This window comes from Pelobates fuscus, chromosome 3, assembly GCF_036172605.1.
Source record: "Pelobates fuscus isolate aPelFus1 chromosome 3, aPelFus1.pri, whole genome shotgun sequence".
NCBI classification, from domain to species: Eukaryota; Metazoa; Chordata; class Amphibia; order Anura; family Pelobatidae; genus Pelobates; species Pelobates fuscus.
Window position 1 is genome coordinate 27557090 of NC_086319.1, and position 253363 is coordinate 27810452.

At 40.1% G+C, this 253363-nt stretch overlaps 2 protein-coding genes across 4 annotated transcripts; both read right to left on the reverse strand.

Moving 5' to 3' along the window:
- Positions 1-10333: 10333 nt before the first annotated feature.
- CPED1 (cadherin like and PC-esterase domain containing 1) lies at positions 10334-198312 on the reverse strand. Of its 2 annotated transcripts, XM_063446834.1 has the most exons (22): positions 197649-198312; positions 174520-174697; positions 142495-142604; positions 138892-138964; positions 121884-122013; positions 116805-116955; positions 111268-111410; positions 110321-110393; positions 105583-105732; positions 103552-103656; positions 99743-99915; positions 93678-93727; positions 92175-92204; positions 90243-90429; positions 88440-88608; positions 38829-38946; positions 33795-33931; positions 30493-30713; positions 26460-26561; positions 24719-24806; positions 13307-13453; positions 10334-11040 (listed from the first exon to the last, which is right to left on the reverse strand). In XM_063446834.1, the coding sequence occupies exons 1-22, from the start codon at positions 197856-197858 to the stop codon at positions 10852-10854; spliced, it is 2934 nt and encodes a 977-aa protein (XP_063302904.1). In that variant the 5' UTR covers positions 197859-198312; the 3' UTR covers positions 10334-10851. The 2 variants fall into 2 exon arrangements, with proteins under 2 accessions (XP_063302904.1, XP_063302905.1); XM_063446835.1 differs by lacking the exon at positions 105583-105732.
- Positions 198313-211268: 12956 nt separating this feature from the next.
- ING3 (inhibitor of growth family member 3) lies at positions 211269-223413 on the reverse strand. Of its 2 annotated transcripts, none has more exons than XM_063446837.1 (12): positions 223288-223413; positions 223129-223200; positions 218812-218912; positions 218141-218206; positions 217268-217364; positions 216360-216425; positions 216156-216236; positions 215691-215848; positions 215377-215567; positions 213799-213994; positions 213194-213232; positions 211269-212397 (listed from the first exon to the last, which is right to left on the reverse strand). In XM_063446837.1, exons 1-12 carry the CDS (start codon positions 223313-223315, stop codon positions 212281-212283), a joined length of 1212 nt encoding a protein of 403 aa, XP_063302907.1. In that variant the 5' UTR covers positions 223316-223413; the 3' UTR covers positions 211269-212280. The 2 variants fall into 2 exon arrangements, with proteins under 2 accessions (XP_063302907.1, XP_063302906.1); XM_063446836.1 differs by having other exon boundaries at positions 216156-216275.
- Between the last annotated feature and the right edge of the window lie 29950 nt (positions 223414-253363).

Consider the following 253363-nt stretch of genomic DNA (forward strand, 5'->3'; position numbering starts at 1 on the left):
GTGGATACTGGAGATGCCATGATGCCCCAGGCACTTTTCTCCACATATGGTTTGACTCAAAATGTTGATATCAGATATATTCCTGAAATTGCAACAATATCTGGTAAATATAGCACTGGAATTGAAAATTATTTAATTATATTAAAAAATGGTATCCTATCATCCATTTATATAGGGCCAACATATTCCACAGAGCTTTACCTTTTGTTATAGAAAGGCGCAGAGCTGTAGAAGGCCCTGCTCAAATGATGATCTTACAATCCATTAAGAAGGCAGTAATATATTGTTAGGCTTCTTGTCTGACCAGATTTCAAACCTGGGTTTTCCGGTTCAAAGTCAGTGACGTTAAAACTCCTCTTCTAGAACAGAAACCCCCATCCAACAAAAATATTCTGGCTACTTTATATTTCAAATTAGAATTCTCAAACAAATCTGCATAATTTAAGAGCTTTTCTTTATAGGTTACGGAAAAGTCAGTTTTAGCAGGTTAGCACGAGCAAGTGATACTAAAATGTTGCATTATTTGATTGCTGTAATAATCCTATATTAGCAGGCGAACACTAAGTGCAAAAGGGTCATTGCACCCAGACCACTAAAAAGAGCTGAAGTGGTCTGGGATCCTACTTTGTCCCTTAAGGGGTAAGGTAACCCTGTTTTAGTGTTCCACCATCACAAGAGTGTTCCACTTTTGGGTTTTAATGTTGCACAGTTTGTTTGTTTTTCTTATCTTTTTACTTTATCTTGGCAGCTACCATAGACTGTGTGAGTATTAATGTACCGCACTACCAAATGTAAATTATTAAGATTCCATTGAAAGTAACATTTATTAGTACAATACACAAATGGACATGTTGCCTTTTGAAAACATTGTGCTGTATTATAGGTTTAAATATACCCCACTTCCTTTTGACTGTAAGCTCATCTGCACATTGTAATTTTCATTCCATGCTCCAGTGTGTCTACATTTGTTTGGATTTAATTACTTGTATGCTTTGTTTACGCATTAAGAAGCACAGTGCAATATGTTGGTCATTAAAAAGTGAGATAATAAGAATTAAAGGAACACTATAGGGTCAGGAACACAAACATGTATTCCTGACCCTATAGTGTTAAAACCACCATCTAGCCCAGCCTGGCACCTCTTGCCTCCCAAATATAGTCAAATCTTACTTGTATTTAAGTCTGGAGCTGCTAGCCCTGGCTCTGACCTGCCCCTGTCTGCTGACATCATCACAAGTGGTGGCCTGAGCCAATCACAATGCTTCCCCATAGGATTGGCTTAGACTGTGAAGGAGACAGATCAGGGGCAGAGCCAGCACAATTCAAACACAGCCCTGGCCAATCAGCATCTCCTCATAGAGATGAATTGAATCAATGCATCTCTATGAGGAAAGTTCAATGTCTGCATGCAGAGGGTGGAGACACTGAATGTTGTGATGCATTTAGGCAGCCATGACCCAGGAAGGAGCTCTAACAGCCATCTGGGGAGTGGCCAATGAAGTTATCCCTCGGCTGTAATGTAAGCACTGCATTTTCTCTGAAAAGACAGTGTTTACAGCAAAAAGCCTAAAGGAAATTATTATATTCACCACAACACATGCAATAAACTGTAGTTGTCCTGGTGACTATAGTGTCCCTTTAAAAAATGTCTGACATAACTGCTAATAGTTCCAACAGACTGAGGTTAAAGGATCAGCTCCTCCTCCTCGTTTCCTTTCAATTTGTCCTGTGTCTGGGGTTCGTATGTGTAGCCCATATGTTTTGCTGTGCGCTAAGACTTTTTTAATGACAACAAGATGATGTTTATTAATTGGAACTAACATACAAGGGAGGTGTCGTCTGCTCTACGTGGATTGTGGCTTTATTTCACCAAATATGACAAACCATATTGAGGTGTCATGAACTTTAGACGTGTGGAACAAATAATCATATTGATGTGATGTTTCAGTCATTATATTAATCAAGTGTGGTTAACTGTCAGAAACAGATGTCAATTTATATCATATTTGTAACTTTATTATTATGAAAAAATGTTATAGAACTTTTGAACTTACGACCATGTTTTTGCAAGAGAATATGTCCTTTTAAAGTCAACTTGCAGTGTGGATAAAGAAACAATTATCAAGAATAAAACCACTGTGAATGTAAACATTAAATCAGTTTTAAGTGTCTTTGCTTTATTGTTTCCTATATATAAGACGTCGATAAATCATACCGAACAATTTTCCAGAAGCCGGTCTACATCTCCAAGTGCCCCTGTGTGGTTTCAAATCTTTCAAAATTCTATGAAAACAACTGTTTTATAGGTCTGCCAAAGGCATTCATAAAATATGATGAGCTTGTCCATGCAATAGTATTCTATATATTTTTATTTTTACATTTGGTGAATTCTCTAGTTGTCCTAAAAATTTATTCTGTTGTAATTTCAAAAGTCTTATAGTTAGAATGACGTTGAAAAGTAACTGCGGACATTATATTGCTCACAAAATGATTTTGTCTTTTAAATATAGCACAGAGTACTACTTCAGTACTGGTTTATTTTTTTAATTTGAGTTTTTGTAATTTTGTTAACTTTTACTTTCCTGGGCAGAAGATAAGAATACATGGATACTACATGACAGCATTGTGTATACATTACATTATGTGAGGTAGCCACAGCCATCTGCACATATACATAACGAGGTTGAATTGTGCACATGTTTAAGCATGCATATTCGAGGAGGCATGAAGATGAAAAAGAACTAAGCAGGACTTTAAAGAAAACTTATATGATGTACACTAAACAAAATTATAAACGCAACACTTGTTTTTGCCCCCATTTTTAATAAGCTGAACTCAAAGATCTAAGACTTTTTCTATGTACACAAAAGGCCTATTTCTCTCAGATATTTTTCACAAATCTGTCTAAATCTGTGTTAGTGAGCACTTCTCCTTTGCCGAGATAATCCATCCATCTCACAGGTGTGGCATATCAAGATGCTGATTAGACAGCATGATTATTGCATAGGTGTGCCTTAAGGTGAAGAGAACACCTCTCCAAAGTGCCAGATGCCATAGAATATGAACGTTTTGTTCAGTGTATATTGCTAAGTTAAATAAAATATTCAATGTGCCAGATTGTAATTAGAGAATACATGAATTGGAGAGTCATTTTCTCTCTTTTCTTACTTATCACTGGAAGACCATGATAGAAGATTGTGATGGAAGAAAATGTCTCACCTGTTTTCTTTAAACAAGCAAGTGGCCTCATGGTACACATTTTAAAATAAGGAACACAATGTATAGATTTAATGTTTATTATTATATTTTCTTCATATTATAACAAAAACATGATCCTTAAATAACCTTTAAATTACATAAATACGGTTATGTTACAAGAGCTTTTTAGAGCAATTCCTTTATTAAACACTCTGACTTATATCGTCCCAATGTTTCATTTTTGTCACCAGGATTCTTGTCCACAGTTCTTCTCAGAGTTATATAGTATTTAAGAGCAATTATGATGAGGAGGGAGAAGAGGAAGCAATGCTATCGCAATGAGTCTGGATGGTAAGAGCTTGCGCTGCTGCAAGCTAGAGACCTAACATTTGCGTTGCCATATCCAGATCTGCTCAGTTATAAGTGGAAAACCACAAGATGAAGTTCTGTATGGAGGCCATCAAAAAAATATTTAAACAGGACAAAAACTGCTCTGCATCCAAACTTGTAAATTGATAATAAATGGTTCTTCAGGAAATGTGACAAATGATGACATTTACAGAGACCAAAGTGGAACCCTCAGAGGAGGCTTGGAATAGGTCATGGTAGTACATGGAGTCAGAAGACAACTGGTTTGTTAACTCCAATTATCTCTCATTATCAGTCAGCCCATTCCTCTTGCACAGATTCAGCATAATTTGGTTTATTTCATGGCCCCAGGCTCACATTGACTCACTTATTTATGTATCCCTGAAATGATGTCTGCTACTTCAGTTTCTTAATTGTTACATCTTTTGTTAAAACATTGTTTTTTATTAGCTACAGTTCTTGAATTGGGTACCCCATTGTTAATGCTTAGTGCTTGAGATGCTTTACCCAAATGTTACACTTTCATCCTGTAATCTCGATTTTCCTAACCATGTTTTTCTGAGTTTTATCCTGCAAACTTGCTATCCTAGCCTCTATTAGACTCTACAACCATAATTCTATGACTTAATGATTGTTAATGTTAAATCTGCAATTTATTTGCCTAGGGCTAGATGACCTAGGCATCGCTCCCTAATGTCAGTTATTTGCAAAATTATGTCATATAGGGCGTTTTAAAATTTTGCACAAGAACATGGTATTACTTCCAAAATAGAGTCCTTGTACAGCTATATTGGCTATATAAGTCAATCATACACACCACCCTGCTTATATTAGTGTCATACCTCCTCTGCGCTCTGGACATTCCCAGACAGTCCTGGGCTCCCTACCCCGATACATCGATCCACATGCCGGACAGAAGCTCCTACCTTTTTCCTAGCTGAGACACGTGTCTTGTGGAGGCTCCCCCGAAACTCTTTGACCAGACAACCTTGGTTGTGTCTATTTAGGGCGCAGAAAGTGACACAACCTACTCAGAGGCCACAAGGTTCTTAGCAAAGCCCTTGTCATGGTATTTACTAGTCTGTGAGTGCATCACCATTTTTCTTGGTATTACTGGTAACAGACTTGTCTATGTTTAGTCATTTATTCTGTATTCTGTTATCCATGAGTCTTGGCTCTGTTATACTCGTTTAGCCATCTGTCTTCAACATAGAAACATAGAATGTGATGGCAGATAAGAAACATTCGGCCCATCTAGTCTGCCCGATTTTCTAAATACTTTTATTTGTCCCTGGCCTTATCTTATAGTTAGGATAGCCTTATGCCTATCCCACGCATGCTTAAACTAATTTACTGTGTTAACCTCTACCACTTCAGCTGAAAGGCTATTCCATGCATCCACTACCCTATCAGTAAAGTTATACTTCCTGATATTATTTTAAAACCTTTGCCCCTGAAATAAAAAATAAAACAGGCCTCCCACAGCCTCACCCAGTGGGAAACATTCTGCAAATTAACCATGCGTTGGTACTTAGTCCCTACCAAGCTAGCTCATACATACCCAGGGGCGAACAAATAATGTTTGAGATGCCAGAATCAGGAGGGGACCCTATACCATATATTCTGGACGTGCCTAAAGATCACTGCACTGTGGCGAGACATAGCGATACTCCTATGTAACAGCTTGGGGATCGGGGTACCAATGAGACCAGAATGCTTTATATTACACATCTTCCCGAACACTCTCCCTGAGGATCAGTTCTATCTACTGATTCATTGCTTAATGGCATCCAAAACTGCAATTGCCCACAGGTGGAAGGCCGCACAGGCGCCCACTTTGTCAGAGATTTTGGGTAGAATAGACTTAACATACACATATGAATGCATGGCAAGCCAACTAAACGATAAACAAGACAAACATGCAACGCAGTGGCACAGATGGGTGGAATACAGGTATGGAGGGACATAAAAAGACAAACAACAAATAATACTAATAACAGGGCCAAAGGCTATCTAGTGCAATACAGGAGACGTAGATGTTACAGGATATCAAACGCTGTCCCATTATTATTATTTTATAATTTATAGAGCGCCGTCAAATTCCACAGCGCTTTACAATGGGTGGACGAACAGACATGTAGTTGTAACCATACAAGTTGGACACACAGGAACAGAGGGGTTGAGGGCCCTGCTCAATAAGCTTACATGCTAGAGGGAGTGGGGTAAAATGACACAAAAGGTAAGGATAGTATTAGACTAGTGACAGTTGCAGAAGAGGAATCAGTTGGGAGCTATTAAGAGTTTAATTGATACGCTTTTATGAAGAAGTGGGTTTTTAATGATTTTTTGAAGGAGTGGAGACTGGGTGAGCATCTAACGGAGGAGGGAAGCGAGTTCCACAGGAACGGTGCAGCCCTCGAGAAGTCTTGAAGGTGAGCATCAGAGGTGGGAGTACGGACAGAAGATAGACGTAAGTCTTCAGCAGATCGTAAGGGCCTAGACTGGACATACTTGTGTATAAGGGAGGATAGATAGGTAGGAGCAGCATTATGTAGACATTTGAAAGCAAGAACCAGAATTTTAAATTGAGCTCTATAATTTATAGGAAGCCAATGTAGGGACTGACAGAAGGGTGAGGCATGGGAGGTTCGGGCGGACAGGAAGATGAGCCTCGCCGCCACATTCATTATGGACTGTAACGGAGCAAGTTGGGAACACGTAAGACCACTGAGAAGCGGATTACAGTAGTCAAGGCGAGAAAGTACAGTGGAATGGACCAACACCTTAGTCGCATCTGGCGTTAAGTAGGGGCGGATGCGCGCGAGATGGAAATGACAGGACTTGGCGATAGAGTGAACATGAGGCTTGAAGGAGAGGTCGGAGTCAAAGAGAACACCATTCAGTTAGGACATGATGTATCAGGGCTATCACCAAGAATGTAAACAGGAAAACAATTGTACAGATGTATCACCCGGTACGAAATATAAATGTTAAACAGCCAATTGCTACTAATAACTAACTCTTGTACAAATTGTTTAAAGACGCCTGTGTACGGAATGTTGTGATATGTACCAATGTCCTCCCCCTCCCTTCTTTTCTTCTGTATCCCCCTGTTCAATGTTGATTTATTCATTGAAAAATGAAAAATTATAAATAAAATACATTGAAAAAAAAACTTTGCCCCTCTAATTTAAGACTATGTCATCTTGTTGTGGTAGTTTTTCTTCTTTTAAATATAGTCTCCTCCTTTACTGTGTTGGTTCCCTTTATGTATTTAAATGTTTCTAACATATGCCCCCTGTCTCGTCTTTCCTTCAAGCTATACATGTTAAGATCCTTTAACCTTTCCTGGTAAGTTTGAACCAGTTTAGTAGCCCTTCTCTGAACTCACTCTCTAAGTATCAATATCCTTCTGGAGATACGGTCTCCAGAACTGCCTACAATACTCCAAGTGAGGTCTCACCAGTATTCTGTACAATGGCATGGGCACTTCCCTCTTTCTACTGCTAATACCTCTCCCTACACAACCAAACATTCTGCTAGCATTTCCTGCTGCTCTATTACATTGTCTGCCTACCTTTAAGTCATCAGAAATAATCACCCCTAAATCCCTTTCCTCAGATCTTGGGACTCTATCAAATATTCTGTACTCTGCCCTTGGGTTTTTACGTCCAAGATGCATTATCTTGCACTTATCCACATTAAATGTCAGTTTCCACCCTTTTTCTAGTTTACCTAAATCATTTGCCATTTGGCTTATCCCTCCTTGAATATCAACCCTGTTACATATCTTAGTATCATAAGCAAAAAGACATACCTTACCATCAAGACCTTCTGCAATATCACTAATACAATTATTAAAGAGAATGGGTCCAAGTACAGATCCCTGAGGTACCCCATGGTGACAAGCCCATGCTTCGAATATACTCCATTGACTACAACCCTCTGTTGCCTGTCACTCAGCCACTGCCTTACCCATTCAACAATATTGGAATCCAAACTTAAAGATTGCAATTTATTGATAAGCCTTGTATGTGCAACAGTGTCAAAAGCCTTATTGAAATCTAGATAAGCAATGTCTACTGCACCACCCTGATCTATTATTTTAGTTACCCAATCAAAAAAATCATTAATATTAGTTTGGCATGATCTCCCTGAAGTAAACCCATTTTGGCTCTGATCTTGAAAATGTGATTTTAGATGTTTAACAATCCTATCCTTTAAAATGATTTCCATTACTTTCCCCACTACTGAAGTATAGTTGCTTGACTTCTCCCTACTACCTTTCTTGTGAATGGGCACAACATTCGCTAACTTCCAATCTTCTGGGACTACTCCTGTTCACAATGATTGGTTAAATAAACCCATTAATGGTTTTGCTAGTACACCACTAAGCTCTTTTAATAACTTTGGGTGTATTCCATCAGGTCCCATTGACTTATTTGTCTTTACTTTTGACAGATGAAATAGAACCTCTTCCTCTGTAAACTTTCCTTTTCCTAACTGAGGCCCCTTTCCTTCATTTTAATCTATAAATACTGAACAAAAATATTCATTGAGGCAGTCAGCTAGACTTTTTTCCTCTTCTATATACGAGGATAACATTGGTTTTTAATCTAACTAATCCTTGGTTTACTTTCCTTTTCTCATTTATATATCTAAAAAAATGTTTTGTCCTCCTTTTTTTACTGACTGTGCTATTTTCTCTTCTGTGTGTGATTTGGTAGCTCTTATAACTTGCTTAGCCTCTTTCTGCCTAATCTTACATATCATTTAGTCTTCCTCATTCTGTTTTTTTTTTTATAATTACTAAATGCTAACTTTGAGGTTTTTTTTTTACTATTTTGGACAAATCTGCAGAGTACCAGAGTGGTTTCTTGAATATTTAGCTTTTACTGACAAGCCTAATGCAATTTTCTGTTGCCTTCAGCAGTGCAACTTTTAAATAATCCTGTTTCTCTTGGACTCCATTTAAATTGCATCAGTCTGATAATGACTCCTTTACACATATTCTAATTTTGGAAAAGTCTGTTTTTCTAAAGTCTAAAACTTTTGTTTTTGTGTGGTGTGACTTTGTCGCTGTTCTTATATTAAACCACACTGACTGATGATCACTGGATCCTAAACTTTCACCTACAGTAATATCTGATACAAAATCTTAATTTGTTAACACTAAGTCTAGTATGGCCTCTTTACGAGTTGGCTCCTCAACGACTTGTTTTAGAGACAATCCCAGTAGGGAGTTTAGAATATGTGTGCTTCTGGCACAAGTAGCTATTTTGGTTTTCCAGTTCACATCAGGAAGATTAAAGTCACCCATGATGACAACTTCCCCCTTCATTGTCATTTTAGCTATTTCCTCAACTAGTAGATTATCTAACTCTTCTGTTTGTCCTGGGGGCCTATAAATCACACCTACACGAGTTACTGTGTGATTACCAAATTCTAACGTAACCCAAATGGACTCTGTGTCCGCCTCACTAACTTTTATTAGGCTAGATTTTATGCTATCCTTCACATACAGGGCCACCCCTCCCCTTTCTTGCCTTTCCTGTCTTTTCTATATAAAGAGTACCCTGGTATTACTATGTCCCAGTCATTTTTCTCATTATACCATTATTACCACAAGTTCATGGATCTTATTCCCTAAACTGCGAGCATTTGTAGACATGACTCTAACCTTATTGTATTTTAACACACTTGCTACAGGCACCTTCTGTCCTTGTTTTGGAGGGCAATTGGATTGATGTTTTATTACCCTTCTGACCCCCCCCCCCCCCTCCTAGTTTAAATACATCCTAGCAAAACCTCTGAACTGCTCACTGAGAACATTTGTTACCTCTTGAGTAAGATGCAAACCATCTTTTTTGTACAGTTTATTTCCATTCAAAACAGAGCTACCATGAGAAATGAATCCAAATCCTTGCTCCCGACACCATTCAGCAAGCCGCAAGTTAAAGTCCCTAATACGCATCTGCCTGTGTTCTGAGTGTTATGCACAGGCAGAACTTCAGAGAATGACAGTGTGGAAGCAACCTGCCGTACATCATTGGCAAAAACACAAAAAACTTCCTTTACCTCTAAACCTCATTGCAAGCGAAGTAATTTGTCCCTAGATGGAAAAATACATCTAATTCCCCTTCCTGCTTTGCTCGCTTAACAATATTACAAATATGTCTCCTGTCTCTGTGAGCAGTACATCTGGGAAGACATTTCACAAGACCACTATTGTCCAGCTCCACACCTCTTATGATATAATTCCCCAACAACAACTGCCTTCTATTATGCCGCACCATAGTCTCCAAGTCTGTCTCCATAATACCGCTACACTCAGTGCCTGAGAATGTCTCCACAACACCACTACACTCAGTGCCTGAGCCTGTTTCCACAACGTCACTACCCTCAGTGCCTGAGCCTGTCTACAGAACCCCACTACCCTCAGTGCCTGAATCTGTCTCCATAAAACCTTTACACTCTTAAAGTGCTGAAAATGAATTATGTAGAGCAACCCTGACTTTGGCCTGTATAGAACTATTCTCTATACCTTATATTATTACATTAAGTCTGGCCACTCTAAGGCCTAGTAATACGTCTTTATTGTGTATATGGTTAAACTTGAATCCCTTGCGAGTTAGGGTATCTTTCCTTGACATTAAGCATCTTACATCATCCTACAATGTTCCACCGAAGTTGCAAGGATGCACGACTTCGCTATGGATGAACTATACTGCTGAGAAACCAACGTTGGTGAACTTACACATATACAAGTTACCATGCTACAAAAATAATACAATATATGACAATGCATATCGGGTCATCTGTACACATTTACAAAACATAGCTCTTTTTCTAATTTGCCCATCTATACAATGTTCAAAAAGAAGTCAACAGCCTCAGATCAGTGAAAAATATAAAATTCTGCAAATGCCCAAAAAGGAGGCTTGCCTTCTTTCTGTGTGTTAAAGGCTCCATATACACAAATAAAGCAACTATGTAAAATTGTACTTTTCTCTGTACAATTGGAATATGTGCTGTATGCCCTAAAACTTGGCAGAGTTTGAAGGACTCCCCTATTTCTCCATCTTATATAAAAGCGCATGTCTGTGTTAGTACATCTTGAATCCATAAAGCTTAATGTAACCTGCACATGTCTTCATGGAGAATTTTCAGCAAATCTGATCATAAATCCAATGTGCTCCTTGTACCAAATGGGAGAACCAGGATCTGTAAGTGCTATCTGGAAAATTCTCACTATTTTGCAAGTCTTCTTTTTTTTTTTTCTTCTTACGTACACATCCTACTGAGAAGGATTTCGGAATAAACCTGATTCACTGGACCCATTACATGATAGGATGATTTCAAATTTGACATATGGTCTTGTATTTGAGAGAAGCGTACGTTGCCATATGTATAATTTTTTAACAGTTTCATTTTCTTCTTGTCAAGGTCCTGGAAGGTCTTGGATTTCACAACCTGTACAAACACGGATAAAGTTAATAAGCTGTGATCATTGTGTAGCATAAAAAGCTTAATTCTAAGGTTTGCAGAAACATAATAAAAAAAAAGTACAAATTATATTTGATTGCAATGTACAGTATACAGACTGCTGTATAATGCAATATATTCTCAATTTTCCAATGATGCCCCATGATGCCAAATGATTGAAGGGACAGAATATTACCTAGAATACTGCATCTATGTAGAGCTAAGGGATACTATAGTGTTAGGAATACAGGTATAGATCCCTAATGCTATCGTGTTCCTTTAATAAAAAGTTAACAAATTTAACGCAGGAACAAATTATTTGAATTTACAGAAAAAATAATAATCTATATTTATAATGCAGTTTAAGTTATATTATAGTGGACTGTATTGCCGGAGAGACCCTGTAATACAAATATAACATGCCACACAGTCCGACCTTCTAGACAAGTGGTGCAATGATTAATAAAAAATAAACAAAGGGTCCCAATGGGAATTGACCCTTCAAAGGTGTGACTACCATTAGACATGTGGCTTTATGGATATATGTGAAGTAGGGGGAAAACGTCTTTCTAAATGGAAAAATAATATGTCTAAAAAAAAAAAAGAGATAAAAAAGTGACGATATATGTGTCATCTTAATGCCTTGCGTTTTATTATTAGCGTTATGTTTATATTAAGTTAAATTATTATACAAAGCATACATATATATTTATTCTGCAATTAAAAAGTGGTCTTCAATGGAGGGTCAGCTGATATCTGTCCCTCACTTACACTACACCTATTTGTGTTAATTAAAACAAATAATCTTCCACTTCATTCATATTCAAAACAAAACCCACCACGGGAAGGTGCTTTATGCTTCCTCTGCTGTACTCAACATTCCTCGAAAAAGCATCAGAAGCATTAAATGGTGGGGGGAGGCTGGGAGGGGGCGGGAGAAGGTAGAAAAACTATCCCCACCACAAGTGAGACACTTCCATTTAAAGAACCTTAATTCTACTAAGCATACAACATAGATCTAACTTGCAATCTTTCTGTAGACATGTTTAAATTGTGGCGTCCCCTGTTTATATTGGTCTTGGAGGCTTTGGGACAGAACTATCAAATTCTGTTTGTTTCATTCTCAGAAATTGTCCTGTATACACTTTAAATAAAGTATACAGCGCTTCAGAATTTCTTGGAGCCGTCTAAATTATAATATTTTTTCAGTAACTTTTTCTGCCATACATTTCAGCATGGAATATTAGATAAATAAGATTAAGGGCCAATTGTGGAATAGGATCTCCAGCGGTTAGGGCTTAACCTGCAAGCTTTCCCAGTCTCCGCAGACACTGATGGAGATAAATAAAATAATATTTGCAAAAATATTAAAACTTTTTCTGTTCCAAAAATGGAATCAAATCCAATTATGTAGTAATAGGCAGATCACGTTGCCAAATCTGTGAATTATTTGTTAGCTCAGTATCTGTACTGAAAGAACTCTGTAACGGTCAGATAATATTCCCAGCAGACTGCTGTACATTGCTCCAGCTACAGATAAAGATTATGGCTGTGTAACGTTAGTCTTGTCAGTTAATAATACGTTAGTCACGTTTAAGGTAAATTGTAGAGTGTACGAGGCAATCTAGCCCATCTTTGGCATTGGCAGAAGGCATATTTTTACGAACACAGACCTGTTATTTTTACACAAAAATAAAATAATAATAATTTGCAACACTATGCAAAAGAAAATTTGACCATCTGGTTAAAGGGACATGCTAGACACTATAAACTTTTTTATATTGCTGAAATGGTTATGGTGCCCGGAGTCCAAAGACTTAATCACCCTGTTCTGTTCTTTCAAATGGTTTGCAATAGAATGGGGATTCAGCACATCTCTGCTGGTTGAGTTAATTCTTGTCAGTACTCAAGTCTAGCATTGTCATCATAAGAATTAGTATGTCTAATGCATAATGTAATTACTTTTGCTATAATCTCCAACGAAGGAGGGGGGGGGGAGGGGATAATAGATGTCAAGGTTTCAAACCGATCAAGAATAATCTAACATTGAACTGTGAGAAAGTGTCAGGAGACTCCAAGCACCATCACTACTTAAAAAAGCAGAAGTGGTCGTGGTGGTTAGAGTAACCCTTTAAATGCTACATGTGCACAAGGGGGAATTTAAAATGACAAAGAAAAAAAAAATCAAATCACAGATATCAAAAAATATAATATGAACTAACATAAAAGTATTGACTGCAACAATTTGAAATACCTCGTGAAAGTGACATCCACATTTGCCGTGCAAGAACTCTTTGTACCGTCCCATAGTAATACTAAACGTGTCCACTACTTCAAACCCATAGAGATGCGCTGTCTTCAAGATGAGCAGGTTCTCTTCAAGTAATTGTCTCACCTGGATCTGAAGGAAATATTACTGTTTAGTAAGATTGTCCTTCTAAGAGCAATTTCATACATTTTCTAGAACATGCAAATCAACAAAATATTTTACATATTAGCATTTAAAGACTCATAGTTTGATGGTATGGGCAAATCAAAGAAGTCTGCGGGCAGAGCATGGGTGGACTGGAGGTGGGTGTTACAGGGGTGGCGGCATAGGAGCAGACGATGAGGTGAGTCATGACAGAATCCCTTGAATGTTTGATGGCCCAAACCGAAGTAAATCGATAAATGGATGTAATTCTTAGGATAAAAAATAATAAATGGATACTCTTACCACCAAAACAACTTCAGCTTAATGAAGCAGTTTTGGTGTAACAATCATGCCCCTGCAATCTCCCTGCTTAATTTAAAATTGTTATGCATTTCTATATGTTCATGTGATTAAGTCATTTTAATTCAGACATAAATAAAGTATTCTCATATCTGTTTAGGCCACTATATGGTTTGTATTTGTTTTGTTGTATATTTATTTTAGAAGTTTTTAATCAGCCACAAATCTTTAGGTGAGCTGCTTGACTGCTTTAACGGCTGTATTAATTTTTATATATCTTGTTTCTTTTAAACTTTTATTATATATACAGTTTTTTTTGGTGTCCGTTTTATGTTAGGCCTAAATGTTGTTCAAATCCCTACAGAGCTCTACTTATATAAGTACTTTTTATCTATCAGAACTATTTTGATTTTCTTGAATTCAGACATAAACAAGTCATCAAAGCAAAACAGAAATTAGAGAAATAATGATTGCATTAGTAATAAGTACTGGTGTATTTCAGACAAAATTGCAAAGTATCCTCGTTTGTCAGGCCTTAGGCCTTGTGTTTCAGACATGCCTGCTAGTTTATTGATTGTTAAAACTGACAAAGTTCTGTAATTGAAAGGGCAATAACACCTCTTGATCCCCTCGTGCCTTTTAAGAGCTTATCTTTATATTATGTATATCGCACATCATAGCCCCTTTACCACAGAGATTAGAGCTTTTTGCGCACAATGTTTATTTAAGTAAATGCTCACTTAGAGGACTCATCATCAATGAATCAACAATTACAGAGCATTAAGAAGTTTAACAGACGGTTCTTATTTTTATTGTGACATATAAGTAATGTAACACAACCTATTAAGTTATTAACCTTCACTACCAAGCACTTTTTGATTGAACAAATATTAGCATAACATTGAAATTGAACCAAGACATGCATAGCTAGCATATAAACATAATTACACAGTAATTTCACTTGTCTTTGCAGATAAATGAAAAAATGTAAATGATTTAAATTTACACCATTTTCATGTTTCACTTAATTGTTCAGCCTTTATAAAAAAAAGTTTTAGGTCGTGGGTAGCTGACGAGATGCATGGTGCCTCAGTTACAGATAACTATCTCTAATTCCACATATTTCAGAGCGGTTGGCTGCTCACTGAACCACCAAAAGCCACTTCCAGACTCGGTTTCACAATGGGAAAGCACTCTAATAAAACCCAAGGGCTTAGTGAGGGATATACCCGCGATATCGTACAGCTACTTTCCCAGTCGAGTAGGCCAAAAATGTCAGCTCTACTGCTAACTTTGCCTCCAGACTTAATGGAAGCCTTGGATGAGGAGGACAGGGAGCTGGAGGAGACCTTGACTCAACCACGCAGAAGTAAGGCTTTACATCCATGGCAACCAGAAGGCTTTTTTGCCTCTGAGATGGCAGTTCTTATGGAGGATTTGAGCGCACTGTCTGGGCGCATAAGGGCCATGCAAGAAGACATTAATGGCTTAATATTTAAGCAAGATTCTACTGCAGGACAACAGCTTGAAGTATACTCAACATGTTCACAATTAAGCGTCAAGATTGGGCAACTGGACAATACAGTGAGGCAATGTAACCTGAAAATGAGAGGGGTTCCTGATACTACAAACCCTGTGGAGGTTGTTCTCTGCAACAATGACATAAACAAGTTAAAGGATTATCTCTAGATGGACTATATCGCCTACCTGGACAACCACACAACAAATCCCATGTACATATGGATGTCATCATGTGTTTCAGGTCCAAAATTACAAGAAAGAATTTTTGAGGTGCCAATCTCCTTAAAGCTTTGAGGAACACTTGCTGAGCTTTTTTGCTTTTTTTTCTGTAGGTATCCATATCGACCCATACCTATGCTTTGCATTATATGCATACCTCCCCTTTGAGTTCTGGGTCAAGGAGCTTATTACGTTAGCATACCCACCATGGTATCTAAGGCATACTTTAACATGCATTATACCTTTCTGGTTAATCAGGTCATCCATTCACCTCGATAGCATTCTTTTCCAGCCTTTTTTATTGTAATATGACACAGGTTTATTGTTTGTTCATTTTAAGTTACTCTATTTAGTTTTGTTGCCTTCTGGCCTTAGACTTTCATGGGCTTGAAAGGAGCTAGTTCCAGTTAACCTAGGTATTGTCATCACTGGCATAGGCACAACTTATTTCCTTACACATCTAAAAAATAAAAAGGGGGCTCACAACCTTAGTTAGTGGTTGTTTACCAATTTCGTCATCTAATACCAATGCTGTATAGTCTTGTTAATCTCTTTGTGTTATTTGTCTTACTAACATGACGCTTTATACTTTTGTCAGCATATGTCACTGATGTATTTTCTACCTAATTGTTAGGCTTATGCCCAATAAAAATTGATTGAGAAAAAAAATATTAGTTAATGAAAAGTTTTGCGTAATAAAAAAGGAAAAAGAGGGATGGAACAGCACTAAGTAACTAGGAGGGAGGCAGCACAGCTAAACGGGTAAATTCTCTCCTAAAAACCCAAAAGAAATTGTAGAAATACAAAACAATAGGGTGCGCCAATGGGTATAGGATAAAATAAGGGTAAATAAGACAGTAAAAATGGAGCAAGATATATAAAGTTCTATAGTAACAATAAAAACGTATACTCGATGATAAACCCAAAAGTCCAGGATAAAGTCTTATTGACAATAATACGTGTGAGCCTGGTAGGGTTTGCTTGTATCCTCAGGTTTGTGTACCATCCAGCTGTTTAGAATCCATGAAGAGATTGAAAAGAATAAAGGCTCCAATAGTGTAATACGTTCAGAATAAAATATAGCTTTGTAAAAGAAAATCCAAATTGCCTACTCACATGGAATAGAGCTAAAACCAGCTCTAGTAAGTGCGAATGAATGATATGACCATGAAATGTCCTTTAGTGTTTGAAAACAGGGTGCTGAGCTTACATTTCCAGCACACTTGCAGACATTATCAGATCAGTGACTAGAGGTGTCTCACAGATAAATTAGTTCCTTTATAGGCTGGTAATCAAAACTAGAGAATAAACAAGAGTTGGTAAGACATTAGAGAAGATTCCATTCTCCAAAATACATGAAAATAAAATTTAGACTCGATTTAGGTAGTGAAGTAGTTAATAGTCCATTAATAGGGAGGCAAAAACTTCCTGTGCACGAGTCAACATTTGAATTATTTGGCAGACTGATCATTTCTTGAAAGTTCAGCTTCTCGTTGCAAGTTTCATGACATTATACGCTTACCTGGGATACACTGAGTTTTGCCTTAAGTGAGTATAACTGATAATCCAAGATAACACTAAAAGTACATTTGCTTACTGCAATATCTCAACTAATTCACATAGTTTGTAGGGTGTTATCTTATACAGCCATACTACAATCGCCTCCGGGTAATGCAATATGGGGCTGTAACAACAGCCTTCGATTCTTGGGCCTATTTACTCATCTTTAGCAGATAGGGATTATTTTACTGGAAGCCATCCAATCACTCTCTGTTTAGTCTGTTTTACTGCTCTGTTAGCACTGACCTGGGTGATGTCATGTTCCTGACATGTTGGCCGGTTACTTGTACACATGACTTTTGTTCAAAATGGGTTCTGCATTACCTCCTCTTCTATCGCACACTGATATATGCACTTTAAATATACAGAAAATAGCTGCCATGTAAAATAATATACACAGCAGAGAGTTCTCTCTGATCTCCTGGAAAGCTGTGTTTGGGCAAAAAACAACAACTGCATAGCAACGTACAGAACACGACAGATTCCATGCAGCCATCTTGGAAATTGCATATATCTCATTTTGCGAGAGTTAAAGGAGTTGTTTATACCAAATCTCCACAGTCAGCTTAAATGAACTAAAACAGATGTGAATAAATATATCAGACTCTAAGAAGTGGGTGGTAAAATCCACTCCTGGAAAGTCCCTTTAAAACAATAGCATTGTTGTACATCTTATAAAATAAAAGGCTTTTCAGACCAAGTTGTAAAACATCCAATTTTTCATGTGAGTACATTGGATCCTTGAGTTGCGGAAACTGTATTCACAAATATTTTGGAGTTTGGATTTTAAAGGGACACTCCATGCCATTAAACCATTACAGTGTAGTGTAGTGGTTATGGTGCAAAGAGTCTACAGGTCTCAAATAGTCTGGGAGTTGTTTGACAAAAACTAGGGCTCTCTCCCCATTCCTCCACCTTATTGATAATGTGGAGCTTGCATTCTACAATAAAATATTGGTTTCCTTCAGCCTGGACAGCAATGGATGCCTGAAAGTGGTGGTGGGTTTGACAAAAAACTAGGGGATGGCACCCGTATACTCTTTGCACAATAACCACTATACTGAGCTGTAGTAGTTCTGGTGCAAAGAATGCTCCTTTAATATAAATTACAGTGCAATTTGTTATGTATGTTTTACAAATCGACACTATTTTCTTAGTTCTTATAATGGCTGTTATACAATTCTACATTAGGGTCACGAGTTTCTGATTTACTGATAATATTAACAGACGCATGAATAATACATTCTCATAGCAAAATAAAACAAAAAACAGTTGGCAGATAATGTATTAGAAAAAGGGGTATAGGTTAGCGCTAATAATATATTGGACAGGCAGCGACCTTATAGAGGGTAACCCTCTAACCCTCTATACAAGGAATACAAGTTAAAAAACAGAGAAAGGTTGCGCCAAAGTTAAAAAATAATAAGTAAAAACTATACAATGATAAAAATAATAATAATAGTAGATAAGTTCCAATGAGTGTCAGAAGGTCAAATGGTTTTAGTCTCTAATTCCGCTGTGGGGGTGACTTCTCTTGTTGTAATGGTTCACACCGTCTCGTGATATGGAAGACACAAGAAGAGAGGACCAATCGTGCGGAGTGTATTACAGTAAATGTAGTAGTATTAAATCATATGTATTTCACTCACATTTAGATGAGCTATAGCCAGCTCTGGGTTTGTAGGCATATAGCGGAATAATCCCCGCTTACAGGATGTGTTGGTGCTTGTCCTCCAGGGGTTTGGTCCAACTTTCAGAAGAAGAAGATAAAAACAGCAGATAGTGCTCTCTGATGGTATTTTTGAGGTGATGAATAAAATAAGATAAAATATACTCACAAAAGAAGTGCAGGTCACACTGCACTTTTAGGGTAGCGTTAGTGGTATAATCCCCACTTCAGGATATATAGTATAAAAATGCCAGGAAAAATAATTGAAATGATAAAAATTATAGTTGTGTGTAAAAAATGATAATGGTGCATATATCTAACCAAAAAATCATTTATTCTTATAAAACACAATATAAAATAACCATAACGCGTTTCACCGCTGGGGCTTTATCAAAATGGTATAACATATATCCTGGCACATGAATAGTATATATAGGTACACTAGTACTTTAAAAAATGGCGCCAAAATGACATCATAGTTTGGTGGCCAATCAGAATCATACACTGTACATTTAAAAAACGGATTTAAAATTGAGTTTAAAATTTAAACCAAAGGAGTGTATCTTTAATAAAACGTTTGTTTTAGTCATATCAGATCGTTATTTCTTAAAAACGAGGTTTTAAAACTTCAGTGGAATAAAGCTTTTAAATGGCACGTCACGTGACCCGCACAGCACCATGGGTAATGTAGTGCGCCGGTCACGTGATCGGCCTCTGCAGAGTAGGGAGGTCTTGTAGGCAATGCTGACGTCCAGTGAGTGGGCGGCATCCATTGCATGAGGGGCGGATCGTGAAACAACACGTGACCCGCGGCCAATAGGAGGATGGCACGCGGGTCACGTGATCGGCAGATCGGCGAAAGGGCGCATGGGAAATGTAGTTTTGCGCGCCCTTTCGTCAGTAAATCGTTATAGACTAATAGTTCTCAGACAAGACATATTTTTATATGTATAAAAGTTGGTTGAGGAGGTAAATAAATGAATGAATACATGAATTAGTTTAGTATAACATATACTGGCTAATTTTAAATAAATGAATGGATGAATTAAGTATGAATTGTACAGGCTGATTAGGCATATCAAATAAGAAATTAGATGTAATAGTGCAAATAGGGAAAATCATAAACATCACATATATAAACGTTTTAAACCAAAAAGCAATAGAGATATTTCTGGACACTTATATGTAATAAATAAATAAAATAAATAAAATGAGATAAAATAAAATAAAATAAAATAAAACAAAGAGACACATCTTAAAGAGTAACTGGTAGTGGAAGCCTTAAATTTTAGGCTTTCATTAGGGTGCATAAACACATTTAGGCATATATATTAATGGTATATATATTAATGATGAACATATTAGCGATAATGCAGTCAGGCTGGGGGTATCCCAGACTATAATGCCGTAGGTAACAACTATGAATCGGATAGCCCCAGACTGACTGCATAAAACCATACATAATAAAATGACATTTATTAAAAAAACAATCATATTATTATAAAAAATTAAATAAATCAAAATCAGCGTTTAAGCCTTGGGGGTTAGAGTTTGTAGATTGAACAATCACTCCATTTCTGATCTCCCTAGGATATTTTTTATGTTGCCCCCTCTCCAGGGCAATTTCCATTTTTTGATACCTATACATTTTAAAAATTTGGGATCCCGATTATGTTTAACAAAGTGCTTAGACACAGAGTGATTGGGGTATCCGTTTTTTATATTCCGGCAATGTTCTGCTAATCTGGTTTTTAGACATCTGGTGGTCATACCTACATATTGGAGGCCACATGGGCACTCCAATAGATAGATGACGTTGGTGGTATCATGTACAAGATGTACATAATGTATGTATCTACAAGAATGTATTACATACATAAAGTATTATCTACAAGAATCTATGAATACACTGAATCAATAGTCTGTTCTAGTTCAATAACAAGGTTACTTATCTACCAGTTATTCTGAGACGTTGAAAACAATTCCTTAGGTCTGCTTTTAGAATACACTTGGTTTTATTAGGTTAATATAAGGTTTGACATCGTACAACACTGGATGAACACCTTGAGTTGGGTAGACTGGAAGGATTTATTCCTAACACAATAGTGTTCCTGTCCTTATCTAGAGTCATCCCACAAAATTATTAAAATAAAGGTTATTACATAAGTTGTTCCAGGGTTGATGTTCCATTGGCGCAGGTGAACTTTCCTCCTCATGCAACATCATCGAGGAGGCATGGCTTCCTATGCTGATGGCTAGTCCAATGCTCCTCGTTGTGTTCAGTGTTTTCTTATGAGTTGCACTCAGTCAGCGCAGTGGCACCCTCAGTGACTATCAGTGTGGGGGCCACTACAGGTGGGTTTAAACCTTCAAGCGGAACATTGAATTTTCTGCAATGTCAATGATTTACCTTAAAGGTTTAAACATATGGGAACACAGCACCTACACCACTTAATTAAGATGAAGTGGTCTGGGCAACTTAAGTGGCCCTTTAATTGGAGTTGGAAGATATAAAAAAAAAGAAAAGTATTCATGTTATACAAACTACAGATTGTATAAAAACTGCACAAGACCCCTATGTTAGAAAATATATTAAACGATCGATTATGAAAATTGGCCAAGCTCCTTTGTCACTGTACCCTTCCTATCATTGGTGTCCAAAGAGGACTATAACCGTAAAAAAACAAACAGTTAGGTTCTATTTTATGTTTTCTTATAACTTGAAATAAGTAGACTGGCACTAAACCTCTTTTCTTTATTTCATATGTACATATATAATACTAACCATGATGTCAGTAGTATTTATTTCCTTGTGTTTATTAGATGGTGCTGGCATAATTTTACTGTAAACCCAGTGGAAATAGTCAGGTAATTGGCCATCATAAGGTTACATCAGCATAATGTATAAATTGGAGCTATATACATTGTTCACATCGCTGTAATTTCGCGTAGTGGGATCGTATAATCTGTCTGCAGGCCGTTGTTTGGATGTATATACATTGTCACATCGCTGTAATTTCGCGTAGTGGGATCGTATAATCTGTCTGCAGGCCGTTGTTTGGATGTATATACATTGTCACATCGCTGTAATTTCGCGTAGTGGGATCGTATAATCTGTCTGCAGGCCGTTGTTTGGATGTATATACATTGTTCACATCGCTGTAATTTCGCGTAGTGGGATCGTATAATCTGTCTGCAGGCCGTTGTTTGGATGTATATACAAGGCAATGTCAGGAATGTGATTGTTAGTCACCTTGAATATGTTCTCTGAATGCTTCTGTGTCAACATGGACACCTTCCAGAATCACACACATGGAGGGAATTAGGTTGTAATATTATAAAATATAATCCCTTTAACTGTTTGATACCTCTTTTCAGACAATGACTGTACTGTTAAATGTTAATCCTCTATGCTCAAAAACCCAAACTAAGTTATCCAAATGACGCAAAGTGTCGTTCCCTGCATAGTGTTAAGATATAACACACAGGGTTTCAAATATAAAACATGCAGTGAGGCAGACCTACAACATTGAAAAATGTATACTTTTTTATATGAAAATATCCCAAACCATATCAAAGTCACAATAATGTGCACCACATGGTCTGAGAAACCTCCTGCTTTGGATTACCTAAGATTACCAAAATGTTATACACTACGATTACAGGGAGAGGTTTACACAAACTCTTGGTGGTCTCAGCTCTGTCTGAATTAAATAGGGTCTCATTGGGAGATTACAACATCTCGTTTTTATTCCTGATAACAAGGCAAAAGCCAAAAACGATTATATAAGCAGACTCCACCAAATTAGTCCGAATCTCCAATAAAGATAAATGTAACATGATTTCTGAACTTTTACAAATAGTGTAATATTCTTAAAAAGATTAATATGTGACAGACGGCAGATTCATTCAGAGCAGGGCTTTGTTGTAGCAGCTTTCTGTTTGTTAAAAATTGCAATCTAGTGTATTAAGGTGTATTTGGGCTCTTAATGCAAATATTAGCTGTAGATGTAGAGGAAATGGAAACTCTGACGTTCATTTTAAACCTTTGGTTTTGTTTTATTGTTTAATGTATTTTGATTATTTGACAATGTTTTGCCATGACAATCCAGTTCAGGCCAGGCATGGCCAGGGCACACATTGTATTGGAGGAGATAAAACAGAAACATTGGATCATGTCTCCCCTTCTCTGTATGCTCTCTCTATACTGACTGCAAGGTACAAGGACAAAGCTTATAACAATGATTGACAGGGAGCTAAGATGGAGTTACCCAGTTCCAGAGGTAAACAGAGTGGTGTGAATTTCTACATTGAATTTTTATCTTTTAGACCTTACAAACATTTCGATCTATATGTAAATATGCAACTATGTTGTCAATATAGAGGATAAGTAAACAATGTTACAAAACATGGAAAGTGACTCTATTTTGGTTTTACCAGCTGTTATTTAGCATATGTCCACCACAGTGGGAAACACATTTGATCTCATCTTCACCAATATCTGTAATGCCTTTAATCTCTCCAATGTTCCTTTTCCTCTATCTGACCACATCTGCTGACCTTTGACATCGGCATACCTCGTACCCAAATTACACCACTCTTGGCATACCAATCTCGCAGACACCTGCACTGTCTTGACCTACAGCGATTCTTCACCAACCTCCAAAGTCTCCTTTCACCAATCTCAAACCTCACCTGTCCTAACACTGCCACCTCCCTCTACAAATCCACCCTCTCCTCTCAACTAGACATCATGGCACCTCCTACACTTAAACACAGCAAGCGCCCCCAACTACAAGCTGACCCAATACCTCCGACAATATTCCAGAACTGCTGATCAATTAAATCAATTAAACTGTTAATAGCTCCCACTCAGCCCCGCACCTTGATTCCTCTCCTGCAACTGTCATTAAAAAAACACACTAAGTCTTAAGTGAATACTATTCTACCAATCTACTGCTCTAATCCTACCCTTACCTTTTGTGTCACTTTACCCAGCTCCCTCTAGAGTGTAAGCTCATTGAGCAGGGCCCTCAACCCCTCTGTTTCTGTGCATCCAACTCATTTCAATTAAGTGTTTGTTAGTCCACCCATTGTACAGCGCTGCGGACGTTGTTGGCGCTATATAAATAATAATTATTATTATTATTCAATATGTTAATATACCGCCAAATACAAAATTGCATGAGATTTATTTTTGTTATGTGTTTATTAAACATGCACACAGTCATTTCTAATATATTGTTATTGTGGTTTCCTCTTTTACACGCCTCTGGGTTCTAGTGCATATTGACAATTATTCAAAACCAACTTGAAATCATAAATACATTTTCAGTGATGTTTCTCACTCCTGGTTCTCACTATTTACTATCGGCACAGAGGAGACCCAGAAAATAAACCCGACATCTAGTACATGTTGGACATTAGACGTGGAGATTCGTTTCAGGCCAAACTGCAATTCAGTTGAATTTAGACCAATCGGGTGATCTGACAAATTTCCAAACTCCGAAACTAAATGTACCCGAATTTAGAACCAATTCAAACCCGCAATGCCGAACATGTTTGTTTCAGTTTGTGATTATCAGTTCCACCACTGGTGCGATAAAAAATAATAATAGAAATGATTGAAGGGAAAAAAAAAGATGATTAATGGTTAGGGGACAGTAGCTAAATATGGATTTTATACACAGAGAGATTCAAGAGAAATTCTGCTGAAATGAACTAAGATTCAGACAAAATTTGGGTGTCTTGGAAAAATAAAATATTTTCAGGAAATTTGGTTTGGCCAAGCCGAATATTTTCGCAATGTATATCTTTCTTTTATAAGTCAAACACAAATAATTATTTGGGAACGCAACAATTTAAAAATGTAAAGAATAACAGCTGATTGCGAGGCAAACCTTTTTCTCCAAGTCTGTACATATCTCAATTACTATCCGTCAGGTACATACACAAAAACATAATAATCGAGGCATTCTACTTACCTGTGACAAAGAACGAATGCCATATACAGGTAGGTGGAAGCCCATTCCTGTGGATTTTATAATAACCAAAATATCAGAGAGGTTCTCCCTGTGAACAAGACACATTTCAGCGTTGTGGTTTAGGCATGAAAAATACATTGTGTTAATATGGGATTAAAATGCATTCCCAGGCAAGAAAAACAATAATGGAAAACACATTACACAGTACTGCAGCTTCTCCGGAAAAAACAAAATCAGAATCATCCATTTACCACCTTATATCTTCTACAAAAACACCTAAAGTTCAACAACGATTCAGTGTAAATACCTCTCATATTGTTAGGCAGGTTGGTTAGAACGTATCAATATTGGGAAAGGTGGCCACAGGGTGTGACTAAATCCCCATGATTTCCACAACCCATCGGTGTTTAAAATGGCCTTGGAAATATTCAGATTGCATTTTGCATTTTGCATCGATTTGTTTTATAGGTGTAGAAAAAGTGCCACTATCATGCCTTGTATGCTTTCGATTTCTGTATTTCAATAACATAATTCTAACATCAGAATTGTTGCAATGTATTTCAGGTTTACAGAAGAGTTTAGGACGATGCTACATTTAATGTATTTTGGTTACATGGTTGCCCTTCTTTTAAGTTAGCTTTGTCCGTGGTTTCCCAAGGTTATTTTGAAATCATGCATTCAAAGCTGCGAATGAATGAATTGCATTGTGGGAAAGCATCACTTTGAATCTATAAATCAACCTCAACACAGATTTTTCACTGACTGCTTGCAAAAAGAATATATTAGACCTATATTAGCATATATTAACATAATGAAGGACACATTTATTCCACAAAATCAGTAAGATGGGGGCAATAACATTTCTGAAAATAACCTGGTAACTTAATTCTTGCAGTATGAACATTTATTAAAACCAATCTTGACTGGCAGTGCGGGCATTTCCTGTGTCCACAGATAATTACAAACATGTTAGAAGATTGACAATACAGACCTTTATTGTATTGTATGCAACTTAGTTCCTGGTCTAAGGGGGATTGTCGTCACCAATAATCAATCAAATTGTATGTAGGGTGAAAATACAACAAATATACCTGTCTCTTGATGCTTAGCTAAGCAGTGAGAGGTTGTCACTTCCCATCATATGGTAATTGCATTGCCAATCATATTCTCCTCTGTAAATCCCTTTAATATTTTGAAAAAGGCTAGTATTTTTTTTAAAAAAATGTTTTAATAAAGTATGTGTGTGAATGTGTATATGAGCGAATATACCAAAATGTATATATGTCTGTCTTGGCATCTGTCAGTCTGTCAGTCTACCCATCCATCCATCCATCCATCCAACAGTATCTTAGCCAGCTGGTAGTGAGCATTAGTTTGTTAAAAACACCTATAAATACCCCCCCCCCCCCCCCCACCACCTCTCCCTCTCCCCTCCCCCCAATCCTAGTTCTCATTTAAAAAAATCTGTTTAGAGTGGACACATGTGTCGCGTATATATGATACCACATAACAAAAAAAAAATTCTGTAAACATTGCAATTGTATGCAGATTGGTACAAATGATGTTCACTGTAAACTTGAAAATTGCTTAATAAAAAAAAACAAAAAAAAACACCTATAAATAAGTGTTGCTTTCAGATATCAATATTCATAATTTTTTTCCCATAAATCAATTAGTTAATACATTTAACCATAACATTTCCAACAACTGACTTTGCCAAAGTCCGTGTATAAGACATTACCTGTTCAAAACATTGTAAATCATTTTCAGGTGATTTGGGTTGAGCCACTGGACTCCGCCAACTACCAATATGGTCTGGTTTGTGTTCTTCAGCGGACGTGATCTAAAATCCAGAACGGAAATCAAAATAGGAATCTACAACAAACTTTTCACATTTGGATTAGCAGTGACCTGGGAATCCCACCAGGGAATGTTTTCAAAGAATGTCTATTGAAAATCTTACCCACAACATAATTAAATAAAGGTTTTTACTTACCTTATTACAGTGCTAAGGTTCCCTCGGCGCTGCTTACTTCTCTGCCAGGAGTACCCCCAATTCCAGTTTTTCCTTTTCTGTATACGTTTGGAGTACAGACCAGATTCCTTTTGAGTTGAATACCCTGCCCCGCCCCCCATTTGAAGAAGATTTGGATAGTAATGGCACATTAATAATAATTTTAATTTGGTATAGAGCAGATATTTGATATGCATTGTGAGTATATACATCAAAACTTTAATTGCTTAATTATGACACTGCATTTTTTTTTTATTCAGTTTTTATCACATTATTCACAAAGCTCTTGCAATAGATTATTAGAGTACACTTTAGTATCCACCAGAAAACAAAAAAAACAAAAGATCTAATGGGTGTTACCACCTCTCAGACCTTCAGTCTTTAGAGTGCAGCGCTATATTTAAAGGAGAGGTGAATAAATTCCTCTTCAAAGTGTTTAAACACTTACCCTCTATGTACCACTTGGTATATAATGTACATAAAAGGAAACAAAAAAAGATATACAAATAATTGTGCAGTATATTTAGTAATGCCCCAAAAGGTTGCGAGAGTTAAGAATAAAAGTGAACTCACATTTTTTAGAGCCTTTTCCAATTATAAGATCTAAAAAATGTGAGTTAACTTGTATTCATAACTCACGCAACCTTTTGGGGCATTACTAAATATACTGCACAATTATTTGTATATCTATTTTTGTTTCCTTTCATGTACATTATATACCAAGTGGTACATAGAGGGTAAGTGTTTAAACACTTTGAAGAGGAATTTATTTACCTCTCCTTTAAATATAGCGCTGCGGGGGGGCGGAGCCAGCAACCGAGCTGAACGGTCGCACAGCAAAAGAGCTCCGGCTTTTTCGGGCCATAAACTGCCCAATTACCGCTATTCCCAGCATATTGAGCTCCCCAACGAGACAACCAGCAACAACTGAGACAATGGGACGAAAAACCAAAAAACTTAAACAGGACAGACCGCGCGCGGGCAGGTCCGAATATTGTGGATCTCCTGCAGCAGACACGTGAAACTGCTAGGCCCAAGATGGCCGTTTACATGGACAACTACTCAGAGATGTCGGACGACTTCTCCTCGGGAGAAGAGGCGACGGACCTCACCCCGGTACCAAAGCAGAAACCGGTAACCCAGACAGCGGATGCATCTCCGGTGACTACGGGGGTACTGAAGACGCTCCTTGCGGACCTTCAGAAAACAATCCAAGCAGACGTCGCCACGATCCGCAATGAAATACAAGGCCTGACAGGCCGCATGGGAGCGCTGGAGGTTACCACCGGCGCCTGTACCGACCAACTGACCTCTCTCCAGCAAGTGGTTCAGGAGCTTCAACGGCAGAATGAGGCACACGAACACCGCTTCACGGCCCTGGAGGACGCACGCCGGGCTAATAATGTAAAGATTAGAGGCATCCCAGAGGCCACTCAACAGGCCGAGTTGCCGCACCTGCTCAGGCGCCTCCTGACAGCTCTGATACCAACGAGGCAGGCCAAAGCAGTTGCCCTTGATGACTTCTTTAGAGTCCCGAAACCAGCCTCGGCGCCCACCACAGCACCACGAGACCTCATCGTGAAGTTCCAGCATCATTCGTCCAAAACCGCAGTACTAGCGGCGACCAGAGACTGCTCCCCATACACGTTTGAAGGGATGGATTTATCCTTCTATACTGACCTCACTGGGGGCACCTTGGCATGGCGGAGGTCGCTCCGACCTTTCACAAAGCTGCTGCAGAAACGAGGAGTCACTTATAAATGGCACCAATCCCGCACATTGAGGATACAACACGGAGGGACTGACCATAAGGTACGAGACCTTCAGGAAGCCAAGGCCTTATTGCCGACACTGGGACTCCCACTGGACGCTCTGACTATTGAAGAGCCCCAAGGAGTGAGCCAGCCGCAGAGCAGATGGAACCCTGACAGGATCACACCCTTTGTTCCCCGACGACCTGCAGTAAACATGACCGGGACTGAGCCCACCTGAGGCCCCAGGCTGCCTATTGCTTTACCACAGGCCTTTATGGCACCAAGTTACCTGTTTTAACAGTTAAAGTATATAAGTTAGAATACACCTTGAATTGCATGTTACTCCCTTTAGGAGAGGTCAACTGACCATACCACCCCCCCCCCCACGACCCTTTAAAGTGCCTAGGCTTAATTCGGACACGCACAGGCTAGTCCACTATCGGCACTGAACATACTTAGCCTCACCCAGTGAGCTTGGGGATATCGTACGGCTACCCACATTAAGCCTCCGTTAAGCCGTTTGTATTTTTTCTTAGCGATTTTAGTAGAAACGTTTTAATCCTTAATTTTAGTTATAACTTTTTCAGTCTACTATGAGAATGGACCGAGGCGCTACACACTGCGACTGGTACATGACATACTTAAATGGCCAGGACACCTCCACTACACATGGTCGCATAAAATATAAGGGTTTAAGCACTAACCTGGTTAGCACAACACATGATTTAACTGCGAATGTAGCAATGTTTTTATAAGTTATCAGTTATGTACTATGTATATCAATTTTTTTATTTTTTTTTGGTGAAGAGACTAATCTTACCCACAGTCCGCATCCCCCAGCCTCTTACACTACACTAAGACACCCACCTTGTACGACTTATGCATGCACGGAGCACTTCAGCAGCGTTCTGATTAGAGGTTTAACCACTTTAGCTAGCAACATGCAACACAGCGACACAGAACGTAAAGATTTGTACCGTATTCTTGTGCCCATTACAGTGACCACAAACCTCATTACATTTAATCCCTGTGCAAACACGGAAATAACCATATAAGCATGATCTCTACCAAACAGCGCAGAACAAACCAGTAAATATCTATGTAGTAATTATCCAACACTGAATCTAGCTATGTGTTAGCTCTTATATAAAAATGTGCACTGTTTCATTGCCATGACTGTACAATAACAATGATGTGCTTAGGCTTACAAACGCTGTTGTGGCGATGTAGGCTGTCTTGTAACTTTCATGCACGCAAAAAATAAAGAATTTATAAAAAAAAAAATATAGCGCTGCACTCTAAAGACTGAAGGTCTGAGAGGTGGTTACACCCATTAGATCTTTTTTTTTTTTTCTGGTGAATACTTATGTGTGGTGGGTCATAAGGAGTACCCACAGAGTGTATACAACAGCTAAAACCTATTTTATCTCTATACGATAATACTACACAGCGCCACTAATTCCACACCTTTTCTATGTATATATATTCTGTAAAATACACTTTAGCTTATTTAGCACTATTTAATTTGTCTCCCACATTGGAAGTAGTGTAGGACCCACTGATATTGGAGTACTTTTAAGTAGTGGTGGGCTTGACACAATATGGCCATATGATGGAACTGAATCCCCATATCTGTGTGCTGAGATAGGAGATTTTAGGTAGCGTTCTTAAAGGTAAAACTGTATTTTTATGTGTGCTCTGTTCCTTAATCTGTATTATGTACTTGTCTGCCTATGTCATGGAGGAAGCATGGCCTCCTCTTGTGTAATCAGACCAACACGCATCATGGAGGAGCTTTGGAGACTTGATGCACATGAGCGTAAGATCAATGCTATCCCATGGGGGTTATCTCATCGTGTGATCAAGTTTTACTTGGTCAGTGCAGTGGAAGACCCTACAGTGGCTCTCAATGTAACAGCCACTGGAGGTGTGTTTCTGCATTTGAATTTGAATTTGAATTATCTATAGACCATGCCACTGAAGGATTTGTGTAACATGAGTAGTACCTGAAAAGTAGTTGCTTTAGTGCAAGTTCAAAGGTTGGCCGTTGAGTAGCGTTGATCCAGAATTGGGGATAATATGAGTAACCAACCATTGTCCTTTCTTGATTTACATTTCTGTAGAATCTCATATCATGAGACTTCTGCCATTCTTGCAAGGTTTCATTTACTCGTTCTATCAAATAGTACATTATGCCTCTGTTAGTTGAATCTCCGATAAACAGAACCTGATTGTTAAGGAAAGAACATATTCATGTTACCCATCAATCATTTGCGAGCAAGATGCAGAAAATATTGTTATCTATATGCCAATGTAAGAATTTATGTTAGACGTATCTTGTATTTAAACACATATCTCGAGGACTGCATGCCAAATCCATAGCAAATCTGTTTCTAGACCAATCGTCTCATTAGTCCACACAGGCCATGCCTTCATATTGACAAAAAAAAAGTGTTTCATTAGACTGGGAAATATGAAGATTTATAAGGGAATCAAATGTGTTAGGCCAAAATACCCAAACTGCAAAAAGTCAACAACTATTTTAACATCTTCGCTATTCTGACCTAAAAATTATAATTCACTTCTTGGTTCTCCGCATTTACTAGTTTAACCCCTTAAGGACACATTACATGTATGACATGTCATGATTCCATTTTATTCCAGAAGTTTGGTCCTTAAGGGGTTAAGGATGAAATCTCAACACATTTGAACACCCTCTTCAATGTCCTGTCTCAAAGTGTTTATTTTTTCCTTATTAGAAGGACACTTTTAGTTTAGGATCAGGAAATGTTGTCGGGTGAAGTGCTCTGCTAGTTATATGCAGATAGCAGATCTATGAAAACTACTGATCGTTCTCTAATATTTTAATATTTATATGTTTCGATTTTGGAGAGATGCTGCAATTTGCTTGTGGCCCAGACTTGATTGTTGCCAGTGGAATAAAATCAAGCCAACAATGAGGATTCCATTAGCGAGAGTAATTTGTCCCTCTGGAGCTTTCTGGCAGATTGAGTGAAGTTATCAACTTTTTAAATTAGGAAAAGATTGTTTTAAACTAGTACTCAAGAACATTCAGTTGAGGCTTCTTCAATATACTCCTTGAACCAGAACTGTACAATCCTTGAAGAGTTATTCCAAACAAAAAACAGTGTTTTCATAATCACATAAACAAACATAAACACCAAACTTAAAAAAAAAAAGATAAAAATAAATAAATGCTAAAACTTACCTCCATTCCAGAGCCAAGGGTAAATTCTGAAAGCCTGATCCTCCTCAGCTGGCATTACTCCCACCATTAGCTGTCTGACACCAACATGCCGTGTATGCTGGCATCAGATGCCAATTTTGCTCTTGTTCTGAGCTGGCTAGTGAAACTATCGAAGGTGGAGTTACACTTCCGAGAGGTAAGGGATTATTCTCTGATCAATGAAGTGGTCATGGTACTTGGAGTAACCATTTAACTCTAGAGATGTTCTTGGTTAATGATGATTGGTCTGACAATTATTACACTATGTCACATGATGGGTATCGACACCTGAGCACAGATTGTGTAGGAAATTTATCAATGTGTTTTGAAAAGTATATTTTATTTTTGGTCTTTAATTGGTTTGCATTTTTCTAAAATTGATCTAAAATGTAGACTTTTGGATCTGTTTTTGGATGTATCAAAAATTGCATTTTTTTTCTAGTTTTTTTGTTGATTTTGTACAAAAATGAAAAAAAGATTGAAAGATTAATGAAGATTAATTTGGTGCCATTTGTTGAAGAGCTGTAATGAGTGATTAAAGCTATAATAAATATACCCCCATAGGGTTTTTTTTGTGGCTATCACCTATTGCATGCATTTATTTTTACTGGGTTTAATTGTTGAAATTTGTTAAGTAAACAAAACTTTTTATTGAATTCAGAGGAATCCTTTAGATATGCAAAAGAATTTCGACTAATCAAAAACTAAAAAAATATTCAGAACGAACCGAAAGAAACTAAAACAGAAATTAGTTCCGTGAACACCTCTACTAAAAAGTGTTGACTTTTCTCTACCCAAATTCTGTCTTTATCCGTAGAAATATCCATTTCCATAAAGACTGTCAAATTTAGAGAGGCATAAAAAAAAATACTTTTTTGGTGGAAAAAGTAAAGAAAATATTGATACATCCATTGTGTTGATTTAATAAATTGCACCAAAAGAACATCTAAAAAAGGTGCAAAATTATCATTTGATTCCATTTGTTTGTCAATAATGTTATGGTTACACAGAGCAGACACAAGACTATTCAGAAAAATAGACTTGGTGTCATAATGCGCTGAAGAGTTTGTACACTTGTTTGATTGCAACACGGTGTCCACATGTGTCTAACAAAGAGTTAAAAAGTCTCTGCCATCAGAACATGTACTGACAGCATCAAATAGTACGCATTTCGCTTTCAAAGTCTACGGTATATCGGAAAATATCAAAGTGCAGTCCAGGTCCCATTAATCACCAGCAGCACACATTATACTGTATTTGTTATTTTAAATATAACGGAAATGTCAATGTCATAGTACAAAGTTATAAACTGCCCTAGCATTATTCCCTGGGGCTTTATGTACTGAAAAAAAACAAAAAAGTAATTACCTTGGACGGAAGTCATGCTAATTAAGTGGATTCTTCTTGATGGTCTTTCTTAAGACCTAATAAATGTTATCTATGATAAAAGACAAGAAATTTCCCTTTGCCCTGATTGGGTGACTGCACAAGATTTTTTTTTTTACGTCTCTTTGTTCTGTTTTTCATCTTGATTGCTTTGATAAATAACTAGGCACGTGTTGAACGTTAAAGAATTAGACAAAACAGAATATATTGAACATGAAAGAACTATATATATATATATATATGTATGGGCCCCGGACATACTTAAAAAAAAAGAGAAATCTCAATTTATCCTTTCTGGTAAAATATTTTTATACATAAATAAAAATAAATAAATGTATATATACATATATTTATATATTACTCTAGGAAAAATTTGATAGAATATATAAAACAACTTGCATTCTATCATATTTGTCTGTGAATGTCTATGTTTTTTTATGTAGTATATATCGTCATGGATTTTAACCACTTACTCCTTTTGAAATGATTAAATAAACAACAATTCACACAACACTATATTTTTGTTGTTACTTAAGTTAGATTTGATGTATTTAAAACGAATATTGTCCGTAGAAAATGTAAATGGAAGCTATGGTTAGTAATATACACACATACTTTTTAAAATTTTATTATGAAATGTCCCAATAAAAGCCACGTCCCTGTAATACAACATACCTTTCTGTCCTGTAAGCATTGCTGTAATGCCTTTGTTGATAAGATATGATGGTGACATGTATATGGCTGCCAGGACATCACCCTCCAATCGCAGGTTCTGTTGTCTGCACAGCTCATACAGGGAACAATCCACTGGCCTAAAATGACAGGATTCTGTGAATGTATCATAAACTTCAACGTGGAATGTGTTCTGGGATTCTTAGCAGACAGTATAAATAGGTGGAGATTTATCAAGCCGAAATAGGTGCTATTCTTGGGCAAAGTCCTAAATATGGAGCCATCACCATGGAACCCAAAAGATTGTATTTCAGCACTTTTACACCCAAAAAGATGTAAAAGTGGAAAATATTGAGGGTAATTTATGGAAAGATATGGGGATCTTGTAAATAAGGAGAAAAGGAAGAAATATTATTGGGAAATATGACAAGAAGGATAATAATCTGGAAATATGCCTGGTAGCTGCTAACAATATTGGAACAACATGTATTAGTCGTTGTATTTTTTTAGATCAACACAACTTAATAGGTTCTGTTGCTACTGATTTAAATATAAACTTGTGTAGATATATACTGCAATGGAAAAATATTATATGTGAGATTATAGGAAATTATCAATAATGGGTTTATTGAAAGCAAAGTAAGTGAACTCATTAAAAGGTAAAAACATAGTCCGTGAATACCTTTTTACCTGTATTATATAAGATTGTATCCTCTCCAAACAAACAGAAATATACACAGCAGATGTGTATAAACATAAAGTTTAACAAAACAAAATAATAATGTCAAATATTCCAAATTGAAATGTAAACAGGAGTAAAGTTCATTGGATGCCAGTACGAATTACACATGCAGTTCAAAAGTGAGAAGTTGGGCCAAGATAAATATTCAATGAGAAGGATTTGTATAGAATTGCTCTGAGAAAATCCGAATGCAATGACCTTTGCAAGAGCCATATGTGGAAGCAGTGTATGGTGTTTGGCTAAAGTCAAAATCAGGTTTAACTTCTTCCACACTGCTTTGACATGCACAGAGTTCATTGTAAATAAACTCACTACTGGAATTTGTCCTGGTTTGGCTAGGTCTGTCTCAGCTGTGAGACCAATGCCCTACTGGCCAGATGCCATAGTCATTGGTCTAAATTTTTCTCAAGTTGCGTTGTAAAATGGCAATGGTGCATGTGTCTGTGTTTGTTTTTTTTTTTTTAAGGGCATTGAAGATTGTGACGAGACCAAGCTCGCCACTGTGCATTGGAGGAGCCTGGTTGCCTGCCTGCTGCCTTTTGACTATGGACCGGCATTTAAATACTTTATTTTCCTATGCAGAAAGGTCTATTCATGTATTTCTGCCCTGGCGTTCGGTAGATTCTCAGCTTTACTGAATGAACTTATTTAACCCAGATAGCTATGCCATGGAGCCTATTCGTGTAATAGAAGTCTTTGGCTCCATGGCAATTGAACTGTATGTGTGTGGTCTGAGCACCATTCAGTAATAATGTGCGCTCAGACCTAAGCAATCTGGGGATATGTTGCATGTCTGTATTTTATGAAATAAATGTAACCTTGTGTATTTTATTGTATTTTACTGTATTTTGCTACCATGTGGCTAATGGAGTTTTGCCTCTGTCCTTGGAGATAATTGGATTACTTCTCAATTATCTCCAGGATAGAAGACTATGTGGAACTGGTTTTGGGCAGAAAAACCATGCTTCATTTGGTCACAAAGGACTTCAATCTATCTTTTGAACCAATGGACCAATATGGATGATTTTGACATATGTTTGTATATGGAGTATAATTCTGGAAATGTAAGTTTTATGTGAATGTGATGCATACTTTTAAAGTTATGAATAATGTGGAAAAACTGTATTTCTCTGCCTGTGATAATTACATTACCCATTGTGTAAGGTAATTGTATCACAGGCAGAGGGGAGGATTTTGTGTGGAAGTGTCTGAGTGTATTGTACATGTGTATTGGTTGTTTTCCAAAACCCTGTGGGTGGTACTAATGTGTAAGAATGTGTATATAAGAACAATAAACCCACAGCTCTGTCTGTTCAGGGCTTGACCCTCAACACGGAGCTTTGTCTCGTTCTTGGGGGGATTTATTGTATGCTGTTCCAGTTCGACTGCTAGGAGTGTAAACCTTTCGTATGGTTTTTCCTATTCGGCTGTTTACGGCATTCATATGGTTTCCTTTTCAGCGGATTGGTGCCTTTGTATCTGGAAGGGGAATATCTCCTAAATGGCTTTTAACCCCTTTTATGCCTGGGGGTGCCGTTACAAAGATACAAAAATGAGCATTGACTGGATTTTTCTATGAGCTGGTATTGTCCATGATGACTTGACGTCACCCGCGCTGGCCACCATGGTTTATTTGTTCACATATATTCTGAACAGTTATCTTGTTTGAGTTGCAAAGTGCATGTGTTTTTTTTTTTTTTTACTTGTTTTCAGAAAACTTTTTTTTTTTTTTTTTTTTTTTTTAAATTCTGAAACTTTTTATTGAAATTCGGAAAAATTGTGAGAACCATAGTCATTGGGGTTTATTTCCAGACACTTTATACAAGAATAACTGCACAAGTTTGCAATGTTGACTAAAGGTTCTATTTCAGAGAGCTTTTGTTGTGAAATATTTGGAGAAAAGATTTCACTCATAGCTAAAGACAGTCCCTGTGCTATACAAACAGAAAATTCATACAGAAGAGAAGTGATTTTTTTCTTTACATTGTAAAATGATACTAGGTATTAACCCTATTCATTTGTCTTTGTTCCGTTATACTGTTACTATGTATAACGTATGGCTGTCATGTTTGCAGACAAACTGACATAAACAAAGAGCCGCACATTTGGTGGCATGGCCTATTCACAGGTAAAGAAAAATGATGAAGTGTGCTCGTTGTACAGAGAACAAATGGTAACGACAAGTGCCACTCATTCCCAGTACTCTCAGCAAAGAAAACATCAATTTAGAAATAACAAAATGATTGCAAAAGACGTATTTCTGTTAAAAGACGTATTTCTGTTTGTTTATGAGAATGGGTGTAAATCACAAATGTGTCAACTCATAGAAACCTCTCTGTCAATGTAAAAAGCTCCCGACATAGTAGTAAGAAACGACTCTTCAGAACGGTCAGAATGAAAGAGGTTGAATAACTGTACACGTGTTCTACTGCCTATAGTCCATGTGATAAAGTCATGCCATAATTTATAGTGATATTTTATAACAAACCCAAGCTTGTTCTGGTGATTTTAATTAGACACACATCTGCTCTGGGATAACTGTGGTTGTATGGATGCCAGTCTACGGATGTACATCACATGTTGAATGGGCCCTAAAGGGTATGGAGGGCAGGGCCCAGATAGCGTGAGTTGTGTTATTTATATAGTCTGTGTTCATAGATTTGGACACTATACTGTTACAATAACCCTTTTCTCAACACCCCTGTTTAGCTTCATAATGCCCTATTGGGCACTATTGAGCTTGTTGATCCCCTCAATTAATAAAAAAAATGAATTACAACTTACCTTCTGCATTGGTAGAGGCCCTTCTTGCTTCATTTCTACACCTTGTGTGATGTCACACCACATAATTCGTGGACCAATCACATGCTTTTCATAGAGAAGCATCTAATTGGACTGTTTCACCAACTCAGAGTACATAGAAACATAGACATGGAAACATAGAAAGGGACGGCACATATCATCTAGTCTGCCCAATTTTCTAAATACTCTCATTAGTCACCGGCCAAATTGGGTGCCAGGCATCGCCCCCCAGGAGGAGGAGGAGGACTTTAATGATAAAAAAAAGTATGCTTAAAATGGAGTGAGGTGGGGAGTGCAGACAGGGAGAGAGGAGACACTAAACTTTTCCTTGAAGGCGTGCTGACTGCAAGAAGGGAAGCTCATTACATTTGTCACTCGGATGCTGATGATAGACATCATTTTTGCACAGAGTTACATGCTAGTGGTGTAACTAGCCTCTGGCACAAAAGTACAGATTTCTTTGTATGTGCAATGTTTCAAGCAGAAGTGGTTATGGTAGTTCGGAGTAACCCTTTAATATAAAGGTTTAATTATCTAAAAATATAAATAAGCTTGAATGAATAGTAAGGTGAAACAAGCACACATTTTACATTCTTTAACATGTGCTTAATTTGTCATCAGCTACTGAATACTTATGTACAGAAAGTAATTAAAATTCAATTTAAAAAAAAACTACAATCTATAAATAACTTAATATTTCCATTAATGCTTTCAGTTGCATTATCAATGTTACCATAAAGGGACTCTCCAGGCAGCCCTTTTTACTCACCTGGTTCCAGTGCCGGGAGCCTCGTGAAGCTGCGTCCCCTATTTTGTCAAAATAACGAAATAGGCGGGCAGGGAGCTATCAGACGCTTCCATTTGGAAGCGTCATTGCTCCCTTGTGCGCATGCGCAGCATTGCCGCACATGCGCACATACTTCATAGGGCGGCATTAGATCTCACCTGAACAACTACATTATATTATATATTACAGCTGTAGTTGTTCAAGTGACTATAGTATCCCTTTAAAGGGAAACTGTCAATCATTGTTATAAGCTCTGTCCTTTGCACCTGACTGTCAGCGTGGACAAACAGAAGAGAGTAGAAATGAAAAAATGTTTCTATTTCACCCTTAAATGAATAATACAAAGTTGTTCATTTATATTTTTTAAGCACTGCAGAATATCATGGCACTAAATAAATGGTATAATAATAATAATAATAATAATAATAATAATAATAATAATGTGTGATCTTACAAAAATCGGATTTCAATGTTGATTGCTAAATCTTTTATATATATTTGAAAGATAATGGAGCATCTCATGAAATATTTGTTTTATAAAATGACTGCTTGACATGTTTTTCTCAGCTGGACTAAGACAAAACCTTTGCTAGTGTGGACTTCTGCAACAGGACTGTCCTTGTAGCGTGTATATCATAAAGCTGTTAAAAGTAAGAAATATAAAGCTGCTCCAGAGCATATAAGAGTACATGGTTATAGTGTTTACCTTTAGCGTCCCCGGTGGTACATTTCCTTTTTTGTGCTTGTGAAAGTCTTGACAAGGACTCTGAGGAAAGAGACAGTAGTCCGCAACGTTGCTCTCCATCAATGATCAAACCACAGTCCTATAAAACATATTAAGGTCGTATTAATCAGATTGAGATAAATATAAAAACGCACAATCGAGCATTGATTCAAACCCCCCTGCACAAAAAGTACAGTGTATTTCTTTGATGTCACAAACACAGAGCCATATTATCATACTAGCTTGAGAAATTCAAGCTTACGAATGAAGCCTGCTACAACCTATCCATGTGTTGGAATGCACAAAATAAAAAAAATAAAAACACAATAAAAAATAACTCCACTGTCTGGGAAGAAGGTACGCACAGAAATTCCTTTTGAAACTCATTTGTCCCTGTATGTATACAGCATAGGCACTGTATGTATGCTATAAATAGTAAAAAAGAGTTTAAAAATGCATGTCTCCCCAATAAACATAATAATACATGAATAAACAAACAAACACACCCTATGATTGACAAATGAGAACCCACAATGACCTCCTTCATGGCCCACAGCTCTGGACATCTTAAGTATTACATGCCACATCACAACCGACGGGGTGAAAAAAAAAAAAAAAAGAAAAGTCATTTACTGCCTCTCTGTTTTGTTTTTTATTTCATTTTTTTTAGAGTATAATTTATTTACTTTTAATAGGAAAGAGACCCAAAAGAGCTATCGGCTCTCTCTTATCACATACTGAGCATGTCATTTATATTTCTGTCTAGTGTGGCATTGAAAGGGTTAATTTTACTGGAATCGCTCATTGAGAGGGAGCTTCCACCTGGTCTCACTAAATGGGGTATTTTTTTACCAGCAAAAAGGCTGTTTTAGACACCAAGAAACCGCGACTCCATTTTGTGAATAAACTTAAGGTTTCCTAACGCCCTGGATGAGTCCTTACTATCTGGTATCACAGCAATATTACACCTGTTAGTAAATAGCAATTCCGGTGTAACTTTGCTGCCCCACCAAAAAAAAAAGCCCATAAGGCTATAGTAAATCCAGATGATAGCTGCAATAAATTGTATAATAAATGTTATATATTTTACTGGGTGACACTGGAAATTGTATGTTTTGAAGTTGCAAGTGTTATTTTGTTATTTCATGTCTATTATAATGTATGAATTTAGTTACTATTTTGCATGTAAATCTATCATGGGCCTTGATTTAATACTCCTGGACAGGCTTTTCAAAATGGATTTGATATTATGAAAAAATAAATGTAGTAATATCTTGATATTTTTTAAATATATTTTATATATATATATATGTTTCTTTATTTATTTTTCTTTTTTTTTGGATTTCAATAATTGGAAAAACATTACTTGAAAAATGTATCCAAAAATATAAAATTGGAGGCCTATATGTCCTAATATCGTATCATATAGCAAGTAGTAAAACTGTTCACATGAAAATTAAGTAAACTGGAATATAGGATATCTCGCAGCCTCAGTTCTGGTGATGGTGCTGGACCGACCACTGGGGTCATTAATTTGGGATAATTTATTTTTCAGGAGAACATAGTTCTAAAGGCAGACACTTGAGCTGATAATCTAATAAAGAGAACATAATCTACCACTTCAGAGTTCAGCTTTGTCTCCGAACATTGAAGTTGAGCAATGGACTGCCGGCATTAAGAGGTTCTGTTACCCGGCAATAATACAGTAAGCCAGGGATACAGACACAATAGAAAGCAAGCAGAGAGATTTCAAGGAGACGGAAGCAGATTCTGATTAATGAAGTAAAGTTATTGCTCTGGCAGTGCAGCTTTCAAAAGAGGGAAGGGGCGGGAGCACATGGTAACTTTGAGAAGCGTAGAATTCAAAAGATCAACCCACGTTTGTTGAATATCGTATTTTACTTTAGAAAATGACTCATAGCTAAAGGTTCTGCGCTATAGGGTGGTAAGCTCTCCAAGCATTGTTGGAGTCTATAGAATGACCATAAAGAAAAAAAATGATGAATTTGTGGAATTATATCCCAAGAGAGGTTATCAAGATTAGTGAAGAAAGGGATAATAAAATAATAAAGGGGGTAAAAAAAAGTAAACATTCCAACCAAATAATAGAGGCCGGTAGTCAGAAGAGACTTAACAAGTAGTTCTTATCTAATGTCAAAAGTTATGTTTTCAATATAAACCTGTTTGTCACGCTATCGCGCACACATTCTGCTTTGATTAGAAGGACGAAAATATCAATGCATGTTCTTTATTGAAAACAGCTGAATACTCTTGAGTTTCTTTTTGTTTGTTTATTTCTAGTTAATAGAGCGGAGCATTACGTTTAGAGGTTTGGGTTCTGTTCGGTACAATGCTTAGTTGCATTTCTTATTCCAGTGGCAAGAGGCAGACAGTCTGCCCGTCCTCATATTTTATGCATCTTTTCAAGTGTCTGCAACGTTGATTTAAAAAAGGGACAGATATTCTGAGAACAGGTCCTAAGGACAAATGTACAGTGCATTATGTTTGTATTATGTTAATTAATACAAGGATAACGGCTACGGAATATGTAGGTGCATTTATATATATATATATATAGAAAAATAACCCCGTGTCTGCTTTGCCCGAGATGTTAAGGGGAAAATAATACTTTAGTCTGATTTAAATTTTTAGTTTAACCCCTTAAGCACCAAACTTCTGGAATAAAAGGGAATCATGACATGTCACACATGTCATGTGTCCTTAAGGGATTAAAAGCTAAACCAAACTATAATATAATGTTACATATATAAATATATAAAATATATATTGCGGTGAAATCAAATACTATAAAATCTGTCCCAGATTTGTGTCAATTAAAAAAGTACTGTTATGCATACTTTACATATCGTAGTATTCTCATATTTGTTGTAAGCCAATCACTTGTAAGAAATGCACTTAATTAAAATTGGTCACGAACACCTGTCAATCAAATAACCCCGAGGCTGCCGAGTTCCAGTCTGCTGTTGAAGAGATAGCATTCCTGCTGTATGTTGAAACAAACTTAATAAAAGTCTGCATGTTCCACTAAAATTTACTGGCATCCCGAGCATTCTTATACGCCTCATATAAGAACACGAGTGCTACACATATCTAAAGGATCTTGGGAAACGACCACCTTGGGCTCAGGAATTCTGAGAAATCATGTTTCCAGAATTCTCCCAGAATTCTCAGACATGCAAATGAGCACAGATAGGAAACATGTTTGAGATTTCATCCTGCATTTCATACTTAGCAATACTGTGCTTTTTAAACCAAAGCATGATTTGTGATCCAAACGGACCAATGATCAGAAACCGAACCATGAACCGGACAGTTTTTACCTATGATGAGGATGCACAAATGTTAACTTTAAATTTGGATAAACACTGGGGAGTTTTATCATGTTGTGTCTCACCAAAACTTGTTTAATACTTGGCTATATGCTGACGGAAATACTAAAACTGATAGAGCTGAACCAGCACCGTGCTTATGAAACATTGTTTTGAGTTTTTGAATTTGTATATATAATTACTATATCATTATATGTTTTGCCTTAGTTATGATGTAAGAGGGAGGGCGATCATGTTTTCTAACCTGGTATTGCACAGTGTGATGTCACACCAAGCAATAAAAAACTCCATTATGCATCGTGACATAACACTGTGAATTATGGAATCTTTCTGAGTCCCGCGCCAGTATATGGTTACATAGCAATACAGGCTGAAAAAGGTAAGTTGATCAAGTTCACCCTTTCACACATCGGTTTGTTCTGTTGATTCAAAAGTAGATGAAATACCCAGTTTGAAGTGATTTCCAATGTTGCCACAAAATGGGGAAAAAATACAAACATTCATGTCGTAGGCTATCGGAGACTGATGGGAATCAAAGTCCTGAGCAGCAGTTCTGCTATACGGCTTCTGTTAATATTCTGTCCTTGATACACACATGGCTGGCAGTCAAAGTCATACTTTACATCTTCCGCTATTAATCTTGTCTTTTTCCTGTTACTTGTATGATGGGTCAATGGCTGGGGAGACAGATATGGTGTCACCCCAGGCACAGAACCTCTCATATTATAAAGTGAGAAGGACAGAACTAATGATTTAACAGCTGCAAATCATGGACTCGTACCAAACTAAGGCAGCCCATAAATATGGAGAAAGAAAATATGTGATTATGTATGCATGTCTCTGTTTGTGTATGCATGTCTCTGTTTGTGTATGAGTGGATCTGTTTGTGTATGCATGTCTCTGTTTGTGTATGAGTGTATCTGTATGTGTATGCATGTCTTTGTTTGTGTATGAGTGTATCTGTATGGGTATGTGCCTGTGTGTGTCACACAATAGATGTAAAACACTGTATATCAATATCCTCATCCCAATACCAGCCCTATTATAGAGCTAGGAATACAAATCTGAATACCTAGCACTATACACTATAGCACTAGCACCCCCTTCCCCCTGCAATGTGAGGGTTAAAACATCCTTACTGCAATTACACATATTCTAGCACCTACGGCCCTCTGTGCCGGGTCTGCGTTCGGCCCAGCCTGATGTCCCCCGATGGTGGGAGGGAGCTAATGCACATGCGTGGTCAGTGCAAGCCCATAAGGCTCTACCCAAAAGAAAACATTGCTACAATGCTTTACTATGGGGATTTAACTGATGCTGGATGTCCTCATGCTGGGCGTGACGCCTAACAAGCAGGAAGTGCCTCTAGTGGCTATCTGATTGACAGCCACTAGAGGCAGTCTTAACCCTACAATGTAATTATTCTCAGAAACTGCAATAATTAACATTGCAGGGTTAAGGGGACAGGGTCACTGAACCTAAACCACTTAAATAAGCTGAAGTGATCTTGGTGCCTATAGTGTCCCTTTAAAGAACGATAGCAATTCAATATCATTTATTCCTTCAACATATCTCTAAACATGTTTTTTTTTTTACAATGTGATTTGAAAACAGCACCCTCTATTAATGAAATGTGTAATTCTAGGCTAGCACAACACAGTATATTATTATATAATCGATATTAGATGTGGTGTGTAGATTTCCATGTCTGCAATGTTGCCTTCATAATTACGTTTAAAAGGTGGCATTGTTAAACACTGGCAAGTGTCATTAATTGTTGGAAAGCACAGGATATGTTACATCTAAAGTGAAGCACAGAGCACTAAGATTGTCTAATATGTGGCTGCTACCTCCCGTTGGAGCCACCAGGTCTGGCTGTGTAGATATTTAGCACATTTACTCCAACTAACAGTAGCATCAGACAGTTTTGCCCCAGTATAGAAACAATTTAAGCAAGGCTTCACACAACAGCCTTAAATTCCTGAACGGCTTGTGATTGCTCTCAACAAAGTGCTACAGGACAACTTAACAGGGATTTTCTTGTTCATACTTGTGCACAGATATATGTTTAACCCTTTCGTCATTACAAAGACTGGTCTAAAGCCCGTTCACTGATTATAATAGTAACAATTTTACCTATCTTTTAAAATATTAACTTTTCCACAGCTCATTTATATGCAGCCTCTTTTTTTTTAACCAAGTAAAAACAACAATTATTGTACTTTTTGATGAAATGGAACACCCAAGGGTAACTGAGTAACTGATGTGACATAAGGGCTCATTCACTAAAATGCGATCTAGGGATAATTGACAACGGCGATGCAAATGTTAGACTAAAACAGATGAGCTGAACAATTCATTTTAGCCTAAATATTTTTTTATTTTTACAAAAGTATAGGAATATTAAAAATAAAATATGCAATGTTATATAATATAGAATACACAATGGTTAACCGTACAATACGAGAAAATAATAATAATAATAATAATAATAATAATAATAATCATAATACACCCTTAAACCGAGAGTTGAGTGGATTATAAATTTCTACAAAAATGTCTCCGTAATACATGTCTCGCCATTATATATCTTTTATATTACATGATGTTCCTAGGTTAGGCTTAGGGTTCATTCAGTGAAGGTAGTCTAATGGTCAATGACTAATGCTATGGTACTGTAATGGTTAATCTGTAGTGTACAGCTAGATGTTTACTGTAGTGCAGGGGTTAATGTTTTATAATGGTGTTATTGTAGTGGAGAATAGAGGTTAATTATTAATGATCATGTAGTGTAAGGGTTAACAGTACGGTTAGTGTAGTGGAAGGGTTAATTAATTCTTTAGTATACTGTGTGTTAAGGTAGTGTAGGGTTGAGGGGAGAATATATGCATAACCGGTGCTGCCTGAGTTTATTGGGAGTTGCAGAGCCAGGCGGTAGCTGATTATGTAACAGTAGGTGCCACTCGGTAGTTTAATTTTCACCAATTTAGGGTTCCCAGATTGCACGGAGGTGAGATAATGTTAAATATAAATAAATATTTTTACATACACACATTAGTTAATGGACTGAGAATTAGCAGTGCTGACATGCTGTTTAGTCACTGTTAAGTAAGTTGAGTTTCAGAAGAAGCTCCGATGTACAGAGAGCAGCTAGTTAATATATTAAGTATATGTGAAGTCCCAAAAGGTTCTGTAATACCGTGGACATCCCTGTTGCGTTTCTAAAGATGAAAGTTGTACTGACCCTACACGTATTTACAAAATGTCACTCAATCTAAAGATGAGAAGGACTGAAGTCAACATAAATGATTAGTTTCTTTTTCACAGTGTCTGTTTCTAGAAAGCCTGGAGCCTCATATTTTAACTGCAGTTTCTCAAGTGTCTGGACCGAAATGAGAAGTTACAGAATACGTTTCACCATCAGAACAATAAACCTGTGTCTTCATGTTCCCTTCAATGTTAGAACGCAAAGCTTGAAAAGTGGACATTGTGGCTGTACTGCTTCTTTCAAAGCTTCGGCCTCTGCATCACAAGAAAATCTCAGATCTATCCAATGAACCCCAAGTTTTTATTTCCAAACTCAGATGGTAAAAAAAAAAAAAAAAAATGAGGGCAACGTGGCAACAACATACCTAAAAGCAGTGAAACATTTGACGCGGTAACTAACCCAATTCCCTCTTCTTCAATTTGCTCTGTGATTTGATGTGATGAACGGTTCTGCCACTGTCTTTATTAAGGCTGTGGAGTTCTAAACCCATTTAATAAATGCCTGGTACAAAAGCAATCACTGTAAAGGCCTCATTGCAACAAGGAGAAACTATGATTATATGTTTATTTTATCTCCTTCTCTGCAGAAAATGAGCTGATAATCTTGGCATGATCATTGGTTTTCTTATAGAGCAAGATGTGTCTGCCCAACAAGAGCCACGTAAAAAATAAGCACTTACTTATAGTATCTCACAAAAGTGATTACACCCCTCACATTTTTGTACATATTTTATTATATCTTTTCATGTGACAACACTGAAGAAATGCCACTCTGCCACTCTACTATAATGTGAAGTAGTAAGTGTACAGCCTGTATAACAGTGTAAATTTGCTGTCCCCTAAAAAAAACTCAACACACAACTCAACACACAGCCATTAATGTCTAAACTGTTGGCAACAAAGGTGAGTACACTCCTAAGTGGAAATGTCCAAATTGGGCCCAACTAGCTATTTTCCCACCCCGGTGTCATGTCACTTGTTAGTGTTACAAGAATTCAGGTGTGAATGGGGAGCAAGTGTGTTAAATTTGGTGTTATCGCTCTCACACTCTCTCATACTGGTTCCCGGAAGTTCAACATTGCACCTCATGGCAAAGAACTCTCTGAGGATCTGAAAAAAAGAATTGTTGCTCTAATTTAAGATGGCCTAGGCTATAAGAAGATTGCCAAGACCCTGAAACTGAACTGCAGCACGGTGGACAAGACCATACAGCGGTTTCACAGGACAGGTTCCACTCAGAACAGGCCTCGCCATGGTCGACCAAAGATGTTGAGTGCCTGTGCTCAGCGTCATATCCAGAGGTTGTCTTTGGGAAATAGACGTACAAGTGCTGCCAGCATTGCAGCAGAGGTTGAAGGGGTTAGGGGTCAACCTGTCAGTGCTTAGACCATACGCCGAACACTACATAAAATGGCTGTCGTCCCAGATGGTAGCCTCTTCTAAGGATGATGCACAAGAAAGTCTGCAAACAGTTTGCTAAAGACAAGCAGACTAAGGACATGGATTACTGGAACCATGTCCTGTGGTCCAATGAGACTAAGATGAACTTATTTGGTTTAGATGGTGTCATGCATGTGTGGTGGCAACCAGGTGAGGAGTACAAAGACAAGTGTGTCTTGCCTACAGTCAAACATGGTGGTGTGAATGTCATGGACTGTGCCTGCCTGAGTGCTGCCGGCACTGGGGAGCTAGAGTTCATTGAGGGAACCATGAATGCCAACATGTACTGTGACATACTGAAGCAGAGCATTATCCCCTCCCTTCGGAGACTGGGCCGCAGGGCAGTATTCCAGCATGATTACGACCCCAAACACACCTCCATGATGACCACAGCCTTGCTAAAGAAGCTGAAGATAAAGTTGATGGACTGGCTAAGCATGTCTCCAGACCTAAATCCTATTGAGCATCTGTGGGGCATCCTCAAACGGAAGGTGGGGGAGCACAAGGTCTCTAACATCCACCAGCTCCGTGATGTCGTCATGGAGGAGTTGAAGAGGACTCCAGTGGCAACCTGTGAAGCTCTGGTGAACTCCATGCCCATGAGGGATAAGGCAGTGCTGGAAAATAATGGTGGCCACACAAAATATTGACACTTTGGGCCTAATTTGGACATTTCCACTTAGGGGTGTACTTACTTTTGTTGCCAACCATTTATACATCAATGGCTGTCCATTGAGTTATTTTGAGGGGACAGCAAATTTACACTGTTATACAGGCTGTACACTTACTACTTTATATTGTAGCAGAGTGTCATTTTTTCAGTGTTGTCACATGAAAAGATATAATAAAATATTTGTGAGGGGTGTACTCACTTTTGTGAGATACTGTATATAACATGCCGAACGGCAAAATATTTTACAAATAGCAATGAAAATGACGCTGCTTGGCTACTCTGAAACCCATCTTCAGAGTATACCAGCAGAGGGTGAGGGTGATGGAGACCTTCTGCCAGGCCTTGAACCTACCTCTGGTCTGTTACTTGCTACTAAAACATGGATGGACATTAAAGGAACGAGAGCATGTAGGCATGCCCACATCCAGTCGGGTCCATCCATTGTGGGTGTTGCCAGTGATGCCAGTTGCCGCCAGCCTGTCCTGATTTCATATCTCCCATGAGAGGCATGCTATGTGCTCAGACAATAATATATATACAGAAAAAGTAATGTGTGCATGTTCAAGCATACAGACTAGTATTTTGAAATAAAATGAATGAGCAGCTAAGGCATTCGTCTACCGCAAGTGAATGATTTATCGTTGTTAAGGTTTAATAAAACGTAATATGCAAAAAAAGTTTTCAAGGTAGCATTCAGAGTTTTCCGCTTATCGAAGAAATGCCATCCCCCCCCCCGCACCCTCCCACCCCTGAGAGAACAGAATCAATCTCAATAAACTTCCAGACCTGAGTAAAGAATGCATTATTTATATAATTTGTTACTGAATTCCTGAGAATTAAGAAATATGATGGATTCTGACAACCATAGCAATACAATCAGACTTCCTCTATTATAATATATTCAATTTGGTATACAGATTGTGCACTGCGTTCCGTGTGTTCATTTTGTTTTGATACAATAGTGGGTTGTGTAGTGAAGTCATTCGTTCTGCAGTTTTAGGTGCAATTCTGTGTATGATATTACAAACATCACAAACAAACACACACGCACCCACACAAAAACACAAACATACTTTTAAATTGCTATGCTTTGTCAGGGCAGGGGCAACACACATGTGTGGGCCTCTACCATATTTTCAAGTCCTAATCTCAGATTCCCACCTGTACGCTTGTCCGTAAGAGAGGCTTTTTTCAATGTTGATCTGACAACTGCGGTAAGAGGTATTTGAATTTCTCAGTGAAATCACCACTGTTTTACTACACCTGTATTTCCCAAACAGCACTGGCAAATACACATACTTCTCATTGAAGGTGCCAGACAACCAGGGACGTTGCACAGGTCTCCTTGTTCCCTCGTCACTATAATGCTGCTCAAGAAGGGGATTGACATTTACCACAGCCTCAGAAAAACTCAAAGTGTGTGTGTGTGCGCAAGAATTAAAGTTTTTTACACATTATGCCAGTTCTGGTAAAATACACCTCAAACTGCGATTCTCTGCTAGGGAGCTGTTGAGAAGCCATGAGAAGGGTAGAATTAAAGAAAAGGCAGCTTATCAGAAAATCAAGATACAGAATAGGCTTTTAGATTCACAAATGTAAGTTGCTTTTTTTTACACAGTAATTTAGATAGGAATGTGAATCCGGTCTTTATGAAGCAGCGTCAACATTAGGGGGTTCAGCCACACACACACAAACAGAAAGTATCCACACACACACACACAGATACACTATCCACACACACATTATCTATGCACAAATAGAGACTGTACACTATCCACTCACTATCCACACACATATACACACTCAGCATCCACAAAAACACACACTATCCACACACACACACTCAGTATCCACACACATACACTATTCACACACACAGAGATATATAGTATCCACACACACACAAACATTCCGTTTCCAGACGCACACTATGCACGCATTCATTTACTACCCCCTACACACAAACACGGAGTATCAACACACACACTATCCACAAACACACTCACTACCCCCAAACACACAAACACACATTATTCACGCACACACTATCCACAAACACACTCACTACCCCCGAACACACAAACACACAGTATCCACCCACACACTATCCACAAACTCACGCATTCATTTACTACCCCCTACACACAAACACAAAGTATCAACACACACACTATCCACAAACACACTCACTACCCCCGAACACACAAACACACAGTATTCACGCACACACTAGCCACAAACACACTCACTACCCCCGAACACACAAACACACAGTATCCACCCACACACACACTATCCACAAACTCACTCAATAACCTTCCCCACACAAACATACACTATCCACACACACACACACACACACAGATAGATAAAGTATAAATGGAGGAGTATAACCTTAGCAGGATATAGAGAAGCCAGCAAACGTATTATGTCACTGCCAGTAGTATTTATTAAAATAATTTGCTTCCTCCTCGCTTATCTATATTCTCAAACCAACAAAGCACATTTGGTCAGCGTTCCAGCAATCATTGGTCATTCTTACAGAGTTACATTAAGGTTTGCTGTTAGACGGTGGTACGATTCCTTTCTAAACTGGAACAAGCCTTTAAGTGGTTTAGCTATTTCCAGACCCTGCAATATATCATACAAGATAAAGGCGTGCGGTTTATTAACTATTAACAAAATCCCACAAGTGTTTATTATGAGTTACTGGCAGTGCTTTTACTAACTGATCCCTTTCACCTGGGGAAACGTTACAGCAGTTGCTATGTATCCAGGGATTGTTCGTGACAATGCAGCTCATATGGCCATGAACTACATTACCCACAATGCTCAGCCAATTTGAAGGAACACTACAAACACATGAAGCACTTTAGCTTCCTGAGAAGTTTTGTGTGTGAAGAGTGTGTCCTCTCTTTGTTTTCCTTTTTATAAAAAGTGCAGATTTCAATAGAAACTGACCATTTTTAAATTAACATTGTTACACCCCTCCTGGATGTCAGTCACCCTACCATTCCTATTAATTACTGAATATTTAGCTCAGTGGATCTTTAATTCAAGAGGCAGCAATTGCTCAGGGCATCCACCTTGCAAAGACTTCTCATTGAGCTGCATTGGGAAGTCTGTGATTGGACAGCCACAGAAAGTCTGGGTGGGGTCAGAAGGGGAGGGCTTACAAAGGCTGCAGATAAGCGAACTGCAGCTTCTGCAAGCTGTTTTTGCATAAATCACAGGAGGAAAATGCATAATTAAATACATGCATGTTTTCTTTGTGGTATATATAGTAAATATTTATTTATTTTTTGTATTTCGTTGTTTGGGCAGTGGAGTGACTCTATAACCCATTCAGTGGAGAATGTCAAAACACAGCACTCAGCCGCAGAGGTCATATAAAGGGTTGCTGGTTCTTCTATCCCATATAGGTATATGTGAATAAAAATGAACACCTGCCTGCATCTATTAACCTGCCTTAACACCCAGTAGCAGGTATCATTGAATGAAGAAAGTACCGTAAATCTCAGTGACTGATGTTTTTTTCTGCTGACTTGCAGATTTCAATTCTGGGACTGAGGTGTCAAAGTTAGTCACTACTCGCATATTACATACACTATCCATTGTTCTCATTTTAAGAAAAGACAAACTTCATTGCAAGACAAGCATAATTAATACTCATATTCAATAGTGATTCTGGCACGACAGACTTTGAACTGTATATTGACTTTTTTCAACTTATTTTCATGTTTAATTTTATAAAGCAGGAAACTTTACACGTTTTGCATATATTGACTTATTTACTTGATATGTATGAGACCCTCGCCTCCTGCAGGCTAACATATGGCGCACATCTGATGCCGAAAGGCAGATATGTTCCTTTCATATACATTTGCATGTTTGTTTAGAACAGATGTTGCATTTATTTTTTGTTTTTTTGACACCAGTTGCTTTAATTGGATACTTAGACGGAGAGGGAACATGCAGGACATTTCAGCATGCTCATTTTATGTCTGTAACTACTGATTGCAAAATCGTTTTCACAAATTGTTTAAATCACCTTTAAAAAAAAAAAAAAAAAAATCTGTAACCCCTTAAGGACACAACTTCTGGAATAAAAGGGAACCATGACGGAATATTTCCATCATGTGCCCTTAAGGGGTTAAAATTCTCATGCAGACCACCAACTAATCAGCTAAAAGAAAAAAAAAAGGTAAATAATGATCCAAGAAATAGAACATTGAAAGATGATGCATCGAACTTCATACAAAGTGAAATATGCTTAAAATGTGTGTTTTGTTTGTTTTGTTTGTTTGTTTGTTTTCAAAACATCTGTAGGGAGTTCGTCCAATAAATTATATTTAATTACTTCCAGGATTTTGCCAACATCTTTCTTCCCTTTCAATATTTTTCTGTTTAATCTGTTAAACAGAATCTTATGATTCATTCACTCACCTTACTGGTGTTAGAGTAGTTCGTCTTTATCTTTTTGGGTGGGCCCCGTCTCTAAAAATGTGTTTATTTTAATTCTCTTGCTCAGAACATTTATCACTAGGAAACGTAGAGTTTAAAAAACGTATTAGGATTGTATTTGCTTTACAAAAAAATGGAATGCGTAAGATAGCACATATAGCAATTCTGTAGTAGTAATTCTGTGTAAATATTATTCAGAGATACATACATATTAAATTGTGCATATTTAAAAAAAAATTTATTCATTCTTCACAGAAATATTGGGACAATGTTATGTTAATGCATGAGGACATCCAGCACCAGTGAAACCCCCCTTTAAGCATTTTTACTCACCATGCTCCATTGCTGCACTGGTCTCAATGCGGCTAGCCCCACCTCCATGTCTGGGATTTTCAGTCTTGATAATCTCAGCCTATCCAATGCTTTCCAGTAGGAAAGCATTGGAGGGCTATTGCACATTTGGGGCAAAATGCTGTGCTGCACCAATCAGCATCTCCTCAAAGAGATGCATAGGATCAATGCATCTCTATAAAGATCGTTAAGCGCCTTCATGCAGAGCGTGGAAACGATGAATGTAGGTACTGTACACTGTGCAGCAGTGACACAGGAAGCATCTCTAGTAGCCATCTGAGTTACTGCCACTAGAGATGATTCTAGGGAGTAATGTAAACACTGCCTTTTCTCTGAAACGGCAGAGTTTACATTGAAAAGCCTGCAAGGACAGACTATAGACACCAGATCAACTAAATTAAGGTGTAGTTGTTCTGGTGACTATAGTGTCCCTTTAACGTGTTACTCCAAGCCTACAATTCCCTAATGTTTATTTTGTTGTATTAGTCTATCACTGGGATTTACTATCCCCAGTCTTTTTTAATAAAAAAACAAAAAAATAGGCAAAAACATACCTTCCAACCAGGGCTGGAGTCAGGTTCTCCATCAAGCGCTCTCTGCCTACATCCACGTCATTGCTTCTTATTGCTTCTAGGTCTCAGGGCTACACTTTCCACCTAAGTGGCGTGGGTGCCAGGTTTGTATTCCTAACGCTATAGTGTTCCTTTAATTTACTTTTTATGTCCATGGAACATGCAGAAAGCTTGACCAAGTACCCGAGTGTGTGAAGAAATGTGATTTCCAGGCACATCAGCAAACCATGACTTGAAATCTGCACAGCTTGAAAAACCGTACAAAAGCATTCTTTGAAACCTTTCAACATAACAAATCTCTGGATAGTTTCTGCAGCACATCTTATGCAACCAATACGCGTCATAAAGACAAGAACTGTATAGCTTGAGATAATGGAAAAATTATGAAACGTACAGCTTCTTTAACATCCGTTAAATAGCAGTACAATCGGAGTGACTTATGCATAGAGGAATACTACAACAAATCGCAGCTGTCCCCATAATGTGTCTGTGTTCTCAAATCTGCCACTTTTACACCACAAGGGTCTATTCACTAAACAGAGAGCTGTGGCGAGTTAAGAAAGGAGATACAAAATGGAGAGCAAACAGCCAAGATGGTCAACAATTTTTGATAAAAATATTTTGAGTACAAATTCGCTAGGTAAGATAAGTAAAGTGATAGATGTCTGAATGGACCCCAGAACTGGTCAAGTCTGGATAAACAAGGTCGGAATTGCAAACAATCTATAGGAATTCAAATATGTATCAAAAACGCAGTCTTCCAGTGTTGACTATGGCTATTCAGAGACAGGTCTGACGTTTTCGATTTAGCTCATCAGTGTTTTGAGAAGAAAAGATAAAAAGCAAAATAGCTGCATTAATCCCACTATTAAAGGCTCTGTTAACCCAAACTTACCTTACCTCATCTCATTCTTTTTCGTTTCCCATCTTTTAAACTGTTCTTTTCTAATTTGTTTTCTCAAAATACATAAGGAAAAGTAAGGATTACTTAATAATTAGAGATGTCCCGAATAGTTCGCTGGCGAATAGTTCCTGGCGAACATAGCTTGTTCGCGTTCGCCATGGACGGCGAACATATGCGATGTTTGGTCCGCTCCCTATTCGTCATCATTGAGTAAACTTTGACCCTGTACCTCACAGTCAGCAGACACATTCCAGCCAATCAGCAGCAGACCCTCCCTCCCAGACCCTCCCACTTCCTGGACAGAAACCATTTTCGATTCATTCGGAAGCTGCATTCTTTTTTATTTATTTATTTATTTATTTATTTTTTTAGACAGAAGTGTGTTATATTTGAGCATGCTAGGCTGAACGTGCGTATATCATGGCTAGTTGCACTGAGGGTATGAGTATATAGCAGTACATTGTTGTGAAAGATGGCTGTCATGTTTAGGGTGTAGCTTGCACGTTATCAACTGTGTATTTATATCAGCAGCTCCACCACTAGTTATAAATCAAGTGTGAGTCACCCCATGAAATGAGACTAGTGAATAACATAATACATGAACGGTTAAGGTAAAGGCATGTAAGGAACTACGACAATAAACTCTTTAGGAGGTGAAATAAACGCTTGCTACTTTACGATTAGTGTGCAGAGAGCAGTTCATGTGATCAAAGGCATGGTGTGGAGGATCGGCTTTAGTGGGACATGCTTGGCAGGCTGCTGTTTATTGCTTGTGCTCATCCGATCCCTTCTGGGCACCAGGTGCAGACCCTGGGAGTCCCTGATACCTGGAACAACAAAGGCAAGTCTCTGGCTGAGTGCCGGGTTCGAGGTGGTGGAAGCTTGTTTTGTCGGGTGGTCGGATCTGTCCCGGTGGTGCTTCACGTCCGGTGCGGGATTGTGGTGGCTTAAGGTGGAGGCGAGTGCCTGACGTGGGGCAGGCTCTGGATTTCTGTTTGTGCCTCCGGTCCCGTCTTCGACGCATTTTGCGTTGGTGGATTTTAATGGGGACTGTTTCGCTTAGCTGTGGTGGAGCTTGTTATTTGCTTCCAAAATTGATTAAAGAGTCTGTCCAGCTTAGACTCAATATCCTGCCATGCTTTGCTGGTAACAGGAGGACACGCGGCTGCCGCCATATTGGGAGAGTCGCAGATGAGTATGTCAGCCTGGGCGGCTGTGCTCTGTGCTTCCATTAGCTCCAGACAGCCTCTCAGGGGTGGACCGGGATAACCCCCACCGGTCCCAGAGGGGGGGGTGTAACGGAGCTCCTGCCGGGAAGTAGCTGCTCCTGGGCATCCCAGGATCGGGAGATCGGCCGCCTCTCCCGCCCAGTGAGCACCAGGCCACACTTGCCACGCGGAGGTAAGTAAGACTCTGTCGAGTTGCTGACCGCTATTAAGCATGTCGGGTCGGTCAGATAGGAGCAACATTGCTTTTTTTTTCTGTGTAATCTAATTGCAGTTGTCTGCCTGCCAGCGTGTGTGTCAGGCTCACAGCGTATACTGTGCCCACTTGCCCAGTGCCACCACTCATATCTGGTGTCACAATAGCTTGCATTTAAAAAAAAAAAAAAAAACTTTTTTGACTGTAATATAATAGCAGTCAGTTTCCTTCACACGTGTGCGTTTCAGGGCCTGCCAGGGCACAGTGTCCCACCAGTGCAACTCATATCTGGTGTAACAGTAGTGTACATTAAAAAAAAAAAATAGAAATTTGACTGTGAAATAATAGAAGTCAGTTTCCTTCACTCGTGTGCGTTTCAGGGTCTGCCAGGGCACAGTGTCACACCAGTGCAACTCATATCTGGTGTAACAGTAGTGTACATTTAAAAAAAAAAACTCAATTTTGACTGTAATAGATTGAATAGCAGTTAGTTGTCTGCAAGCGTGTGTGTCAGGCCTACAGCGTCTACTCTGCCAACTTCTGCCAGTGCACAGTGCCACTCATATCTGTTGTCACAGTAGCTTGCACGCATAGTACCACTAATCGAAAAAAAAATGACAGGCAGAGGCAGGCCACCCCGCAGGGGCCGTCGTGGTCGTGGTGCTGTGATTCCCTTTGGCCCTAGAATAATGCCCAGTGTTCAGAAGCCACGTACCCTGAACTCGAAAAGTTCTGAGGACATAGTTGACTGGCTAACACAGGACACCCAATCTTCTACAGCTTCCGCTCGGAACCTTGACGCACCATCCTCCTCCAGCTTAGCTTCGGGCACCACTCAAGTTACCACTCGCCTGCCTGCCGCCACCACCAACACTAGCACCACAGCCGCTTCACTTGATCTGTCAGAGGAGTTATTTACACATCAGTTGGAAGAAAAGAGTGATGCGCAACCATTATTGCCAGAGGATGTAGATAACAGGGATATGTCTCAGTCAGGCAGCATTACACACATGGACGTACGGTGTGATGATGATGTTGTACCCGCTGCTGCTTCCTTTGCTGATTTGTCAGATACAAGTGAAGCGGTTGATGATGACGATGCGTCCGTGGATGTCACGTGGGTGCCTGCTAGAAGAGAAGAAGAACAGGGGGAAATTTCAGATTGGGAGACAGAGAGAGGAGGAGACAAGTTGGAAGCAGGGGGAGGTCGTCGCAAGGAGCTAGTGGCACAGTCAGACAGCATGCATCGGCACCCGGGGTCAGCCAGACAGCACGCCAATCAACGCATGCTGTTGCCACCACCAGAATGCCGTCATTGCAGAGCTCAGCAGTGTGGCATTTTTTTGGTGTGTCTGCCTCTGACAACAGTTTGCGGTGTTTGCGGTGCGTTAAACGGGGAGTTTGGTCTGTCATTGTGAAGCGGGCGTAACCCTTACACTACCTGATCGATACAACATCATACCTGATGTTTTAAAGCACGTTATTCCAAACAATTTAGGAATGTTAGGTGATTTATGCCCTTTATGGATTAAAACCAGACTCTGCATCAACTTTGGAATTTTCCATGGGAGTTTTGCCATGGATCCCCCTCTGGCATGCCATAGTCCAGGTGTTAGTCCCCTTGAAACAACTTTTCCATCACTATTGTGGCCAGAAAGAGTCCTTGTGGGTTTTAAAATTCGCCTGCCCATTGAAGTCTATGGCGGTTCGCCCGGTTCGGAAAATTTTATGTTCGCGACATCTCTATTAATAATATGTATTTTTCCTCCACTTGCTCGGCCAGATTTAACAGAGGAAGGGAAGAAGAAAACAGAGACAACACGTCACCGTCATGCTACAGACGGTGGCACCAGGTAGAAACAAAATCTAAATTCAAAAGGTAATTTTTAAGGTAAAAATGGGGATTGTGGGGGCAGGGCCTGACAGCCAAGATGGCCAGTGGCACATTCTAAGAGCTCCTGCAATAACGGGCGAAAGAATGCTACCGAGCGACCCACTAGCAACAGCGGCAAACGGTGCCCGGGAACAAACTCGAGACGACATGAGTAACAAATTGACACCTGCCCGGCACCGGAGAACCGCACCGGTCATGCGGCCTAAATTAGAGCAAAGCCTGAGGCCCGGGGGAGGCGGCCGACCTCCCGGCTCGGGACGAGCTCACAAACGAGAGCATACTGCAGCCCTGCTACCCCCCCCTCTGGACCGGCGGGGGTCATCCCGGTCCTCGCTGGGGACAAACACCCCCACATTAAAGCCTGCCCAAGCGCCAAAACCCACGGCCAAACAGGATCGCCAGGGCCAAGATGGCGGCACAGACACAACCCAGGACAAAGCACACACTTACTCAGCCACCCAAGCATACGCGGGAGTTTTTCGACCGGCTTTGCACCTACCTCTGGATGCAGTTCAAAGCTCAGAGACGGCCCTACAGACTGGCTGTGAAACAGGCAGCAGCGTGGATCCGCCCGGCTACCTGGCGCTACCTGCGGGGGAACCCCCCTCATGTCTCCAGCCTCACGATGGCACCGTCGACGGAGATCGGCGAGGCGGGAAACTGCACCAAGTTCCCTGGACAGCAACACTCACACTATCATGCATCAGGGCAGTACCCGCCAGCGTCCCCGACCTGCCTACCGCTCCGCGTTCCCAGCAACGGTCGACCAACTCAGCGCAACCCAGCACAAAAGGAAGCCTTAACTACTGCGACACTGTCCATGATGCAGCAGGGCCGTCAACCGAGGAAGGGGTCCCCGGGAGGCACCTGTCCTGCCGCGCAAGCAACTTCACCATCACCTCACCAGGCGAGCATGCCGCCCTCAGACAGGTCACCCCCATGACGGACAGATCTGTACACCCGGTGGGCATAGGCTGACAGAGTCGACTTGGAAAGTACGCAGTGCTGGGCTCCAGCCTCTACAGTCTGCACCTTAAGGCATATTGTTACTGCTGGTAATCACCTACAGCCCAGATACTCAATTCGCAGCATATGTCTATACTAAACTGTGACCAATATAACTCATCTTGAATTACTTGTGTATTTGTTAGCAGCTTCACTCATCATGTTTAGCCTGTGACCAGCTATCTATCCTATCAATTACCCTCTTGCTATATGCAACTATATATGTAAGTGCTCCACCAGAGGTTGTCACTGAGCAGTCCCAGTGGCGTTACCTACCTTAACCTCACACAACACGCTAACACATATGCCAGGGGAAAGCCAAACAGGACAAGACCTCTCAGCCTATAACAAACAAGCTTCACACTTACCATAACCCTGAAGCCCATAAGCTCGGTAGCACACTATACCAACACTAACATAGATAATCCAGCATGTTAAGCATTCATTGTTTCTCACTCTTTTTACCTGTTTCATTTGCTTTTACTCTGGCAATATAACCTATTAGTTAAGCTAGATGTCACCTAATAACATGAATCTTGTAGCCTACTATTTACAATTACGCATGTTACAGTATGAAACCTAGCTATGTTTCAATATGCATAGTAGATATAAAGTACAACTTAAAGCGAACGTGATCCCTATCTGTCCGTAATGTCCCAGCGTACTGTAAGCCTAACTTTTAAGTCTTGTTAAAGCAACGATGATATCTCGACTCGTTATACCTTATTGTTTTAAAAAATTATATGCAAATCCAACATGTCACAACACTGTTATATTATGTGCATGAAAATTGAGCCTGCTGATGCCGTTGTGGCGATACAGGCACTGTTGTAACTACCTGCATATCAAAAATAAAGAATTAAAAAAAAAATAAAAAATGGGGCTTGTGACCAAACAAATACATTGTGGGACATGGACGACACATAGAGTTGGTGTAGAGAATAAAAGAAAAAGCTTAAACCTGTGACAGACCTCTTTAATAGAGAGTCTGAGTTTAACCCCTTAAGGACCATTTTTCTGGAATAAAAGGGAATCATGACATGTCACACATGTCATGTGTCCTTAAGGGATTAAAGGACTTGACCTTGTTGTGTGTTTTTTCCTTGTTTATGATTTTTTATTTGTTTTGTGAAAATTCAGAAATTACTCATGACTTCAGTGGAAGAACTAATGTAGAGAAGGCTCTGGTGCACGAATGCTTTTTGGACTGCCTCTCTAGTGCAAGGGTGGCCAAACGGTAGATCCCTCTCTGTGGGGCTGTAAGCTCGGAGGAAGTGATAGTGATCACTTCCTCCCAGCACTGGCTGCGGACATTAAAGGGGCTAGGTCACGCTGCTAAAGGCCTGCAGTATCCGACCGGGCCCCTTATCACATCTGCCTGCCTATCAAGATGAGCTACTCGATGGGCACCAACAGCCAATAGGCCCCGGTGCAGCCACTGCATTATTTTATTCAACACTGGTTCCTCTAGTTACCTCCACTTTATGTCAAAGCAGAGGAAATTTGTAGGCCATTTGAAAAAACACCAGGTTTATAAAATCAGTCTATACTCTGTGTGAACAGAATTTACAGCCAATGAAATCGTTTAAATGGTTTTACCCTCTTGTATTAGAATTTGAAAGAAAATCATACCCCAAACATTTGCATTTGAAACATTTTTTTTTAATTTTGTTCTATTGGCTTACATGACCAACTACTATCTTTCCTTTCTTCATTTATCTGGGTAGCCATGTGCGCAAACTAACAAGATAATTTTATTGGTTTCCACGGAAAAATGTCCATTTCTAAAACGTTGACGTACTTTTCTGATTTTGATACATTACAGATCTTCTCAAACATACCTTGAACACACTGTTAGATTGCAATATATTTTATTGCTGCATAACCAACCGTAGCATAATATTCAATTTAGTTGAGTGTAGCTGCACAATCCCAGCCTACTTCAAGCATGTGTTATATGATACACTCAATGAAGAGGCGAGAGATATTTTTTTTCCATCCTGTGAACAAACTCCTGACAGTTCTTTATATTTTATTGAAGGATTTACAAACATTCAGATGTGCACGTTCTACATGATATAAATATTAACAATTAAACCAAATGCTACATGGTTTGAAAGGTTAGGAACTTGATTTTCTTAAGCTGTAGGCAAACTGCAAGCAGCACTTTCAAGTTTTACGGGCCAAATCACTCAACTGCTTTTAAAGTTAGCATGCTATACCCTGCCAGAAGGATCTCCGTACAACACATGTGCCACATACTTTAGTGGAAGCATTATTCATGGTATATGTATATCCTTGTTAATGCTACAGTGGTTAAAAATATGATACTTTGAAGTTCAAGATATTAGGAATACCACCTAACGGCGAGTCACTTAAAAATCCATTTGTCTCATTCCAATATGCCCAACATGTTAATCTGGGCCTCAGCATCTGAGCAAATGTACCTGAATCGGTTATCACAAGGTTTTAGGGAATTATAAACAAATGGACATAGACAGGCTTCACTAAATATTATTATTATTACACTGTTTGACAAAGACCGCGTTGGTCGAAACGTTGTGGTTCAATAAATTGCCGTTTCTGAACATTGGAGTGCCTAAACCTTTTTTTGCTTTATGCATACTGTTATTGGGACCTGGTGCTTGGTCCTGGTCCTGGTTTGGTTGCACCCTGGCTCAGAGTGATGGGACAGAGTGCAGTTCAATATTGTTTTTTTTTAAAGTGTTTATTTTACAGTGACGCAAAACAACATTTAAATCAAAGGGACACTATAGTCACCCAGACCACTTCAGCTCAATGAAGTGGTCTGGGTGCCAGGTCCCCCAGGTTTTCAGAGAAACTGGGGGAAACTGCTGTTTACATTGCAGGGTTAATCCAGCCACTAGTGGCTGTCTTCTTGACAGCCACTAGAGGCACTTCTGCGACACTGGATGCGAAATTCGCATTCAGCATGCAGAGCGTCCATAGGAAAGCATTGAGAAATGTTTTCCTATGGACTGTTAGAATGAGCGGGGGAGGATAGTTCACCAATGCCGAGGGAGCCCGGCGCTGGATTAAGGTAAGTGGCTGAAGGGGTTGTAACCTCTTCAGCACCACGGGATGAGGAGGACCCTGAGGGTGAGGGTTCCCCAAAGATGACATTTTTCCTGACACTATAGTGATCCTTTAAAGCATATCGGGGTAAGAGGCTTATTTTTAAACTTACATTTGCGTTCATAATACAAATGTGTTTAGAACTGCAGACTAGTATGTATTGGACAATGGCACACTTTTATATTATGCTTACATTATTTGGGGGCAGGCGTTACTGTTCATTGGAGCAAGGATGAATTTTTCTATGGTACCGACTCGTAATGTGCACAAATAATGAATTTATATTTCCTTTTTACTTTATAGATGTTAATTCTGCTTGCTTAGATCTGTGACTACACTGGCCTTTACTATAAGTAATTTGAACAATACACGACTAGACTGTATTTAGAAAAGAATGATGAGACCTATTTATAGACTATATCCACAAACCACCAGGTCAACAGACATGTTAAGAGATCTATCCCTCGTAATACCGTCTCAGACTGTGCCACTAAAACTGGTATTATATCTTCTAGGGATTACTCACCTATCACAGCCCACAGATAACCTATTTAAGTGTGAAACAGCAAAAACAAACTATCTACAATAGACCAATGTTTCCAAATGTAGAGTAGGACACAGGCACCTCACCTAACCATAGAAATAGTGCAGCCCCTTCAACGTTAAGAGGAATATTCGTCTGTCACAATACCCATAATATCCTTCTTCACTGGTACAGAGGCCATGATTCATTTGCCATGATTCACTGCTATCAAAGGAACACTCCAATGTTAAAACCACTTTCAGCAGTAATATATGAGTATTCCTTTAACCCCAACTGCGCCAGGCACCCCTTCCCCCAGATTAAAATAATAATAAACACAATTTACCTTTCCATCCAGCAGTGAATCTCCTCTGTTCCACTCAGCCCCGAGGAGGCTGTCAGTGATGTCAGTTTCCCATTCCTGTCCAGTAAAAATCAGTGCATGCGTGGCAATAGCCCAAATGCGACAATCAAATTGGGCAATTGTGGTGATCGAATGCTTCTCATGAGGATGACTGGTTTTCACTAGTCAATGATTTTCACTTTCACCTAAACAATTGTTCAAGTGGAGTTAATCAGGAGTGCCTCTTGGCTATCAACTTGACTGACAGTGGCTGTTTCCAAATTGCCCCTAATCACTGTTAGGAATGGGGACAAGGGCTATGCACTTCAGCAAGGGGTCTGGAGTGTCCTTTAAACTCAGCTTCACTACAACACTTTCAAGATAAAGTCTAAGAGGGAAGTGAAGAGTTTTTCATGTCCTTAAGGAACACTCATCATGTCATAGCTATTGTGATGCATAGGTTGTGATGCAAAAAAAGGGCTCTCTGTCCAGGCTCCTGCAACTGCAGACAATTTCTTATAACAACAGGAATTTGCAAATATCACAGCAGCTGTAAGCAGGGCCGGATTAAGAGCCCAGTGGGCCTGGTGCTGATAATTATGATGGGCCTAATTACAAAATCTTATTGACCAAAAACACTAAAACAGTCCTACCTCCTAAACGTCATGTATCTGATGGAGATGATGCAGTAGGGAAACTCATAGGATGCAACTATGAGAAAACACATACCCTTTGCTAATCTCATGCTTTCATCTTTCAAGTAAACCCATACCCCCTAACAGCAGTGTCCAGTAAAGCAGGAAGTCTATGGATGCGGTAAAAGGGTGGGCTACTGACACAAATCACATAACCAGAACGGCCGAAAGGGCGAACATACACAAAAAGGGGGAATGTCTGTGTCCCTATGTCTCCCAGTCCCTTAGTGTTTGTGTCCTCATGTCTCCCAGGGTCCCCATGTCACTAGGGGACATTGAGAGACATTGGGACACTGGGAGACATGGGGACACAGATACTAGGGAACACTGGGAGACCTGGGAAATCTGAGACTCTTGGGGACACTGGGTGACAGACACGAGGGGACACGGGGAGAAATGGGGCACTGAGATACTGTGATATATAGGGGACACTGGAGACTTGATAAAAACCTGGGTACAGGTCAAAATGTTGCGGTGTCCAATAAACCTGGTTAAAGCTATCACAGTGAGTGCCTGAGATTTTTTTCTTTAATACTAGGGGACACTGAGACACTATGGGCACAGAGACACTATGGGCACTGAGAGACATGGGGCACTGAGACACTGATACATAGGGGACACTGATACATAGGGGACATTGGAGACTTGATAAAGACCTGGGTACAGGTCGAAACGTTGCGGTGTCCAATAAACCTGCCTAAATTTATCACAGTGAGTGCCTGAGATTTTTTCTTTTATACTAGTGGACACTGAGACACTAGGAGACATGGGGACACAGAGACATTGGGAGACTAGGGGACTTTGGGAGTCTAGGGAACACTGAGATACTAGGGACACTGGCTGGGAGACATGGGGACACTGCCATGTCTCCTATGTCTCAAAGTCGCCCAGTGTCCCCATGTCTTCCTGTGTCTCCATGCCTCTCAGTGTCCCCATGTTGCCCAGTGTCCCCTAGTGTTTGTAACCCCATGTCTATAGTGTCCCTTAGAGTCTGTGTCCTCATGTCTCCCAGTGTCCTGATGTCACTAGGACACTAGGGGACACTTAGAGACATGGGGACACTGAGACACTAGGGACAGTGGCTGGGAGACATGGGGACACAGACTAGGGGCCACTGGGAGACATGGGGCCACTGTGTCCCTAGTGTCTCAGGGTCATGGGTGTTCGAATGTGGGGGTAAAGAGGGGTACTTGCCCTCCCCCCCCCCCCCGGATTTTTCAGCTTGTGCTGCTATTTTTCGTTTTAGTGTGAGAATACAGTGCAATACCAGCGCTGGCCAGTAGGTGGCGCTGTGAATGGAGAAAGGCAGGAAGCTACAGCTTATCCCTGCCTCTCTTTCATGACTGAAACTGCAGAGGAGCAGCACAGAGGCAGCCTACAGAGCAGGTAAGTGAGGGATGGGGGGTGGGGGAGACCGCATAGAGGAAGGTAAAGTAGAAGGAGCAGAAAGGTTCTGCAAGGGGCAGGAGGGGTCAGCAAGGAATGGAAAGGGGCAGCAAGAAGCAGGAAAGGGTCGAAAGGTTTTCAAGGAGCAGGAGGGTAAAGTAGAAGGAGCAGCAAGGAGCAGGAGGGGTCAGCAAGGAGCAGGAGGGGTCAGCAATGAGTAGAAAGGGTCTGCAAGAGACAGGAGGGGTCAGCAAGGAATAGGAAGGGGCAGCAGGAAGGGGTAGGGACGGTCTGCAAGGAGTAGGAAGGGTCTGCAAGGAGCAAGAGGGGTCAGCAAGGAGTAGGAAGAGGCAGCAAGGAGCAGGAAGGGTCTGCAAGGAGCAAGAGGGGTCAGCAAGGAGTAGGAAGAGGCAGCAAGGAGTAGGAAGAGGCAGCAAGGAGCAGGAAGAGGCAGCAAGGAGCAGGAAGGGGCAGCAAGGAGCAGGAAGGGGCAGCAAGGAGTAGGAAGGGGCAGCAAGGAGCAGGAAGGGGCAGCAAGGAGTAGGAAGGGGCAGCAAGGAGTAGGAAGGGACAGCAAGGAGTATGAAGAGGGAGCAGGAAGGGTCTGCAAGGAGCAGGAAGGGTCTGCAAGGAGTAGGAAGGGGCATCATGGAGTAGGAAGAGGCAGCAAGGAGCAGGAGGGGTCAGCAAGGAGTAGAAAGGGTCTGCAAGGAGCAGGAAGGGTCTGCAAGGAGTAGGAAGGGGCAGCATGGAGTAGGAAGAGGCAGCAAGGAGCAGGAGGGGTCAGCAAGGAGTAGAAAGGGTCTGCAAGGGGCAGGAGGGGTCAGCAAGGAGTAGTAAGGGTCTGCTAGGAGTAGGAAGGGGCAGCAAGGAGAAAGAAGGGGCAGCAAGGAGAAAGAAGGGGCAGAAAGGATTAGGAAGGGTCTGCAAAAAGCAGGAAGGGTCTGCAAGGAGCAGGAAGGGTCTGCAAGGAGCAGGAAGGGTCTGCAAGGAGCAGGAAGGGGCAGCAAGGAGCAGGAAGGGGCAGGAAGAATCAGAAGGAACAGAAAGGATCAGCAAGGGGCTGCAAGAAGCTGGAAGGGGCAGAAAGAAGCAGGAAGGGCAGTAAGAAGCAGGAAGAGTCTGCAAGAAGCAGGAAGGGCCATCAAGGAGCAAGAAGAGCCATCAAGGAGCAGAAAGGGATCAGAAAGAGAAAGGAGCAGAAGGGCACAAAATAAGCAGAAAGTAGCAGAAAGGTAAAGGAGCAGAAGGAGCCTCAGAAGACAAAGAAGACTGTGTCAAATGAAGGAGAAGAAAATGAGATTGGAGCACTTCATTCTGGACACCACATCATAAGGCGTTGGTATCTGGGCCTGGCAGGGAAACTTTGGACCTTCTCATGTCCCCAGGTAAAAACAAACAATATCAGTGTTAATGTGTTCACTTTTATTTACTGAGTGTCAGGAAACACAGAGGGCCGCTGGGTAGGGGTGCCGCTGATTGGCTAGATAGGTCTGCTAGCACTCTAAGCCAATCAGTAGCTCCCCATTCATAAAAACGTAAAACATTTTTATGAATCGGGAACTAGCGATTGGCTTAGAGTGTCAGCTGACCACTCTAGCCAATCAGCGGCACCCATGCCCAACGTCAATCTGCACTTCCTGACACTCTGTTTCAGAAGTCGAATACCACTGAGCGACCTGGAGATCTGGAGCTGAAGGAAGCCTTTGGGGGTAAACCATTTGAGAGCGGTTTCACCCCTTCAAAGAAAGAGCACCCAGGGGCCTCCTTGCATCACAGCATTTTCATTTAGATAAAGTTGTTATGGTGACCAGAATGTTTGTAATGTAATGTAAAGAATGTAATTTGATGAAAGGAACACTATATAGTGTCAGGAATACAAACATATATTCCTGACACCATAGTTGTGAAAACGCTATTCATCCTTGCTTTATGTGAAAATGACTATGCTCCTTCCCTTTCATGACACTGTCAAAAAGGGGCCAAGCATGGATGTCATTACAATTATGCCCCCTCCCCTCCCCCCCGAAAAATTCCTGCGGACGTCCATGCTCAGGGTCCCCATGTTCCCCAGTGTCCCAATGTCTCAGCGACCCCATGTCTCGGAGCTGCTGTCTGGAGTCTTTGTGCAGAGCTGCTCCCCGCGGATCAGTGAGTAGAGAGAGGCAGGGAGAGAGATGCCGTAACTTCTTATCACTGCCTCTCTCCATACAAACAGCGACCCCTACTGGCCGGCGCTGATATTGCAGAATAATGTATGTTTATACTGAGACTGTAACGCTCAATTGTTGATAAGATGGAAACAACTGCAGATTTCTGAGTTTGATAATGTTTATTACTTTAAATAAAAAAAGATAATCAAATTGAACTGTCTCTTTAATTCCTGGTAGGTTATAACCAGCAGCGGTGTTTGAAGCTTTTTTAGGATAAGGTAAATTTAACACAACCAGCGAGAAGTTCCAAATTAGGATGCAGATAATTAATAAGTAGGTGTTGGAAACAAGATTATGAGTTGATGTGGAGCAGATAGCGAACCACTTAGATTTAGGATGGTTATATATTAAGTTGAGCCAATCTGGGTTACTTAACTTTTGAAGGAGTGATAATCCAAATTGGTGATAGAGATTCCACAGAGAATCGAGGTTGCAGCAGGCAAGAGAATATCCAAAACAGTCCGAGGTCGTAGGAGAGGAGAAGGAGGGTAAATGATTAAACAGTCCGGGTCCGATACACAGTAGAAGTAAATATTCAGTTTGAAGTTCGCGGGAGCTTTCGAGTTGATCCAGCACTGTGGTGTTGACGCGGACTCTCTATGAACCCTGGGAACGACCACGTCATAGGAGGGGGAGTGGCCGCGCTCCGAGAACCCGGAAGTCCACGGTTAGCGAATGCCGGAAGGTCTGACAGAACCCCCCTCATAAGAAGCAGCCACCGGATGCTGTCAACGAGGTCTGGATGGGTAGCGAGCATGGTACGCGTTGATAAGTCGACGAGCATGCACCGCGGAGGACGACACCCATGAGTCTTCGTCAACTCCGTAGCCCTTCCACCGGACAAGATATTGTAAGGAACCACGATGGATTCGTGAGTCGAGAATCCTCTGAACCTCGTATTCCTCTTCACCTTGTACCAGAATGGGATCAGGAGTGGTATGAACATCCCTCATGAAAGGGTCGGAGTGGTGTGGTTTAAGTAACGACACATGGAAGACTGGATGCAGTTTCATGGTAGGTGGAAGTTTCAATCTAACCACGTTTTCGTTGATGAGTGACAATATACGAAAAGGGCCAAGGAAGAGTGAACTTAGTTTCTTTGAGGGACGGTTGGTAACAATGTTTTTTGAAGAGAGCCATACTAGATCACCAACCTTGTAAGTAGGGGAAGGTCGTCTACCAGTATCGAAAAACTTTTTCTGAGTAGATGAAGCATTTTTAAGGTTATCACGTAACCTGAGGAAGAGGGCAGACATGAACGAGTTATGGTTGGAGACGTATGGATTAGAAGAAGGAAGTCCTTGATCGGGGAATGAAGAAGGATGGAATCCAAAATTTGAGAAGAATGGAGTCATTTTGCTACTAGTGTGTACCGAGTTGTTGTATGAGAACTCTGCCATTGGTAACCACGTGATCCAATCATCTTGTAAATGAGAGCAATAACACCGCAAGTATTGTTCAAGACATTGGTTAACTCTCTCTGTTTGTCCGTTGGTTTGAGGATGATAGGCTGAAGATAATTTACGTTGAATGTTGAGGGAGGAACACATCTCATTCCAGAATTTGGAGGTGAACTGTGTTCCTCTGTCTGATATGATTTCTTCAGGAAGACCATGGAGTTTCACGATGTTGTTGATGAATACTTTTGCAAGTTCAGATGAAGAGGGTAATTTCTTTAAAGGAATAAAATGGGACATCTTGGTGAAACGGTCTACCACTACCAGAATGGTGGTATGATGTTGCGAAGGAGGGAGTTCTACCAAGAAATCCATTGAGATGGACTGCCAAGGTCTTTCTGGAACAGGTAGGCTCAGTAATTGACCGAATGGTGGATGATGGTCAGATTTTGATCTCAGACAGGTTGGGCAGTTTTTGACATAAGATTCTATGGTCTTGTCCTGGCGAGGCCACCAGTAATATCTTTTAGACAGCTCCAGTGTTTTTCTTGTACCAGGATGACCAGCCAGAGGGGAATCATGAATCAAGGAAAGTATTTTATTTCTAAGCAAGGGAGGAATGTATAACCTGTCTTTGAAGTAGTACAATCCGTCCTTTTTTGATAGATTGTCTTGTTTGGGAAGTTCAAGATCTTCTTCTTTAAGATGTTTAATATCATCAGTTAATGACGAAATAATACCTATGATTTTAGGAGGTTGAGTTTCGTTTACAGGAAGATCTTGGTGAATTCTGGACAGGGCATCTGCCTTTTTATTTCTGGATCCAGGTCTGTAGATGATTTGAAAATTGAAACGGGAAAAGAAAAGATTCCAGCGTACTTGTCTGGCAGAGAGTGTTTTGTTGGAATGAAGATATTCAAGGTTCCTGTGGTCGGTATAAACAATTACAGGAGTGCGTGTGTCTTCAAGTATGTGACGCCAGTTTTCGAATGCAGCTTTAATACTTAATAATTCTTTTTCTCCTACAGGATAATTTCGTTCAGCAGGAGACAAAGATCGTGAGAAAAAAGCTACTGGATGGAGAGGATCTTGGGGCGTTTGGTGTTGAGAGAGGACAGCCCCGATAGCTGTATCAGAAGCATCCGTTTCCATGACGTAGAGAAAAGCAGGATTAGGTAGTTGAAGAATGGGAGCACTTGTGAATCTCCGTTTTAATTCATCAAAGGCTGCTTGAGCCTCTTCGTTCCAAGCAAAGGACCGTTTACTGCTATTGAGCAGGTTGAGGGGATGAGCAACCTTGGAGTAATTTTTAATGAACTTCCTATAGAAGTTGGCAAATCCCAAAAAACGTTGTAAGTCTTTAGTATTAGTAGGAGTAGACCAGTTGACAATGCAATCTATTTTGGAGGTATCCATACTTATTGAATGAGGGGAGATAACATATCCCAGAAAAGTGATTTCATTGACTTCAAATATACATTTTTCTGGTTTTGCGTATAATTTGTGTGTTCTTAATCTGGATAATACCCATCTCACGTGTTTTCTGTGTTCTTCAAGGTTGTTGGAGTAGATGAGAATATCATCTAAGTAAATGATGACACAAACGTCTAGGAGATCTCGGAAGATATCGTTAATGAAATGCTGAAAGGTTGCAGGGGCGTTACATAGCCCGAAGGGCATGACAAGATATTCGTAAAGACCATATCGGGTTCTGAACGCCGTTTTCCATTCATCATTGGCCTTGATTCTAACAAGGTTATATGCCCCACGAAGGTCAAGTTTAGTGTAGATGGTAGCTGTTCTTAATCTTTCAATCAACTCATTGATCAGGGGAAGAGGGTAACGATTCTTAATAGTTATTTTATTTAAAGACCTGTAATCGATGATGGGGCGTATAGTCTGGTCCTTGTTTCTCACAAAAAACATGCTGGAAGCGGCTGGTGAACAGGAAGGTCTAATGAACCCCTTCCGGAGGTTTTCATCTAGGTATTCCTTGAGGGTTTTTAGCTCTGATTCAGAGAGGGGATAAATATGTCCAAAAGGGATAGGAGCACCAGGAACAAGGTCAATCGGACAATCATAGGGTCGATGAGGAGGAAGTGTCTCTGCTTCCTTTTTACTGAACACATCAGCGAACTCCGAATAGCTGGAAGGTATAGTGGATTCCCTAGTAGCATGCAAAATGGGGATGTGTTGTAGACATGTTCTCTGGCAATATGCAGAGTTAAACGTGAGAGAGAAAGGAGCCCAGGTAATAAGTGGGTTGTGAGTCCGTAACCAGTCTATCCCTAATATTATAGGATAAAGAGGAGAATTTATGACATCAAAAACAAGAAATTCAGAATGGACATAATTAGTAGTAGTCCTTAAAGGGACAGTTTCAAGGCGAATGGGCCCCGAGGATATTAAGGAGCCATCAATAACTCTGACAGAGACGGAATTACGTTTTTGAACACAAGGAATTTTATTTTTTGTAACAAAGGATGAGTCCAGGAACACCCCATTAGCACCGGAATCAATAATGGCCTTAGTCGCAATTCTTTCTTTGTCCCACTGTAATATGAGAGAGACAGAGGAGAAATGAGAGGTTGGTTTAGAAGGAAGTACACTCATTATAGTCGTGGTAGAACCATGCTTACCGCCTCTTGGACGTTTCAATAGGGGACAGTCTGGGACCACATGTTCTTGCGAAGCACAGTACATGCAGAGGTTCAGTTGTCTTCTTCTGGTTCTATCTTCTGGAGTAAGAGGACTTCTCACAACCCCTATTTCCATAGGTTCAGCGGGAGTTATAGGTTTCTCCGGTGCCTTTGAAGAGGTGAAGGGTTTTTTCCATAGAGAGCTAGTGAGTGATTTCTCAGCTTTTCTTTCCCTAAGTCTTCTGTCGATACTGATTGACAGTTGAATAAGTGTATTTAGTGTAGTAGGTAGTTCAGTTCTGGAGAGCTCATCTTTGACAGCTTCAGATAACCCAATACGGAACTGGTTACGTAGAGTTATGTCATTCCACTGAGTTTCAGGTGCCCATCGTTTGAATTCAGCAATGTAATCTTCAACAGGCCGGTTTCTTTGCTGCAGTGTTCTAATGGTTAAATCTGCAGTCGCTTGTTTGTTTGGGTCTTCGTAAAGGAGAGACATGGCTTCAAAGAATTCATCCAGAGAATCCAATATGGGATCATCATTCTCAAGAAAGGAATGAGCCCAGGCCATGGGTTCACCTCTCAAAAATGAAATAACAGAACAAACTTTAGATCTTTCCGTGGGATATGATCGGGGTTTTAATGCAATCAACAACTTGCAAGAATTGATGAACTCTCGGTATTGGGACCTGTCTCCAGAGAATTTTTCGGGGTTGGAGACAGCAGGGTCACTAGCCGAGTGTGTAACTGTGTGAGGAGTATGGGTTTGCAAGTCCCTTACATAAGTAAGGATTCTTTCATTGGTGATCTGTAGATCTTGCATGCCTTGAGTGAGAGTATCCACTCTTTGGTTTAATCTGGTGATTTCAGAAGTGAGATCTGCTGTATCCATTAATTAGGCTGGATCAATCTGTAACGCTCAATTGTTGATAAGATGGAAACAACTGCAGATTTCTGAGTTTGATAATGTTTATTACTTTAAATAAAAAAAGATAATCAAATTGAACTGTCTCTTTAATTCCTGGTAGGTTATAACCAGCAGCGGTGTTTGAAGCTTTTTTAGGATAAGGTAAATTTAACACAACCAGCGAGAAGTTCCAAATTAGGATGCAGATAATTAATAAGTAGGTGTTGGAAACAAGATTATGAGTTGATGTGGAGCAGATAGCGAACCACTTAGATTTAGGATGGTTATATATTAAGTTGAGCCAATCTGGGTTACTTAACTTTTGAAGGAGTGATAATCCAAATTGGTGATAGAGATTCCACAGAGAATCGAGGTTGCAGCAGGCAAGAGAATATCCAAAACAGTCCGAGGTCGTAGGAGAGGAGAAGGAGGGTAAATGATTAAACAGTCCGGGTCCGATACACAGTAGAAGTAAATATTCAGTTTGAAGTTCGCGGGAGCTTTCGAGTTGATCCAGCACTGTGGTGTTGACGCAGACTCTCTATGAACCCTGGGAACGACCACGTCATAGGAGGGGGAGTGGCCGCGCTCCGAGAACCCGGAAGTCCACGGTTAGCGAATGCCGGAAGGTCTGACAGAGACAGACATTTGTATTGCCGGTATTACTGCAATACCGGCACCGGCTAGGCAGCCTCAAATACCTGAGAAATACTTCTGAGAAATACCTGGCAACCCTACGAAATACATGAGAAATACCTGGCAACCCTAAGAGTAGTGTGTAAGAAAAAAAAAAAATTAAATTTTTTTTTTTTTTTTTTTTTTTAAACCAATGGGCCTATTCCATGGGCCTGGGCCTGGAGCTGCAGCTCCATCAGCCCCTATGTTAATCCGGCCCTGGCTGTAAGGCAACTTTGTCACTCCATATACATCACTGGGAAAGACCATACTAGCCTTACTCATACATGTACCTGTGTGACACATGCCACCATGTTTAGTGTTGGTTTTTCGACAGGCCAACTGTCATTGTTCATACCTTTCTAAAACCGTTTTTTGTGAATCTGGATGTACTAATTTGCTTACAGCATCGACTAACTTCTCTAAGCCAATCAGCGGCACCCATGCCCACAGACAGTCAGAGACTCCTTTTGAAGAATTTCAGAAAGTGGATGTGGAGGGCTACAGCGCTGCAGAGCAGAATTTGGGGTTCAACTGTTCATGAATGGTTTAATCCCTAAAGGTAAGGAAGCACCAAAGACCTCATGGCACCATAACAACTTAATTTTGATTAAGTTATTATGATGCCCTTTGTGTTCCTTTAAATATTTTTCATAAGAAAAGAAGGGCAATGTAGAGCTCCAGATACATCAATTGCTGACAATGCATTCAATTAAGCTAACCTACAGAGAAGCTGAGTTCTAATAGAACATGACTTTGGAATCTCCTATGTGTGGAGCCTATGACTTATAAGATGTTTAACTGCAAGCTATTAGGGTTTTTTTCCACTAAGCCCAGTATTAGCAAAAGATTTAATATTTTTTCGAACAAAATAACTGAACAGGAAAATGTTCTTCCTTTAAATATTTTTCCATCATATATATAAACTGAACCTGTCCAAAACTTCTGATCTTTCCTTCCTCAGGTGTTGCTACTCCCCTGTCTGTGTTCCTCCAAGTTAATGGCGCCACCATCTGCTCTACCTACAAGGCTCGCTGCCTAGGTGTTCTCTTTGACTCCGACATCTCCTTCAACCCTCATGTCGAATTAATCGCTAAATCCTGCTGCTTCCATCTCAAAAATATTGTACGCATCCGACCCTATTTAACGCCTGATACGGCAAAGGTGCTTGTCCATGCCTCTCTCGCCTTGACTACTGTAATCCGCTTCTCAGTGGTCTTACGTGTTCCCAACTTGCCCCGTTACAGTCTATAAGGAATACGGCGGCGAGGCTCATCTTCCTGTCCGCCTGCACCTCCCACGCCTCCCCCCTCTGTAAGTCCCTACATTGGCTTCCTGTAGGATATAGGGCTCAATTTAAGATCCTGATACTTGCTTACAAATCTCTACACAATGCTATTCTGACCTACTTATCCTCACTATTACACAAATATATCCCATCTAGACCCCTACGCTCTGCCGGAGACTTACGTCTAACCTCTGTTTGTACTACTACCTCTGATGCTCGCCTTAGACTTCTCTAGGACTTCTCTAAGACTTCTATAGGGCTGCACCATTCCTATGGAACCCCCTTCCCCTCTCTGTTAGACTTTCACCCAATCTCCACTCCTTCAAAAAATCTTTGAAAACTTACTTCTTTAGGAAATCGTATCAATTAAGCTGTGAACAGTTTTCTCTCCCCATACCCTGATTCCTCTCCTGAAACTTTCATCAAAACAAAACACTAAGCCCTCAGTGAATACTATCCTAGCAACCTAGTTTTCTACCCTACCCTTACCTTTTGTGTTACTATCCCCTCTAGTATGTAAGCTCATTGAGCAGGGCCCTCAACCCTCTGTTCCTGTGTGTCCAATTTATCTGGTTACAAATACATGTCTGTTAGTCCACCCATTGTACAGCGATACGGAACTTGTTAGCGCTTTATAAATAATAATAATAATAATAATATATGATATATACCAGTGGTTCCCAAACTTTTTAAGTTCAAGGTGCCCTTAATATTTCAATATTTTTCCAAGGCGGCCCAGGTCAAAACAATTTTCTAGGTTGTATATATGTACAGCGCAGCAGTAATACTGGGCCACAGTTTGGCAGAAAAGCTTGCCGTTCAGGCGCAGAACCTAATCTTGGGAGTGACACTGGTAGATTATTTAACCCCTTAAGGACACATGACATGTGTGACATGTCATGATTCCCTTTTATTCCAGAAGTTTGGTCCTTAAAGGGTTAAAGAAACAATCCAAGCACAGTAACCACTACATTATGTTGTAGTGGTTATGGTGCCAGTAGTGCCCTCTTAGTATCAGGAGTTGCTAGAGTTCAGTCTTGCAAGATTCTGAGCGTTGCCGTGGTAACCGCGGCAATGCTCCAAACTCGCGAGAGGAGAACCCGGCGGAGCTGCATGTTAAAGCTCCCCTCTCTCTCCCTCCCCTGCCTGCTGTCAGCATTAAACTGCGAGCTGGCCGGAAAGAGAGATCTCGGATCTCCCCTCCGGGCCTGCATAGCCAGCAGGGGAGAGCACAGTTCCCAGTGCTATGATCATATGATCATAGCACTGGGGTGCCCGTGTGCCCGTCGCGAAAATGCCTAAAGGAAATGATTATACTCACCAGAACAACTACATTAAGCTGCAGTTGTTCTGGTGACTATAGTGTCCCTTTAGTTTTAAGTAAGAATATACTTAACAGCTTTACTGCAACTTAAGGTCTGTAGTGTGTGGTCATCTGTCGATTAATGTTTTATTTTTTTATGTTTGCGAAAATATAAAACTGTCTCAACTGAAAAGATTGTCTACTCCGAATCCATAATCTGATATATAAATCACAGACATCATGTTTTAATCATTTGAGCAGGATGTAAGTTGAGGTAACAGGAAAAAAAAATACTTGTATAGCTCCAAGCGTCAGATTCTCCTGTTATATATATGTGATCGTTTGCTGTGTTATATTTTAGCCAACTATTTCCCAGGACAACTTAGCAAATAGTTTCTCACAAGCAGACGGTTTGGACGATTAGAATGGTTCTGATCACTGATACAAGAAGGAAGAGTGATTTCTAATTCTGCATTATCTTTCACAATATGCAGTTTGGATTTCAACAACATATGCCTATCCCGTTATACATTCCTGAGTTATTATCAACATTCACATATAAGCTGGACATTCCTAATGTGTGTTTTGATCTGTGTGTTTTGTTGGAAGGTGGTTGGTTGGGCTCCATATCAGAAAGCAGCACAGTCATTTTGCAGTTTATAGTTCCAAGCACAGATGCGATATTCGAAGCATGGCATCGGCATTTAAGACATTCGTCCATAATGCATGACATGGTTATATCTGACACTAGGGAAACCAACTGCTTCTCCAAAGGTTGCTCAGCATAGAGCATATGACTCTCTTGAAAGAGTAGAACATTTAAAGAAAGGTCCCTTGCGACAGTGGAACACTATGGAATTTACTCACTAAGTCCGGATTACGGAGACTTGGCAAGGAAGTGGAAATCGTTGGCCAATATTTCGACAGCTAGATAAAAAAAAGCAGAGTTTGAGAAATTTTCCAGTTCAACTATTTTGGCTTAAAAATGTCAGCTCCTACATCAATAACACTTACTGGGCTATTCAAGTGTGAAATATTGGGAATTGAAAGTGAATTCAAAGTAATTCTCACATTTTAGGTTACGAGCTGAACTGGGAACATAGCTGTCTTGGAGAATGTTTGCAATTCATCTATTGTAACCTAACATTTTAAATTGTCTTTAAATTCACTTTGAATTGCCAACAATTTACACCTTAGTGGATAACACATTAGGTGTGTACCCCAGGGCATTGATGGGCATGCCTCCCGCACTCAAATGGTTAAAGGGGAAGTCTGGCTGCCGGTTGTGAAATCCCGGTTATTGGACCGGAATACCCAACAACAAGCTGTACTGACATATAATGTTTACACACAATTACTTGTAAGAAACCGGTCTGCTGTTTACCTGAAAAACAAGTCACCAACTCAAGTAAAGAAGATGTTCTTTAAATGTGAACCACAAGTGATTCATAGATTTATAATGCTAACATGAAATGTCTTGTTTTAGCATGTACCGTAAGTGCTGGGAAGATCAGCTACCGAATATTTTCACACACATTCAGACCATTTTAAATGTAGATAAAACACACAGAAATAAACCCTGCACTCACACTCCCATCATGCCTGTTCATCAACAAATGGCTACAGAATAAATTAGCTCCCAAACTATAACAAAATAAAAAAAGTTACATGCGCTCTATCCCTAATTCTCACACATACACTCATGCACTGTTGCAAGCCTTTTCATTCCCCAGCACAGTTTATTTGTGGCTGTCCAATCACAAACTTCCCAATTTAATGTATAAGAGCTGACTGAGAAGCTTTTCCAAGGCAGTTATTCTGGGCAGTTGTATAGCTCTACAAAGCTCCGAGCGAAACAACCAGGAAGTAAAAAGATCAACTGTCTGATTGACAGCCAGGGGGGTGTAACAAGTTCCATTTATAAAAGTGTTGATTTCTATAAAATATGTATAGACTTTTTTTTTTTTTTTAATTATACACTCCTCTGTAGCTGAAGTGCTTTGCGTGTTTGGAGGTTTTTACATATAATTGTTAAAGCAATATATGTATATAATGCAGTAAAAAATAATGTGACATTTAGAGTGTCAGTTTAACTACGGCATTTTACCACACCTGTTCTCTCGAAGCCTGTACTCATTCTGTTATGGTGAGGGACAATAAATCAGCATAAAATGGATCTGAGTATAACAGTAAACCAGGACATTCCACACTGTCAAACATTCATACTGTCAGAGAAAACACGTTGCAAAATACTGGTGGTATGCATGGTGCTAGGTCATGTGTGTTATGCAAAGGTATGCAAATTGATTTCAAACTAGTTTGAAAGGTTAAGGGCATTGCGTTCAGATAACTGACATTACCCCCACTGGAACTTCTACATGTATTAATGCATTCCAGGATTCTCCACTTAATGGATCCCATATTTCACATTTTATATTCGTCTTCTATCCAGTAATATATGCAGTAGAAATGTTCTATACAATAAAATACCACAATTTTAAAATAAACGATAAAAGCTCGCGAGCATTATAACGTTCATAAATATTTTATGAAAACAATACTAAAGAAATCGCCGATTGGCTTTATTTTATGATGGCTTATTTCATCTTACTAAGAGGTTTCTTGTAATTGGAATTTATTGAAATGAACTATCAGTTAAACAAAGGCTGTCATCCAGTAGAGCAGTGGAGGCTAGTGATATATATGTTTAGTTATACAGTATAAATGGCTAGGTAGGGTGGGAAACACTTGGCCCTGTGCTAACTGGGTAGAGGAGATTTGTATTTGCACCAATGTGACTTGGCATCTCATGGCTAACGGCAACAAACATTAAACGATCACTCTGGTCACCATAACAACTTCATCTAAATAAAGTTGTTTTGGTGCCAGGAGGCCCACAGGTTCACTTTACTTTAAGGGGTCATTTATTTTTTATCAATGGGGAGAACCAAACAGCCATGCCCTTGCCAGGTGGCACTCTAAGCTTCCTGAAACTCAGATTCAGAAGCCGGATGACACACGAGACAACCATGCAAAGTTAGACTCTCTAATAATTGTGCTTACCAACAATACTTCAAAACTGGGTTTACTGAACAAAAATCAAAGAGAGCAGACAAAGGAAAACCTCCACCAAATAATACAAAAAATGGAAAATGGAAAAAAAAAAAATTTAGAAAACTGCAATGCAGATCTATTCCTAAGGTCTAGAAAAAACCTTTTGGAAGGATCGAAAACACTGCAAAGATAATAATAAACCTCAAATAGGGTAATATAGTAAAGAACACCAATACTGTGCAAGGTGTCTAATGCACTGACAAGATGCAAACTATCGGAGCCATTCTCCCCTTAGGGGTGTAACTCTTGGTCCAGAACACCTTCATAAATGGGTGGAACTGTCAAATAGTGAGAAGACCAGAGCACTGTATAAAACCAGTATTGCAAATGGCAGTAATGGTATTTACAGGAGAAATATAAAAGCATGCACATCACCACTCCAGTGTTAATTTTATTGGCAAATTTCAATTTAATTTTAGTCGTAGTCTTTTGACTTAAAAATCATTTTAGTTTTAGTCGTATTTTAGTCATCTGAATTGTTTTAATTTTAGTCTAGCTTTAGTCAACTAAATCTCAAGTAGATTCTAGTTGACTAAATCTACTGGAGATTGTAGTCAACATGACTAAAATCTAATGGGTTTATCTGTCTCTTTTGCACCATCTCCAGCCCCTCTGTGTCTCTTTGTGTCCTCCCAACCCCTCTAGGTGTCTCTCTACCAAGCCCTGGCCTGTCTCTTTTGCACCGTCTCCAGCCTCTCTGTGTCTCTTTGTGTCCTCCCAACCCCTCTAGGTGTCTCTCTACCAAGCCCTGGCCTGTCTCTTTTGCCCCTTCCCCAGCCCCTCTGTGTCTCTTTGTGTCCGTCTAGGTGTCACTCTCCCACACTTTGGTCTGTCTCTTTTGCCCCTCTGTGCAGTGTTAAATTTGCCGTACTATGACTAAAACTAAATTTTTATTTAGTTTTAGTCATAGTCTTTTGACTAAAATGCCATTTTAGTTTTAGTCGTATTTTAGTACTCTGAGTTGTTTTAGTTTTAGTCTAGCTTTAGTCGACTAAATCTCAAAAATGTTAGTCGACTAAAATTTGGATAAAATATTTAGTCGACAAAATGAACACTGCACCACTCTTTATGGTATACACTCTCTGCTGTAGACGTGTAAATGTATCCACTGGATAGGGAATGTAGAGGTAGCATACAACATGATCCAAAGTTAAAAAAATAAAAAATCTAAATAAAACAAGTAGCAACGCAGTTCCCATGCGTTTCACCTTGTTATCTGGTTTCCTTGGGGTATATGATAAGGCAATGATGTCTCACAAACTATGCCAACATATCACCAATATCTGCAAATGTAAAAGAGTGTAAAATATCTGTTCAAAATTCCGACAACTATTGGTAACAATACCATTGACTCAGCATGAAATGCAATCTCAAATTAATTCCACCTATTCTGGCAAATCAAAAGCAACCTAGTAATAAATAAGCATACTTCATATTTAATATACTAGTTCATTTCTTCTGTTGCAGTATTTCGACTTTCACAGACTACGAACTTAATGTTGAGTTTCCTTTGCTGGAAAAAAATATTTCAAAGTCTTTCCATTTGATTTAATGATGTGTAATTTATGCACTAATCCGTCTGTCTGTCTTTATTAGTTTCATTAAGCAAGCAGACATCAAACACACTGCAATAGGTCACAAGGTTTATTGGGAAAACGAGATCATCAGAGAAATTAAACATATTGGTGTGATGTTCAGACAGCCCCAAATTAAAAAATAAAATGAAAATAAGCCTAAAAAAAAAAATCAGTTTTTATAAAAAACACATTGAGTGGTGTTAACACAAAAGGCATAACAGATCACGATTCAAACACAAACACTTCTTAATCACTGAGGAATTATCTCCCTCATCTAAAATGCTAATAAATTGCTTTCGACTTCAGTTAATAAACACATAACAGAATTTATCTTTAAAGGTCTGTGCTGTGACACATTTAGATGTGCTTAGTTCTTTAATTTTACATACATGTTAAACTGATCTAACATAGATAAAAAAAAATCTATTAACATTTCCTTCACCAATCATAATAACAAGCCTAGGCCAGAGTCTGTGATGTCATCATATAACAAAAAAAAAAAAAAAAAAAAAAAAAAAAGAGTCAATACAATTTTCTTTCCACATTATGCTATTAAAAACTCCTTACCAGAGGTTAAAGTAGAAAATGCAGTTATCGTTTATTATGCATGAACAAAAAAACTCACATAATGTAGACTAAATGCAGGTCAAGGATTTCAGAGGTACGAAGAATCGATAAACTAGTCAGGGATGCAGAAAGCAAAATTGCCCAGACAAGCCAATATCAATAAACCATGAGTCAAATATGCAAATAAACGTGGTCTTTAGTCACTGCAAGGGTTATACACAACAAATCTGCACACATGGGCAGCAAAAATGAGAGAATAAGATATGCAACGCGAGTTTGTATAAAGAGAGTGTAAAGACATACACCAGTGTCTACTTTAAGCACTCTGACCAGCAATAATGAGGTAAGTACAAGGGCCATCGGCATTATATGATGATAAAACACCCTAAAATAGAAACACAGAAACATAGAATGTGACGGCAGGTAAGAACCATTCGGCCCATCCAGTACTTTCATTAGTCCCTGGCCTCAGGGCCGGCCTTAGGGGTGTGCGAGTTGTGCGGCCGCACAGGGCGCCATGGAGCAGGGGGCGCCGTGGATTTAAAAAAAAAAAACAATTTTTTTTTTTTTTTTTTTTAATTTGCAGCGGGGGCGGAGCTTACCGTGCGGCGGGGGCGGAGCTAAAAGCGCCGGAAAACTGCTGCAGGGGAAGCAGGAAGGAGTCCCTGCTTCCCCACCAAACAGTCACCAGGAGCTGCACTGCCTCCACAATGAACTCCACAGGTAACTGTGGGATTGTCAGGTGAGTGTGACTCTCTGCCTGTGTTTATTACTGTCTGTGTGTGTATGACTGTCTGCCTGTGTGTGTCTGTGTGTATGACTGTCTGCCTGTGTGTGTGTGTCTGTGTATGACTGTCTGCCTGTGTGTGTCTGTGTGTATGACTGTCTGCCTGTGTGTGTCTGTGTGTATGACTGTCTGCCTCTGTGTGTGTCTGTGTGTATGACTGTCTGCCTCTGTGTGTGTCTGTCTGTATTACTGTCTGCCTCTGTGTGTGTCTGTGTGTATTACTGTCTGTCTGTGTGTATGACTGACTGTCTGCCTGTGTGTGTCTGTGTGTGTGAGACTGTCTGCCTGTGTGTGTGTGTGTGACTGTCTGCCTGTGTGTGTGTGACTGTCTGCCTGTGTGTGTGACTGTCTGCCTGTGTGTGTGTGTGTGTGACTGTCTGCCTGTGTGTGTGTGTGTGTATATGACTGCCTGCCACTGTGTGTCTGTGTGTGTATATGACTGTCTGCCACTGTGTGTCTGTGTGTATTACTGTCTGCCTCTGTGTGTGTGTCTGTGTGTATGACTGTCTGCTTCTGTGTGTGTGATTGTGTGTATGACTGCCTCTGTGTGTATGGCTGCCTGCCTCTGTGTGTATGGCTGTCTGCCTGTGTGTGTCTGTGTGTATGACTGTCTGCGTGTTTGTCTGTGTGTATGACTGCCTGCGTGTGTGTGTGTGTGTGTGTATGACTGTGTGTGTCTGTGTGTATGACTGTGTGTGTCTGTGTGTATTACTGTCTGCCTCTGTGTGTGTCTGTGTGTATTACTGTCTGTGTCTGTGTGTATGACTGACTGTCTGCCTTTGTGTGTGTGTGTGTGTGTGTATGACTGTCTGCCTGTGTGTGTCTGTGTGTATTACTGTCTGTCTGTGTGTATGACTGACTGTCTGCCTGTGTGTGTCTGTGTGTGTGAGACTGTCTGCCTGTGTGTGTGTGTGTGACTGTCTGCCTGTGTGTGTGTGACTGTCTGCCTGTGTGTGTGACTGTCTGCCTGTGTGTGTGTGTGTGTGACTGTCTGCCTGTGTGTGTGTGTGTGTATATGACTGCCTGCCACTGTGTGTCTGTGTGTGTATATGACTGTCTGCCACTGTGTGTCTGTGTGTATTACTGTCTGCCTCTGTGTGTGTGTCTGTGTGTATGACTGTCTGCTTCTGTGTGTGTGATTGTGTGTATGACTGCCTCTGTGTGTATGGCTGCCTGCCTCTGTGTGTATGGCTGTCTGCCTGTGTGTGTCTGTGTGTATGACTGTCTGCGTGTTTGTCTGTGTGTATGACTGCCTGCGTGTGTGTGTGTGTGTGTGTATGACTGTGTGTGTCTGTGTGTATGACTGTGTGTGTCTGTGTGTATTACTGTCTGCCTCTGTGTGTGTCTGTGTGTATTACTGTCTGTGTCTGTGTGTATGACTGACTGTCTGCCTTTGTGTGTGTGTGTGTGTGTGTATGACTGTCTGCCTGTGTGTGTGTGTGTGGATGTCTTCCTGTGTGTGTGTATGGCCGTCTGACTCTGTGTGTGTGTGTGTGTGTGTCACATACAACCAATACACGCATATCACACACTGTTAATACACCCATTACAAATATCACACATAGCATACATATCACACACAGTCATCACACCTACTATCACATACACAGACAACACAAACATTACAGCATACATGGATGACGGGGGGGAGGGGAGGCGCTGTGAAGATTTTTCGCACAGGGCGTCAAAATGCCTAAGGCCGGCCCTGCCTGGCCTTATCTTATAGTTAGGATAGTCTTAAACTCCTTCACTGTGTTAACCTCTACCACTTCAGTTGGAAGGCTATTCCATGCATCCACTACCCTCTCAGTAAAGTAATACTTCCTGAGATTATTTTAAACCTTTGCCCCTCTAATTTAAGACTATGTCCTCTCATTGTGGTAGTTTTTACTTCTTTTAAATATAGTCTCCTCCTTTACTGTGTTGATTCCCTTTATGTGTTTAAATGTTTCTATCATATCCCCCCTGTCTCGTCTTTCCTCCAAGCTATACATGTTAAGATCCTTTAACCTTTCCTGGTAAGTTTTATCCTGCAATCCATGAACCAGTTTAGTAGCCCTTCTTTGAACTCTCTCTAAGGTATCAATATCCTTCTGAAGATACGGTCTCTAGTACTGCGTACAATACTCCAAGTGAGGTCTTACCAGTGTTCTGTACAATGGCATGAGCACTTCCCTCTTTCTACTGCTAATAACATTGAATTAAAGAATGGGATTATGTGAGTCAATTAATGGATGGGAAGGGGTGTGAAATCTAAGGAATTGTAATATCTATTTTTTTAGGACTTTTTTTTAGGACTTTTTTAGACAAATATGTCTGTTAGGGACAAGAATAAAAAAAGACAAATTGAAATAGAAAAATAATACGAAATAAGTAGAAGGAAATGAATGAAGGGTGTGATAGTGAGATACAATAAATCTAAGCGGAAATAAAGAAGAATAGAAGAAGATAGATCATCTTCATTATTATACCCTTCTTTATGGATATCATGAAAATCTGTAATAGTAACTAAAACATTCTCATGAAGAATTGTATCTATAAAATCTAGGCATTCCGATCTCAAATTAATTTATCCTAGAGATCAGTAATATAATGTCATTAAAATTAAAGATTTTTTTTTTTTAAATGTACATTCTCTGAGAATGTTACCAATGAATGTATTGTTCATTTTTTCATTTAATTGGAGTGTTGTATGTCTTTAAATAATTATTAGCATGAATACAATTCTGAAATTTTCGTTAAACAATTCTTTAGAAAGACCTACACAGCTTGGGTTTTTACCCACATCTCTATGCATCATTTTAAGTCAATTGGGAATGTGATGAATCTCTAAAATGAGCCAAGGCAATCATTTGGTACCCTTCATGCCTACATTGCTAGGAGCTACACACTTCTTACATGAATAGCCTTGAACTTAATCCAGGATTACTGAAATGCATGAGAATTGTTAGAAGGTTAGAATCAATGTCCCTAGATCTGTCTTTGTATTGTAACCTTCAACACAGTATCAACTTGCACTGAAACTTGAATATCCTAATGGGATTAAACATAAAAGAAAGTTAGAAAAAGTCTTTGGATTAGAAATTTAACTAAAGCCTACTGTGAGAAAGGCCACACTGCTGTCAGCGACCTTTCCCTCTATAAGTATGATACTAGTTGAGCCTGTTTGAGTGTCAAACCAGACCCCTCCTATTTATTTAACCTTTTGCTTCTACAGCAGGTGCTATGTTATAAATGGCACAAATATTGAAGATACTAGGATTTTTATTCACTAGGTCGGGAATTGTGGATAATTGAAATTGGAGTAAAAAAAAATATTACACCGGAATCTGTGAATTGAAAACAAATTCTACATCTTCTCTGTGTTTCTGAGAAACTCAACTCAGTTGTCAATGTTCCACAATCTCTGGATAAATGAATGAGCCCCAATGATGGGTGTGTTATCGTTTACATTTTTCACACAACGTAATAGTTTCTGAACTATATACACCCTGTTCCAAATATTATGCAAATGATATATTTCTCATTTGCCTAAATAATTGATGTAAATAACAGTCAGCATAATTCTCATGTTATCAACTATTAAGAGTGCAATTCAAATTTTATTGAACAAACCTTCTAATGATAGCAGTATTTGTTTTAAACATAAAAAACTTACAATGCACTGTTCCAAATTATGCACAGTAAGTTTCAAAACACTTTATAGGTTGTAAAGAGCTGAAAATTGTCATTTGTTGTGTTTGCAGCATATTTACTGTAATCAAAAGTTATTTCAATCAAACTTAACAACATTTTAACTTTTCAAACATTTTAACAGGTCATGTTACATTTTAACATAGGACCCCTTATTTGATAGCAGCTTCACAAGTCTTGCATCCATTGAACTTTTGGACTGAGTTTTTGGACAGTTTCTGCTTGAATTTGTTTGCAAGATGTCAGAATAGCCTCCCTGAGCTGCTGTTTGGATGTAAACTGCCTCCCACCCTCATAGATCTTTTGCTTAAGGATGCTCCAAAGGTTCTCAATATGATTGAGGTCAGGGGAGGAAGGAGGCCACACCATGACTTTCTCTCCTTTTATCCCCATAGCAGTCATTGATGCAAAGGGAATTCTTTGCAGCATGAGATGGTGCATTGTCATGCATGAAGATGATTTTATTACGGAAAGCATAGTTCTTCCTTCTGTACCAGGGAAGAAAGTGGTCAGTCAAAAACTCCACATACTATGCAGAAGTCGTCTTTACACCTTCGGGGACCCTAAAGGGGCTGACCAGCTCTCTTCCCATAACTCCAACCCAAAACATGACTACACCACCGCCTTGCTGATGTTGCAGACTTGTTGGATCAGGGTGGCCGTCCACCAACCATCCACTACTCCATCCATCAGGACCATCCAGGGTTGCACGCCACTCATTAGTGAACAAGACTGTTTGAAAATTAGTCTTCATGTATTTTTCTGCCCAATGCAGCCGTTTCTGCTTGTGAGCATTGGTTAGTGGTGGCCGAATAGAAGGTTTATGCACAGTTGCAAGACTCTGGAGGACTTTACACCTTGATGTCCGTGGGACTCCAGAGGCACCAGCAGCTTCAAATATCTGTTTGCTGCTATGTAATGGTATTTTAGCAGCTGCTCTCTTGATCCGATGCATGGATCTGGCAGAAATATTCCTCAATGTGCCTTTATCTGCACGAACCCGTCTGTGCTCTGAATCAGCCACAAATCTCGTAATAGTGCGATGATCACGCTTAAGTTTTCGTGAAATATCTAATGTTTTCATACCTCGTCCAAGGCATTGAACTATTTCACTCTTTTCGGCAGCAGAGAGATCCTTTTTCTTCTGCATAATAATGTGGAACACCCTTGTTTAGTTGTTTTTCCTTAAATTGGGCTCACCTGGCAATCTAATTATCACAGGTGTCCGAGATTGTTTTCAGAGATCAAAAGAGCCCTGAGACACAATGCCATCCATGAGTTAAACTGAAAAACTAAATATTTAATCTTTGTGACACTTAAATAGAATTTGCATAATAATTTGGAACAGGATGTAATAAATAAAAGATCCACCTTTATATAAAAAAAGATACAGTTTATAAAGGAAATACATAAAAAAAAGTCCTACAAATAGTGCACTAACCTATGATAACATTACAATGTTCAATATGTTCCTTGTTACTAGATAGCAAGAAAAATCTGTGGTAGCTTGGTTACTTGGTAGAAATGGTTACTGAATATGAACACGACCCAGTAATTCAAATTAATTAATACAAATAAATAAAACTTATCATGCCATATCAAATGAAAAGTATGTGTTTATTTTTTCCAAGTTATGTACTCACCAGTTTTACTCCAGACAGCATAAAAAATGTAAATCAATTTTAGTGGCCAGTCATACAATCTCGTGTGCACATGAGATCAGTTTTAATAATCACTATTATTTGAAATTTCTAATGAAATAGCCATGCTTTAACTTTAAATGTTAAAGAATTTGGAAGATACAAAAAGCAAAAATCTTTCATTTTATTTAGTTTTACGGTAAAAGAGCAGCAAACTGAAGCCTTCCCCTGCTGGTTTGTTGGACTAACCGTCTAAAAAAAAGTGCTTATCCATATCATGCAGGTTAATGAGAAAGAGAATGACTGTTTTGCTCACGTGCAGAACAAAAACTAACTTTGAATCATGCATAATGTTCTGTTCTTTTTTTAAAAAACACTTACCAGCAGCGTTCTGAATAAGTACTAGTAAAGAATTTTGGTTCTTCCAAACTGAATTACCGTATATACTCGAATATAAGCCGACCCAAATTTTACCCCAAAAAACTGGGAAAACTTATTGACTTGAGTATAAGACTAGGGTGGGAAATGCAGCAGCTACTGGTAAATTTCTAAATAAAATTCGATCCTAAAAAAATTATATTAATTGAATATTTATTTACAGTGTGTGTATATAATGAGTGCAGTGTGTGTATGAATGCAGTGTGTGTATGAATGCAGTGTGTGTGTATGAATGCAGTGTGTGTATTAATGTAGTGTGTGTATTAATGCAGTGTGTATATGAATGCAGTGTGTGTATGAATGCAGTGTGTGTGTATGAGTGCAGTGTGTGTATGAATGCAGTGTGTGTGTGTATGAGTGCATTGTGTGTATGAATGCAGTGTATGAGTGCAGTGTGTGTGTGTATGAGTGCAGTGTGTGTGTGTATGAATGCAGTGTATGAGTGCAGTGTGTGTATTAATGCAGTGTGTGTATGAATGCAGGGTGTGTGTATGAGTGCAGTGTGTGTGTATGAGTGCATTGTGTGTATGAATGCAGTGTGTGTATGAATGCAGTGTATGAGTGCAGTGTGTGTGTATGAGTGCAGTGTGTGTGTATGAGTGCAGTGTGTGTGTATGAATGCAGTGTGTGTGTATGAATGCAGTGTGTGTGTATGAATGCATTGTGTGTGTGTGTGTGTGTTGCAGAGCCTTGGTGGGGGGTGGGCATTTTTATTATTGTTTTATTTTATTATTATTTTAATTTAAAAAAAATGTTAAATTATTTTAAATTTTTTTATTATTTATTTTATTATTATTATTATTTATATTAATTTTTTCGTCCCCCACCCCTCCCTGCTTGATACATGGCAGGGAGGGGGCTCTCACTCCCTGGTGGTCCAGTGGATGGGCACTGTGTAGGAGGGGGGCTGGCAGAGCTGTTACTTACCTTTCCTGCAGCTCCTGTTAGCTCCCTTCTCCTCCGCGCCGGTCCGGTCAGCTCCCCTGTCAGCGTACACTGTAAGTCTCGCGAGAGCCGCACTATGACCCGGCGGCTCTCGTGAGACTTACACTGGGAGCTGACAGAGGTGCTGAACGGACCGGCGTGGAGGAGAAGGGAGCTGACAGGAGCTGCAGGAGAGGTAAGTAAAATCTCTGCAGCCCCCACAGCCCCATTGTCTGTATTATGGCAATGTAAGTTGCCATAATACAGACATTGACTCGAGTATAAGTCGAGTTGGGGTTTTTCAGCACAAAAAATGTGCCGAAAAACTCGGCTTATACTCGAGTATATACGGTAGTTTGGATTTCCAAAATTTTGTTCACAAAATCTTCGGTTCACAAAATTCTGGTTCGGTTTTAGTTTTAAGATAATCATATTGATTCAAATTTTTCCAAAGAAACCCTAACATGAAGGTTAAAAGGTACCTACAGTTTCCAATTAACAATTAACAAAAAAAAACAGTGACTACTAGCAGTAACCATAGCAAAATGAATTCCAAAATCAGAATCAACCGAAATAGCAACTCTACCGTGCTTTTCAGCTTTTCAGAATTTAGATACATTTCTGTTTGAAATTTGGAAATGCAGAAGGACACTGGATAGGCCAACATTTGGCCGAATTCCCATTTGGACCGAATGGAATCTCCAAGTCTAATAATTGCTTGTTTCAGGGACTGTCAATCTAACCAATCAACATAGAAAACATTTCTGTCATCTGACAGAGTCTACTTAACCTGGGATCAAAAATACATCAGAGAGCATAGTAACTCATTGTTAGCTGCTATGTGCATCAAACATGAATGAGACATATAAACATTTTAATAATTTATATTGCCTCCACTTTTACATCACCCATATATGATCAAATATTCTGATTAAGTTATATTATAATGAAAGTTTGGATTCAGGTTTCTAAAATTATTTTTTAACTGCTTTCTATAAACACTTTTAAATCTGGAGGTAAAAATAAACATAACCGAATCATAGTACCTGTACAAAACCGCACACTTTATAATGATCAAATAATGGCAGGCTTGGGCGATCTTCACGGTGCACTGTAATTTTGTAGCTTCCCAGTAATAGAGGGCTGGGTTTAGACTCATCAGTAATGAATATGGTAATCTGATTAGATCCTAATCCAAGGGGATAATTTGCAACTCTGTAAAATAGTAAACATTTTCTTGTTATAATATATATAAATTATTAGACATATACAAAACTACACATATGCTTCTGATTGTCTTGTTCATAGTTAGTTAACATTTACTGGTGAAGACATAAGAATATCAGTTTGAAAGACATGCAGCAAATTAGGGATAGGTTTAATATGTAAAAAGGAAATACATCAATTCAAATATGACTTACCCGGCATAGCCTCAATTTAAAGGACCACTATAGTCACCCAGACCACTTCAGCTCAATGAAATAGTCTGGGTGCCAGGTCCCCCAGGTTTTAACCCTTCAGATGCAAACATAGCAGTGGTTTGTTTACATTACAGGGTTAATCCAGCCTCTAGTGGTTGTCTTCCTGACAGCCGCTAGAGGCGCTTCTGCGACACTCAATGCGAAAATCGCATTGAGTACGCAGAACGTCCATAGGAAAGCATTCAGATATGCTTTCCTATGGGTATTTTAAATGCGCGCGCACCTCTTGCCGCACATGCGCGTTCGGCTCCAGTCGGTAGCTGACGTCGGAGGGGGAGGAGAGGTCACCAGCGCCGAGGAAGCCCTGCACTGGGTAAGGGTAAGTGGCTGAAGGGATTTTAACCCCTTCAGCCCAGCGGGAGGGGGGGGGGGGGGCTGAGGGTGGGGGGACCCTAAGGATAACATAGTGTCAGGAAAACGAGTTTGTTTTCCTGACATTATAGTGATCTTTTAATTTGTTTGATTCAGCATCTAATTGATTATAATCTGCTAGAGAAATCTTTTCAAATTATTTATCTACAGAACTTACCTTTAAAGTCTACAGGAAATTTTGTAGGTAAATTAAGTTTTTCTAAAACACTGATATTTTCTGATAATGATTCATATGAATCAAATTGATGCCAAATGTGTGAAATTATGTAGGTATGAAGAGCAAGCTGTTGAACTTGATATTTGAATACAGCATACAGTGTTTCAAAATATGTTTATGTCATGCTGCCTGGAATCCTTGTCGTTCATGCTGAGTAGTCAAACAGTTTTCAAATGATTTGACATTTCTCTGGGTCTTGTTTTCATTTTAGTATCAAATCAGCACTCCTTTTAAATATAATGTGTTGCTATTGTATTTCCAGTTTTTGCGTGACTACAAGGAGTTTTGGCCAAGCCATCATTTTATTAAACTGAATGGGCTTCAATGCAACGTAATTAAAAGTGAATTAATTTGAGAACTACAAAAATCACAAATGTTTTATTTTATTTTTCTGTCAGCTGACAGAAGCCTTCCCCTGTTGGTTTGTTAGACTGTGAACAGGACTGGCTGTTTTGCTGCGTGCAGTGCAAAAACACATTTTGATACATGCAATGTAAGTAAAAGATCCAGATGATAACAGAGAATTAGGACCACCATAAATAGGATACAGACACCCAATGGTGAGCTAAGCATGATATGGGCAGATATACGAAATGGAATCCCATGTTTTCTTTTCCTTAAACTCTGTGTTTTTCATGCAGCTTTTAAAAAAGAATGTTGTGTATGTAATGTGATTGTTCACCAATACATCTTGGAATAATAAATGCTGCAGATTAAACATGTTTAAATCAGTAATTACATCAGCTTATGGATGTGTCTGGCACAGATCTCTTTTATACCTCGGTCCCTCCTTATCATCCAGGTGCACTCGACTTTTACAGTTGGAAGGCTCTGCTCCAATTTCTACTGTCACTACATCAAATGGCACGTCCGCGTCGTAAGCTTTGATGTTTGGGCTGAATTCAGGAGACAGGTCCAAACGGGGGCGGCTAAAGATACGTCTGATGTGAGATAGTGTGTCATTATCTGTTCCAAAATGAATTAAAAGATATGATGAGTGGATTCTTTATTTTTCAACAGGGAAGCAATGGCAGAAACATAAGCGCTAATTAGTCCCTTTCAAAATGTCACATTTATCATAAAAGGTTTTGGAACTTTTTTGAAGGGGATTTTGGTAAGTAAAAAATATTTATTAATTACAAAATTATTATTTATAAAATATTATACCAGGGAAAGATATATTGATATTTCTCGCGTTTTCAAGTATGTTTTTCAAGTATGTTTTTCAAGTATGACTTGTAGCTTTTCCCCTGAGTAGTTAAAATTTGGTTTGGCTTAATTGCAACATTACAAAGCAGCTCACTTGTACTTATTGAATTGTCACAGGGGAAATCTCTTTTCAGTTCAATGGGAAAAACATAGCAGTAGTTCTCTTTGTGAAGGTGACTCCAGGATGTGTTTATAAATCAACCAAAAATCTAACTGTTCCTCTGCTATCAAATCTAAATGCACTTCTATCAAATAAGTTATTGTTGTAACTAACTGTGCCTCAAAACATTTTGAAGTCCATGTTGAGCATTTATTTGAATTAGCAGCCTTTTTTTTTCTCTTAGACGTAAATCACGATATTGGAACTATCTCAGCTACATCAGGATACAGACTTTGGGGCAAGATAATTAAAAAGTAATAACTAAGTAACAAGCAGATAACAAGTACCGGTAATTTTGTACACGGAGGCATCATTATCACTTTTTTTTTTAACAGGTGCTTGTTTGGATGACATGTGCAGAAATGAAGGTAATCACCTGTAAAGATACTAAGGCTACAATACGAAGAGCTGTACAGCAGGCAAGGAGATTACATTTCCCTATTTGTAAATAAAGATTACAGAAAAGATTATACCATAATTACTGCACTATTTGTGTTTTCTTCTGTTTATACATGCATGGAGCCATAATAATAACAACAACAACAAGATAATTAGGCATTTAAATATTATTTATCTGCTTGGTGGCATGATAATTCACACAGCACTAATTAGCTAGTCAGCCCAAACTTGTGGATTTGCCAGGCATATTATTGATCAGTTTAGTGAATTTAATTAGAAGATGAGAAATGTAGTGAATCCATTGAAATTTCTACTGCCAAATGGCTACAAATTGCCATTTCTAGCTTGCTCCTTGATTTCAAGGGTAGATGCATCTTGTAGATGTCTACATTGCCTACTGTAAAAGTAATCCAGCCTTTTAAAACACCCTGAAAGGCTTTCTCAAATATTTTTTCTACTGTACCTGGTTAATTGTGAAGCATTTCCTGGGATGAATAATTCAGCAGAGGTAAGTAAGACACATACTTACCTCCATTGCACTTTCAGTTTCAGGGTGACTTCACACCCACGATACAAGTTCACACAGCCTTGCTGTGCTTAATTTAATGTATATGCTATGCCCAATGTGCCAGCTGGGCATGCAAATTAAAATATAAAAATACTGGAAAATCTGAGAATTTAAAAACTAAAAAGCACAATACATAACTAACTTATATTTAGCTATCAGTTTGTTAGAACATCTCACCAGTGTGAGTCTCTCATTAATATTTAGTAACTTGTTAATAGACAGACATACTTTGCAAACATGGAAATAAAACTGATATAAAACGCACTCCACTTGTTTTCTGCACACATTGTATAACTGCAATAAAATATAGTATACCTAGAACGAGCTTTAAAAAAAAACTATTTTTATATCTATAATTTTTTTTAATATACTCACCATTACTGCAATTGATGTGTTCGGACCCAGCTGCAAAACATGAGAATGAACATCACTGATCTTATCATTAGGCATTCCTAAACTACTTAACACAACCTTTTAAGGCTCTAAGATTTAAAGTTTCGGTTACGCGCTTATGGGAAAAGGTTAATATGGTCAGAAATGTAACACACACCCTGAGCATATTATTTAACATTATATCTTATTGTCACAACACAAAGTTCACACATGTTAAGCCATCTAACAAATGCTAAGAAGCACTATAATGTGCATGACCCGAGGGGGTTCGCTACTTTACTCTGCTACTAACAAGCTTGATCACATAGGAAATTGAGGATTTTGTAAATTAAGCTACTCCTTTACAGTGAGTTTACCTTTAAGAGACTATCAATTAAAGGAGCAGGACCATTAAAATGGAACATGCATGCTATGTTTAAAAAGTGTGTTCTAACAACGTTATTTTTCTCTTAATCACACCTTAAAGAGAGACTAATGACTGCAATTAAGTCCAGCTTACACACAATGAACATTTAATCTCTTAATAAGTGTGGTAAGAAAATCTCTTTAAATCATGACATTCTTGGCACGTCACTGCATTCTAGTGATTACAGATTTTTTTAGATATGTATATGCAAATGTTATGTACAATAATTAATATTTACTGGGAGTTTTCATGAAAGTCTGTATTTTATCGTTGCTGCCAAAGCTATCAATCTTTGCTGGAATAGTTGTGAGATTGCTATGTTTCTGCAGGCCACGTATTGTATACATTCTGCAGGCTATATAGCTTACGATATGGGAATTCTGGCCGGCAGGGCTTAGAAAGCCCACCTCAGCATTATGTAGAGTTCATGTGCTCTCAATATGAAATCAAGTGATTCATCTTTAAGATCTCAGCCGTGATTAGTTAAATGAAGTCACAGAGCGCCCCTGAATACTACATACTGCTGGGTTGAGCTGTGCTACAAAAATGACACAAATGCAGATATTCTAAATCATGGAGATCTGGTAAATCTGTTGGACAGAAATTGCCTGGTAGTTTGTGCCGGTTACATGTTTATAGGGTGACTATATTAAACACAATGATTTTCCACTGGGAGCACATTAATTCAATATATAAAGCTGGGCGGTTGTATAAACACCTTAATGGGCCGAAGAGGAGATCAAATGTTATTTGATCATTTTACATAACTTTGCAGTTACACCATAAGAGCCCGATGGGCTTTACTAAATCAACGTATATGTATTAATATTCTTCTTATTATTATTATTATAATGTAGCCGGGTTAATGAAGAGAGAAAACCACTGAGATAGATATGTAACTTTATTTTAAAAATGTTGTAATAAAGGTTTTAATAAAAAAAGACAATCAATGAAGAAATGAGACCATATTGCCAATGCCGTCTCTGCCCCCCTCCCCACACCCTGCCACCCCCTAAAAAAACAACAGAATTTTTGCTTTGGCGATTAAATAATTCTGTTTACAATATTTGGTAACAAACCTGATCCGCGGTTGGCAGCTCCTGATAATGTTGATTGAATGTTCTGTTTCCTGTATTAAGAGATAAGTATGTTAGAAATGGCGTCAACAGAGTCATCTTACCTTATGGTCTAGCGTTGTCTAACGAAAGTACAATGTATCGAAACCTGATGAAAAGGACTACTAATATACCAAGATACACTATTTGATATTGGGCGAAAATAATATTGAAAAATTATGATTTCAACTATTTACTGGACATTCGTAACTCTACATTCAAGTGGTTCAAATTAAACTAGTTAAAAGGACACTCTAGGCACCAAAACCACTTAACTTCATGCATGATCTCCCCATACACATATAGTGGAGATTAGGGGAAATACATTTCTTGGTTTCTTGGCATATTTTTTGCCAAATCTCTTATTCACCAAGAATTGTGTTTACAGAAGGTGAAAGATCTACAATCAATGCAAACATCTTTTTTTAGTGGAAGTCCCGGGGGCCACGTCTTTATTTATTTTTCTAAATTATGCATCTAAATAGAGTTTGCCTTTCACCATTTCAAAGTTTTTTTTAATAATGTTTTTTAGACTGACTAATAGAATGTGTACATTATTTCACAGCGACTCTAAAAATATACAGCATCAGTTTGACTTTAATAAAGAATTTTAAAAAAATATAAATTCTAGATTAAATCCTCAACCTAGAAAAATCTAGGCTTAACCTTCCCCTTTGCCCAAGTATCAATACACGCACACATTATGAAACTGAGCCTTATACGTGTACAGCATATTTTATAAAAAATTAAATTGGAGGGGGGGGGAGGTGGGTAGGAGGGTTATAAAGGCACTAAAATAGATTATATTTATTCAGACTGTGAGCTCCTGTCTATGATCCATCCACTCAAACATAAAGAATCATTAGCAAAATATTACCTAATTATAATATACCACCAGAGAACTTTCCATATTACATCATTTTAGGATATAGACTTCACCAGAAATGACCCCACTCCACCTATGATTAGTAAGCAAGATTCAAGATTCTACATCTCTGCCAATTACAGCGGCTGGGATAACGGTTTGGAGACAGATCCCAATTGAGGCAGAATCAAATAGTCTAATAGTTAAATGGATAACATCAATATAGGAAAAAGCAAATACCTAACTTTTATTAAACTCAGACAAGAAATGCTTAACTTCTATGTAGTATAGTTTAGATGCTCAATCTGTTAATCAAATGTTATATTTCACAATCAAGAAATCTGCCATTGGTTTTCCCTGCATATCCACTTTCAGAATATAGATCATGTTTTGGAATGTGCATTGTTATTTCCTTGTGAATTAAATGACACATTAAGTAGTCAGACAGAAGACAGACTGATTGCACAATGGTATGTGCCACTGCTCTTCGAGTCAACATTGCATTTACAGTAAATTATGGAAAACTACAGAAATCACTGACATAGTTTCATAAAGCCGCATAATAGATTCATATACAGATTGTCTCGTTAAGATTTTAGTGTATATGGGGACTTATTAAAGGGGCACTCCAGACCCCTAAAGCACTCCAGCTTGCTGAAAAGCTTTACGTGTGAAGAGTGTGTCCTCTTTTTTCATTTTGCAAAAAGTGCAGAGCTCAGTAGAAATTGACAATTTTATTAATTATACTGGTACACGTCCCTTGGCTTTCCAAGCAGTCCTTTTTTAAAGCCCACCAGGCAAGTATGCGTGTCTTCCTCTATGATTACAATGGGTGGACGAACAGACATGTAGTTGTAACCAGACAAGTTGGACACACAGGAACAGAGGGGTTGAGGGCCCTGCTCAATGAGCTTACATGCTAGAAGGAGTGGGGTAAAGTGACACAAAAAGGTAAGGATAGTATTAGACTAATGACAGTTGCAAGAGAGGAATCAGTTGGGAGCTATTAAGAGTTTAATTGATACGCTTTTATGAAGAAGTGGGTTTTTAATGATTTTTTTCAAGGAGTGGACACTGGGTGAGCATCTAATGGAGGAGGGAAGTGAGTTCCACAGGAACGGCACAGCCCTCAAGAAGATGATGCTTGTGGACAGAGAAAATAATCTGACAGGTTATTCATTAAACAATGAATCAAAAATTTCAATCTAAGAAGCCAACTTGCGACTATATTTCAGTTAGTGAATTTGCTTAGGTTGTATATTTTTGCTGTTCAGCGGTTAAGTGGCTAAAATACAGCGTTTAGAAAGTCAGTGCTTCACTGTCCATCGGAACCCACTTTAATATATTTTTTGTCAAATGGAATCACAACTTAATGATGTAAAGAATGATGGTTTGTAACTGATGAATATCTTTTATTTTGTTAATGGCCAATTACATTAATTAAAATCACCTGGTTTTTTTTTTACTCTTAATGGATACATTTACTGTTTTAAAAGGATAACCTAAGGAAGCACTTAATACATCTTTGATGTAATTGATGAGTATTTACAGATTCTGTAATATGTAATCCCTTGTGGCTATGTGACCCTAATCTTACAGAGTTAATGGAACACTCCAAACACTTAAACAAGTCAGCTTGCTGTAATGCTGTATGTGTGAAGAGTGTGGTCATTTACATTTTTTATCGAAATCAACATTTTTATGCAGGGATGGGATACAAGATGGCAGATGGATGCAGGATCGGAAACTAGGGATGGGTGCAGGATCGGGGCTGGGTAAAAGATGGAAGACGGAGGATGGGTGCAGGATCAGAGATTGTGGATGGGTGCAGGATGGAGGATGGGCACCAGTGTTAATTTTGGCGGCAAATTTGAATTTAGTTTTAGTCATAGTCTTTTTACTGAAAAGCCATTTTAGTTTTAGTCATATTTTAGTCATCTGAATAATTTTAGTTTTAATCTACATGATTAAAATCTAATAGGTGTAGTTAAAGCCTCTATTTGTCTCTTTTGCCCCTTCCCCAGCCCCTTTATGTTCCCCAGCCCCTCTGGGTGTATCTCTCCCAAGCCCCAGTTTGTCTCTTTGGTCCGTTCCCTCTCGCCCCTCTCATGTGGCTCCCTCAAATGCCAGTGTTTTAGTTTTAGTCGTATTTTAGTCATCTGAATTGTTTTAGTTTTAGTCTAGTTTTGGTCAACTAAATCTAAAAAGGTTTTAGCAGACTAAAATCTGACTAAAGGGGGTAGTGGGTTGGTGTGTAATATTATAAAGTATTTATACCCATACCCAATATCCATAACTTTACTATGTTTGTATATATGTAGTTTGTAAAAATTCTTAGCCCTAAAACGTTATTCGGGTTAATACGTGGGTTGCTGTGTAGTGGGATGGAGATGTTTACCGTTAGCCTTAAGCCCAATACATGATGTTTTACATGTAGTCTTCACCGGCTCATATCTAGAGTATGACATCTACCACTACCTGAAGCCGTATTGACTTCCTACTATGATTACCACCATAGGCCTACTGGGAAATATTCTTCTATATTGTTATTCTATTATTGTTCTCACGTTGTTCTCATGTTTTTTACTATTGCATTTAAAAAAAACAAGTCTTTTGATTATCCATGCCCATACCTTGTTGATACATATTATGGTATGATATAGTTGACATGTGTACATCTCTGCACTCAACAATAAAGAATTAAAAAAATAAACTGTATACAACATGCATTTTGAGGTTGATTAGATCTGCAAATCCCCCACCCATACAACACTCATGAGATTTAAAATGGGTGGCTTTTATTATAATGATACCATTGTGACCCCTTTTTTTGCCACCCCACGTAGGTCACTAAAGAAAAATGTCATATTCTTACAAAGTATACCTTTCACAAACCCCTTTTTTTGCTATAAGAAGGTATAAACAACATTGATTTAAATCCCAGACAATACTTAGCTCACTCAAATATGTTATTATTTATATATATATATATTTATATATAATAATCATATTAACAAGGGCACATGCCAAACAGAAATGGGGTTCGAGTGATGAGGTATAAGAAACTTAATATTACAAATCCTGGAGACTGTTACCCTTTAAGCTAGTCTACATCAAGTAGAAACTCCCCAGATGACAAACAGATACGTGAAACATGACAATTTGATTTAGAAATTGCGTTCAACTTGAAGTTCATTTTGGCATCTATATTGCCTGATGTTAATCAGACTGAGCCAAAAGAACATATCCTAGACTAAAGCCAATGTTCCTATTTAAAGGCATTAAGCCTTCATTATGCAAAGTAAATATTTCATATATGCGTTAAGCTTGCATGTTAAATATTTGTTTTTTATAGTTTTTTTATCAAGATTCAAATGTTAACTATATAAATCTTTTTATTCATTTTCACTTACTCTCTTCATAAAATTTATGAAAATGTCTGGTCCGGCAATAAATCTGATAAAGGAGTTAAATTTGCTTTTAGATCCGCCCAATGAAATGTGTAACCTATTGCATTTGAAGAGCAATCAATTTTCTACTTGTGTATGATTGGATTTTGATTACATTCAGATGTAGTCATAGTAATTGTAGCAAATGGCTTGAACAACTAAATTTCCCAGACGACAATACACTCCACCCAATGATTCTTATTCAATTCGAGACACATTTGTTTGAGACAAAAGTATTTTCTGTTTAAAAAAATAAATAAATAAAATACCAAAATTAAGTTAAATCATAACATGTACACTGCGTCAGTCCTTTTCACCACGATCGATAAATCAATGTGCTCTTAACTCCAAAACAGGGCAAGGTGAGGTAAAGAGGACAAACTTCTACTGAGACAAGGTTTTGACATAAACTTCCAATGTAATTTAGTATATCCCATTCCAATGTGTGACCAGACATCCAGTAACTTTAAGCAAATGTGAGGTTAAGATTGGGTCTAAACTTCAGCAATTGTGTTTACTGTTATCAATGTCACCCTTTATAAACCTGTACACTGTTTGAGACTAGGTTTGACTTTTTTTTACACTAAAGGACGATTGTCATAATTTTTCCAATATTTAATAGTTATTTAAAGAAAAAGTTTAATATTTAATGCTATTATTTTTCACAATAATTGTTAAATGATGGTTGTTTGCACTTTAAAGGTATGGGTCATGTTTTACTTTTAAATGGAAAAGATAGAGCTGAGTGCCTTCACTGTGTTCCCCATCTCCTGAATTTTGTCGCTGGCACAGCTACTAGCAGACATCATGCTTGCTGGCATTGGGGTAAAGGGTTTGGTGCAGAGAAATTTAATTCTATGGGTAATTGTGTCCGGGTTAAGCTCAGGCTTTATATTTTTAAATCCTCCAGCATTTTTCTTTTTCTTTGCTGATCTGTGGCAACGTACCAACTAGCTTTTACCTTCATCTCCACATTTTTCCTAACTGGTTCTGTGATAATATTTTTTTTTACATATTTTCAGAATAAATACATGCTACTGAAGTGATAGATCCTGAAAACAGTGAATGTCAACGATGTACTCGTAATTAACTCGTATTAAAGGCACACTATAGTCACAAGAACAACTACAGCTTTATGGGAAAGCATTGGATTGGCTGGGATCGCCAGTGTTGATGGTCTCAGCCAATGAGGTGGAGCGTGGGTGTGGCAAAAAAAATGTGAGTCATGTACTAAACAAATATATATAAATATATATAATAAATGAATACTTGTATTCAATCTTAGGATCAAACAATATAGTACATACAAAGAATAAAAAAAAAAGAAACATATATAGTGTAGCAAGTTCTGGACTTTAATATAATAATCCTAATATTATAATCTAATAATCCAATGGATGGCAGTTCAACAGTTCTAATTCTTATGATGTTTTGGAGAAGTGATGAATAAACTCTGATTAGTGTGGTCATCCATTTGATTATTGGGAGAGATATGAAGGTTTACAACTTACTATACTATATGTACTTCTTTTTTTTGTCATTTGCATTTACTAAATTTCAGGTGTCATTGATCCCAAGATTGACCATATGTGTGGGTGACAATCTGTAAACACAATAATACAAATAGTTGTTTAGTGCACTGCTGCTTAATTCTTTGGTTAATACAGATAATCATTCCACATTTATTTACTAAAAATAATTACTGACTAACCTACCTTACTGAAGACATGGCATGGGTTAAATTCATTTTATGAATGTGAAAATCCTTAAGTAGATCTAAAAGAATACTATGCATTGATGAAATGGATCCCAGATTCCGCATTGGATCAAAATGGTGATATAATTCGTTTTTCCACGCTACTAGCGAAGGAGAGATTGAAGGATAAATCTGAAAGATAGCAAATACGTGTTTAAACTATTAAGTAGAAATGTACTGCCCAAAATTATTGAGTATACACTAAGAACTCAAAGAAAAAAAGTAGAGACAGTGAAAATAACACAGAAATAACATATTCAATGAAGCATCTCAGTAGGATTGAAAATGAGTCGGAGAGGGGAATTTTTTTACAACATGACAGGAGACTTCCTATTTTGCATCAACTCTTTTTACTACCTCCACAGCAGCAAAGAAAAAACATAAAGAATAAAGAACCAATCAATCAACAGCAGAGTGTATAAAGGTCATAGTGAACTAAGCTCTTCCTCTTTCTTTGCTGCTCCATCAGAACTGCAGACAGGTCAGAGTTTTGGGCTCTTCCCTTGGCTTTGCTGTATCTGTTTCTATTATGTATTTTTTTTCCTTTTGTTCAATATATATTCCTATCATAGGTTTTTCCTTTGACTCTACCCATTCCTGCCTTTATTTAGTGTTTACCCTGCTCTGGATCTGAGTCTATTTATATCTGGTGTACCTGATTGAGCGGGTATCTGGACTCCGCTGGGTCCCCTGGGGTTCGCCCTGATTTTCTCCAGCACTGTTGGGTTGTTCCCTTATTCTTCTGGGCTTTACTTTGCGACCGTGCCTGTTCATGGCTCCCCGCCGGCGCTCTGATCCCTGTGAGCTGCTTCTCTTGCAGCGGCCATCTTGGATCTCGCATCTCGCGAGATCCAAGCAGCCATCTTAAATTTTGCCTTGACTGGACCCTTCCCTCACACTGAGCCGGATCTGCTCCCATAACAGAGACTCACAGGATCTCACTGGTTGCATTACCCGTGAATACCTATTCTGGTCGAGGTCATTCATATCGGACTCTACATCGGTTTTTTACTCCTTTTTCGCTGACGACCAGCAATTATGTGCTGTGTCAGCCTTACATAGATACGTAGAGGTTACCGCTTCTTTACTGGGCTCCATTTTCGGCCAGTTCCTTGTGTCATACGTTGGACCTCATGGTCCTGTGTCAGTCACTACGCTTGCTAGATGGGTCTGTTGGATGTTATCCTTTGTGGGTTTAGATTCCTTGATCGGCGCACATTCTGTACGTGGTGCGGTAGCTTCCTCTGCTTTTTCGGCAGGCGCATCTCTGGCGGACATTTTGCGTGACTGGTCACGGGAATCTATGTTCCGTACATTCTATTTCCATCTATCTATTACTGCTAGGTTTTCTCTACTTAAGCGTTAGAAATGCAAAATAGGAAGCCTCCTGTCATGTTGTAAAATTGAAGATTATGCTAGCTTTAGTGTACTAATAATCTCAATTTTAACAATGACAGGAGTATTTTCCCACCCTTATTCCATTTCCCTTATATCTTCTATGGGAAGGGGTTCAGGATAGGTGGTGAACATCTCTGTACACTGTGTTTTCCTGTTCTCATTTGTTTTTTTTCTAGTATGTCATGATGGTCCTGTTTATTCCTCATGTTGTATCATGGTCGGTTATGACGGTTAGAGAGTGTCGTGATTGTGTTTGGACTTAGGATTTTAGGACTAGTTTAATTATTTAGTTTTATTACTAATTTTATTACTGTTCTTAGATTATATATTCTTTAATAGATAGTTAATTAGTGATATATATCCAGTGATGTTTCGTTGCTTTGAGGGTCTTCGAAATAGTGCCTAACCTATGTCACATTCTGTTTTCAGTGTAATTCAGTTCTGGATTTGCGTTGGTCGCTGTTTCAAGTTCTTCATGTTCCTTGTTTTATTGGACTGTTATTCTGGATGTTCCTTGTGTTCTCGTTCTTTGTGGGCCTGGATGTCGCTTCAGGAAAGAGGAAGAGCTTAGTTCACTATGACCCTTATATACTCTGCTGTTGATTAATGCAAAAACAAAAAAAAAGATGTTCATTCATATATTAATAAGGTTGGTGCTTGTAATTATTAAACCTGTTCATCAGCATATCGGAAAAGAGATTCTTACACAGACCTGCTCAAAGTTGTCTTTATTGGCCTAAAATTTACCATATCCTCGTAAATTCACCATTATTCATAGTTTAGTATATAAACCCCATGTTGTAAATGACAAACCAAGCCATGAACATAACGAAAAAATGAATAAATAAAATATCTATATAACGAATGTAATAGTATAGATTAATTATATTAAAACATCGTTTCAGTAGAATCTTGAATGTTTGGACAACTTGCAATGTGGAAGACAAAACAAAACAAAGATACTGCACATTTAATATTCTTCTGAATGATTTATGTGTAAAGCAGACAGAGAGTCATGTAGAAAAGTAGACTTGTCCTAAATCAATTTCGTTTTACGAGCTATTAATCAAGCCCACATGGTTGTTGATATGAATCTTCACCATTTGGGCACTTACAGGAAAAATAATAGGAATTCTGAAAAGTTTTCATTCATCTGATAAGTAGGAACATCTGTGAGATATGACCGTATTCAACTTGTAGCCCATTTGGTTGATCTGTGGTTAAAGCTGAAATTTAAACTATGTTAGTGTAACGCAGACCGCAAAGTAACGGTAATTTCTTTTGCGTTTAGACATATGGATACTATGCTATAACAGTTGAATCGCTATAGGCAGAGAGATTGTGTAAGCAGGACATTTGTGTTTTGTACAAGCATGTGACTTTATAGATAGAAGGGTGCCGAACCATCTAATGCATCACCCATACAACACCCATCACTGTCTAACTAGTGTAGGTGGCAACATCCATGGAGAAATGTCAGAGGTGGATGGTGTAATACTGTAAATATTTTGTTATACAGGTATGTGACCAAACATACTTATTTCATTGTTTGGGAACAATTACATTTAAATTCATAAAAAATGAAAGAGGGATTATTCCCTGTTTCACAAGGTATGTTAGAGTCCAAGGATTGGTGTCCTGGTAGCCAGATGTAGGGAGGATCACACCCTTGCAAAACAACACCTATTGAGCAGGTTTGAAATGGGGGACAGGCTCCCAGGGAGTGTGGGGTAGCATGGGGCAAATACAATAAAAAAATAAAAAATAAATGAAAAGATTTGTGGCTAAGAACCAATTTTATGAAGGTGATGAGTCCAAATTCCAAACATGAATATAGGCAGAAAACAAAGCAACATAATACTGTTTTCAAGATAGTGGAAAAAGATTTGTAATGGGTTTGATTCCAGAGGTCTGGAACAGATATAGTTAGAACAGGAAGGAGAAATAAGTAGGAAGGATGGACCCAAAGAAAACAAATAAGCTAAAGGAACTTATGGTTTGATATTGAGTTTGATTTATATAGGTTGTGCATGAGCCAGAGTAAAGGTTGGTATCCTTTGCCTCACTTAGGACAATGTGGTATGAAAATGGAAGAGAACATTAACGGAGAGAACATAGAACATAGAACAGTTTGAAAGAATTGGTTTGAAAAAGGAAGCAAGTGTCTGACAATACAAGTGAGGGAAGCATAAAACAGAGGTGGAGGAGAAGGAAAGAATAAAAAAGGAGTATGGTTCTACTAAAGACATTATAATAAAGAAAGGGTTTGGGTGAATAGAAAAACAATAAACAAAGATGAATTAACTCCTCTATGTTACTAAAGTTATGTTACAATGGTAAACAGATTTGGTAAAATTATGATTAAGTTACCATTTCAAACTCTCCGGGACTCGGGAGTTCCTCAGCAAAACTGTACAATGTGTGCAATGTTGCCTGTGTAAAATCCATGTGGCCATCCACCCAGCACGCATTATCCTATTGGTGAATAAAATTTAAATATATCACAATATAATCATTTAAAAATCTGTCCTTTATATCACAGTTCAACTCGGTGTTCAGTAATTATTCTCATTATCATTTCAATGTCTACAGAGGTTTATTCTTCTAAGAACATCTATTGTATCCAAATGACAAAAATACTTGTGGAATTACTCTGGGTCCTCGTAGGAGCTTGATCCTCAGTTGTGTGCTTTTAGTGTAACAGCATTTGCTATACTGAAGTAAATGTCCAGCATTTAAACTAAATCAGAGTCTCTGTAGAACTGGCAGGTGAATTCCAAAAAAAATACCCAAGCTGGAAGGTTTTTCTTAATTTTGCAATTCTCTTTCGATTTTCCACAATTCTAAGTTTAGTGCTTAAAATCCTTGATTTAAATCATGCAAAGAGTATTTATAAAGTTGGCCTGGAATCAGAATGTAAAGGAACGAATGGTACATAAATCATGCATGTTTGTGCAGTCAAACCAGGAGATTATAGCAAGCCATATGAGAAAAGTAGAAAATGTAGATGGTTTAATTATTTGACTTCTATCAGATAAAGAGAGAGAGAGAGAGGGGCATGCCTTTTATATGAAAATGGATAGAAAAGCTTTGTATTGGGGTATACAATTAAAAATGTGAAAACATTGAAAAGATTTAAGGAGATTGTGCAAACATAGCCAACATTATAAAGATGCATTTTCAGTTCGTCACACTGACATATACATAGAACATTTGTGTGAATGTGGTGATACACTATAAAATAATGACGTGATACTAACTTATTCTCCATTATTTCAATTAATAATTTATTTGTTCATTCAGTTTTCCCACTGAATAGCCCACATGTTTTATATGTTTCAACTGATTTTCTTTGTAATGCGGAGTGGAAATGTTGCCAGCACTTGCCCACATTACCGATCCTCTCCACGTTGCTGGTCCACTCCTTCCCCAGATCACTAATCCTTTCTCAATGTCACTGGCTCTCTCCTTCCTCCTATCACTTATCCTCATGACATCACTTCTAAGATGTTGGAGGAGGGGGCCTACACATGTGAGCATGGGTCCTGCTACCTACTATACCAAGGTGCAGATACCTCTAAAGAAACCTAGAATTCAAGTACCCATGAATACATGGGACATCAGAGAGAAAGAAAATAAAGACCGTAAAAGGAGCTTGTCATGTCCCTATTGACTTTAGCTCTTTTAAAAGAAGTTATAATTCAAACTATACATTGTCAATGCCGCTTTGCTAGCAAATGTATAGATCTGCAGAAAAAAAATTAAAAAATATTGTTTTCTCCTATCTGTCTCTCAATTCTGCAGACACTCAATGGCAAGAAATTGAGAGGCAGGGAGAGCAGAGGAGACCTCCAATAGGACATCTCTTTCCTAATCACCCTCAGCGCATGCACTGTGGTTTCTATGGTAACAACCTAGACGGCGCTGGTAGCACTGACTAGGGAGTATAGGAGAGGAGTAACGTGATGTCACTCCATTCAGATGCCGGCAGTAGGCAATGAAACCAGTGCATAAGCGTCATGGAGGAACTTTGCCCTGCTTGGAAAGTGTCTCCGTGCTGGACAAATCAACAAAGAGCGGAGGAGGAGTGTGGGCACCCACCTCTTTAATAAGATTGTGACAGGGGAGCAGAGGGCCAGGTAAGCAGTAAGAGTTTCCCTGTTATCCATGGACACTAACTATACTAAGTCCACTCATTTATTTATCCGTATACAGCTCAAATGGCTGGCAATATCTATTACGCTATCTGGGCTTCTCAATAATAACTCAATAAGTGTGTGTGTGAGTGTGTGTGTGTGTGTGTGTATATATATATATATATATATATATATATATATAATGCAGGATTTAATTTGTTTCTTTGTTTTGGTAAATTTAAAAGTAATTAGTAATTATTCTTACCCTTATAATCTGCTGCCTCTCAAAATACTGCAAAAACGCTAAAAAGCTGAACGTATGTTGCGATATAAAATTAAAGGCATTTCCAATAATTAACTCTTTGGTTGTTTGATCCTCTGCATCAAGTCCTTCGAAATTAAAGTGTTCTTTTACCTACAAAGCAAAGCATTTACCCCATATATTAAATACATCACGAGGGAAAAAGACATTCACACACGTATATAATCATAATATAGAAACACACATACACACATCTAGTGTCACACTGCATAGAAGACAATTTTAAACAAAATAAAATGGGTATGTTGAAAAATTATATGTTGCAAGTGGATGAAATACGTCTATCAGGGTTGTTCAATAAAGTGAGACGTGAATGTAAATTCATAGCGAATTTCAAATTTAAGGTCAAAATAGCCGAAACGGAAAACAGTCACTCAAATAGCTGTGCTCTCAGTTCGGCTACTGTCACCTTAAATTTCAAATTCACTTTGAATGCTCACTTTAGTAAATAACGTTGTATATATTTTCTGATGTGCCAGTGTATGATTATATTTACCAGCATATTTTATTAGATTTTTTAAACATACATTGTTCATTTAATATATATATATATATATATATATATATATATATTTTTTTTTTTATTTTTTTTTTTTGTGTACTAAATAATGTCAGAGTTCTGGAGATATATTTAAACGACACATCTGGGGATTTCATTCTGCCCTCTACTGGTTATAATGGAAATCCTTACTGATTAGAATCCTGGAGCAATGTATTCAGACATAATTGTACAAAATCGGATTCTTTTTCTGTATTATCGGCAGTTTTCCATGTTGGCAAGTATAAATGAATCCTGTTAAGACTCATTTCTGTACATTTTCTTTATTATAAGGCAAAAAGTATTTAAGTACACTCTTTCAAACCTTTGAACTCAATTTAAACGCACTACAATTTAAAGGGACAATCCAAGTGCTTATTGCAGTGGTTATGTTACAAGGAGGCTATGAGTGTAGTCCTGTTTCTAGTCAAACTGTTTTTTAAGTGGCTTGACAAAACAATAATAGAAAGGTAGAAATGTTTTATTGTAAAAAAAATGTTTTTATATTATTTTAGACAGAATATCACATAATGAAATATAACATACCATAATATATCATGTTAGCAAGATTAACACATAATATATGCATTATATATTGTTAAAAACACTATATATTGTTAAAATATGTAACCATTTGCCAAGCCAAAAATAACAGAGATTGTAGACCACAGCAATTCATTCAATCCGAAATCCCCCTTAAAATTAAGTCTTCCAAACCTAACCCTCATTTCTCCCTAAACTAAGCCCTCCTACTATAACTCCCTTTATGTTACAGACCCCTGTCTGTAACCTACCATGAAATGTCATCTTACCATAAATAGCAACCCTAACTTTATTCTCAAACAGGAGATAAGATAAGATTGAAAACTGATTATTCCTGCAGCTCCCACTAACACTAGCACTAGCATTAATATCAGCACAAAACCCATGGAGCTTCATGGAATGGGTTCCCATGGCCAAGCAGCTGCATGCAAGCCTCACATCTCCAAATACAATGCCAAGCATCGGATCAAGTGGTGTAAAGCATGCCGCCACTGGACTCTGGAGCTGTAGAAACCTGTTCTGTGGAGTAACGAATCACGCTTCACTGTTTGGCAGTCTGATGGGCAAGTCTAGGATTGACAAATGCCAGGAGAACGTTACCTACCTGAATACATTGTGCCAACTGTAAAGTTTGGTGGAGGAGGGAATATGGTATGGGGCTGTTTTACCGGCGTTGGGCTAGGCCCCTTTCTTCCAATTAAGAGAAATCTTCAATTAGTCCCCACTCAGTTAGTCCCCACTCAGGTCACAAACACGTTTTAACTCATTTATGCTATTAGCGAGTAAACCTAAACTATTTGCATATCAGGGCGATCCCAGCTAAATGGAGGGTTCATATCTTAAATGCTGGTGTATTCCCTCTGCAGATTAGTACATAAAAGCCAATCACTCCCCGATCTAAAAGAACACACAATGTGATGTTGTATCCTATTCAGTACAGTACATGAAGCTTAGGCTAAAGTCACACTTAGATTTTATGGAAGCGCTCTTTTACACGTGGCTATAAAGTCCCAGGTTTGATTTCTGCAAATCTTGGCACACAAAGGATGTACGCTTGAATGCACTATTACATGACAACAATAAAAATACCGCAAGCCAGGATGATTGAAAAGAAGATTCGGCTGAGTAAGGCTGCTAATGATGCGTGAAATCAAATTACGTTTCAATGCTACCAGAACAAGAACCAGACAGACGTCAAGATTACATTCGTTTATGAACTAACAACAAAAAAAAAAAACTAATGTTGTAACACAGTTAGAGGCTTCTGGGAAGGCATCCCAGGATATAGACCTGCTCCTGTGCTTTTGGGAGCTGGATGCACTGCTTAAAGGGATACTGTAACCACCATAACCCTAAAGTGTGCTGTAGTTATGATGCCATCTGTTCCCTGGAAATGTCCCACAGTAAGCCGTCAAACTGTTTACAATGGGTTTGACACTTACCTGACTCTGATGGGTGCTGATTCCCTTTTTTCTGATGGGTGCCCACAGTTCTTTTACCACTCCCCACACCCCTTGACACCACTCCTTGCTGTTTGGCTCTACATCAATGGTTTTGTGGATGGATACATAATAAATCTAACACTCTCTCTGAATAATAATGCATGGATTACGATCTTGTAACTAGAACGTTTGGCTGTAGCTTTTCTAAACCCCAACTATAAAACTTTCCCAAGGTTTACAATAAGCATGCAACTGGAAGACAGATCATAGACTGAAAGAGTAAGTATTGTTGTAGTCTCATACCCTCATTGGTCCATCGCCAGATACCCGTATATCATACACCCATGGTGCAACTTGGTGTCCATAAATAACTCCATCCTGCTTCTCAGGATTGGCATTTATTAATATTCTCATAACTTAATAATCATCACTATATATATAAAAATATATAATACAGTTCGAATGATAGCACTCCAAGGACTGTTTAGGAATTGTAAATAAAACTTAATAATAGTAAATAAAACTATTATCTAACTATGACAATGGAATAAAAAAAACAACGTTTCATTTTAGTAAATAAACTTTCATCAGGATAACAAGCCAACCGTGCAAGCAGTGTATTTATATAAAAACATAAATGGCAAATGATACCCATATGTGGTAATCACCGAACCCAACGCTGGAAATTTGTGCGCGATGAAAAAGGCCCAGCCATCAGAAGAGGACAAGTAATGTAAGCTATCCTTGGTGACATGTGTTCCAGCGGTTCTCTAGGTGACATGCTGGAGCGCATGTAACCATGCATAGGTTACTTTACTTCTCCTCTTCTGAAATATATCGTATATTTTGGACCATGGCCTATTGATTGTGTCCTTTATAGTCATAAATTCCATAGATGTTAGTGTCATTGATTTTCAATTCACACTCCTTTGTTTAATTCTAATGACTGAGTATGCCATTATAATTTTTTTTTCTATTATACATCACACCATATTACTCTTAAACAGACTTGCACACGGAAGAAAATCCACACTTCTTTATCCTGCAAACTGATGGCTGCATCTTAGCTCCCTGTCAATCATTGTTATAAGCTCTGTCCCTTGCACCTGGCAGTCAGCATAGCAAAAGTATACGGAGAATAAGATAAATTAAACAATGTTTCTGTTTCTCCTTTCCATTTTCAATGGAGATTTATAGGGAAACCCTAAAAGGAATTGAAAAAAAAAAGGTGCCTATAGTGTCCAGTTAATATAAAAACATCAACTCAACCCGTAGATTAGTGATTTTATAGTTGATGTTAAATGGCAGGGGCCAATGAAATCCGAATTCCAAATCAACCAGGCTTGGTTGCCTATCGTCTTTTCGGTTTATTTGGAATTTGAAATAAATTAATTTAGGAATTCAGAAGGGTACCGGAACAGCCAAAATTTGGCTGTATTTCAATTCAGTCTCAACCAAACCTCCTAGTCTGATATTTATATAGTCTATTCTATGTACATCTCATATGAAAATGGAATATCCCCCTTATCTAGCAACATCATGGATGTACAGATCTGTCAATGCATATCGGGATCAGATTGTGATGGTGGCACAAAATGCCACTTATCTCAAAATGTAATATGAACTCTTTAGTTCATTACTGTGTTACCTATATTGTGTTTGTGCACATTGTAAAAAGAAAATAGAGACATAGAAGCCGGATGAAAATCCTGCCGGCCATTCATTGTCTGAGATTGTCAGGCAACCGCTCTAAACAAATAACTGCATGGAAAATTGCACAGTATTAAAATTAGCCAGCATGGAATTCTAGATGACACCATGGTGACTCTGCCGGAGGTTGAATTACTCCTTCAGCAGCAGAGGGGTAATCCCCATATGTGCAATATATCATACATACAGACTCCAGGCAGCATGGCCATTTCAAATCACTGAAGTGGTCATGGTATTTGCAGTAACCCTTTAATTAGAAAAATGTTAAAAAAATAAATAAAGCCACAAAATAAGAACAGTTGACTTCAAATGGTTACATGATGGTTTAATTGAACTGTTCAGAGTCACTTTGCAAACATTTAAAACTTCGGAAACCATGTTAAAAGAAAATGTTCAAGCCGGATGATCAGAAGATTAACATATTATGAGAGTATCTAGCTATGCTTACCTGGAGCACAGTGGGGTGTAATGGATTGCGGTGTACAATGTCAACTGTTAACAGCTGAAAGCATTCTGTACATCTAAAATAAATGATATATTGTGTCACAATTGGAATGCCTTTGTAGTTTCTATAAATAGAGCCAAAACACAGCCACATAGCTGTTTAACGACCAAAGGGATAAGAGAACCTTATTTCGCAGTCTTAAGATGTATGATCACATTGGACTTGAACTATCCTTTGTAGCAATTCCTTCTTACTGATTATTCGCTTTGTACATTATTGCTATGCACCCTTAGAAGAGGTAAGGGTTAATTCACTTATCTCATAAACTGTAGGGAATTGAAAATCAGATTGCAAAAAAAAAAGGATAAAAATCTCAGCAATTCAGTTTTAAATTCACTATAATTTAGTGACTAACCCTCTAGTATTCATTTATGCATACCGTGCAATTATATTTACTTTTATGATTTTCAGCAAACTAGGAATTGTAGAGAATTAACAAACAACTTGCAATTAACAAATACCATAATATAACCAATCATTAACAAAAATAATTTCGATGCTATAACCAAAAGTTAAATTTTCAATAAAATTACAATCACTTAAAGGAAAGTTTCTCAATTTTGGAATTCTCTCTATACAATGCAGTAGATATTGTTAAAAAAAAAAAAAGTCTGGATTGTTTTTGGTCAAAGCCAGCTATTTTTGGCTGTTGTAGTGAATATATGCTTGTGGATCCAAAATACTTATTAGTAGTTATTACCACTTTGAAAGCCAAAAATGATTTGTTTTCCTATCTTTCTGGCTTAACTGAAAACAACTAAAATTACAATCTCATGAAAAGTGAATAAATGCCTTGTTTTCACAAGTGCTAATGGGATCCATTTATTTTTACACTGTGTGGCAGGACAGAATTAGGTTGTAAGGTATTTGCTGTGATTCATTAATTTTACCTGTTAATGGTTTGGTCCCCCGTAGCAGAAGCTTCACTCACTACCTCCAATGTCAGCAAGAATTTCCCTATTGTCTCCTTCAAGGCATTAAAAGCTTTTGAAGCCAATTCTGATTTGACAAAATTCAGATAAAAGTGCTGGAGCTGGGATTGAAACACATGAAAGCATACAATACATTAACAGAAAGCATGAAGAATCATTAATCATGGTGTATCTTGTGATGAACCGGTGCCTGTCTATCCCATTAATCTCCGAGACATGGGCCATGTCCATGTCAGTGATGTTGTTTAGAAAACAGACATTCTGAAATGCTAGCATTCCCAGTTTCGCACCTTTCAAAGTGTTTATATTAAAGTTCTCCACCCTTCATGGAAGAAGCCAGAAAACCTATTGTGGGGAAAAGTTAGTAGCCACACAATAAGAAAAGGCACAAGATAGGAACCAGACTAGAACAGTTTCAACTGGACACATGTAAATACATTTGTGGTTCAAGAGATATTCAAGATGCATTGGAGAGATTAAATAGAACAGACAGGCACATATGGGTAGACTTATGAAAGTGTTCTGTTCTAAAAAGTTGTCTAAAATACTAAATGTGGGGTGATCACCATGGAAACCAGTGGAACCATCAGACACATTCCAATGATAACTTATTTTACATGTTTGCACCCCTTTTTAGAACACTTTGATAAATTCCCCAGATAGACTATATCCGGACAGACCAACATCAGACTGTAATGTGTCCAAACCTAGATCCCAAATTTCTAGCCTTGGGCAAATAATAATAAGAGTTGTAGATCACAGATGGCGGGGCCGGCCCACAAGATGTCCAGGTGGATCATGAGGCCTAGGCCCAAAACTTTAAGGAGAGACAATACTTCAGGCTTTAAGGAGGCAGATGATCCAGCTGCAAAACTCCCAAGAAATATAAGTATCTGTGTATTCCTATATGAATGAGTAAGTATGTGTCTGCCCGTTATTGATTAAAAGAAATAGCTATTGAGAACATGTGACATCAGCGGACAATCAGAACTCGAGATCAAAACATAATAACTGTTTATCTTTAAGCATTCCAATGTTCGGGGTCGAGGAATTGGTTGTTTGACCTACATGATTATGTGAGTCCATTTGTCCCGTAAGGATGCCCAGGTCAGCTATAAATCAAGTTAAATAATAAAACTGCCATACAGATGTTTAAACATCAAAGCAATATATAAGCAGTTTGAGTTAAATTATATGATAAGCAAAAAGAATTTCTAAGATAGAGCCACTTTTCATAGCAATGATAAAATAATATAATGTACTAGATGTTGATTGATGAATGCATACTTTTACCCGTAATATGATTAAAATTGTAATCACGGTACAGACATGAGTAAGGTGCTATACCATGGCAAGAGTTTAACGTTCTTTGAAACTGTGCAACTCATTTGGTTCTTCCACTGAACAATCTAAGGTCATAGACATTCTTCACATTTGTTTTGGATCACCGATAATTGCTTTGCTTCTAGGCAAAACCAACTGAATATTTAATTAATCGGTCAACCAGGCAAAGTTGCTAAAAGTCGAATTTTTATTTTCTTCTGGCGTATGATCAAAGAAAATATTCCAAAGGGGTTCCATGCTTCAAAAGGCAATCAATGTCTTCTATAATCACACACACAAAACACCCAAATTATTGTGATATAAGATCAACAGGAAGAAAAGTGTTCCATGAATGAATACATAATTAAAATTAGACCAGTAAAATTGCTCAGTAGGACTTTAGCTGCAATATATACGTATATCTATTTAGGAGAGGACTATGGAGGTGCAGTTCATCACTGGCCAGGACTAGAGGAAGATATTTGGTGATTTTTTTCTTAATTTTTCTGGAATAGTACATTTTACAAAATTGTAATAAAATTAGTTCAACTAAAACCTGGAAGTGACACCCAACACACCATGATATATAACACCAATTGGTAAAGTGAGGGACTTTTTTTTGCCTGTTTGTAGCTTCATGAATGACGACTTTGCTTTAAATTGATTTTGTCTACAAAACGCGATTTAAAGTCTTAAACTGAATCTGTCAATTTACTAAGTATGATCAGGGTTTTATTTTTTTTATCATTCAGTGTTTATTGAAAATATAGCACAAGATGGTACAGGAAATCAAAGTCTATGCAGGCAAAAAAGAGAAAATGACACATACAACATAGCAATACAATAAGTGGCAAGTGCAGACACAGAAGACAAAGACACAGAACGTCGCCCATGTAATACTAAATGTAAGAGCGCCAAATAAAAAATCAGCAAGTATGGGTATGGTAAAAAGTCATATGTAGGCAATAGGAACTAGTTGGAAGGCGTGAGTGTCAAGAGGGCCTAGTGTCGAGCACTCATGAATGTTAACTAGTGAAGAAGAGAAAAACAAAAGAGAGAATGGAGCTCTGTGTGCAGCAGATCCACCACTGAGCTCATAGGTCGGACCCTGTAATTATATGGTATACTGTGGGTAAGGAGTAGTGGGTTAGTGTAAAGTGTATTCATTTGTAAAAAGAAATGACCCCCTCCCGAGAAACCTGTAAGATAACAACATGTTCTGGTATCTCTAGGGGTCTAAATCCAAGCATGCGTGACCATATATAGGGAGAAAAATAATAATAAAAAATTTAAAAGAGGTACCTTACGGAAATCAATTATATTATGTACAGCGTAAGCAACTTAAAGACACATAAACATCAAACAACTCACCCAAACCCAAGGCAGAAAAGGGTTCAAGCAGTGACAACTTTGGGTCTGCAGCCTAGGGATACCTCCAGTAGCTACTCCTCATATGGCTACTAGAAGTGCTTCCTGTGGCAGTGCTGCACGATGTTCATCACTGACATTCAGTGTCTCCAACCCCTGCATGGAGACACTGCACTTTCCTCATAGAGATGCATTGATTCAATTCATCTCTATGAGGAGATGCTGATTGGCCAGGGCTGTGTTTGGCTTTTGCTGGCTCTGCCCCTGATCTGCCTCCTTGACGGTGTCAGCCAATCCTATAGCAAAGCATTGTGATTGGCTAAGAGTAAGAGAATCCCTTCTGATTATGTCAGTCAAGCAGACAGATCAGAGGCAGAGCCAGCAGCTGCAGACTTGAACAAAAAGTAAGATTTTTCTTTTTAGGGGGCAAAAACGGGCCAGGGGGGCTAGATGGTGGTTTTAACCACCTGATCCTATAGTGTTCCTTTAAAGTGAAACTGTTATGATCGGTTTTCTTTCTAGGGACTCCTTAAGTAATTAATTATTAATCTTGTGTATTCGGTTGCATATGAACTGTGATTCGTCCAAATTATGGGCTATTAGCTGGTCATCCAAATTCCATAAATCCAAGGTGCCATTTGAATATAACATGAACAAATGAACTGGACAATGGACAAACAGGTCTGTTTTGTGATTCGGAGTTCCATTCGTAGTGCCAAAAAAGGAGATGAATGATGGGGAAAAAAAATGAACGATTGATAGGGGGCAGCCACTAAATACTGATTTTATTCACAAATAAAGTGGAAAAAACTAAAAAAAAACTAAAAACATATATATATATATATATATATATATATATATATATATATTATATATTTTTACTTCTTCTGTTTTCCCTCTATTGGTTACTTTTTTCACTTGATCTGTGAGACTAATAGCAACAATGTGTGACTATCAATATACCTGAAAAGAAAAGTATTTCTATTACGTATATATTGTGCGGTACACAGATTGGCCCATTTGTGCTTCCTTTTTGGTTGCCCAAACCATTTTTAAAAAAATCATTTGCATCAATGAAAATTGTGTCAGTTAAACCGTCCGAAACAATTTTGTGTAATAGTGTGTGTTTAAGCGTAATAAGTATATAATTTGCCATAGTGATAAGAAAGTGTCCATTGTCACATTGTAACAAACAACATACAGTATGCAGCATGTTCTACACTGCAGTGCATTCTATATATACTCTTTTTAACACTGACACCTAGTGGTTGTAAAACAGTTCTCTCTCAAATTCACATTATACTGTAGTTCATAATTCACCAAGCATTGAATTGTAGCCAATTTAAATCCTACCGGCAAAATTGAGGAAAAAGTACATTATATGGAAATAAAATTCAACTTGGGTATAGTCACAGCTTGCTATTTGACCATTTGGATTTTAATTTGCTACAACTCCGATTTTATTGAAATACTATGTCCTATATAATACTGGAGGTATAAAACTGATTTTAACTTTGTATTTCAAGTAACTTCCAAATACACAGTGATTATTACTTTATTTTTTTTTTATTTTTTTTTTAAATAATTATGAGATTTCCAGTAGTTACCAAGGAGACTTTGAAATTATCCATAATTTTTACTCTTGTACAGTCATTAGCAAACGTATTGATTCCATTATCTTCCCAGTGACCTGAATGCATTTGAAATATAGTATAATAAATCATTTTCTAGTTTATGAAGTGCTAGGCTACTTCAATATACATGGTAGAATAAAAAAACATATGAGAATGTGCGAAATTACTAGATATTTGCATATAGATGACTTTTCTCTCCGTAGGACAAAAACACCTGGACGTTCATACCTATTCTAACAGTAAAATAATCTTCAGTGTAGAGACAGCTTGGGATAATGATACACAATGACTGATTACCAGTGTGAGCCCAGTTAACAAACTAATAGGGTAATTCACTAAACCATGAGTTGAATTACCAGGAAATTTCAAACTTTAGGTCACAATGAGAAATCTGGAGAAAAAAAAAATGATTTAACTCAGCTATTTTACAGCTCAACTATTTTGGGCTTAAAATGTTCCTGGTCAATTACCACCAATGCGAAAGTTTAAATAAATGTATTAACAAATCATATTTAAAGGGGCACTCCAGACAGAAAAATAATTTGGGTGCCTTTGATAGGTTTTGGCCTTATTAATACCCTGGATTTTTGCATGCTCAAATCTTTGTAATTTTAATAAAATTTTTTTTTTTTTTAAATGACAAATGGGCTTGCCTCCTTAGCCACGCCTCCTCATTCCAGAAAACATTCTTCCTTATACGTGTGCATACAAAGCTCAGCCACTCACAGTATACATAATAAATGATATTGCCCTGATATAGCTGTTTTTTCTTTAAACAATAATATTGTATTTAGCTATTTGAAGTTACAGTTTATTAATGATACATTATTGGTGCTGTATGCATATTATTAATTTGTATTTATCTCCGATGGGAGCCTGAGTATCCTGTGCCGATAGGTTCTTGAGATGATCCCAGACTTGCAGCACTGAACCTACACACATGTATTGACCCTCTGCACCCACAGCAACACTTCACTCTATGCTGTGTAATTATCTCCAAACATAATGCATTAAAATGGCACTCTGACAAAATATGCAACTGGCTGTGTGATTTCTCGCACAAAACAATAGATAATTAAAATAAAGTAAATTCTGACACAGTTGGCCAATGAAGTATTTGTATCCCATGCTAATTACTTCTATTAAAAAAAAATAATAATAATTATTTACCTTTATTGGAATGTACGGCTCATTAGGTTGTTTCTGAACAATTCCAGTAGAATGAATAAATGCACGGAGAGGGGACATTGATGTCACAAGGACATATGTTCTCAAAAGTGGAGATTCCTGTGATGAGTGTTTCACTTCAGTCCACAAACTCCTAGAATAAAAAATGTATACGTGTATCAATCTTACGCCTTGCCATATCAATAAAAGATCATCTCCAACTGTCCACCTACTTTCTCTGTCTTTTATCTACTGAGCAATGTATCACCTACCTGGATCTACTGAGAGTTACACTCGCGAGCTGCAACTATGAATGCTAAACGTTTTCCTTCTTTCATTAGTAATTAGCCAAGGAGACACCACCGCTCACTCCACTGCCCCTCAACAGGCAAATCAGTACTGGGGGTGGGTGGGGGTGACAGAATTAATGTCTGCAGCCAATGACTCTGTAGTCCAGAGGTGTAAGCAGAGGTGTGAGGTATGAGGCAAAAGCGAGTGTAGGCATCTGTGTGTGAATTTAAGAAATAATTGAAATTCATTCATTAAGATGTGACATGTTTTTTTTAAACCCTAAGAAAAAAATCTCTTTTTGGTGTGTTGTACTATGTTAGTTTAACAGGAATTTCACTTTTTGTTAAATCTAAATACTCTGCATCAGTACATGGTCTGAGTGGTTTAAATACGTGCTCTTATTCTCAAAGTGTTTTTTAAATATTTTATATTTTTTATGGTCTTTGTGCATAGCTCTTCATACTATCTAGAAAAAAAAACATACAGAGTTGAGTCAATTTAAAATTTTCGGCCCAATAGTCTAACTGGAATCATTCTCCCAGTCAGCTATGTTCAGCTATATTTGGTCTAAATTTTCAAATAAAATTTAAACCCTGCCAATCATACAATTTTGTGACGCAATCAGGTGTTTGTCACAATTCCGTATCTCCAAAGTGCCATACTGACATATACCCATGCAAATAGCCAAACATTCGGTATTCAGAGCTCCGGCCGTGGCACCACAAAAAGAGATGACTGATGGTAAGAAAGATGATTGATGGCTGGAGCACAGCCTCTGAATGTTGATTTGATTCATATTTAAAGTGAGAAATGACCAATAGAGGGGAAAAATGGGGAGCAGCAAAAAAAAAAAGTCTATATTTTACATAAAATTCTATTTCATATTTAATTAATATGTATAATAGAGACAGGCTCCTCCCACAAACATTTGTGTTCAAAGCCGCATGACCCTTGTGGGAGAATCTAGGGTAAAACCTATGTCTCCCTCCCCCCATGTTTTGACCCTTCAATCCTACCCCGTTTTTTGTTTTGTTACAATATGCATAACTTGCGCGGTATATACTTCAACACAGCTATTGGCATTGTACTCACTAGATGCTGGTCATAAATAAAGAACTAAAAATAAATACATATGTATAATATATAAATATATACATTTAGATTTTTTTTTTTTTTTTTACTGCCCCGTATTTATTGGTTACTTTTTTTTTCTTGATCTTTAAAATTGTAGGAAAATGCTCCAGCGTACTGTTCCTCCGCACACCATCGGTATTGCCCCTGCTTTACTTCCCTCACTCTCTCTTCATCCCATGAACTTTTCTCATGCACCCTCTCTCCGCTAGCGCCTTCTAAATCCACCTAATAAAATATCTCACTCCAATCATTTAAACCTTACTCCCATCTTCTCCCTCTTCCTATTCTTCTGCTCCCGGGAGCTGATAATGTTTCTCAATATCCTGGCCTTTTCTCTGCTTACTTACCTTGTGCTAACACCAATACCCACACCAATGTTATACCCATCCCATGTAACTCTCCTTTTAAGTCCTCCTTTCGCACTGCCCTCTGGATTGCACACTCTGTGTGCAACATCACTAAATCAAATACTGTCCATGGCTTATTCATCTCAAGTTTACTAAACTTACTGCCATTAACTAAAACATGGCAGCCCGTACTCTTCCTTGGCCATTTTGCTGCCTGGCTTCCCTTTAACCCCTTAAGGACCAAACTTCTGGAATAAAAGGGAATCATGACATGTCACACATGTCATGTGTCCTTAAGGGGTTAAAGTAATCTTCCTTCTCTAATTTTGGGGACTTCAACATTTCAATTAACCCATCCTTGACCTCAGTAGCCTCAAAACATATTTCAATGACTTCAGATGACTTCTCTATAAAACTCAATTTCCTCTCTCAGATCACCACCTTTTATCTTTTATTCTTGAGAGCCTCCTCACCCAATACTCTCGGGCTAATCCTTCTGAACTCAGGAGAAAGCTAAATTCTTTTGAACTGTCAACATATTGTCTGCTCTTAATTCTCATCCAGGGCCGGACTGGGAATGAAAAGCAGCCCTGGAAAAAAATTCCATACCAGCCCCGTAATGCATCGCGCCAGCATAGTGCGCAGATATGGAAGCGGGAAAAAAAATGAAAACTATCACTCAAACATAAAATAAATCGTTTGTGCATGGAGGGGTGCTGTGTGCGTGAAGGGGTGCTGTGTGCGTAAAGGGGTGCTGTGTGCGTAAAGGGGTGCTGTGTGCGTGAAGGGGTGCTTTTTATGTGTGGAGGGGTTCTGCGTGCATGTTGGTGGGGGGAGGAGTGTAGTGTGTGTATGGGGGGTTATAGCATTGATATATTTATATAAAAAAAAACTTTTTTTAATCCCCTCCCCCTTTACCTTTGGTCAGGGCCCAGGGGAGAGGGGGAACTTTTCAATCCCTGGTGGTCCAGTGGTGGAGCGTGCTGTTCAGCCTGCAGCTCCTCTGGCTGCAGGCTGACTTCGCTCTTCTCCCGCGAGAACAGCAGGCAGATCGGAGCGTTGCCATGGTAACGCACGGCAACGCTCCAACATGCCTGCTCGCGGGAGGCGCGTTCTCGCTTGCAGGTTCCTGTCAGACCGGGTAGGGGAACAGAAGCTCCCCTACCCAGTGGTGTACACATGACCTATGGGGCCGCGGTGCGAAAATTGATCCCTGCCCCCCCCCCCGCACGCTTACTCTGCGCAGGCCGGGGCCGCAACACATGGCGGCGGGCACCTGGTCGCAGGGGTTGCGGGCACCTGGTCGCAGGGGTTGCGACCCCTGCGACCGCGGTATGTACACCAGTGCATGCAGATGCACACACACTTAACCCCTTAAGGACCAAACTTCTGTAATAAAAGGGAATCATGACATGTCCTTAAAGGGTTAAAGGACCACTACAGACACCCAGATCACATCAGCTCAATGAAGTGGTATGGGTGTCAGGTCCCTCTAGTTTTAACCCTGCAGCTAAAAGCATAGCAGTTTCAGAGAAACTGCTATGTTTCACTGAGGGTTAATCCAGCCTCTAGCGGCTGTCTCACTGACAGCCGCTAGAGGAGCTTCTGCGATTCTAAGACACTGAACGTCCATAGGAAAGCATTGAGTAATGCTTTCCTATGGGCGGTTTGAATGCGCGCACGGCTCTTGCCGTGCATGCGCATTCGGAGCTGAGCGGCGGAGGGATCCCCAGCGCCAAGGGAGTCCGGCGCTGGAGAAAGGAAAGTGCTGAAGACACACACACACTCTCAAGAACAGACGCATACACACTAGCTAACAGACACACACACATTTACTGACAGAGACACACTCAGCGACAGACATACATACACACTCACTTACAAAACATACACTCTCACTGACAAACACACACTCACTAACAGACGTCAAACAGACTCACTAACACAAACACACTCAGTAACAGACACACACAGTAACACACTCACTGACACTCACTAGCATACACACACTCACTGACACTCATAGTAACACTCACAGTAACACTAACACACACACTAACACTAACACACACACTAACACTCACAGTAACACTAACACACACACTAACACACAGTAACACTAACACTCACAGTAACACTAACACACACACACACTAACACTCACAGTAACACTAACACACACACACTAACACTCACAGTAACACTAACACACACACTAACACTCACAGTAACACTAACACTCACAGTAACACTAACACACACACTAACACTCACAGTAACACTAACACACACACACACACTCACACTAACACACACACACACACACACAAAGACATTTTTTTTTTAATTTAATCCCCCCAGCCTCCTTACCTTTTGGAGTGCTGAGGGGATTCCCTGGGGTCCAGTGGTGCTGCTGGGCTCCTGGGGGGCCGGTCACCCGGCGGGCAGGCAGGCTGGCCGGTGCGCGAGGGAGCACTCTCCCTTGAGTGCTTCCTCTTCATCTCCCTCGCGCGCCGCGTACTGATACCGGCGTCGGAAGATGACGTCATCTTCCGGCTCCGGTATCAGTGCGGTGCGCGAGGGAGCTGAAGAGGAAGCACTCAAGGGAGAGTGCTCCCTCGCGCACCGGCCAGCCTGCCTGCCCGCCGGGTGTAAGCAGGGCCAGCCTCGGGGGCCCCCCCAGGAGAAGAGGCTGGCCCTGTGACACTGCCCCTACCCTATCCGGTCTGCCTGCCCGGCCACGCTACATTCTGTGACCGGCAGGAGGGGAGCGCATCCCCTCCTGCCGGTCACCCTGTAATTGCGGCCCGGGCTGGTGCATACTAGGCGGCCGCGCACCAGCCACCTAGTGTGCCGGCCCACCGGGAAATTTCCCGGTGGGCCAGTCCAGCCCTGTTCTCATCCACCCCTACCTTTGTCTGTCCCTCTCTGGCTATCTTTTAATATAACACTACTCTCACCTCTGCTCTGAATGTTGTAGCCCAACTCCAAGCATACATCTCTCGGAGGACACACTTCCAACCGTGGCAAACTAAGTCAATCCGCTACCTACAGATATGCTTCTGCTGTTCTAGAACGAGGTACCGGTTGCATCTCTTCCATCCCTGATTGGATGTCTTCCCACTTTCTGAAACTCAATATCTTTAAACTTATTATTCATAACACTTATCTTTCTCTATTCCTGTTAAACATAGTGGTCAATATTGCTTTGGCATTTTGCACCATTTCCCTTTTCTGAATTCATTAATAAACACCACAAGTTACAAAATATAAACCCAATCACCGTTTAGGAACATATGTACGTACTTACAAAAATTTAACAACCTGACTTGCTTCACAAAGATCTGCATATTCTTTCTTCATTGGAAAAAGTCTAGATAAAGCTTCTCTGGAGAGTAATTCTTCAAAATCAGTTGAGCATATTGAATGATTCCGAAATTCTACAAGGAGATACATAATAAGAATCATGTTTCCCGGTAAATGGATTAGACCCAATAGAAGATTTTAGTAACAGTTTAATAAGAGGAAGAACATTTTTATAAATATTCTAATTATCTAAGTTTATCAATAATTTTAATAATTCCATAATTTTTACAAGCATATGTAAATCCAAACAGAAGTGGTGCAAGAAAGATGTTGTAGCGGATCTGCAATGCTGAGATTGAATATCTCTGCTGTAATCCTCTGGAGCTGGAAGTGAAGAGCTGGTAAGTAGATATGGCCTATTCCCCCAGTAACTGGCCAACGCACAGTTCTGGAAGTCAACTGATTTTATTTTGGCCACACACCGCTTTCATGTATTGACCCTTACATGGGGTCTCCTATACAAAAATACAGGGCTTTTTCTCCCTAGATTCTCAGTGCCTGAGAGATAATTGCGTGAGAAAAAACTATAACTAAACTAAAACTATAACTCATATATCTCTCAGGTACAGAAAAATCTACAATATTTTAAAACACCCCAAAAATCCATTCTAATACTTCAGAACCCCACGAAAGTCACATCACTGAATAGCTTGGATCTAAGCACACACTTTGACGAAATATCACTCTGATCTCTTCGGTGGTTCGGGGACGCCATTCGAATAAGCTTTTGACCAGGCACCTTTCGGGATTCTCGTACAAACACTGACAAAGGCTCCCCCTGGCTGTTAGTGTACAAATGTTCCCCTTGTTTAGTAGTTTATGCCTCTCGAACGCCGTTCTCATAACTGTTTGGGAAGTTGGATGGGCAGCGGTACCAGTTTACCGGGTGTTTGCTGGGTCGTGGAGCCGAAAAAAGTTCCATGCCATGTATGACCATGTACCGCTGCACGCGTTTGGGAGACAAAATGGCCACCTTTTGTTTGCACACGTGCGTTCGGTTATACGAACGGCAGCCACACAGGTAGAGCACTCAAGTACTCCTTAATTGCGGTTAACAACCAGGGGTGTAGTCAGACAAGAGATAGGTTTAACCAACTCATTAGATAGCCTAGCATTTACTGAATTATACAGCCTTGTTTCTATTATGTTTGTACATGTCATGTTTTTATTCTTTGTCACTCCTCTGAATAATCTTCCCTGACATATGCATTTTACTAACTTACTTAAACAAAACGAGAACCCAAACTGTTGAAATATTGATCTCCTTGACTTAAACATTGTGCCTGACTAACGTATGCCACAACCTGTATTGCAAAAGTTTACCGATCTACCCTGATGTCGCTGTCGTGGTGCACCAAGGCTACTTGTTACTTCTATGCACAACTAAAATAAAGAATAAAAAAAAACAAAAAAAACAACCAGTAGTGGTCGATGTTCTAATCCAATAACGGGGGGGACCACAGATGCTCTGTTCCCGAACAGGTGGATACAGGTTTGTCCGTATAACCTCAATATGGGTTCGGGCAACTCCAGGGACTGATGCCAGGTCCGCCACAGATGTCATCTAAAAAGGGATATTATATGTGCATGATTTCCACATTTTCAAGTGGCCAAAGAGGGCACACTATCATTTTATCTGATGTTGCAAGAAGTCAGAATAAAAGATTTCAGGAATATTTGGGTGATTTCATAACTTCACGAGTGACCTCTGTATCATTGAAAATGTTAAAAGCAACATTTCTAAATACGACGTGTTCTTTAAATGTGGGTTTATGGTGTGTTTTGGAGATCTTTAGAACATTGATATACACAAAAATGTCAAGCTTCTACAAAATAGGAGACTAAAAGAAAAAGAACGGCATTGGGATCCAAGAGAGAGACTGCCACCCTGGAGATGGGCAGCTAGGTTGTATTCAAGCATGTGGTAAAATTAACTCATGAATAGAAAAGGAACGAACAGCAGGTATTAAGTGAGACCACCTTATTATTATCCAAGACTAGGAATCAGAATAAATGGTTATTTAAAAACAGTTTTCGCTTTCAATCTGCTTTTAAATCTATTCTGCATACAGACAGTAGATGGCAGGCTTGAGCCTATAAGAGATTCAAAATTCAGCACGAGAACTGGATGAGAATAGTTTTGAGATCACTTGTAAAAGATTTGAAGCAGATATGGTTTTGTTTATATCAAGATTATTTATTTATTGTGTTATAAAGAATGGTAAAAATTCAATGTTTTGCATTTATTAAAAAAGTAAAACTAAAGACGATAAAAAAAAGAAAACGCATTCTTTTACCTTATTTCCCTTCTTTACACAGTGCATTAAGAAAGTATCAGATCCCTTGATTTATTTATTTATTTATTTATTCATATTGTGTAATGCTGCAGCCTTATGCTACAATGATTTAAATGATTTTATTTTAAAACCAATCTACACTTACAACCCCAAATGAAAAAGCTAAAATCAGACTTTTGACACTAGTGCAAATATATTAAACAAAAAAAAAGAAATATCACATTGATTCAAACCCTTAATTCAATACGTAGTTGAGGCACCCATGGCAGCGATTTCTGCCTCAGTCTTTTTCAGTATGACACGACAAGCTTTTGCACACCTGGATTTAGGTCATTTCTGCCATTCATCATTGTAGATCCTCTCAACCTCTGTTAGGTTGGATGGGGACCGATGGGGAACAGCCAATTTCATGTCTCTTCAGAGATGTTTGAATGGGTTCAAGTTCGGGCTCTGGCTGAACCACTCAAGGACATTCACAGAGTTATCCCTAACCCAAAATTCATATGTGCAAAGGAACACCCCTAATACACAATAAAGGTACAAATCAACTTTTAAAAACAGCTTCTCACGATCACTTCCCTGTGTAGTGATCTTGTATAGATAGAATGAAAAAAGTGAAAAAGCGGGATACAGCTGAATATCTAAAATATATAACATGAACAAGACATAGTGTAACACTGTGTAACAATATATAAATTGATAGCTGCTTTGATTGCACTCACAGACTTCAGGCACTAAATTAAATATCCCATAGGTCCTTATCAGGATCTCTTTTGGATACTCATGTTCACAAACAGGAACCAGGATCCAGGTATTAGACATGTGCAATTCGTTTCGGTCCGAATATAAATTCGGACAATTCGGACATTCGGGTACTTTCGAATGTCCGAATTCCCGAAGTGCCGAATTGCCGAGGTCCCGAAGTTCCGAAATTACCGAATTTCCAAAGTGTCGAAGTGCTGAAGTTCCGAAGTGCTGAAGTGTCGAAGTGCTGAAGTTCCGAAGTGCTGAAGTGCCGAAGTTGCCGAAGTTCCGAAGCACAGTATTGCCTAAGTACTAATATACTTACCCAGTGAAAGAAGAAGAATGTTACATTGTAAACAATTTTAAATAAAAAGTACACAAACATAGCCAGGATTCAGCTGTAAGCATTTGCAACACTTACAACAATCAAGTAACATACATTCATATAAAATTTAAGTTATTTGGCCAGTCAATGTAATGACAGGAATTAATACGTAGATAACTCCCTAATTCCCACGGTATTAGGGAGCTATCTACTAAAAGGCTGAAAGACCTAAATTGGTCTTTCAGCCAAATTTACTAATATTAAGTAAAGATTACTTAGTATTAGTAAATTATGCCCCTACTCGCTATACCGCGAGTAGGGGCATGTCTATTAAACAGTGAGCAGACTGTGGCTGCTCACTGTAAAAAAAAAAAATAAGGTCCCCCCTCCCGAGCCCAAACTAGAAGAAAGAAAACATTGAATTGTAAGTTTTTTATTTGTTTTTTTTACAGGTACTTAGTTAAAGGCCCTCCCCTCATTAGTTTTTAGGGTGAGGGGGGTAGGTAGGGGGATCATTTTTATTGAGGGGGAGGGGTGACTAGGGGATTGGGGACCCCTAGTCACCTGGGGGGGACATTTTTTTAGGGCCCCCACCCGCTGCTCAGAGGTGGGGGCCAGGGGGGAGGACCTTAGGTCCCCTTCCTTATTAGTATTTAGGGCCCCCACCCGCTGGTGAGGGGTGGGGGCCAGGGGAGGACAATAGGTCCCCCCCTTATTCTTGTTTATGGCCCCCACCCACCACTCAGGGGTGGGGGCCAGGGGGAGGACATAAGGTCCCCCCTTATTCTAGTTTAGGGCCCCCACCCACCGCTCAGGGGTGGGGGCCAGGGGGGAGGACATTAGGTCCACCCCCCTTATTCTTGTTTAGGGCCCCCACCCACCACTCATGGATGGGAGCCAGGGGGGAGGACATTAGGTCCCCCCCCTTATTAGTATTTAGGCCCCCGCCGGTCAGGGGTGGGGGCCGGGGGGGGCACTATTTTTTTTTAACCCCTTAAGGACACATGACATGTGTGACATGTCATGATTCCCTTTTATTCCAGAAGTTTGGTCCTTAAGGGGTTAAACAGTGAGCAGTCACAGGCTGCTCACTGTTTACTAGACATGCCCCTACTCGCGGTATAGCGAGTAGGGGCAAAATGTACTAATACTAAGTCATTTTTACTTAGTATTAGTAAAGTTGTCTGAAAGACCAATTTAGGTCTTTCAGCCTTTTGGTAATTAACTCCCTAATACCGTGGGAATTAGGGAGTTATCTACCAAGCGGCTGCAAGAGAAGTCCCGAGGTGCCGAAGTCCCGAAATTCCGAAATGCCGAAATTCCGAAGAGTCGAAGTGCCGAAGTGCTGAAGTTGCCGAATTTCCGAAGTGTTGAAGTGCCGAAGTTCCGAAGTGCTGAAGTGCTGAAGTGCTGAAGTCCCGAATTGCGAATATCCCGAATTTTGAAATGCCGAACCGAACCGAAAATTTTCCCCATGCACATGCCTACCAGGTATGTAGTAAACTTTGGTTAATTATAAATACAAATAAATAAAAATACAAGGTCTACGTGTTTCGTTCCTCTAACTAAACTTCCTCAAGGACCAATATAGTTAAAATATTAAATTGCCAACAGAAAAAAATGTATCAGCCTCATACATTTTTTTTCTGCTGGCATTTTAATATTTTAACTATACTGGTGTAGCGTTACTTACCTTATCCGGGGGCCGGCCGCGGTCCTCTCTTCAAGCCGCGCGCGGTCCTGCGGCTGCACGAGCCGCGCGCGGCTCATCCGACTCGCCTAACAGGAAGACGGGCAGTGACCGCGAGATGCGGTCACGTGTCCCGCCTGCAGCTAAGAGCGCGCCGCGAGTCTCGGGCGCGCTCTTAAAGAGACAGTGGGAGCCTAAATTGCAAAAAGGCTCCCATTGGCTCCTGTCATGCCAATCACCTACCTGTTGGGGGTGTGGAAGTGACAGGAGCCAATCACATTAGTTTGAAGGCTACTTATACTCACCCTTTTCCCTTAGTTCCTTGCCCTATCGTGGTTTCTGCTACAGTTCCCTTTAGTGCTTGTTGTGTTCAGTTGTGTTTCTCCGTATTTGACCTTGGCTTTGTATTCTGACTTCGTTTTCGCTTTATCCTTGTCTGTACTGTTTGCCGGCTTGCTGATTCCTGTGTACCAGACCCCGGCTAGTTCTCGTTTACGCTGTCTCTTTGTGCCCTTGACCTCGAATCGTTCCTGACTCTGTACTTCTCCTATTACGTAGAGTCCGGCCACTCTAAGGTCCGGTAGACGTATCTCTCCTCTGTGCTGTCTTCTGTTAGGCTGGATCCTGCGTGTAGGGGTATATACTCGTTACATTACGATAGGGCCATGGACCCCGCAGATTTAGCTCAACAGATGGCGTCCCATGAGGCTAGATTTGTAGAGCAGGATCACCGTATGGATCAGATAGCTCAGGCTCTCCCGACGCTCTTAGCTAGAACCATTCCAGCAACCGCACCTAACCCTCCTACACCCCTGCTTCCTGAAGTATCGACTGTGCCTAATGCTACGGCCCATTTAACGCCTCCTCCTAGGTATGGAGGGGATTCTAAGACATGCAGAGGGTTCATTAACCAAATAGAGTTTCATTTTGAGATGTATCCACGTTCATTTCCCACAGAGAGGTCTAAAGTTGGGTTCTTTATGCACCAACTTACCGACAAAGCACTTGAATGGGCAAACCCTATTTGGGAGGCTAATGGACCTATGGTGCATGACTTTCACAGTTTCCTTACAGCTTTTCGCAGAACTTTTGACACTATGAAAAGGTCTAAGAATGCCGCAAGAGCATTAATGAGGGTTAAACAGGGTTCTAGGTCTGTGGCTGATTACGCTATTCAGTTTCGTACCCTTGCCTCACAGGTAGATTGGACCAACAATGGGTTAACTACTGCCTTCATGGAAGGCTTATCAGACTCTATATTGGATGAGGTAGCAGCTAAGGAGCTTCCTGTTGCCTTAGAGGATATAGATAATAGGATTCGTGACAGGCTCTATACCAAGAACAGGAATAGACGTTTTGTTACACCTATTCACCCCAGAGTTAATACACCGGAGAGTGTAAAAGTATCTGAAGAGGAACCCATGCAATTAGGGGTTGCCAAACTCTCTGATAATGAAAAATTACATAGGAGAAGGGAGGGACTCTGCCTATATTGTGGTAAGAGAGACCATATGGTAAAGGAGTGTCCTTTGCTCCCGGAAAACTCTCGCACCTAAGACCTTATAGGGGACTGGCCTTGGGTGTGATTTCTAAGTCTCCTACATTGCCTCCTAACCGACTGCTTCTCCCTGTTTCTTTACATATGGGAGAGAGTTGTATAGTTGAAAATATATGCGCCCTGGTTGACTCTGGGGCAGCTGAGAATTTTATAGACTCTGGTTTTGTAAAGAAAAACAATATTCCCATCAGGGAGAAGGAGATACCCTTGGCCGTTGAGGCCATAGATGGTAGACCATTGATATCTCCAGTTGTTACTCACGAGACTGCACCGCTACACATGTACACAGGGGTTCTACACTATGAAACCATTCGGTTCCAGGTCATCACCTCTCCCTCTTCACAGTTGGTGTTAGGGTATCCATGGTTACGTGCCCACAATCCCATTTTTGACTGGGAGACAGGGCAGATAAAATCATGGAGTGAAGCCTGCCATGAGTCATGTACTATTGAAGTCACGCCTGTGAATTCTATTAATGTTCCTACCATTCCTCCTTTGTCTACGGCTATACCCTCTCAGTATTTATCTTTAAAGACTGTCTTTGAGAAAAGAGAGGCTGACAAATTACCGCCTCACAGACCCTACGATTGTGCTATTGACTTGTTGCCTGGCACTATACCTCCCAAGGGCAGGGTGTACCCTCTATCGGTTCAAGAAAACCGTGTCATGGAGGAGTACAATAAAGAATCATTAGACAAGGGATTTATTAGGAGATCCTCTTCTCCGGCTGGAGCGGGGTTCTTCTTTGTATCAAAGAAAGAAGGTGATTTAAGACCTTGCATTGATTATAGAGGTCTTAATAAAATCACCATCAAAAATGCTTACCCTATACCATTAATAACAGAATTGTTTGACAGGCTCAAACATGCTACGGTATTCACCAAATTAGATCTTAGAGGAGCATACAATTTGATACGTATAAAAAAGGACCACGAATGGAAGACAGCCCTTAACACTAGGTCAGGTCATTATGAGTATACCGTCATGCCATTTGAGCTTTGCAATGCCCCAGCAGTATTCCAAGAATTTATTAATGATGTCTTAAGGGACTTTATTCACTCATTTGTTATTGTGTACTTGGATGACATTTTAATATATTCTACAGACTTACACACTCATCACAGACATGTTACGACAGTTCTGAAGACCCTTCTTGCTAATGGTCTTTATTGCAAACTAGAAAAATGTCTATTCGACCAATCCGAGGTCCAGTTTTTAGGGTATTTGATTTCCGCTAAGGGTTTTCGGATGGATCCCCAGAAGCTCACTGCGGTCATAGAATGGCCTCTGCCGCAAGGTCTGAAAGCCATCCAGCGTTTTCTGGGTTTCTCTAATTATTATAGACGTTTTATCAAAGGTTTTTCGTCTATCGTAGCACCTATTACTCGTATGACTAAAAAGGATGGCAATACACGTGCCTGGTCTACCGAGGCACTTCAGGCTTTTGACTTTCTTAAGACTACGTTCGCCTCTGCACCTATTTTACAGCATCCTGTCCCCTCATTGCCATATATACTTGAGGTTGATGCTTCCGATATAGGGGTAGGTGCTGTCTTATCCCAAAGAGAGTCTCCTGACAAGCCATTGCATCCTTGTGGCTTCTTTTCTAAACAAATGTCCAAAGCAGAAAGGAATTATGATGTGGGTAATCGCGAACTCCTTGCTATCATTTTAGCACTCAAAGAATGGAGACATTTGTTAGAGGGCACTAAGGATCCTATCCTCATATTTACGGATCATAAGAACCTATCCTACCTTAGTGAAGCTAAAAGATTGTCTTCCAGGCAGGCTAGGTGGTCACTGTTCTTGTCTCATTTTAATTATATAATCACCTATAGGCCAGGTGATCGGAACACTAAAGCGGACGCTCTGTCCAGACAGTTCGAGACTATTGACAAACAGGAGATTGATGTCACTCCTGTCATTCCCCCAGACAGGATAATAGCAACTACTATATTGTCTATTTCCTCGTCCCTCTTGCAGACCATACAAGCGAAATAAAGCATGGCACCTAGCGAGAGGCCTAATGATAAATTGTTCGTTGACGTTCCCGAGTGACGGGATATTCTGTCACTGTATCATGATACTAAGACTGCTGGACATCCTGGTATTTCCAAAACGGTGTCAGCCGTTTCTCGGTATTTCTGGTGGGATACCTTACGTAAGGATGTTACTGACTATATAAGTGCTTGTACTACTTGTGCATGTATGAAATCCTCTCGTAGAGTTCCTTGTGGGCTGTTGCATCCGTTACCCGTTCCCGAGAGGCCTTGGTCTAATCTATCATAAACAAATATGAATACCGCACTCAATCAGTAGCATCAATAGATGTTAAACCTATGCTTAATTTCACAGTATTTATTGTAAAGCTTATAATTATAATTCATAAAGATAATGGTATTTCATCAGATTGGCACATAATTCATCTTATATACACAAACTATGTACAATATCTATCTAGACACAGTATCTTCCTATGCGTAATAAATAGTTCAAAAAAGTGAAAAAATGAAACAAATTGAGTCAAAAAAAGGGAAAAAGGAAAAAATGAAAAAAGGCAAAAAAAGGGGGGGAAAGGAATAAAAAATGAAAAGACTGCAAAAAATGGAAAAATTGAAAAATAATGAGAAAAATAAGGAAAATGCAAAAAATGAAAGAGATGAAAAAAATGAAAGAGATGAAAAAAATATCAAAAATAAAAGTCCTAATATGTGGCAGTCCAGTATATAGTGCACTATATGTTTGCCCACTATCTGTGGGTAGATCTCACCAATGTCGTCTGTTTCTTTGTATCTGAAGGAAGGTGCTGTAGTCTGTGAGAGATGGTCTGGATGGAAGGGATGGATAAAACGATTTCCTGTTGGTAGAAGGAGTGATCACCACTCTGTATCTGCTGGTGGTTGTTCAGATCTGTTTATAGTCAATGAAGTCAATGAAGTCAATCGGCAGTATAAGGCTCCTTTGGAGATGGACTGTAGTGTCTAGGAGGGCTTTCCTAGTGAGCTTTCCTTGTCAATGGGCTGCGCGCTCGGGACATATGCGTCCCTTCGGTGGCCCCAGTGTCCGGTCTAATCTATCAATGGATTTTATTGTTGAATTACCCCCTTCGAACGGTAACACAGTCATCCTAATGATAGTAGATCGGTTTTCCAAAATGGCTCACTTTGTGTCTCTTCGCAAGTTGCCCACTTCCAAGGAACTGGCTCTTATCTTCGCTAGAGAAGTGTTTCGATTACATGGTATTCCCTTATCTATTGTATCCGATAGGGGTAGCCAATTTATTTCCAGGTTCTGGAAAGCCTTTTGTTCGGAGATGGGTATTTCTCTCTCATTTTCTTCCGCTTACCATCCCCAGTCTAATGGAGCTGCTGAACGTGCCAACCAGTCTCTGGAGCAGTACCTCCGTTGTTTTGTGTCTCACCATCAGGACAATTGGTCTGACCTGCTTCCTTGGGCTGAGTTTGCTCGGAATAACGCCACTCATGATTCTTCCGGCAAAAGCCCTTTTTACAATGTCTATGGCCAGCATCCCGTGGTTCTTCCGGCTGCGTTCTCCTCACAGGGCATGCCAGTTCTGGATGAGCATTTGGCTGGTTTGCGTAATACTTGGGAGCAGGTTCAGCGTTCTTTGGTGGACTCTGCTGCTCGCCAGAAGGCTCAGGCTGACAAGCATCGCAGAGCGGCTCCTTCCTATGTTGTGGGGGACTGGGTTTTGCTTTCCACACGGAATATTCGCCTCCGGGTGCCTTCTATGAAATTGGCTCCCCGCTTCATTGGTCCTTATCGCATTATACATAAGGTTAATCCCGTTTCTTATGCCTTGGGTCTGCCTAAGAATCTGCGTATACCTAATGTATTTCACACCTCGTTGTTGAAGCCTTACGTACGCAACCGCTATACCCGGCATACTCCCCCTCCCCCTCCTGTCTCTGTGGAGGGTCATGAGGAGTTCGAAGTGTCTGCTGTTATTGACTCTCGTTTCCTTAGGGGTCGGCTTCAGTACTTGGTACATTGGAAGGGTTATGGGCCTGAGGAGCGCAGTTGGATTTCTGCGGATGCTGTTCATGCTCCCCGCCTTGTACGTTCTTTCCATTCGCGTTTTCCTGCCAGGCCTGGTCCTGCCCGCCCGGAGGGCGTGTCCTCAGGGGGAGGTACTGTAGCGTTACTTACCTTATCCGGGGGCCGGCCGCGGTCCTCTCTTCAAGCCGTGCGCGGTCCTGCGGCTGCACGAGCCGCGCGCGGCTCATCCGACTCGCCTAACAGGAAGACGGGCAGTGACCGCGAGATGCGGTCATGTGTCCCGCCTGCAGCTAAGAGCGCGCCGCGAGTCTCGGGCGTGCTCTTAAAGAGACAGTGGGAGCCTAAATTGCAAAAAGGCTCCCATTGGCTCCTGTCATGCCAATCACCCCATACACTTACCTGTTGGGGGTGTGGAAGTGACAGGAGCCAATCACATTAGTTTGAAGGCTACTTATACTCACCCTTTTCCCTTAGTTCCTTGCCCTATCGTGGTTTCTGCTACAGTTCCCTTTAGTGCTTGTTGTGTTCAGTTGTGTTTCTCCGTATTTGACCTTGGCTTTGTATTCTGACTTCGTTTTCGCTTTATCCTTCTCTGTACTGTTTGCCGGCTTGCTGATTCCTGTGTACCAGACCCCGGCTAGTTCTCGTTTACGCTGTCTCTTTTTGCCCTTGACCTCGAATCGTTCCTGACTCTGTACTTCTCCTATTACGTCGAGTCCGGCCACTCTAAGGTCCGGTAGACGTATCTCTCCTCTGTGCTGTTTTCTGTTAGGCTGGATCCTGCGTGTAGGGGTATATACTCATTACAACTGGTCCTTGAGGAAGTTCAGTTAGAGGAACGAAACGCGTATTCAGCTGTATCCCGCTTTTTGGCTTTTTAATTTTATCCCTATCCTACTCTTGCAATGTATTGGCTATATGATTACAGTCATTGTTCTGATGGAAAGTAAACCTTTGGCTACATGCGAGGTCCTGAGAGCTCTGGGCCATGTTTTAATTAAACAATATCATTGTATTCTGCTGCATCCAGCTCTCCCTCAACCCTGGACAGTCTACAATCCCTGACACTGATAATCAGCACCCTGCTTCAGCGTTGGGATTGTGTGCAGGTAATAAGTGGTGAGGAGAGGCTTCCACGTGACCAACCTGCTATAATGAACAATCTGTATCCTTCCACCATCCTCGTGTGTGTGTGGGTGTGGGTGTGAGTGTGTGTGTGTGTCCACGTGTATGCATTCTGTGTTTGTAAACACAGTATCTTGCATATATCTGTTGAAATAAAAATGCAGATTACAATATTCAGCCAGCGTTGTTTGTTTGTTTTAGAAGACTAAATGAAAGGTAGAATTATTAACACACAGCTTGTAAAGAGCTCTCTTATTATTATTAGCGTTTATTGATAAAATGTCAGCTTGAATTGTGCCATTTAAAGAGTTCTATAAATTCACTTTGAAGAGGGCCCTGCTTGCAAGCTTTTCACATCATTTTATTACAATGAAAGTTTGAACAGAGAAATTATCACTGATATGTCTAATTAAAATAATAATATTTTGTTCAAAATGATCTGTTGGCTTGAAAATGAATTTTTTGAGCAATTTCATTCTCCAGAATAAAGTAATTATAAATGAAAATAAATACAAATAAATATATATATATTTCTGCTACAAAACACAGCCCTTTGCCGAATGTAATTATATATAGTATTATATACACTGGATTAAAATATATCTATGTAGGCTAGAAGCCTCATCACTATGACTTATTCTATTGGATAGAATATCTCTACCACTACCACAGTGTTCTATTCAATTTTGAAGAACCCCACCACCACTATGTACCATTCTATCAGATGGAACATTCCCCACTATTCCAATATATTAGATGGAACATCCCTGACTATGACATTCTATAGAATGGAACATCCCCCACTATTCCATTATATAGGATGGATCATCCCTGACTATGCCATTCTATAGGATAGAGCTCTCCCCCCACAACCACTGTTTCCATTCTATAGCTTAGAACCCAACTGCTGTGTTCCATTCTATTGGTCATAACCTCTATCGGTTAGATTTTTCAGTACTGTATTGTATTGTATTGTATATTGTATTGCTGTGTTCTATTCTATAGGATAAAGCCCTAACTGCTTTGTTCCATTATATAGGATAGAACCCCGACTGCTGTGTTCCATTATATAGGATAGAACCCCCACTGCTGTGTTCCATTGTATAGTATAGAACCCCACTGCTGTGTTCCATTACATAGGATAAAGCCCTCACTCCTATGTTCCATTATATAGGATAGACCCCCCCCCCCTGCTGTGTTCCATTATATAGGATAGAACCCCACTTCTGTGTTCCATTATATAGGATAGAACCCCCACTGCTGTGCTCAATTATATAGGATAGAACTCCATCTGCTGTGTTCCATTGTATAGGATAGAACCCCCACTGCTGTGTTCTATTCTATAGGATAAAGCCCCCACTGCTATGTTCCATTATATAGGATAGAACCCCCGCCCCCCCTACTGCTGTGTTCCATTATATAAGATAGAACCCCTTTGCTGTAATTTATTCTATAGGCCTCGAATTCCCAGTGTTGTGTTCCATTGTATAGGATAAAGCCCTCACTGCTATGTCCCATTATATAGGATAGACCCCCCCACTGCTGTGTTCCATTATATAGGATATAATCCCCACTGCTGTGTTCCATTGTATAGGATAGAATCCCCACTGCTGTGTTCCATTGTAAAGGATAGAACACCCACTGCTGTGTTCCATTCTATAAGATAGAACCCCTTTGCTGTAATTTATTCTATAGGCTCGAATTCCCAGTGTTGTGTTCCATTGTATAGGATAAAGCCCTCACTGCTATGTCCCATTATATAGGATAGACCCCCCCACTGCTGTGTTCCATTATATAGGATAGAATCCCCACTGCTGTGTTCCATTGTAAAGGATAGAGCACCCACTGCTGTGTTCCATTCTATAAGATAGAACCCCTTTGCTGTGTTTTATTCTATAGGCTCGAATTCCCAGTGCTGTATTCCATTATATAGGATAGAACCCCCACTGCTGTGCTCAATTATATAGCATAGAACTCCATCTGCTGTGTTCCATTGTATACGATAGAACCCCCACTGCTGTGTTCCATGCTATAAGATAGAACCCCTTTGCTGTTTTCCATTCTATAGGCTGGAATTCCCAGTGCTGTGTTCCATTAAATAGGCTAGAACTCCCACTACTGTGTTGGACTTTACAGAATAGAGTCCCCACTGCTGTGTTTTATTCTATAGGATAAAGCCCTCACTGCTATTTTCCATTATATAGGATAGAACCCCCCTCCATTATATAGGATAGAACCCCCCTCCATTATATAGGATAGAACCCCCCTCCATTATATAGGATAGAACCCCCACTGCTGTGCTCAATTATATAGGATAGAACTCCCACTGCTATATAGGATAAAGCCCTCACTGCTATTTTCCATTATATAGGATAGAACCCCCCTCCATTATATAGGATAGAACCCCCACTGCTGTGCTCAAATATATAGGATAGAACTCCCACTGCTGTGTTCCATTCTGTAGGATAGAATCCCCACCACTGTGTTTCATTATATAAGATAGAATCCCATTGCTGTGTTCCATTATATGGATAGAACCCCACTGCTGTGTTCCATTATATAGGATAGAATCCCATTGATGTGTTCCATTATCTAGGATAGAACCCCACACTGCTGTGTTCCATTATATAGGATAGAACCCCCACTGCTGTGTTCCATTTTATAGGATAAAACCCCACTGCTGTGTCCCATTACATAAGATAGAATCCCACACTGCTGTGTCCCATTATATAGGATAGAACTCCCACTACTGCGTTGTACTTTACAGGATAAAGCCCTCACTGCTATGTTCCATCATATAGGATAGAACCCCCCCCCCCCCCACCCCCACTGCTGTGTTCCATTATATAGGATAGAACCCCCACTGCTGTGCTCAATTATATAGGATAGAACTCCCACTGCTATATAGGATAAAGCCCTCACTGCTATTTTCCATTATATAGGATAGAACCCCCCTCCATTATATAGGATAGAACCCCCACTGCTGTGCTCAATTATATAGGATAGAACTCCCACTGCTGTGTTCCATTCTGTAGGATAGAATCCCCACCACTGTGTTCCATTATATAAGATAGAATCCCATTGCTGTGTTCCATTATATAAGATAGAACCCCCACTGCTGTGTTCCATTATATAGGATAGAATCCCATTGCTGTGTTCCATTATATAAGATAGAACCCCCACTGCTGTGTTCCATTATATAGGATAGAACCCCCACTGCTTTGTTCCATTATATAGGATAGAACCCCCACTGCTGTGTTCCATTATATAGGATAGAACCCCCATTGCTGTGTTCCATTATATAGCATATAATCCCACTGCTGTGTTCCATTATATAGGATAGAATCCCCACCGCTGTGTTCCATTCTATAGAATAGAGCCCCCACCACTATGCTCAGGATAAAAGAGAACATATTTATAGAGGTTTGATTTAAAAGTACCACCATTTATTTTTATAAGCTCTCGTTATTTAATGTTTAGTATCTAGTTGCTCGAGTATTCATCTTTATCACTCAGTAATTACCCATAACCATTGACTAAAGTTTATTCATGATTACAATCCCCACATCATTTTCTACAGTTTGATTTTGTCATTTCCTAATTTCATGATTTAGACTGTATAGTATTCCTCACAGATTAACTACTTACATTAAGCAACAGTGATGCTATATCCACATTACTAAATAATGTAAGCTTTAATCAGGTCATTTAAATGAGGCAGGTTTTATTGTAAAGTGCCTTTGGGCTACATTATATTGCCAATAAAATAGTTTATGTCAGAATTTTAATAAAAGATTGTAGGTTATCAAGAGATCAGATTGCACACGAAGGACATTAACATGATGCTTGGGACACCTGACTAAATGAAGCAGAAAAATCTTACTTAAAAGAATCAGATATTTCAGCTATACAATTGTCCTATAGTAGGATAATATTAAAATGTAATATCAGAAGTTATTACTCCATCAAATAGACAACAAACGTTACATAGCAATTCCAGACCTGCATTATATGTCCATGCCTGCTGTCAATGACAAGCAATTGACTTATGATCACAGTTGGAGATTTTAAGGAACATATTGCAATATAATCAAATGTTGTATTCCACCATGAGAAGCAATGTGGAAAAAGGGAGTAATTTTAAAGCAATCTTCTCTTGATTCATGTTATCTCAGTAAAAAAGTATATAACAAAATTGGAAAATTAACACTGAAAATTAGCAAACTGTGCATAAAGAAGCAGGGGAGGAGAAAGACATATCACACGCCTGCAACGAAATGTGCTCCTACCAGCCGGAGGTGCAGACCAAGTTCTCTGGATCCCTCCTGCCCATGGTATCAGGCAGGAGACGGGTTTCTTTGATCTCCTCCCTGGCCATGGAGCCCCCTCTCTTGGCTGATGCTCAAGTAGCCCTTGATCTCCCCTGATGGCCTCGGACCATGACTATTTACGACCATTGCTTGGCATCTCCTGGGCGGGCGGTACTCCTGGTGCCCCATACCCCAATCTGCCCCTGAATTTCTAAGTTTAAAACCAAAGTAGCTGCATTGGAATCACAACTGACGTGGAGATTTTTTTCCAGGTTGTCTATGTTGACCTTAAATTTGAAATTGTCTTTGAACTCCTGACAATTCTCACTTTAGTGAATAACCATGACATTAATTAATGTGTGTCCTCTTCACTTTCCTGATAGTAACAGTTCCCCTTTCCTTCCTATTTAAGCATTTACTGGGGTGCGGTGTGGGGTGAGGTGAGTAGCGAAGGCAAGCACAAAACATATTGACCTTTACAACATGTCCAGATACTAGCGATGTGATATTTTAATCCTGGAAACATCTGGAACTTGATGGAATGGTTCTGTTTCTTATCTCTAAAGAATGTTCTTTTCTTGTGGAGCAACAATGGCCCTTTGGCACTCAACTTCCTCCACCACCCTCCTCATCAAATTGGTAATGCCTTTCCTTGCATTGAGCATTGAAGGCAAACTTAACCTTGTGCCATGCATGTCATGGTTTAAACCCCAAACCCCAGCCATGAAATCTTTAATCATGTGGGATGTCATGTGCCAAAGGAAACAAACAGTGGGGTCCCAAAAGTAACCAAAATACACCCAAATACAAAATATGCTGCACAACTTTACTCTATAGAGAAATTACCCAATATCTGGATTTCTTTAAAGATATTTAATCATACCTGGGCATATGCTGAGAACTTTGCACATTCTTTCTTTGCTGCACAAGAGTTCTGGTTCTGATAATATATTCACCTGAAATTCACCAAAAATCGCAAAGTTTACAAAGGTGATGTTACAGAAAAGAGTTACAAACAGATCTTGTTACAAATGGTTAAGATTATTTTATGCTCTTGTAATTTTTTGCATTATTTACTATAATTCTCTCCTAATTAGTCTCTCCAGAAACCATACTGTTTCTCTACAGTTCATAATGAATGAATGCTGCTGACAGGCTTATTGTTCTATCCCGTTGTCCCTCTCACATGTCACCAATCTTTCAATCCTTACATTGGCTTTCCGTGTCCCGTAGGATTCAATATAAAATATTAACTCTTACTTACAAAGCTCTCAACAACTCTACCCCCACACCCCACACTTTTTTTAAACTAATTCACTGAATCACCCCTTCTCAGCCATTCCACTCTGCCAGTGACCTTTCCCTGTCCGCTGCTCATACCCATACTTGTAAGTCACGTTTACAAGACTTCTCACGTGAACCTCCACTCTTCTTGAACAGCCTGTCTCCCCCAATCAGACTCTCCTCTACTAGGCAATCTCTAAAATTTCATTTTTAAAGGGGCACTATAGTCACCAGAACCACTATAGCCTAATGTAATTATTTTGGTGTGTCTATTGCAGCGTTTCACAATTGGGGTTCCGCGAGAACACAATTGAAGTTCCATCAAAATATATAAAAACAGAATGGCTGCGGGTGGCGAGGGAGCAGTGGGCAGGGATCTCCCTGCTCAGCTCCCTTCTGCGCACATCAGTGAGGCCGGAGCCTGAATATGACGTCACTCCGGCATCATTAAGAGGCGCGTGAGGGAGCTGAGCAGGGAGATCACTGCTCCATAGCTGCCCGCACGCCAGCCGCTCAGCAGCCCCACTGGACTCCAGGGACTGCACATCAGCCACTCAGCAGCCCCACTGGACCACAGGGACACTCCAAAGGTAGGGGGGCTGGGTGGACTAAAATAAAAAAAAATTAGAAAATTGTATGTGTGCCTGTTAGGGAGTTTGTATGTGTTTGTGTGTCTGTCAAAGAGTATATGTGTGTTTGTCAGTGAGAGTGTATGTGTGCTTGTCAGTGAGTGTGTGAGTGTGTATATGTTTGTCAGTGAGAATGTATGTGTGCTTTTCAGTAAGAGTGTATATGTGTTTGTATGTGTGTCTGTAAAAGAGTATGCGTATTTGTCAGTGAGAGTGTATGTGTGTCTGTCAAAGAGTATGTGTGTTTGTCAGTGTGTGTGTCTGTCAAAGAGCATGTGTGTCTGAGTGTGTCAGTGTGTGTATCTGTGTGTCAAGGTTTGTGTATGTGTCACTGTGTGTATCTGAGTGTGTGTGTGTATGTCAGTGTGTGTGTGTATGTACTAGTGTATATCACTGTGTTTGTATGTGCCTGTGTGTGCATGTGTCTGAGTGTGTCAGTGTGTGTATATGACACTGTGTGTATGTGTTAATGTGTGTATCTCAGTGTGTGTATGTGCCAGTGTGTGTATCTGGGGGTGCAAGTGTGTGTATATGTCACTGTTTGTATGTATATGTGTGTCAAGGTGTGTGTCTGTGTCAGTATGTATCTGTGTTCCACTATGTGCCAGTGTGTGTGTATCTGTGTGTCAGACACACACACACACACACACAGATACACACTTACACAGAGATACACACACTGGTACATAGAAACACAGATATACACACCTTGACACACACCAGCACATACAAACACAGATACACACACTTTAAAACATAGATACACACACCTTGACACACAGATTCACACAAACACACACACACACACAGATACACACTGTGTGTCAAGGTGTGTGCATCTGTGTCAGTGTGTGTATCTGTGTGCCACCTTGATACACAGACACATACAAACACAGATACAAACACTTTGACACACAGATAGATACACACACACACAGATACACACTGTGTGTCAAGGTGTGTGTATCTGTATGTATCTGTGTGTCAGTGTGTGTATCTGCATGTCAGATACATACACACACACACACACTGGCACATACAAACACCTTGACACACAGACACACACAAAAAATGGCACAATTTTGTTTTCTGGGGGAGAGAGGGTGGGGGGTGTGGGGGTGGGGGGGGATATTCCACGATGTTGATACGCTATGTCAAAGAGTTCCATGGGAAAAATTAATTGGGAACCCCTGCTCTATAGCATACCCTTGCAGTCTTAGCACTTAGCACTTTTCAGAAAAAAAGCAGAAAAGGCAGTGTTTACATTGCTACCTAGTAACACCTCAGACAGCCACCAGAGAGCACCTACATTCAGCGTCTCCACACTCTGCATTGAGATGCTGAACACGTCCCAGAATGATACATTGATTCAGTCCTGCACATGTGCAGTAGCCTCAAAAACATCGGATTGGTTGGGATCATCAAGATTGATAATATTAGCAATGCAAGCAGGGCCAGCTGTAGTGAGGATAAAAGGTAAGTAACTCACCTTTTAACTAACTCCACAGAGGGAGGGGGGGGCGACATCTACACAGCTATACGTTTATGTTCCTGACTCTATAGTGTTCCTTTAAGATTAAAAAATGAATACAACACATTATTTGGTTTTGCAAAAATCTATGACAGTTCCACTTTAAACTGAATGAACAGGACAATCAATCAAGATCAAACTTTAAAAGTTCCATGCTGGTTGAAGAAAGGGGGGGGGGGGGTTTACACTGAAATTCTTGCAAAAATATTTGTTTTCTGATATTTTTACTGTAAAATAAAGTGTGTTAGTTCTTGAACTTAGAAAATAATACAGATACTGTCTAATCATCTCTGACATTCAGTCCTGTGACTGCCGCTCACAGAATTATTCTAACAGATCAGAATAGATTCACATTGATTTTCTCATGAATCGTCCTTTTATCTGCAGGATAGTTATGTTTTATGATAACAACTCACACGTTAGCTGTGCTTATTAAGAGCTCACACAGGGTAAGAGAGTAGAACTTGTAGAATGAACAGGACTACTTGAGCATTAATTAAGTGTATCTCAGTAAGGAAATAAGACCTTGTGTGTCTAAGGACAGGAACAGACAAGAAAAGCCTGCTTATATTTCAATATATTCCTCATTACATTTAACAAATGACCTTTGCTACTCAAAGTCTTATTATTTCCCTCTTCAATCAAAGAGCTAATCATTAATACCAAAGCTCTGGAGGATTATTCAAGTTAGGTCTGACACCAATAATAATTTTTTATTTAAGTGATGTCAGTTTATATTTATCTTATCTATTAGACAAAGAGGAACGTTTACTTTTCTGATAATGAAGGTTCCCCTTTCCCTCTCCCCAAAATGTTATTGAATTATTAACCAGCTGCAGGTACCATTTTTTCCAAGATGCTGTGGGTACCCTCTGGTATTTGCGTCCACTGGGAGCGCTGTGCACTGATCAGCTACGAACAACATGTTTAAATTGGGGATGACTGCAGTGATATTTGAGCTTGAATTTGACACAATGTTGTATGTTTCATTCCCCCCTAAAGAACCTGGTACGCCAAGATTTTAGCCTGCCGGTTGTCTTACCTGCATTACTTGCCTTAATTGCACAAGTTCTTTTCTCTTCTCGCAACATTCTTCATGTACTCTCTTATATGATGGAATGTAAATTAGAACATCTCTGTAGTTTGACATACCTAGAATTACGAAGATAAAAATATTAACTGGAATACCTGTAGATGTACATTTAGAAGAGTATGGACAAATCAATGTTCAAATTACAATGCCATTCTAATTCTACAAAGGACAATACTCAAACTATGCATTAGTAGTTTTTGTTCTCTTAGTCTCTTGTGGATATTGTACCCATCAAACTAGCCAATATTAAACTATTATTGTGTGAGGGGCAAATAAGGCCGTATAGGAAGTAAAGGGGGAAATAAGTTGCTTGAGGTGTGCCGGAACCGACGTCGTGGTAGGCCTGTAATAAAAGAGGGCCCACCCAAGAGGTGTAATGAAAAGTATAAATGGAGGGAGTGGAGGGTGGGGACATGCGAATCGCTAAAGATACGTACGGGACGGAGGAAGGTGAGTAGGGGGTTTAAGTAGGGTAACATGCCCCTCCCACAATTGCAGGTGTCAGACCTTCCGGCATTCGCTAACCGTGGACTTCCGGGTTCTCGGAGCGCGGCCACTCCCCCTCCTATGACGTGGTCGTTCCCAGGGTTCATAGAGAGTCCGCGTCAACACCACAGTGCTGGATCAACTCGAAAGCTCCCGCGAACTTCAAACTGAATATTTACTTCTACTGTGTATCGGACCCGGACTGTTTAATCATTTACCCTCCTTCTCCTCTCCTACGACCTCGGACTGTTTTTGGATATTCTCTTGCCTGCTGCAACCTCGAATCTCTGTGGAATCTCTATCACCAATTTGGATTATCACTCCTTCATAAGTTAAGTAAACCAGATTGGCTCAAACTTAATATATAACCATCCTAAATCTAAGTGGTTCGCTATCTGCTCCACATCAACTCATAATCTTGTTTCCAACACCTACTTATTAATTATCTGCATCCTAATTTGGAACTTCTCGCTGGTTGTGTTAAATTTACCTTATCCTAAAACAACATCAAACACCGCTGCTGGTTATAACCTGCCAGGAATTAAAGAGACAGTTCAAATTGATTATCTTTTTTATTTAAAGTAATAAACATTATCAAACTCAGAAATCTGCAGTTGTTTCCATCTTATCAACAATTGAGCGTTACAGATTGATCCAGCCTAATTAATGGATACAGCAGATCTCACTTCTGAAATCACCAGATTAAACCAAAGGGTGGATACTCTCACTCAAGGCATGCAAGATCTACAGATCACCAATGAAAGAATCCTTACTTATGTAAGGGACTTGCAAACCCATACTCCTCACACAGTTACACACTCAGCTAGTGACCCTGCTGTCTCCAACCCCGAAAAATTCTCTGGAGACAGGTCCCAATACCGAGAGTTCATCAATTCTTGCAAGTTGTTGATTGCCTTAAAACCCCGATCATATCCCACAGAAAGATCTAAAGTTTGTTCTGTTATTTCATTTTTGAGAGGTGAACCCATGGCCTGGGCTCATTCCTTTCTTGAGAATGATGATCCCATATTGGATTCTCTGGATGAATTCTTTGAAGCCATGTCTCTCCTTTACGAAGACCCAAACAAACAAGCGACTGCAGATTTAACCATTAGAACACTGCAGCAAAGAAACCGGCCTGTTGAAGATTACATTGCTGAATTCAAACGATGGGCACCTGAAACTCAGTGGAATGACATAACTCTACGTAACCAGTTCCGTATTGGGTTATCTGAAGCTGTCAAAGATGAGCTCTCCAGAACTGAACTACCTACTACACTAAATACACTTATTCAACTGTCAATCAGTATCGACAGAAGACTTAGGGAAAGAAAAGCTGAGAAATCACTCACTAGCTCTCTATGGAAAAAACCCTTCACCTCTTCAAAGGCACCGGAGAAACCTATAACTCCCGCTGAACCTATGGAAATAGGGGTTGTGAGAAGTCCTCTTACTCCAGAAGAGAGAACCAGAAGAAGACAACTGAACCTCTGCATGTACTGTGCTTCGCAAGAACATGTGGTCCCAGACTGTCCCCTATTGAAACGTCCAAGAGGCGGTAAGCATGGTTCTACCACGACTATAATGAGTGTACTTCCTTCTAAACCAACCTCTCATTTCTCCTCTGTCTCTCTCATATTACAGTGGGACAAAGAAAGAATTACGACTAAGGCCATTATTGATTCCGGTGCTAATGGGGTGTTCCTGGACTCATCCTTTGTTACAAAAAATAAAATTCCTTGTGTTCAAAAACGTAATTCCGTCTCTGTCAGAGTTATTGATGGCTCCTTAATCTCCTCGGGGCCCATTCGCCTTGAAACTGTCCCTTTAAGGACTACTACTAATTATGTCCATTCTGAATTTCTTGTTTTTGATGTCATAAATTCTCCTCTTTATCCTATAATATTAGGGATAGACTGGTTACGGACTCACAACCCACTTATTACCTGGGCTCTTTTCTCTCTCACGTTTAACTCTGCATATTGCCAGAAAACATGTCTACAACACATCCCCATTTTGCATGTTACTAGGGAATCCACTATACCTTCCAGCTATTCGGAGTTCGCTGATGTGTTCAGTAAAAAGGAAGCAGAGACACTTCCTCCTCATCGACCCTATGATTGTCCGATTGACCTTGTTCCTGGTGCTCCTATCCCTTTTGGACATATTTATCCCCTCTCTGAATCAGAGCTAAAAACCCTCAAGGAATACCTAGATGAAAACCTCCGGAAGGGGTTCATTAGACCTTCCTGTTCACCAGCCGCTTCCAGCATGTTTTTTGTGAGAAACAAGGACCAGACTATACGCCCCATCATCGATTACAGGTCTTTAAATAAAATAACTATTAAGAATCGTTACCCTCTTCCCCTGATCAATGAGTTGATTGAAAGATTAAGAACAGCTACCATCTACACTAAACTTGACCTTCGTGGGGCATATAACCTTGTTAGAATCAAGGCCAATGATGAATGGAAAACGGCGTTCAGAACCCGATATGGTCTTTACGAATATCTTGTCATGCCCTTCGGGCTATGTAACGCCCCTGCAACCTTTCAGCATTTCATTAACGATATCTTCCGAGATCTCCTAGACGTTTGTGTCATCATTTACTTAGATGATATTCTCATCTACTCCAACAACCTTGAAGAACACAGAAAACACGTGAGATGGGTATTATCCCGATTAAGAACACACAAATTATACGCAAAACCAGAAAAATGTATATTTGAAGTCAATGAAATCACTTTTTTGGGATATGTTATCTCCCCTCATTCAATAAGTATGGATACCTCCAAAATAGATTGCATTGTCAACTGGTCTACTCCTACTAATACTAAAGACTTACAACGTTTTTTGGGATTTGCCAACTTCTATAGGAAGTTCATTAAGAATTACTCTAAGGTTGCTCATCCCCTCAACCTGCTCAATAGCAGTAAACGGTCCTTTGCTTGGAACGAAGAGGCTCAAGCAGCCTTTGATGAATTAAAACGGAGATTCACAAGTGCTCCCATTCTTCAACTACCTAATCCTGCTTTTCTCTACGTCATGGAAACGGATGCTTCTGATACAGCTATCGGGGCTGTCCTCTCTCAACACCAAACGCCTCAAGATCCTCTCCATCCAGTAGCTTTTTTTTCACGATCTTTGTCTCCTGCTGAACGAAATTATCCTGTAGGAGAAAAAGAATTATTAAGTATTAAAGCTGCATTCGAAAACTGGCGTCACATACTTGAAGACACACGCACTCCTGTAATTGTTTATACCGACCACAGGAACCTTGAATATCTTCATTCCAACAAAACACTCTCTGCCAGACAAGTACGCTGGAATCTTTTCTTTTCCCGTTTCAATTTTCAAATCATCTACAGACCTGGATCCAGAAATAAAAAGGCAGACGCCCTGTCCAGAATTCACCAAGATCTTCCTGTAAACGAAACTCAACCTCCTAAAATCATAGGTATTATTTCGTCATTAACTGATGATATTAAACATCTTAAAGAAGAAGATCTTGAACTTCCCAAGCAAGACAATCTATCAAAAAAGGACGGGTTGTATTACTTCAAAGACAGGTTATACATTCCTCCCTTGCTTAGGAATAAAATACTCTCCTTGATTCATGATTCCCCTCTGGCTGGTCATCCTGGTACAAGAAAAACACTGGAGCTGTCTAAAAGATATTACTGGTGGCCTCGCCAGGACAGAACCATAGAATCTTATGTCAAAAACTGCCCAACCTGTCTGAGATCAAAATCTGACCATCATCCACCATTCGGTCAATTACTGAGCCTACCTGTTCCAGAAAGACCTTGGCAGTCCATCTCAATGGATTTCTTGGTAGAACTCCCTCCTTCTCAACATCATACCACCATTCTGGTGGTGGTAGACCGTTTCACCAAGATGTCCCATTTTATTCCTTTAAAGAAATTACCCTCTTCATCTGAACTTGCAAAAGTATTCATCAACAACATCGTGAAACTCCATGGTCTTCCTGAAGAAATCATATCAGACAGAGGAACACAGTTCACCTCCAAATTCTGGAATGAGATGTGTTCCTCCCTCAACATTCAACGTAAATTATCTTCAGCCTATCATCCTCAAACCAACGGACAAACAGAGAGAGTTAACCAATGTCTTGAACAATACTTGCGGTGTTATTGCTCTCATTTACAAGATGATTGGATCACGTGGTTACCAATGGCAGAGTTCTCATACAACAACTCGGTACACACTAGTAGCAAAATGACTCCATTCTTCTCAAATTTTGGATTCCATCCTTCTTCATTCCCCGATCAAGGACTTCCTTCTTCTAATCCATACGTCTCCAACCATAACTCGTTCATGTCTGCCCTCTTCCTCAGGTTACGTGATAACCTTAAAAATGCATCATCTGCTCAGAAAAAGTTTTTCGATACTGGTAGACGACCTTCCCCTACTTACAAGGTTGGTGATCTTGTATGGCTCTCTTCAAAAAACATTGTTACCAACCGTCCCTCAAAGAAACTAAGTTCACTCTTCCTTGGCCCTTTTCGTATATTGTCACTCATCAACGAAAACGTGGTTAGATTGAAACTTCCACCTACCATGAAACTGCATCCAGTCTTCCATGTGTCGTTGCTTAAACCACACCACTCCGACCCTTTCATGAGGGATGTTCATACCACTCCTGATCCCGTTCTGGTACAAGGTGAAGAGGAATACGAGGTTCAGAGGATTCTCGACTCACGAATCCATCGTGGTTCCTTACAATATCTTGTCCGGTGGAAGGGCTACGGAGTTGACGAAGACTCATGGGTGTCATCCTCCGCGGTGCATGCTCGTCGACTTATCAACGCGTACCATGCTCGCTACCCATCCAGACCTCGTTGACAGCATCCGGTGGCTGCTTCTTATGAGGGGGGTTCTGTCAGACCTTCCGGCATTCGCTAACCGTGGACTTCCGGGTTCTCGGAGCGCGGCCACTCCCCCTCCTATGACGTGGTCGTTCCCAGGGTTCATAGAGAGTCCGCGTCAACACCACAGTGCTGGATCAACTCGAAAGCTCCCGCGAACTTCAAACTGAATATTTACTTCTACTGTGTATCGGACCCGGACTGTTTAATCATTTACCCTCCTTCTCCTCTCCTACGACCTCGGACTGTTTTTGGATATTCTCTTGCCTGCTGCAACCTCGAATCTCTGTGGAATCTCTATCACCAATTTGGATTATCACTCCTTCATAAGTTAAGTAAACCAGATTGGCTCAAACTTAATATATAACCATCCTAAATCTAAGTGGTTCGCTATCTGCTCCACATCAACTCATAATCTTGTTTCCAACACCTACTTATTAATTATCTGCATCCTAATTTGGAACTTCTCGCTGGTTGTGTTAAATTTACCTTATCCTAAAACAACATCAAACACCGCTGCTGGTTATAACCTGCCAGGAATTAAAGAGACAGTTCAAATTGATTATCTTTTTTATTTAAAGTAATAAACATTATCAAACTCAGAAATCTGCAGTTGTTTCCATCTTATCAACAATTGAGCGTTACAGCAGGCCAAGTCTTTACATTTGTGTGAGGGGCAAATAAGGCCATATAGGAAGTAAAGGGGGAAATAAGTCGGTTGAGGTGTGCCGGAACCAACGTTGTGGTAGGCCTGTAATAAAAGAGGGCCCACCCAAGAGGTGTAATGAAAAGTATAAATAGAGGGAGTGGAGGGTGGGGACATGCGAATCGCTAAAGATACGTACGGGACGGAGGAAGGTGAGTAGGGGGTTTAAGTAGGGTAACATGCCCCTCCCACAACTGCAGGCCAAGCCTTTACATTTGTGTGAGGGGCAAATAAAGCTGTATAGGAAGTAAAGGGGGAAATAAGTCGGTTGAGGTGTGCCGGAACCGACGTCGTGGTAGGCCTGTAATAAAAGAGGGCAAAAATAGATACCTGCCAGAAATGTAAAACAAACAACAAAACCTTAATTACCTAGCTGTATGGTAAAAGCGAGTAAATAGGTGCCCGGCACTTTAACCAGCAGTCTTAATTGTGCAAGGGGAAGTAAAGTATATTAAAAGTGTTGGCCATCTAGGGTAGACTAAGTATGAGGTAGAGAGGGTAAACAATAGACTGCATAAAAGGTGGGACTTCCTGTGACAAAGCTGCAAGTTGGACGTGGTGGTTGTGGAAAATACAAGAAACTGTGAAAGCAGGTATAGCGACTTAACAACTAAATTACATAGTTACATAGCAGAAAGAGACTAGCGTCCACAAAGTTCAGCCTTCCTCACTTTGTGTTTAAACAATTGATCCAAAAGAAGGCGAAAAACCCAGTTTGAAGCACTTCCAATTTGCATCAAGCTAGGGAAAAATTCCTTCTTGACCCCAGAATGGCAGTCAGATTTCTCCTTGGATCAAGCAGTTATTACATTGTAAGGTTGGTGCCTGGTTCGTAAGGACAGGCATCTGATAGGACTGATATTGATTGAAATAATTGGATGCTGATAGGAGATCTGTAAGATTTGAAATTTCCCCGGGAACCTGAAACACTTTGAGTATGGAAATAATCATCACGTATGAATGGTAACCCGGTACAACCTGTGAAGTTGTAAACCGGATAGGTAGAGTTGATGCAAGTTAGAGGTGGCAAAGAGAAGCGAAAACCAATCGCAGACAACATTACAAGAAAAAAAACAGTAACAGTATACGCGAAAGGAGATGCAAGGAGAAGAAGGTGCTAACAAATGTACCAGGAGTGATAGTAGAAAGAGCTAGACGTGAAAAAAAAAATGACCACAAGCTAACGAGGCAGGTAGTCCGTGAGCAGACCCCGAAACGCAGGGAAATGGCAGCGGCAATGGGAGAGGCCTTAGGTAGAGCCATGTGTAAAGCGTAGGGGAGGCACAGGACAGATCGTATGAAAAAAGGTGCAGGAAGTCCGGCTCTGAGCCAGACAGAGCGGCAGACGCCAATTACCCAAACTGCCATCCGAAACCGTCCCATAGACAACAGTAGCGAAAGACAAACAGGGGGTGAACAATGGAGAAGTAAGAGCAAACTCGGGGGCCCCCTCCAGCAAACCGCGTTACCCGTGGAGGCGGGCAGACACTGAGAGTCCAGCTGTCCGAAAAGCTGCCGGGGAGGTAATAGGTAATAGAATCCGTGTTGGTGGAAACTCACGGGCCTCACGAGACCCAGAGTGAGTGTGTGTGTGTGCACGTGTGAGTGAGTGCTGGCATACTAGCTAAAGCCAAAAAAGGCGAAACAATTAAACTAGGTTTGGTGACAGGTGAAGCCCTGCTAGATGCCAAGCGGCGTGAGAGGCTCTATCTATGCGTTGGTACGAGGGATAACGTGGCCACTGAACTTTGTGACGGGGTGGCGGCCTCTCGGTGACAGTTAAGCATAAGATAGAATGGGAGTGACAGGTGAGGCCCTCTCTATGCTACGATGCGAGGCGACTAACTATGATTTAGCCCGAGGGGCGTCGTACCTCCGAGTATGAGGATGGGTGTTGGCCTCGCAGGACCACTAACCTAAGGCGAAGAAGCCAGGGGGAATTACAACTAGTGGACACCTAAGACCCTGACAGCCAGCAACAGCTAACTAAGAGGGGAGGGTAATGAGTGAGAGAGAGGGGAACGTACTGTGTGATGATATTGAAGGGGGGGGGGTATGAGGAAATTGTAGGCCGACCGTAACTGGGGGGCAGAGTGATGAGACCGTTGGAGTCCAGGTGGTCAGGCTGTAGGGAGTATGCATAAAAAAAAAAAGGAAGTAGAATTTCATAACGTTCCGTCTGGAAAATAATGTAGCACGAGTAAGGCGAAGTGAAATGTAGGTCTGACTCCGCAACGTGACCGAAAACCGTTCTATAATGGTAATTATGCAGCTTAAGACCGTGCATTGACATAGCAGTAAAAGAAACCTGAATGCAATACCCCGGGTATCTTCTATTTATATATTTCTATTTTTATGTCTCATAACTTATACTATTTGATTTTTAATTTAGTTTTTTTTTTATTATACATTTTATTTTTTTATATCCCTTTTTATTTACCGTATATACTCGAGTGTAAGCCGAATTTTTCAGCATGTTTTTTGTGCTGAAAAACCCCAACTCAGCTTATACTCGAGTCAGTGTCTGTATTATGGCAATTTGCAATGCCATAATACAGACAGGGGGCTGTGGGGGCTGCAGAGCGGTTACTTACCTCTCCTGCAGCTCCTGTCAGCTCCCTTCTCCTCCACGCCGGTCCGGTCAGCTCCTCTGTCAGCTCCCAGTGTAAGTCTCGTGAGAGCCGCGGGGTCATAGTGCGGCTCTCGCAAGACTTACAGTGTGAGCTGACAGAGGAGCTGCACGGACCGGCGCGGAGGAGAAGGGAGCTGACAGGAGCTGCAGGAGAGGTAAGTAAACTCTCTGCCAGCCCCTCTCCTCCCCCCACTGAACTGCCAATGCCACTGCACCACCAGGGAGTGAGAGCCCCCCTCCCTGCCATGTATCAAGCAGGGAGGGGGGACGAAAATAAATTAAATTAAATTAAAAAATTATAATAATTAAATAAAAAAATATAATAAAAAATAATAATAATAAAAAATTATTAAAATAATAAAAAAAATAATAATAAAATTGCCCATCCCCCACCAAGGCTCAGCTACACACACACACTGCACTCATACACACACACACTGCACTCATACACACACACTGCATTCATACACACACTGCATTCATACACACACTGCACTCATACACACACACACACTGCACTCATACACACACACACTGCATTCATAAATACACACACATCACTCATACAGACACTGCACTCATATACACACACACTGCATTCATACATACACACACATCACTCATACACACACACTGCACTCACACTGCACTCATATACACACGCTGCACTCATACACACACGCTGCACTCATACACACACTGCACTCATACACACACTGCACTCATACACACACTGCACTCATACACACACACTGCACTCATACACACACACACTGCATTCATAAATACACACACATCACTCATACAGACACTGCACTCATATACACACACACTGCATTCATACATACACACACATCACTCATACACACACACTGCACTCACACTGCACTCATATACACACGCTGCACTCATACACACACGCTGCACTCATACACACACTGCACTCATACACACACTGCACTCATACACACACTGCACTCATACACACACACTGCACTCATACACACACACACTGCATTCATAAATACACACACATCACTCATACAGACACTGCACTCATACACACACTGCATTCATACATACACACACATCACTCATACACACACACTGCACTCACACTGCACTCATATACACACGCTGCACTCATACACACACGCTGCACTCATACACACACTGTATTCATACACACACACTGTATTCATACACACACACTGCATTCATACACACACTGCATTCATACACACACTGCATTCATACACACACACTGCATTCATTATATACACACACACTGTAAATAAATATTCAATTAATATACATTTTTTAGGATCTAATTTTATTTAGAAATTTACCAGTAGCTGCTGCATTTCCCACCCTAGTCTTATACTCGAGTCAATAAGTTTTCCCAGTTTTTTGGGGTAAAATTGGGGGCCTCGGCTTATATTCGGGTCGGCTTATACTCAAGTATATTTATTTTTGTTTAAGAGCTCTCCCCCCCCCAAAAAAACAACAGGTCTCCAGGTGGTGAACACATAGACACCTGGAGGGGAGGGACAGTCTTAAAGCTTTATTATTTCTGCCTGTGTTATGCCATGTGGTTGCAATGCATTACAATGCAGAATTTAGTAAATAACCCTACATGTTGGAAATTCTGTGATTGTGACTTTGCACCAAGGCCTAAAACCATGTGTAAATAAATTGAAAAGTGATTCAAAGTACCAGCATTTCACAGCCCTTTCCAAACCTAGCAGATTCGAAGCCCTGCTCCACTCACATTTCCCAGCTGTTTCCACTTTAGTACATACGCATAGTTGTGGTTAGCGGATATCTGAGCTGGTCTGGTAGGGGGTGTACCACAATTGGTCACTGCATTGCTGGGGCTCTTTGTGCCATTTGCTCACGAGGTTTAGCATGGTAAGTACCAGCAGCAGTATGTAGCCCAGACAGAGGATAATAGCCTTTCTGCAAAACACTTTCATCCTGGGCTCCGGGGGCCGAGCACTGTGCTGGGGATGGGGGGGTGGTAAGATTATCTGGAGTGCAGTGTTCTGGGATAACTGTTGCTCAGAAAGCCCCTCCGGCTGCAGCACGGGAGGCGATGAGCAAAGTTTGGGGAGTTCAGTCTCATGCCGGGGGTTGATCCCATAGCACCCCATTGAGATCTCTAACGCTGCAATGGAATATTTAAATTTCTATTTCATTTGGTAAGTACATACTGCAATGAAAAATAGGATCCATTTAATAGGTACTAACCTATGCAATACTTCCCCAGCACACAGTATACATACATGTCTCTACCTACACTAACCAGGTATGTCGCAGAAAGGCATGTAGCAGGGCATAGTATCGACCAACACTTCACGAATGCCATACGGCTGCTGTGCAGGGAACCAGCGGGCCGTTCACTGGAAAAAACATGCGAATGCAACAAGAGGAACGAGGGGAAACAAAACGCCCGAACCGGCAACCAAACACGAGAGAGAGAAGAAAAAAAACATGCGAAAATATTTGAGAGGGGACATACCTAACCGCGAAAACGGCAGGGGTAAGTGACTCGTGGACCGTGGACAGCGGGGAAACAGCAGGCCAGGCAATGAAACCACGAGGACCAGGTAAAGGGAGGTAATGGCGACCGTAAACAGCGACATGCGAATCGCTAAAGATATGTACGGGACGGAGGAAGGTGAGTAGGGGGTTTAAGTAGGTTAACATGCCCCTCCCACAACTGCAGGCCAAGCCTTTACATTTATTATTTATAATATTGGATATTGGTTGAGTGTATGGGCCCCCCCCCCCCCCCCTGTCAAATTAAAATTTACCAAAACTTCATTTTTTTTTAAAGATCGAAATTGACTGATAATTTCCACCAGTTTGACAACCTCTGAACACATTGTATTTTCACGATGTTAAGGCAGAGGCCTCCTAGGCAGCAGATAACTGTTTTATATTTTAAATCTTTATTTACAAAAGTTGTATTGAATTGAAGAGATCCAGGTTCATCAATTTAATGTCTATGCATAGTGCCTTATCATAAATCTATATTTGCCTCTTACTAATTCAGTGAAGTTACCACATCCAATTTCTACCAGGCGGAGTAGAGGTATCCTTCTCTGTACCACTTCTGTGCCTGCAGATCTTCTGCAAAACCTGCTTGGATTAGGGACGATTGACAAAATAAACCAAAATCTTTAATAAAAAGCTAACATTTTACTAGGAATATTCCTTAACAAAGAAAACAACTCAGAGACGCTGTCTGAGACAGCTTGCCTCTGGTCACAAATTGCAAGGTTTAGTCATACAACAAGGGTTTCTTCAATGGAACCATTGGCTGTGTTTGTATACATAAGTGGCTAGACACATCTTTCTATAATGCCAACAAACAGATCTTAAAGGACCACTATAGGCACCCAGACCACTTCAGCTTAATGAAGTGTTCTGGGTGCCAGGTCAACCTAGGATTAACCCTTTCTGCTGTAAACATAGCATTTTCAGAGAAACTGCTATGTTTACTTTAGGGTTAATCCAGCCTCTAGTGGCTGTCTCATTGACAGCCGCTAGAGGCGCTTCTGCGCTTCTCACTGTGATTTTCACAGTGAGAAGACGCCAGCGTCCATAGGAAAGCATTGAGAATGCTTTCCTATGAGACTGGCTGAATGCGCGCGCGGCTCTTGCTGCGCATGCGCATTCAGCCAATGATGGGGAAAGGAGGAGGAGAGTCTCCAGCACCGAGGGAGCCTGGCGCTGGAGAAAGGTAAGTGTTTAACCCCTTCCTCTCCATCCAGCCCGGCGGAAGTTGGATCCTGAGGGTGGGGGCACCCTCAGGGCACTATAGTGCCAGGAAATTAGTATGTTTTCCTGGCACTATAGTGGTTCTTTAAAGTAATTCAATCCAGGATATCATTATGAGCAGAATGAGGCCCAATGCTTTATTTAGTGAGTACAATCTATGTTTGTATAATTAATTAATACAGAAACATAATTACAGAGTTACCGTATATACTCGAGTATAAGCCGACCCGAATATAAGCCGAGGCCCCTAATTTTTCCCCAAAAAACTGGGAAAACTTATTGACTCGAGTATAAGACTAGGGTGGGAAATGCAGCAGCTACTGGTAAATTTCTAAATAAAATTAGATCCTAAAAAAAATATATTAATTGAATATTTATTTACAGTGTGTGTATAATGAATGCAGTGTGTGCGTATGAGTGCAGCGTGTGTGCGTATGAGTGCAGCGTGTGTGTGTATGAGTGCAGCGTGTGTGTATGAGTGCAGTGTGTGTATGAGTGCAGCGTGTGTGTGTATGAGTGCAGCGTGTGTGTGTATGAGTGCAGCGTGTGTGTGTATGAGTGCAGTGTGTGTGTGTATGAGTGCAGCGTGTGTATGAGTGCAGCGTGTGTATGAGTGCAGCGTGTGTATGAGTGCAGTGTGTGTGTATGAATGCAGTGTGTGTGTATGAATGCAGTGTGTATGAGTGCAGTGTGTATGAGTGCAGTGTGTATGAGTGCAGTGTGTGTGTATGAGTGCAGTGTGTGTGTGTATGAGTGCAGTGTGTGTATGAATGCAGTGTGTGTATGAATGCAGTGTATGAATGCAGTGTGTGCAGGGCCGGTGCAAGGATATTTGCCCCCCCCCCCATATGTCCTGACCTCCCCTCCTCCTCCCTCAGTGGTCCTTACCTCCCCACCCCCGTGTTCCTTCACCCCCTCCCCCAGTGGTCCTGACTCACCCCTCCCCTAGTGGTCCTTACCCTCCCCTCCCCTAGTGGTCCTTACTTCCCCCTCCCCTCCCCTAGTGGTCCTTACTTCCCCCTCCCCTCCCCTAGTGGTCCTTATCCCCCCCTCCCTCCCCTAGTGGTCCTTATCCCCCCCTCCCTCCCATAGTGGTCCTTATCCCCCCCTCCCTCCCATAGTGGTCCTTATCCCCCCCTCCCTCCCATAGTGTTCCTTTTCTCCCCCCTCCATCCCATAGTGGTCCTTATCCCACCCCCCCCCCCCTCCGATAGTGGTCCTTATCCCCCCCTCCCTTCCATAGTGGTCCTTATCCCCCCCTCCCTCCCATAGTGGTCCTTATCCCCCCCCCCCTCCCTCCCATAGCGGTCCTTATACCCCCCCTCCCTCCCATAGTGGTCCTTATCCCACCCCCCCCCCCCATCCACAGTGGTCCTTATACCCCCTTTTTCTTTTCTTTTTTATTATTATTTTTTTTATTATTTCTTATTTTATTTATATTTTTTTTTCGTCCCCCCTCCCTGCTTGATATATGGCAGGGAGGGGGGCTCTCCTTCCCTGGTGGTCCAGTGGCAGTTCAGTGGGGGGGAGAGGGGGGCTGGCAGAGCTGTAACTTACCTGTCCTGCAGCTCCTGTCAGCTCTCTCCTCCTCTGCGCCGTCCGTGCAGCTCCTTCTATCAGCTCACACTGTAAGTCTCGTGAGAGCCGCGGCTCTCGCGAGATTTACACTGGGAGCTGACCGAGGTGCTGAACGGACGGCGCGGAGGAGGAGAGAGCTGACAGGAGCTGCAGGACAGGTAAGTTACAGCTCTGCCAGCCCCCCTCTCCCCCAGTCTGTATTATGGCAATGTAAATTGCCATAATACAGACCTTGACTCGAGTATAAGCCGAGTTGGGGTTTTTCAGCCCAAAAAATGGGCTGAAAAACTCGGCTTGTACTCGAGTATATACGGTATTCACCAACGTGAGAATTGCAGAGATTTCAAAGTGAATTCAAAATTAATTTCAAATTTATGGTCAAAATATCTGAATGGGAAAATGTTTCCCAGTCAGCTCTGCTTCCAGTTTGGCTACTGTGGCCTTTAATTTGAAATTTGATTTAAATTCCACTTTAGTGAATAACTCTGTTAATGTATTTAGCTTGAATAAGCACAATGAATCATTATGACTGTAAAAATGTTTATTGCCTAAAAATAGTAAGACAAATTAAAGGGACATTCTAGACCCATAAACCATTTTAGTTTGCTGAAGTGCTTTATGTGTGAGGTAATGCCCTTTGTTATAATTTTACAAAAAGTGCAGATTTCAATAAAAATTGGCACTGTTATTAATTAACCTGGTTACACCACCCCGGCTGTCAATCAGACACCCGGTTCTGTTACTTCCTGGTTGTTTAGCTCAGTTGAGTTAAACTCAAGAGGAAGCAATTGCCCAGAGCACCTGCCTTGCAGAGACTTCTCATTGAGCTGCATTGGGAAGTCTGTGATTGGACAGTCACATAAAGTCTGGGTGGGGTTAGAACAGCAAGGCTTGCAAACGCTGCAAACGCTTCTTTTTCAAGAAGTTTATACCTTGATAAACCCTAATGGAAAAAAATGAAAAATTTAATGCATTAATGGGTTTTTTTGGGGTGTACATCTACTAAACTGTGATTTATAATTTTTTTTTTATTTATGCTTTGGAGTTTCTATTTAAATAATGCAGGAGCAGAACATAGAGCTCATGAGATGTTTTACTGGACAAAAAAAACTATGCAGCTTCAGAAAGTATGCTATAATTTAGGATAATTGGAGGAATTATGGCATTTATTCATGCCATACAAGGGGATTTAGTTGAACAAGAGAAAGACTAAACAATAAAGCATAAATACAACATATGTTCCAATTATAAATGAAACGTAATTAAAACACAGAGTGACATTAACAGGAACATACATTAAGTAAATTATGCTAAACATTTGCTAAACAATATATGCAATAATGATGGAAACACTTTGTCTCAATTTTGGTGATTCTTAAAGGACCACTATAGTGCCAGGAAAACATACTCGTTTTCCTGGCACTATAGAGATTTGGCTAACCGTCTCCCAAAATGTTGAGCCAATCAGCTCCATTAGATTAAACTCAATTAATATTGATAACGTGTATTGAAACAGCCAAGGTGTCAGAGCCTAACCGCCGGCATCCGCTACCCTAAGACTTCCGGGTAGACGGAGCGCGGCCACTCCCCCTCCTCTGACGCGGTCGTTCCCAGGATACATAGGGAGACCGTGCCAACGCCAAAGGGCTGGATTAATTTGAAAGCCTCCCGCGAACTCCAAACTCTAAAGAGCAATTGTATTTACCTCTACTGTGTACCGGACCCGGACTGTTTAACGTTGACCCCCCTTCTCCTCTCCTCGACCACGGACTTGCCTTTGGAATACTCTTTTGTCTGCAGCTACCTTATCCAATCTGGGAACAACTTTCACAGAACCTGGACTACCACCCCTACAAAGCTAAGTAGTACTCATCGTCCTAACCAGGATTATAACTGCTTGCATTTCTGCTTACACTCTATTGCCTCTACCTCACTAATTATTCTGCTGCCTATTTACTAATTCTAATTTGGAAGCTCCTCTCTGCTATGGACTAAATATTGCTTTAAACTAAACTACTGCGAATCCTGCTGCTGTTTATCTTCTGCCAAAGAATTAAAGATACGGTACAAGTACTGAATAAACCTTTATTTCAATTGTTACCATTTAATTCACATTATCAGTTATCTGCAGTTGTGTTCCATATTGTTAATAAGTGAGCATAACAGATTAATCCAGCCTTTTGTAATGGATCCAGCAGATCTCACTTCTGAAATCACTAGATTGAACCAAAGAGTGGATACGCTTACCCAAGGCATGCAAGATCTACAGATCACCAATGAACGGATCCTTACTTATGTAAGGGACTTGCAAACACATACTCCTCATACTGTTACACACTCGGCTAGTGACCCTGCTGTCTCCAACCCCGAAAAGTTTTCTGGAGATCGGTCCCAATACAGGGAGTTTCTCAATTCCTGCAAATTATTAATTGCTTTAAAACCTAGATCTTATCCCACTGAAAGATCTAAGGTTTGTTCCGTTATTTCTTTTCTAAGAGGTGAACCCATGGCCTGGGCTCACTCCTTTTTGGAGAACGATGACCCCATCTTAGACTCCCTGGATGAATTCTTTGAAGCCATGTCTCTTCTTTATGAAGATCCCAATAAACAAGATCTAACCATCAGAACTATGCATCAAAGAAACAGACCCGTAGAAGATTACATTGCTGAATTTAAAAGATGGGCACCAGAAACCCAATGGAATGACATAACCCTACGCAACCAATTCCGTATCGGGTTATCTGAAGCTGTCAAAGATGAACTCTCCAGAACTGAACTACCTACTACACTAAATACTCTGATCCAACTTTCAATCAGCATTGACAGACGACTTAGGGAAAGAAAAGCAGAGAAATCTCTCTCTAGTTCCCTATGGAAAAAACCCTTCACTCCGTCAAGGGCACCTGAGAAACCGATAACTCCTACAGAACCTATGGACATAGGGGTGGTAAGAAGTCCTCTTACTCCAGAAGAGAGAACCAGAAGAAGACAACTGAACCTTTGTATGTACTGTGCTTCACAAGAACATGTGGTCCCAGAATGTCCTCTATTGAAACGTCCAAGAGGCGGTAAGCATGCTTCTATCACAGCTATAATGAGTGTACTTCCTTCAAAACCAACCTCTCATTTCTCCTCTGTTTCTCTCATATTACAGTGGGACAAAGAAAGAATTACGACTGAGGTCATTATTGATTCCGGTGCTAATGGGGTGTTCCTTGACTCATCCTTTGTAACAAAAAATACAATTCCTTGTGTTCAAAAACGTATTTCCGTCTCTGTCAGAGTTATTGATGGCTCCTTAATATCCTCGGGGCCCATTCGCGATGAAACTATTCCTTTAAGAACGACTACTAATAATATTCATTCCGAATTTCTTGTATTTGATGTTATCACTTCTCCTCTTTATCCAATTATACTAGGAATCGACTGGTTAAGGACTCACAACCCGCAAATTACATGGGCTCCCTTTTCTCTCACCTTTGGATCTGCATATTGTAAGGGAACATGTTTACAACACATCCCCATTTTACAAGTTACTGAATAACCAATTATACCTCCTGTCTATTCTGACTTCAATGATGTGTTTAGTAAAAAGGAAATTCCTTTTGGGCACATTTATCCTCTCTCCGAATCAGAGTTGAAAACCCTCAAGGAATACCTGGATGAAAACCTCCGTAAAGGGTTCATTAGACCTTCCTGCTCACCAGCTGCTTCCAGCATGTTTTTTGTAAGAAACAAGGACCAGACTATACGTCCCATCATAGATTACAGATCTTTAAACAAAATAACCGTCAAAAATCGTTATCCTCTTCCCCTGATAAATGAGTTGATCGAAAGATTAAGAACAGCTACCATCTACACTAAACTTGACCTTCGTGGGGCGTATAACCTTGTTAGAATCAAGGCCAATGATGAATGGAAAACGGCGTTCAGGACCCGATATGGCCTTTACGAATATCTTGTTATGCCCTTCGGGCTCTGTAACGCCCCTGCAACCTTTCAGCATTTCATAAACGACATCTTCAGGGATCTTCTAGATGTATGTGTTATCATTTACTTAGATGATATACTTATATACTCTAACAGTCTCGAGGAACACAGGAAACACGTAAGATGGGTGTTATCCAGACTAAGAACTCACAAATTATACGCTAAACCAGAAAAATGTATTTTCGAGGTTAATGAAATTACCTTCTTGGGATACGTTATCTCACCTCATACAATAAGAATGGATACTACCAAAATAGACTGTATTCTTAATTGGTCTACTCCTACTAATGTAAAGGACTTGCAACGCTTCCTTGGATTTGCCAACTTCTATAGGAAGTTCATTAAAAACTACTCCGATGTTGCTCATCCACTTAATCTGCTCAACAGCAGTAAACATTCCTTTTCTTGGAACGAAAAGGCTCAAGCAGCCTTTGATGAATTAAAGAGGAGGTTTACAACTGCTCCTATTCTTCAACTCCCGAATCCTGCATTCCTCTACGTCCTGGAAACGGATGCTTCTGACACAGCTATCGGAGCTGTCCTCTCTCAACACCAAACACCTCAAGATCCTCTCCATCCAGTAGCCTTTTTCTCACGATCCATGTCTCCTGCTGAAAAAAATTATCCTATAGGAGAAAAGGAATTATTGAGTATTAAGGCAGCCTTCGAAACCTGGCGACATATTCTTGAAGGGACACAAACTCCTGTAATAGTATATACTGACCATAGAAACCTTGAATATCTTCATTCTAACAAAACACTTTCGGCCAGACAGGTCAGATGGAATCTTTTCTTTGCTCGGTTTAATTTTCAAATTATTTATAGACCCGGATCCAGAAACAAAAAGGCGGATGCCCTGTCCAGAATCCACCAAGGTCCTCCTTTTAGTGGTACTCCTCCATCTAAAGTTATAGGGATTATATCCTCATTAATAGATGATATTAAACATCTTAAAGAAGAAGCTCTTGAACTTCCCAAAACAAACAAACTAACAAAAAAGGACGGTATCTACTATTTCAAGAACAGAATATATATTCCTCCCTTATTTAGGAATAAAGTACTCGACTTAATTCACGATTCCCCTTTGGCGGGTCATCCTGGTATAAAAAAGACACTGGAGTCTTCTAAAAGATGTTATTGGTGGCCTCGCCAGGACAAAACCATAGAATCCTATGTCAAAACCTGTCCAACCTGTCAGAGATCCAAGTCTGAACATCATCAACCATTTGGTCAATTATTGAGCCTACCTATCCCTGAAAGACCTTGGCAATCCATTTCGATGGACTTCTTGGTAGAACTCCCTCCTTCTCAACATCATACCACCATTCTAGTAGTGGTAGACCGCTTCACAAAAATGTCCCATTTTATTCCCTTGAAGAAGTTGCCCTCTTCATCTGAACTTGCCAAAGTATTCATCGACAATATTGTGAAACTTCATGGACTTCCTGATGAAATCATATCGGACAGAGGAACACAGTTCACCTCCAAATTCTGGTACGAGATGTGTTCCTCCCTCCATATTCAACGCAAATTGTCTTCAGCCTATCATCCCCAAACCAATGGGCAAACGGAAAGAGTTAACCAATGTGTTGAACAATACTTACGATGTTATTGCTCATACTTACAAGATGATTGGATCACATGGTTGCCGATGGCAGAATTTTCGTACAACAACTCTATTCACGCCAGTAGTAAAATGACTCCCTTCTTCTCAAATTTTGGGTTCCATCCCTCTTCGTTTCCTGATCACAGACTTCCTTCTTCTAACCCCTATGTCTCCAATCAGAACGCCTTCATGTCTTCCCTCTTCCTCAAATTACGTGAAAATCTTAAGAACGCGTCGTTAACTCAAAAGAAGTTTTTCGATGCTAAAAGGCAACCTCCTCCTACTTATAAAATAGGTGATCTTGTATGGCTCTCCTCAAAGAACATTGTCACCAACCGTCCCTCAAAGAAACTGAGTTCCCTCTTCCTTGGCCTTTTCGTATATTGTCAATCATCAACGAAAACGTGGTTAAATTGAAACTTCCACCTAACTTGAAACTTCATCCGGTCTTCCATGTTTCCTTGCTTAAACCTCACCTCTCCGACCCTTTCCTGAGGGATGTTGTTACTACTCCTGATCCTATTTTTGTGCAAGGTGAAGAAGAGTACGAGGTCCAAAGGATCCTGGATTCACGGATCCATCGTGGCTCCCTACAGTATCTTATTCGGTGGAAGGGTTACGGAGTAGATGAGGATACTTGGGTTTACTCCTCCGTGGTCCATGCTCGCAGACTAATCAACGCGTTTCATAAACGCTACCCGTCTAAACCTCGTTGATAGCCCCCTGTGGCTGCTTCTTATGGGGGGGTACTGTCAGAGCCTAACCGCCGGCATCCGCTACCCTAAGACTTCCGGGTAGACGGAGCGCGGCCACTCCCCCTCCTCTGACGCGGTCGTTCCCAGGATACATAGGGAGACCGCGCCAACGCCAAAGGGCTGGATTAATTTGAAAGCCTCCCGCGAACTCCAAACTCTAAAGAGCAATTGTATTTACCTCTACTGTGTACCGGACCCGGACTGTTTAACGTTGACCCCCCTTCTCCTCTCCTCGACCACGGACTTGCCTTTGGAATACTCTTTTGTCTGCAGCTACCTTATCCAATCTGGGAACAACTTTCACAGAACCTGGACTACCACCCCTACAAAGCTAAGTAGTACTCATCGTCCTAACCAGGATTATAACTGCTTGCATTTCTGCTTACACTCTATTGCCTCTACCTCACTAATTATTCTGCTGCCTATTTACTAATTCTAATTTGGAAGCTCCTCTCTGCTATGGACTAAATATTGCTTTAAACTAAACTACTGCGAATCCTGCTGCTGTTTATCTTCTGCCAAAGAATTAAAGATACGGTACAAGTACTGAATAAACCTTTATTTCAATTGTTACCATTTAATTCACATTATCAGTTATCTGCAGTTGTGTTCCATATTGTTAATAAGTGAGCATAACACAAGGTGGGGGGAGGCTGTCTCGGGGCATTGGTAAGAACACCAGGGCATACCAGACAACAAACCCATTAGAGCTCACTGTGACATTATATAATTTTATTATGGTTACAGTGTCACAGAATTCAATAAACATATGACTGGAAATTACAAATGTTACATGCCAATGTCTCATGCTAATGCTTAAAGGAACACGTTAGTGTTAGGAATACAAAGATATAACTATAGTGTCCCTTTACCCATGCACCCCATTCCCCGGTTCCCACCCCCATCCATGAAGGGGGGCAAGCAAATGTTTTCCAATGTTATTTATTAAATCAGCAAAATTTAAGTATTGATTTCACAGTAGAATGAATAAAACCCAAATCCATGGTAAAACCCAAATCAGTACTTCCACCATAGGACACAGATAAAGCAATCTGAATATTTAGAGGTTTCATTTTAATTTATGCTACAGAAAGCTAAATAATAACTTATGTAACACGTCAATTTGTTGTGCATGTGTTTTATATTGAGTAGCTTAGCTTGGATGAGGTTAAAAGAAGGAAAATTAGATATTAGCCTTTTACAAAAAACTTTTTTTTCAAGTATGTTCTGTGTTGCTGAATAAGTGCTTTGAACTGTGGTAGTTTGATGTTTTCTGAACCAAATGCTTCCTAGTTTATTTTAAATGAAGCACAAAATCATTTTAGAAAGAATGTAACCTAATAAATCCTAGTGCAATATTCAGCAATAAAAAAACAGATATTACATCCAAGAAATCCCCATACATACAAGTCAAATGGAAAAGAAACTATAACCTGCTGTGAAAAGTTTATTGTTTTTGAAAACATGCTAAATGTTTTTAGATTGGCCATTTATCCCCCGGCAGAATCAACGTGGGCGCATTTTAAAAGACAACTACAAAACTATAGCAAAGTTTAGACATTTATGATAAAATAGAATGCTCGTTGCAAACAGCATCTGGCCACGATTAATAACTTTCAGTCTCAGCTTTCATAAGGAAATGCGTTAATTTGTGTGAAGTCAGAATGAGACAGTGAGCTTTCTGTTCTTTTCGAGACTGAGCAGAAAATGGCAAATAGCAAAAACAGCAGGACATCACAAGATCATATTTGATAAACAAAGTAACGTTTCAGAATGGGTTGGGTACATTCTTAACGAAGCTTTATACAGAGTTAGAAAAAATAATTTAGGGATAGGTAACATTTGGAATTCCACTGGAATTCCACTGGATGTAGTGTGACCATTTAGTGGGTTTAGATCATGGGTCCTCAAACTCCGGCCCCCCAGATGTTGCTGAGCTACAACTCCCATGATTCTTTGAATTACATAGATAGCCAGAGAATCATGGGAGTTGTAGTTCAGCAACATCTGGGGGGCCGGAGTTTGAGGACCCATGGTTTAGATAATGGTAGCCTGGCTGGCTACATTTAATCGATATCTTTCATTTTTACTCACTTTGGATGCCTGACTTAAATAATCATAAGTACTGTGATATATGCATCATAAAGCCATAATTGTGAAGGTTAAAAAAAGGTTAAAATGTGTATGCTCTGTTAAATGGGCATCACATCTATTTAATGATAAACTTCTGCCACTATGATGGAACAGAACAACTACAAGAATGTTTTGATTGGTGAAGCTATTACTAGATTCACCGCCCAACACTAAGTGAAATTGGGTGCACAGTATGTGACGATGGGTTCATTATCGTAACTTTAGCATACTGACGTTTTTATTTACCAGCCAATTTTATTTTTGCTGTTTTCTGAAAATGTATAGAAAAACTTACAGCCATCCGTTATTGTTTGGTATGTAATAGACAACCTATAAAAAACAGTTGTAAGACTGAAAAAGGGAAAAGTTAGTCCATTGATAAGTGAGACAGGAAAGTAATTGAGATCGTGAAATAGATACTTTGGTTACCGAGGCTTTTTTTCATTTTGAATTTTACCAGTTGAATTGTGGTTTGTACAGATTTTGTAAATATCATTTACATCATAAATTATGCAGATTAAACGAACTGAATTCAGTGACAAATGCTTAGTGAAGACAAAATGTGGTTATGTTTTAATATAAAGTCTTTTTCCATCAGACTGCTCAGACTGTTGACCTTTTTTTGTTTTTTTGTTGTTGTACATCTTGTCTCCAGTATGGATGGAGATGTACGGTGAATGACAATCATGAAAACGGCAATCAATTAGGCTGATGATTTCTACATTAAAGGGACACTATAGTCACCATAACCACTACAGCTTATCGTATTTGTCCTTATGAGTATAATCAATCCCTGCATCCTTTTTGCAGTAAACACTGTCTTTTCAGAGAAAAGGCAGTGTTTATATTAAAGCCTAGGGATACCTCCACTGGCCGATCCTCAGATGGCTACTAGAGGTGCCTCCTGGGGTAGTGCTGCACAGTGTGACTGACATGTCACAGCTATTACCGTAATAACAAAATAGACATATCCAGGTTCAGTTATTCATAATATTCCAACCAAAGATGTTTGAAATATGTAAAAGCTAACTGACCCTTGTGAAATAAATGCTGCAAGGCTTACAATATTAAGCTAATATTACAAGAAGCTGGGACGGAAATTGTAAAAACGTAAACGACATTTACTTAGTGATGTTTTTCCATATAAAGTCTTAGTAAGATAGTTGGCATTTATCCAATCCAAACTGTTTCAAAAATAGGATTCTTACTGGAACTAGCAGAAAGATAACAAATGTTTCTCAAACAGATTTTGAACATCTCCCGTTATAGTCTGTTGATACCATATAACCCTAATCTGAAAGTGCAAAATGCACAATAAGTATTATAATAAATGTAAACAAGACAAAAAGTAAAAAATGTTCAACATTTTCATATTAATGAATCTTAAAGAATCTGCTTTATATTTTAAACATGTAAATAGGAAGGGATTCTTCTGGCTAAGTAGAGTTAATAGTAAAAATGTAAATACAGTGGGACCTCGGTTTACGAAATTAATGCGTTCTTTGGGACGTTTCCTATTGCCAACAATTTGTAAACCGAAACGCGGTTTCCCATAGGAATGCATTGAAAACCAATTAATCCATTCTGGAGGTAAAAAAAAAGTCAAAATGAGCTGGCATGGAAACCAACCCACAATGCAGAACACACAATAAAAGGTATGCAAAGGACAAAGCTCAGCTCCCTACCTTTTCACAGCTTGAGAAATGCACCAAAAAGTCTCAAAACAACTGCAAACAATTTCCAGAATGGCTCCAAAACTCGATGCAAAAGCGGCTCGAACTTTTCCAACACCTCCACACTCGACGCCACGTGCTACCCACAGGCTCCAGCATACAGGGGGCAGTGCTATAAACCTCCCAGGTGCAATGCATCCTGGGGAAACTTGCTATGTATTGCGAAAAAAAATTGTAAACCGAGGCATTATTTTCAATGGATTTTCATTTATAAACCGAAAATTATGTTAACCGAGGCGTTTGCAAACCGAGGTCCCACTGTATATAGAAGAAATCTACCCTAGGCTGGGCAGTTGGTCACTTCAGATAATGTGACGTACTGCCATCTCTCAATTCATCATGGAAAATGAACACAATATGAGATAGAACAAGTTAGTTACCATGATCACTATGATACTAAAAGCTGAATTGGAGAACATTTACAGCTCAAAAGAAAAAAATGTACATCTCACGAGCTGTAAATCACCACCTGGCATTACATGCAAATGAGATATTGTCAACAGTAGTTATTAGATTGTATGTGACATCACTATGATGTCAGGGCCAAACTTGGCATAGCACTAAGTCTGAAACTGTGATCCAATCCTCAGCCAATAAAAAAAGAGCAATAAAGGAATACATTTGTCTGTGCAAGTTACAAAGGTTTCTTTAATTTTTCCTTTGTCATTTTGCCTGTGCAAAGGAAATATGCACAGCTGTCCTACTGCTTACATTTTAACCCAAAAAAGCTAAATTATAGAATTATTATAAAAAGTTCAGAGCTTAATGAAAGAATGATTATCAAAGATGGTTGTATAGAAATCAGTATATTTTTGGTCAGTCATTCTGAATTGAACATTTTAGCCATTAGTTGTGTGTCACCAAAGGCTCAGCGCAATTAGCTTCACGCAGTGTCACATACGGTCACAGGACTGAATTACTGTTCCATAAAGAAAGTTGATATACGACTCAAAGCAGTTGGAAGCATACACGTTCTGATTTTAATTATTAAACAGAGCAGCTGTAAAGAATAACTGTTTGAGGATATTATGAGCACATGAGAAGGGTCAAATAAGGCGTCAGTAAAATACTGAGAAATGTCAATTTAATGCCATAGGGTTCAATTGTTAAAGTGTACTTGTCGTTGTATGTACATGAGCATTTAAATTAAAAGTAAATAAAATTTTACAACATGACAGGAAGCTTCATATTTTGCATCAACTTTCTTTACTAACTCCATAGCAGCAAAGAAAAAAACTGTTGAAATAAAGAACCAATCAGAGCGAGTCAGAGTATATATAAGTTCAAGCATGACCAATCATTTCCTCTTTCTTTGCTGCTCCATCACAAGTCAGGTCAGAGTACTAATTTCTTAACTGTCATTTTTCAAATGTATTATAATCTTATAGTTAAAGAGACACTGTACTATCTCGTTCAATGTATTATTTTCTAAGTATTTTATATATATATATATATATATATATATATATATATATATATTTATAGACTGTATAGCAGCATTAGAATTATTTAATTATTATTATTATTGTGTTTATGTTACTGTCCTGGGGGTGGCAGGGGATCCCTTAGTATTTAATACCAATTGGGCTGTTAACCGTTGCAGGGATTAATCCCTCTCCCCTCAGTAACGGAGAATAAATATAATCTCTGTGCTGTATTGCTGCATTGTAAGCTTGTGAGACTTAGATAGACAGGCATAGCAATGTAAGTATGTCCAGATTATGGGATATTGTATAGCTTTTTTCCATGTGATATTTTTTATTCTCTTTTCATTAGAAACCTCTTCTGAGGCAACGGCGTTTTACCTCCCCCCCCCCCCCCCTTATGGTGGCTATGTTCGCCACTTTCACTCCTTTCCCACGCTGTTTGCACTGTAATCTGTGCGTACAGAGCGGGCAGTCACTCTGTTCGCGCCTTGCAAGGCACGAACAGACGTCTTACTGACTCCCCCACCTGTTCGCACCATATGTGTGCAAACGGAGCGGCCAATTACTGTTCGTGCCTTTCTACACAAACGGGCCGACCAAGCCCACCCATTTGTCTAGTTTTGCACGAACAGTTTATTTATACGAATTCCGTCCGTGAATTCAACGTGCGTTCGGCAAAACGAACGGCTGTTCGTTTCTTTTCTGCCTAACGCTATAAGTAGTATCTGTATACTCACCTTCCCCACGAATGGTTTTCGCATGCTTTTTTCCTGTCAGCTACCCCGGGACTCTTGCGAGACCCGCGGCAACCATTTTGTTGATGTAGTTTTGGCGGAATACCACACTCATCACGATAAGGCAAACCACAAAAATGACCAGAGATGATTCCAGTTTTCTCACAGGGACCTGTGCAGGTTGGTTTGACTACCCCAGGGGAGTGGGACTGCCAGTTAAGGTATACCCTAGTAGTCTGGCAAGGGGTGAGCCCCCATTTGGGTAATTCCCTGAGTGCTGCCTAATGGAACCTGTTAAAGCAGTTCCAAATTCCTGGGTGAACCCCAGCATTAGAGAGAAAGAAAAAAGTATAAGGGGGTGCAAAGAAAATATACAAAATATTGCTGTATACTTAGTATAATGAGTGGAACACCTCCTGATCTTCCTACAATGAAAACATATGCATAGTATAATACTGTTACACAAGGAAAAAATGATCAATTTGAAGGTATAGGGTCACTCAAAATTGATAATTTTTTCCTTGTGTAACAGTATTATACTATGCATATGTTTTCATTGTAGGAAGATCAGGAGGTGTTCCACTCATTATACTAAGTATACAGCAATATTTTGTATATTTTCTCTGCACCCCCCTTATACTTTTTTCTTTCACTTTATATCTAAGTGCCATTTAGTGATTTTGGGCACTGGGGGTAGTTGCTTATTCCTTGGTTTCAAGCGCCAATCCACCATCTCTCTGTTGTGTTTGTATCCCAGCGTTAGAGAGTCTACTTTTTCCACGCCACTGGGCGACAAACATAATACGACATAACGGCCTGTCTACATCCCTCCCACAAGGTCCCTTCAACCCTCATACCTGTGCCTGTTAGTGTCCAAATCATGGATGACACACAGAACCCGATTGACCTTCAAACCATGATCAACACAGTTACTGCGTCCTGGAGAAGGCAATGGCGAAGGTGTTACCAACGGCCTCTGAACCTATCAAGCCTGTTGGCAATCATTCCCACACCTGGGAGGACTCAGATGAGTCAGATGATTCCAAGGAGAGAACGGCACTAGATGGGCGAGGAGTCCGAAAGGCCGCTAATAAGGGCAAGGCACCGCTGAAGCGCAGTAAGTGCCCTACGACCACAGCCCCACATACAAAACTCGAGAGATTTCCTCGGATGAGGACAAAGAAATGCCCCAATCCCTCTCCACTCATGGATGAGTGGAAGGCAGAGGTCTTAGATTCGGACAAGGGCGATTGGGGCTCCAACGCCTACGTCAAGGAGACCTCTCTCGGTGAGCACCAGTGTGAAGGAGATGTGGAGCCATCCGCTACAGTTGCTACACAGGAACAGGAGATATTCCTGGACACCACGGGGCAGACAATGTTTGACTTCAGGAACATACGGCATCCCCACTCTGGGGAATGGGCCCCGCCTGAGCACCTACTCAGGGTTATGCACTTTGGACCCGCAAGTCCCTGGAGAAACACGTACGCAAACGGAGAGTGGAGTGCCCCAGACCACCCCTGCCAAACAAGGTGGCTTTTCATGCCAGAGTATGACCAACTCATGCTGGCCTTTATGGAGCGAAGGGACGACCCACACAAAGGGGTCAAGAGAAGCTTTAAAGGGGCGCAAGACAAGCTCCTGGACGAGATGGGGCCACTGGCCCGTGTGATATATCTGGCGAATGAAGCTTATGCCAGATCAGACTCATTTACAGTGGACATGGGCGTGAATGGGCACATGATATTCGAGAATGGACCCAGAGGGGTTTCTGCTTTCTTGAGAATACCAATACGGCCCTCTCATTAGAGTGGTGCCGCGCAGCACTTTTCCGCATTGACCTCAAACAGGCCGATCTAGGGGTAAAAGAATTGGGCCCACAGGCACAGGGTAACATTTTGGTGAGGCATTAATGAAAGAGCTGAATAAGCAGGTTAACGGGTTCCCCTCGCTGAACAGAGTCGCACATCCACGCGCAAGGTCTTCAGTGATAACCCTTCAAAGGAGGTTTTCTCCCAGGGCTGATAGGCAACGGGCCGTGCCACCAGCTGATTTGGGCCATCAGACCCTGTATGGGACACCCACAGCAGTTTACCCGCAACAAGCTAACCAGCACACCGGCTCTGGACAACACTACCCCTACTACCAAAGGGGCACAGACAGAGGACGGGATGGTCACGGTTATACCTGCGCAAGAATCCCCACAGGTAAGAGACCAACACTTATCAAGGTCTGAACTAAACATGACTGCCAGCCGTGTTTCCCTTTGTTCCCAGAATTGGGCAAAACTACCCACAGATGCTAAGGGTGTTACACAAGGTCAATGGGCACCACATTGAATTATGAACGTTCCCCGTGCAGAGGTACCCTCCTCGTCCCTTATACCTCTCAACTTCGGACGCTCACCTCATAGAAGTGGAGCTCCGCAAACTACGCATGAAGGGCACTATACAACCCATGTGCAAATAAGGGGGCTTCTTCAGCATCATGTTCCTAGCCCTCAAGAAAACCAGGATTTCAGATCGGTGATACATTTAAGAGACCGGAAGGCCCAGGTGACCTACCGCCACTTTAAATTGGTAGACATTCACTTACTAAGGGACCTCCTTCAAGAAGGGGACTGGTTTACGCATCTAGATTTTAAGGACACATACCGGTCGATCCCAATTCACAAAGTCAGCTGCCCCTTCCTTCGGTTACTGCGGCACGGCTTCCCATGGCAATTCACTTGCCTCCCTCTCAGACTAAACTCCGCACCAGGGTACTTCACCAAAATGTTGAGACCAGGGGTACCACACCTCAGAACGCAGGGGATCAGATGTATCACTTACCCGGACGACATACTCTTAGTCTGCAGAACGAGAGAACTGGCCGTACAACATACCGACTATATGGTACAATTGTTGTAGTTCCCGGGTTTCATCATCAACAGAGCCAGACCAGGAATGACCCAGGAATGAATGGCAAGAAATTCAATTCCTGGGCTTTGAGATAAACTCCAGAGCTTGTGCTTTGTCAGGGGCCCCAAAATTTCTGATGGCAGCCCTGCTTATATATACTCTGACTCGCTCTGATTGGTTCTTTATTTCAACTGTTTTTTTCTTTGCTGCTATGGAGTTAGTAAAGAAAGTTAATGCAAAATATTCACCTCCTGTCATTATTAAAATTAAGATTATTAGTACACTGCGCTAGCATAATCTTCAATTGTGTCTATACCTTGTGCTAGCAGAATTGCAAACAAATGTAAAGATTCTGAGAAAAAAGAAATGAAACATAGGACCTTACCAAAGATGAAAAAGAATAGCTTGGCAGAGTAGAGAAGGAGAACCCTCCTCAAGTGGTTCTCCTGTTCTCTGCTACAGCAGTCACAGTCTGGCTGTCATGGTTACTGCCTAACCAATGTTTCTTACACTGCCTACAGGAAAATAGGAACAGAGTGACCAATGTCTCTCCATTCAGACATCATGTGCTAGCAATGAAACCAGTGTGATGGTGTCATGGAGGATTGCACTACTTGGGGAAGGGTCATCGTACAGGGAAAACAAAGCAATGAGCATGGGCAAGGCACAAGCCATACCAGAAGTGGATGTTAGAGTACTGAGCTACTCTGAGTGGTAGATATGGTTCCACTGTTCTAAACATAAGTAATGTTAAAAGGACACAGCAGTCAACAAAAAAACTTTAGCTTAATGAAGCAGTTTTGGTGTATAGATCATGCTTCTGAAGTTTCACTGCTCGGTTTTCTGTCATTTAGGAGTTATATCACTTTTGCAGCCCTAGCCTCACCTCCCCTGGCTGTGACTGACACAGCCTGCATGTAAAGAAAATGGTTTCACTTTCAATCAAATGTTAACTTACTTTAAAAGTTTTTAACTCCTGCTCTGTAAATTTTACTTTTATTAAATCCAGGAGGCTACTTCAGGGTCTGGCAAGCTATCAACAGAACAGGAGATTAAAAAAAATCTAAATTAAACAGAATTTGCAATAAAGGAAATATAAACATTAGATGACTCTTTCCAGGAAGTGTGTAAGAAGACTGTGCAAGTCACATGCAGGGAGGTGTGGCTAGGTCTGCGTAAACAGAGACAAAGTGATTTAACTTATAAATAACAGATTATTGAGCAGTAAGACTGCAGGGATATGATCTACACACCAAAACTGCTTCATTAAGCTAAAGTTTTTTGGTTGACTATAGTGTCCCTTTTATATTTAAAAATGTTACGATAAAAATACTATTTGTCTCTATGAAGTGGTCATGGTGGTAGGAGTTTCTATCTGCAGAATTTCTAATTGAAACACTGCATATACTGAGTTATTGTTAATTGTGTGCTCGGGTCTACTTGCGCCCCTTGGACACATGACTTATGACAGATTTCCTTTAAAGAGCAGCTGGTTTCAAGTCTACTTCACATAATATTTGCATAGTAGCCATCTATGGAAAATAGTTGATCAACGTAGAGGGCACTGTGACTTTTCTGGGATTTACGTGATTGAATAAAATATAAAAAATTACTAATCAGGGCCTTAACTGTTAACTGACAGGAGAAGACATTGCTCAATGATTCTCCTTCTTCTAATGGCTATACAGCAGCACTGTCTCCTTCTGGGGTCTTTGCAAATTTTGAAAAGACCTCAGAAGGTGAGTCTCCACTTGTATTCCCTTATTCCCTTTACTTACCTGAACCTGTCCCTTGTGAACACCACAATCTTCTTCCGCAAGGTCCACTTCAACTCCTAGCGCTCCATCTGCCAGGTGCCGACGTCAGTGCTGTACCCTCGAACATGCTCAATGTGAACTCATGCATATTTGGTTCATCGGCAAAAAAGCAGTAGCACTGCATTGTAAGTCCTTGTTGGACCCGGTATATAATATCACCAAAAAATAAAAACCACTGAGAATCTTACTTAATTTAATTTTGTAACTATTGGGTTGTGCAACAATGTCTGTACTGATAGTTCCAAATTAGGGTGGACAAAGCATACTGGAAGATGTAGTTCTAGAAGAGCTATGGGTCAACTAAAGTGCATATGTTCCTGAATCATCTGACACTGAACAATGTATTTCCTGTTTCTAAAGACACCATCAGATATATACATCCATGTTCATATCCTTCTAAATGGAACAACAAAATATAATTCTTACAGAGAACTTATCACATGTATGATAACAGCATAGCCCACTAGCTAAGTGATAATTCTTAGTTATCTGTTAGTGCAGTTAATAGTTTTACTTTAACTAGATACATTTGGAGGGATCTCAGAAACACAGGAGTACATATGCACCAGAAGTGATATGAAGGTGTGTGCAATTTTATTTTTCAAAATACACCAAATATCAACTCCGTTTAACATGTAACCCAGAAGAATTTCATCAAATACAATTAGAATGCTGCTGATGTAGTTTCGACATTTTTTGTAAGTATAACATGGGGTACCCATGCAGACTATTAGATATTGAGAGGCAAACTCTACACAAGTTTGAGATATTTTTTTTCTGCTTTTATTATGTTTGTTCTTACCATGAATTAGTTGTTCCTGTTTGCCAGGTGCAGCATCTGCTCGAAGCACTGTATATCTAAGTTGTGTCAGGAGACGTTTGTAAAAGTTGGATTCTTCAGCACCGAGCAAAGGATGGACATACAAAAAGGCTCGTCTTTCAGTATTCAGATTTTGACTATTTTTCAAGGTTTCCTTAAACTGTAAAAAGAAGTTATAAAAATGTTATTTTAAAGTTAAAATGCCAATCTAAATACCAAAATCATATCACACATTTTACATTACAGTTTGCACTATGTTTGGATTTTTCTGTTTATATTTTTAGGAAAAACCCTGTTAAAAGTTGTTGTGAAATTGATAACACAGAAGGTATCGTTTGATCTTTCTGGTTTCCATCACCTGGCATTTTCCACTTTGGTTACCCATTTATATAGCGCTTCACCCATACACTAGTTTTACTTTGTTTTAATGCTTGCTCAGTTGAAAACTGTGCTTCTATTGAGAAGTACTATTGTTCACATATTGCAATGCCTACGTCCCTGGTGGATGTCATACAGACAGCTACTAGAGGCTTCAAACTAAAATAAATGTAATAGTCGGTTGGACAAAAGTGATCAACTTTAAAGACCTCACAGAAGAAGACTCTGGGAATAAACAAAACTAAACTTTTGGGGGGGGAACAGAAATAACATCATTCAGATGAAGTAATTGCAAGAGTTCATTTCCAGGAAAGTTACTAAGGCTAAATAAGAGTAAAGTGTAAATAAAAGTAAACAAGAAAATAAATAAGACATAGCTAAGATGTAAAAAAAAAATAAAGAAGAATGGCTCAGCAAGGTTGAAGTATATTGACTGACATACATTGTATTGCTGTATAGTAACTTTATTCATTCTTATACTTTAACGATAAAATAAAGACACAGTATAAATTCCTGTTTTTATTGCGATGCCGAGTTCATTGGCATTTCTATATGCAGGCACAGTTTTATATCTAATCTATAAATCAGTTATTCTTCGCTGGTGTCCATTTACTATAAACGTCTGTGAAAGAGAACGTATCTATGAAAATGTCAGACAAGTACTAAGATAATGCTGAGATTTCTGTAGCAATTATAAGACGCAAAGTAAAGAAAAAAACGAAATGCTTCCTGGTAAAACATTTTAAATAACAATATATATATATATATATATATATATATATAATTTTTTTTTAGCATTTTATTTTTATCATCCTTTTATCAAGCATGATTGCCTACATTTTAAATAAAGTGTTTACTGTTTAAAGTTTTTTTTCAATATTCTTTTTTTTTTAGGCTACCTAAATATAATGGTAGGCCATTTTACATTTTCTATCATTAATAATACATGTTAAAATCCTGCATAATTATTAATTAGTTGGAATGCGTAAAAGACAAAATAAATTGACTTATCTGCTATATTAAGACGAGGAAGTAGAGTTCCAGAATGGCTAATATCAATTCTGTGCATATTTCAATGCACATTGTTGCATTCATTAGCTGACAGCGGTCAGCTGACACATTCAGCCAATTAATGGTAAGCAGGATAGGCCTCCAGCATCTGCAGGACTGCAGAAACTGGATGCAAATCACCTTCAATAGAGGACCATCGGCATCTGGAGGGATCCCACGTAGAAGGGAAAACCTAGGCAAAACAGTCTGCCCATTACCGCGACATGGGCCACGATACTCCTTGCACCATAACCACTACAGTAAGGGTTAGCGGCTATGATGCTTGGAGGAACCCTGTACTCAGGAAATGTATACGTTACATCAACATATATAATACTTATATCAGATAAAAGTTACATTTTGCTTAGTAGTATACAGTTAGATGTGTTACAATTCTCGGCTGTTACTGATAACGTTCAGCTGGTATCGTGGGACAGTTATCAAATCAATCACAATTCAGATTTCGCAAACCATTTACCTGCTGTCTAAGTCAGAAAATCGTATTGTGATTATGAAGAACATTGTAATTCACTAAACACTGAAGTGTCAGGATGGTCGAATTTCCAATTTTAGACCAAAATAGTTTAAAATAGAAAACTCATTTATTTCTGACTTAGCTGTTTGGAATAAAATTACCAACAGTTCACAGGTTGGGGAATATCTCAAATAGTGAAAAAGCGATGCTCTGGAGAGAAATAATAAACTAGCCATTCTGTAAAAACGCCAAAGACATCACATGAGAATCTGCATTTCAAATTGCAACTAATAGAATCTCACTGCGTAGAAAATAGAATCCTTTGTTTGATGCAAAGTTTTCAGGTGCTCTTGTATTTTACAGAAAAAATACTGAAAGGGACTTTTAACTCCTCTCCTCTGTACGTACTATTACTTGCGATAGGTAATGCCGGCTGATGCATGGTGCTTGGAGACTGCATGGGAAGTGTTTTGCTATATTAACCCCTCTATTGCTGATGGTGTAATTCCACCTCTGGCAATGCCATTGGAGCGTCATCAGTCAATTAAGAATTCTGGTGGTAATATCAATTCTGTGCATATTTCTCTGCACTGAGTTGTATTCATTGGCTGAGAGCGGTCAGCTGACGCAGAATCATCTCTGCAGAATCTGGATGCATATCACAAGTAGCACCCCAGGAGATCAGGCGTCTGGCAGGACCAGGTAAGAGGGCAAACAGCTGCAAGATGGTCTGTCCCATCACCGGGAAACTGGGCAGGGGTACTCCTGGTACCATAACAACGGCAGTGGGGCTCGAGGTTATGAGGCTTGTGGTATACCCTCTGTTTGTGGTGTGCGTACACCCTGGGGTAAGTGTAGCCCAAGCGTTGAGAACCTGTTCTTTGAAGTACTTTAAACATAATATTGAAACTCCTTTTTACCCAGGAGTATATTTATATTTATTAAAGATTTTTATTGCAAAAAAAAAAAAAAATTATGCACAAAACAACTGAATTATTAATATTTTAAAATATAAACATAAGTTTATATGTTTTTTTTATTTGTCCATTGTACAATATTACGGAAAAATGCTTGTGCTGCACAAATAGTAATATTAAGTTCCCCAAATTGTCAGAACTTAAACAGGAGAGAAATGAAGGCAACAAAATGTCCCGGTTAATAAATACTGTTCGGCATTGAAACAAAGTAAACTGTTGGAGCAGAGATGTTGCATGTGTTTATTGTAGAAATTAATCAATGTCATTCTTTGGGCTTTTAGCTTGTTTATAGAAACTGTGCTGGAAGATTGTTAAACTGACAGCGGGGTCTTACTTTGCCACAGAATGTATCACTGTCTTTCGGATGAAAATTCTTCAAAGCTATGGGGTGTGTATACTATTAAAGGCTTCCTCGAACAGACACAGAACATGTACTTTACACAATGCTATGTAGAAAGCATTCTAAGTACCGTCATGTCAATTCAAGACATTCTTTATTGTGCTATGGTTTAAATTAGTTTGACAACTTCCAGAGTATGCTGGTATATATATATATATATATACTTTTTATGTAGATATATACACTTTTTTGTATACATACCTTTTCATTTTTTTTTATGAACTGCAAGCTAGTGTTTGTGAGGTTTTTTTTTTATTTGTTTTTTGCATTTGTTTTCATCAAACTGGTTCTATTTATAGGTGATTCTAAGTTAAGCCACAGTGAAACCATTATACCATAACTCAGGAGCACATTTTATCCTTTATGATGACAGTGTGTAATTTGTAAACTACTTAGAGTACTGTGTTCCAACAGCTTAAGAAAGAGATGCCTTTTAGTGTTTCTCAACCTTTTACGGAAAAATACTCCTGCATGTCTAAAAAACTATTTCCTAAGTACCCCTGCCTCGAGTAAGTAATTTCTATTGAGTTAAATTAAAATGAAATGTGTAGACACGGATATTGATCTTAATCCCATAGTGGACGTAGTAAAGAATATTTCTAAAATAAATATGCCATGATATTGTGTATGTAAGGAGGAGTGCATGACCTGTTAATCTGAGGTATAAAAGTCACTAAATAAAAATATTGCTGACACACACTCACTGACATACACACACTCTCACTGATTTGACAAACACTGACAGACACACTCACAGATACATGCACTCACTGATTTGACACTCATTCACTGACAGACACATACACATTCTCACACACACTCACAAATTATTATTTTTTTTCCATTAATTTTATTTAAGCCTTCCTACCTTTGGGAGAGGATGTTTTCCCCGGGGTCTAGTGTGGCTGCTGTCACCTTGGTGCTGTTCCAGCATTGTGCCCTCGCACGCTGATTAGTAATGTCAGGGCTGGAGTGATATCATGACCCGGATCCTGGCATCATGGCAAGGCATCGAGGGACAATGCAGGCATCAGTGCTCTCTTGATACCAGACTTTATTCTCCCACACAGTACATTCGGGCAGAGTAGGCACCTGCCGTCCAAGTAAGCAGGTACCTACTCTGCCATAGTGCACAGCTGGCTACCTCCTGGCATTCCCTCTGTTTGTGGTGTATGTACACCCTGTGATAAGTGTAGCCCAAGGGTTGAGAACCTGTTCTTTAAAGTACTTTAAACATAATATTTAAACTCCTTTTTATCCAGGAGTATATTCATATTTATTAAAGATTTTTATTGCACAAAACAACTGAATTATTAATATTTTTAATTGACTCATGAACATTGTTTGGCAGGAATACTCCAAACAATGACTGAAAGCTGTCCCAGTTATGCATTGGTGTCATTTAAGGAAAAGGAAATATCTAATCAGTTCTTAAAGGGACACTGTAGGCACCCAGACCACTTCTGCCCATTGGAGTGGTCTGGGTGCCAACTCCCACTACCCTTAACCCTGCAAGTGTAATTATTGCAGTTTTTTTTTAAAACTGCAATAATTACCTTGCAGGGTTAAGTCCTCCCCTAGTGGCTGTCTATTAGACAGCCACTAGAGGGAACTTCCTGCTCTATAGCACAGGTTTTCTGTGCTAGAGAGTCGCTGGACGTCCTCACACTGTGTGAGGACCTCCAGTGTCGCTCAATTCCCCATAGGAAAGCATTGAAAATCGCTTTCAATGCTTTCCTATGGGGTGCGCTAATGCGCATGCGCGGCATTGCCGTGCATGCGCATTAGCTCTCCTTGGCCGGTGGGCGGGATCAGTCTCGCCCACTGGCCGACGTAGGCAGAAGGTGGAGCGGCAGGGGAGGAGCAGGCAGCGACGTGGGACATGTCGCTGCCTCAGGTAAGTGACTGAAGGGGTTTTCACCCCTTCAGCAACTGGGGATTGGGGGGTGGGAGGGAGAGGAATCCTGCAGTGCCAGGAAAACTGATTGTTTTCCTGGCACTGGAGATTCCCTTTAACAAAAGAACAACCCATTCAGAGATGTAAAAAGTTCACCTTCTGAAATATCCCCACTCTCATTCTGGCAATTTAACAGAATTAATGTAAAGCTGGTGCTCTCAGTACAGGTGTATGACTTTATTTTAAAGCATTCACAATTTTATATGTCAGCATGCACAAACAGCACATTCTGATTTTTATTATGAACTGGAACAAAAATAACATTTTAGTTACAGAGTAACATTTTAAGATCAGGAAGTTATATTGTATGTTAATAATGTGTATTCCAGATGTTATAGTACTCCCCAGGTGGTATATTATCATTATTATTATTGTTATTATTATATTTATATAGCGCCATCAAATTCCGCAGCGCTTTACAATGGGTGGACGAACAGACATGTAGTTGTAACCAGACAAGTTGGACACACAGGAACAGAGGGGTTGAGGGCCCTGCTCAATGAGCTTACATGCTAGAGGGAATGGGGTAAAGTGACACAAAAGTTAAGGGAAGTATTAGGGAAGTAGATTTGGAGAATAGTATTCAATGAAGACTTAGTGTGGATTGATATGCTTTTGTGAAAAAGTTAGTTTTTAATAATTTTTTTAAGGAGTAGAGACTGGGTGAGCATCTAACGGAAAAGGGAAAGGAGTTCCACAGGAATGGTGCAGCCCGAGAGAAGTCTTAAATACGAGAATCAGAGGTGGGAGTACGAACAGAGGATAGACGCAGGTCTTCGGCAGAGCATAGTGGCCTAGACAGGACATAATTGTGTATTAGGGAGGATAGATAGGTGGGAGCAGCATTGTGTAGAGATTTGAAAGCAAGAACCAGAATTTTACATTGAGCCCTATATCTTACAGGAAGCCAATGCAGGGACTGACAGAGGGGTGAGGTGTGGGAGGTGCGGGCGCACAGGAAGAGGAGCCTCACAACTGCATGCATTATAGACTGCGATGGGGCAAGTTGGGGGCACGTAAGACCAGTGAGAAGTGGATTGCAGTAGTCAAGGCATGAGATGACACTGGCATGGACCAGCACGTTATCTGCATCTGACGTTAAGTAGGGGCAGATGCACGCAATGTTTTTGAAATGGAAGCGGCAGGATTTGGCGATAGACTGGACATGAGGGGTGAAGGAGAGGCAGTCTGAGACACTAGTCAAGAGAGAGATCAGGGGAGGACAGATAGATTTGCGTGTCATCTGCATAGAAGTGATATTGGAAGCCAAAGGACCTGATGAGTTTACCAAGGGAGGCAGTATAGATGTAGAACAGTAGGGGACCAAGGACTGAAGCTTGGGGGACACCAACAGAGAGAAGTTCTGAGGAAGAGGCAAAGCCAGAGAGAGAAACGCTAAAAGAGTGCTGGGTAAGGTAGAAGGAGTACTAGGAGAGAGCAATTTCTCGTAGACCGAGATTATGGAGGATGAGAAGAATCTGCTGATGGTCAACAGTATCAAAAGCAGTGGAAAGTTCAAGAAGAATTAGGATAGAGTAATGACCATGAGATTTTGCAGCGAGTAGATCATTTAATACTTTGGTCAGAGCCGTTTCCACAGAGTGCTGAACATGAAAACCAGACTGAAGTCGGTCGAGCAGACATTGGACTCAAGGAAGTCTGTCAATCTCACATACACAAGTCTTTCAAGAATCTTGGATGCAAAAGGAAGTAGCGAAATAGAACGGTAGTTGGACGGGGAGTTAGGGTCATAGAGCATAGAGCATAGAACAGCAGAGGGAGTGAGGTTGGGGGAAGTATTGCAAGGTGAAGGAGAGAGATGAGAGATCTCTTCCCTGATTGTAGAGATCTTGTCAGTAAAGTGAGTTGCAAAGTTTGTGGTGGTTAAGTAGGTAGGAGGAGGAGGAGCAACAGAGCGAAGAAGTGAGTTAAAAGTGTGCAATAGACACTTGGGTTCGCGGGAGAGTGTGGATATGAGGGTATTGAAGTAATTTAATTTTGCAGAGGAAAGAGCCAAGCTGTAGGAGTGCAGTATAAATTTATAGTGGAGAAAGTCAGATGCGGAGTGAGTCTTCCTCCAGCAGCGTTCAGCAGTTCTTGAACATTTTTGGAGGTATCGAGTCAACTTGGTGTAGCAAGGTTGTAGTTGGGAATGCTTGCTGCTTTTAAGTGTAGAAGGTGCCATGATGTCTAGTTGAGAGTAGAGGGTGGAATTGTAGAAGGAAATTGCAGATCTAGGGCAGGTGAGGATTGAGATAGGTAAAAGAAGAGTTTGGAGGTTAGTGGAGAAGTTCTCTAGGTCAAGACATTGGAGTTTTCTGTGATATTGATGTGCAGAGGGTGGTGTCAGTTGGGTCCTGGGTGTGCCGATGTCAAAAGGCAGCAGATGGTGATCAGATAGAGCAAAAGGAATATTGGAGAGATTAGAGGCAGTAGAGAGGTTGGTGAAGGCAAGATCAAGAGTGTTTCCCGATGTATGGGTTGCTGAATTAGACCATTGCGTGAGGCCAAAGGAGGAGGTTACAGAGAGCAGACCAGAGGCATCAGTGCAGTTGGGGTTGTTGATATTAAAATCCCCAAGTATAAGGGAAGGAGTGCTAGAGGAGAGCAAGTGAGGTAGCCAGGAAGGAGGCGAAGGGCCCTGGGTTGGGAGAGACATCACCAGCTGCTAGAAGAAGGAGGAGAGATAGTGACAGGAGGTGTGAGTGGGTTTTGTGTGCATGGGGTATAGGATGATATCTACCCCACATGTGTACTCTCCGATCTTCCTGTATTCCATAACCTCCCAAAGAACAACCACCAAGAGGATTTGGCTAAAACCTAATTCTGCATCGCCAAAGCAGAGGCATAAAGGACAACCAGTAAGATGTTTGACCTGACAACCTACAACAAGGAGCTGTCCAAGAGGGGGTAATGACCAGTCACCGTGCTGTGTCACTCCCATCCACCATCTCTGCTACCTTGTGCAAATGCCACACCCTCTTGAGGTAGAAGGTAAAATAAATACTCCTGTCCAGAAGGGCAAAGAAACAAACAGGCCATAAAAACCTTGGATTTAAGATGTAAGTTCAACTAAGAAAAGCCCAGTCGCTGGCTGCCAAACCATACCCACTAAAAGCAGAAAGAATATAAAACCCAGTGCCACCATCAGAAAAACTTGAGACAAAACAAGGAAGCAAACAAGACAGGAAGGAGAACCTCAGAATAAAGCAGTAGACAAGAGGAAAGACCTGAACCAAAGAGACATCATAACAGGTAAGGGGAGACACCTCCAACAGCACTAGAAAATGTAACCAAAAACTATTACATTTGGATCCCTAGCTAATACATGGCAGACGCCATTTTGTCGGAGTCCAAAAAAAATGGATTGGTCATGTGACTATGATGTCACAAAACCGTTATTTTCAAATTTCTAACTCTATTTAAGCAGCACAGGTCCCATTCACTCTGTAAAACACTTTTGATAAAGCCTGTCCAAGGTGAAATACGTTAAGTGCAGGCCCGGACTGGCCATCGGGCACACTAGGCAAATGCCCGGTGGGCCACGATGGCCATGGGCCAAGACCGTCAGAGGAGCTCACAGTATCTGCCCTGTTGGCCAATGCAGGGCCCGCGCTAGCCGAGCGCCGGCCCTGGTGCATTCCACAATGGGCCAGCAGGGAGATCAAAGATCTCCCACACCGGCCCACAGGCAATAAAACACGGCCAGGGGAGGGAGGGAGACAGGAGAAGACCGGGAGGAGCTCCGTCTTGCAGCTCTGATGGGTTTCTCTCGCGAGATCCAGAGCGTTGCGAGGGCAACGCTCCGGATTTCACGCAAGTAAACTCTAGCCCCGCAGGCTAGAGTTCACTCACCACTAAGACCAGGGAAGGATGCACGTTCCCCCCTCCCAGGCTAAAGGTAACAAGGGAGGGGGATATAACGCTTGCTTTTTTTTTTTTTTTTTTTTTATAAAGAAAAAAAAAAAATACATATATAATGTCCATTCAGTAAATAAATCACATTTATAGAATGGTAACATACAACTTTTTAGAAATGAATAAATAAATAAATACCATTTCCTGGTCAGAAAAAAAAAAATTACTGTTTTATTATCGAATGGAAGATAATGTTTGTGGTCTCCTCAAATGGGAACTACTTTATGAATTAATTTAAATGCAAAATAAGTCAAATTTTATTGCAAAGGAAAAGGAACTCATAAAATATTTCATGTCTAACGTTCCTTGTCTGTTATTTCATGAATTCACTTCTGCAGGACAGGGGACAATTTAATCCTATGTAATTATTATGTTATATTTACTTTATCTTGTGCAGTTTAAATCCTGCTTCATAAACCGAGTTATGCATAATTATATGGAAGATAACAAATAAAAATCGCTGGAATGCGACTTTGATTTCCTGCTCCCAGCTTAGAAAGATGCGGGAGGTTTCAATTATTTCATATTTGCTGGATGCTGCACTAAAGACAGATTTTTACTGGATTTCTGACTATTTACTTTTATTAACAATTTCCTAAATCTTTTTTTTTTTGCTGCAGATAAAAAGTTAGACACTGCTGAGATTTTTTGTTCCTGGGTGTAAACGCTATAAAAATGTCTTTTGGATGTAAATGTTATTTATTCGAAGTATAATGAAGAATGTATCATGCTGCAAAATGATTTCAAGTTCAGTTACTTGCAGAACCATCAAAAGAATTAGATTGTAACTCCGTGTTCACACTTTGTGATTGCATTTTGACTATTATAGGGAACAGTAAGTGACCTTAACAAAGATGTGTATATTGAGATATATCGGCTTATAAAATATTTTAGAGTAAATTTATCCTGAAGAAGGAAGGGATTTAACTGATTATACTGCACAGAGGGACAACGCATTGAAAGATTTAATAAAGCATAACTTTTACACTGATGCAAAAGTTTGTTTTGACTTGAACAAATGTTTTTCTAATATTTTCAATAGTTGTAAATCGAATTTACATATCACGTTTAGCTGTGCAGGCACAGCCAAGGCATGCCATGTAAATGAGTTAAAGCCCCGCAGTACCATACACACAGGCGCATGTACACATACTGCTAAATGTATACTGGCTCGGCTTCTCAATGAGAAGTTCCTATACCATGCTATTAGTATATATTTTATGGTTGTGTTTGCGGCCATATTGAATGATCCGTGGTTCAATAACCCTGCCAAGAGAACAAGAGAATTGTTTGGAAATGACTAGGTAATTGGCTTTTTTTAAGTCAATATAGCTGTGTTGGAAAAAATGTAGGATCATGTTTCAAGCTGATGTGACAAAAATAGTTTACATTTCCTGGTCAATTCATGGCAATTCCTGGTTTATTAATTTAATAAACATAAATCTACCTCCAACACTAACTCTTGTATACTGCTCATCTTACAACTAGACCTGTAAATGGCCTTGAGGTGATGCATTGAGTTGTTGAGGAAGACCCAAGCAAGCTTGATAGAGACACATAACAGGATCTCATTTAAAGGGACACTCAAGGGACACCAATACAATGGATTTTGGCCTCATTAAAATGTTGTATTTTTTGCTCAAATCTTTATAGTTTTTGTACAAACAAAAATACATATTTTGCAGAATGCTGCACAAAAAGCCTTCCTCCTTAGTCCCTTACATGAGAAAGACTTTCTTATCAAATGTATGCACACAGTCTCATCCCCAACAGCACTGAGTCACCTGTTGTTTATTCACATGCTTTGGTGACCCATCGGGTTGCCCTAAGCAGTATTACTTTATTGCTAAACAGGGGCCCGGTTGTGTGCTGTGGCCCTTTAAGTGCGCGGCCTGGCCTCTGTGATTTCGGCCTTCTGGGAGGACGTTACAGCCGGTCCCTTTCTCCCAGCTTAAATAAAGAGTGCCGTGTGGGAGAGAGGTGGCGGCGGCTCAGGCGGTAGCTGGAGGAGGAGAATCAGGAGAGCGCGTCACACTTACTCCCCTTCCGCACTCGCTCCCAGGAGTCAGCTTAACACTTGCTCTCAGGTGTCACTGTGTGACGGTGTCAGTGTGTGTGTGTGTGTGTGTTGGTGTATGTATATATGTGTGTATGTGTCAGTGTGTTTATATGTGTGTATCTGTATGTGTATCTATGTAAGCATGTATGTATGTGACAGTGTATATGTATATGCATACATCTAAACAAACACAAGCCCAACATGCAGTTACACTCATGTAAACTAACACAAATAGCACATGCAAACACACCCCTGCATTCAAACACCAAAATTATGTGCAAAAACACCCCTTCACTCAAACACCAATACTGAACACAAATGTGCATTCATTTTTCAAGCCAACAATACATCCAAACACACACCTGCAATCAAACGCAAACGTTATATTACATACAAACTCAATTCTGTATTAAAATACAAAAATTATATACAAACACCCCTTCATTCAAACATCAACACTACACACAAAAGCACACCTGCATTTAAAAGCCAACACTACATATACCACACCACAGTAATCAAACGCAAACACTACACACAAGTACACCACAGCATTCCAATGGCAAAAGTACATACTAGTACACACATCCATTTGTAAAAAAAAAACATGCTTACATTTAAACACACAAACACAGCTCACAAATACAACCCTTCAAGGATGGGTAAATGGTAGATCCCCAGCTGGAATAGCATCACTGGAATTATACAACAGGTGGGGAAATACCTTTTCGCCACTCTTGCACTAAAGAGAAACCCAAAAAAACTTTCCTGTGCCAGGACCCTCTCTACATTAGTTCCGCCACTGATTCACAACCTGGCTGAAGACAGTCAGAGAAACTATACACAGGTAGTGATATACAGGTAGCCCTCACTTAATGACTTACCTGTTTACCGACTGCTGGGACATACGATCAGCTAAAGAGCTGGTCTATGTTCGAGATTTTTCCCTGAATGTGCTATTGAACTGGAATATGTTCAGTGGAATTCCCCGAACGTATACCTGCTCTCTAGCAAATTCGAGACTTGGTTGTCATACTGGTGTGAGGAATCCTCTCTTACTGACCAATCACTTTTCGACCTAGTCGTACGAATGGAACTCAGTCGGTAGTTAAGGAGTGCCTATACTTACAATTCCTATTCCTTCTAACGCATGTTGCTTTGTAGTTCGGATCATTCATTACTGTCAATGACTGAGCTGTGTACATACATTTGATAAAGAAGTCTTTCTCCGGAGTGAGGGGGTGCGGCTAAAGAGGCAGGCATATGGTGCAGCATTCCAAGAAATACATTTTATATGCAAAATCGAACTTAATTTGAGCATGCAAAATATACAGCACATTAATGTGTCCACAATCTGATCAAGTGCAATAAAGTAATATTAGTGCCCAGAGCGTCCCTTTAACTAAGATTATAGGAAATGTCTGGAAATGCATTGTATTGGTTTGCATTTATTTCGCTATCTGGTTTTTCTCTCCAAACTCTTCCAAAAGATTAAACAAACAGTGAGGATGACCTGTAGCAGTTGCTGTTGGAGGTCCTAACAGACACATAACTGCAGAGTACCGTCAAGACAGACGGCGCTATCCCTCCACTGAACAAACAAGCAATTTATGCAATCCCATCCCAGCCCTCACTCAGCTACTGACGGAATTGTGAAGTTTGTGTATGTGAGTAGTGCTGGGTGAAAGCCAAACAGCAGGAAATGGCACTTTCTAACTTTCTCAGAGAAGTGGGATGTTTCTGCCAAAATCTTTAAAAATAGCACAAAGTAGATAACTGTATATTTCTGGGCCATGATCAGAGTTAACGGGACAGGCAGCTAAATTGTTTACACTTCCACATACTCAAGGATATACTAACGAACATGTATATTGAAACTACAGATATATTCATTTTTTAACAACATTAAACAGATTGGGTAACTAAAGAGTTTTGGATGTATATAATACGATTCAGTTCCGTCCCTTCCCAATATTAAAACTATAATATCAGGATTGTCCCTGACAGTTTAGCCAAGTAAAACATTTTTCTGTAGGCACTGTATCTGCTTCATCTCATTAAACTGGTTATAGTGTATCCCGTGGTGCCATAATATCATACCGAATTAAACCGTTTTTAGTTTTATTGTGTTTTGAATCTAAACAAGAGTCCTCAGCGGCCCCTCTCCTCTGTGCTGCTTTGGCTAATGAGGAAGTATTAGTCTGAGCAGAAATGGGAAGCTGTGATTGGCTGGGGTTGTCAGCTGACTGCTTTTAGCCTATCAGAGCTCCAACTGGCAGTATGAATGGGTATGATTACAAGTGTGTAATCTCAACCTTAGTCACACCTCAAAAATGGGCCGGAGTGTGGGTGGCCAGGGACCCTTATTTAGTTTTAAGCTGCTTCTAAAATGGTTTAACACTGAGTAGAGAGACAGTTCCAGGGAACTCCAGTCACTATAACCAGTTCAAAGAGATGAAATGGGTATAGTGACTACAGTGTTCTTTTAAGTATGTTGCCTCCTCATATTTCATATTTCATATTGCCTCCTCATATTTCATGTTGTTCACATCAGATCTATTATAAATTAGTTGTATAATTAAATAGTTTGGTGTTTTTATATAATTCCTTACACAAGTCAATTTGCTACACATGAGAAAACATTAATCATGATATAATTAAGGAAAGTCTGTCATTTGAAAGGATATTACAGCTAACAAAAACATTTTTGAGACTTGAGCAGGAACTAACCTTGCTCACTGTGCCTAGAGGGGTATCAGCTATACTTCACTGATGAGGCCCAAGAAAGGCCAAAATGATCATCTGTGGTTACTGTAGTCTAGTCTGCCCTTATGGATGGGACCAGTCTGATATGCAAACGGTATAGGTTCTCTTTGTAATGGCACACATGTCAGGGTACCTGTGGTCTCTACCTCCGAAAGAGGTAGAGACTTAGCTGTTCCTCCATCCAGACGGTCTGATGGCTCCCTTCCCCGCGGTCTATCCGGTCATGCTAGGCCGGCCGCGAGGGAGTGACTGCCTTTTACAGCATCTAGGCAGGAAGTAGTCATCAGGACACTCCCCCGGAACGACCTGTCAGTCAATTGCTGCAGGACCAATCAGGACGCCTCGGAGGCGTGGTTACTGCTCTGAACAGGGTATTTAACAGAGCTTCTTTCATTAGCTCATTGCCCTGTCGTGGTTCTAGCTTGTTCTAGTCACTCAGTGCTTGTGTATTCTATTATCCCTTTTGGTTTTGACCCGGCTTGTTTACCTTACTCTGCTTATCTCTGTTACCCTTGATTCGGCTTGTCTCTCGCTTACCTGTCTTCTGTTACCCTCGACCTCGGCTTGTCTTTGACCATTCTATACTGTACTACTTACGTTAGTCCGGCCATTCTAAGGTCCGGTATACGTATCTGGCTACTGTTTGTACTCTGCGTGTTGGATCCCTGTCCCGATCCTGACAACACATGAGCAAAAACATTTTTGAGACCAAAGTGGGGACCAGTCAAAGGGCAAGCTACTGAGTTTTTCTAAGCTTTTGACAGTTCTGTGAGTTTTCATACTCTTTTTTTTTTGGTTGATAACTGAACGTCTATCCATTATGGCATAGTAACAAGGATATTCACTGAACACAAATTGTACTGTGTCAAAATCCGAAATATCTATACAGACTATAGTTTTAAATTTCCTACAATCTGCAAATGAGTGAATCCCAAACCAGTCTTCATGGCCCGTACCAGTCCAGAGGTTTAGGGATTACCCAGTTGTTTTTAAGGTGTTTTTAGAGAAAAAAAGAAAAACCTTACACTTTTTAGTAATCCTTAAATCCTGGACTGGTAGGGGCGTGAAGACTGGTTCGGGAACCACTGAAATAGATCATCAAGTGTGAATGCGTAATAGAGGAAACAAATGTATTTTGGACCAAAATATTTAAATATATTAATACATACACGACACCACAATGTGTGTATTTAGAGGCACACTCCAAGCACCATAACCACTACAGCTTGCTGTAGTAGTCATTGTGAAAAGAAATGGCCGGCACACTGGTTTTGAAAAGATTGGCTTCTTACCTGGTGTCGCATCTGCCCTATTATTAATTAGTTGTGCACTTCCCACCTCCACTATTAATGCTGGAGAGCAAGAAGCTCCTGAGCTGTAGATTCGGTTAGCTTTCCTGAGCTAGGCCCTGCAATGTTCCTTTAAAACTATACTTTGAAGTGAAAAAAGTGCAACAGCTATTTGCATAGTGGGTAACAGTTGAGATTGTTGGGGAAAAACTATTTTAGAAACTTGTAAAGTGTCTGTTATCGTGTAAAATTTGGACTATAGTAGGTAGAATATACAGGGAGTGCAGAATTATTAGGCAAATTAGTATTTTGACCACATCATCCTCTTTATGCATGTTGTCTTACTCCAAGCTGTATAGGCTCGAAAGCCTACTACCAATTAAGCATATTAGGTGATGTGCATCTCTGTAATGAGAAGGGTGTGGTCTAATGACATCAACACCCTATATCAGGTGTGCATAATTATTAGGCAACTTCCTTTCCTTTGGCAAAATGGGTCAAAAGAAGGACTTGACAGGCTCAGAAAAGTAAAAAAATAGTGAGATATCTTGCAGGGGGATGCAGCACTCTTAAAATTGCAAAGCTTCTGAAGCGTGATCATCGAACAATCAAGCGTTTCATTCAAAATAGTCAACAGGGTCGCAAGAAGCGTGTGGAAAAATCAAGGCGCAAAATAACTGCCCATGAACTGAGAAAAGTCAAGCGTGCAGCTGCCAAGAGGCCACTTGCCACCAGTTTGGCCATATTTCAGAGCTGCAACATCACTGGAGTGCCCAAAAGCACAAGGTGTGCAATACTCAGAGACATGGCCAAGGTAAGAAAGGCTGAAAGACGACCACCACTGAACAAGACACACAAGCTGAAACGTCAAGACTGGGCCAAGAAATATCTCAAGACTGATTTTTCTAAGGTTTTATGGACTGATGAAATGAGAGTGAGTCTTGATGGGCCAGATGGATGGGCCCGTGGCTGGATTGGTAAAGGGCAGAGAGCTCCAGTCCGACTCAGACGCCAGCAAGGTGGAGGTGGAGTACTGGTTTGGGCTGGTATCATCAAAGATGAGCTTGTGGGGCCTTTTCGGGTTGAGGATGGAGTCAAGCTTAACTCCCAGTCCTACTGCCAGTTTTTGGAAGACACCTTCTTCAAGCAGTGGTACAGGAAGAAGTCTGCATCCTTCAAGAAAAACATGATTTTCATGCAGGACAATGCTCCATCACACGCGTCCAAGTACTCCACAGCGTGGCTGGCAAGAAAGGGTATAAAAGAAGAAAATCTAATGACATGGCCTCCTTGTTCACCTGATCTGAACCCCATTGAGAACCTGTGGTCCATCATCAAATGTGAGATTTACAAGGAGGGAAAACAGTACACCTCTCTGAACAGTGTCTGGGAGGCTGTGGTTGCTTCTGCACACAATGTTGATGGTGAACAGATCAAAACACTGACAGAATCCATGGATGGCAGGCTTTTGAGTGTCCTTGCAAAGAAAGGTGGCTATATTGGTCACTGATTTGTTTTTGTTTTGTTTTTGAATGTCAGAAATGTATATTTGTGAATGTTGAGATGTTATATTGGTTTCACTGGTAAAAATAAATAATTGAAATGGGTATATATTTGTTTTTTGTTAAGTTGCCTAATAAGTATGCACAGTAATAGTCACCTGCACACACAGATATCCCCCTAAAATAGCTAAAACTAAAAACAAACTAAAAACTACTTCCAAAAATATTCAGCTTTGATATTAATGAGTTTTTTGGGTTCATTGAGAACATGGTTGTTGTTCAATAATAAAATTAATCCTCAAAAATACAACTTGCCTAATAATTCTGCACTCCCTGTATATATATATAAAAATGGCTTAATGCCTTACTTGAAGGTGTTAATAAGGAGTCTCAAAACATATTTTGGAAATACAGTTTTCTACAAATGAGAAAATAATGTATGTATCATTGTAGCCTATAAGGATCCCCTGTAATGAGCTCAGAACTTCCTGCAATATAGCTCTGACCTACAAAAGATTCTATAAAGTAATGTTTGGTAGAATTTACAATTCCTCTGTAAAGATGTACCAGGCTTGACTGGAGTCCTGGGCAGCAGCTGGAGTATTAGGCAGGGCAAATGGTTACTAGCAAAATTGTTCTGTTCGTGTTTAGCAACTAAGCGTCGAGCAAGCGTTTTGGCTGTAAAAGTGCTGAATGTGGCCTCAAGGGATGGGTACCCATGGGTAGTAGGAGGCTGACTGTACTGCTGCTCTCCATTGATGTTTAATCAATCATATTATTATTGGCTGAAATTTGGTGAGCTACACTGCTGGCTTTGATGTACTTCAGCAGTTTATATATATATACCCTCTCTGTGCCTCGCAATATAATTCACCCTGTTCTTGTCTGTCATCTATCTTCTTCAATAAGACTTTTCACATATTTCTCCAAACACATCCCATCTCACTACCTCTCACCCCCAGCTATAATCAGCTGGCCCCTCCGTATCTTTTCTGTGCAGAGAACCTGATAGCAGCTAGTGTTTGTTTATTGCTACAGTGCAATTCCTAAAACAAAAAAAATACTATCTTCCTTTATTATTTTGTGCAAAATGTTGGCGTTTTTTTAGAACATTGATTGTGGGATGAGTTATTTTCGTTTATGTAAAACATAACATTTACTTGAAACATGGGGAAGGTTTATCAAAACAAAATAGGTCCTACTGTTGGTGCAAAGTGCAAAATGTTGAGAGACATTGTATTAGTTGCCATGGTGATTGATCCTTTATAGCACTTTTCTCGGAGAATAGTATCTAATTTTGCCTTCATATATTTCCCATCTGGGATACACAGCAAGCACAAGAAATGAAAATTTCAGGTAAAAAAAAGGCAGTTCAGGAAACAAAAAATATATGAATTAATTCATACCAAATATATAAATATAATGTAAAAAATATTTGGGGCAAAAGGTTTGCAATTTTTATGGTTTCGATCTCCTTGCAACATTTTAGAGAGGGCCCGATATATTTGCCTCGAATAACATTATGGTCACACACTGTAAGTGTGATATGCATTTATGTGACCAGCATATCATAAAATCTTTATTAAAGATAGTTAAAAATAAATAAATAAATAAATAAATATACAAAATTGTACCATGACAACAAGCGAGTTTCACGTCTGCCAATACTTTATCTACTTTCAGCTGTTAAACTACTTGCTTAGGATACTGATTCACAAGTGTATTTCATAATTGTGATTCTTTAAAGTTTGTTATATATATTGTAAAATTGATGTATGTATCAGCTTGGCAAAGACCTTTTGGGGTCGAAACGTTGCTGTTGTGGTTCCTAATAAAGTACCTGTCTTGAACCAAGGAGTGCCTGGACCTCTATTACTTTAATTCTTAACCAATGTCATCCACGGTCGACGGACACAAAACACGTTGATTGCCATAGTACGACAGAGGTTGAGAGCTTATCACTGCATGTCGATTTTGCACATTTTTAAACTATTTTGAATAAAGATATTTTGATACACTGAATAAGCAGTGATGGATATACTGTGAGAATCGCCCACAGTTTTCTTTTATTTTTGACAAATATCTGGCATACACATGCTTGTTAAGAACATAATTACTAGGAAAGGAGCTTTTTAAAAATCCCATCAGAATGTAAAAATAATTGCTGCATGTCGAATTGATGCCTAAATATATTATGTAGCTCTGAGGCCACCCTGCACCTCCCCCTTATGGTCCTTAGAATGTTGGAGTAAAGTTTTACCTACAAAAGTTCCTGTGGATTGTTGAAAAAGTAAGGGTAGGCATCACTTACATTCCCTATGCAGAGAAAAATGGGATCTTCAGTTTGTGAATACCAGCAGATATCTTGGGCATTGGTTACATAGCTTGATGGTGCAGGCGAGGTATTTACGCATTAGAGCAACTGGCTAAATTATCTGCAAAATTATTGGAAATCAAGGGCATGGTTGAAATAAAAATAGCAGCAGAGATAACCTCCTGTATTTTGGCATCATTAATATTAATATTACAGTTATTATCCAGATCACTCCCTACCGCATTTTCCTCTGCAGTGAATATCTGTTTGGAGGAGTATCCATGCTTATCCATGCTAAAAGTTTTCTTTTTTTTTGACTGCCAACCAAAAATACGCTAATGCTTTAAACAGGAAAACTTCACTAAAGGAAAAATCTAACAGGGACTCTAAAATGATTTCCTTCTAATAGAAATGAATAGAACTTTCTCTAAGCAAACAATAAAACTGAATATGATAACCTGTAGTAAATATCGTGCTTGGAGTGTTTTGTTAAATTTTATAGAAATTAGTTTCGGGTACAGGACTATTCTTTCTGTTAAGCCATCAGTTAGTTTTCTGAAATGATCAGGAATCCGCAGCGCTAAAAACACTAGCAGGGTTATTCACAAAAGTGAGAATTTTAAAGTGATTTTCAAAATAGTTAAACTGGACAAATTCTCCTTGTCAGCTATGCATTCAGTTTGACTTCAATAGCCTTAAATGTAAAATTCCCTTTGAATTCCTAACTAGTAAATAACACTGTTAGTTTGCCATGACCAGGCCCGGCGTGACCGCTAGGCGGGTAGGCACACCAGCCTGGGGGGTGCCATGCCTAAGTGACCGGCAGGAGGGGAGTGAGCAGCACAGCACTCCCCTCCTGCCGGTCTTTGTATGTAGCATGGCCGAGCGGGGACCGCGGTAGGGGAGCTTGTTTCCCTCTACCTGGCCGGTCTGACAGGAAATTCATGCAGAGACCGGATTGATGGAAACAAGCTCCTCTATCGTGATCCCCACTTGGTGCTACAACATGGAAGTGCGCTTTAACAGCGCGACCGAGCCACCTGTGATGATGTCAGACAGAGCTGGGAGGAAGTGAATGCACGGGTCACTCCTCCCAGCTATCTGATAGAGCGCGCGGGAGGAAGGAGGAGGGAGTCAGAGTGGCAACTCTGACTCCCATCAGGCTGAGCCCCCACTGGACCCCAGGAAAAGTCACCCCCCTGCAAAAGGTAGGAAAAGGTAGGAAACAGGAGGGTGACTTAAACATTTTGTATGTGTCTGCGTGTATGTCTCTATGTATTTGTCTGCATCTGTGTGTCTGTATGTATGTCTGTATGTATGTGTATTTATGTGTCTGTCTGTGTGTGTGTATGTCTGTATGTATGTGTCTGTCTGTGTGTGTGTGTATTTATGTGTATGTGTGTGTATGTATGTCTGTATTTATGTGTATGTATGTGTCTGTCTGTGCGTGTGTATGTATCTGTGTGTATGTGTCTGTATGTATGTATGTATGTGTCTGTGTGTATGTGTGTGTGCCTCTATGTATGTCTGTGTCTGCATGTATATGTCTGGGGGGGGCACGGATCGGGGGGGGGGGCATTAATCGGGGGGGGGGCCCACGGAACAGTTTCGCACCCGGGCCCCATGTGTTGTGTGTACGCCACTAGACCCACTTTCAATCTTACAAGGTAACCAAATAATATGAAATACTATTATTCCATTAATAGTCCCCATCTCAGCAATGAAGCAGACCATCGACTTCATAGCTGGATTTGACGGGTAATGAGGCACTCTAGATACCATAACCACTGTAGCCTATAGTAGTCATTATGGTGATATGAGTCACCTGATGACTTTCCCACTGATAAATGTCAAAACATTTTCAAAAGCTTTACTCTACTCCCACCGTTTGACACTTACTTGGATCAGTACCTGTGGTCTGGGTTTCTTCACAGATATTACTAAAGCAGACATTCCTGCTTGGTCATTTGTGATCTCAATTACAACCATCTTTGGACAGAATTCTCCTCAGTTAATGAATCCCACCAAAACGTGGACAAAATTGAGACTAATGAAGCAGAAAGAGGCCTGCTGTGATGAGGGGCTTTACAATTTGAAAATGGTTTGACTCGTAACAGAGGGTCACTACCTGGGGAATCCTGGTTAGTGTGTGAGTAACATGGTTTATTTTCTGTGAATGTCTGTGAATACTCTGAATACATTGAGCATGAAATCTTTATGTAGCCCATGGGTGTGAGCAGTGTGTGATTGGTTGATAAGGGTTATCATTGCGTGAGTGAATGGGTACTGGATGAATGCTGTGGTAATGTGTGAATGCATCCATTATCACCATATAAATGCACAACACTCTATGGATGGTCAGCCTTGTTGACTTGCTTGAAGTCAAACTGTTGCACGAGTGCCTGGCTGATAAACCCTGTTTGTCGTAGTCCAGGTTTACCATTTATTCATCCCTGGTACACACCCATCTCTGAGGCATGCAACTTCACGTTATTTCCCACCGCCTGGTGATAAGTACTCCTGGCGTGAGCACTTCTGAACATAGGAACTTGTATATTTGGAGTAGCAACAGAAGTGGGGTTAATGTTTTACTAATATAAAAACACCCAGCTCTCTCCATCTGTACAAAAATCATTCTGGCATAAAATAATACAGAAAGGGAGTGTGGGATATGGCAAAAAGAATGTTGCATTGGAGTAAATACTGTCACATTTTCTGTTACATAATTGAGTGGTAAAAGTATCTAACTGAAGATAACACTAGATTGTGGGTAGGCAACCTTCAGCACTCCAGATGTTTTGGACTACATTTCCCCTGATGCTTTGCCAGCATCGTGACTGTAAGAGTATTATGGAAGATGTAGCCTTCAACATCTGGAATGCCAAAGGTTGCCTACGCCTGGTCTTGGTGATCCAATGGTAAAAGTATATAACTGAAGATAACACTAGATCATTGATTGGTAGTACTAAATACCCACAGTATGTGGATGCATAATACATTCTTACTTATGACGGAATTTAAATTTAATTGGACAAGTTGAAAAAAAAATGTCAACAATTTATTAGACCTGAAATCCTGAATTTCATTGTGAGAACGTACTTGAATATTTGTGCCAAATGTATGAACACTTTAATATTAATTTCTACAAAGCCAGAAAGTGACAGGTGTATAGCTGGGTCTGTTAAATCCATTAAAGGCTAATATCGTGCCGGGGATGTCATGATTCAAAATGATCTACCTAGACTATGGCCCTTTAGGGGTTAACAGAGTAACTCTTCATTTTAGGGGTAAAGTTCTAAGGGACGCGTGGACTAACAGTGTGCAAAGAGAATTCTGACTACATTTTTGCACTTTGCACAGTAGAAAGTTACTATTCAAATAATGAGTTGATTTTAGCACACTGACCGACCACATGTTGAAAGTACATCACAACATGTTCTTTTAACGTGCTATTTTGAACAAGCATTTTTATTCTCAATTTATCAAAGCAGCACAAGTACATTCGCTATCATGGTTTTTGACAGCAAAGATGCAAATAAGGAATAATTAGGCAGAATGTTCATTATTGTGACTTTCTTGTACACACTCATTTTTACAAATAAGACTGGTTAGCAGATGCCACATTGCGAGTGAAGCAATCCCAATGAAAACAAACTAAATGGGTTTAATAACTAAATACCAAATTGTAGTCAATTAAAAACTAAACTGCAAGATTTAGGCAAAAAAAGGCTGATTTGGAAAAATTGTTATCTCTCATCACAACTTGGTTATTTAAGCTTATATGTTGTATTTTTTTGAATTCCGCTATAATTCTTTGTTTACTGAATAACTCCCTTCCTTACTTATCTCCTCACTTTAAGAACCTGACTTAGAATTTCTGTTTTTTTAATAACCCTATTTAGCTGAGATCTGGTATTAATTTATAGGGACCACTGGACCATCCCTGGGTTAGCCTCCTCCTTGCTAATTCAGTAACTATTTATCAATACCTCACCTGCTCATGGGCTGTGTACTTTTTATACTCACCTCCTTCACACTCCTATATAAAGCAGTCCATGTAGACAGGCAGTCATTAGGGGTCACCTCCAGGGGAACATTTTGGGAGTCTGCTGAGTCCACATCTAAAGTCCAGGAAGTCTTTTTCCATAGTATTGGCAGGCTCTGGTAGAAGACACACACAGCCACAGCCAAACACACAAACGTAGGACTAGGGATAAATCGACGCCTCCAGCCCATCTCCTCACACCTACCTCCTCCTAGAAGCAAGGTGGTGTCAGTGGGTCTAAAGTCCCATATTGATCAAGGGGGTCTGCATGCCTTCATGAATACACAGCCCATTGATACTTTGTTGCTTGTCAGTCTCACTTCCAGACATTTAAATCCTCATCAATGCCTACAGCAAAGTCCAATAGGGAACATTGTATCCAAATAGTGAAGGCAAACTATATCCTAATTGTCATCGAGAACTTTGCTTCCAGTAGTCCATCAATCCACACGGTCCTCTTTAAACTCCTGTCCAGTTTTCAGTTCCAACCACTGCAGTAGCAGCTTGATAGGTTTTACGTTGTGTGCACAGTATAGCTGGGAGAATTCAGTTTACTTCCAAAGTCCTTTTAAGTTTAACTGTTGGCTGGAAACTTCTCTACAGCTTCCCTGATGGGCTATGATGTATGCACGTTCTACAGTACTGCCTTCTGAGTAACACAAACAGAACACACACACACACACACACACTCACACACTCACACACAGCTGGATTCCCTTGGACCAGAGACATTAGAGAAATGAAAGGCTTGCTTTCTTTTTGGGTGGGGTTGTGCTTAAACAGGAACTATAATAACACACTTTTTTTTAAACTTTTTTTTTTTTTTTATGGGTTTTTATTTTCCCTCAACCAGTTAGGAAGGAATTTGCTAACTAGTTTCAAAATTTGCAATTAACCTACTTGAGGTTCTAGTTCTAAATTGAAACCAGATGTCTGCTTCTGAAAAAAAGAAAAAAGAAAAATTAAACAGCACATGCTCATTTGAACAATTTGGAGTGGATCTACTGCTATGACACAGGACCCAGTTACAGGACCTAGTTACAGCCTAATACAGGAACATACCACAGTGTGTGTGTGTGTGTGTGTGCGCGTGCTTGCATATGTGCGTGTATATATATATATATATGTATGTATGTATGTATAGTTATGGGATTTATTTATATAAACATTGATTGAAGAATTGACAATTTGGGATCATAACATCCAAGTAGGGAAAAATCAAAGTTGCCTGAAATGGAAGCTTTATCCAATGGCATTTTCTGCCTGTATTTTGAAAGTTGATTCATAAGTCTACAGTCTCATTGTGAACGCTCATTATTTAGGGAATTACTACATTACTCACATAGGAATACACTGGTTGTGCCTAAAAAATAGTATAGTAGAAGATATGGTGAGAGAATTCGGCCAAACCACTTTTCCGGACATTAGAACTTTATACGGAACACTCGAATTGTAGCTGAATGCCGATTCGACTAGGCAAAATATCAGAACCGAATCAGAAGAACAAAAAATGGGATAATCAGTGTGCTGCAAAATGCATCCATAATATGATCTTGTGTATATATTTTTTCAATACACTAATAGGAGTATTTTTCTGCCATTTGGTTCACAGGTCAAGTGGGGAAAAGTAACAAATAGAAAAAAAAAACAGGAGGAGAAATTAAAAAAATAAATCTATATTCATATATTAGATATTAGGTATTGTGGTTGTATTAGTCCAGTGATGCAGATGTAAAATGACAAACGAAGTTAGTATCTTGTAATACCGTTTTTATTATTACACAAACAGGTTAGTCCAAAAAAAAAAAAAAAAGATATTACAAGATACTCATTTCATCTGTTAGTTTACATTTATATATTTATTAAATATAAAAGATATAAATATAGATTTATGTTTTTACTGCTCCTCCTTTTTCCCCTCTAATTGGTAACTTTCCAATTAATCTGGGAATAAAATCAACATTTAGAGATTGCTTCATCAATCATTTTTTTTTTCCTTCAATCATCTCTGTTTTGGCACCACGGGCAGAATTCAGAATCATGAACCGAAACAAACATGGCCATCGATGTGCCTTTCCATTGGTTTGTGATCTATGTACATTTGGCTCGGAGTTCGGGAGTTTGACTGATCACCCTAAGTTCTGGCAAATAGCAGTTCAGCCGAAATGTAATCTCCAGATGTACATTACAGAAGCGATATTGCTAAATAAGGTCACAGAAAGGGTTACTCCAAGAACTATGACCAATTCACTCATTTGAAATGCCTCGAGTTTGTATATACATTGTTTCCCTATGAAAAACTTTCACATTCAGAGTTTAACCCATCTGCTCCCGACGGTGTCATTAGGGTGTCACTAGAGTTCCAGTCTGGCTAATGGAAATTTAGTGCACATTTGGCATCTGTTGTCATCACGCACAACATGCCCGCTGCCAATGGCAACATGCCACTCCTTCGTGCCTCCCCAACCCTTCTCTCAGCCCACCCTCCTTGACATCCGGCTCCCTCCGGTGCGGAGGAGTGATGTCAGCGGGGGAGTAATGGGCTTAGGGAGAACTTGCCTTGGCGCTGAAAGGGTAAGTGAGTTTTAGTTATTTTCTTTTATTTACTTTCGTTTTTTTTATGGGGTGGCGATCAGGATAAGAAGAGTTACTTTCACCCAAAACAGTGTTCTTTAAAAACTGTTTTCGGTTGGTGTGTCCCTTTAATCCTTTGCAGTTTAAATGATTTTGCTTGTTCCTCTTGTATTGCAGATTATTTTTGCATTTAACTAACTGATAAATGTCCACAATAGTAGCTGATTTTGAAAAATTCTCCAACTCTTGTTCTCCAACCATTTCAGCCGAAAGTTTGCAATTTGGTTTTTAATTCACCACAATTCACGTATTACTCAATGAACTTCATAATGTAACCCACCACCTTGTGGTGATTTTAAACTTTGTGTCTTAAAAGACATTCCTCTAAAATATTGGCAAGTCCACAACATCTGGAGTGCCGAAGGTTGCCTATCCCTGTTATAGGGTATCTCATACCTTCCATAATCTTGTAAACGTGTAAAATAATACCTTAGAATCCGCAGTTAGAGTTTCTTGGTTTTGCCGTTATAATTTTACCAGCTGATAATACATATGGAAAAGTTTTAATCCTTCTACAATGTACTTTAGGGATGTTGCCCTCATACTTTGATACTTTGGATGAGACCTGCCATATTGATCTAGCATAAAACCAAAACTACATTTAGGAAGTTACCATTTCAAAACAGTGAAATCACCTATAACTTGTGTTAAACTTTTTCATGTGATGCTCGGCTTTGTTTTAAATGTATGTTAAGTGACATCACGATCCAGTTCAGTCCTGGCACATCCACGGCACACATTTTGTTGGAGGAGATACATTGTTAAAATGTATCCACCTCCACCTACTATTCTCATTGATGGAAACTGCCAGTGCGTATTGCAAAGACTGACAGGGAACCAAGATTTCTGGATTTAACCTTATTTTCCAGACCTCACAAAAACATATTTTGTTAAATACAGGGGACACGTAAATATTTAATTTTAAAATATCTGAAAGACTGCTGGTAAGATATTAAACATTTAAAAAAATAAATAAATACATAGTAGATAAGTAAATAAATAAATTAGTGTGCATGATACAAATTTGGTCATAATTTTCAGTTAAGACCAATCATAAAAAAATGATCTTTTGTTCTGAAATTGTTCTGTGCAGAATGTTTTGCCATCATCGCAGTCTGGTCATTAAATATCCTTTTCATCTTACTCAACATTGGCAGCACTGTACCTCTCCACACTCATTAAATGAGTAGGACATTCCATTTTGGCATAGTAAACATAAAGAATGGATTCTTGTGACACATGGACTGTCACCGGTTCTTAAAGTGGCACTGCCACCCCCACCCCTGGAAAAATTTGTATTTCCTAAAGATAGAAATATTATGAAGTACTCATATTGACTGGTTGGTATTTCACTGAAATTCCAATCCAGACAAAAGATATACCGAGGCAAAGTAGGGACTAGTTTGTACATTTCCTACGCTTGACTCCACCAGACACTGGGCGGAGATGTTGGTTGCAGGGAACTGGCTTTAAGTGAGAGGTTAGCAGTGATGTCAGCTCCTGTTGGTGATGTCATAGTCGGGGGACTTTGCAAATTCTAAAAAGTCCCCAGATGGTATCAGTGCTGTTTGAAAAAGTTAAAGCCAACCAGCTGCAATCGCAGTTTCTTCTGTGCCAGTAATAGACTGGTTTAGTGAACTTCAGGTCTTTCTGTGGGGTCAGAATTGATAAAAAAAAAAAAAAAGCACAAAAGATGCAAAGTCAAATTTTCCTTTTAACCCCTTAAGGACATATGACATGTGTGACACGTCATGATTCCCTTTTATTCCAGAAGTTTGGTCCTTAAGGGGTTAAAGACATTATTTTACACTCTAAATTCAAAGTACCCATGTGTCATTTATTATCTCCTAGGTATGTACTTTACTTTTATTTTGAACTTTTCATAAATAGGTAATGGGAAATGGGCACCATAAAATAAAGGTTAAAAATTATGAGGTCTATTTGTGAAGTGGTGTAAAATGCACCATATACTTGTTGTTGGGCTGACCTTTGTGTATATATCATCACTTCCAATGCTATTTCATGGTGTAATTTCTGGATTAGCATGACTGAGAAAAGAACATGACAGAAGTATTTAAAAGAATACTCCTCTGAGGTACAGTCAGAAACATCCTGCATGGGCGCCATCTTTGTAGGCTGCGACTGCGGGGTCACCTGGAGGAAATCTATATCTTTGGAGGACAGAGTCATCTTGAGTCCTCCAAGTTTGGTTTTGGTATTCATAGGGTTTTTTGTGTAATTTTGTCTGCTATATCGAGGTGAAATAAGCTTAGGAGCCCAGGAGCCCAGGAGCTCAGTGTCTCCCCCAGCTCTGTCATTTTAACCATTTAACCATATAAAACATTGACATTATGCAGAAATGCCAATGATTCCCTTGACTGCTTAAATACTCCTTCAGTGTATAAACAATGACTGAATAAAATTTGGTCACATACAAGGATGTATGAGTGCTTAAATTGAAGATCACTGACTAGGAGGGCAGGTCTGGGAGAAACAACCTCCACATATGGGTGATCCCAAAGTAGGTAAAGCCTGCGGATCTACCTAGTTTTGTCCAAGATTTCCTGATGGAACACTTACCTGATATTGCCCCAGAACCCCTTAAGGTATCCCCTATAATCACCCAGGTGCATTTTTACACGTGAAGTTGAAATTATGAAACGCTCACAAGGCATCTCAGCTCTCTCACCATGTTTGCACATTGACACATTTTTTTCAGACTTATCAACTTTCATTCTGCAAGTGAGGAGGGAATTTACTCCTGTGACGAAAGCCCTCAGAGCTCCAATGTGCAATATCATCGGCTACCCATTCAAACTTCCTATTTTCAGGAATGGTCCTTATACTACAGCATCCACACTGCATGCAGTGAGTCTATTATTGAGCACAGTATGGTCTAATGGAGAAGCCTCACGAAAATTACCCTAATTGCAGAGGGTGGAATCGTGTGTCAAGCCATTCTCCTAAGTTGTCCACATCACTGTCACAACCTCACCTAGTTCAGGAGCAGACCATGAGCTACCTTGCCTCAAAAAGGGGCAGTCAGTGATATCTTTTGATTTCCGGTTGGTCCAAACAGCAGTCAGCCCCTCAGCTGGATAATGGTGCTCGATACACCCTATGCCCCTAACTATGTTTAGTGCAGAAAAGGGAAACATTTACAATAATTGATAGAGAGCAAATATGGAGGTGCTCAGTTCCAGGATAGACGTGGGGATTTATTCTTCAGCCCCCACAAACACATATTTGTTAAATATAAATAGGGTATAAGTAAACTTAATATTAAAAATCCTGGAAAGTGACAGCTTCCCTTAAGTCATTTATTGAACATCAGACGCACCCTGTCAAGAGGTTTTATTCCTAAACATGAAGTTAATAGGAAATCTAAAGGTTTTTATCTTCAAACAGGGAAATGTGGACAACTGACAGCGGAATAGTATATGTTAAGCCAAAATAGTTCAACTGGAAAATATAACACCGCTGTTTTTTTCAGCTTGGATATTTTATCCCGAGATCTGTAATTCTCTTTTCAGATCCCCACAAGTTCTGTTTTAGTAATTAGATCACTAACAGACAAACTCACGAGGGAGTTGTGGTGTGATTTGTGTTATTTGTGAATTGCTGTCTTGTGATTAGCTGACAGGACATCTAGCCGATAATAAATAGATAGTGTTGCACCAAGTTCAATTGGGAGCTGTGTTAATTTTGGCTGCAAATTTTAGTTTAGTTTTAGTCATAGTCTTTTAACTAAAAACCCATTTTAGTTTTAGTCATATTTTTGTCATCTGAATTGTTTTAGGTCAAGTCTAGTTTTTGTCGACTAAATCTCAAAAATGTTATTTGACTAAAATTGTTAGTTGACAAAATTAACACTGATTGGTAGTAATGATATTTGGCCCCTATCTATCTATCTATCTATCTATCTATCTATCTATCTTTCTGTCTATCTATATCTATCTATCTCTATCTCTATCTATCTATCTATCTATCTACCTACCTACCTATCTATCTATCTATCTATCTATCAGTCTGTCTGTCTGTCTGTCTGTCTGTCTGTATGTTCATTCCTGTTTGTAATTCTGAAGTTGCCCACGGCTCAAAAAAAAAAAAAAAAAAAAAAAAAAGATACCTAATGGGGAAAAAAAAGATGATTTATGGCTAGGAGACAGACACTAAATATTGATTTTATTCATAAGTCAAGTAAGAAGTGTGCAAGAGAAAAATATTGGTGTTTATATTGTTAATAAATATATAAATATGTTTTTTACTGCTCTGCCTGTTTAATGCTATTCGTTACTTTTTCTCACTTGATCTGTGAATCAAATTTCGGGACTGTGCTCCTATCAATGTACTGCAAAATATATACATAATGTTATTACATTATTCTGCCGAGCCAAGCCTACATTTAGCAAACATTAACCCCTTAAGGACTGTGGGCGTTCTATGCCGTCCTTGGGGAGCCGGTCCTAAACTCCGGCGGGTGGCATAGAACGTCCCTCCCATCCTATTCACTTACCCGGTCGCCGGTGAGTCCCACTGCTTCCGTTCCCGCCCCCCCCGGCATGTGATCGCAAGGTACTTGCGAGGACCTCACGAGCACATGGACGGCATAGCCGTCCATAGCAATGCCAACAGGGGGACTGCCTGGAAGGACAGGTAGTCCCCCTGCTGATTGTAATTGTTAAAAAAAAAAAAAAAAAAGTTAAAACACAGTTTAAAATAAAATATATTCTTAGATCATATATATATTTATTATATATATGATCTAAGTATATATATACACATATACATACATACACACACATACACTGTATAAGTGTATTTTAATATTAATAAAATATATATAAAAATTAATATCAAAATACACGTACAATGATATTGATGAAATATATATATATATATATAATTCTAATTATATTTATATATAATGTAAAAAATAAATATGTAAATACGTTAAAAATAAAAAATAATGAAAAAATATATATGTGTGTAATTTCGTGCTAACTGTATTTTGATATTAATATATATATATATCAAATATATATATTAATATCAAAATACACGTAGAACAAAATAATTTACATATCTATATATATATACAAGTATATATCACTATATATATATATATATATACCTATTTATATAAATAAAAATTATAAAAAAATATATATTATTTTTATAGGATGGCATGCTATTTACAATAGTAGCAGCACGCCCACGTTTTAAGGGTCAAAGATCGATCTCGGCCAATCAGAAAGGGAAAGCATGTATTTAAACTCAAAATTACCTTTCCTCGTTGCCCTGTCGTGGTTTCCCTTGTGGTTGCCCGAGAGCGCGTTCCTGAACAGTTATATTCTGTTTTTTTACTTTGGCTTTGTTTTTTACTTCTCTGTATTCTGGTATCCCTGACTTCTGGCTTTCCTTTATCGTTATGTCCCTTTCTGTGTCCCCTGACCTCGGCAAGTATCCTGACTATTCTTTGGTACGTTAGTCCAGCCATTCTAAGGCCCAATAATACGTTACCTATTAGTCCTCTGTGTGACACAGTTCTTCGTGCTGGATCAAGTTGTAATGCTGACAGTAATATTTTAAACAATTGTATTTTTATTGTATTTGTCAAACAAGTAAAAGTAAAGACTATTCACCAGTATGAGAGATCGGTCTGGGAGAATAAAGGATAATCACCAGGATTGAGAGCGATATTTAGGTGATAATCCGGCTAGTTTGCATATTATAGGGATAATCCAGAATGTTTGCTAAAGTCCTATCCGGTTTGGCAACAGTAAATCAGTCCATAGGAATATCCAGGAGAAGGGTCAAATCCAATCCGGTTCAGACACAGTAAATTACTGTCTAGTAATGAAGAACCGTGTGCTCACCCTAATGTATGATGCAGTGTCTGGTTGTGTTAATCATCATTGTGCAAGTTCACAGGTACAACTGGTGTAGGACTCTGTTATACACCATATTATTCATGCCCCCCACCCACTACTAAGGACTAAGATCAAGAGAGGAGGGCTGATTAAGAAAGGACTAAGATTGTTTGAGAAAGGAGGACTAAGATTGTTTGAGAAAGGAGGACTAAGATTGTGAAAGGAGGACTAAGATTGTGAAAGGAGGACTAAGATCAAAAGAGGAGGGCTGATTGAGAAAGAACTAAGATTGTTTGAGAAAGGAGGACTAAGATTGAGAAAGGAGGACTAAAATCAAGAGAGGAGGGCTGATTGAGAAAGGACTAAGATTGTTTGAGAAAGGAGGGCTAAGACTGAATGAAAAAGAAAGGCTTTAAAGATGAGTATCTCTCTTTTTAAATGATTTTGATGATGTTAATTATCTTCGTAATACAAAATGGAGATCATCTGCAGCACCAACTTGTCTACAAATTAGCTGGCAGTCTGTATGCATTATGTGTTTTGTTTTTACTAATTTTTGTTTTTGATTATTTTACTTTGTTATGTTATTTTGTAGAGGGAAAATTAAAATGAAGTATTTGTCTGCAAAAAAAATATGAATTCACAGAAGAAAAGTGCACGTTAGAATTGTGAGTAACATTTATTAATCCAAGCTTGTTACCGGGGCTGAAATAGAGCAATACTTAGTTTGTACAGTATGGGTTTTACTGCCAGCAGAGGATATTAGGAAATGACATCACGCCAGCTGCATTTGTTTTATTCCAAAATATACCGAAACACATTGAAATAGAAAAACAAGGGACCTAAAAAAATCACATTATCCCATTTACTAACTTTAGCGGCCCTTTGTAGAAAGATGTATAGCTTTTGGTAGAATATTGAACAAATCGTACCATTAGTTGTGCTGTTTCATACATTAGAAAAGGAAAAAAAAATGTGATAACATTTTATTATATTAAGTCAATAATGTATTATAAAATTAATGATGTACTGTATTACAAAACATTCAAATATTCTGAAAACGTGCAGGGCCGTGTTATCAAAGGTTTATTACAGCTGCCAAGTGTCTGGAATCTATCTGTCACAACTATTACAGTTTGTAACCTATTTTGTCAGGAACTTAAATTGTATTAAATTTGATTACCCATACTTACACAGAAACATGTTAATGTATCCCATTGTACAATGCTGCAGACTTTATTGGTGTTTATAAATAATAATAATTCAGACTTAGTAAAAAGACAAACCCTTTAACTTTTCAAACGCTGCTATTGGTGATCAAACCAGTTAAAAGCAAATTCCAGTTCTGCTTCAATAATGGGTTGAATAAAAGTGAGGTTACCATTGGGTGAACAATCAATTATTAATAATGTTATTCATTACAGTATAATAACTAGATATTGTGATTTGCTATAAATGAATCCAGTCCATTTTAAAGGCAACTGTTGAGTGTTACAACTTAACTTACTAAGCAGGAACTTTTTTTTTATATAAACAGGATAATTATGTTAGAGAAACGTGTCTAATTTACTGAAAATATGCTGCAGGGACGATAGGCAAGACACGATTAGAACTGGTGAGTAATAAACGTTAGGTCACATGCTAGGCAAACAAATGATAGTAAAGACTACCGGTATCGAGCAGGCTGCTGCTATAGTGCATACATCTGTGTGGGGCTAAGCGGGAGCGTCTGTAAGTGTTTTCAGCCTACTCCGCATGGTGGGATAGTGCAATGGCGTTTGGAAACCAGTCCATCAGGCCGCGAGGTGGGACCCTCTGCCCCTTACTTGATTGAGAATCCACTGTGCTCTGTTAGAATGTCCTTCCCTGTCAGAAGGTCTTTTGGCCTTACTTGTAACTATGCGCTGCCAGCGGATCATGGACTTGCGACGTCTGTGTACCACGCATTTTTGGCCTTAAAGGGAACTCGCGTCTTTTGACCATGGATCCCATTGTGAGGATTGTGGACCCAGGGTTCATCTGATCCCCAGTTGTCCCCCTGGATGTTTGGCTGGAGAAAGAGAGGTACCTCCAGGTGAGTACCCAGCCCAGAAGAAGGGCGAGCGGCAGAGACATCGGCGTTGTCCACACGTGTGGCTGAACGTGCTGGAGCAGTAGGGCTGTTTGTTGGAAGGGATTCTGTCTTGAGCTGTGGGGCAGGAGTCGTAGGTGGCTATGTCTGCTCGGCGCTGACTGCAATCCGGCATCAGAACGCTGCACAGATCCTGTCAAAGTTGGCATTGAATCTGGCTTCCCATGTCGACTCAGGTTGTTTCCCAGCTGCATTGTATATTTTGGTTGCGGACCAGGGGCGAGATGTGGTAACACAGACTGACGGGATGCTCTCGACTGCCTTTTCCTTAATGAGAACCAGGATGTCCCCCACCGGCCAGCTGTCGTAGCCCAGCGGCCCCAGGGTGGGGGATCGGCCATTTCCTTCCCCCCCCCCCGTAGAATCCGCCTGCTGAGTAGGCTGCAATAGCGGATTCTGGCCTCGGGTCGGCGGAAAAGACTCCGGAGTCGTTTGAGAATGTTCTCCATCGGCTAATTGTGGAACGTAATCTCGTTGGTTGCTTTTTTGGGGGTCGCACCTCAAGTTGTACCATGTATTGCTTATATTTTGTGAGGAGCTCGCCGCACACACGTCCATCGCCCATCCTGCCCACTAAGCAGAAATGTATATATCTTTTTGGTTTTATTGTAAATTACTCTTTCTGCTACTCTAGGTAAAATCTCCCTTCCCCTAGTCTTGTGTGTGACATCATGTTCTTTCTACAATCCTGTAATGAATAGGTCAGAGAGGCATCTGTGTCCATTATATTTCAGTTTATTTGAATAATGTTCTATTATGTTTCTAGTGAAGTCAGGTTCAACCTTTCTAATATTTCATATTTTATCTATTTTGTTAATATTTTATTATTGGGTAACCATCATCTGTCCATTTTTTAGTTTCACAAACAGGTGCCCAATACAGGATTTTTATGGAGGGTGTCTTTCAAGTTTATAGCTCTTGATGACACTGGTATCTCCTTTGAATAGAAATCTCGACTCGTTAGGGGTGCTGGGTAGGAATGATAGGAGTTTGTGTGTGAGAGGCATAACCATTAGCCACAATCCGTTTTCATGGCACTGCAGGTCCCCTCTCCGTCCCACCACCCATCCCCAGTTGCTGAAGGGGTGAAAACCGCTTCAGTGACTTACCTGAGACGCCCGGCGGTAGTTTTGGGTCGCCGCTGCTCCTCCCCTTCATCACGTCAGCCGGCGGGGGAGACTGATCCTGCCCGCCGGCTGAGGAGACCTAATGCGCATGCGCAGGCATGTGCATTAGAGCTCTCCATAGGAAAACATTGAAAATGCATTTCAATACTTTCCTATGGGGAGTTGAGCGACACTGGAGGTCCTCACACAGCGTGAGGACGTCCAGCGACGCTCTGGCACAGAAAACCTGTGCTATGAAGCAGGAAGTTCCCTATAGTGGCTATCTAGTAGACAGCCAGTAGAGGAGGAGTTAACCCTGCAAGGTAATTATTGCAGTTTATGAAAATTACAGTTGCAGGGTTAAGGGTAGTGGGAGGTGGCACCCAGACCACTCCAATGGGCAGAAGTGGTCTGGATGCCCCTTTAACTTTGACAAGGTAAAATCATCCCTCATGACAGCAAATTGTAACTCAGTGCAAGGAAGTGCAAAACTGGTGGACATCCTTAACCGTCTTGTTGAATGAGTTTCATTTGAATCTTCACTGTTCCCTGGAAAATATTAGGCCAGAGATCCCACTAATGGACTCATTCCTATAGCATTACACTATAGTTTTTACATCCAATGGTAAAAAGATTTTGAAGCTCTTAATTAAAAGCCATACTAGTTTAACTGAATGCTTATATAGCTAAAATGGGTGGGAAAAAAATAATTATGCATGTAGTGTATAATCAGTAGTAGGGCATTCCAAGACAAAAAAATTAAATAAACAAAAGACAAGCTTCTTCAGGATGCTTAATTAATGGAAGTGGTCTGAGTGCAGTGTCCCTGTCCCCTTTAATCCTGCAATGTAAAAAAAATTTGAGAAACTGCAATGTTTACATTGCAGTACTAAGAGTCAAACCCCAGGAAGTGCCTCTAGTGGCTGTCAAGTAAACAGCCACTAGAGGCACTTCCTGGGGTTTGACTCTGTGACATGACATTGGACATCCAGTGTCAGAAAACTCTTACAAGAAAGTATTGAGCCAATACTTTCCTATGGGAAATGCCTAATGCTATTATTATGTTGGAGTGATTTGATGTATAATCTAAATTACAAAAAAATATATTTTTTTTTAACTAGTGAGAAATTACATAACATTTTAGCTCAAATTAGCCAAACTAAAAGCACAGTTGACTTCGAGAATGTTTCCAATTATGAAATGTTGGACTTGAATTTGAAACTCACCTTGAAATCACTTTAGTTAAGTTATTAACCCTACAAGTCATGTTCCAAAAATATAGTACAAGTTAACTCAAAGTAGGTGTTTTCGCATATATTGCTGTTGTGTATGTATATCTATATATAATGATGCACATTTATACATTGAATTGAAGCAGAGATATAAAATGGAGCAGAAACCATGGGACAGATTCCAGAATGCTACCATAGAAAGTAAAATTTTAGAACCACTCAAATTCAAAAGCCCTGCTGAGGGTGCACAGCCCTCTAACTCCTCTTCCCAAAATCTGCTTTATACACATTTAGCCATGCATGCTGCTGTATAGTGTGGGAGCTGGTGGGGACCAGTATAATGGTTTCCATTTTGCATTGCAAATTACTGTGTATACACAGATTTCATAGACAATATTGAAGGGATTAGAGTTAAATTAATTATCCAGACACCCACAGTAAAATACAATTGTATTATAAAAATAATATTTTTGTTATGTTGGGTAGTGGAAAAAATAGACACAATAGCTCCACCATGGAATACTTAAAAAAAACAATTTCTCTAAATCAAATAGCAACAGCGTCTACTAACATTATGCAGCTGTTTAACAGCTTATCCGCGCTCTCAAAGAATAGGTACAATGAATGAGTGCCAATAGTACTGCTTTTATTTTTCCAAGTAAATGAATGCAACTCACAGCTGCATTGCAGATGTAGAAAGGACTAGAATGAGAAATAAATGTGCTCCATAATTCTCCTACAGACCACAAGATTTCTCCTTGCTCCCTAACCATGAGTCAATCTCACCCAAACCCTGTAAGCTGTTGGGAAAAAAAACCCTAGGTTTTGCCACAGGGAGCAAGGTAGGTTTTGTTTTCCCCTTTAAACATATTTCTTGTTTGTTACATATTTCTGAATTATTCTTTGTTAGTCCTTTGCACTATACTGATTCTTCTGAATGATAGCAAGACAAAACATTTCTATATTCATGACTAACCATGAAAAATGTTATTTCCTAGTATAAACTACTTTTTTACTACTTAAACAATAAAATAAACACATTTGGTATAAAACTGCTTACGTCAATACCGTACTACACGATTATGTGTAGTAACATACAAATACTAAATGTCAACATTTTATTCTTTACATAGAAGTTTAAATTATCTATCCATATAAACAATGGACGGCAGCACAACGGCCCAAAGTACATAAGCTCATTTGCTTCAGGCAGCTGAATTTTTTTTCAAACAGAAACAAAGGAAGTCCATAGACAGCTTTCATTTTACCATATTTCATACAATTAAGTAAATTCAGGGATATCGTTTTACATAGAGTGTTACATATTAATCTGTAATTCCGTGCAAGTGATGGTCTCTGCCTCAGAATGGAGAGGAAAGAAAAAACAAAATCCCTGGACTGTTTAACTCCTCTACGAGAATTGTAAGTCAATGCCCAAAGTTAAAATGTAGAACAACTGCATACAAATGGCGGTAGTCAATGATCAGTTTCAATATGTTGTGTTGCATACTGTTGCTTGCGATATAATTACAAGTAGCAAAATGACAGTTGGAAGTTGAATAGATGGTTACATTTCGTTTTTGAACAACATGAAAAGTGGAGTGTAAAGTCAAGTTCGTACAGTCTTTTACTAAACTTTATTTATGTCTACTGCCTCTTCGCTTCATAGCAGCAGTACACTGAGGGCAGTACCATTTGCCTTTTGGAGCTTCTGACAGTCCAACACATCCATAATGAAACCACTCAATTGGGCACTGTTAAGAGGAAAGGAAAAAAAAAAAAGTTAGAAATTCCCGGTTAAAACAAAAGCAGAACATATGTTTTAGTGCGTTCTTTCTCTGTGTGACATTATATGTTTCAAAGAAACTCAGAGTATTGTAAAGATATAATATTAGAAGGCAACTGAAAGATAAACAGACTATGTTCATCTTGGAGGAATACAATAAACATTTTATTTTAAATTCTGTATAATGAAGCAATTGTTGTTTTTGACTTTGGTTGACATTATAGAAAAAAGGAGTAACGACTAATCTGTGTTTTGGAAAAACCTTGATATTTCTTTGGTAGATTTGGGTGGACTCGCTAAACTCTATTGGCAGCTATGTGTACTGTGTGTGGGATACCTCTAGACTCTTCCCGTTCCAAGTACTGTTTGGAGAGCATATCCTTATTGCTTTCTATTAGTAATAGCATATTTGGACATTACGGCCTATCTCATGCCTGGCAATGGTCTGGTACCATTGCATCTTTGGTGTAACAGAACTGACAGCCTACTATGAAATACTACAAGCAATCATAGCAAATAGAATAGTTTTCTTCAGTTATGCAAGTCATGATAATATCTAGTAATGAGGTTTATTTACTAAACAGTAAATGTGGTAAATAGGGAAGGGGATTGCAAAAAAAATCCAGTCCAAAATAGTGGAGCTGCAGAGAAAGCAGCACATTATTATTAAACACCGCTTACTATTCAGTGTGTTAACGCTAAACTGTAAACATCCGAAAAAAAAAAAATAAAAAATGTTGGAATGTATGATTTCAGGTACTTACATCTTGGTTGTCACAGCCTACCATTTCACCGTACGATACCTAGCATGAAAATGAATGACAAACATTAAGAAAATGCACAACCAAATATTCAGGTCAAGCATGTAATCCAGTCTACAGTCTTTAGAAAACTAGCAGAGTGGAAGCCTGATATAAAGTAAAGTGATAGGGCAGTCAAGGGGTTAACCCTGAATAGAATATGGTAATCTACAGTCTTTTTCAGTGGACACCACTGGCAGGAGAGAGAATTGCAGCCCCAAAATGTGATTTAAACAAGCAAAATATTGCAAATTCTTCATGAAAAGAATTAACTGTGCACGATATTGCATACATTTCACTCTCCCATTGAAAGCATAAAAAAGTAAGAGATCTGGCATGCAACATAGAAACATGGGATCCTCTGCGATGATCAGCTAGGTGAGGAGAATGTATAAAAGTATATGGTATAAAAGAGAGAACTCTTCCAATCAACAGCCAAACACAAAATAGCAACTTCTTTTGAATGGCAAGTTCACTTTTGTGCAAATAAACAATGTTATGATATATGGTTATGTTTAATTCAAAATGTTAAAAGGTTTTGCATATACACATAATGTGAAAACACTAACCTGATTGCAAATACAATAACGAGGTTCATTTGGATCATATGTCCAATCTACTTGACTATTTGAATCTGATTCTGGGACAGCAGCTGTTTGTTGATGAGACAGTTCATGTGCTAAGGCAGATGATGACGAACAGGACGATAAAGATGACGAAGATGATGAAGAAGATGACTGCTGACTTGAAGATTTGTTGTTGTTCCTAGAAAGATAAGAGTAGAATAATAAAAAAATAAAAAGTGAACATATTTTAATATATTCAAATCATCACACTATTTTGTAAATGTAAGCTATGGATTTATTAAAAATTTATCTTTGCCTTAGCTCTCTAACAACTTAAGACCCTTCACTAACCTGTTTTGAAAGGACTTGCAATTCCCAAATTGAGGCAAAGGCACAATTTAGAGGATTCAAGCTGTGCTCCAAAATGAAGTGGAGGTCGTTGTAGTGATATTTGAGTCAGCTCTTTGGCTTGACCCTGAATCTAAGCTTGCTCTACTGTGTGGTGTTCCAAGCGGTTCTGCACGGTCTAGACCTGCCTTAAAATCATTATAAAATGTTGTATAGCGACTTTCATTTGTTTTGCATGTAGATGGCAAAAGTCTGTGACGGATTTCAGGGGTAGCGCTGCAGAAAATGAATTCCATAAATGGTACGGAGGAATTAACTGCGAATCAATTGGGCAGACTTCTTGCACAGAACAGGGTCTCGCTTCCTTGTAAATAATGACTTAATCTGCTTCGGATTTATGTTGATCAAGGTGCTGGCAGGTCACTTTTCCCCCCAATCTAGTTCTTTGCACTCCTCTTTCGCTGTAATAGACTAACTTTCACATATCTATGTTATACGACTGTATTGGCGAGTTTACTTCCCAGTCCATCTGTATTTTTTCTTCTTCTTATGAAGTATGGTTTTGTTTACAGTTTTACTTTTTTGAGATTCCTATCGGTGTTTTTATTGTGTGACTGTCTCTTCATAAAATTAAAAGATCTTCTAGTTTGAGAGAGAGAGAGAGAAAGGGGGGACAATTCTACATATCATATATATATATATATATATATATATATATATATATATATATATATATATATATATATAATTTGCTTAATCTTAAAGGGACACTGCCCCCACATCCATTAGTTTACAAATTAGAGGGCTTGGAAGCCAGGCTAGTTTTGTTTTCATTTACAAGGGGCAGGGGGAATATAATTGATGAGGCACCCGTACTGTAGTGTTTGGAATACATACATTTATTCTATATTGTATATTGAACTGATATGTATTGTATTTTTAGATTGCTATTTTTATGCAGCTTAATGTGTAACTCCTTCCTATTTTCTCAATAAAAATACATAAATCTTTTTAAAACTACTCTTTATCGCATAACATTTTCCGTTTCTATGTATATATCTTAGGAATCCTAGGGGTATTAAAATGCATCCAAGGACTATATTTTATATTAATATATTACAATATTTAGCTATGACATCAACTCAAGACAGCTTGCTGTTCAGTAAAGTTAGACATAGATGATAAAAGCAAATCAGGTACATTTTCAATGTTGAAACCATAAATTGTACTCACTTGCTTTTTCTGCCACTTCTTGAGTCTGTGGTCGCTGAAGAAGTCAATGTCTGTGTTAATGTAGAAGCCAATGCTGAAGTTGAGTAATTTGCTGAATCTTTAGTCAAAAACTCCCTCCCAAGTTGGAAATCATTGTTTTTAAAAGCTTCGTAGCTGGCTTTTAGACTAGATGTTCGCCTCCCTTCCTTCATCTATGGAAAAATGCAACATTTCCATATCACTTAACGTTCACAAAAGCAGTGATCAGATCTTAACCAGTAAATTTACATAGAAGTCAATTTACTTCGGAACAAAAACAAAGAAATAAAACATACCTGTGCTGTTGCCTGAACTGCTTGTGCAGCTGCCATTGTAATAGCCCCAGCACCAGCCCCAGATGACAGAGTACTCAAATTATATGACGTCAGTGGCTGGGCGGAATTTACATTGTAGACATTATTTGTGGAGGATGAGGATATATTATTTCTGCAGCCTTAGAAGGAGAAACAGGATATATATCAAATTAAAGTATTTCTTAATAATGTGTAATTCTATACATTGACGTAACTTATCTGGTCAGTGTTAATTGGCTACACAGTGTAGTGCCTAACCTTGGCATATCAGATATTTATAGACTATAATATATACTATCTTGTGAAATGAGGTTCGCAAACCTGGAAGGTTAGTTATGACTTCATTTAAATGGATTGTCGAAGTAAAATTTGTCCCTATACTTTTTGATGCATTATTTAAAAAAAAAAAAAAAAAGAATGGAAAAGAAAAAAGAAACTGGTAACTACCTGGTGTATTTTCTTTGGAAGCATCGGAGGTAAGAGTTGACAGCAAAGCTTCAGATTTGAATTTCTTCTCAGGTACATGGTCTGTAGTGGAATGATGAGATGATGGGTTGTGTTTCCTTTCTACACACAAAAACATGCAGATATTGCTCACTTTGTAATATCAGATTTGGGGGAGGGGAAAAAAATAAAAACAATTATACTTACTCTCCCCAGAGGAATGTGAATGGTGATTATTGACTGGCTGAGATGGAGTATCCATCTCCAGGGATCCTAAAATATGAAAAGTAAGGTCTGTAAATCCAAACAGTCTAAAATTCTTACAACACTTTCTAAAAATCAAGTCCTGGTTGAGTTATGAGGAATAATTAGAACATGACAATTTGAATACAGTTTGAGACACAATGCCTCGCATTAGCTTTACTTATCCATCCTGTAATATGGTTTGATCTCTCCTATTTGTTGCTTTCCGAATATATTTAGGTTGTGAAGAAGTGTGATTAAACATTATTTAACCAGTTAATGCTCACATTTTAGTTATTTTACCACGTGTTTGTTATCAAATACTCCACTTTATGCCTTTGTGTTGTTTTTACAATGAATACAGAACTTAAATATGCTACCCTTAAACTTTAGATAAAATGCAACCATAAATTCATACTCCACACCCAAAATATTTTTTGCAACATTTACTCTCCACAACATCACCTGTTCTAAAAAATAATATTGCCTATTATACATAGGCCAAAGTGACACTGAGAAACTAAATTGTCTTGAGGGCTATGATCAGGGAGGAAATCTGTATCAGGACACACCTGATAACCCACAAATAAGGATTTCATATCAGAGATTGATCAGGGTTGTTTTGGGGCTAGGATGCTTACACAGCACTGCTGGAGTGGGACCTCTTGAGTGCAAAGAGAACTGTTACTTGGAGCAGACTGAAACATCAGTTATTGTGTTTAAAAAAAACAAAATAAAAATACACTCCTCAGTAACCCCAAACAAGGAAAATGCACAGCAGGACAAAGGCGGAAAAATAAGAGAGCCTAGAAGTTCAAGGGCATCCATTAGTAAATCCTTTAATGTTTTCATCAATAAAGATCTATACTTACTTCTTTCTAAGACTTCCGTAATCCCTGCATTATCCGCTTCTAGTTCCATTTTGAACTTTGCCAACTCTTGGTCCAGTTTCCTTAGATGACGATCTACCTACAAGAGAATAAACACAATGAAAACCTAAAATGAACTGTGCATTACTCCCCAAGGCAGAAATGGCTCTCCCCCACTACTTCAGTTTTGAACTATTTTTCAATGATGTCCAGAAAAATGATAATCACAGTGGAAAACAAAGTACTACCTATACGTCCAAAGTTTGGATATCAATGCACAAGACAGGGGTGGCCAAAAGGCAGAACCTCTGCTATCATGATACTTTACCCACTTGAAGGATGGCAAAGCATAATGGAAGTAGAGGTGTACAAGAGTAAAACTTATCTGCAGATCTCATCTGCAGCCTTAACAAACCCACCCCTTCTTCCTTAGCCAAGACTTGCTGTGGCTGTCCAATCATAGAGTTCCCAGTGCAGCTTAATGACAAGTCTTTTGGAAGGAAGGTGCTCTGAGCAATTACCTGCCTCTTGACTTAAGCTCCATTTAGTTAAACCCAGGAGCAACAGGACAAGTTGTCTGAAAGCATGGGTGTAACAAGGTTAATTTAGAAAAGTGCAAATTTGGCGTGTTCTTTTAATGTTTGAGGTAGATGTAAAGATAAGGACATTTTTAATTAACCAACTGAAAACTCTTATTAATCACACTAAATAATCGTCACCTGAAAACATTGTTTTGGCAAAACAGCTATTCTCTAACTCTGCTAGTCAAGAGATTGTCCATTTTAGCCTTAATTTTTCTACAATTCGGGGCTTAGTATATACACCCCTTACAGTTGAGTCTCATACATTTATTGGCTTTCGCAAGAATTAACTTACCAAGTCATAAATCTGATTGGCTAGCTGAACTTTTTCATCTGCATCTTCTAGTGCTTTAAAGTAATCCTGTAATGTAATAAACAACAAGAACAAGTTATAGCCTCAATACAAACAATAACAAACACCCAAAGCTTTTAAAAAGGAAAATTGTTAATGATGAAAAAAATATTTTGAACTTTGAATATAAGCACAACCGTTATGTAATTCACTGTTAATATGCATTTTCCATTAGATTACACTTGCAACTGTACAAGCATAAGTATAATAAAACCACTGATTTAAAACAATCCAAGTCCACGGAAACAGATGCAAGTCTCTTGGACATCCTTTTTGAAGAATGGTGAACAAATGACATTCCCGAAGTAGCAGAACACATACAATACTATATGACCAGAGACAATTTGCTAGTAGACACCCACCTACATGTGTAGGCAAATAGACATTTCCCCTGCTAGATACATTTTGATATACTTTTTGCTACGCAGTAATGGTGATATTTTTGGAAAGAGCAAGAGATTTGTGCTCTATTTTCAGTCCCATACAGAACATGAATGAACTGACCGATATTGCTGCAAACACAATATTTTAATGCACAAATTCCCCAAAATTGATATAATTCAAAGACCCTTCAGGAAATAAATTAATAAGATAGCAGCACCCCTAATACTTACTTTCTTAATAGATGCCATTTGTTCATCCCTCCATTCAGGTTTATTTTTCTTTGCATTCACAAAAAACTCTCCAACCCTTTGTTCCAATTGATCCATTGCATCTGCATCAAAAACAAATAATGCATTTTGAATGTGTACTTCATGCACTTCTGTCATTATGCAGACTCGATGGAAACATGCAGCTCCACCCACATGGAAATAGAAGTACGTATCTCCCTCCAACATCTTCCCATTACTAGGTTTCCTCAGCTACTTGCGCTTAATCTCCCAGGAGACTTCTAAGATTGTGTACTTCTGTGCATGCATATGAGTACGACAGTCTATGTTAGATTCCAAAAAAATCTACCATAGACAATCTTAAGCGGGAGCAATGACTAGTTATGGGCATTTACTGACCATAGGACAAGGTTATAGCAAGATATGGAGGCAGAAGCTCTGCCACTTGCCAAAGATCAGGTTTTACATGAGACAAAGAAGTCTGATGTACATCTTCTGATTGTGTTGGATTCTAAAAGAAATTCGGACAATAAACAAGATCATTTCATACAGATTTTCTCTTTATTTTAAGGTCAAAAGTGAAAGGGCAGCTTTTATAATTTTCACATAACTTACAACATTCACTGTACTGAAGCTGCACTGACTTCTATGGACAAAATAAGCTTCAGCTTTTCAATTTAATGTATAGTTGTGCATTACCAAAAAAATAGGGCTGTTGAGAAAGTTTACAGATGAGCAAATCGAATGCAGCCATAGAGTCCCCCGACCAGTGCTTTTATGATTTACTTTGTTGAATTCATGTTTTTGTGTTACACTACTTTGTAAGACATAAAAAGATTCTATTAAAAAAAATCTCGGTGTAGTCTATTTCGTCAGAATGAGTCAATGCAGCTGTAGTACGGTAGGTTTTGTAAGTTACATAAAAAGGCTGCTTGTGGAAATTGCAGCTTGCATTGGTAACTTTTTTTAAAGTTTATATAGTACATTCTAGTATAAATTAAAACCTAAAGTAGATCTGTCAATTTTAGGGATATTTGCATATGTTGAACACTTCCGAAACAAACAGATCCACTGTGTGTCTAGTGTCCAACAGGTGGTGAGTTTTACTTACCTCCAGCTGTCCCTCACTGCCATCTTCATGTGGCAGGTCTCTTTGGCACCTGACACTTCAGCTGCCAGGAGTCACGTCAGTGCTGTACTCTCGCACATGCGCAAGACTATAACACTGAAGTCTATGCAGGATCATAGACCCGCAGCCATTACTTGGGGCAGTTGTTGAGATTGGACAAAAGTTGAAACAGTTGTCCCTCCTTTTCTCAACCTCAGGCTCTATATTACTTTGTCTTAGATCTTTGGATTCCATTGTAATTTCAGTGAAATTCCAACCACGTCTTTATCAGAATTTCATAAAGTTTATATCTTTAAAAAAAAAATACTAGAAAGTAACAGACCCGCTTTAACAGAAGTGGGATAATTTTCCAGTTTTGTTATTCTGTCTACATTTGAAATTCAGGTCTATTATTATTAACCCCTTAAGGACATATGACAAGTGACATGTAATGATTCCCTTTTATTCCAGAAGCTTGGTACTTAAAGGGTTAACAATTTTAAATTAATCTTGAGGTGCTTTACATTTAAAATATTATGGTTGTTTACTTTCTAAGTAATATCTTATTATTCAGTGTGTTGCTCTCCTCCAATCCTCTCATATTAAGAGAACACTATGTCAGGAATACAAATGTGTATTCCTAACACTATAGTTAAGAAGTAACCATTTAGGAGTGCGGCCCTCTGGAAAAAAGGTATTTCACTTACCTTTTTCCCCACACTGTGCTGGTCTTGCCATGGCTGGCTCTGTCCACACTCTGCTTACTTGACTGAGATCATCAATTTTGATCATCAATACCATGTTTTCCCACAGGAGAGCATGTGGAGACTATTGCACATGTGCAGCAAAATGCCACGTTGCGCCAATCAGCATCTCCTCATAGAGGCATTGAATTATGTAGAGAGTGGAAGAACTGAACATCAGTGCTGCACCCAAAAAGCACCTCTAGTGGCCGCCTGACTGACACCGGAGGTGTCTCAAGGCAGTAACATTCTGTGAAAAGGCAGTGTTTACATTAAAATGATGCAGGTACATTAAGCTATAGTTGTTCCGTGACTATAGCGTCGCTTTAAGACATGATATTTCTAAATCATATTGGTATTAATTTTATTAATATTTATACAATTGACAGTTTAGATCTCTGCTCACTGCCAGCCACTGTGTGTGTGAGCAGTGCGGGGTGTCCCCGCGTGACTCATTCAATGTAGCTGTGAGAGCGCTGCCCCCTGCCGGTCACTGTGTGTGTGAGCATTGTGGGGTGTCTCTAAGTGACTCATTCAAACAAATTTGAGAGCTCCGTCCCCAACTGGCCACTGTGTGTGAGCAGTGCAGGGTGTCCCCACGTGACTCATTGAATGTAGCTGTGAGAGCTCTGCCCCCTGCCGGTCACTGTGTGTGTGAGCAGTGAGGGGTGTCCCCATGTGACTCGTTCAATGTGAGAGCTCTGCCCCCTGCCGATCACTGTGTGTGTGAGCAGTGCGAGGTGTCCCCACGTGACTCAGTCAATGCAATGTGAGAGCTCCGCCCCATGCCAGTCACTGTGTGTGGAAGCAGTGCGGGGTGTCACCCTGTGAGTCATTCAATGCAATGTGAGAGCTCCGCCCCCGCCCGTCACTGTGTGTGTGAGCAGTGTCCCCACGTGACTCATTGAATGTAATGTGAGAGTTCCGCCCCATGCCGGTCACTGTGTGTGTGAGCAGTGCGGGGTGTCCCCACATGACTCATTCAATGCAATGTGAGAGCTCCGCCCCATGCCGGTCACTGTGTGTGTGAGCAGTGCGGGGTGTCGCCACGTGAGTCATTCAATGCAATGTGAGAGTTCCGCCCCCTGCCTGTCACTAGGTGTGCGAGCAGTGAGGGGTAACCCCACGTGACTCATTCAATGTAGCTGTGAGAGCACTGCCCCCTGCCGGTCACTGTGTGTGTGAGCAGTGCGAGGTGTCCCCACGTGACTCAGTCAATGCAATGTGAGAGCTCCGCCCCATGCCAGTCACTGTGTGTGTGAGCAGTGCGGGGTGTCGCCACGTGAGTCATTCAATGCAATGTGAGAGCTCCGCCCCCGCCTGTCACGGTGTGTGTGAGCAGTGTCCCCACGTGACTCATTCAATGTAATGTGAGAGCTCCGCCCCCGCCGGTCACCGTGTGTGAGCAGTGCAGGGTATCCCCACGTGACTCATTCGATGTAGCTGTGAGAGCTCCGCCCCTGCGTGTGTGAGCAGTGCGGGGTGTCCCCACGTGACTCATTCAATGTAATGTTAGAGCTCCGCCCCCGGCGGTCACTGTGTGTGTGAGCAGTGCGTGGTGTCCCCACGTGACTCATTGAATGTAATGTGAGAGCTCCGCCCCCTGCCGGTCACTGTGTGTGTGTGTGTGAGCAGTGCGGGGTGTCCCCACGTGACTCATTAAATGTAATGTTAGAACTCCACCCCCTGCCGGTCACTGTGTGTGAGCAGTGCGGGGTGTCCCCACGTGACTCATTCAATGTAATGTGAGAGCTCCGCCCCTTGCCGGTCACTGTGTGTGTGAGCAGTGCTGGGTGTCCCCACGTGACTCATTCAATGTAATGTGAGAGCGCTGCCCCCTGCCGGTCACTGTGTGTGGTGTCCCCACGTGACTCATTCAATGTAATGTGAAAGCTTCGCCCCCTGCCGGTCACGGTGTGTGTGAGTAGTGCGGGGTGTCCCCATGTGACTCATTCAATGTGAGAGCTCTGCCCCCTGCCGATCACTGTGTGTGTGAGCAGTGTGCGGTGTCCCCACGTGACTCATTCAATGTAATGTGAGAGCGCTGCCCCCTGCCGGTCACTGTGTGTGAGCAGTGTGGGGTGTCCCCACATGACTCAGTGTAGCTGTTAGCTCCGCCCCCTGGCTGCCAGTCCCCACGTGACAGTGTAGTTGTGTTAGCTCCGCCCTCTAGCTGCCAGTCCCCATGTGACTCAGTGTAGCTGTTAGCTCCGCCCCCTGGCGGCCAGTCCCCACGTGACCCAGCGTAGCTGTGTTAGCTCCGCCCCCTGGCGGCCAGTCCCCACGTGACCCAGTGTAGCTGTGTTAGCTCCACCCCCTGGCTGCCAGTCCCCACGTGACCCAGTGTAGCTGTGTTAGCTCCGCCCCCTGGCGGTCAGTCTCGGTATGACACGCATGGCGGCGGCTCTCTCTCTGTCTCCCCGTGTCTCGGGCCCCCCAGTCCGGCCCCCCGGGCCTGCCATGACGTACTCTGCACCTGCAGGTCCATCTCCCGCATTTCGGTGAACCTGTCGCGGAGATCCATGGGAAGCTGCTCGATCACTGTGGAGACAGAGGGGGGAGGGGGAGATTGTTAGGCGGTGCCGGGCTCGGTATCGGCCCCCCGGACAGCCTGGCCCTCAGACTCACTCTCCAGGTAGTCCTCCAGGTACAGCATGGTGGGGGTATCAGGGGCCGCCGACTCGCACACCGAGGGGAGATTCCACAGACAATATGGCGCCGGGCTGAGGAGAAACAAAACCCGCACTGAGCGCAAAGGACGAGGCTGCGCCGCCGCTGATTGGCTGATCGGAGCGGTGACGTCAGAGCGTCCGCAATGCCTGCCGGGAAATGTAGTGCCGGTACGCAACGCTATCCGCGAGCTGCGTGTGGGAGCGCTATCTACAGGCAGCACATGGAATCGTCACTCTGCCGCATTCACCAGCGACATCTACAGACTGCATGCAGGAGCGCCATCTACAGGCAGCTAAAGGGAGTGAGTGCCTTCAGTAGGCGGCATACATGAGCGCCATCTACAGGTAGCAGGACTCAGTAGCACCCTCAAAAGGCAGTGTGCAATCACAACACGTTTCCAGATACCCTGAGATCTCCACAAAGCCTGCTTTAATGAATAAATCTCTTTTATTTTTATTCAGTTTTGATTACTTACTCAGGGGATATTTTCCAGTGACATGCACAAACAAACAAGATGCTTAACTAAACCGGAGATAGAAAATATTAAGGGAAAAGAGCAAAGCAGGAAGTAAGGCTGGGTTGGCGATTTCAAAGTCAGGTAGAATAGGGCACAAATCTCTTTAGCGTCCGGTGTATTTGAACTGCTTTTAACAGCGGAACAAATTGACTCATTGAATAAAATCCCATAGATAAATTCCCGATGGATAGATTCATTCAGGTGTGGATTTGATTTGAACGATCCGGATTATTCACTAAAGTGAGAATTCAAAGTGAATTTCAAGCTGAAACACTACACATGCACACTTCTACCACTAGTGGTTATGGTGGTTTGTAGTGACCCTTTAACATCTGATTGGAAATAAAACCTTTTTTCCATGCAGGCTGTGCCAATCACTGCCAGGGGAGGTGTGACTAGGGCTGCAGAAACAACGCTATTTAGCTCTAACATGGCAGAGAACTAAGCTGTGAGACTGCAGAGGCATGCCCTATACATCAAAACAACTTAATTATGTTAATTTTATGCTACATTATCCCTTTAAAGGACCACTATAGTGCCAGGAAAACAAACTTGTTTTCCTGGCACTATAGTATTAATAGGTCCCCCCCACCCTCATGGCCCCCCTCCCGCCTGGCTCTAGATTGAGGAAGGGGTTAAATCACTTACCTTTCTCCAGCGCCGTGCTCCCTCTGCGCTGGGGACTCTCCTCCTTTGGTCGTCATCGGCTGAATTCGCATTCCATTATGAGACAGCCACTAGAGGCTGGATTAACCCTAATGTAAACATAGCAGTTTCTCTGAAACTGCTATGTTTACAGCAGGCAGGGTTAAACCTAGATAGACCTGGCACCCAGACCACTTCATTAAGCTGAAGTGGTCTGGGTGCCTATAGTGGTCCTTTAAGGCCATAATGTCTTGATTAAAAATGTTCGCCAACTCAGCTCTTTTTGCCGCCCTGTTAATATGATCCATATTTTGCAAATCTGGACTATTCCCAACAATGTCTGGTTTAGTAAATAAGCCTTGATATTTCCTTTGCTAACAAACTTTATGAAAGTCTCCTGGTAGAGAGATGAATTTGAAGGTAAAGCCCTACATACACAATATGGACAAAAGTATTGGAACACCTGAACATTACACCAACAGGCACTTTTGTGACATTGTATTCTAAATACATAGATATTAATATGTAGTTGGTCTCTTCCTCCCACCCCCTGGATACCTAGCTTCCATCACGATCAGGGGGACTGCTTGACAACACAGACAGCCCCCTGTAGCAAATCCTACCCATCCATATCATGTGAACTTGATGTCACAGCAATGACCTGACTCAGATCTGTAGTTTACATCACTGCCTGTAGGGGAAATGCTTGGGTTGTCAGGCAGATCATCCAATTTATGATTAATAAAATCAAATCCTTATGGAAAAAAAAGACTTAATATTTTAATTTTTTTAAAGCATATTAGAAACGTTGTGTGATTCACTTCGCTGTGGTAGGAGATAAAGTGATGACAAGTAGGACAAGTAGCATAGTTAGGTCTAACAAGATCTAACTGCAACATAATTGTCACCAGCCATTTAAAATTTAGCTTGGGCCCATTGCCAGACGTGAAGGCCTTAGAAAGGTCAAAGCTACTCATAGACGCAGGATTTGGACAATGTAGGAACATACATACATGAATAGAGAACATACCCAGGCTGGCACTATAGCAATGGCATAACAGGATCCTTGGATATCCAAGAATAAAAATCAGGTATTTGAATTCAAGACCTGATCACCATTAATAGGGATTATGAACCAGGCACATTTTGGAAATTGGAATAAGTTGTCACGACAAGTGACCCCAACACGCAAAATATAACCCAAATTAGAAAATGCATAACATTTGAGGTAAGGATAACGATAAGGAGCCGATTTAAAAAAAACCAGGATAAACGAGCCGAGTCAGGATACCAGAAAGCAGAATAGTCAATATAAAACAAGCCAAGTCAAATAATAAATCAGACAGAAATCAGTATAGCACTAGAGGGAACCACAATAGGGCACTGAACAAAAGCAAAAGGTGCTCTTTTATAGTGGAGCGTCTTTTGCTTTAAATCAACTTCCCCAAAACGTTAGGGAGCGTGGAATATTTAGACTTTTCGCGGCATTGCTGCTATGACATCAGCACACATGCCCTTCATATAAGGAGGCGTTCGTGGAGCGGCCTGCATCCGTCATGTCGTCACAGGGAGGAATCTGCACCCGGAGCATCTCCTCGCTGGTCCGCGGGATTAAGGTAAAGTATTGTGACACAAGTCTAGAAATATTACAATGTTAAATAAATACCAAACTGTCTGGAGTTCATAATCAATTCAGTAACTAAGAGGAAGCTTTTATAGTAATCAGCACCCAGAATGGAACACAGACTAGACAACAAGCACAAACAGCAGAAGTCCAGTTTAGGATATTTAGCTCAGTCCATGCATTTGGGGTCAACTTTACTGGGAAAGAATAGGATTGGGGTAATAACAGCAATCAGACAAACAATTACAAACAAAACACATACTAAAACGTTTAGGGATGACTAGTTATATTTTTATTTATTTACCTATACTTGAAAAAATAACAATTAACTCTTACTTAACAGCATGTCAATAAGTAAGTTAATGGAAAAAAATTATGCAAACATTTTCTCAGCATTTTTAAATGAACAAAAATTGAATGCAAGTATTTCACCAGTCCAATTCTATTTAGAATGCCATGGTTACTGGTGAGTTTCAGAAAACTATGTGTACACACCATTCATTACAAAACCATTAATTAAACATAATATAAAGTGGTATTTACTTTTATTAACTGAAACTGATCATTTTCCGTGTCTTCCATTTTTATGTTCCTGTGCATTTTTCCTTAATATAAATATATATTTGAAATTGTATTAATTATTACTTATTTATTTTGATTGATCTGCGTAATGCAACATATTGTTAGTGCGTGTCAATAATTGGTGTTGTAATGTGAATATGTTAGGATTTAGGGTGAATAGAGAATCCACAATTTCAACAGGTAGAATGCATTGTGTATATACATGATTAAGGCAATTGGGCCGAAAAGTTGTATATATTTTTTTCGTGTTCTTGTCTTCAATAAACTGCATAATGCATCCTACCTGTTGAACATGTCGATTCTCTGTTGGATACTATTATTTGAAGATTGCGGGTTTCCACTACGGAGTACCAGGAGGTGCATTAGTTCCTACATTTCCACCCCCCCCCCCCCAATAGTGCCACACCAATTTATTTAGGATTTAGATTTAGAGTTGGACATATGGTTGAGTTTGAGGAACAACATACGTGGGGGCTGGGGTTATAAGATATACCAATTGGCTAAAGCCCTTGTGGTCTCTTGCCACTCTACAATGTCCTTGTCCCCAAAGTCAAACATCCCTCATCCTCTCATTCAATATGTATTTTCGTATTGTATCCTCTATGTATTGCTTGGATTTGTATATTAATTTTTTTCCATTACAGTATTTTTCGTAACGTTTGACTTCTCTTTTCGACAGTTTCAGCTACGTAAGTGAACAATGTAGCATTAGAGCTCTGCATAAAATGCAGATATAAAATAAAATAATAATAAAATAAATAATACTAATAAATAAAACATTCACTATCCCTAATTAGATAGGAACTAATTTAAATACAAGTATATATCCCCCTCAGTCTTTTTGCTCCTATCCCATCCCTATAGGAAACATAGTCATTTTAGGACAAAAAATATTTTCTTTTTGGCTTACCTTCTGTCCCCAAGGGAGTTCAGCCTCTCTCCCTTGGGAAGTCTTTAGTACATGGCCCTGTGCAAAGGTGTCCCCCTAATGAAATCCCCTTTAGTGACCAGGGGTTAAACTTGCAGTGACCCTAGGGGTAGCAAGAGAAGAAATCCCAATAACATGCAAGCATTTCCTGCAGTGACCAAGAGGTAGCAGGAAGTGGCAAAAGGAACTTAATGGAAACAATTCAATCCTATTTCTTTAAATTATCTGGCACCTCACTAATATCTATATACTTGTAAAAGTATATGTGTGACGAACTGAACCTCGTCACGGGTTCATGAAGGGGTCTGCTGGCCAGCCTCTTACTTCAGGACCATGGCCCATGTGTTAGAATTTGCTTCAGGACTATGGAAAGGCTTTGTTCGTGCCTGTTCCATTATATAGTTTGGTATATGGGGCTTATCGAACGGAAAATATTTATGCTGTTTGTATACTGAAGCAACTACCGAACAGTTGGACCACCTGGAAGTGGAGTGTGTTGCTTGTTAACCTTATTGACCTCGTTAACTACAACATTCTAAATGGTCGGCTGGATTGTTCGAATAGACGAACACGAGGTGGCGGCCATCTTGTTCCCTTGAATGCGTATAGCGGTGTTTGGTCATCGAGTGTATGCAACCCAAATCGGACACTCGACAGCGCGAACACCACTGGGACTTCCATCTCCAAGTATGTTCCGTGGCGGTCTGATGAGAAGAGCGGCGTTCGGTGGTAGCCTCGTGTGCAGTCGGACAAATTATGACCTCCATGGAAATCCCGAACCCCTGAACCGATCTGGGTGATTTTTGAATATGTTGGACCTCCAGATCGGGGCTATCAGGGGATGTGACTGTTGTGTGGGGATTCCATGTGTTTTGGGGGTACTTTCGGGAGGTTGTTAAATGTGTGTTTTGTGTGCCTCGAGATGACAGTGTGTACAGTTCATGACTCAATTTTCTCCCAGGCACAGAGGAGGGATTATCTTGTTTTATGTGGGAGTGTCCTGGACCTGAGAGCCAATGTAATCATGTGCATGTTTTTGCTGTAGTCTACTCTCAGGTCCAGTGGGGAATGCCCATGGAATATGTTTGAGGAAACCCCTTGCATAGGGACTGACATAAAAGGCCGTGTGTGGCTCCAAATAAACAGAACTCTTCACCCCTTCATGAAGTCTAGACTCATGTTTAGGGGATTGGAGAGCTATATTCACTCTGGGGATTGCTATAATCACTATACTCCCTTGGATTACAACACTTGTAAGATTACAACACTTGATTACAACGCTCTTGTAAGAACAGCCTGCTTTGCTCTCTGGACTAGGAGAGGTCTACCAACTGCGCCAGGTCCCCCCTTATTGCACTAGCAACTTGACAGCAATAGCTGCCCAGTCACTAGTAATTTTAAATTGGTTTAGACGACATGCCCCTACTCACGACATGCCACGAGTAGGGGCACGTGGGGGGATATAAGCAGTGCCAGGTCTCCCCTTATTGCACTAGCGACTGGGCAGCAATACTAGTTGTAGATATGAGATACTAGTGTTCATTTAAAGAATCATGAAAAGCCAGAATTCACTAGATTTCTGCTTATTCCTTTATAGAAGATATTTTATAATACTATAGGTAATTAAAGGGGCCCTGTAACAGGGTGTATCACTAATGTGAGAATTTATCATTTCACATTTAAAGCCATAGTAGCAAAGTTTAATCACAGCCTGTGTGTGCGGGTTGATTGTTTTGTGTGTGATGGCTGTGTTTTGTGTGTGGAGGAGTCTGTTGTGTTTGTGTGTAGGGAGGTCTGAGTGTTATGTGACAAAGTGTTGTGTGTGTAGTACGCGAGTGTGTGTGTTTTGCTCCATATCCGTGGTGGTCTGATGGAAAGTGAACAGGTTCACTGGTGGTCTGGTGCAGGGGGGTTATGGTCTGCATCAATATCATGTGCAGACTACTTTAAGAGTTACCTTGCAGTTCTGGTTCTCAGTAATGACTTGGAGTGCTAGCTGCAGTGCTCTGACTTGTTGGCGTCTGTGCTCTTAATTATTGAGGGAATCACAAGGGAGAACCTAAAGTGATCTGCCCAGATATCGGTGCAGACCCCAAAGCTTTGAGGGGGCACAGGGCTGAGTATGGAGATCTTTTGATCTCTTAGCTGGCTCAAAGCCAGAGCTGGAGCTCCGTGCTCAGACAGGAGCCCACAGCCTGGGCCATCAATGGTCACATGAGCTACATTATTGGTAATCTGGCTCTACAAGTCAACTCAGCATTTTCAGCCTTTAGTTTGCATTCAAAATAGGGCAGAAAATTAGAAAGCTGTTTGACCAAAACTGGACATCTCCAAGGCACAAGCCACAATTGTCCCAGTTGCCTACTGTGGCCGATTCTCTTCCATCTAACTATAATCAATTTAATCTATATTTTAATGCCACATACAGAGTTAGTGTGTCAGTAGCAGAGAGCTAGGAAGCTGGTTCCTTTGTTACTAGGGTATAGTACCCACAGCCTAATGGCACCATAACCACTAACTCAACATGTAGATATTATGGTACTTACACTGTCACTTTATTAACTTTTTAAATTATCTAGGTGCAAGAGAGTGGACAACAGCTGAAGTAGGCTGCATTTCGGTGATTCGCCTCTCAGATCTAAAGCTGGTTTTAGCTTATCTTGTGCCATTACAAAAAGTACTAGGACCATTTGCATATCAGACTAACCCCACCCAAAAGGGCAGACCAGATCCGAAATGCAGGCCAGTTATCTCTGCACGAGAGATACGGCAACCCTAGACGATCGTTTCCACCTTGTTAGGCATTGTCAGTAAGGTATAGCTGATACCCCTCTAGGCTCCGTAAGCAAGGGGTCCACATCTGGATTACCCTTTAAATTTGGGGAGAACAAAAAATCAAGGTGCAAGATAGATATAAATTATATATATAAAAATAAAATATCTACAAAATGCTGTACAAACCTAAAGTTTCCTAAATTATTGCTGAGTAAATGGCAAGTCAATTCTCTAGTTATCTTCTACCACTTCATTAAATAGTTAATTCATGAATTATGGTCCCAATTACTGGAGTATCATTGCTGCAGGGCTCTCTTATACACTCAGACACACCAACCATATAGATCTCCTAGGAAAGAGGGACTTCAGGATAGAAAAAGAGTACCGTATATGCTCGAGTATAAGCCAAGTTTTTCAGCACATTTTTTGTGCTGAAAAAACCCAACTCGGCTTATACTCGAGTCAGAGTCTGTATTATGGCAATTTGCATTGCCATAATACAGACTGGGGCTGTCAGAGCTGTAACTTACCTGTCCTGCAGCTCCTGTCAGCTCTCTCCTCCTCCGCACCGTCCGTTCAGCACCTCGGTCAGCTCCCAGTGTAAGTCTCGCGAGAGCCGCGGCTCTCGCGAGACTTACAGTGGGAGCTGACAGAGGGAGCTGCACAGACTGCGCGGAGGAGGAGAGAGCTGACAGGAGCTGCAGGACAGGTAAGTACAGCTCTGCCAGCCCCCCTATCCCCCCCACTGAACTACCAATGACACTGGACCACCAGGGAAGGAGCCCCCCTCCCTGCCATATATCAAGCAGGGAGGGGGGGACAAAAAAAAATATAATAAAAAAAAATAAAAATTAATAATAATTCAATTAAATAATAAATAATAATAATAAAAAATATATAATAATATTAAAAAATAAAATAATAATTAATAAAATAATTACTAATATATCAAAATGCCCACCCCCACCAACACATATACAAACACACACTGCATCACACACACTCACACTTCATTCATATACACACACTGCACTCACTCACACACACTGCACTCATACACACACTGCATTCATACACACACACTGCACTCATACACACTGCACTCATACACACTGCACTCACACACACTGCACTCATACACACTGCACTCACACACACTGCACTCACACACACTGCACTCATACACGCACTGCACTCATACACACTGCACTCATACACACTGCACTCATACACACACTGCATTCATTATATACACACACTGGAAATAAATATTCAATTAATATATACGCACACACACTGCACTCACACTGCACTCATACACACACACTGCATTCATACACACACTGCATTCATACACGCACTGCACTCATACACGTACTGCACTCATACGCACACACTGCATTCATACGCACACACTGCATTCATTATATACACACACTGTAAATAAATATTCAATTAATATAATTTTTTTAGGATCTAATTTTATTTAGAAATTTACCAGTAGCTGCTGCATTTCCCACCCTAGTCTTATACTCGAGTCAATAAGTTTTCCCAGTTTTTTGGGGTAAAATTAGGGGCCTCGGCTTATATTCGGGTCGGCGTATACTCGAGTATATATGGTATTTGGTTTTAGTGGTTCTCCTAACACAGTAAAGGAGTTTAAGCATGCGTGGGATAGGCATAAGGCTATCCTAACTATATGATAAGGCCAGGGAATGTATTTACAAAATTGGGCAGACTAGATGGGCCGAATGGTTCTTATCTGCCGTCACATTCTATGTTTCTAAACAGGGCCGGACTGGCCCACCGGGATACCGGGAAATTTCCCGGTGGGCCGCGGCACCTGGGGGCTGCAGAGGTATGTGCCACCGGGTGGCCGGTCCGGTGGCACACTCAGAGGGGGCCGGCCGCTTTCCACGCTGGTGCCGCCGGGCCGGGTGGCAGCCTCGCCGGTCCGGCGGCACTTCTAATGCTGGGGACGGAGCGAGGAGGAGGGAGGAGCATGTCTCTGTACCATGCTCCCTCGCGGTTCCCACAATTCACAGCACAGGAACCGCGAGGGAGCATGGTACAGAGACATTCTCCTCCCTCCTCCTCCCTCCTCCTCGCTCAGTCCCCAGCATTAGAAGTGCCGCCGGACCGGCGAGGCTGCCACCCGGCCCGGCGGCACCAGCGTGGAAAGCGGCCGGCCCCCTCTGACTCACTCCTCTCAGGTAATTATTATAGAGGAATTATAGAGCCACAAAGGGGGGGGGGGAGGGGGAATTATAGAGACACAAAGGGGGGGAGGGGGAATTATAGAGACACAAAGGGGGGGAGGGGGAATTATAGAGACACAAGGGGGGGAGGGGGAATTATAGAGACACAAAGGGGGGGAGGGGGAATTATAGAGACACAAAGGGGGAGGGGGAATTATAGAGACACAAGGGGGGGAGGGGGAATTATAGAGACACAAAGGGGGGGGAGGGGGAATTATAGAGACACAACGGGGGAGGGGGAATTATAGAGACACAAAGGGGGGAGGGGGAATTATAGAGACACAAAGGGGGGGAGGGGGAATTATAGAGACACAAAGGGGGGAGGGGGAATTATAGAGACACAAAGGGGGGGAGGGGGAATTATAGAGACACAAAGGGGGGAGGGGGAATTATAGAGACACAACGGGGGGAGGGGGAATTATAGAGACACAAAAGGGGGAGGGGGAATTATAGAGACACAAAGGGGGGAGGGGGAATTATAGAGACACAAAGGGGGGAGGGGGAATTATAGAGACACAAAGGGGGGGGAATTATAGAGACACAAAGGGGGGGGAATTATAGAGACACAAAGGGGGAGGGGGAATTATAGAGACACAAAGGGGGAGGGGGAATTATAGAGACACAAAGGGGGAGGGGGAATTATAGAGACACAAAGGGGAGGGGGAATTATAGAGACACAAAAGGGGGAGGGGGAATTATAGAGACACAAAGGGGGGAGGGGGAATTATAGAGACACAAAGGGGGGAGGGGGAATTATAGAGACACAAAGGGGAGGAGGGGGAATTATAGAGACACAAAGGGGGGAGGGGGAATTATAGAGACACAAAGGGGGGAGGGGGAATTATAGAGACACAAAGGGGGGGAGGGGGTATTATAGAGACACAAGGGGGGGAGGGGGTATTATAGAGACACAAAGGGGGGAAGGGGTATTATAGAGACACAAAGGGGGGGAGGGGGTATTATAGAGACACAAAGGGGGGTATTATAGAGACACAAAGGAGGGGAGGGGTATTATAGAGACACAAGGGGGAGTAATATAGAGACACAAGGGGAGGGGGAAATAAAACAGAGATAGGGAAGAAAGAGACAGTGGGAGAATAGAGAGAGACAGAGGGGGAGGGAGAGTGAGACACAAGGGGAGAAAGAGGGGGATAGAGAGATGGTAGAGAGGGAGAGAGACAGGGAAAAGAGGGAAAAAGAGACAGAGGGGAAGAGAGAGATACACAAGGGGAGGGGGAGAAAGAGGCAGAGGGGGAAGAGAGTGACTGGGAAGGAGAGGGGTGACATGGACACAGAGGAGCAGAGAGGGGGAGAAAGAAATATATATATATATAATATGACTGGTGGATCCAGGGGGGGGCAACGGGCAATTGCCCTTTCCCCCCAGATGCTCTCCCCTGCTGGCCAATGCAAGGCTGGCACTGTCCAAGCACCATGTGCCTTCACCGACCGGAGGGGAGATCAGAGATCTCCCTCCCTGTTCTGGAGGCACCATGCAGGCAGCCGGCAGGGGAGGGAGGAAGAGAGGACCCGGGAGCTCAGCCTACAGCTCCTCTGGGTCCTTCTTGTGCGAGTACAGAGCGTTGCCGCGGTTACAGTGGCAACGCTCCAGCTCTCGCGAGAGTGAACTCTAGCGCTGGAGCTACGGGCTAGAGTTCACTCTCACCACTGCGACCTCTAGCCCCATACACACACCCAGACCCCCCATACACACATTGCCCCACCCAAACACACATTGCCCCAAACACCCTACACACTGAACCTTTCACACAAACTGCACTCCTCACACATTGCACCACTGCTCCTATACCCTACTACAGGCCCATATCCCAGCAGACCCCAGGTAAGTTGTCAAACTGTTCTTAAACAGTTTGACTACTTACTCTGGGAGCGGGTCCCAGCACTCCTGGCACCATAACCACTACACAGAGCAGTAGTGGTTATTGTGCATGGATTATTTCTTTAAATCTATAAGTGCCCCTCCCGAAATCAGGCTCTGGATCCGCCACTGGTGTGCGTGTGTGTGTGTATATATACCGTATTTATCGGCGTGTAACACGCACCGGCGTATAACACGCACCTCATTTTTAGAAAGAAATTCCAGGAAATTTCCCCCCCTCCCATAGTATTCCCCCCCCTCATCCCATAGTATTCCCCCCTCATCCCATAGTGTTCCCCCCTCATCCCATAGTGTCCCCCCCTTTCCATAGTATTCCCCCCCTCCCATAGTATTCTCCCCCCCTCCCCTCCCATAGTATTCTCCCCCCTCCCCTCCCATAGTATTCTCCCCCTCCCCTCCCATAGTATTCTCCCCCCTCCCCTCCCATAGTATTCTCCCCCCCTCCCCTCCCATAGTATTCTCCCCCCCTCCCCTCCCATAGTATTCTCCCCCCCTCCCCTCCCATAGTATTCTCCCCCCCTCCCCTCCCATAGTATTCTCCCCCCTCCTCTCCCATAGTATTCTCCCCCCCTCCCCTCCCATAGTATTCTCCCCCCTCCTCTCCCATAGTATTCTCCCCCCTCCCCTCCCATAGTATTCTCCCCCTCCCCCTCCCATAGTATTCTCCCCCCTCCCCTCCCATAGTATTCTCCCCCCTCCCATAGTATTCTCCCCCTCCCATAGTATTCTCCCCCTCCCTCCCATAGTATTCTCCCCCCTCCCATAGTATTTTCCCCCTCCCCTCCCATAGTATTCTCCCCCTCCCCTCCCATAGTATTCTCCCCCTCCCCTCCCATAGTATTCTCCCCTCCCCTCCCATTCTCCCCTCCCATAGTATTCTCCCCCCCTCCCATAGTGTACTTCCCCCCTCCCCTCCCTACCCCACCCATAGTGTACTTCCCCCTCCCATCCCATCCCATAGTGTGCTTCCCCTCCCCTCCCATAGTGTACTTCCCCTCCCCTCCCATAGTGTACTTCCCCTCCCATAATTACTTACCTGTCCTGAAGCGTGGGCCGGCTTCACAGCTTGCACCGCGGTACAGGAACTTTAATTTCATGTTCCGGTTTCCGGCGGGACTGAAAGGAAGTGTGCACACTATTGTGCACACTTCCTTTCAGTCCCGCCGGAAACCGGAACATGAAATTAAAGTTCCTGTACCGCGGTGCAAGCTGTGAAGCCGGCCCACGCTTCAGGACAGGTAAGTAATTATGGGATATCGGCGTATAACACGCACCCACGATTTTCCCCCTATTTTCAGGGGAAAAAAGTGCGTGTTATACGCCGATAAATACGGTATATCATGTATATTAATGTGTGTATTAGTTATATATATATATATATATGCCTATTATATTTACACATATATTAATGTATATATATATATATATATATATATATATATATATATATATAAAATATATATACGTAATACACAGAGAAATGCAATTGATATGTACCATATGTAATGAGCAGATATTGGCCCAGTCTTGTTGCTAGGTGCATACTCCAGCACAAAACAATATTTAAAGTGAAGAGCGCACCCACAGGACTTCAAAATAAACAAGATATCGTCATTTTTTACAGTTGTGCCCTACATATATTCACCATTTCAGTCCCATTACCAAGCTTTTCTTAATATGTCAAGGTAGTTGGACTGAAACATTGGTTATATGCAAAGGCACGTCTGCTTAAAATAAATCTGCACTCTTGTTTTTTTTTTAAGCCTATATGTGCTTTTTTCACGTTGGAGTAATCATTTTTAATCTTAAATGATCTTTTCTAACGCTGTATTTGCACACTATGCTGGCGCGACGCATTATGGGGCTGGTAAATAATTTTTTCCAGGGCTGCTTTTAATTCCCAGTCCGGCCCTGTTTCTAAATGGGGACAGTTGGGGGATATTGAAAATGGCTGTATTTCTGTGTTGCTTTAATCAGTCAATGCTTTTCTGAATTACTTTTTGTCTTTGCAACTCGCATTATCAAAAAAAATGACTGACCTTTTCCTTCCTACTACGATAACAGTGCAACATTTTTCACAAAGTGGAACTTTTATACTTTTGTAAGTTTTAATATAAAGGTTAATGTTTGATATTTTTTAAAGAGGATAGATTAAAAAAAAAAAAGTTGCAAAAAAAGTTTTGCTTCAGGCAAACACAAAATGTACTGTTTCCTTGCTACACCCATTATATTTTTAACCAAATATTTGATGACTCTGTGAAATAGTGGTGACTTGAGTTTCCTAAAGTCATTCGGCATATATTCCAAGGAAATGAATTTCACTGTCGGCAGAAAAATAAATATATTGTAGAAACTGTTACAGGATGAAGACATACAGGAAAGACAATTCTTTCCAATGTGTCTCCTGGTTATAAATAGAAAATATGCAATATGAAATTTAGATAAACAGGCTTGCTATCGTATAGAGATATGCCGTGACTAGACTGCGTATAAACAAAGCTGGCCTTAAAGATATATTCGTTGAAGAACAAAGAATTACTATTTGTGGCAAGTCGACAGTTAGAAACCTTTTCCCGTTTTACTTGACAAAATGTAAATATATATTTTAAATCTAGGAATTAGCCAGACATGCTAGATACAGTATATGGATTTTTAAAGATAAATCATTATTCTAATATTTTATCATTCTTGTATGCAGTCGCATTTGAGTTCTGTTAGTCCACTTAAAGCAGCTGTGTCACTGTCTGATGGTGGGGGGCTGGTTTCCATGAGGGTGCTAAAGAAGTTGAGTTATCTTTACCTGTCCCTCGTGGCCGCCACCATGTTCTTCCAGTCGGTCCTCTTAAGCTCCTGGGATTTCAGCAGCCAGAAACCCATGTCAGCGTTGTACTCTCACTCATGTGTGAGAGTACAACACCGAGGCCTATGGAGGATTCCATGTCTTGCAGGCAGCGACTAGAGAGGCTTACTGCACCAGATGGAGTAAAACTCAGCCTGGGACTCAAATGCTGCTAGAGGACCACTTATTCCATGTAATACTAACACAAAATAGCTCCACGATTAATGAATCATGGAACATAATAATAAAATAAAAAAATAACACTGGAGTAAAATTTCTGGCTTCAATCTTCTGGGCCCTAGATATAAACAAAAAGCAGATCGCAGATAAAATCCTAAAAAGTACAATAATAGGAGATCTAATAATTTGGTGGCAGAAAATTAAAAAAAGACTTAGGCCTCCAAAATAAATTAAACGAACTACTGCCAATTTCGGTGATTGGTGACAACTTAGAAAACATTAATCTAAATGCTTGGCAAAATTTGGGTATTAAGACAATTAAGGATTTATTCTCAGACCATAAAATGAAACCCTTCCCTCAGCTAAGACACCAATTTGCCATATCGTCTAAAGATAAATTAAAATATCTAAGGGTTAAAGGATTCATCCTCACCCATACCATCAAGAATAGGAAAGAAAATCTAAACAAAATCCTCCAACTATTAGAGCTGAATAACTGTAAAATTCCATTAGCAAAATGTGCGGATGTAATATATCATCTGAGAAACGATGAGCCTATAAGCGCAATAGGGAAATGGGAGACTGACTTAAATGTGCAAATTAAAGGAGGAAGATTGGAAGTTACAGACAAATAAAGGATAAACAATCGGTCCTTCCTGTGACACTAAGAAACAGCATTCAGGTAAAACCGGTTATCCTTGGCACCTAGACAAGACTCCAGGGGTCTCTCAGGGCTTAACCCTAATATAAGCTGAACCAAAAGAAAGTATGTACAGTGATTCCCACCAAAAGAAAAAGTGAAAATCACAGTATCACCTGGATATGAACGTAGTCGTATTGGTAATATGTAATCACAGGAGTACTGCAGCTAGGTAAATGTCTCGACTTATACACCGAAAAAGCTAATAAATAACCACTTAGTAAGGTATGCTCCTAAGTCTACAGATATGTAGCGGCTCGAGGTAACTGTATCCAGGCAGAGTTCAGATAAATAAAAAGTAGCTTTATTAACTTGTCTCTCAGTGTGAGAACTCGGCTAGACCATATACTGTACAGAGTCTGCTAAATAAAGAAAAGGTACCGTATATCCCGGTAAAAAAACAAAAAAAAAAAACATAACCTGTATGGTTAATTGGTATTAGGAACAAGTTAGAATAGCATGCACTGTCCAGAAGGGCAGAGTAGAAACTGCTTATCCCTAAAGAAAAACCATAATAGATGTCGTTCAAACAAGATTATTAGGCCAGCATTTTTCCTAAGTATCTAGAGACATATTAATGAATGGTAGAAGTAAGATACAACATAACCTAGATAGAGGATAGGAGTATATGAAGCTATAACCTTAATATATACCTGGGAGACAAATGCTAGCAAAGTATGAGAAAAAGAGGAAAAATGATAATAGTAGGTCTAATGCCAGACAAAAGGAACTGGCAGTAATTAAGATAAAAAGCCTCTCGCCCTTCAAAACTAGCTAAAGAGCAAGGAATAATAAAAAAAGATTATAGCAACATGCTCATCAAACAAACGTGCTTAAAAAACAAACAAATGTGCCATGCCCATTGCCCATAACCCACGGAGAAAACTCACTTAACCCCTTTAGGACGGAGTCAATAGTACACGTTCTGATCAAAACAAAACGTAAAGAAATACTGGAATTTGCGCTATATGTCTGTTCACCCGTAATTCACCTCTTTCATATTAAATGCACCCACACTTATTATATATCATTTTGTTCAGGAGAAACAGGGCTTTCATTTCATATCAAATATTTATATAGGAAACATAATTTATTATGAATAAAATTAAAAAAACTGTGAGAATTTTTTTTTTTTTCAATTTGTAGTTCCGCCTCACCTTTTAGCTGTAAATGTCATAATACTGTTAGGTTTAACTGCAAAAAAAATGCACATATTTGTTGTCTCACGAGTACAACAGTACCCCCCATTAACAGGTTTTATGGTGTTTTGGAAAGTTACAGGGTCAAATATAGAACGATCCATTTTCAAATTGAAATTTGCCAGATTAGTAATGTTACCTTTGAGACGGTGTAGTAGCCCAGGAATGAGAATTACCCACATAATGGCATACCATTTGAAAAAGTACACAACCCAAGGTATTGAACGTGGGGTATGTTTAGTCTTTTTTAGTAGCCACTTAGTCACAAACACTGGCCAAAGTTAGCGTTCATATTTGTTTTTGTGTGAAAATATTTGGCCAGTGTTTGTGACTAAGTGGCTACTAAAAATGACTGAACATACCCCATTTGCAATACCTCGGGTTGTCTACTTTTTCAAATGGTATGCCATCATGGGGGTAATTCTTATTCCTGGGCTACCATACGGTCTCAAAGGCAACATAACTAATCTGGCAAATTTCAATGTAAAACAAATGAAATGCAAGACTTATATGTGACTCTCTAACTTTCCAAAACACCATAAAACCTGTAAATTGGGGGTACTATTATTCTCGGGAGACTTCACTAAACACAAATATTAGTGTTTGAAAACAGTAAAACATATTACAACAATAATATACCGTATATACTCGAGTATAAGCCGAGTTTTTCAGCCCATTTTTTGGGCTGAAAAACCCCAACTCGGCTTATACTCGAGTCACTGTCTGTATTATGGCAATTTGCATTGCCATAATACAGACCGGGGGAGAGGGGGGCTGGCAGAGCTGTAACTTACCTGTTCTGCAGCTCCTGTCAGCTCTCTCCTCCTCCGCGCCGTCCGTTCAGCACCTCGGTCAGCTCCCAGTGTAAGTCTCGCGAGAGCCGCGGCTCTCGCGAGATTTACAGTGTGAGCTGATAGAAGGAGCTGCACAGACCGCGCGGAGGAGGAGAGAGCTGACAGGAGCTGCAGAACAGGTAAGTTACAGCTCTGCCAGCCCCCTCTCCCCCCCACTGAACTGCCAATGCCACTGGACCACCAGGGAAGGAGCCCCCCTCCCTGCCATATATCAAGCAGGGAGGGGGGACGAAAAAAAAAAAATATATATAAAAAAAAAAAAATAATAATAATAAAAAAAAAAATTAATAACAAAAAAAAGGGGGATAAGGACCACTATGGGAGGGAGGGGGGGGGGTATAAGGACCACTATGGGAGGGAGGGGGGGGGATAAGGACCACTATTGGAGGGAGGGGGGGTATAAGGACCACTATGGGAGGGAGGGGGGGTATAAGGACCACTATGGGAGGGGGTGGGATAAGGACCACTATGGGAGGGGGTGGGATAAGGACCACTATGGGAGGGGGTGGGATAAGGACCACTATGGGAGGGAGGGGGGTATAAGGACCACTATGGGAGGGAGGGGGGAGGATAAGGACCACTATTGGAGGGAGGGGGGGTATAAGGACCACTATGGGAGGGAGGGGGGGTATAAGGACCACTATGGGAGGGGGTGGGATAAGGACCACTATGGGAGGGGGTGGGATAAGGACCACTATGGGAGGGAGGGGGGTATAAGGACCACTATGGGAGGGAGGGGGGTATATGGACCACTATGGGAGGGAGGGGGGGGGTATATGGACCACTATGGGAGGGAGGGGGGTATAAGGACCACTATGGGAGGGAGGGGGGTATAAGGACCACTATGGGAGGGAGGGGGGGGTATATGGACCACTATGGGAGGGATGGGGGGGGATAAGGAACATTATGGGAGGGAGAAGGGGGATAAGGGCCACTATGAGAGGGAGGGGGTGGGATAAGGACCACTATGGGAGGGGAGGGGGAAGTAAGGACCACTAGGGGAGGGGAGGGTAAGGACCACTAGGGGAGGGGTGAGTCAGGACCACTGGGGGGGGTGAAGGAACACGGGGGTGGGGAGGTAAGGACCACTGAGGGAGGAGGAGGGGAAGTCAGGACATATGGGGGGGGAGGGGGCGGCAAAAAATTTTTTGCCTACGGCGGCAAATATCCTTGCACCGGCCCTGCACACACTGCATTCACACACTGCATTCATACACACACACACTGCATTCATGCACACACACACTGCATTCATACACACACGCTGCATTCATATACACACACGCTGCACTCATACACACACGCTGCACTCATACACACACGCTGCACTCATACACACACGCTGCACTCATACACACACGCTGCACTCATACACACACACATACGCACACACTGCATTCATTATACACACACTGTAAATAAATATTCAATTAATATATTTTTTTTAGGATCTAATTTTATTTAGAAATTTACCAGTAGCTGCTGCATTTCCCACCCTAGTCTTATACTCGAGTCAATAAGTTTTCCCAGTTTTTTTGGATAAAATTAGGGGCCTCGGCTTATATTCGGGTCGGCTTATACTCGAGTATATACGGTAGTCCATAAAAGTGCCGTTTGTTTGTAAAAAATGCAAAAAACGTCACTTTTACTTAAAATATCATCATTGTAATACAATTTACCAGTGTTAAACACTAATATTTGAGTTCAGCGAAGTCTCCCGAGTAAAACAGTACCCCCTATGTACAGGTTTTATGGTGTCTTGGAGAGTTACAGGGTCAAATATAGTGCTTGCGAATTCAATTCTCTGCACTTTCTCCCTGTGTTGTCAGGCATGTCAATCAAATTTGAATTAATCAAATGACATAATTATGTTAAAAGATTACTTAAATAAAGACATAGAATTTTAATATATATGCATTTATAGGTATTTAAATTCTACGTGTATACTAATGTAATCTTTTATGTAATTATATGTATTTATATCTACATACAGGGAGTGCAGAATTATTAGGCAAGTTGTATTTTTGAGGATTAATTTTATTATAGAACAACAACCATGTTCTCAATGAACCCAAAAAACTCATTAATATCAAAGCTGAATATTTTTGGAAGTAGTTTTTAGTTTGTTTTTAGTTTTAGCTATTTAAGGGGGATATCTGTGTGTGCAGGTGACTATTACTGTGCATAATTTTTAGGCAACTTAACAAAAAACAAATATATACCCATTTCAATTATTTATTTTTACCAGTGAAACCAATATAACATCTCAACATTCACAAATATACATTTCTGACATTCAAAAACAAAACAAAAACAAATCAGTGACCATTATAGCCACCTTTCTTTGCAAGGACACTCAAAAGCCTGCCATCCATGGATTCTGTCAGTGTTTTGATCTGTTCACCATCTGTTCACCGTGTGATGGAGCATTGTCCTGCATGAAAATCATGTTTTTCTTGAAGGATGCAGACTTCTTCCTGTAACACTGCTTGAAGAAGGTGTCTTCCAGAAACTGGCAGTAGGACTGGGAGTTGAGCTTGACTCCATCCTCAACCCGAAAAGGCCCCACAAGCTCATCTTTGATGATACCAGCCCAAACCAGTACTCCACCTCCACCTTGCTGGCGTCTGAGTCGGACTGGAGCTCTCTGCCCTTTACCAATCCAGCCACGGGCCCATCCATCTGGCCCATCAAGACTCACTCTCATTTCATCAGTCCATAAAACCTTAGAAAAATCAGTCTTGAGATATTTCTTGGCCCAGTCTTGACGTTTCAGCTTGTGTGTCTTGTTCAGTGGTGGTCGTCTTTCAGCCTTTCTTACCTTGGCCATGTCTCTGAGTATTGCACGCCTTGTGCTTTTGGGCACTCCAGTGATGTTGCAGCTCTGAAATATGGCCAAACTGGTGGCAAGTGGCATCTTGGCAGCTGCACGCTTGACTTTTCTCAGTTCATGGGCAGTTATTTTGCGCCTTGGTTTTTCCACACGCTTCTTGCGACCCTGCGGACTATTTTGAATGAAACGCTTGATTGTTCGATGATCACGCTTCAGAAGCTTTGCAATTTTAAGAGTGCTGCATCCCTCTGCAAGATATCTCACTATTTTTGACTTTTCTGAGCCTGTCAAGTCCTTCTTTTGACCCATTTTGCCAAAGGAAAGGAAGTTGCCTAATAATTATGCACACCTGATATAGGGTGTTGATGTCATTAGACCACACCCCTTCTCATTACAGAGATGCACATCACCTAATATGCTTAATTGGTAGTAGGCTTTCGAGCCTATACAGCTTGGAGTAAGACAACATGCATAAAGAGGATGATGTGGTCAAAATACTAATTTGCCTAATAATTCTGCACTGTGTGTATATATTTGCGGTTATTTGTATTTTATATATAGATATTTATATATATATATATAGAATGTTATTCTAAGTGTATTTTGTTACCAATATATATATATATATATATATATATATATATATATATATATATATTAATATATTAATAACAAAATACAGTTAGAATGAAATTACATATGAATATAGAATTTATTTTACATTTTGTTTCAATATTTTATTTATTTATTTTATTATTTTATTTATTTATTATTGTAATTATACGTGTATATATATATATATATATATATATATAATGTATGTATGTATATATATATCTATTATATATATAATATATATACATATTATATATATGTAACGTCATTCTAAGTGTATTTTAATACTAATATATGTACTTATATTAAATACACTTTGTTTGACGTTGCATATATATATGTATATATATTATATGTATAATATATATACATATATTATATATCTAAAAATACTTTTAATTTATTTTTAAACATGTCTAATTATTTTTTTTTACACTACCTACCAGCAGGGGGACTGTCTGATATTTTAGACAGTCCCCCTGCTGGCAGATCCACAGCCAGCTGTAGGGGGCCATGTAATCGCTCTTTGAGAGCGATCACATGGCCCTCGGGGGCCTCACTTGCCAGAGGAGGGCTGCCTGGGCTGTCAGGCAGCCCTCCAAAGGAGTACCGCCGAGGTCCTGGGGGCTTAAGCCGTTACGGCGTTCTATGCCACCGCAACGGCTTTAAAGCCGCGACGGCATAGAACGGCGTTAAGGGGTTAAAAAACTATACGAACACATCCATTGCTTAAATTTGACAGATGTTCATTTTAAATTGTCGAATACACCGAATCTTACACCGAAGGTACTTTCAAAGATCTCTCCGGATATTTCTATAAATTGTTGGAGATATAATAGGGGCACTGGAAGTTTAATCCACATATGGTGGCAGTGCGGAATGATTGCCAATTATTGGAAAGGAATAATAAGATTAATCTACTATGTTACAAAAATTAAACTCAAATGTGAACCAGAATTAATCCTTTTAAACTTGAATTGGCCAAAATTAGAAAAGAAAGCCTTAATAATAATCTTACATATTATAACAGTGGCCAAGTTGTTTATTGCAAGTAACTGGAAAACAACTAATATTCCCAAGATCCAGGAGATTTTTGCGCAAGTTGTATGGCAAATAAAAATGGAAAAGGGCATATTGATGACCAAATACAAAAGAATCAATGAAATAGAACTCTTGAACAGCTGGTTAGTAATATTGGAAACAGAAACGAAAAAAAAAAAAAATTAGTCCAGTGGGCCTCCAAAATATAATATAAATAATAATAATAATAATAATAAAAAAAAAAAAAATATATATATATATATATATATATATATATAGCGGGAAACAAAAAATACTGTAACAATAAGGGGAGGAAGGGATGCGCTGACTCAATTCTCCCTCTCTGGATTTTGCATTTAGAAATAGAAAAAGAGGAGAGCACCCGTACCCTACAATAAATTACAGCTCAAACCTAGCAATTTAAATTAGATATCTGAGACTTGCTTTAAATCCTGGACTTACTTCTCCGTCCTTCCCTTCTTTCTCCGTTTTTTTTTTCTTCCTAAATAATGATATAAAAGATAAGCAGACTTCCTCTCTCTCCGGAATAAAGGAGCAAATAGTGTAACTGGGGAAGGGGGATCGCAGGACATTGGGATAGAGGGAGGGTGGAAGGGATAGATTTTTTTTTTTGAGGGTATCGAACAATAAAAGTAGAGATATTTGAAAATTTAGAAGAAATAGGTTTGCGTAATGTGAAGGATTATGAATAAGGAGACATCATTCGCACATAAGAGGGGGGAAAATGGGGGGAAATAAATAAACAAATGATAATGGTATCTATACCAACCCAGCGAGTGGTATGGTCCACAGACAAAATTCAAGACGATACCCATCTAATGTAAAAAAAAACAAATGCTGCTAGAGGACAGCGTTTGGACGCACATATACATCTCAAATCCATTGCTTATATGGTAGAAGCAATGGACTGAAGGATTTCACGGGTGATGTCACCTTGGAAGCAAGGCTGGAGGCTGCAATAGAGGAAGCCAAGCTCTGAAAAGGAGATGAGTGATCTTTTTTAAACTTTCATTTGTAGCTGGTGTAAAGGTGGTGGACAAAAGGTGGGGGTGGGGGGGGGGTGGACAGAAGGGAACCTATAGTACCGAACTAACAATATTTTTTTGGGGGGGGGCTATAGGTTCCCTTTAATCCAGACTTAACTCATAACCCTTGTGCTACATTTAGCTACTTGATGTATCTGTTACTGTGAACCTAAGGATGTGATTCGTGTAATTCTAAATTGCTTTTGTGGTGTACATTAGATAACTTCAAAAACCTTCAATAAAATCTCAAATGCTCTTGTTTTTTTATAATGTCATTTTATATTTTACTCTCATGGTTTTCTTATTATTTTCCTCTAGTAATCCTAGGCAAGATGGTAATTGTAATTTAGCCTGAGATGATTAGTTTGTTATAATGGATTTTAATAATGGTGTTTCTCTGCCTGGAGAGATAGCATCAACTATGTCAATTCAGTCACTCGTTTATGCATACTTACAGCCAATGAAACCTTAAATTTCATATTATGGGGTTTTTATATTGTATGGATCAATTATTCCCAACACAGGCCTATGGTATACCAACAATTCAGGTTTTGTCAGTATCCCCAGTGGAACACAACTATGAACTGCTTAACCCCTTAAGGACACATGACATGTGTGACATGTCATGATTCCCTTTTATTCCAGAAGTTTGGTCCTTAAGGGGTTAAATCCTAGTCTGATTGGGCCTTGAGGACTGGTTAATCTTCATTGATTGTGTTGCATAACTGATCTATTCCTTGCGTTGACATTTCACTGTATTTGTGTTAACAAAATAGTATTTATTTGACAGAAGTTATTTTTATAATAAAAAACTATTTGGTAAAAATTGCTCACTGTGTAATTGCTTGCAAGTGTAGAGGACATGGTCATCAGTAAGTACTGTATAGTTTACAAACTGTGTGAAAAATAAAATACAGTAACCTATACTGTCTCTGATGCTGCTCAGATGAGATGAGGTCTGCTGGATTTCATGGTTTTCCAGCCTTCTTGTAAGATTTTTATCTGGAGTGTTTTTTTATAATTCTCATGCACACCTTATAGTATTACAGATTCCTATCTCACACAGGAGGCTGATCTCATACCAGCATTAGCAGGCAATTAACACTGGGAAAAATTCAGAGCACTGGGCAGAGAGATAAAAATGATACCACCCTCTTACACTGGTACTGACACTGAACATAAGATAGGCTCAACATGGATTCATCTTTTCCAGAGGTCTGTAGGGAGGATGTGTGGCTAGAGCTGCAAATTAAAATAATTTAACCCCTAAACAGCAGAGAATTGAGTAGTGAGGTTGCAGGGACATAGTCTATGCAACAACACAGCTCATTGTATTTGTTCTGGTGAGTATAATCATTCCCTTCAGGCTTTCTGTAGTAAACACTGTTTTTTCTACTGGCCACTCCCTCAGATGGCTACTAGAGGCTCTTTCTGTGGCGGTGCTGCACAGTGCATGGACATTCAGTGTCTCCACCATCTGCATGGAGACACAGAACTTTCCACATAGAGATGCATTGATTCAATGCATCTCTATGATGAGATGCTGATTGGCCAGGGTGGAGTTTGGTGCTGCCCCAACCACTTGGCAATCTCAACCAATCCAATGGGAAAGTATTGTGATTGGCTGAAATCATCACTTCTGTTGATATCAGCTAAGGAGGCAGATCATGGGCAGAGCCAGCAGCTGCAGACTGGAATAAAGGTAAGATTTTACTATATTTAGGGTGATAAGGGGAAATAGAGAGTGTTTTTAACACTATAGGGTCAGAAATAAATGTTTGTGTTCCTGACCCTATAGGTTTCCTTGAACTAAGCCTTAAAGGGACACTATGGCTACCAAAGCAACTTTAGCTTAATGAAGCAGTTTCGGTGTAGAGCTCATGCCCCTGCAGTCTGACTGCTCAATTCTCTGCCATTAAGGAGTTAAGTAACTTTGTCCCACGGTAAATACAGTTCTAGACTAATATAACTCTTACATGTAGTAGATACTGAATGAATATTGCAGCACCACAATTTCAGATAACACTATCTTCCCTTTGTGGTTAAATTATTTTATTCACAGCAAAAAAAAGAACAATAAAGAATAAAATGCACTAAAGTCCTTGCTCAGTTGGGTTTGCTCTCTCTTATTCATCAACGCTCTATCCATTCGGGTATCATAAGCATTCTTTAGCACAATGTAAGCACTAGCTGTGGTTGCACCACGTGACTGACACATTTCACCCTTCTTCCAGGCTTACCTCAAAGTCCATCAAAGTGTTAGCGTTCATATAAATGTTACAGATTTAATCTAAGCACCTTTTAATTATACATAATAATGCATTTAACAAAATTACCAGAAAGTTATAGTTCATATCTTTTTATTAACTTTTTTTTTTCTAGGAACTAGCTGTATGTCTGCAGAAAATAAAGTATATAAGAAAGAAAATTGTCCAAAAAAAGTGGGGTAAACAGGACCAAGAGGAAAGAAAACATTTAAGAGGTGGAGTATAGGTACAACTTATTAATAATACCATTAGCATTTTAAGGAGCACTCTAAAGTGCTCCTTTATCTATATAGAATCAGGCATCTCCCCAAGTCAATATTTCTCACAGTGAAGCATTCAATTTGATACGTCTTAAAGAGTTATAGCTTCTAGTCATTGTCTATCTGACATCCACTAAATGTGCGGTTTCGGACAAAGGTATTTTTTCAGAAATGCCGTCCTACCCAACTGTCCCAAATATGACAAGACAGCACCAATATTGTGGTTATGTCCCACTGTCCGAGATTTGTTCCCAATGTACGGTTTCAGGAAACCATCCAAAGTAAGTGTAGCACAAATGCATCTAAGCACTTGTGCTTAGTTACAGGGTTCCTATAGTTACCAAAACAACTTTAGCTTAACAAAGCAGTTTTTGATATATAGTTCATGTCCCTGCAGTCTGACTGCTCAATTCTCTGCTTAAATCACTTTGTTTATACAGACATGGTCACACCTCCCGGCAACTGACTTTCTCATCCTTCCAAAACACTTCCTGTAATGAAATATCGAATGTTTAAACCTTTAGTGCACATTCTGTTTAATTTAGAATTTCATATCACCTGCTTAGTAATTGCCTTTCAGACCCTGCAGGATGGGTGTCCTTTTGCCTTTCAGACCCTGCAGGATGGGTGTCCTGCGCCGCCATCCAAGCTCTCCATGCGGCCGCAGGACACCCATCAGTCTGCCCACCAACCCACACAGGTAGCAACAAGTGTCTGTGTCATGCAGTGTGTGTGTGTCATGCTGTGTGTGTGTCTGTCTGTGTCATTCTGTGTGTGTGTGTCTGTCTGTCTGTGTCATGGTGTGTGTCTGTGTCATGGTGTGTGTGTGTCTGTCTGTCTGTGTCATGGTGTGTGTGTGTGTGTCTGTCTGTGTCAGGGTGTGTCTGTGTCATGTGTGTGTGTGTCTGTGTCACGGTGTGTCTGTATCATGGTGTGTGTGTCTGTCTGTGTCACGGTGTGTGTGTGTGTGTGTGTGTGTGTCTGTCATGGTGTGTGTGTGTGTCTGTCTGTCTGTGTCATGGTCTGTGTCATGGTGTGTCTGTCATGGTGTGTGTGTGTGTGTGTTTTTAAAAATAGTGTTTTACTCACCTTTTTTTTCCCAACGTTGTGCTGGTCTCTGCCTCTATGACTGAGATCATCAAGCTTGATGATCTCAGCCAATCCGCACTGACACAGGAAGCGCCTCTAGTGACCGTCTGAGTGTCTGTCACTAGAAAGCAATGTAAACACTGCCTTTTCTCTGAAAAGTCAGTGTTTACATTCACAAGCCTGCAGGGACAGGCTATATACACCAGAACCACTACATTAAGCTGTGTGTGTGCGTCTGCTAGTGAGTGAGCTTGCTTGCATGTGTGTGTGTGTGCCTGCTAGTGAGTGAGCTTGTGTTTTTATGTCAATGAGCTTATGTATATTAATTAAATTGTTTGTCTATGAGGCTGTGTATCAATGAGCTTGTGTGTGTCAGTGAGATTGTCTGTGTCTGCATGTGAGTATGCTTACTGTATAATTAAATGTTTTACTCTGAAAGGACCAATATTTTATATTGGAAAAAGATATATATATATATATATATATATATATATATAAACTCAATCATCTGGGGTGGCAAGACATAGCCTTACATATTACATGCGACAATATATGGCGCAATGACTTATGGGGCTGGCATAGATTTTTTTTTTCCAGGGCTGCTTTGTATCCCCAGTCCGGCCCTGCAGCGAGGGGAAGTAATTCTAGGACTGCATAAACAGAAACAAAAGTGATTTCACTCCTAATTGGCAGAGAATTGAGCAGTGAGACTGCTGGGGCAAGACCTACACACCAAAACTGTTCCATTTGTGTTCCTTTAAGGCCACTAAGACCAAGCAGAAAGTGCTGTAACATGGGCCTGCCAACATGAAAAATAAAAATGAAAGGGAGGTGGGTTTGTAGAGTTTGTACTGTAGTAGTGAAGGTAGCTTAACCCCTTAAGGACATATGACATGTGTGACATGTCATGATTCCCTTTTATTCCAGAAGTTTGGTCCTTAAGGGGTTAAACAACCCAAACTTAATTACAGAGTGCACTATATTCTAATTCTGTTTTTATATATACCATCACGTTGAGGACCACTACCACCAACATATCACTAACATATAACAAGATTGGGGATTGCACCACTTTATGCTATCTATTGGAAGCCATCCCTGGGCTCTATAAAATGTGAGTGCATATTTATAAAATATCCTCCCCACTTGTGACATCAATAATACTACACTTTATTGGTATCTATTTTGTTTTTATTGCATAACCTCCAGACTACCTTCCATTGGACCAAGAGATACACCTTGAGACAGAACTGCAGTTGTGCCACCATGTAGAGACATTCACCCCAATTTCTTAATTAACAGCTGAAGTCACACTCCCTGGTTTTCCCCCTGTCCTTCACCATCACAGTCCCGAAGAGCGTCCTTACTCCAACCCACCCAGTGGCTGGGCCTGGCAGGTAAGGCCGCAAGTCTCCTAGCAGTCACTCTGTCCGGCCGCGTGGAAATCTCCATAGGATCGGAAAACAACAGCGTCCAGCTAAGACTTTAACTGGACAGCGATCCAACAAACGTGAGTAGGACAAGAGAGCGCTTGTGAACAAACCAGACAGAGAGGGAGATCTATCTAGGGATATAAGACATATGAGGGTTATTTGTGTAATTTTGCCTTGTTCTTAGTAAACCAGTTCTTATTCACCCTTTATTAAGTCTTAGCTAGTGTTTGGGTGAGGCAGCTATAACAGCTACAATCACTCCAGGTATCCAATGCTGAAAGAGAGGGATGCTTGACGGAGACACCCAAGCTGAGGTCTATGACACACCTTACATCTTTAGGTGGGGATTGTACTGCCTAGGCACCTAAAAGTGGAGCTTACTGATCGCTCTACACATTGTCCTCCTTATTTTATTTCTAATTTCTGCCTAAAGAATCACAGTGAGCCGTAGTAGTTATAGTAATTGCAATGTTCCATTAAAGTTGATGCATTATCACTGCATGTTTTTTAACCCCTTAAGGACACATGACATGTGTGACATGTCATGATACCCTTTTATTACAGAAGTTTGGTCCTTAAGGGGTTAAAAAAAATAAAATTAAAATGTATGTACACAGTAACTTACATAGCGAACGGTAATCACATTTTAGTGAGTTTTTTACAGCAATTGCTGTTTTCTTTTAATTTCATGTGTTAGCTACACATCCATCCAATTCATTGTAACACTTGTTTTTCTTTTTTTGTGCAAAGATGTTTGTTAAAGAGTTAATAACAGCGAATAATTTCTACCTCTAGAAATAATATATTTCTCTTTTAATTCTAAATATTCACAAATACATACTTTTTTTTTCTAATATAAAGACACTATGGCGGTGACTTATTAGACTGCTGTTTAAATGTCAAAATGTTGCCACAATTTCGTTTTAGAACTCCTACACAACGCAAAGTGGTGTCATTATCTGTAACGAATGAGGAATAATGCATACATCTCCCACATGCAGTTCAGGGCCCTAATCTTGGGCAGAATTATGACATTCTACACCTGCTGACCTTTTTAATGATGACAGTTGAAATAACTGCTGCCTAAAAATGTAGCTCCTACTAATCTCATACAGCCCTGGGATATTTACACATGTCCCAGTGCTGTCCTTATAGCAAGAGCGGCACTGGCACATATCTATATATATATATATATATATATATAGGTCTTTAGGGTAAGGATAGCACTGGGATATATATATATATATATATATATATATATATATATATATATATATATATATATATATATATATATATATACACACACACACAAGTCCCAGTGCTGCCTGGGGTTAGTATGAGTTATATTCCTAGGCAGCAGCTATTCCAGCTGTCATTAAAGTGGCAGCAGGTCTAAAATTTCATAATTCACTGCACTATCACTGAATATTAACTCCTACTCAACAAAATATTTAACAAGAACACTTCCATAACACTGCCCATTAACTGGCACACAACACTAACACCATCACTAAACAAGAACCCTACACTACTATAACACTAACCATTAACTGACACACTGCACTAACACCATCACTAAACAAGAACCCTACACTACTATAACACAACACTAACCATTAACTGACACACTGCACTAACACCATCACTAAACATGAGCCCTACACTACTATAACACAACACTAACCATTAACTGACACACTGCACTAACACCATCACTAAACATGAGCCCTACACTACTATAAGACAACACTAACCATTAACTGACACACTGCACTAACACCATCACTAAACACCATCCCTACACTACTAGAATAACACAATTCCCATTAACTGACACACCATAACTAAACATGAACCCCTAGACTACTATAACACTAACCATTAACTAAGACACTACTATAATACTACCCATTAACTGACACACTGCACTAAAACCACCACTAAACAGGAGCCTCTACACTACTATAAAACTATTAACTAAGACACTACTATAACACTACCCATTAACTAAGACACTACTATAACACCACCCAATAACTAAACATGAACCCCTACACTACTATAACACTACACATTGCACTAACACCAGCACTAAACATGAACCCCTTCACTACTATAACACTAACCACTGACATACTACACTACTCTAACACTAACCATTAACCCCCTACACGACCATAACACTTAAACCAACATTACCTTGTAATTGTTATATTTTATAACATGTATGTAATTTATAGACCACTGGCACTGCTTTGCCTTGGTTTATAATGTCTCCTAAGTTCTCCCATTATGGTTATTAGAATATTTATATAGCCCATAATAGATGTGTCACTATAATTCCTCCTATAAAGTAAATAATGGGGTCACTAAAAACCTTTAACCTAGTTCTCACCAACAGATCGTATATTTACTTATAAACCTGAGAATGGATACATTGTTT

What these genes read in the sequence shown, in the direction of transcription:
- CPED1 (XM_063446834.1), bottom strand. Translation starts at nt 197,858, where the DNA reads ATGGGCTGGAGGCGTCGATTTATCCCTAGTCCTACGTTTGTGTGTTTG. An exon ending in AGAGGCAGCAGATTATAAGG is followed by an intron (nt 103,657 to 105,582) that starts GTAAGAATAATT and finishes ATTCACCAATAG; the next exon opens with GATAATGCGTGCTGGGTGGA. An exon ending in AAGTGTGCGGTTTTGTACAG is followed by an intron (nt 38,947 to 88,439) that starts GTACTATGATTC and finishes TATGTTTTATAG; the next exon opens with GACTGTGGTTTGATCATTGA.
- ING3 (XM_063446836.1), bottom strand. Translation starts at nt 223,315, where the DNA reads ATGCTGTACCTGGAGGACTACCTGGAGA. An exon ending in CCAATCAGATTTATGACTTG is followed by an intron (nt 217,365 to 218,140) that starts GTAAGTTAATTC and finishes ATTCTCTTGTAG; the next exon opens with GTAGATCGTCATCTAAGGAA. An exon ending in TTCCAAAGAAAATACACCAG is followed by an intron (nt 215,849 to 216,155) that starts GTAGTTACCAGT and finishes TCTCCTTCTAAG; the next exon opens with GCTGCAGAAATAATATATCC.